General features: G+C 36.3%; 7 protein-coding genes and 1 long non-coding RNA gene across 8 annotated transcripts in view; 3 read left to right on the top strand and 5 right to left on the bottom strand.

The window, feature by feature from the left end:
* Positions 1-5,150, bottom strand: part of LOC140158893 (zinc finger C3HC-type protein 1-like) — a 28,308-nt gene extending 23,158 nt beyond the window's left edge. The window contains exon 1 of the mRNA XM_072182160.1: positions 5,044-5,150. Coding sequence (XP_072038261.1) covers positions 5,044-5,144 — 101 coding nt within the window. The 5' untranslated portion in view covers positions 5,145-5,150. The remainder of the gene's footprint in view (positions 1-5,043) is intronic.
* A 45,152-nt stretch (positions 5,151-50,302) lies between these two features.
* On the top strand, positions 50,303-147,569 carry LOC140159478 (protein MON2 homolog). The gene is given in 33 exon segments (XM_072182965.1): positions 50,303-50,728; positions 54,758-54,821; positions 55,776-55,903; positions 69,906-70,037; positions 72,278-72,407; positions 82,260-82,372; positions 86,962-87,087; positions 92,156-92,350; positions 93,452-93,576; positions 94,308-94,438; positions 103,035-103,179; positions 103,730-103,959; positions 104,580-104,661; positions 105,775-105,959; positions 106,429-106,580; positions 109,015-109,065; positions 117,775-118,122; positions 118,708-118,920; positions 120,386-120,561; positions 121,279-121,441; positions 122,605-122,880; positions 123,912-124,113; positions 125,214-125,346; positions 125,349-125,559; positions 126,095-126,238; positions 127,631-127,657; positions 133,213-133,245; positions 136,749-136,877; positions 138,960-139,150; positions 140,623-140,810; positions 141,791-142,004; positions 144,915-144,997; positions 147,343-147,569. Coding segments are annotated over 33 exon segments (5,052 nt in total). The 5' UTR covers positions 50,303-50,623.
* A 10,809-nt stretch (positions 147,570-158,378) lies between these two features.
* On the bottom strand, positions 158,379-159,954 carry LOC140158895 (uncharacterized). Its single transcript, XR_011859834.1, has 2 exons — positions 159,639-159,954; positions 158,379-159,304 (listed from the first exon to the last, which is right to left on the bottom strand). It is a non-coding gene; the product is annotated as an uncharacterized lncRNA (long non-coding RNA).
* A 399-nt stretch (positions 159,955-160,353) lies between these two features.
* Positions 160,354-176,096, bottom strand: LOC140158894 (ras-like GTP-binding protein RHO). The gene is made up of 4 exons (XM_072182162.1): positions 175,948-176,096; positions 173,114-173,288; positions 172,092-172,241; positions 160,354-162,192 (listed from the first exon to the last, which is right to left on the bottom strand). Exons 2-4 carry the CDS (start codon positions 173,267-173,269, stop codon positions 161,917-161,919), a joined length of 582 nt encoding a protein of 193 aa, XP_072038263.1. The 5' UTR covers positions 173,270-173,288; positions 175,948-176,096; the 3' UTR covers positions 160,354-161,916.
* A 6,283-nt stretch (positions 176,097-182,379) lies between these two features.
* On the bottom strand, positions 182,380-198,131 carry LOC140158896 (ras-like GTP-binding protein RHO). Its single transcript, XM_072182163.1, has 4 exons — positions 198,029-198,131; positions 187,318-187,492; positions 185,997-186,146; positions 182,380-184,954 (listed from the first exon to the last, which is right to left on the bottom strand). Exons 2-4 carry the CDS (start codon positions 187,471-187,473, stop codon positions 184,682-184,684), a joined length of 579 nt encoding a protein of 192 aa, XP_072038264.1. The 5' UTR covers positions 187,474-187,492; positions 198,029-198,131; the 3' UTR covers positions 182,380-184,681.
* A 4,495-nt stretch (positions 198,132-202,626) lies between these two features.
* On the top strand, positions 202,627-217,026 carry LOC140158903 (ras-like GTP-binding protein RHO). The gene is made up of 4 exons (XM_072182171.1): positions 202,627-202,748; positions 206,924-207,098; positions 208,251-208,400; positions 209,220-217,026. Exons 2-4 carry the CDS (start codon positions 206,943-206,945, stop codon positions 209,490-209,492), a joined length of 579 nt encoding a protein of 192 aa, XP_072038272.1. The 5' UTR covers positions 202,627-202,748; positions 206,924-206,942; the 3' UTR covers positions 209,493-217,026.
* Positions 217,027-231,549: 14,523 nt separating this feature from the next.
* LOC140158897 (uncharacterized) lies at positions 231,550-241,756 on the bottom strand. Its single transcript, XM_072182164.1, has 12 exons — positions 241,454-241,756; positions 240,215-240,664; positions 239,001-239,727; positions 238,442-238,594; positions 237,847-237,979; positions 236,863-237,066; positions 236,228-236,522; positions 235,108-235,322; positions 234,382-234,513; positions 233,485-233,655; positions 232,550-232,672; positions 231,550-231,678 (listed from the first exon to the last, which is right to left on the bottom strand). Exons 1-12 carry the CDS (start codon positions 241,740-241,742, stop codon positions 231,559-231,561), a joined length of 3,012 nt encoding a protein of 1,003 aa, XP_072038265.1. The 5' UTR covers positions 241,743-241,756; the 3' UTR covers positions 231,550-231,558.
* A 5,511-nt stretch (positions 241,757-247,267) lies between these two features.
* Positions 247,268-253,695, top strand: LOC140158898 (uncharacterized). Its single transcript, XM_072182165.1, has 2 exons — positions 247,268-247,401; positions 251,857-253,695. Exon 2 carries the CDS (start codon positions 251,893-251,895, stop codon positions 253,693-253,695), a length of 1,803 nt encoding a protein of 600 aa, XP_072038266.1. The 5' UTR covers positions 247,268-247,401; positions 251,857-251,892.
* The last annotated feature ends 21,670 nt before the right edge of the window (positions 253,696-275,365 follow it).

A 275,365-nucleotide genomic window follows, 5' to 3' on the forward strand; every position in this document is an offset into this window, starting at 1 on the left:
CATGACACAGGCTCTGAGACGAGAAAGAGGGTTTCCTTTGGGGGATAAATTACGCAGCAAAAGCGGGTTTAGAAGATTTTGCGGGCTATAACAAGCTTAAACTAGAAAGAGCGGGAACATTTTGGCGGGAGACTTAAGTTTTAAAAAGGCGGAAAATTATAAAACTGAACTTGGATCATCAAGCTTAATATATAATCGTGTTTGGCGCCCACCAACACGCAAATAATAGAATTTTCCCATAGGGTGGGCCATGAAACACGATTATATATATAGGGTCGAACATCATCAAGCAATATATAATCGTGTTTGGCGTTCCTACACGCAAATAATTGAATATTCCCATAGGGTGGGCCGCCAAACACGATTATATATATATAGGCTTTCCAACAAGCTAAAACTAAAATAAGTCCCGTCCGGAGGACGAAAAGAGGGTTTCCTTTGGGGGATAAATTAAGCAGCAAAAGCGGGTTTAGAAGATTTTGCGGGCTATAACAAGCTTAAACTAGAAAGAGCGGGAACATTTTGGCGGGAGACTTAAGTTTTAAAAAGGCGGAAAATTATAAAACTGAACTTGGATCATCAAGCTTAATATATAATCGTGTTTGGCGCCCACCTACACGCAAATAATTGAATTTTCCCATAGGGTGGGCATGAAACACGATTATATATATAGGGTCGAACATCATCAAGCAATATATAATCGTGTTTGGCGCCCACCTACACGCAAATAGTTGAATATTCCCATAGGGTGGGCCGCCAAACACGATTATATATATATAGGCTTTCCAACAAGCTAAAACTAAAATAAGTCCCGTCCGGAGGACGAGAAAGAGGGTTTCCTTTGGGGGATAAATTATGCAGCAAAAGCGGGGTTTAGAAGATTTTGCGGGCTATAACAAGCTTAAACTAGAAAGAGCGGGAACATTTTGGCGGAAACTTAAGTTTTAAAAAGGCGGAAAATTATAAAACTGTTTATTCTATGACACTATAATATATTGTGAGATTGCTCAACAATAAACAGTTAAAAATAGGCCTATATCATGCCGTCACAAAAACAGGCCCCTAGCATGATTAAAATAATTATAAATCAACGCAATATAACTTGATTTATACTTTATTCCGTTAAGACTGTAACACAGAATATTGCTGTATGATTAAGCTAATGTAGGCTGCTTTGAAATCATTCCTAATTTTTACATTTATTCCGTTCGGTAGGTACGGAATAAAGCAAATTAATCAACTGCGCTTGAATTATTATTACCTCTAAAAATATCGTATAGGCCTATATCTCATACCATACCGGCACTAGAATGTCAGCATGATCATGTATAATCTACAAATATTTGCATATTCCGTTATTACTGTTACATGCTTTGACTTGATACCGTGTTTAAAAGTTGGGAAATGACACTGATTCGATTTATTCCGTAAAAGAATAAGACTGATAATCAAAAAAGCAATTGCTTTTTTTAAAATATTATTACAGACAAAATTTTGACGGAATAAATTGCATACTTTATACTATGATTTATTCCGTCATTTTATAGCCGACACGCGACAATAAAAGATTTATTATTATTATTATTATTACAGGCAATATTTTGACGGAATAAATTGCATACTTCATGCTTAGGACTACTATGATTTATTCCGTTATTACTGTAACATGTTATGACTTGATCCCGTGTTTAAAAGTTGGGAAGTGACACTGATTCGATTTATTCCGTTAAAAGAATAAAACTGATAATTAAAAAAAAAACATTTTTATATTATAAGGCCTACAGACAAAATTTTGACGGAATAAATTGCATACTTTATGCCTAGGCCTACTACTATGATTTATTCCGTCATTGTATAGCTAGCCGACACGCGACAATAACAGATTTATCTGCATAATTTTGACGGAATAAATGGCATGCCATAGTATAGGCCCTCTGGATTGCTATTTATTCCGTTAAAAACCGGGTTAAAAACGCATACGTTTACAAAATGTACTTGATGATGAACCTATAACTATACTATTAAACAACGGAATAAATGCTTTTCATTTTTACCGCTCCCAATTTTGTTTTAATAAGCATAGTAGGATAGGACAATACAAGAAAGAAAATGCTCTCAAAGACAAAAGCAACACTGGCAAACTTTTTTTGCAGCAGTGCTGCATTAATTCTGAATTGGCTGGGTGTTACTATACTGAAATTTTCGAATGTGAAAGGCATTTTGTACCACTGAAGTTTTTCGTACACATCGATAGCTTTATTAATATAAAGATTGACTTTTGTAGAATTTTGGTTGTGTATCCATTGATTTTATATGTGATTTCATTGAAAGAAGTGTTTTTTAATGCAATGATTTTCAACAACACACTCAACCTGGGCTCCTTGCATGAGGAATATTAGCTACAAGCATTAGCTGAGCATGCGTCCTGTCAATTTCTACTCTCGCACCCCTGATTTAGCATAGGGATTGGGCTCGTTTGCATATGCATGAGTTCGTTGAGTTGGTCGTAGCGTCCTTGGAGATAGTACATTTCTAGTAAAATGGTATAGATGAGTTTATAGTCAAAATGCGTGATGTATTTTAGCAGTTTAAACGTAGGCCTATGTTTTTGTAAATGTGCATAATTTCCAATCACGTCATGAGATGGCAACTATCACAGCACAAGTAATAATTTATCCTAGTGTATTTCCCCGGTAGAATACCTTGCATATGCCATAGACAAATTTTGATAACTTGGTTGGTAGACAGAGATGACGTCAGTGGTACTGATTTTGGTTTAGATCTGAAACCATATTAATACTACCTCAGGTTTAGATTGAGAAAGTATAGGCCTACATATCAAGTAATTATCTGGTGGGAATTGTTTTATTGTTGTATTAATTGTGGTATACTGAACCCGACAACCACATTTGAAGAAAATAATTATAACTATGATTAATTTTATCATGGGCTATATTTTTGCCGGCGGAGGAATATGGATTTAGCCTGGGGAGTTAGCTTTCAAAAACTGTATCACGTGTCATTACATGTGGATGGGATGGGTGAAGTTTCGTGTTACCAAAGTATGGTGTGTTACCATTACAACAACAACTTACTTATTTACATAGTAATTCCAATCACAGCGTGCTGATCTGTCTAAAGTAATAAACAAAGGTTGTTCAGTCGCACAGTAACAGTGCATGCACGTCATTAGAGGCGCTGTAGTTTAATATGAATATGCAAACGAGATGGCCGGTGACCGTGACTCAACTGTAAATGATTATTCTTCGGGACACCTTGACGGATTTTCCCGCAATTGACACACCGTGCTGTAAGCATGGTAAAGTGAACCTGTAAAATGTACCAAATGCAGTTTTTGATATTGCGGTACATGTCAGCTATTTTATGCAATTTTCGGCCGTTGTTTCGCCTACAGTTTGTTTAGGACTTCTTTGTTGTGGACCATACTATTTTGTTTTTACTGAAAGTGATAATTTCTCCATCATTTTGTTTCAAGTTGCTTTATTTATTACTAAATAGCCTATTCGGTCTGGGTATTAAATTGATAGGCCTAATGGCGCAGTGTAAAGGACCATGCGGTTATAAGTTGAGACTCCCAAAAGACTGACGGCGTGACATTTTTCTTGAACAAATGAAATGATAATGATATTTTCAAAATGAATACTTACACCCCTCATAGGGGTCTATGTAAAACAGTCAATTATCAGAATTGCAAGTGTAGTCTAAAAGTGACAAAGAGATATTGTATTCTCTGGTTTGGAATGAGTATTTATGACTGAAAGCAGTTTAAGCAGCTAATTAGCACTAATTAAACCTTTTGAATAAATAATTAGGTCTGTTAATGAAGTAAATTTTGATCACCCTGTATACATAGAAGCAAACATCGCACCCAAAATAAAGTATATTTCTGGTTGGCTTTTTCAATTCAAGCTCTGTTTGATTTTGTGGTCCTCAGATTGAGAAAATATTCCTGAAAAGAAAAATATACCACATATTCCTTAAAAAGTTCATTTTTACACACTGTATATATCGTCTAGTACACCCTGAATATTGATTTCGAATTTTGGTCAGTTTAATCTCTGTTCTTAATGCTTTCCAGAAATAGGCCTACCTGTAATTGGTTCATAAAATGATATAACTATTCATCATAAAATTGAAAACAATGGCCATACCCGATGTCAGTCAATGGTATATCCAAACCACAATATGAACCTGAAGACTCGTCATCAGACTTAGACACTATCCATGCTATCAATGAGGAATTGCTATTACCCCATACCACAGTATTATGTTTATAATCATTCCTAGGCCTTATTAAAGGCTCAAATGCATACAACTTTTTAACTCATTTATGTTAAGTACAAACTTGAGAATAATTATGTTCTTCATTTTAAGTAAATGTCATCATATGTTATTAAGTATACCAAGAAATGAACTAAGTACTCAGCATATAAATTAATTTGTGCCCTCATTGTGGGTTTTAAGACAAAATAAAATAAAGGAAACAAACATCATTCTCCTTTTTACAGTGTCGTTTCTAAAAGCTCATTTTTAAGCCAAAGGTCCTCTCAGTGAATGTGAAATCCAACATTTTTTCTTCATTCACTGCGCCGTCTTTTTTAAAGACATTTCTTGTTTAATTTACTATAATTTTCACCAAGATACATTTCTACACATTAAATATAATATCTTACCAAATTTTTTAACAAGATTATAGGACAATACAGCAAGAAAACATTAAACAATTAAAAAAACATCATCATTTTTGCTATTTGCGTATAGTGCGACCAATTTTCAGTAAGCTAGGGGGGTCCAACTTTGGCGCCAAAATAGTGGGCCGTGAAATACGATATTGCCTACCTAGATATAGGGTCGATGACACTGTGACCTATATAATGGCATTGATTTGAATTGTAAATTTGTATGCACATGAATGATGCATGGCCATGGGAGGTCTGAGACTGAATGCACCCGGTCAGTCTAGCCTACACATAACTGTCAACTTATAATTATTGTGTGTCAATTCACAATTTGTATAAATACCTTTTGCAATCATCTGAAACGTCTTTTCTAATAAAAGATGAGAGTAACGCTCTTATTTTACGAGGAGCTCCAACAGCAGACCGCTTTCGCTTTTCTGCCATCGTTTCGTTTTGTTTCGAATTGGAAATTCCTCCGTTTGTAAGGAGCACCTCTTCACAAGACACTCGCACAAAGGGGGGGGGGCGGTGTAGGCCGAGGGTGTAGGTGTATGGGGCACTGGGCAGTGCCGCCGACAAAATGGGGGGGGGGGGGGAATATTTTTGGCGTAATATTGGAAATATTGAACAAAAACATGCTATTTTAGTCCATTATGTGAATTTGAAAGGACCTAGGTCAAAAACTATCACAGGCATGATGCACCATCATTAACTTTTTTGTTCAGAATAACTAGGTTGACATAATGACATATATTTTAAATCAATAAAATATTTATTTTTTTTTCCCATGCAAAAATTACATTTTTAGGTCAAAAATGGCCAAAATAGCAAAAAAATATGATTTTTGCCATTTTTTTATATTTTATAAAAGTTGCGCTGTGACATTTGTATTTACCAGTGTTGGAAATGCACGTGACATGTAACATCTACAACAGGAATGCAATTTCTACTCAATTTATTTTTAAAGTTACAGCTATTTTAATATTTGACATTTTTGGGCAAAAATTGAAAAAAATCACGAAAAACACATTTTAACCCTAAATAACTCCTAAATGTGCCAAGTAAAACGTGGGAACTTTTTGGATATTAATTCAGACATTTGTTGTGTTATGATGTTGTGCCCAAGAGGGGACTACAAAAGTGGAAAACCAAGGGCCGTAGAGCTAGAGATGCATGCCCCATAGTCTACTGTCCATAGGTTGTACATAAGTGTACTATACTGTCATGTCCATAGGTTGAATAAGTATGCTGCATAAGGCTGAGTTCACATAGAAGTATACGGTATACGGTATTCGCTATACGAAATACGCTCATTCGATCAGGCTGAGTTCATATAGGAGTATACTAAGTGAACTCAGCCTGGTCAAATGAGCGTATTTCGTATAGCTAATAGCGAGTATACATTTGTAGGTCAGTTTACCAATTTTCTTCGTCTAATCAAATGCTTGTAACTTTACTTCTTGAGGTCACATTGCATTGAATGAGGTGTCATAATGTGCAGAATTAGATAGTGCATCTATTACAAAAAAATGAATTTACCCACATATGGTTTAGTTTTAAAATTAGGATGGTATACGATGCACTAAAATCGAGCACGCACGATTCCCACTATACTATTCTATACGCAGGTATACGGCCTTTTCGAATAGTGCCTATGTGACCCGGTACTATGAAATTACCTTGCCCGATTTATGCTATACGAGTGCACCTGCAAAACGTGCACCGTATACCCGAATAGTATACTTCTATGTGATCGTAGCCTTATGTGACCCGGTACTATGAAATTGTCTTGCTCGATTTAAGCTATACGCGTGCACCTACAAAACGTGCACCGTATACCCGAATAGTATACTTCTATGTGAACGCAGCCTAACCTACTCATACTGTACGAGCAGTGTACGAACTTTCAATCGATAACAAGCAAGCAAGGCTTCTCTATTCAATCCGACAAGAATTGGAATCCATGGATGGTCCATTTCTTTCTGAGGTTTTGATCCCGGGTTTTGATATCAGTAGACCCTAATACTGATAACGATTTTTGTTCAGGGACCATCACAGATTTGATAAAGAAATACCCATGCAGCTATAAAAATGCATGGTTGGCAAATTATGACCCTTTTATTCTACGAACAACTTGATATAGGCCTAATGATTCTTTTGTTATAAATATCACACTCTATAATAACCCACTTCGCTCAAATCAAATCAATTTCAGTGACCAAAAGAAATCTGGTATGTGTGCGAGTAAACTGCTTAAAATGTCAGGACAAAGGTGTTTATTACCGGATTCGCACCATCCACTTTTACTGTCTACATTCAATTGAATTTAGTGACTGATATCTAATTGTTGGGGTTAACGACTCCAGGGATTTACATTTCCTGAAAGAAATTACACAGAGAGTTGAAGAATCCCTCTAAGTTGTTCAGGTGCAATCTTATCCATGTAGGTAGGTAGGCCTAGGCCTACCAGTCAATATTTGACACATATGAAAAAAGGGGGGGAAAATTACGACAAATTTCATCGTGTATAGGCCTATGTCCTTTATGAAATTCGCAATATGATACAAATTTTATGGCAAATTATTCAAAATTAATATTTTTTATATCTAACAGTCCTCGAAGTAAATCTAATCATGGTAGGTATATGATCTAATGATATGCATGTAGCTGAGAGGAAACGCCAACAATCATTTGAAAATTGTGATCTTTCGTATTGAAGATCTAGATTTTCCCCAAAAATACACCTAGAAAATTGACAGGTAGTGATCGCCACGAATTCTCTAAATTCAGTACATTTCCGTTGTCAACCGTGTAATTGAATGGGATTATTTTGAAATTTTAAAACGCTTAAAATATCACAAACTAGTAGGCCTATGTTAATAAATGATATTAATTAATACAAGCTAAAACCGGCAGGGTTCGATAATGAATCACACAAACTAACCGAGTGTATTGAAAATGCCATACGGCTGAGAGGTTTTGCCGTCTACGCCCATCATCATGCCGCTCACCGCCTGAAAATTGAGGCCTGTTTGGGAAAAAAACGTGTATCTTCAATACGAAATGTCAATATTTTCAAATGATCGTTGGCTTTTCCTCCCAGCTAGGCCTACACACACTAGTATCTTTGGATTTATGAATTTTACTTCGAGAACTTTTAAATATGAAAAAAAAAATCAATTGTTAATAATTTGCCATAAAATTTGTATTAAATCTCCAAAATTTCAAAAAATCTAAATTTAATATCATCAGGACATTCCTCGTATTCAGAATACAATTCGATGTCTGATGTGCTCTCATGTCCCACAAAAAACACTGTGCAAACGCTGTTACTTTGTTTGCTAATCCAAAAATAAGGTTCGCTTGTCCGAAAAAAAGGGTTCGCTAATCCGAATTCAAATATAGAATAGTTTGCATTATCTTGTTTTGTTACCTAGGTAACACAGTAAAATTTCAAATCCCATTGAACTTTTTTTTACCCAGTTAAGTTTGATTCTCAGGGTGGACATGGGAGTTTGGGCAGCCTTTTTTTTTTTTTGCCGATGGTTTAGTTTTAAAATTAGGACGGTATACGCTGCACTAAAATCGAGCACGCACGATACGCGGGTATATACGGCCTTTCGAATAGTGCCTTATGTGACCCGGTACTATGAAATTACCTTGCCCGATTTAAGCTATACGCGTGCACTTGCAAAACGTGCACCGTATACCCGAATAGTATACTTCTATGTGATCGTAGCCTTATGTGACCCGGTACTATGAAATTACCTTGCCCGATTTAAGCTATACGCGTGCACCTGCAAAACGTGCACCGTATACCCGAATAGTATACTTCTATGTGATCGCAGCCTAATGCAAACTATTCTTTATTTTTGTACTATTTTGTACTATCAAAATGAACATTTTGACACTGATTCCGTCAAAATCGGACCACTTTTACGGTTTCTTTTTACCCCTGTATAGAACCAAACATTTGACCTTTGACCTTTATGGTAATAACTCGAGAACGGAACAATTGTAGATAGGTCAAACAATACTGTACATTTTCTGAATCCTGAATTTTTGAACCCTGTGGAACCCAAAATTTAACATTTGACCCTTTTGCCAGTAACTCAAGAACTTACCATATGCTTTCAGTATTTCTCCTTCTACATGAGTAGGCCCTACTTAACAATTCCTTATTAGGACAAATGAGCCAAGTAGTACATCGGAGATAGGTCAAACTATTCTTTTTCGGAATCATTATGATGCGTACATCGTTATGATTTTTAACCAGATTTGGTCAACTTTAAAATTTGACCCCGGATAATCAGCCATTTTGGTTTTACGCAAACATAGCTCAATCCTAAATCATTCATTTTTTTTATCATTTCAATTTTATTCATAATACACATAAAAACAGATATATTAAAAATGAATACATTTAAGGCCAGACAGGAGGCATACTAAACAACAGGACAATACAACAAATAAATGCAGGTTATAAAGGAATACATCAAAAATATTATAAATTAGAAATAATATTGCATAAAAAAGTTGACAGGGGCCCGCCCGAAACAATAATTATTGCATTAATTGGAGGTAAAACAAAAGTTTACTTTTTTACCAATTTCTTGATAAAAGAGCCAAAAACATGATTTTGGTATGTTTTCTGATAATCAAGTTACAAAAATCTTGCACCAAGCCTAAGCATTCAAAATCTTGAGTTGATGTCGAAATTTTGCTCCAATTTTCACTTTTTTGTATATTACTTTATTAAATGAAACATGTTTTTTCCAAAAATTAGAATGCATAAATTAAAATTAGACTTCGCACAAGTCTTCAGACTTTTTAATCTCAAAAAATGAGTGCTGTATTTTTCTGGAATGGTGAGTAGGCCCTTTCCCCTGCGGGGATTTTTGTTTAACTTTTAATATGGCGTTCTGGTGAACTCGTAGATGCACATGGAGCTGCTGCCCCCTTAATTAATTGGCTATGTCACTGACTGAATCGAACTTTGGACCTCTTCCCCCGTCACGCATTTCCCTTTGCAACAATTGCCAGACCTTTTCATCTTGTCCCGGGAATTTTTGAAATATCGAGAGATGACAATTATTTATACATATGAACAAACCATTTGCGCGAGATTTATCTCAGAAATAACAGGTTTACATTTGTTCGAGAAGTCTAGCCAAGAATTTGCTCACCGATAGCTTCACAATCGTGTGCAAATTCGAAGCTAAAGTTCTCGAGTGTAAGTTTACATTTGCAATTTACCGTGGCCTGTTTTGTTCGGCTATGCTCTGCATACGTTTTGACAGTAAAATGAATCTATCGATGCACACAATTAGGCCCAACAATAATAGAATTCTCACCCGCGACAGACTACTCTGTCTGAAATTATGAGACATTAATCACTGATATGACTTACATTGCAAAGAGGTCCGGCGAACCCAGATGATAATGCAAATTGACTGCGGAACGAACTTGGTACTCAATAATTAGACAGCCATGTTTATCTGTGGTCATACGACTTTGACAAATGGTTCCATCTATGTGTATTCACTCAGTTCAAATAATTTAATCTCCCTGCTCCTCAAACTTTTGAAATTTGTAGTTACTACAACTGGTTCACTGGACGGCATAACTTAATAACATGCATGCCAGTTTTTATGAATGTTTCGCAGTAACAGTTGATACATTTTAATACATTTTAATGCAAGCTATTGATTCACATACCATAGACAATCATGTAATGTTTACTTCAACGTGTTGCCAGAGAGTAGATATTCGGTTTTGCGTCCGATACAGGCATGATACTGCTCAATGGGCTGTGAATAACTGATAGTACTCAATAGGTTATTGCACAATACTGCAATCCGAAGAACTTTGTTTGCAAAGTCCTAAATTTGATCCAATGAGATCGATTGTACTTTTTGGCCAACAGTGTAACATTCAAGCTTATTTGTATTTGTTAGTCGCTCGTCGCTATCTACTAGAGTATATAACAAGTGTACATTAGGGAGTGACGTGGGTGTGACCAATCAGGATCCAGAAGGCATTGTTTTCCATTTGATTTGGTGGTAAAACATAGACAACTAGAAGTGCGACCTCTGTCGTCGAACTCGTTTGACATGATTAGAGGGCCAAAACAGTTTCAATCTCCGGTATCGCATTTTAAGGGGTCGTTTCGTGATGTGTCGCCGATTTCGAGACAGAAAATGCATTTTTCGTGTTGACACCATGGATTATATTTTCGTAATTTTTACACCATTTATAAGAACTCGTGAATGTTTCTAAAATTGTGATTGAAGTTAAGCCTTTACCCATCTGATGGGTAGAGGACGCCTGCTTTGGGGTTGCAGGAAGTAAAACGTCCCCCATATATCACAAATCATAAGTTGATCTAAATCAACGTCATAAAAGATTTGTGATTTTTAGTTTTTACTTCCAAAACATTTTTGTAGGGGGCGCTAATTAATGTTCAAAAAGTAGTTTCACTGGTCTCCTCCACAGCCGAGATGATTCCGCTCATTCAACACAAACCGGCGGCGGAGGAGACTACGGTAAAAAAGGGTACGTAAATGCCTGCCGCTGATTCAATCCTAAACCGCCTGGGAGACTACTAACTGCGGGTACAACAAGCCCCAAATAACAATTTAAAAGCCGGCTGAATGATTTATGAAAATAAATGACTTTGGTTCAGAGAAGTTGAATTTTGCTTGGATTGGAACTTTAGCAGACCAGACAGTAAAACGAATGTCATCTTATAGAGATCATTCATGAAACTGTAATCATACTTAGTTCTAGTAAATCTTACTCTCACTCGTGCTCTCACTCTTCCTGCAGAATTTACCCGTTTCAAATTCAATCTGCGTAAGAATTTGTGTAGTTCAGTGAATGTAAACCAGTTGTAGCATAGACAGTAGTTTTCTCTACTGCCATTTACATTGAGACACAGTTGCCGCAAAAATTATACCAAACCAAACCAAAACAAAACAAAACAAAACAAAACAAAACAAAACAAAACAAAACAAAACAAAACAAAACAAAACAAAACAAAACACAACAAAACACAACAAAACAAAACAAAACAAAACATCATACATTTGCAATGACACCGAGGTCACGTGTAAATATAGTGGGCGAGCTATAAACATAGGGCCTATATAAACAGCTCATTCAGAAGTATGATCATGGCGGCGAACATGTCTGTTTTGATCACTCTTGTGGTTGAGAAGCGTTCCGAATGTCCTGCGCGCATCCTACGCCTCATGAAGATTCTTAGAAGCTGATAGGCCTACTTCCGGTAATACAGCGCACAATTTATAGTGCAAATTAAATATCTCGTGTCAATACCCATCAGATATGAGAAAGATATTGATGTGCGATACATATAAATACGGCTAGTGTTTCAATAGTGAGCAAGTTTCAAATAATTTTTGACTGGATATAAATATACAGCAATGTACTGCTCCCACTATAAACACGCTGAAAGTCACACTAGCAATGATAAAAAATAATTATATACAGCTGCTCTCAACCAGCTCTAATCATAAAAGGCAAGGGTTAAAAAGCTACATTGACTCAAACATTGATTAAGCAGCAGAAAATAAAAGAAATCTAAATAACATTGGAGGCTTGAGTGGGTTAGGACAGGTGTGATAAACCGTAAGGCCGAGTAAAAAAAAACCATGTTTCTCGTCCGCGCCCTCCTCCTTTTTTGAAGATTTTTCAAATGTCTTTTTATTTTGTAAACTTTCAGTTATAACTTGTTGAAAAAGATGTTTCAGAAGTTGAAACCTATTTTATGGCTTTGTAAATGCATACATCATTTAAGAAGAGTTTTGTGATCACTATAGAGGGGCCTATCTCTCAGAACAATAAAATAAAAAGGGCCTCCTCCTTTTTCTCAGATATCAATCCGTGTGTCGAATACCCAAAATATGGTGCCAAATAGAGGTATTTAGCGTCATTTTCCAATAAAAAATAGAAAATAAAAAGCCCCTCATTCTCCTAATTTTCAAAAACCTGGACGAGAAACATATTTTTATTTTTACTAGGCCTAATAGGAAACAAAAAGTATGGAGAGCCAAATGAGAAAGACTGGAAAAAGGCACTAAAAACATATGGATAGCCAAGCAGGTCACAAAGAGGTCACAATGGGAGGGACAATTGAAAATAACCAAACAATCCAATATCTATCATTTTCTTCGGAGGGGGAGGGGTCCCAATTTTTTTTCTAAACGCGCGGCAAATTATAGCCGTTTTACCGGCTCCGTGATTTTGCGTACTGAATCCTAACCTTTTTCGTTCTGATTATCATCTAGAACGTGTGTTAGGCCATGCTTTTTTGGAACATTATTATTTCGCATGTTTTTTTGCTTTGCTTGCTATCTTCTGTAGATAGCATTTAGGGCCTACAATGAAAATAATTCATACCTCTATTTTTTCTTTATGTTTAATCACGATCACGGTAGGTTTATATGAGACAAAAATTTGGTGTACTGAATCCTCACATTTTGCGTACTGGATCATTATCATCTAGAACGCGTGCTAGGCAATGTTTTTGGAACATTATTATTTTGCATGTTTTTTGCTTTCCTTGCTATCTTCTGTAGATAGCATTTAGGGCCTACAAAGAAAATAATTCATACCTCAATTTTTTTCTTTTTGTTTAATGATTTTTAAGACAAAAGATATCAATCACGGCGGGTCAAAAATATGAGACAAAAAAATGATTTTTGCGTACTGAATCATCATTGTTTTTTGTTCTGTTTTTATTTTGCTTTTTTTATTTTTTTCTTATTTTCTTTCTATCATGTTCCCAATAATCTCTGCTATATAAGCGCCGTTTAACATTTTGGTCAGCTTCTTCATTTTAGCATTTCTTTATATCTTTGCATTCGGCATAATGCCGGTTTTTTTCTAATCGCGCGGCAAATTATAGCCGTTTTACCGGCCCCGGGATTTTACGTACCGGCACTGAATCCTCACATTTTGCGTACTGAATCATTATCATCTAGAACGCGTGTTAAGCAATGCAATGTTTTTTGGAACATTATTATTTCGCATGTTTTTGCTTTCCTTGCTATCTTCTGTAGATAGCATTTAGGGCCTACAATGAAAATAATTCATACCTCTATTTTTTCATTATGTTTAATGATTTTTTTTAATGATTGTCATATTGACTGTCTACCGTAGATAGCAATCACGGCGAGTTTATATGAGACTAAATTAATTTTTTGCGTACTGAATCATCATTGTTTTTTGTTTTGTTTTGTTTTTGTTTTCTTGTTCTTGTTTTCTTTTTTGTTTTGTTTCTTATTTTCTTTCCTTCATGTTCCCAATAATCTCTGCTATATAAGTGCATTTTAAAATTTTGGTCAGCTTCTTCATTTTAACATTTCTTTATAGCTTTGCATATTTTTTTTCTAAATGCGCGTCAAATTATAATGCGTTTTACCGGCCCGGGATTTTGCGTACTGAATCCTCACATTTGCCGTACTGAATCATTATCATCTAGAACGCGTGTTAGGCAATGTTTTTTGGAACATTATTATTTTGCATGTTTTTTGCTTTGCTTGCTATCTTCTGTAGATAGCATTGAGAGCTTACAAAGAAAATAATTCATACCTCTATTTTTTCTTTATGTTTAAAGATTTTTTAATGATTATCATTTTGACTCGCGAAGATAGCAATCACGGCGGATTTATATGAGACAAAAAGTAATTGTTTTGCGTACTGAATCATCATTGTTTTTGTTTTGTTTTTATTTTGTTTTTATTTTGCTTCTTTGTTTGGTTTCATATTTTCTTTCCTTCATGTTCCCAATAATCTCTGCTATATAAGTGCCGTTTTAAATTTTGGTCAGCTTCTTCATTCTAACATTTCTTTATAACTTTGCATTCGGCCTAATGCCGATTGTTTTTTCTAAACGCATAGCAAATTATAGCCGGTTTACCGGCCCCAGGATTTTGCGCACGGAATCCTCACATTTTGCGTGCTGAATCATTATCATCTAGAACGCGTGTTAGGCAATGTTTTTTGGAACATTATTATTTTGCATGTTTTTAGCTTTGCTTGCTATCTTCTGTAGATAGCATTTATGGTCTACAAAGAAAATATTTCATACCTCTATTTTTTCTTTATGTTTAATGATTTTTTTAATGATTATCATTTTGACTATCTACCGATGATAGCATTCACGGCGGGTTTATATGAGACAGAAAGTAATTTTTTGCGTACTGAATAATCCTTGTTTTTTGTTTTGTTTTTGTTTTGTTTTTATTTTGCTTTTTTGTTTTGTTTCTTATTTTCTTTCCTTCATGTTCCCAATAATCTCTGCTATATAAGTGCCGTTTTAAATTTTGGCCAGCTTCTTCATTTTAACATTTCTTCATAGCTTTGCATTCGGCCTAATGCCGATTTTATTTTCTAAATGCGCATCAAATTATAGTCGTTTTACCGGCCCCGGGATTTTGCGCACTGAATCCTCACATTTGCCGTACTGAATTATTATCATCTAGAACGCGTGTTAGGTAATGTTTTTTTTTGAACATTATTATTTTGCATGTATTTTGCTTTGCTTGTTCTCTTCTGTAGATAGCATTTAGGGCTTACAAAGAAAATAATTTATACCTCTATTTTTTATTTATGTGTAATGATATTTTTAATGATTATCATTTTGACTGTCTACCAAAGATAACAATCACGGCGGGTTTATATATGAGACAAAAAGTAATATTTTGCGTACTGAATAATCCTTGTTTTTGTTTGGTTTTGTTTTTGCTTTTTTGTTTTGTTTCTTATTTTCTTTCTTTCATGTTCCCAATAATCTCTGCTATATAAGTGCCGTTTTTAATTTTGGTCAGCTTCTTCATTTTAACCTTTCTTTATAGCTTTGCATTCAGCCTAATACCGATTTTATTTTCTAAATGCGCATCAAATTATAGTCGTTTTACCGGCCCCGGGATTTTGCGCACTGAATCCTCACATTTGCCGTACTGAATTATTATCATCCAGAACGCGTGTTAGACAATGTTTTTTGGAACATTATTATTTTGCATGTATTTTGCTTTGTTTGCTATCTTCTGTAGATAGCATTTAGGGCTTACAAAGAAAATATTTCATAGGCCTACCTCTATTTTTTCTTGATGTTTAATGATTTTTTTAATGATAATCATTTTGACTGTCTACCAAAGATGGCAATCACGACGGGTTTATATGAGACAAAAAGTAATTTTTTGCGTTCTGAATAATCCTTGCTTTTTTGTTTTGTTTGTTTTGTTTTGTTTTGTTTTGTTTTGTTTTGTTTTTGCTTTTTTGTTTTGTTTATAATTTTCTTTCCTTCATGTTCCCAATAATCTCTGCTATATAAGTGCCGTTTTAAATTTTGGTCAGCTTCTTCTTTTTAACATTTCTTTATAGCTTTGCATTCGGCCTAATGCCGATTTTTTTCTAAATGCGCGTCAAATTATAGTCGTTTTACCGGTCCCTGGATTTTGCGCACTGAATCCTCACATTTGCCGAACAGAATTATTATCATCTAGAACGCGTGTTAGGCAATGTTTTTTTTTGAACATTATAATTTTGCATGTTTTTTCTCTGCTTGCTATCTTCTGTAGATAGCATTTACGGCTTACAAAGAAAATAATTCATTTTTAATGATTATCATTTTGACTGTCTATCAAAGATAGCAATCACGGCGGCGGGTATATATGAGACAAAAAGTTATTTTTTGCGTAGGCCTACTGAATAATCCTTGTTTTTTGTTTTGTTTTGTTTTTGTTTTGTTTTGTTTTTGCTTTTTTGTTTTGTTTCTAATTTTCTTTCCTTCATGTTCCCAATAATCTCTGCTATATAAGTGCCGTTTTAAATTTTGGTTAGCTTCTTCTTTTTAACATTTCTTTATAGCTTTGCATTCGGCCTAGTGCTGATTTTTTTTCTAAATGCACGTGAAATTATAGTCGTTACCGGGCCCGCGATTTTGCGTACTGAATCCTCACATTTGCCGTACTGAATCATTATCATCTAGAACGCGTGTTAGGTAATGCTTTTTTTTGGAACATTATTATTTTGCATGTTTTTTGCTTTGCTTGCTATCTTCTGTAGATAGCATTTAGGGCTTACAAAGAAAATAATTCATACCTCTATTTTTTTCTTTATGTTTAATGATGTTTTTAATGATAATCATTTTGACTGTCTACCAAAGATAGCAATCATGACGGGTTTCTTTATATTTTTTAGTTCGATTAAAGATTTCTTTATAATTATTTGGTTTTTTGTTTTGTTTTTGTTTTGTTTTTGTTTTTGTTTTGTTTTGTTTTGTTTTGTTTTGTTTTGTTTTGTTTTGTTTTGTTTTGTTTTGTTTTGTTTTGTTTTGTTTTGTTTTGTTTTGATTTGTTTTGTTTTGTTTTGTTTTGTTTTGTTTTGTTTTTGCTTTTTTGTTTTGTTTCTAATTTTCTTTCCTTCATGTTCCTAATAATCTCTGTTATATAAGTGCCGTTTTAAATTTTGGTCAGCTTCTTCTTTTTAACATTTCTTTATAGCTTTGCATTCGGCCTTGTGCCGATTTTTTTTCTAAATGCGCGTCAAATTATAGTCGTTTTACCGGCCCGGGATTTTACGCACTGAATCCTCGCATTTGCCGTACTGAATTATTATCATCTAGTAGAACGCGTGTTAGGCAATGTTTTTTGGAACATTATTATTTTGCATGTTTTTTGCTTTGCTTGCTATCTTCTGTAGATAGCATTTAGGGCTTACAAAGAAAATAATTCATACCTCTATTTTTTTTTCTTTATGTTTATTGATTTTTTAATGATTAATCATTTTGATTGTCTACCGAAGATAGCAATCACGGCGGGTTTATATGAGACAAAAAGTAATTTTTTGCGTACTGAATCATCATTGTTTTTTTGTTTTGTTTTGTTTTTGTTTTGTTTTTATTTTGCTTTCTTGTTTTGTTTATAATTTTCTTTCCTTCATGTTCCTAATAATCTCTGCTATATAAGTGCCGTTTTAAATGTTGGTCAGCTTCTTCTTTTTAACATTTCTTTATAGCTTTTTTGTTTTGTTTCTAACCCGGGGGGCACTCAATATTTTTATTGGTAGGGGTGTGCCACCGCCAATTTTGAACTTGAGGTCTAAGGAACTGATCGGCAGGTCAAAAAGGGGGGTCTAGTGAACTGATCGGCCGGTCAAAAAGGGGGGTCTTGGGAACTGTTTGACCGGCCAAAAGGGGGTCTTGGGAACTGATCAGCCGCCAAAATCTGAAAAATCTCGGCAACTAAACCATGCAGGCCAAACCAGGGTTCAATTTTGTTGCGTTTTTGCCACAGATTTTTGAAGGAATCGATTTCACTTTGAATCAAAATAGGCCTAGGTCTGTTTTGGCCTATTACGATGAAAATCTCAGCAAAGCAAAACAGCATTCGAATCAAAATTACTAGACCCTGCAGACCTACAATCTATGCTATACTAATAATCATAAAAGCCCACCATAAAAACAAACCCACAAGAATATTTTTTCAGTGCCGAAAAGAAAAACATTTTGACTACATTGAACTACATGAGATGATTGAGTGAAGTGTGCAGAATTTGACACCATTCCACTAGACCAGTACTGAGATCGTAAATTTCCTTTTAATTCACTGTTATGGCCAGCTGCAAGGATGTGCACACAATTATTTGAGGTACTTTTCCTCATATTTGGCAATTTTATTCCCAAAAGAGATCTCAAAATCATTTATTTCTAGCAAAATGTTCATCAGCTGAAGGCATCGGCATCGCAGCAGGCACTGGGCAGTGCAGTGCTGTTTATAAACAAACCAGTGTTGCCACTACTAAATGAGCCCAAAATCCCGCCCAAAGTTGCCCTTATTCCTAATACAATGTGTTTCAATGGGGGAAGAAATTTATGGAAAATTCCCTTTTTGGGCTCGCAAAAGTAGCTTTTGGGCTTGAAATAGTAGGACAGAAAACACGCCTGTCAAGATGCCAATGAGAGCGGAAATCGATGATCTAACGGCTAGAAAAATTTCGGGGCTTCAGAGCGGGCAATCAATGAATTCAGAGGGTCTAAGGAACGGCTAGCGGCTCTGAAAAAGGGGGTCGTCGCCGCGGCACATACCCGTATAGCTGGGAAATGTGAGTGCCCCCCCGGGGTTTCTAATTTTCTTTCATTCATGTTCCTAATAATCTCTGTTATATAAGTGCCGTTTTAAATTTTGGTCAGCTTCTTCTTTTTAACATTTGTTTATAGCTTTGCATTCTGCCTAGTGCCGATTTTTTTTCTAAATGCGCGTCAAATTATAGTCGTTTTACCGGCCCGGGATTTTACGCACTGAATCCTCGCATTTGCCGTACTGAATTATTATCATCTAGAACGCGTGTTAGGCAATGTTTTTTGGAACATTATTATTTTGCATGTTTTTTGCTTTCCCAGCAAACACAAAACGTTTTCGACATCATTCGCAAAAGGTTATAAAAGGTTGTCAGAAAACGTTTAAATGCCGGGTTATATAAAGGGTATATTAAGAGTATAAAACGTTTTCATAACCTTAAAAAGCATTTTTTGATAATCTACTGCTCAGCAAACAAAAATGTTTTACAGAAAACGTTTAAATGTCGGGTTATATAAAGGGTATAAAAACATTTAATAACATTCCAAAAACATTCTTGAAAACTTGATACAAAACATTCTAAACAGAATGTTATTTTGGGGTTGAAAAAATGTTTTGCGAAAAATGTTTGCCCAAAATATTTTCAATAACGTTTTAAAAACGTTTTCATGACCTTTATATAACCCGACATTTAAATGTTATTAAAAGGTTTTGAAAAAACATTTTAAGAACATTTCTGTGTTTGCTGGGTTCAAATATTTTAACATAATGTTATTTAAGTATTGACACAATATTTGGCAAAATGTTTGCAAAAATAGTTTACAATAACATTTTTGAAAACATTTAAAAATATTGTTGTAGTGTGTTTTCATACAAAACGTTTTAAAACGTTATCATGACCTTTATATAACCCGACATTTTAATGTTATTAAAACGTTTTTGCCAAAACCAAAAGCCAAAATATAACTTATTTAAAACGTTTTTAAAACGTTTTTGTGTTTGTTGGGTTGCTTGCTATCTTCTGTAGATAGCATTTAGGGCTTACAAAGAAAATAATTCATAGGCCCTACCTCTATTTTTTTCTTTATGTTTAATGATTTTTTAATGATAATCATTTGGACTGTCTACCAAAGATAGCAATCACGACGGGTTTATATGAGACAAAAAGTATTTTTTTGCGTTCTGAATAATCCTTGGTATTTTGTTTTGTTTTTGTTTTGTTTAAGCTTTTTTGTTTTGTTTCCTTCACGTTCCCAATAATCTCTGCTATATTAGGCCGTTTTAAATTTTGGCATAACTACACAATACCCACCACACCATGGGCACAGCCCTGAGCTGCTTCAAAGGGAATAGCCCCCTCAATTTGATATTTTCTTGTATTTTGACAAATAATCCCCTATAGTCACATCATAATTTCTTTTACATTTTGGTTCTTGGACAAATGTCTTCAACGAAGCGCCATCTATCTAGTAGTTGGACAAATAATCCCCCTACAGTCACGACATGGCTTTTGGGATTTTGGTATTTGGACAAATAATTTCAGACAGAGAGGGTGTGTTGGTTGAAAACAGCCCGACGGTGTTGGTCGGCGTAGATGCAGTGTCTTCAACGAAGCGCCATCTATCTAGTAGTTGGACAAATAATCCCCCTACAGTCACGACATGGCTTTTTGGATTCTGGTATTTGGACAAATAATTTCAGACAGAGAGGGCGTGTTGGTTGAAAACAGCCCGACGGTGTTGGTCGGCGTAGACTCAGTTGAAAACTCATTATTTGAGTACGTCCAAGGTTCCACACCATGGGCCATTAACCAAGTGCGTCCATGTCCAAATAGGATATGCACGCAATTCTTGGTTTTATGTTGGCGCAGTCGGCGCAGACATAGTTCTGAATTCGATAGAGGGCTTATAGGTCTTGGTTTTATGTTGGCGCAGTCGGCGTAGACGTAGTTCTGAATTCGATATGGGGCTTTGAAAACAGCATGCTTCTTAACAGGACATAGACACACTTGCGTGTAGGTCTTGGTTTTATGTTGGCGCAGTCGGCGCAGACGTAGTTCTCAATTCGATAGAGGGCTTATAGGTCTTGGTTTTATGTTGGCGCAGTCGGCGTAGACGTAGTTCTGAATTCGATATGGGGCTTTGAAAACAGCATGCTTCTTAACAGGACATAGACACACTTGCGTAAACACAATGCACGACTAAACATAATGTATGAGGGAATGCCTCGTTCTAACAAGAAAGCCCGACTGCGCGTTGGGACGAGAGACCTTATTTTTGTAGTATATTTAGAATCAATCGTATCAAATTTTTACTTGAGTTGTAAAAACCATAAAAAGAGTCTCAATCAGTCTCATTAATTTTTATGTATTTTGCTGTTTGTTGATATAAGAAAATATGTAATAGTAAGTGCAATGCATCGCAACAAGACCAAAGTCATATAATTTGGATTCTATTATTTTTTAGAATGTAGTTCAGCCATCAATTCGCGGGAGAATTTTCCCAATTTTAACGTGATAAAATGGACTTTACAATCCATACCCGATGACCCCCCCCCCCCCAGTTGCGGCTACCCAATGAACCCCTTTCTTTGGTTGCGGCTACCCATAACCCCCTTTTTTCTATAATAGCATCATCTAAATGCAACTAAACAATGCAGAAACCTGTCCAATTTTGCTTCATTTTTTCACAATTATGCCGAAAGTTTCAAAATTTTGCTACATTTTGTCACAATTTTCTACCCGATGACCCTTTCTTTAAATCTTATACTCGATGACCCCCTTTTTTATTTTTTTTGTACCCAATGACCCCCGTAGTTTTAAAAATAACGCTTTGTACCCGATATGCCCCTACTTCGCGACTCCGGTAGGCACATACCCGTCACTTCCAAAATTGAGTGCCCCCCTCCCCCGAGGTTCAAGTTGGATATGGTATACAAATGTGACTCAAAGACAGAGATATACCATATACACAATTATTGTTTAATTCTTGATGGTTTATTGATAGTAATAACAAAATATACTTACAAAATTGGATGCAAATATAAGTGAGATGATTGTAGTCATACAGTTATAACAAGATTAGAATGTACACGAATTTGTTTGCCTTATTAAGAAATACAGAAAGGTGTACAATAGAGTTGATAATGGTAATCATGGCTATGTGTCATTCTTTTGAAAATATGCAAGCTTCATAAGCATGTAATTGAAGATTCCGCATGTTTTGAAGGTGATAATGATACTTTTTTGATAATTTTGGCTATCGGGAGCACGGGCCCAAAACGGGGAGGCTGTATATTGCACGTCCCACGGCTGGTACCAGAGGATGATTTAAGCACTTCCCAGCAAGTCTTGCGGTTAGCATAGGTGTGGGGGTGAACATGACACCACTGCCCGCCCACTGCATACACACGTACACGTGCATGGTTAAATTTGAATTTGGACAGATATATTTACAATAAAACACCTTCAAAAAGTTGGCCGATTTCACATTTTATTTATCCTTCGTGCATACATCACTTTACATCTGAAATCGACCAAGTAATAATGACACACGGACAATTCTTAAACAACATCTTTTGCACAGAGTTCAATGGGATTTGAAAAATATAGTGGGAGTTGAAACTCAGAGGATGATTTTTAAAAGCACTTCCCAGCAAGTCTTGCGGTTAGCACAGCTGTGTGAGTGAACATGACACCACTGCCCGCCCACTGCATACACATGTGCATGGTTAAATTTGAATTTGGACAGATATATTTACAATAAAAACACCTTCAAAAAGTTGGTCCATTTCACATTTTATGTTATCTACAGAAGGTGTGAATTATCCTTCATGCATACATCACTTTAGATCTGAAATCGACCAAGTAATAATGACACATGGGCAATTCTAAAACAACATCTTTTGCACAAAGTTCAATGGGATTTGAAAAGTAAAGTGGCAGTTGAAACTCTAGTGATAACACTTTTACAATGCATCATGGGGCTTCCTTAAATCATCCTCTGGTTGAAACTCTAGTGATAACACTTTTACAGTGCATGATGGGGCTTCCTTAAATCATCCTCTGGGCTGGTACGTTCAATCTCAGCCCATTGTCATTTTGACAATTCAACAGGAAGGCCTGTTTCCATTGCTACATTCTTGATGTCTTATATTAAACGAAAGTACGATTGCCGGATTCCGAATGATATTGTTGATTGTAACACATAATAAGTTCTATGTTAAAGCTTTGTTTTACATTACCTAATTACAATTGGGTGAACAATGTGTTCGTATGTTTACTGCGCTCTGTACAAAATAGAAGAATAACATTACATAAAACCCTCCACCACTAAATACTTACAAATTAATACATGAAGAAAATACAAAATATTGCAAACCTTTTTCATGTTTTTACTTACTATCTTTGTATTTTATTTAAAAAAAACTATATTGAGTAGACAGCGGAAAAAACAAACAAACAAACAAAAAACATCAAAAACAAACTTTCCTAACAGATGTTTTCTAAATTTGCGAAATATTTTCTGTTGTTTTATTAGGCCCGCAATGATATCTTCAGAAGATAGCCGTTTGCGCGCCCGCGTTCCGAGAAAATGATGCAGATCGTAAATGATGCAGGCCGTAAGTGGGCTCGCGCGTGTTCACAGACGATGATGCATGTCGCAACGGGTGATTTGCAAATCGCACCGTAAATGGTATCTTGAGTAGATAAAAAACAAACAAACAAACAGACTAACAAGCAAACAAATAAACAAACAAACAAAAAACATCAAAACAAACTTTCCTAACAGACGTTTTCTAAATTTGTGAAATATTTTCTGTGTTGTTTTATTAGTAAAATGATGCAGGCCGTAAGTAGGCTTTGAGTGCGTTTTTTTGACAGCAGATGATGCGTGATGTCGCAAAGGGCCTATAATGATTTGCAAATCACACCGTTAATTCTACCTTGAGTAGATAACAAACAAACAAACAAGCAAACAAACATGTAGTAACAAAAAAAATTTACCAAATGAAATTTCTGACTTCTATGATTTTTTAAAAATTAGTTCATACGGTTCCAAATGGTATCATCAGTAGATAACAAAATATTGTCAACCTTTTTTACTTACTTTCTTTGTATTTTGTTTAAAAAAAATACTATCTTGAGTAGACAGCGGAAAAAACAAACAAACAAACAAAAAACATCAAACACAAACTTTCCTAACAGATGTTTTCTCAATTTGTGAAATATTTTCTGTTGTTTTTATTAGGCCCGAGCAAATTATGCTATCTTCCGAAGATAGCCGTTTGCGCGCGCGTTCCGAGAAAATGATGCCGGCCGTAAATGATGCAGGCCCACAGAATTAATTCTGTGTACATACCACAAAAAAGCTTTCCAGAGACTTTACGTGCTAAATAGGGGTCGCGTTTTGGCCATAAGTCGAGTTACGTCGAACTTTTCTGAAAATGACTACGCATTTTAGGTCCGACTAATTTTGAGAAAATTATAGTGCTATATAAAAGGCCACATTTTCCCGTGTTTATATCCGACTGCTAACCGCGTTCTGACCTCATTTGTTCATGCGCACATAATCGTAAATATCACTCAAATTTTCACAGAATTAATTCTGTGTAGGCCTACATATACCACAAAAAAGCTTTCCAGAGACTTTACGTGCTACATAGGGGTCGCGTTTTGGCCATAAGTCGAGTTACGTCGAACTTTTCTAAAAATGACTACGCGATGATTAGGTGATTTTAGGTCCGACTAATTTTTGAGAAAATTAGTGCTATATAAAAAGGCCACATTTTCCCGTGTTTACATCCGACTGCTAACCGCGTTCTGACCTCATTTGTTCATGCACACATAATCGTAAATATCACTCAAATTTTCAAATTTTTAGAGATCACATTCACAAGTTCTAATAAAACACGATTTTCATCACTAAAATTGTTAATATTGTACCGATTTTCTAGAATTTTTATGCAAAGTTTGGGACTATAGGCGTGATAAACTTTTACCGGAAACCGCTTCACATGCGGATTTAGTGGTATATGAACCCTAGCCCTATTAAGCGATATTTTATAGAATCATGTTACTGGTGTGCTATCTTCTGAAGATCAAATTAAAATTTCAGATGTTGTTACATTTTGTTTTGGTTTATAATTTTAATTGCATGGGTTTTTTTGTTCTACCTACTGAATACTAGTATATAGCTAAAATAAAATGCAGGCCTATGTTTTCATTGTCCCCTGCGCAAGATATATATTTTCGAATCGAATTAGGCCTACTGCTGCTATATCTACTGAGAATAAAGTTAAAATTTCAAATGTTGCGATATTTTGTTTTGGTTTAATTTGGGACTATAGGCGTTAATTTGGGACTATATGAGATTCGAAATGCTAGGCCTATCTTCAGTAGATATAGCGACCAAAAAATCCTAAAACGCTCACGATTACTCACTGCGCGAATTAAAAAAATCGGCATTCGGCCTATAGGCCTATGCCGCGCTATTGGGGAGGTAAAAATAGAGAAACAGGCAGATGCGGAAAGTGATGAGTCTGTAATATCGCTTTAAACTTTCTGATCGGGACTGATGTATCAGAAAGAAAAAACTCGCCGCTACATGATGAAGTAAAATTTAGAGAAAATAATGTAAAACATTACTTCCAGAGTAGAAAGATGCAATGAATCGGGATGAGATTCTAAATGCTATCTTCAGTAGATATAGCGAAAACATCCTAAAACGCGCACGATTACTCTGCCCGAATTTAAAAATCGGCCTATATGCCGCGCTATTTCGGCCTATATGCCGCGCTATTTTTAAAAAAGGGGGGAAGTAAAAATAGAGAAACAGGCAGATGATAATCTTTGCTTTATAAGTGCCGTTTTAAATTTTAGTCAGATTCGTCATTTTTACATTTGTTTATAGCTCTGCAGTCGGCATAATGCCGATTTATCTCTGCGCGCAACCCCGTTCAATGCAGTTTTTCCGTTTCGCGCCGTACTGAATCATCATCTACAACGCGTGCTAGGCAATGTTTTCTTTTTTCGTTTCTTTTTTTTCTTTTTTTAAAAAATTATTATTATTGTTTTTTATTTTGTTTATTTTTTTGCTTGCTATCTTCTGAAGATAGCAATTTTGGTCAGCTTCGTCATTTTAACATTTCTTTTTTAGCTTAAGTTTCATTCGGCCTAGTGCCGATTTTTATAGGGCCTACTTAAAGAAAATGTGTCGAGACATGCCGTAATTTGCTCGATTCTGGTGCCGGTGTCTATAGAGCTCCTGTATGGATGCACATGGGTAATATTAAAATTGAAATATCTCAAGAACCGAATACCGTATAAAGCTTTTCCATTTCTCTATCTGTTTTATGTCAGTTTGGTGTGTGTCGGATTCGTGCGATTTTGCTATCAACTGCAGATAGGCCTAGCTCAAATTTAAGTGCCCGTTGGTTGTCGTTTTTGTCTGCTGAACGAGATAAGTACAAACCATGCCACAAAAAAAGCTTTCCATAGACTTTACGTGCTATCGCGTTTTGGCCATAAGTCGAGTTACGTCCAACTTTGAAATATATTTGATATCATCTTAACTAGAACAAAATTCTGCATAACATTTCTAAAATGACTACACATTTTAGGTCCGAGAAAATTAGCGCTATATAAAAAGGCCACATTTTCCCGTGTTTACATCTGACTGCTAACCGCGTTCTGACCTCGTTTGTTCATGCGCACATAATCGTAAATATCACTCAAATTGTCGCATTTTTTTTTTCAAATTTGTAGAGATCACATTCACAAGTTCTAGTAAAACACGATTTTCATCACTAAAATTGTTAATATTGTACCGATTTTCTAGAATTTTTATGCAAAGTTTGGGACTATAGGCGTGATAAACTTTTACCGGAAACCGCTTCACATGCGGATTTAGTGGTATATGAACCCTATTAAGCGATATTTTATAGAATCATGTTACTGGTGTGCTATCTTCTGAAGATCAAATTAAAATTTCAAATGTTGTTACATTTTGTTTTGGTTTATAATTTGAATTGCATGTGGTTTTTGTTCTACATACTAAATACTAGTATAGCTAAAATAAAATGCAGGCCTATGTTTTCATTGTCCCCTGCGCAAGATATATATTTTCGAATCGAATTAGGCCTACTGCTGCTATATCTACTGAGAATAAAACATTTCAAATGTTGTGATATTTTGTTTTGGTTTAATTTGGGACTATAGGCGTTAATTTGGGACTATATGAGATTCTAAATGCTAGGCCTATCTTCAGTAGATATAGCGACCAAAAAATCCTAAAACGCTCACGGTTACTCTGCGCGAATAAAACAAAATCGGCATTCGGCCTATATGCCGCGCTATTGGGAAGGTAAAAATAGAGAAACAGGCAGATGCGGAAAGTGATGAGTCTGTAATATCGCTTTAAACTTTCTGATCGGGACTGATGTATTAGAAAGAGAAAGAAAAACTCGCCGCTACATGATGAAGTAAAATTTAGAGAAAATAATGTAAAACATTACTTCCAGAGTAGAAAGATGCAATGAATCGGGATGAGATTCTAAATGCTATCTTCAGTAGATATAGCGAAAACATCCTAAAACGCGCACGATTACTCTGTCCGAATTTAAAAATCGGCCTATGCCGCGCTATTTTGGCCTATATGCCGCGCTATTTATTTTAAAAAAAGGGGGAGGTAAAATAGAGAAACAGGCAGATGATAATCTTTGCTTTATAAGTGCCGTTTTAAATTTTAGTCAGATTCGTCATTTTTACATTTGTTTATAGCTCTGCAGTCGGCATAATGCCGATTTATCTCTGCGCGCAACCCCGTTCAATGCAGTTTTTCCGTTTCGTGCCGTACTGAATCATCATCTACAACGCGTGCTAGGCAATGTTTTCTTTTTTCGTTTCTTTTTTTTCTTCTTTTTTTTTAATTATTATTATTTTTTTAAATTATTTTTTGTTGTTGCTTGCTATCTTCTGAAGATAGCAATTTTGGTTAGCTTCGTCATTTTAACATTTCTTTTTTTAGCTTAAGTTTCATTCGGCCTAGTGCCGATTTTTATACTTAAAGAAAATGTGTCGAGACATGCCGTAATTTGCTCGATTCTGGTGCCGGTGTCTATTAAAGAGCTCCTGCATGGATGCACATGGGTAATATTAAAATTGAAATATCTCAAGAACCGAATACCGTATAAAGCTGAAACAAACTTTGAAATAAAGCTTTTACATTTCTCTGTCTGTTTGTATAGGCGTACAGCCATACTTTAATTTTGTTTTGCAATATTTGTTCGCACGTTTAACGGGTTATCTAGCCACTGTGTAGATTGAAAGTTGCAGGGTATATAGTATGTATGCGAATGAAGAAGTAGATAGATTTTCTATAATAATATGTCTTCAGGAGAGGAGATATTTAACAAAAATTAAAACACCTAAGTCCGTCAAATGCACGACTAAGAAGCTTCCAAGAATACGTGTAGTATCATAGGCCTATGCACCATTGGGAGCTATTGGGGAATTGCCGCACCTAATTAAGGTCGTTCATTTCGTAAATGGTCTATGATTTTGTGCGGTCAATAGCGGGAAATGGGTGTATTTTTTGTTTGCTTTTGTCTTGCTTTTTGAAACGCTCTCGCTCACGCTCGCTATGTTGTGTTTTGCCTCGTTTATATGTCTGTCGCATTAAGGTGGTATTTGAGGCATTGTGGAAGTGCTCTAAGCATGTTTTAAAAATATAGACTAATTGAGTAGGGCAAAGAACACTGATCAATACGCCTTATGTTTTAAGCTAATCGGACATACTGTTTTTATAATTCACACATTTTTTGTATTGTATTTTTTTATCAATTATCAATGAACCAATATGACTCGAAAGTGCTCATGAATATGTAATAACATTTTTATTTAACAATAGAATACTGGTTTCAAACTTGGTCAAAGTGTTCCTAATGACTTCCAGATAATTAATTAGTTAGTTGCCCTACTTTGCATAGTTAATTAGCTAATTCTGCAAATTAGCTAATTAATTATGCAAATATGCAAATTAGAGGGCGGCTAGACAATATAATACATAAGAACATATTAGAAACACTTTGAAGGCAAAAATCTGCAAAATAAAAGTAGCATGAACTTTCAATAGGTGGCAAATAGAAAATTGCATATTTAATGTCTGTAGGCCCTACTCCGGGTGTTGAAAAGTTTTTCTATTTAAAAGCTGGCAGGGTAACATGTGCACTTAAACATGTTAAATTGAGAGCATTTCATTAGTTTTCGCTGAATGCCAATAATGCGCAAATGCCCCCATAATCATCATAATGTCATGTATATAGGCCCACATAGTGTTTTACATCTCAATGTCGCTCCGGTTATGCGTTAAAACGAAAATATTTGCACCTATAGGCCAAGATAAAAAAAAACCCATTCCTTCTTCTTTATCGTTGAAAAGAAGAAAAACGAAAACAAAAAACAAAACAAAACAAACAATCTTACTAGAGATGTGACGGCCATACTATGAATTCAAATGTTTAAAAAAATGACAGAATAAAAGGTTCCGAAAGTCATAACAGAAGAAGATCAAAAGAAGGTTGATTAGTGCGGTGGTTATGCCAATATGGCTCGGCCCAATTGAAAAGACAGTTCCGAAAGTCATCACAAAAGATGCCCCCATCCCATTCCAAAAGAAGGTTCTAAAAGTCATCACAAAAGAAGGTTGATGTTACAAGTTTTTTTTCATTTGTTTTACGTGTCAATATCGCTCCGGTTCGTTACCAAACATACTGGCACTATAGTGCTATCGGGAGCATATCCAGCTTTCTTAGTCGAGGGGAGGGATTTCAGGTGTTGGGGACCAAAAAATCCCGGTTGCATCATTTTGACCTGGGACATATAAATAGGCCTATACCGTTATTTTTAAAAGAGACTGTCATGACTGAAGGCTGTAGTCTACATGTTAAGTTCGAGCTTCCAAAAAAGGGCTTTATTGAGACATTAATTTTTAATGTGGTCCATGATCGGGCTCCGGGTGTTGAAAAGTTTTTCTATTTAAAAGCTGGCAGGGTAACATGTGCACTTAAACATGTTAAATTGAGAGCATTTCATTAGTTTTCGCTGAATGCCAGTAATGCGCAAATGCCCCCATAATCATCATAATGTCATGTATATAGGCCCACATAGTGTTTTACATCTCAATGTCGCTCCGGTTATGCGTTAAAACGAAAATATTTGCACCTATAGGCCAAGATTTAAAAAAAAACCCATTCCTTCTTCTTTATCGTTGAAAAGAAGAAAAACGAAAACAAAAAAACAAAACAAAACAAACAATCTTACTAGAGATGTGACGGCCATACTATGAATTCAAATGTTTAAAAAAATGACAGAATAAAAGGTTCCGAAAGTCATAACAGAAGAAGATCAAAAGAAGGTTGATTAGTGCGGTGGTTATGCCAATATGGCTCGGCCCAATTGAAAAGACAGTTCCGAAAGTCATCACAAAAGATGCCCCCATCCCATTCCAAAAGAAGGTTCTAAAAGTCATCACAAAAGAAGGTTGATGTTACAAGTTTTTTTTCATTTGTTTTACGTGTCAATATCGCTCCGGTTCGTTACCAAACATACTGGCACTATAGTGCTATCGGGAGCATATCCAGCTTTCTTAGTCGAGGGGGGAGGGGATTTCAGGTGTTGGGGACCAAAAAAATCCCGGTTGCATCATTTTGACCTGGGACATATAAATAGGCCTATACCGTTATTTTTAAAAGAGACTGTCATGACTGAAGGCTGTAGTCTACATGTTAAGTTCGAGCTTCCAAAAAGGGCTTTATTGAGACATTAATTTTAATGTGGTCCATGATCGGGATGAATTTTGGTAAAAACAGGGCTCTTTTCCCTTTTCATTTCCTTTGCCTTCTCGGTTATCTCTTTAATGTTTTGTCAATGGGCATTTTCCTCTTTAAGTTTTTGTCAAGGAGACACTCTTTCCCCTTTCCCATCCCTCCCGGATCCCGCTGGCTGCGCTACTTTGTCTGCACTGTATGAAAACATTACTTCTTTAGTTTTCGTTTACTATTTAGAAGCCGACAGGGCAACTTTTAAAGTAAGACTACTTAGAACATTTGCACTTGAATGAAAATATTTCTTCATTAGGTCTAGTCAAACAAATCAAACTCAAATGATTTATGTTCAAATTACATACCTTAAAATCTTCTGAAAGTCACAAAGCCATTTACTAATTTCTAGAATATGCCTCAAATACCACCTTAAGGTCTAAACATGACGATCATAAACTTTTTTTTATTGTCATTGCATGCTATTTAGCTCTTTTACTGCTAGCAACATTTGGAATTTATTGAACATTGACTTCAACGTACCACACCACCAGGTTCAACTAAGTTAGCAGATAAAGGTATAACGAGTTATTGACTTTTCTCCTCAATAAGCAAACGTGCAAACACTTATTGATTGGCTTGAGCAAATAGTCCGGGCGATTTGTATTGCACAGGGCTCAAAACTCATCAATGCTAATTGTATCTGAATATAGCTGAACGAGGCTTTGAAATTTGCGATAAAAAAATGCTTGAAAATGCTGTTATTTTAATCGATAATAAAGGAAATGTGTATGGCATTTGTTCAATATTTAATTACCTACTGAATACGCTGAGAATATCTCATCAAACTGAAAAAAAAAGTCGGTCAGATGGGGTATGAAAAGTCGGGTATGAGAAGTAGGGTCACAAATTGTACCGACCCACCATCTTGTAGACCTATAAAATATTTCTTTAATGGGCATGCATCGTGCGAAAGTTGGAAGTAAAAGGAGGTCGGAAACCACTGTCTTGTAGTCTTAATTCTTTTGGCCAATAGAGCTAAATAGTTACTAAACACCTTCAGAAGACATAGCATGTGTAGCAGTCAGATAGTTAATAAAAAATATTAATGTGCATGAAAAATCCGCAAGTAAGGAGAAAATTATTTCGGAAACCATCTTGTAGGCCAATATAATTTTTTTTAATGTGCATGCATCATGCGAAAGTCGGAGAAAAACGAAGTCAGGAACCCGTCTTGTAGGCTTATTCTTTTGCACCAATAGAGCTAAATAGATAACTAAATACCTTCAGAATCATCTTCATCTAACTGCTACACATGTCTTCTGGCAGTATTTAGTTAACTATTTAGGTCTACAAAAGAATAAGCCTGCAAGATGTTCCGACTTTGTTTTCTCATGACTTTCCCATCGTGCATACAGTGGCACGTTGATATTTTTCTTTAACCATGCATAGACAACTGCTATATATACATACCCAGTACAGTCTTCTAATTAACATTAAACTGTTTTAATTTTTTTGGAAAACATGAACAAAACCCGATGTTAGGCCTACAGCAGAATATGATGCACGGTCAAATTAACTACAATGCATCTAAGGGTCAATATTACTTAACTTATGATCCTATGTCAACTCCCAAGAACATGACCTGTGCATGCTTATTATTACAAACTACCTGAAAAATACTACAGCCAATAGACCAATCACAAAAGCAATGTATCTGGTACTTTGAGATAATGAGTACATCATTCTGCGCTTGTGAAATGCATCCATAAAAGCTGAGACGAATATACCTAGGTATATTCGTCTCAGCATAAAAGTGTATAAATAGGGGCAGACATTGCAAACTAGCATGCATTCACGTTTTGCAACTCAGTACAGTCTAATTCTAGCTCCGGAGACAGGCGAATTTCTAGACCCTCGAACAAAAGAACCAGTACCAAAATACCTTTTAGGCTAATCATAAAAAAGTTAACACAAGAAGGATACGCACCAGATAAGTGGTATACGCCCGCCTCACTTCGAACAAGTACATATAACATTTCCCATAGTCCACCAGTCTATGTAAAATATCACCTAATAAATTTACAAAATAACGCAACAGTAAACCCACAGTTCCGCCTTCTTATTGTTACACAGTATTATTGTATACATCATATTCATAGTGTACCCCTACTTGAAGCCTAACCGCGAGATACCAACGTTACAAAATAATAAAATAAACCCACCCCACACTCCCCAACCACCATCCTAGCTACGCCTATACAGGGTTCTAAAAGAAACAAACATCTAACACAACCACGCAACGTTTCACCCACTACCATACCATCACCCAAGAACCAAGAACCTTACACACGAACCGCGAATGCCGAAAACCGCGCAACCCGAGAACCGCTCTAGTTTATGTCAGTTTGGTGTGTGTCGGATTCGTGTGATTTTGCTATCAACTGCAGATAGCTCAAATTTAAGTGCCCGTTGGTTGTCTTTTTTGTCTGCTGAACGAGATAAGTACAAACCATATGCCACAAAAAAGGCTTTCCATAGACTTTACGTGCTATCGCGTTTTGGCCATAAGTCGAGTTACGTCCAACTTTGAAATATATATTTGATATCATCTTAACTAGAACAAAATTCTGCATAACATTTCTAAAATGACTACACATTTTAGGTCCGACTAATTTTTGAGAAAATTAGCGCTATATAAAAAGGCCACATTTTCCCGTGTTTACATCTGACTGCTAACCGCGTTCTGACCTCGTTTGTTCATGCGCACTCAAATTGTCGCATTTTTTTTTCAAATTTGTAGAGATCACATTCACAAGTTCTAGTAAAACACGATTTTCATCACTAAAATTGTTAATATTGTACCGATTTTCTAGAATTTTTATGCAAAGTTTGGGACTATAGGCGTGATAAACTTTTACCGGAAACCGCTTCACATGCGGATTTAGTGGTATATGAACCCTATTAAGCGATATTTTATAGAATCATGTTACTGGTGTGCTATCTTCTGAAGATCAAATTAAAATTTCAAATGTTGTTACATTTTGTTTTGGTTTATAATTTGAATTGCATGTGGTTTTTGTTCTACATACTAAATACTAGTATAGCTAAAATAAAATGCAGGCCTATGTTTTCATTGTCCCCTGCGCAAGATATATATTTTCGAATCGAATTAGGCCTACTGCTGCTATATCTACTGAGAATAAAACATTTCAAATGTTGTGATATTTTGTTTTGGTTTAATTTGGGACTATAGGCGTTAATTTGGGACTATTTGAGATTCTAAATGCTAGGCCTATCTTCAGTAGATATAGCGACCAAAAAATCCTAAAACGCTCACGGTTACTCTGCGCGAATAAAACAAAATCGGCATTCGGCCTATATGCCGCGCTATTGGGAAGGTAAAAATAGAGAAACAGGCAGATGCGGAAAGTGATGAGTCTGTAATATCGCTTTAAACTTTCTGATCGGGACTGATGTATTAGAAAGAGAAAGAAAAAACTCGCCGCTACATGATGAAGTAAAAATTTAGAGAAAATAATGTAAAACATTACTTCCAGAGTAGAAAGATGCAATGAATCGGGATGAGATTCTAAATGCTATCTTCAGTAGATATAGCGAAAACATCCTAAAACGCGCACGATTACTCTGTCCGAATTTAAAAATCGGCCTATGCCGCGCTATTTTGGCCTATATGCCGCGCTATTTATTTTTAAAAAAGGGGGAGGTAAAATAGAGAAACAGGCAGATGATAATCTTTGCTTTATAAGTGCCGTTTTAAATTTTAGTCAGATTCGTCATTTTTACATTTGTTTATAGCTCTGCAGTCGCCATAATGCCGATTTATCTCTGCGCGCAACCCCGTTCAATGCAGTTTTTCCGTTTCGTGCCGTACTGAATCATCATCTACAACGCGTGCTAGGCAATGTTTTCTTTTTTCGTTTCTTTTTTTTTCTTCTTCTTTTTTAATTATTATTATTTTTTTTAATTATTTTTTGTTGTTGCTTGCTATCTTCTGAAGATAGCAATTTTGGTTAGCTTCGTCATTTTAACATTTCTTTTTTTAGCTTAAGTTTCATTCGGCCTAGTGCCGATTTTTATACTTAAAGAAAATGTGTCGAGACATGCCGTAATTTGCTCGATTCTGGTGCCGGTGTCTATTAAAGAGCTCCTGCATGGATGCACATGGATCAGAATATTCTTTTGTGGCCACAATGAACCCATACAAAAATTTGGCTTCATAGGCCATGTCGTTTTTGAGAAATGGCCCTTTGAATTTTGGCCCGGACCCCCCCTTTTTTTTTTTTTGGCACTCGCGAGTGTCATTGGTGATTTTTACCAACTTTGGTGGCTCATAACTTCTTGTTCTGAACAGATATAAAGCTGCAATCTTGGATTCTAGCTAACCTTATGTCATATTTTCAGAATCTGGCTCTAAATTTCAGATATCTGCTTTCCTTTTAAAGTTATGAGCACCCAAAGTTGGTCATTTATTCAACCGCAAGTGTGATTTTGTCATTTTGGGGGTCCCCTGGTGTCAAAAATATGTGGTCATATGACTCAAATGTCATAGATACATTGTCTATAAGTACATATCTAAGCCCACAAGCAAGTTTGAGCAAATCAAACCATTAATGGAGGAATGGGCGGTATACGAAGTTGGGTTCGGGTGAAAATTTGCTGGAGACCCCCCCTCTGTTGACAGTTGAAACATGAATTGAAATTTACAGCCCTGAAACATACTTATGAGACCTACCTAGAAACAAAAAAATCAGCTTTGGTACTTTTCCTCACAAACTATAAATAAGAAACATAACAAATGAAAAAATTACAAAGTGATGAAAAAATCCTCACTTTTGTCATCACAAAATAATAGAAAACATTAAAAATCAAAAATATAAAAGTAGTAAAAAATCCTCACTTTTTTTTCACCAGAAAAAATATAACAAACATAATAAATAAAAAATTTGCAAAGTTATGACAAAATTCTCACTTTTTTCCTCACAAAATATTAAAAGACATAAAAAATTCAAAATGTGCAAAGTGATGAAAAACTATCACTTTTCCTCACAAACTATAAATAAGAAACATAACAAATGAAAAAATTACAAAGTGATAAAAATCCTCACTTTTTTCCTCAAAAAATATTAATAAGAAACATACCAAATGAAAATATTACAAAGTGATAAAATTTCGGGTTGGTACAATTTGTGACCCTAACTTCTCATACCCGACTTTTCAACCTAAAAATTTCAGCCAATATGGTACATATTTTCTAATGATTTAAGCAAAATATTTTTTTAATTCTCAAAACCCAACTTAACTAAATAACAAAAACTGATGCTAAACTTAAAATGTGTATCCATTATTTAAATTCAATCAATCCCGGAAATTAAGCATGTTATTAAAACCCTAAGCCACGATGGGTAGATTTGTTTTTGATTACCCAGATCAGCTATAATGCGTATAATAAAGGCTACTCCATGGAGGTGAGGTTTATGACCAAGAAATGTAAATATTGACTTTCCCTCTGTGTGTGTCATCACATGAACAATTACGTAATCGTATTGACTTTTGTTGAACCATGGTTGAACTTGTTAAAGGTCAGTGAACTCATCATCACTCCTGCCAGAGACCATTTTCTCGGGGGGGTGCCCTGTGCAAGGCAACATGATTCAGCTTTGGCCCTTCAGATCTGTAACCTAACTTTTCCAAGCTGTCCCAAAAAATCTCTTTTCCCGTGAAAATTTGCTATCAATGCTAAAATGCGAAGGGGGATACCGGAGCCAGGGGCCAAAATTTCCACATCGCATCGTTCAACTAAAAAACATTAATTACCAGGACAAATGCGCGCGAAAAAATTGCAATGAACAAAATAATCATGTGCCATAAAATCGTGCCAAAGCCCACCCCTATAGCCAAAGTCATCCTTAAAGAACTAATATCACTTTCAAAACATACTGAATCTTCAATTATTAGGGGGGGGGGGGCTGAAAAAAATGTAGGGGGAGTGGGGTATAAAATTTTGGAGTTCTGAATATAGGGGGATTCAAAAGTTTTGGGTGTATGAAGAGGGAGGTTAAAAGTTTTTGTGCACTTAGAGGGGGGGGGGCTGTAAAAACTTTAGCAACATTAGTCCTGAAGCAAAAAATAAAGAATAGCCTGCAATATTTTCGTAAATGTTCCAGTATTAAAAACCAAAACAAAAGTTCATTCCAGATAAGGGTATTTATTTGATACAGTTAACATAATTTAACTACGTCCACGCCTAAACGCAAAACCTGCTATTTTTGAACTACGTCTGCGCCGACTGCGCCGACATAAAAACCAAGACCTACGGTCCAAACACTGCGCATGTAGCAGCAAAACACTCAAACACTTCTGGTATCAAACACAAAACAACATACCATCCCAATTCAACTTCAACGGGGACAAATCCCCCTCCAACACTGCGTCCATGCCCCATTTATAAAATCACCCATTTTAATTACGACCACACCCAAAGCCCAAACATGCTAAATTTCGACTACGTCTGCGCCGACATTAAACCAGGACCTATACTTTGTCCAATTTACATGTACCAACAACAAATTCAAACACTATCAAACACAAAACAACATCTTGTAGGCCTACTCCTTCAACGCCATTGTGGGACAAATCCCCCCGCAATACTGCGTCCACGCTCCATTTTTAAATCACCACTTTTAACTACGCCGTCCACGCCCAAACGCAAAATCTGCCATTTTCAACTACGGCTGCGCCGACTGCGCCGACTTAAAAACCAAGACCTATGTCCAACATACTGTTCATGTACTGCCAGTCTGCCACCACATTCACACACAATTTAACATATTATACTATTAAATTCAACATCATGGGCACAAATCCCCCAAACACTATGTCCCATTCATAAAATCACCAATTTTATCCACGTCCAAGCCCAAAGCCCAAACCTGTTAATTTTCAGTTACGTCTGCGCCGACTACGCCGACATAAAAACTAGACATAGAATTTGTCCTAGTAGGCCTATACATGTACCAACAACTAATTCAAATACAATCACACAAAAAAATACCACATCTTGAACTCCTTCAACGGTATAACGGGGACAAATCCCCCCGCAATACTACGTCCACGCCCCATTTTTAAAAACCTGTCAATTTTCAACTACGTCTGCGCCGACTGCGCCTTGTTAAAACCGACACCTAGGGCCTATAGGCCTACTCCCGAGTAGTACCAGCAAACATACTTCCTTTGTTTCATCTGCAACTTAAATAATGCATCTACGCTGCATTGATCAACCCGCCAATTTAAACTGCGTCCACGTCAAACGCCAACTCTGTCGGTTTTTCGACTACGTCTGCGCCAACTGCGCCCAAAAAAAAACCAAGACCTATACTTAGTCTCCAGAATAACACACTCACAACATTACCATACACAAATCATTAAAACAGAATACCCCACTCAAGCACAAAACACCCTATTCCAATACATACAAACATGTTACAACTTTATACAACTATACCCCCGAGAGGGGTATTCTGTAGTTTTTCTTGATGTTTAATGATTTTTTTAATGATAATCATTTTGACTGTCTACCAAAGATGGCAATCACGACGGGTTTATATGAGACAAAAAGTATTTTTTTGCGTTCTGAATAATCCTTGCTTTTTTTTTGTTTTGTTTTTTTGTTTTGTTTGTTTTGTTTTGTTTTGTTTTGTTTTGTTTTGTTTTGTTTTGTTTTGTTTTGTTTTTGCTTTTTTATTTTGTTTATAATTTTCTTTCCTTCATGTTCCCAATAATCTCTGCTATATAAGTGCCGTTTTAAATTTTGGTCAGCTTCTTCTTTTTAACATTTCTTTATAGCTTTGCATTCGGCCTAATGCCGATTTTGTTCTAAATGCGCGTCAAATTATAGTCGTTTTACCGGCCCCGGGATTTTGCGCACTGAATCCTCACATTTGCCGTATTGAATTATTATCATCTAGAACGCGTGTTAGGCAATGTTTTTTTGGAACATTATTATTTTGCATGTATTTTGCTTTGCTTGCTATCTTCTGTGATCTTCTGTAGATAGCATTTAGGGCTTACAAAGAAAATAATTAATACCTCTATTTTTTCTTGATGTTTAATGATTTTTTTAATGATAATCATTTTGACTGTCTACCAAAGATGGCAATCACGACGGGTTTATATGAGACAAAAAGTAATTTTTTGCGTTCTGAATAATCCTTGCTTTTTTGTTTTGTTTGTTTTGTTTTGTTTTGTTTTGTTTTGTTTTGTTTTGTTTTGTTTTGTTTTGTTTTTGCTTTTTTATTTTGTTTATAATTTTCTTTCCTTCATGTTCCCAATAATCTCTGCTATATAAGTGCCGTTTTAAATTTTGGTCAGCTTCTTCTTTTTAACATTTCTTTATAGCTTTGCATTCGGCCTAATGCCGATTTTGTTCTAAATGCGCGTCAAATTATAGTCGTTTTACCGGCCCCGGGATTTTGCGCGCTGAATCCTCACATTTGCCGTATTGAATTATTATCATCTAGAACGCGTGTTAGGCAATGTTTTTTTGGAACATTATTATTTTGCATGTATTTTGCTTTGCTTGCTATCTTCTGTGATCTTCTGTAGATAGCATTTAGGGCTTACAAAGAAAATAATTCATACCTCTACACTGTTAAAAATGCATGTAATATTACTAAGTGAAATCGTAACTTTTACAGTAAGTTTGGTGTCAAAAAACAGCCGACAGGATTAATTAAACAAACCGAACGTTTTTTTGCAGTGATATATGCGGTATAATTACAATTTAAATGTAAAACAAAGTTAAAAAAAATATGTCCGTAAAAATACCATCGTATTTGAGAATAGATCGTAATTTTACGTTGACCGTAGTATATCTCTCGTAATAATAAGTGCTTCTATTAGTAATTTTACAGAGATTTTCATGTTAGGAAAGAAGATACTATTTATACTATTTTGGGCGGTAATTTTACGAAGAATACCGTAACTGTTAAAAATGCATGTAATTTTACTAAGTGAAATCGTAACTTTATAGTAAGTTTGGTGTCAAACAACAGCCGACAGGATTAATTAAACAAACCGAACGTGTTTTTTTTTTTCCAGTGATATACGCGGTATAATTACAATTTAAATGTAAAACATAGTAAAAAAAATATGTGGGTAAAAATACCATCGTATTTGAGAATAGATCGTGATTTTACGTTGACCGTAGTAGACCCCTATATCTCTCGTAATAATCAGTGCTTCTATTTGTCATGTTGATCGTGATTTTACGTTGACCGTAGTATATCTCTCGTAATAATAAGTGCTTCTGTTTGTAATTTTACAGAAATTTTCATGTTACGATAAAGAAGATACTATTTATACTATTTTGGGGCGGTAATTTTACGAAGAATACCGTAACTGTTAAAAATGCATGTAATTTTACTCGTAACTTTATTGTAAGTTTGGTGTCAAACAACAGCCGACAGGATTAATTAAACAAACCGAACGGGGTTTTTTTTTGCAGTGATATATGCGGTATAATTACAATTTAAATGTAAAATAAAGTAAAAAAAAATTCTGTCGGTAAAAATACCATCGTATTTGAGAATAGATCGTGATTTTACGTTGACCGTAGTATATCTCTCGTAATAATAAGTGCTTCTGTTTGTAATTTTACGAAGATTTTCATGTTAGGTTGGACCAACCTTAATATGGCGGTCGGAATGCCGACATCAGACCAACATTGGTAAACAGTATACTGTTGTCTAAGTCATAGGAATGGTCAAGTTTATATTTTCTATTTAGGCGTATTTAAACGTGACATCAAATAAAGACTATAGCCCCAGTAGATAAACTAATAATAGTAATAATAATTATTATAAATTAAAAAAATATTAATAATAAAAATAATAAAAACAATACTAATAGGCCTATTAAATGATAACAATAATAATAACACTAATTAATAATAATAATAATAATAATAATAATAATAATAATAATAATAATAATAATAATAATAATAATAATAATAAAAATAAAAAAAAAAAAAAAAAAAAAATAATAATAACAATGACAATGCTTAGTAGCCCTAAAAATAATAATAATAATATAACCCTAATAAATGTAATAAATAGAATTAATATTTATAGCAAAATAATGTTATCAATATTTACAGTAAATTTGATCAATATCCCTCAAAAGATGCACTTTAGCAGGTTTAGTTATAAAAATATTGCTTATATTAACTTAAAATACTTCATAAAATATAGAAACCCCGTTAGCTCAGTCGGTAGAGCATCAGACTAATGACATAGAGGTCCCCGGTTCGATTCCCGGTAAGTACCCTAAGGTAAGTGACAAGTATTTAACAGTCCCAAACACCGTTATTTAACAGTCTCAAAATCGCCTACCGTTATTTAACAGTCCCAAACACCGTTATTTAACAGTTCCAAACACCGTTATTTAACAGTCCCAAAACCGTTTTCTTACTGCTTTGTTTTTTAACAAGGTTTTACTGTAAATTAACAGTAACCCTGTGGTTATTGTATTTTATTGCCAACTGTTATTTAACGGTTCGGGACGTTTTTTTCTTACAGTTTTATTAGCCGCCTGTAAAAATACCGTTGCTCAGTAGTTTCATTTTTCACAGTTTTACTGTAAATTAACAGTTATTCAGTATTTTTATATAATTTACACCCCATCGTGATTTAACAGCGAGACGTATTGTGAATCCCAGCTGCCAGCGATAAACGCTGTTTTTTTACGGTTTTATTAGCCGCCTGTAAAAATACAGTTTTTCAGTAGTTTTATTTTTCACAGGGTTTTACTGTAAATTAACAGTTATTCGGTATTTTTGTATGTTTACACCCCATCGTGATTTAACAGCGGGACATATTTTGAATCCCAGCTGCCAGCGATAAACGCTGTTTTTTTACATTTTTTATTTTAACAGTGTATATTTTTCTTTATGTTTAATGATATTTTTAATGATTATCATTTTGACTGTCTACCAAAGTTATCAATCACTGCGGGTATACGAGCGTATATGAGACAAATAATCCTTGTTTTTTGTTTTGTTTTTGTTTTGTTTTGTTTTTTTGTTATGTTTCTTATTTTCTTTCTTTCATGTTCCCAATAATCTCTGCTATATAAGTGCCGTTTTTAATTTTGGTCAGCTTCTTCATTTTAACCTTTCTTTATAGCTTTGCATTCGGCCTAATGCCGATTTTATTTTCTAAATGCGCATCAAATTATAGTCGTTTTACCGGCCCCGCGATTTTGCGCACTGAATCCTCACATTTGCCGTACTGAATTATTATCATCCAGAACGCGTGTTAGGCAATGTTTTTTTGGAACATTATTATTTTGCATGTATTTTGCTTTGCTTGTTATCTTCTGTAGATAGCATTTAGGGCTTACAAAGAAAATAATTCATACCTCTATTTTTTATTTATGTTTAATGATATTTTTAATGATTATCATTTTGACTGTCTACCAAAGATAGCAATCACGGCGGGTTTATATGAGACAAAAAGTAATATTTTGTGTACTGAATAATCCTTGTTTTTGTTTGGTTTTGTTTTTGCTTTTTTGTTTTGTTTCTTATTTTCTTTCTTTCATGTTCCCAATAATCTCTGCTATATAAGTGCCGTTTTTAATTTTGGTCAGCTTCTTCATTTTAACCTTTCTTTATAGCTTTGCATTCAGCCTAATGCCGATTTTATTTTCTAAATGCGCATCAAATTATAGTCGTTTTACCGGCCCCGGGATTTTGCGCACTGAATCCTCACATTTGCCGTACTGAATCATTATCATCTAGAACGCGTGTTAGGCAATGTTTTTTGGAACATTATTATTTTGCATGTTTTTTGCTTTGCTTGCTATCTTCTGTAGATAGCATTGAGTGCTTACAAAGAAAATAATTCATACCTCTATTTTTTTCTTTATGTTTAAAGATTTTTTAATGATTATCATTTTGACTCGCGAAGATAGCAATCACGGAGGGTTTATATGAGACAAAAAGTAATTGTTTTGCGTACTGAATCATCATTGTTTTTGTTTTGTTTTTATTTTGTTTTTATTTTGCTTCTTTGTTAGGTTTCATATTTTCTTTCCTTCATGTTCCCAATAATCTCTGCTATATAAGTGCCGTTTTAAATTTTGGTCAGCTTCTTCATTCTAACATTTCTTTATAACTTTGCATTCGGCCTAATGCCGATTGTTTTTTCTAAACGCGTAGCAAATTATAGCCGGTTTACCGGCCCCAGGATTTTGCGTACTGAATCCTCACATTTTGCGTGCTGAATCATTATCATCTAGAACGCGTGTTAGGCAATGTTTTTTGGAACATTATTATTTTGCATGTTTTTAGCTTTGCTTGCTATCTTCTGTAGATAGCATTTATGGTCTACAAAGAAAATAATTCATACCTCTATTTTTTCTTTATGTTTAATGATTTTTTTAATGATTATCATTTTGACTATCTACCGATGATAGCATTCACGGCGGGTTTATATGAGACAGAAAGTAATTTTTTGCGTACTGAATAATCATTGTTTTTTGGGTTGTTTTGTTTTGTTTTTGTTTTGTTTTTATTTTGCTTTTTTGTTTTGTTTCTTATTTTCTTTCCTTCATGTTCCCAATAATCTCTGCTATATAAGTGCCGTTTTAAATTTTGGCCAGCTTCTTCATTTTAACATTTCTTCATAGCTTTGCATTCGGCCTAATGCCGATTTTATTTTCTAAATGCGCATCAAATTATAGTCGTTTTACCGGCCCCGGGATTTTGCGTACTGAATCCTCACATTTGCCGTACTGAATTATTATCATCTAGAACGCGTGTTAGGTAATGTTTTTTAGAACATTATTATTTTGCATGTTTTTGCTTTGCTTGCTATCTTCTGTAGATAGTATTTAGGGCTTACAAAGAAAATAATTCATACCTCTATTTTTTTCTTTATGTTTAATGATTTTTTTAATGATAATCATTTTGACTGTCTACCAAAGATAGCAATCATGACGGGTTTCTTTATATTTTTTTTAGTTCGATTAAAGATTTCTTTATAATTATTTGGTTTTTTGTTTTGTTTTTGTTTTGTTTTGTTTTGTTTTGTTTTGTTTTGTTTTGTTTTGTTTTTGTTTTGATTTGATTTGATTTGTTTTGTTTTGTTTTGTTTTGTTTTGTTTTGTTTTGTTTTTTTTTGTTTTGTTTTTGCTTTTTTGTTTTGTTTCTAATTTTCTTTCCTTCATGTTCCTAATAATCTCTGCTATATAAGTGCCGTTTTAAATTTTGGTCAGCTTCTTCTTTTTAACATTTCTTTATAGCTTTGCATTCGGCCTAGTGCCGATTTTTTTTCTTCTAAATGCGCGTCAAATTATAGTCGTTTTACCGGCCCGGGATTTTACGCACGGAATCCTCGCATTTGCCGTACTGAATTATTATCATCTAGAACGCGTATAGGCAATGTTTTTTGGAACATTATTTTGCATGTTTTTGCTTTGCTTGCTATCTTCTGTAGATAGCATTTAGGGCTTACAAAGAAGATAATTCATACCTCTATTTTTTTTTCTTTTTTTTTAATGATATTTTTAATGATTATCATTTTGACTGTCTATCAAGATAGCAATCACGGGTTTATATGAGACAAAAAGTTGTTTTTTTTTTTCGTACTTTTTTTTTTTTTTTTTTTTGTTTTTTTTTTTTGTTTTGTTTTTGCTTTTTTGTTTTGTTTATAATTTTGTTTTTCTTTTTTTCATGTTCCCAATAATCTCTGCTACATAAGTGCCGTTTGAAATTTTGGTCAGCTTCTTCATTTTAACATTTCTTTATAGCTTTGCATTCGGCCTAATGCCGATTTTTTTCTAAATGCGCGTCAAATTATAGTGGTTTTACCGGCCCCGGGATTTTGCGTACTGAATCCTCACATTTGCCTTACTGAATCATTATCATCTAGAACGCGTGTTAGGCAATGTTTTTTGGAACATTATTATTTTGTATGTATTTTGCTTTGCTTGCTATCTTCTGTAGATAGCATTTAGGGCTTACAAAGAAAGAAAATAATTCATACCTCTATTTTTTTCTTTATGTTGAATTTTTTTTTTAATGATTATCATTTTGACTGTCTACCGATGATAGCATTCACGGTGGATTGATATGAGACAAAAAGTATTTTTTTGCGTACTGAATAATCGTTGTTTTTTGTTTTGTTTTCTTTTTGTTTTGTTTTGTTTTTGCTTTTGTGTTTTGTTTCTAATTTTCTCTCCTTCATGTTCCCAATAATCTCTGCTATATAAGTGCCGTTTTAAATTTTGGTCAGCTTCTTCTTTTTAACATTTCTTTATAGCTTTGCATTCGGCCTAGTGCCGATTTGTTTTCTAAATGCGCGTCAAATTATAGTTGTTTTACCGGCCCCGGGATTTTGCGTACTGAATCATTATCATCTAGAACGCATGTTAGGCAATGTTTTTTGGAACATTATTATTTTGCATGTATTTTGCTTTGCTTGCTATCTTCTGTAGATAGCATTTAGGGCTTACAAAGAAAATAATTCATACCTCTATTTTTTCTTGATGTTTAATGATTTTTTTAATGATAATCATTTTGACTGTCTACCAAAGATAGCAATCACGACGGGTTTTATGAGACAAAAAGGAATTTTTTGCGTACTGAATAATCCTTGCTTTTTTGTTTTGTTTTGTTTTGTTTTGTTTTGTTTTGTTTTGTTTTGTTTGCTTTTTTGTTTTGTTTTGTTTTGTTTTGTTTTGTTTTGTTTTGTTTTTATTTTACTTTTTTGTTTTGTTTCTTATTTTCTTTCTTTCGTGTTCCCAATAATCTCTGCTACATAAGTGCCGTTTTAGATTTTGGTCAGCTTCTTCATTTTAACATTTCTTTATAGCTTTGCATTCGGCCTAATGCCGATTTATTTCTAAATGGGCGTCAAATTAAAGTCGTTTTACCGGCCCCGGGATTTTGCCTACTGAATCCTCACATTTGCCGTACTGAATTATTAGCCTATCATCTAGAACGCGTGTTAGGTAATGTTTTTTGGAACATTATTATTTTGCATGTTTTTTGCTTTGCTTGCTATCTTCTGTAGATAGCATTTAGGGCTTACAAAGAAAATAATTCATACCTCTATTTTTTTCTTTATGTTTAATGATTTTTTTAATGGTAATCATTTGGACTGTCTACCAAAGATAGCAATCACGACGGGTTTATATGAGACAAAAAGTATTTTTTTGCGTTCTGAATAATCCTTGGTATTTTGTTTTGTTTTTGTTTTGTTTAAGCTTTTTTGTTTTGTTTCTAATTTTCTTTCCTTCACGTTCCCAATAATCTCTGCTATATTAGGCCGTTTTAAATTTTGGTTAGCTTCTTCTTTTTAACATTTCTTTATAGCTTTGCATTCGGCCTAGTGCCGATTTTTTTTAAAATGCGAGTCAAATTATAGTTGTTTTACCGGCTCCGGGATTTTGCGTACTGAATCCTCACATTTACCGTATACTGAATTATTATCATCTAGAACGCGTGTTAGGTAATGTTTTTTTGGAACATTATTATATTGCATGTTTTTTGCTTTGTTTGCTATCTTCTGTAGATACAAAGAAAATAATTCATACCTCTATTTTTTTCTTTATGTTTAATGATATTTTTAATGATTATCATTTTGACTGTCTACCGATGATAGCATTCACGGTGGGTTGATATGAGACAAAAAGTATTTTTTGCGTACTGAAGCATCATTGTTTTTTGTTTTGTTTTGTTTTGTTTTGTTTTGTTTTGTTTTGTTTTGTTTTGTTTTGTTTTTGTTTTGTTTTTATTTTTTGCTTTTTTGTTTTGTTTCTTATTTTCTTTCCTTCATGTTCCCAATAATCTCTGCTTTATTAGTGCCGTTTTAAATTTTGGTCAGCTTCTTCTTTTTAACATTTCTTTAAAGCTTTATAGCTTTGCATTCGGCCTAGTGCCGATTTTTTTCTAAATGCGCGTCAAATTATAGTCGTTTTACCGGCCCCGGGATTTTGCGCACTGAATCCTCACATTTGCCGTACTGAATTATTATCATCTAGAACGCGTGTTAGGCAATGTGTTTTTGGAACACTATTATTTTGCATGTATTTTGCTTTGCTTGCTATTTTCTGTAGATAGCATTTAGGGCTTACAAAGAAAATAATTCATACCTCTATTTTTTCTTGATGTTTAATGATTTTTTTTAATGATAATCATTTTGACTGTCTACCAAAGATGGCAATCACGACGGGTTTATATGAGACAAAAAGGAATTTTTTGCGTACTGAATAATCATTGTTTTTTGTTTTGTTTTGTTTTTGTTTTGTTTTTATTTTGCTTTTTTGTTTTGTTTCTTATTTTCTTTCCTTCATGTTCCAAATAATCTCTGCTATATAAGTGCCGTTTAAAATTTTGGTCAGCTTCTTCTTTTTAACATTTCTTTATAGCTTTGCATTCGGCCTAATGCCGATTTTTTTCTAAATGCGCGTCAAATTATAGTCGTTTTACCGGCCCCGGGATTTTGCGCACTGAATCCTCACATTTGCCGTACTGAATTATTATCATCTAGAACGCGTGTTAGGCAATGTTTTTTTGGAACATTATTATTTTGCATGTATTTTGCTTTGTTTGCTATCTTCTGTAGATAGCATTTAGGGCTTACAAAGAAAATAATTCATACCTCTATTTTTTTCTTTATGTTCAATGATTTTTTTAATGGTAATCATTTGGACTGTCTACCAAAGATAGCAATCACGACGGGTTTATATGAGACAAAAAGTATTTTTTTGCGTTCTGAATAATCCTTGGTATTTTGTTTTGTTTTTGTTTTGTTTAAGCTTTTTTGTTTTGTTTCTAATTTTCTTTCCTTCACGTTCCCAATAATCTCTGCTATATTAGGCCGTTTTAAATTTTGGTTAGCTTCTTCTTTTTAACATTTCTTTATAGCTTTGCATTCGGCCTAGTGCCGATTTTTTTTTCTAAATGCGAGTCAAATTATAGTTGTTTTACCGGCTCCGGGATTTTGCCTACTGAATCCTCACATTGACCGTATACTGAATTATTATCATCTAGAACGCGTGTTAGGTAATGTTTTTTTGGAACATTATTATGTTGCATGTTTTTTGCTTTGTTTGCTTTCTTCTGTAGATACAAAGAAAATAATTCACACCTCTATTTTTTTCTTTATGTTTAATGATATTTTTAATGATTATCATTTTGACTGTCTACCGATGATAGCATTCACGGTGGGTTGATATGAGACAAAAAGTATTTTTTGCGTACTGAAGCATCATTGTTTTTTGTTTTGTTTTGTTTTGTTTTGTTTTGTTTTGTTTTGTTTTGTTTTGTTTTGTTTTGTTTTTGTTTTGTTTTTATTTTTTGCTTTTTTGTTTTGTTTCTTATTTTCTTTCCTTCATGTTCCCAATAATCTCTGCTATATTAGTGCCGTTTTAAATTTTGGTCAGCTTCTTCTTTTTAACATTTCTTTAAAGCTTTATAGCTTTGCATTCGGCCTAGTGCCGATTTTTTTCTAAATGCGCGTCAAATTATAGTCGTTTTACCGGCCCTGGGATTTTGCGCACTGAATCCTCACATTTGCCGTACTGAATTATTATCATCTAGAACGCGTGTTAGGCAATGTGTTTTTGGAACATTATTATTTTGCATGTATTTTGCTTTGCTTGCTATTTTCTGTAGATAGCATTTAGGGCTTACAAAGAAAATAATTCATACCTCTATTTTTTTTTGATGTTTAATGATTTTTTTAATGATAATCATTTTGACTGTCTACCAAAGATGTCAATCACGACGGGTTTATATGAGACAAAAAGTAATTTTTTGCGTACTGAATAATCATTGTTTTTTGTTTTGTTTTGTTTTTGTTTTGTTTTTATTTTGCTTTTTTGTTTTGTTTCTTATTTTCTTTCCTTCATGTTCCCAATAATCTCTGCTATATAAGTGCCGTTTAAAATTTTGGTCAGCTTCTTCTTTTTAACATTTCTTTATAGCTTTGCATTCGGCCTAGTGCCGATTTTTTTCTAAATGCGCGTCAAATTATAGTCGTTTTACCGGCCCCGGGATTTTGCGCACTGAATCCTCACATTTGCCGTACTGAATTATTATCATCTAGAACGCGTGTTAGGCAATGTGTTTTTGGAACATTATTATTTTGCATGTATTTTGCTTTGCTTGCTATTTTCTGTAGATAGCATTTAGGGCCTACAAAGAAAATAATTCATACCTCTATTTTTTCTTGATGTTTAATGATTTTTTAATGATAATCATTTTGACTGTCTACCAAAGATGGCAATCACGACGCGTTTATATGAGACAAAAAGTAATTTTTTGCGTTCGCCTAATGCCGATTTTTTTCTAAATGCGCGTCAAATTATAGTCGTTTTACCGGCCCCGGGATTTTGCGCACTGAATCCTCACATTTGCCGTACTGAATTATTATCATCTAGAACGCGTGTAAGGCAATGTTTTTTTGGAATATTATTATTTTGAATGTATTTTGCTTTGCTTGCTATCTTCTGTAGATAGCATTTAGGGCTTACAAAGAAAATATTTCATACCTCTATTTTTTCTTGATGTTTAATGATTTTTTTAAGTGCTATCTCTTCTGAAAATACCGGTATATAGCATTTAGAGCCTTTTTAAAGACAACTTGTTTACAAAAATCTTATAGGCCTACATTTGAAACAAAATATTTTAAGCAACCCGGTCAGCGTTCAGTTGTACTACTCAAACAACTTTAAAAAACCTACATTTTAAACAACTTGTAAACAAATTGTTTGAAATGTTTTAAACAAGTTGTTTATTAAAGTAGTGAACCTGAATTAATAACCGGTACCGGGTTGCTTAAAATATTTTTTGCTGTTGTTACACTAACCCAGCAAACACAAAAATGTTCTTTAGGCCGTATAAAATTAATGTTTTGGTTCTCGTCCCCTCCCTCCTCAATTTCTGTGATTTGTCAGATTTTTTTTTTTTTTTTTTTATAGATTTTTCAATTATTTTAGACTTTGGAATGATCTATGAATTTTTCATACATATAAATAAGTTTATTAGAGAACAAGGATCACTTCCAAGTCTTTTTGTGGTACTCTAGGGGGTTTATCCCTCAGAATCTCACATTTGAAAAAAAAAAAAAAAAAAGTGCCTCATCGTTTCTTCAAGCACTGTTGGAAAAGACCGAAAACTATTGAAAATGGTGATTTTACATTGGAAAAAACAAAAAAACAAAAAACAAACAAACCCTCCCTCCCTCATCAATTCATGAAAATCCTCTGGACGAGAACCAAAATATTAATTTTATACGGCCTTATAAACGTTTAATCAAAAACGTTTTAATAACATTTAGGCTTATCGTTCATACCGTTCATATTGTAAAATAGTTTGGCAACATTTTTGCAAAATATTTTGTCAACTCAACACTTATAACATCAAGTTCTGTTTAGAATGTTTGGCATCAAGTTATCAAAAATGTTTTAAAAACTGTTATTAATACGGATTCATACCCTTATAACCCGACATTTGAACGTAAAACGTTTTGTGTTTGCTGGTTGCATGACAAGTGCTTCCAACTCCGCGCCCGTCTACCACCCTTTGACATAGTGCAACTATAGAGGGGGTCCTTCAAGTAAATAAAATCGTCGCAAAGAGAAAAGGGCAGCTGATTCTATCCACATCACACATCAATAACAAGATTTATTTTGGTAGCACTCATCAAAATGTGATACGCTTTGGATGTCACTGTCTACCACTTCTTGTACTTGATTCTCTAGTACAAGACTGTCTGTTAAAGAACATCTGCAGCCCCTTGAAAGTTGTGTTTCTCTTGTTTTTCAGCTGGGCCTAGTATGTGGCTGCAAGTGTAAATCGTGTTTACGTGGACGTGTTGAAAAGCGTGTTGGCAGACCCTGGACCTTGCTTCCGCGTTTTCCGTATGTTATTTTCTTTGAATAGCAAAACAGCTGAGTAAATCAAAGATGTCAGGAGAAGCCGTGATTGCAAAGAGGCTCGTAGAGAACCTTCAGACTGATTTGCGTGCTCTGTCTAATGAAACTAAAAGGAAATATCCGCCAGTGAAAGAGGTAAACTTGGAACAAGATTAATTGATGTTGAACTGTCATGCAAAATGCATGACTCGACTGTGAAGTTGATGTCAATTTGTCACATGCTTTTATCAAGAATGCACAAGCTATTTAATATTCAGTTATTATTTATTTGACTTTGAAGCTTCGTATTCATCCTCATCATACAAACATCCTTGGACCTTGCTCCAACCCCTCAGCATGGCAAAAAAACCTTACCCCCTTCCCGGCTTGCCAATAATTGCTCCCCCCCATGCCCCCCAGCTTACTCGAGAACTCTAGCTTCGAATTTGCACACGATAGTTACGCATTCGAAACTAGAGTGCATTGCTATGGTTTTTCGGTCGGACAGCGGTGCAATTTTTTGCACCAGAGATTATTATTCTGGTAATGTTGAAATTTGGATGAAAGTTATTTCGATGAGAGACCACACAGCGCCATTGTTTGCTAATTATAACATATTAAAAGTTGAAGATATGTACACACTGGAATTAGGTACATTCATCATTCATGTACAGGCACTCTATAAATGAGCTGCCCTGTTCATTTGATAATTATTTTACCAAACGTTCTGACATACATACTACAAGACACGATATGTAAATGACCTAAATCTAACCAAAAATAAGAAAGTCTTTTCTGATCATGCCATACGTACAAGAGGTCCCATTCTTTGGAATTCTTTAGATAAAAATCTGAAAGCTTCAAAATCTGTTAAACATTTCCGTAATCAATTCAAAACAAAACTGATCTCTAAATATAATTAATCTTTTTCGTGAGCCCCCCCCTTCCCTTGTCTTTTGGTCTTATGTGATGTTGATTTATTTTGTTAATTTCATTTGATTTCAGGGAAAGGCTAACTTTCAGACCTTTTTGGTCTTCCAGCCTTTTCCTCCATATGTACCGTGTTTATATATATATTTTTTTTTTTTTGTAATGTCTTTGGTTTTTATGGAAATAAATATGAATGAATGAGTCAACTGCATCTTTTGAGCAAGATGTGCCTATTTTGGGCAGTCTAAAATTTAGCTGAAGTGTAATTTTAGCAACATTTTTGATGCAATCGCAATTTGCTCACCGATAGCTTCACATTCTAGGCTAGAGACCATTGCATTCAAAAACTAGTCGGATTCGCTGAAGCATGACACCCATGTAAAGCAATGGAAGTTCAGAAGTAAACACAGCCGATCACGACAGGCGATTGCATCAAAAATGTTGCTAAAATTATACTTCAGCAAAATTTTAGACTGTCCAAAATATGCAAATCTTGCTCAAAAGATACAGTTGACTCATCGAAATAACTTTCATTCAATTTTCAATATTAACAGAATAAATAACCTCCGGTGTAAAAAATTGCACCGCTGTCCGACGAAAAACCACAGTAAAGTACTCTACATGTAGCATCGAATGCGTAACTATCGTGTGCAAATTCGCAGCTAGAGTTCTCGAGTAAGACACGGCATGAAAAAAATGGCCGGGGTAAGATATCGTTCACCAAATGTAGAGCTGGGCTCACAATGTACAAGAAAATCGACACCGGAATAGTGTCACCATCAGTTTGGAAAAACGTTTGTCAATTGATTTGCCCATCGCTTGATTTTTCCAAATATCGATGACATCATTTTAAATGAACGGCGCTGTTTGCGATCTGCCATATTTGGATAGCGATCTACCTAATTTGGATAAGATCAGATAATTTATGTTCGTAAAATTCAGTACCGTACACGGTTTTCTAAAACTTTACCTTCAACTTTACTAAGATTTGATATCAGAGGAAAGCTCATATTTTTCTCATTACACCCCAATCAAATTTGATGTCCAATTCAATGTGTTTAGGTGGAGGGAAAATAAAAGTGGTGTACCACCAACAGAAGTATATATTCTATGGGCCATTATGTATGTTTTTGCTTTTAACTAATGTCATGTGGGGCCCTACATTGTACGGTACTGGTAAATAATAAAACTGCTGAAGCAATATAACATAAAATTTGGAGACAGATTATTTTAATGGTACATGTTAACCTGTAGGCTTCAACTGGTAAGATAGAAAACACAAATTTGGATCTTGCGTTTTGCTTAATGCGTAAGATGAGTGGTGTCCTCAAACTACAACAGCATGCTATTTGCCGATCGCATGGTCATCTCAAAACGTGAATCTACCCGCAAAACGTGGATCTACCCCAAATTTGGATCTTGCGTACTAGCTTGCTTAATGCTTAAGATGAGTGGTGTCCTCAAACTACAACAGCATGCTATTTTCCGATCGCATGGTCATCTCAAAACGTGGATCTACCCGCAAAGTGTGTGTGCGTATGCCTGTCAAACACTTCTGGCACATTGCTAGAAAAGCGCGAGAAACAAAAATGCACATTTTGCGCATGTGTTTGCAGCAGGGTTCGAATTCAGTCAATTTTTTGCATCGCAGTTTGTGCTATGCAAAACACATAGCAGTATATAGCACTTTAAGCTATGCATTTTGGAAAAGTGCATAGCAGTTGATGGAAATTGCATCGCATTTTGCGATGCGATACCGTCGAATTCGATCGCTGGTTTGCAGGGAGAACCTCGTTTTGGTAGCAAGATGGCGGATCTGTGCAAAGGGCAAATGTCCTTCTGTCCTGCATGGCCATTCCCAAATCCATAACATCCATCCCAGTGTCCTGTTTTACATCCACATCTAGTGGTAGTGACGTATGTTTAAGGGGGTCTACCTGGATTTATGTAAATGCAATCAATCAGCTTGGCTAGACTAAGTTTTACTTCTGTATGCAATGCATGCACAGCGAAACATGTCCTCCTTTCTCTGATCTTCTGTTTTTTGGATCACCCAACTTTAGAAAGGATAGCCCCACATGTACTCACCTCAAAAGTCAATGTGTCAAGGCAGTACTTAATTATCATTTTCTCTATTTCTTTTTTCACGGCAGTGAAATGATGCCACTTTCCCCCACATCTCATATGCACAGTTTATCCCTTACATATCATGTGTCATGAATAGGTATTGTAGCACACCAGCCTTGTGAATAAGAGTCTAGGAAATAATTCCTAATATCTCATACCCTAGTTTGTATGCCTTAATATCTAATCTTGCCACACTGACAACTTACTAATTAGCCCTAACCCAGAAAAGAGTCTGTCCAGGAGTAGGAATTTTTTAGCCTTTTTTAGAAACATGTTTTCAATTGGCTTATAGCCATCACATGCTTACAATACACATAACTGATTGGTTAATCAAAACTAGCAGGATCCTGGCCTGGCCTGATTACAAAGTAAACATCATTCTGTATAGAAAACTGTGTAGCAAGCGATTTACTTCAGAAAATTACTACACTGCACAAAACTAAGTCCATTATCTATCATAGTTAATTGAATGTTAGCTAATGTTTATTGACTTCATATTGGTGTTCATACATAAGCCTATCCCTGACCCTGACAAAAGCTAGCAAGAGCAAGCTGTGTAATTATTTTGTTTACTTGTGATAAGATACAATTTTCCAAATTTGTTTCCTACTGAGTAGGTGACTTAGTAAAATTCCTTTAAAAAGGAATGGGAGCCCAATGTGAGCTTGGTCGTCAGTGATGTGGTGAATTTCATGGTGTTTAGATTTGGTATTATTATCTCTTGCAAACCCCGTGACACCTCATTATAGAAATCAGACCTGTCGATAGGTTGTAAGAGGGGATAGCCTTTTCCAGGCTCGAATTGGGCCATTATATAAAGAAAGTTTTGCTACTTTGCAATGCAATAAAATCCTAAATGCAAAACGAGATCCTGTAGGTGGCTCCCGAGGTGGCTTAAAAACTAAATGCAAAATGAGGTTTTTAAAAATATTGTTTTCAGAGTCAAGACGCAGGTATCATTATTAAGCCTCAAATCACTTATTTATTGTCGAATAAGTGCAGAGTAGGTTAGATATAAATATTGAATGTTAGACCAAAGTAGCTCAAAGTACATGTACTATACACTTGATCCGTGAACTTGTCTTTTTTAAAGACAAATTCTTGTTTGTAAATTTTTTTTTATTGCAGGCTGCTGAAGCAGGAATTTTGAAGATACGAACAGTTGTAGCTCACAATAAACATGTCATGCCAGGTGAGTATAGTGGTTTGGAAAATACAGGAGCCATACCGGGGGGGGTGGGGTACTCAAGTTTGACTTTGGTAGGGGTGTACCGCTGAGATTTTAAAGTGGACCCATATACCAAATTTTCAAGAAATTTGGACCCATTGATATACCAAAATTCAAAATTTGTGGCCAAATTTAACCCATATTGTCTTAGTTTTTACAAATTTTCCCACATTTTTTTGGACAATCTCGAAATTTTGGCTAAATTGATTCAAAATTGGGCTATTTTTCGAGAAAATTGAACAAAATTTGAAAAAAGGACCCATTCATATACCAAAATTGGCTTAGAAAAAGGGGTCATTGATATGTATACCAAAAGGCCGAAAATGCTACCATATTTGCTGCACGTCCCTGTATGGTCATTTGTACTAAGTACTAGGAGCCATACATGTATATTTGTCCAGTTTTACTAGCCATTTGACTTAAACTGCAGCGGAACCCAGTACTTCTACATGTAATTAATACTATAGAAAAAATATTAAATTCGTGGACATCGTGGAACATTCAACTACGCTTGTTACTCCGCGACTAATGCTAACTACACACGCGTACAACGCTACTCTATGCGTCCATATTAGCGAGGCTATCTGCGTACAACTGCTTACTACGCACAGCCACGCAAAGAGTATGTTCCATGATGTACATGAATTTGATAATTTTTCTATAGTACATTGATCTTACAGGAAAGTCTTGTGTTTCTTGAGATAAAAAGAAAGTGTCATGAATGGTATCTGCATATTTATGAATATGAATGAGCTATTCAAAATAAAGTTACATGCATTTTGCAGTGTATTACAATTAAAAGAAATGCACAAAAAATTAGACCCAGTTGAGCATCAAGACACTGTCACCAAATGGTGTCAATCACTCCTCTAACCCATTGGGACCAAATATTTTACTTTTCTTGTTTTATTTTCACAGCATTGGTGGCATGCAGTGGAGAGATCTTACAGCCATTCCTTCTTGGATGTGATACCAAGAATCTGAAGATCATTCAGCTGTGCTTACAGTCAGTACAACGACTTATATCTCATGAAGCACTCTCTGCAGTAAGTATACTAACAAGTTACTAACTTAGGGTTAAGAGGTTCTCAACCCCTGGGGACTGCTCAGATCTGACAGCATACCCATCATACGTGAAAATTGTTTTTGAAACACCCCCTAAACAAGTTGTCGAGTGTGATAGGAATCCGTCCCCCTCGTGAGGGACGGAAATCAATAGATAAATAGATGCACTGAAAAGTTAAGGAGTATTTTCATTCAATTAAACTTGAATGGGTATTTGATTCTTAATAATATCTATGCCAAATGAATCGAAGGTGGCACATGTTCTTTTTTCGTAATGCCGCATTTTGACTTGTGAGGGACGGAAATCAATAGATTTTAGAAACCATGGCAATAGTTACATCTGGCTTTTTTCTATTGAAACTTTTGGTCTTTTTACATGTGTAACATATAATATGTAATTTGAATGTTGTCTCTACTATATCAATACAAGAAACAGCTGAAATTTACTTCTAGTGGTTCTTTAAACGGAACAAACTTTACGTTAGGGACGGACATTTTCTGTGTGAGGGACGGACAAAATGTGACTCTATTTTGAAATTAGTGGAATTTTTTCAAATTGGCTCAAAATCTGTCCCTTAGCCTCTTAGAGTATTATTTTAACTAATACAATGTTGCTTTGATTATTTTTAGTGTGTGTAAATACCATCAGCAAATGATTGTGAGGGACGGACAACTTGAATGTGAGGGACGGACATGCTGGTTTTTCATTCAATTTGGGTAAAAAGCATGTCCGTCCCTCACACTTTTTGTAATTAAGATTGTGTAACTCTGGAATGAAATGTTGCTAATTTTTGTAACTTTATATCAGGATACCTGGGCATCAATGTCAATTATTGACAATCAATAGATTTTAGAAACCATGGCAATAGTTACATCTGGCTTTTTTCTATTGAAACTTTTGGTCTTTTTACATGTGTAACATATAATATGTGTATGGGGTATGTGTCATTGTAATTTATTCAAGAACTTTTACGAGAAAAAACTTTTTACGATTAATTTTGTGAGGGACGGACAAAATTTCATAATGTCAACTTCAACGACCCCCTTCCTTAACAGGGACACATTTTTTATTCATCTAAATTGTATTATTAATAGTAAATGTATTGTTGTTAATTTGCAAAACAAAACAAACTACAGGAACTCTTCTTGTTATTTAAAGTTTTATTTTTAAATTTGTACTGCGATGTCCGTCCCTCACATTGTAATTATGTTGACCTAACTTTACGGACCCCGTTTACGCAGAACGTACGGCAAAATTTTACTTTTTCTTTTGGATTAGTAAAATATGGTGTTTTGAGATAATTATTATACACAATATGCACAAATTTATAAAAATTTTAATTTTTGGCCAAATGTTACCTAATTTCCGATCAAAGCAAGTTTTTTAGTGCACTTTCCTCTAAAAATTTGACCTTGGAAAATGTCTTGGTTAACATTCCCAAGCTTCTAAATACTTGCCTAAAAGGTAAGAAAATGTTTGAGTCAGTTTAAAAAACTGCCCTTTTTCACAAAGTTCAGAATTTGTTGGCCCAACACTAAAAAAGTATTGATTTATACTTGAGTGGTCCAGAGATATGTTGTTTCATAACCCCTGGGGTCAATATTACATTTGGGGCTTGGAAGCATCTATACATAGTGAGCTAGTGATGTTCAGTGATTCATCTGTGTTTCATATGACCTTTGACCTCAGAGGTCAAGACTACTAAGCAATGGATGGGAGGGTACCCTCATGGCTATCTTCCTGCCAAGTTTAAGGCTTGAGGCTGTTGTACTTGGGAGATGTTCAATGATATATTTTCATCATTGTTTTTTCAAGGTCAGATATTAAAGGGGTACTTTGTGGTCCACAACCTCATCCCTCAACTTACTCCAAAAGGTTGAGATTTTTATACCATCAGAAATCGAGGACTGCATAATATTTGTGTGCATAACCTTTCTTGCAGAAATTGCAACATGTTATGTTCTATATGGTCACTGTAATACATGCAATTAATTATGCATAATTTGTCAAATAAGGGGGTACTACACCCCTGCCCAATTTTGTGCCTATTTTTGCATTTTTCTCAAAAATTATAGCGCATTGGTGACAAGTAAGATATGTATATTATAGGGGCAAGGGCTACAAATACTGCACTGAAAATTTCATTTCAGCACAGACAACAGTTGTGGAGTTACAGTCAAAAATGAGGGAAACCCAATATTTGATCAATAAATCAATAACTACTTGTCTTGATTCACTGAAATTCCAGTGTAGTAATTGGATTCCTTGCCCCTATAATATACATAACTTTTGTTACCAGTGTTTAAATAGTTTTTGAGAAAAATGAAAAAATAGTCACACATTTATCAAGGGTACACCACCTTAAGTATCCAAATCAACTGCAGTTTTGGAAATAAACTTTTTGTGTGGATATCTACATTTGTATTGAAACATCCCGTAAGAAGAGGATGCTAAAATCGCAAAATGTCCCTTTAATCCCATGAACAACTTAGCAGCTATGACTTCAAGTATAGAATGTGATACATGTAGGCAAAGCTGCAGATAGATAGATAGATAGATCTGCCAGGCAGGGCAACTCGACAGGTGCGAGTAGAATTTGAGGCTTATTAGAGCCAGAGTGGCTGTCGTCTGGATTATTGTAACAGAATTTATTAAGGTACACCTCAACAGTTTGCACGAATATCAACTTTGATTCACGCCGTAGACTCTTTTTGCATGAATCTGCGCGATAAATTGATTTCCAAATTCTCAACAAAATGGTTACCCTGAGTGAGTCAGTTAACCCAATCTTGCGTATGTAATGTGAAACCAAACGCTTTGGGCATCCCATAAAAGTGAGTGACCCGGTTAACATAGCGTGTTATTGTACTCATCATCTAGGATTTTGACTTCACTTCACACCACATTTGTTATTTTGCTATCTACTGAAGATAACAAGGTAGTGTGGGCATGTGTAGGAACAAAATGTTCAAGCAGATATATTCAGATAACCTTTTTTTTCTCGTCGCAATCACTTCAGGACGAATGAAATCCAAACCCTTCATCCTATTTTTTTCCTTTGATATCAAATTACATATCCACACATGAATTCCATTTTAAATAAAACTTTTAGCACACAAATTTACTGATGACATTGACAGGGATGATGGGTATAAAACCAGCTTCTTGTTTACTTTGATACATGTACAACACAGTGTCCGAAATCAGGAAAATATGGAGGTTGTCCTGAGGACAACAAAAGCATAAATTCTGCTTGTCCTCAAAACATTTTGGTTGTCCCCAAAATGTGTCATAATATTTTTGAGTGCAAATAATATAAATCATGCTTTTAGAGGTAAAATATAGTGGTTGTCCAGGGGATAAGTACATAGCTCAATATGGTTGTCCCCAGTGATTTTTGGACAAGAGGATAAGTGCTTATTTCGAAACACTGCTTGCAAGATAAATAAAAAATATGCCTACGGGAGGGGAATTGTAATATTTATCATTAAAAGTTTTTTTGTTGTTGCTGTTATCAATGGTTCAATATTTGCCTTTTTTTGTTGACAAAATTCATATGATGATAAAAAATGCCACCCAATCTTGTATTTCACTCACAATTCATTAGGTTTCAAATTTATTATAAAAGTGCATTTTAGGTTTCAAATTTATTATAAAAGTGCATTTTAGGTACTTGAACTTAAAAAGAGCAGTATTAATTTTGGATAGGAAAAATAAAGAGAGAAAGAGACAGGATAGAGAGCAATGAAGGAAGAATGAGAACTAGACTTAGCTGTGGTCTAAGACCAGTGTCCGAAATAAGGAAAATATGGAGGTTGTCCCGAGGACAACTAAAGCATAAATTCTGCTTGTCCTCAAAACATTTTGGTTGTCCCCAAAATGTGTCCTATTTAAGAGGTAAAATATAGTGGTTGTCCAGAGGATAAGTACATATCTCAATATGGTTGTCCCCAGTGATTTTTGGACAAGAGGACAAGAGGATAAGTGCTTATTTCGAACACTGTCTAAGACCACGAACACAGCCGTGTTGTGACCCCTTAATAACCTTTGACCCCAAAATATATGAAAACCCCATAAAAAATTGGCTAATGTCAATGCACGTGTCCACGTGGCATCACTTTGCTATGCTTTTTGTGGCAGAAGGGGCATTTTGAAGGTATATCGTTTTATACCGGAAGTGACCCCTTACTGACCTTTGACCCCAAATCTGTGTACACCCCATAGACACTGGGTAATAACAATGCATGTGTGCAAGTGGCATCACTGTCCTACAGAATCTGTGGAAGGAGATGAATTTTAAAGGTATTTCGTTTTATACCGGAAGTGACCCCTTAATGAGATTTGACCCCAAATAAAAAAATACCACATATACATTGGGTGACTGCTGATCATATGTGAACATACCGTTACTGTGCTATGTTTTACTTAGCTAATAAAAAATTTCAAGGTTTTTCATTTTATACCGAAGTGACCCCTTAATGACCTTTGACCCCAAATCTGTGTACACCACATAGACACTGGGTAATAACAATGCATGTGTGCAAGTGGGGTCGCTGTCCTACATAAGTTGTGGGAGAAGATGCATTTTTAGTTGAAATCACGTTTTTGACCCCTGTGACCCCTGCTTGACCTTTGACCCCGCAAGTTTCATGTGGCATGTAGGGGCATGGTCAATGATTATTATGACTAAGTTAGATGAAAATCGATGTAAGCATGTGAGTGCTAGAGCAAATGTAATGGTTGACAGAAAGAAGAAGAAGAAGAAAGAACCTGTAAGAAAAAGACACAGCCGTGACTAACGTCCACGGCTGTGTAAAGAAATGAAAAGAAATAAGAAGGAAGTAATAGAGAAAAAACACGTAAGGATTAAAGAAAGTAGGAAAGAAGTATATTGGTAAATTATGTTGAGCATAAAATGTGCCTCTGCCAAAAGGCCTGTTCTTGAAACACAATGCTGGACCCTGGGGCTTGAATTGTCCTTCAATAATAATAATAATAACTAGTGGCAAATGGTGGTCATAGACCACAAACCTAGCTGGGCATGTTGGTATCTTGGAGGTATCTGACCCTGCAAAACGTTCCAAAAATGTTCCTGTGGTCATGAGGTTTGTTGTCACCGAGTTTGAGCCTCGTACCTCTTACAGATGTCCAGAAAATAAAATTCTAAGATTTGATCCAAGATAACCTTTGACCTGAACCCTGCAAAATGGTCCAAAATGTTCCCATGATCATTAAGTTTGTTGTCACTAAGTTTGAGCCCTGTACCATTACAGATGCCCAGAAAATGCATTTCTAAAATTTGACCTCTGCATGACCTTTGACCTGACCCCTGCAAAATATTCGACTGGTCATGAGATTTGTTGTCACTTGAATTTTAAGATTTGACCCCAGATGACCTTTGACCTGACTCCTGCAATGTGTTCCAACATATTCCCATGGTCATTAAGTTTGTTGTCACAGAGTTTGAGCTCTGTACCACTATCGGATGTCCAGAAATTGCATTTCTAAAATTTGACCTGACCCCTGCAAAATGTTCCCCTGGTCACAAGATTTGTTGTCACCAAGTTTGAGCCCATACCCCTTACAGATGTCCAGATAATTCAATTGTAGGATTTTACCCCTTAATGACCTTTGACTCCAATTCTGTGTACGAGTTATGGGTAACTGGGTAAAGCCAATGCATATGTGCAAGTGACGTCATTATGCTATACATAAAAGAAGCATTTTGAAGGTATTTGGTTAAATACCAGAAATACCCCTTTAATGACCTTTGACCCCAATTCTGTGAACAAGTTATGAGCACTGGGTATAGCCGATGCATATATGTGCAAGTATGTCATTGTGCTATATAATATGTGGCAGAAGAAGCATTTTGAAGGTATTTAGTTATATACCGGAAATGCCCCTTTAATGACCTTTGACCCCAATTTCGTTAACACCTTATGGGTACTGGATATAGCCGATACATGTGTGCAAGTTACGTAATTGTAGGGCGTAACATGTAGGAGGAGAAGCATTTTGAAGTTTCGTTGCCAGAAAGAAGCAGAATCGATAGCATTAGAATACCTAGCTGGGGGGGTGTAAACCCCCCAGCTAGGTAAATAATGTTAAAACAAAAATAAAACTTGCAGGAACAAATCCCAGAATAGAAAATACCTGTAGAGAGGCTTTTGTGGTTTATAAAGAAGAAAGAAAGAAAACCAAAAAAGACTAATTAGATTCTAGTATTTAGCCTAATTCCCAACTTGAAAAGGGACTTTTAAAATATCATTAGACAATAATTGCCAAAGTTTGTAATCTCCATGTACGATATAAACATGGAATCTACAGTCAGATGTAGACCATGTAAGATGTAGACCATGTATGTTAATTCTATTGACATTGCAAATGCTGAAACTTTCAACAGAATTGAATGATTATTTTTTTGGGACAATTAAAATGCCTGTTTTAAAACAAAGACCTATCTTTGTTGTATCTCAAAATGAATTTCTAGACATTTGACTGAATTTGACTCATTCTACTCAAGATATAAATCACTCAGCATGTTTTCAGAGCCTCTATTTCTTGGTTGACTTGGTATTAAAATGTACATGAAATTGAGGCGCGAAAAGAAGTGTAAATAGCATGAATTGAAACAAGATTGACATAAAAATTTGTTCAAACATGCATGTTAAGAGTACTACACCCCTGGCCAATTAATGCCTATTTTTGCATTTTTCTCAAAAATTATAGCACATTGGTGACAAGTAAGATATGTATATTATAGGGGCAAGGACTACAACTACTGTACTGAAAATTCAGCAACTCAAAGCAAGTAGTTATTGATTTATTGATCAAATATTGGTTTTCCCTCATTTTTAACTGTAACTCCACAACTTTTGTCCGTGTGGAAATGAAATTTCCAGTGCAGTAGTTGTAGTTCTTGCCCCTATAATATTCATATCTTAATTGTCCCCAATGCGCTATAATTTTTTAGAAAAATGCAAAAGTAGGCACAAAATTGGGCAGGGGTGTAGTACCCCCTAAAAAGCAGTTTGTAAATTTCAGCTTATCCATGTACAGGGCCAATGCAATTATGACATCTGACTCACATTGCCTGTCAAATGCAAAATACAATGATATGAAACAGGTCTTCTCAACTAATGTAGTTTATTTGAAGTGCCAACTGGAAAATGTCAGTGATCATGAAGTGCCAACATGTTAAGGGAGCCTGAGGACTTTGTGAGTTAGAGCGGGCGCATAGCGGGTACGATGCAGTGGTGAAGCTTTATCAGGGTCCAGGGGGCAGTGCCCCTGGAAGCTCCTGGATTTTAAGGTTTTTTAAAGGCCCAGATTGGGTATTTTCACCCATTTTTTTCAAGATTTATGTGAAAGAAATATTAAAATCACTGTGCGCCACTTTGTGTGGCACTTCGACTGACTCCAAGCACCACAAGTGGCGCGCGTGCACTGCCAGTTGAGAGGGCCTGATAAAAAACATAATTTAAGCATACAATTTAAGGGATCCAAAATGAGCGTTTATTATGCGTTTAGACAGTATTTTTTGTGGGACATGAGAGCACCTCAGACCTATCGAATTGCATTCTGAATACTGAAGCATGTCTTTCTGATATCAAATAATTTTCATTTTTAAAAAATCACAATATAATACAAATTTTATGCCAAATTATAAAAATTTGATATTTTTCAAATTTTGATATATAACAGTCCTCGGTAAATTATATAAATCTAATGATATATTCTTAAAGTGTATGTAGCAGGGAGGAAATGCCGACGGTCAATTGAAAATTTTGACCTTTCATATTGAAGATATGGATTTTTTCCCCAAAAGACCTAATTTTTTTTTTTGTTTTTGGAAAAAAAATCCATATCTTCAATTCGAAAAGGTCAAAATTTTCAATTGATCGTCGGGCTTTTCATCCCACCTACATACACTTTAAGTATAAATCATCAGATTTATAAAGTTTACTTCAAGTACTGTTAAATATCAAAAATATCAATTTTTAATGATTTGCCATAAAATGTGTATTAAATTGCGAATTTCAAAAATCAAAATTATTTGATATCAGAATGGCATTCTTCGTATTCAGAATGCAATTCGATATGTCTGATGTGCTCTAATGTCCCAAAATAAATACTGTCCAAACGTTCATACCCCAGCCCTTAAAAGTATAGGATTTTGCTGCAACTTTCAAATCATGGGTTACTTTTATTTAAATGTATGCTGCAACATCAATATAGGGACCATTGCAACAAATTAGGTGTCATAATGCGCAGAAATAAATTCTGCTGCGAATGCATATCCCACATTTGGCATACAATCAACCGTTTTGGAATAACGTACATTAATTAAAGGCGGGTAATTACTTTTTGGTATATGTTTACTAAGCAAATTTTTTTTTACCATTATTACAAGCTTGAAAAATTATGAAAACTTTTAATGCTCCTTTTTACTAGAAATCAAACTAATTTCTAGTAAGTTATGTTTTTATGTAACATATATTAGAAAAACAAGAATTTTAATGTATTTTTTAAACTGTAATAAATCATTTTGATCATGTTTCAAGAGGTCAGCCCTTCTGTGGATCATCTATCTAATCTTTCGATCAATTTCCACTTTTTTCTCACCATGTAGAGGTAATTGTAAGCAATGGTTGCTAAGCAACACCAAGTAGCTAGGTGAGACCATTTCAGCAATGTTTTTGCTGTGTATAATTTTTCCACCCCAGGGGAAGTTCAGCGACATTATCTGTTATTCCTTCCTACAACTTGACAAATTGCTTTCATTTGTTTGTTTTCCTCAAACATGTTATCTCACTCAATAAAGCTTTGTAGTGCTGATGTACTTATGGAGACCTTGTGCTATAATTATCTGTTATCCCAGGTTTGCAAATTTTAAAATGGCTCGCTAAAAATGCTTCCCCCTCCTGGCCTGCCAGAATTCACTGCCTCCCCCTTTTGTACACACTGATTTTTAAGGAACCCAATATGCAAACCTGAAATAGTTTGGAGCATAGTGTGAGCTCTGGCAGTGGTTTTGATTAAAGCCATTTCTTGGACCATTTTTACACTATTGTTATTATCATTGCTTGAAACACAAAAAGTGCACAGGTGTCCAAAACATAATACAATTACAAAAAGGGGCACTAAACATAAATGACCATATGGGTATTTTCCGGTGGACGACCCCCCCCCCCCTTTTTTTTTGATTTGGCAGATTCGAAAGACCCTCTAAATTTGACCAAAATAGAGCTCTGAAATACCCTTAATTTTTAAAGTTCCAGTAAAAGACCCCTTGCTCATTCCTTACATTTCTGGGTTTTTTCAGGTGATTTTCAACCAAAAGGCCAAGTAACACCATTGATTTTGACTGTTCGCAGCTCCAAAAGACCCCATTTTACTGGTACAACATTAGCTCCCAAAGACCCACCGCCTCAAAATTTCCGAGGAGCATACCCACCAAAAATTTATGATGTGGGACCCCCTCAGTATTTGAAAAAAATTCAAAATCCTGAATTTTCTAGATTATCAAATTGTCTGTTTTGATTTTGATTTAATCAGTCATAGGGTACAAACAAGACAGAGGAATTCAGAGCTTGAAAAAATTTCCCGGGAAGCAAGCTCAACTTCCCACAATTTATAGCATGTTTTTATATACAATTTCCCTCCAAATACCAGAATTTCCCTCCAAACACCAACATTTCCTGGGAATGAGCTTCCCAAATTCCCCACTTTTTTGAGCCATGCAGAGGATCTTAAGATGCACCTTTAATCATTCACCATACCTGTGTGTTACCTTTCCCTCTGGCCTATGGTTAGCCACACAACTCATAGTAAATGCTTCGAATATTTTTCAGCTTCATTTTTTGTGTGCAAAATAATATCAAATTGAGCTGCACATCTAACAATTCAGGTGTCGTCAGATGCAACACAACACTTATAAATCACACTTTAGTAGTTTTTTAATGTTTCATTCATTTCCATTCTCACTTAGAGCGAAAACAAAATGTGAAAGTTAACCCGCCCATGAAAAAATGCTGGCATATGGCATCCAGTATAGAGGTTTTTAGACTGTAGTGAGTGAGAAAGTGTTATTGCGGGCTAAGTGATCTACTCAATAATGATAACACTGTTCCATTATTGAAAATGGGATGTATAGAAGATGTGGCTCACTGTGTGTTAACTTACGATTAAAAGAATGCATTGAAGATCCCTCAAGGAAAGGTACTTTTTAATAGTGACATCGCTAGTCCTCCATTGCCATAATAGCTGCAAAGTGGCTGCTCACTCAGCTAATATTGTATCACATCAAGGTGATCAATACATTATTATGAAATATTTTTTTTGTATTTTTGAATATTTTGTTAAGTTAAAACCTGTCTCCTAATATTGGCAAACTAGGTTTAGACACAAAATTACATATGCTACATGTAGTTTGTGAATTGATAGCAATATTATAACTCAAATTTTGATCCACTTGTCTTACACGTATGTTTGATTTGGGTCTTGATGATGTGTTTGTGGGGGGGGGGGTGCATTTGTAATAACCTTCAAATGTGACACGATCTGGTCCATAGGGGCCAAAGGAGGCATAATTTTTGAAAATTGAGTTAGAACATGGACTTAGAATGATTATTACCTTATACAAACATTAGACTATCATATACTGAAAACACCAAAGGTCTAGCATACTTGGTTCTAAAGTTACGAAGTTTCGTAATGTATATTTTTGTATGTATTTTACTGTTTTTTACTCCACATTTTTGACTGTATCTCAATTTCATATTTGCCGCCTTTGACCCCCATGGACCAGATCGAATCACAAATGAGCAACCAAGGATACCCCATAACCGAGGATGCTCATGGTTCCCTTTACATACCAGTGTGTTGCAAATGATGTAAATTGCATACAAGATCATGTCTTGTATGCCAGTGAAGGGTCATAATCTCAATTGGATATAATGGATAGTGAACAGTCTGTGTCCCACGGTTTGGAGCTTAACTGCGGACATGTGCATGGTCCTCGGTTAGATTGGAAAAAAGCTATAGGTCCTCGTTTGCAGGTTTCTACAATAAAGGGTTTGTGCGTATGTTTTTCTGTTTGTGCGTGGTGTTCAAAATAAAAGCGGAATGTTAAATGTTATGATGTTCCTTAAATTATGTACACATGTTAATAAATGACAAAGTCACCTATGAAGTAGATGTATTGAATAGGTTAATACCGTTCATTGCTTTTACACATGGCACAAACAAATTCTGCGTCAAAGAGACTAAGTAACTGTACACATACCTACGCATATGTCTGCCAAGGTACAGTTTGATTAATAATTCTGCTTTTAAAATGCCCTGTGTGCATGGTGGTGAATATGATGAAGCGTGGAGCTGAGAAGGAAGTGTGAGGCAGTAGGGAACACTTAGGTCGCATCATATCAGTGTCAAAACTAATCATCGGTGTGGAAGAAGTGCTCAGGATTATAAGCTGCCTTATGGCCTTTTCAACATTTTCGTGTGTATGTATATTTTACGAGATTTTTTATTTTCTTATGGAATTTTGAACACTACATACAAAATTGGCGAAAAAGACATTGAATTGGGGAACAAACCTTAGGTGGTACTATACCTCCTGATAAATTTTGTGACTAATTTTGCATTTTTCTTAAAAAATAACTACACACTGGTAACAAAAGTTATGTACCGTACATGTATATTATAGGGGCAAGGAATCCAATTACGTCACTGAAATTTCAGTGATTCCAGACAAGTTGTTCATTATAATATGTTAAGAAATTAGGTACATTCTACTTCTACCTCTTTTATCATAAATAACATACCGCTTGTCTTGAGTCACTGAAATTCCTGTATAGTAACTGGATTCCTTGCCCCTATAATATACGTAACTTTTGTTACCAGTGTGTTACTATTTTTTGAGAAAAATGCAAAAATAGTCACAAATTTATCAAGGGGAGTAGTACCACCTTAAAGTTGCAATTAATTTGGCAGAGATTTTTTTTACAAGATTACTTTGTGAAATTTAAATTTAAAAAAAAGAACTGTTACCATACTCAGAGCAGCCATACTCAGAGCAGCCATGGCACTTGAGCACTTGTACTTCATATACGCATCAATGTATCCTCTGCATTACATGTGACTTTTTGGCTAGGCAAAGATGAAAATGTGCCATTGATTCAGATATTTTCATCCTTTTCAGAAACAGAAATTTTAAATGATAACCTCAGCATACATGTACATGTAGATCACACTTTAAAGTACTTTCCCAGTTAATTCAAGTTAAATTTTTAATGTTTAAGGATTTGTTGTTCCCTATAAAAATGTGATAAGAAATTCAATATATGACGTATGTAAAGGTTGCTATTTTTGGTGAGCAATTAACAATTTGTGGAATATTATTATTGTAATATTGATCATAATTTGTCCTTGCTTTCCTCATGTATATTGCTTTTTATTAGAGGAGCATTTTGTGATACTAGCACCCACTTTTTATGACATTTTTCAGTAGATATTCATGAAAAAAGCTTTTTCCTAAAATTTCAGTTGATTCTGAATTTGCATTTGCGAGTCATATAGACTATGTGTTGTGATTTTGTTCTGGTGTACCAGAACGTAATTCAAATTTCACAATATTTTTGCTATAGGAATTAATCTGCAAGAATTTTTTTTTACATAAACATTATGTAGCCAGAGGTTTCCAGTGGTATAAAAATCTCAAAAAGTATGGGGATGAGGCTATGGACCACAAAATGCCCTTTTAAAAGTGCTGTACTTTCCCAGTTAATTCAAGTTAAATTTTTAATGGGTAAGGATTTGTTATTCCCATAAAGATGTAAATGTGATAAGAAATTCAATATATAACGTATATGTAAAGGTTGCTATTTTTGGTGAGCAATTAACAATTTGTGGAATATTGTAATATTGATCATCATTTGTCCTTGCTTTCCTAATGTTATTGCTTTCCTAGCATCCACTTTTTATGACATTTTTCAGTAGATATCCATGAAAAAAGCTTATTCCTAAAATTTTAGTTGAGTCCGATTTTGCGTTTGCGAGTCATGCATGATTATGTGTATTACACTACCTCATAGACTGTGTTTTGATTTTGTTCTGGTATACCAGAACGTAATTAAAATTTCACATATTTTTGCTAAAGAGAGCACGGTGGCCGAGCAGAACGGGCTAGGACTCATAATCGGAAGGTTGAGGGTTCGAGCCCAGCGACGCCATCGTGTTGTGCCCTTGAGTAAGGCACTTTATCTCGATTACTCCTCTCCACCCAGGTGTGAAATGGGGAGCTGTTATGAATACTGTCCATTGAGCGCCGCCCAAAGGTATGAGCATGCCTTGGGCATTGTATGGCAGCTGACATATTCTAATGACGGCGGAATAAATGTAAAGCGCTTTGGTACATGTTCACATGTGAAAGGCGCTGTATAAATACCAACATTTATTTATTTATTTATTTAAAGGAATTAATCTGCAAGAATTTTTTTTACATACACATTATAGCCAGAGGTTTCCAGTGGTATAAAAATCTCAACTTTTTTTGTGAAAGTGGGGGGATGATGTTGTGGATCAGGATCACAAAATGCCCTTTTAACTAGTTTATTTTGATATGTTTAAAATTATTTATTTGATTATATATTTGTTTATTATTTATTTGATAAATTTATTTGTTTGTTTGTTTGTATGTTTGTTTGTTTGTTTGTTTGTTTATTTATTTATTTATTTATTTATTTATTTATTTATTTATTTATTTATTTATTTATTTATTTATTTTTTATTTTTTATTTTGTTATTTGTTTATTTTTTATTTATTATTATTCGTTTAATTTTATGTCCAAAGGTAAGATAAACACTGGTAAATAAACAAAAAATTTAAAATCATGATACAGTCACGGCAGGTTGCTATACATGAATGACTACTTGACTCTCTTTCCTTTGTATTTCCTCATTTTGTCTTTAATCAGGGAGCTGCAGCCAATGTAATTAACATGCTATGGAATTTAATGGAGAGTGGTATGGAGGACCTCAAAGTGTTACAGACAGCTGTGGTCATATTAACTACCAATACAGTTGTCAGGGGTCATTCCCTAGCCAAGGTAGGAATTAATTAGTGTCTGTGACAAACAATCCTATATATAGCTCTCTATATATATTTTATCTTTGTACTTAGCAGTGATGCAAAAATAGTTGGGCAGGAAAAACCTCCTATCTGTTTGTGGCCGCTGAACATGTTTAAAACAAAACTGCCAACCAGTTACATAGGAAGTTTTGCTTTAAACATGTTCAGGGGCCAATGACACATAGGTTTTTCCTGCCCAACAACGTAGACTAGTGCATTTTCAGTAATTGCAGCATGACTGTATGTGACCTAATTAGCGATCCTCCCCTAATAAGTTCCCATACAACATTCAAGTGATAACTGTCTATAATGAAAGACAGAGATAAAAAGACTAGATCGCATCTGACGTCAGGGCAAAGGCGCGCCGGGATTGGTTGCCGACCTGTGCAGTATGGCATTTTCTGTCTAGTTGTCAGAATTTTAGACGCGATCTAGTCTTTTTATCTCTGTCTTTCATTGGACAAGTACCCTTCCTTTTCTATTTGTGAACAATTAAATTGGTCAAATGTCTAAATAAATTTACCATTTTCACCTTGTGACTTGGGATTATGACTTTGACCTCACTACCCTGTATTTTGAATCCACATTTTAACTTTCATTTAATCATTTTAATAGGTGGTGCAAATATGATAATTGCATTATGTTGAGTTATGGGAATAGAGTTGGACATTCATGTAGCGCATATGCATCAAAGGGCTTGTGTGACTACCTCTGAAAAGGAAAAAAAAATTCAACTGAACTCACTTAATCTTGAAGGGTTGGTGTTGCCTGCACGCCTTTCTGAATGGGAGGAATCCAGCATATGATATGTTATTAGGTAGGAATTTTACTGAGCACGCTGAAGAGGAGGGTGGTAGGTGCACAAATATTGTGGGTGTGGCAAGGGGGAAAAAGAGAGTGTGTGCGTGGCAAGGGGGAAAAAGAGAGTGTGTGCGTGTTGGGGGGAACCGGGAGGCGTTTTGGGCCAGGGCAGGGATGCTGGTTGTCAATTAGAGTATAAAGAGGCAACCAATGGGGCTATGGAATTCTCTGTGTGAATATACATTGCAACCTTTAATATGCACCTAGTAAAAAGTAACTACCCCCTTTTTCAGAAGATAATTACTGAAAAATCTAAGCATTATATAAGTTATCAAAATGTGTAGTTAATGAATTGGGTTTCTTTTTGTTATTTGAGATTGAAAATGAGATGCACAGAATTTTGAGTTACTGTCTTCCAAACACGGCTGATTCTATAGTTACTTTTTGTAATGTGTTTACCATATAGCGTGAAACTCATTCAGCATTGATAGAAGCTTTGGGAATGAAGATAAAGCCTCCTAGTTCACACAGATCACAATGTTCCAGGGACTCCTGACTATGCACACTGAATAATTCAACATTCTCTTCAAGGCTCTACAATGTATCAGTGATTCAGGCGAAAGCGTGACAAAATGTATTTCTTTTGAGAATGGCTTTTTCATTTTGTTAAAAGTGAAAAATAAATCTATAAAAAGATGTTGATAAAAAGCAAGAGAACAGCAGTGCAGAAAGAAAGGTGACGCTCTTTTCAGTTGTGTATTGCTGAAAGTGTGCGTATAGAAAGCAACTGCCAAAATTGAATGAAAGGTTAAATATCAGTATATTCCCCCATTCCAGAAAAATTCAGCAGAAATTTTTTTGGATTAAAAAAATATTATCCTGGTTTGTCAAATGAAGCATAGCTAAATCCTAATCCTTTGGTTAGTTCTAACCTGGCAATAAAAGTCAAATTTGAATATATTTCAATCTCAGGCGAAATGGGCCCAAAACATGCAATTTTGAATGATTTCTGACAATTTCAGCAGTTTAAGGACAAAGTCCAGCCGGAACATAACTCACAATAATTGCTCTAGAAAGACCTGTATTAAACCTAACATAACAACTTCTATGAACACCGCGATATGGGTCAATAGAAGGAGAACGGACAGAGTAATATCTCATCGGGCATCGTTACAGTAGCAAAATAAAAATACCAAGACATTTGAACATACTGGCTGTTGAACCTGATGGTTCCCTCCACACTAATGCTGGCATATTCAGCAATTGAGCTAGGTGGCAGAGGGCACTCATTCCCTCACTCTGGTAGAATACCAGCCTATTACCCTATGATAATTATTTTTCAGTTTTAGAATTAAAAATTACTCATTTCAAAATTACTCACTTCAGAATATTTCTCTCCTTAACGTCTTTTTGCAGGCAATAGTGGTATGTTTTCGTCTTCATTTCTCCAAAGACAATACTACCAGTAACACAGCATCTGCAATAGTACAGCAAGTCATCTCTATTGTGTTTGAAAGAGTCATGGCAGAAGATGAAGCACATGCTGGTAGGTTGCCCATTAAAATACTGCCAAGTGTGCTTGATAGTGCATGTATTTGTTTCCCTTCTTTATTTGTAAGTTTTTACAGCTTTAATTAGACAGAAGGAGAAGTGGCTGTATGTTGAGTGTTTATTGCCTCCACTGGGAAGTGTACTGTTTTTGCAATGTCTGTCCCTCCATACCTCTGTATGCTGTATCTCTGGATAGAGATTGACTTTCAGATTTCTAGAATAAGTAGGTCACGATCTAGAATAGGTAGGTCATTGGAGGGTCTAATTTGCATATTCATTACTATGATAATGAGCCAATTTGCATATTTTGAGCTGCAATTAAACCTCCATCAGTTTAGATAGGTTGATTGACTTCAGATATTCTAGCATAGGTAGGCCACGTTTAGAAACTCTAGTGACTTTTATGGGGGTTTAATTTGCATATTTGTTTTTGAGTTTTAAACGAGTAGAATAATTGAGTAATTGTCAACAGACAGTGCTCCAGGCGCATTGGGGTTCGGAACATGTTGAGAGGAAGGTGGTTTTAGTTTTAGTATTTAGAAGTGGATTTTTTAGAGAACTCAGGGGGTCACAGTAGGTCTATGTATCGCTGCGTTACCCAGAGACGGAATCAAGGCTGTAGGACAGACTAAAGCAAATCAGACACACAGTTTTCATAGTACAGCACATTAATATTTTTCTTTGTATCTCATTGTTTTTAAAGTTGAATTTTACATTTGAACATGATACACTTTGAGTTTCAAGGAATTATAAAAATTGTATACTTCATAGGCGTAGATCCGGGGTAAATTCCCCAATATTTTGCTAGGGGATGGTCCATACAATCATCCCCCATGTTGACGCCTTTAAGTGGGTTTCTGACCAAATTTTTTCACGCTACGCATGAATATATTCAACTTTTGCACAACATTTCATCAATTTAGCTTCAAAAGGGCAAAATTCTTCGCGCGCATTTGAACCATGAACTTATTCAATCGCCAAAAGGTGCCGCATTCACTATATTTCAAGAAATTTTTTCAAACCCCATCCCCCCAATGCCAAAAAAGAAATCTACGCCACTGATATACTTGTCTGATTTGCCTCAAATAAAAGGTGGGGAAGTAGTATGGTATGAAATGTCCTGAAAAAGAAAGCAGATCACAACCAAATTGTACTTTATTCCTTTGAAATGATTTTTTGACATACATTTTTTTTGTATGTGTCTGCCTTATTCATTGTGTGCGATTTGGCTTACAAATTCAATATGCAGCATGCTTGTTGGTATGCACTCTAAATTTGATTGATCCTTCATGTACTTATTTCATGTGAGCTAATCCTAACCCTAACCCCAATCCTAATCCTAAGGAATAACCCTAAATTCACACATTGACAACAAACCTTTTTGTTAGAAAAGTATTTAGTCAATTCAGTTAGGTCAGGAAGAAGAGTAGCTAACATGTACACTGAGTGTTTACTACGTACACAGTTGAAACATGTTATTTAAGCCAAAAACATTATGAAGAAATCAATTGTTTGGGCGTACTTTTATTGGGACACCTTGTAATAAGTTAGGATGATGTGGCAGGTGAGAATACTGAGTGTTGGTCACTAATTTTGTTAAAGTAAGAAAGGCAAGCTGTAATGGGTCATGAGGCCTTGGAGTGACTGGCCAGCCAGCCAGGCTGTTGTTTTTACATGATAACAAGGAGATGCAAGATGTCTGGGATTATACACATAGGAATTGAAGCTCTTGTTCAGAATAGATAAATTTGAGATGTTAATAATTCAACATAATACTAAAGGGAAGAAATTAATTGAAATTAAAACCAGAGATCAAGTGTTTGAATTCAAAAGTTATGAATATTACCATTTGCATTTTTGCAATCCGCAATAAAATTTCTATTTATTATAACTGAAGTCAATGGGAAAAATAGTTCACAGTCACCTCTGAATTTTCCGATTTTCAGCAACTAATGGGTCTAATAGAATGAGTACATCAAAGATCATCTTTGCAGTATTATTATTTGTTTGACTTATTTTATCAACTGGTCATGAGATGTTCTGACCAAGCTATTTGATACCATCAAAATTACAGTCAATAACAAGTTTCAATTTGTCTGGTCAATATTAAAAGATCCACATGGCTGAATAGGATAGGTACAGGTGTTGACAACATGAAGTCCTGGGTTGAAAGCTTAAATGGGTATAATATTCTGTTTAATGGAAACTATGGTATTATACCTTCATGTAAGCATACACTGCCTAGTATCAAGATAGGGATTCATGTACATACAGCTTACAGAATATAAGATGTCTAATCCCTCAATCAAGTCTTGGCAATGGGTTTATTTCATCTAGGTTTACAAGAATGATAGACCAAATCTATTTAGGTATTCCTGTCAGATGTGTATGTGTTGGTGTGTGGGAATGTACAAAATGTACATGTGAGCCTGTGCCTTCAAACGAGCCCAATCTTAAGTTTACACACCTTCAACCGAGGACACACCTTCAACCGAGGACACACTTCCAACCGTGGACGTCCACGGTTCCTAAGGGGGTGCAGTATGATGAAAATAACGTAAAAAGGCTATTTAGAGCACAATTTATATTGCGATGTCCCCGATTGGATAGTACCATGTCACACGGTAAGGCGACTCACTGCTGAGTGCTGAAACTTGGTGTCCACGGTTGGCGGTTACACAATTTCAGTCATCGTTTTGAGGTGCTTACAGGCAGGGGTGTGTTTGTATGTGTTGATTTTACAAAGCACTATATTGTCATACATGTATACGAGGAGAGAGTGTGTTCATGCATGTTGCGTATATGTATTTATCTATGTGCATAGTTAATTTTTTTTTAAATCTCACTACCATTTTTGCCTAATTATGAAATGAAATTTACAGGTGGTTACAAAAATACAGTGCATCTGAAGTCAAATCATAATCAACCTAATATCTTTAACTGAAAGGTTTAGAAAATAAGTTTATTTAGACATTAAGATGTAATTTAGTTGTACTAGTGCATTGAAAAGAGGGTGCTTACACAGTTGTTACTTAAAAGGGGCACTGATTAGAGGAGGGTCTCTTATTAGGTGGAATACAGATTTTACCAATTGCTTGAGGCTTTCCAAAGATGCATTTTTAGAGAGGAAGGAATTTGAAGAGGATGGAGGAAATGTGTTGATTTTACAAAACAGTATGTCATAGATAGTCAAAATGGTATCATTGTGATTTGATGGTTGCTTTTGGTAAAGAATAAAAAATGTGTATTTGTTTGCCCTTAAAACAGAAACAAGAAATGATTGGGTTTCATAAAATAGCTGCACAAATGCTTATAGTGATTTTGCTACAACCTGAGATGTGAGGTGTAGAAAATGAGGGATACTTCCTGTATACAAACTCCCCAATAAACAAACAAGTAAACAAGCAAACATAAACCTTATACAGTCGAATGACTCAAAGGAGTCGGAAGAGTTTAAGATGGGCTAGATTTGTTCCCAGGCAGTGAAAATGTGTTAAATTTAAGCTATCTTTGAACTTAGTACTCCTGTTATTATAAAATGATTTGCATACCCATATAACATTTTCCACTGTGCTTAGCATGTTCATGTAGCATGAAGTTGAAAATGTTACATGTTGGTTCCAACCATGCATATGATTTTAATAGAACATAGCATCCTAATTTTCCAACCGTGCACAAATTGATATGATCAATCACGCACTCGCACTGAAATGTTTATTGAGTGGCCCATTTTTTTGCTCTGTAGAGCTTGAAATGGTGACATACATTGATTGATTTGAAATCATTTTATTATTGGTTATTCTTATATCAGGTGTGAATTAATTCAAATTTAATTATGAATCATACATGTACTTGTGTGTAATAAAATATGTGTGCACTGAGGTAGATAATGTATATCCACCTGAGGTACATGTATGCTTTATGAAGTCGATGTACATGTATTAAAATTGATTAGGCGCTGTAAGCAGGGAAAAAATGATCTTGTTTTGCCAAATAATCAGGCTTTATTTCAAGTAGCTACCTTAGATCTTCCCTGTACACAAGTATAGGGATATATACATTTTGAGGCAATGTTGAAACAGTTTCAAGCATTTCTGTCTGTGTCGGCTTCCAACCATGAGGTATGTTTTATTGAAGTTTGGCAATAATTACATTGCCATTATGTAGTCTGCGTAGCCTAGGGTCCTACATTTCAAGTTTGAGATAAAAAAAAAGACATCATGTTATTAAATAGTTAGCTGACTTTTACAGATCAATTTTCAGGGCTTTTATTGCACTACATGTAAACAGACCCAGTTTTACATTGTGTATGTACACTATCTGTATTCATGATGTCATAAATAAAACATTGTGCAAACACACTGAATATGGGCCCTATATAATACAACATAATGACATTTCATGACAGCCCCAATTTTACTCTGTCTTTCAAAAATAGAACATGAGCACTGTAGAATATGACATTCATAACCTTAACTCGCTTTCAGATCAAGATTTTAAGATACATTTGGAAAAAGCTCCGAAATGTCATTTTCACATGCCCACAAGCAGCATTTGGTGGCTCTATATTCAATATAATTATGCAGTGTATCCTTGATTCACAGTTGTAATAAATGAATGTCATATTTGTCTGGATCGTGTTGAAAATGTAATAATGCTTTTGCCACTTATTAACCCAATTTTGTCAGGTGTTTTTATAATTTCTCAATAAAAAACATTGCCAAATGTCATTGAGACACAATTATGTGATATGTGTTAATTCATTCAGCTTATATTAGTGGCTTAAACACAATACCTCCTGATAGTCTGGCTTGATGTGCAATCCAGCATTTATGATGGGACCAAGGTGTTTGGGTGTGGATAAAATTGGAGATTGAATATTAACTCCTGTAGTCCAATTCAGTGACTTTTAGTTGAATTTTGGTGATATTTCGGTTATGAACTAAATATGGAAATTAAAGGTGATGTGTGCAAACTCTCTTGTGACTGTCTCAGAGACCGTAGCCTTCAAGGAGAGCTGTTTTAGAGCATTTACAATAGGAAAAAATGGTCAACTAAGCATGCTAAGGAGATCTAAAAATCACTCTCTCATACCAGATTTAAGGAGAGCAGTAGAGAGTGATTGCTCTCGCTCTCCTCAAAAGGCAGTCCCTGCTGTCTGTTTGTTTGTTTGTTTGTTTGTTTGTTTGTTTCTCTATATAGGTCTCTCTCTGTCTGTGTTCTACTTTCTCTCTATTTCTCTATCTATATGTACCTTAGTTTTATCTATTAAACACCTCTCTAATTAACACCCCATCTGTTTTTTATGCCTCCACCGCGAGGCATACTGTTTTTGCAATGTCCATGCTTCCGTCCTTCCGTCCGGAGGCTATATCTCGGGCATGGATGGACGGATTGACTTCAGATTTTCAGGATATGTGGGTCATGGTCAGAAACTCTGGCTACTTTTTTGGGGTGAGGTTCAAGGTCATATACTTAGGTAAAAGGTCATTTGAGGTCGGGGGCCCATTTTCCTTATTTACCTCTTTTCTCAGAGACTAGAGGGGTCGCACGTTCCTCAAACTTGGTGGGTGGGTGCATCTTGACCCCAGGCAGAACATGTTTGTATTGGTTAGGGGGTCAAGGTCACCTGAGGTCATCCAGGGGTCATCTGAGGTCAAATTAGTAAAAACTGTCGTATGGCCATGAAACTTGATAGGTACAGTCAACATTTAGAGCAAAGTTTTGGAAGGACATTTTGGGGTCATCTGGGGTCACTCAGGGGTCATCTGAGGTCAAATTAGTAACAACTGTTGTATGGGCATGAAACTTGGTGGGTGCAGTCACCATTTAGATACACATTTTTGGAAGGTCATTTTGGGGTCATCCAGGGTCACCCAGGGGTCATCTGAGGTCAAATTAGTAAAAAGTGTCGTATGGGCATGAAATTTGGTGGGTACAGTCAACATTTAGAGCCAAATATTTGGATGGTCATTTTGGGGTCATCCAAGGTCATCCAGGGGTCATCTTAGGTCAAATTAGTACAAACAGTCACATGGGCAGGACACTTGGTAGACATAATCAACATATAGAGCCAAAATTTTGGAGGGTCATTTTGGGGTCACTAGGGGTCATCTGAGGTCAAATTAGTAAACACTGTTGGATAGGCATGAACCTTAGTGGGTACAGGCTACATTTAGAGCCAAATTTTTGGAAGGTCATTTTGGGGTCATCTGAGGTCAAATTAGTAAAAACTATCATATGGGCATGAAACTTGGTGGGTAATGTCAACATTTAGAATATGTATTGAAAAATATTGAGGGGAGGGGGAAAATGCCCCCTTCCACTGTTAGTGAAACACTGATATATTGCCCAGAAGGTATTAGTTGATTCCTATTTACAGATGTGCACTCATCTGTGTGTCTCCATCCCTTACTATCTCTATCTGTCTGTCTTTCCATGTGTCTCTTTCTCCCCCCCCCCCCCTCTTCCCCTCTCTCTTTCTCTCAGATAAATGTTGTGATAAATTATTGTCCCAATCTTCTCACTAATCCCTAAAGAATGATGGTGGTGGGTTGTTGCACTGTGGCTAATGAGAATTAAAAGATTAATGAAGCTAAAGGTAATTGAATATCAGACGGCGCAGTTAAATCTCCAACAATGTAGACATTTTCTAAATGTGTGTAGTTTCTGAAAGATCAGCCATAATGCCGTGTAGCATTTCCACAACATTCACACACATAAACCATAAATAATGAAACAATTCCCTTTTTCTCCCTCTTTTTTTACTTTTCTTTCAAAAAAATCATTTCAAGCTATATATACAGTCCAACTGTTTGCCATTATTGTAAGCCAGCATTATACAAGGAAAGTACAGTCTCTCCTACACATTCTATGTATATTATATACCCCTGATAGTAAATTACGGTAACTCAGTAGTGATTAATTCTGCAAAATTTACTCGCTTGGCTTCAAGATGCTAGTTTCTCCAGTGCCGACTGATATCAATGGAAATACCGTCAGGTTAATACTACATAAGTAATGTTTATACTTCTGTGATTTCATTGTTTGATTTTATGTACCTCCAAGCAAGCAATGTGAATTTCCAAAACACAGAATTACTGTATGCCTACAGCTCTACATAGGAAAATCTAAATTTAGCTTATTTTAATTAGCTACATTGTAAAATAATAGTAATAAAAAGGAAGATTTAAAAAATAACCAAAGTGTGAAAAATTCATCACTGAAAAATACCATGTAACACTATTGGCAGAGTGAATGAGTAATATAGCCAGGTAGGCAAAGTGGGTGGTTCTCCTTGCTCAGAGGAAATTTCATGAGAGCACCAATAATGATTACTTATAGCATGCCTAATTACAGCTTGGAGCACCAATCTGAACTACATGTAGTAGTTAGTGATATAATGATGCAACATGGTTAAAGGTATACTGTTATCTGTGAACTATTGACAAATGTATCGTATAAATGTTGGCATTAAATAATGCGAGTTTCAGCTGCAGATTAGAATTTCAAAATATGAAGTAGCCTATTCAGTTTTTTTTATGTTTTTTTTTTAATCATGACAATTTACAAAATGCAAATGTAAAAAACAGTGAAAAATACATCATGGCAGGAAGAAAACTAAAGATTGAAAAGGATGACATTAGAGTAGACTTGGATGTTTGATCTTTCAATTCCTGGAATTTGGTGAGGATGTTTAGTTGTTTTGACAAACGAGTCAATCTCTAGAGCCGACTTCAGTTAATGAGCAGTCATACCCTTGCGTTGGAAACAAGAAAAGGGTACCGATTCAATTGCATCAGTCACAAATGACATATTTATTAATTAATATATTTATTTATTTGCTTGGTTTTTTTTTTTTTTTTACTTTTTAAATTTAAATTTAAATTTCATTATTTTTAATTTTTTTATCAGGCATACAAATTTTCAGGCTTTTGCCTGAATTCAGGCCGTTTTGTCCAAATTTACATATTTTTATTAATTTTTTTTCAGCCTGTTTTGGGCCTTTTTAAGGCCAAATTCACACGCTTTTTCAGGCAGTTTTCAAAAAAGCCATTCTCATGCCTGTAAAATGTCTTCCTTCCTTCCTTCCTTCATTCATTCATTCATTCATTCATTCATTCTGATTCATTTTATTATTTGCCATTGAAGAGTTATTTATGACATCACCCTAGTGAATGCAGCACTCTGGTAATTAATATAAAACCACAATCCTATTGAAGTGCCACACATAATCCCATTGAGGAAATCTGTGCTAGTCTGGTGGAATAAAGAAGTGCTATTTCTAGTGCATATTTAGATTGGTTCCTTAGGGGAGGGAGGGAGGTAATTGAGAGCCAGTAAACTAGATCAGTGGAACAAAGTGTCCTCTATCTCATATCATGGGTATAATAGAAGACATCTTCTTGCTCATCTCTGTACATGTCATCTGATAACCTGTTAGTAAAGATTTCATTGGAGTAAAAGTCTTGCAAAATGGGGAAAATATACCTAAAAACCAATTAATTAATCCTAAATTGCTTACTATAATGTAGGACTGGTAAAATAAACCTTTTGTTACTCATTTGCACCAGTAAAAGTGCATATATTACAATGTAGGCCTATATCATATGATATTGGTAATAATTTGTGATGAGTGCAGATGTGGTGGTGGATGAGGAAAGCAAATATTTCCAGCTACAACCAAAATGCCTTGTAGATAGAAAGTGTTCATGTTCAAAATTATATAAACCTTTTTAAAGCATAATCATTTGAGTACAAAATGTGTATTGATAACTCTTTAATAAATGGGGCTGGGGGAATGTGTATGAAGGAGGGGGACATATGTATGGGATATAGACAAAATGGCCAGGCAAAACAAGTGGATGGTGTGCCCAACCCCACTTCTTGAGTATAAAAAAACCCAGACATTAGCAGCCATTTACAAACAAGTATGGTTTGACCTCACAATCTCTCTGATGACACTAAATGAATTAAGAAATCCAAGATGACTTTTGAATTATTAATTCACATGCAGATGTAGTTTTGTAGGTTGAAATTGTCACCAGTCGGTGCTTTTAAAGAGTTGTTAAGGTTTTAAAATGCTTATCAAATATGATTCAAGGTTCCAAACGCTGGGGCCAGTTTCAAACATATTTCTACTTCTGATTTCATGCGAGTTTGGAAGTACCGGTACATGTACATGCTCAAAATGTGGTTATAAAAATGCAGTGCAGATATTACAGTAGAAAAATGATTGGAGCACACATCCCTGGTTATAGATGGCCTATAAGGTATTGATTTAATTGAAGGCCGCCATTTAATCAGACATGCTCTATCTGACTTCTTCATATAACGTTTGTTAAACAGACCAAATGGACAATCTTGGGTCATTATGTACATATTTGATTGATGTGTTAATATATAGTTCATTTACCTTAAGTTTATAATTTAATCAACCAGGCAAAGTGAATCATTTGTAGAAATCAAGTTAAATTGTTTATTTAATTTTTTATCTCATTTAACACATTGACAAACTCACCAGAATTGGATTTACAGTTCCAGAGAGATGTTTTTATGTTGTATTCAAATTTTTAGCTACAAACGACTCATTTTATCTGATCGCATCACATAAGTGTGTATGTGCTATGTGGGGGTGTGCCTGACTGCCAGGTGTTGGATAGGTGGGGTGGGGAGGGGTGTGCATGGGAGTGGGTGTTTATAATTGTACAATGATAGCTTCAATCAGCCACATGGTAGGAAGAAATCTTGACGGCTCAATAAAAAATAATAATTTTACAGGCATGCAGTTTTATTCTTGTAATGTTGCATCGTAATGTGTAAGCTATGATTTTGTTCTTGTTTTCAGATGGTGCTGAGGTTGAAGTTGATCTAGATAAGCTAAAGACCAGCAGCACAGTAAGCAAAGAAGCACCAAAAACATTACGACCATGTGCCACCGATGCGTACCTCCTCTTCCAGGTTTGTATACAATTGCTTTACTTGCAATCAAAGGGTTCTAGAAATTTACTATAATTACAGTAGATTTCAGGGAGAACTACTACCACACCATCCTCCTCCAGAAATCAAGCGTTGTATCCATACATAATATATTTAGTTCACTAATCCTGTCGGTCCTATTGCCTTAAATGTATAACAGTATGTAATGGGATGCATTTAATTTGCAACCGAATTTAAAGCGTAATTGCATGAACTAAATATAGTTTGTGTTGCAAATGCAATGAATTATTTATTACCAAGTTTGCTTTGAATCAGTAATTAAATCTGTTATTGATCCCGGTGGGTGTATCTTAGGTTTTGGTAGCATGATTAATGCTTATATTCTACAAATGGTACTGATTACTTGAAAGTACATTACGTGGGGTTTAATAGCGCTAGAAGGTCCCATATGCAATAGCTGCCAGATGTCATTTTTTTTAGACATATACAGTTATATAATGCAGAAATTATCAAATGTCTATAGGGCAGCTATTGCAGATCACATCTTTTGCACTAACACTAACCCATGGCTTCCCAAACTTTTTTTCCCAAATTTCATAAGAATAATATGGCACGACAAATAGCATAATACAAATGCTGTTACTTTCCAAAACTTCTCAACGGCATACCGGGCAAAATAGAATTGTGCGCAATTTCCAAGTTGTCCCGCTGAGTGGCTACCAGAATGACGTTACCGGGACAAATGCATGTGAAGCGTGCACAGATTTGCAATTTCAATGCTTAAGTGGTCAAAATGGATTACATGACCAATACGATGGTACTCTGTAGTTTTTCCGGCAAGTCTCGCAACTCCTTTTGGAAGAGGCTGTGGCCCCTAAAAGGGTAGCGACCCACAGTTTAGCAACCACTGCACTAACCCCTTGATTTTTTGATTTTTTTTCATTCTTTTTGTTATAAACCGCATGTTGATCAACTCTGTGGTGCAGAAATATCTCTGTGGCTATTATATTGTGAGGTGTTGGCACTATTGCTATCATTGCAAAGAATTTTGTAAAGAATGGATGTGCTAAATTACCTTGCAAGTGACTGAACATGACATAAAAAGGTTAAAATGTCACATATTTATCAACACTGACACATTTTCTTTGTCTTTGCTAAATTTTGTATATGGGGGAAAAATAACCTAATGATAATTTTATTGACTTATCCGTCATTTTTATGCAATTCCTACACATTGTTATTTGTTCATAATTTCGCTGGGAACACTGATAAGTACAATGTACCTTTAAAACAAATGAGTAAAATAAATAAACTTTATTGGCAGTTAATGTTTTACAGATTTGCAAGATTTTCTTTGGCAAGATATTTTAGGTATTTAACAGAAGATTTGAAATATTTTAAGATATGAATCATTTTGTTTGTACACATACATATTTGAACAAACTAGTCATGACAATTAGTCGGACTAATATGTAGTGTCAACAAGGTTTTTAAATAAAGGAAATTGTTTTTGAGTCCAAATTTGCAAATTGCAAACTTCGTGGGATTTCTATTATTTTTCAATGTAGACATGGCTTTATTTTGTAATCTAATAACAGTGAATTGATCGACAGTGTTTTGTTATATTAAGCACAATGTCCCTTTTATGTGCAGACTCAAATTTGTTGTCCATATTTTGTTTCTGTCTGATTCTGTCATTTGACCCACATGGAAGGGAATACCCAACCAGAGCCATGGGGGGCTGTGGGGGTGCAAGAAGTCCAAAATGCCAATCTGTATAAAAAGGCCCCACTTTAACTTTGTTTACAGAACAACAGCCTAAAAATTCACATAAGGTTCACTTTTTTTAGCCACATGTTGAAATCAGCCTAACAATCAACTTAACAGTAAAAGGTATATGGCCCATTTCACGGTTAGGCGCCACTTTAAGTGAAAAAAACTCGAAATTTTCAAAATGGATTAAATTTAATTAAATAGGGGTTTTCTTTTCCAAATAAGACCAGATTTTCATAAAAATATCATTTCCCAGCTTAAATCTCGCTACTTCTTGAAGAAAATTATGATTTATTATCTCATGTTATGTAATTTTTAACAAATTTGATCAATATTGAGTAGTGTATATTTATACTTTGACTGTCCAATACATATATCATAGATATTTAAAATAAACGAGTATGTCATAGGCTCCTTCTGACCAAATTTGGGCAAATTTTGTTGTGTAATGACAAATTTATGGCCACTTTAATGTAATTTTTGTGATAAAAAAGGGAAATTGACATGAAAAGGTTTACTCAACAATTTTAATAATCAATGAATGACTCTGATATTCCACAGCTTTGAAGGTCATAATATGGGTAATGTTCACAAATAATATCAGCCAGTTTGAAAACACAGGTCAAATTCAAGATTCTGATGTTTGTGCAATTTTGGATGTGACTGATGTCAATGTGAACGGAAACCACACACTGTAAAGCAGAGTATGTTTCAGAAAATAATGATTCAAAGAGTTTTCACACACTCAGTGAATTAAATGGGATATATTGAAACATATCAACCTGTGTTAGTGTTCATTTTAAAACATTGTTTACAATTTATAGAAGTGGATGTGACATTTTCAATTGTGAACGGAATGTTTCATTATGATAAACAGTTTGCTTGTCAAAAATATAAGCTTTGGGCACTTCTAACACATATATTTTGTGAGATTCTATTGAATTGAGCAATGCTAAAACGTTTTTCCTGACCCTTTATATTTTTGACAAGCAAAATGTTTATAATTTACTGAAATGTTCCGTTCACAATTGAAAATGTCACATCCGCTTCTGTAAATTGTATACAAAACTGTCCTCTAAAGACAAAGACAAAGCTTTGAAATAATCATATATGACATGTACAAAATAATAAACCTATTTTAGAAAGTCAAATATCATGTTGTTTAAGTATTTTGGCCTAAAACTACTAATTTTGAGGATGTGACATGTGAACGGAAATTGAAGCTTTTTGAATCTCCTGTCACAATTAAAGAAGGCATACTGAATTAAAGATTTGTTGTGCCTTTTGATCCCCCACAAACCTGTAATGAAATAACTTCAAACTGGCATCCTAGTCCCATTCCTGTCTTAGTTCTTTGAAGAAACTATTTTGGATGTGACAGGTACCATGGATGTGACACATGTGAACGGAAACTTTGAAATGACATCTGCAAGCTAAGTTGATGAAGGAGTTTTCATTAAATGGTGTCATTAGATAGCTCATAGCAGGAGATTTTTAAAATCAAGGAGAAAAATTCTGCCACATTTTGTTAATAAATTATACTATTTGGAAAATTAATCGGATGTGACAAAATTGTGAACGGAATTTGTTGGCAAAAATTCAAAATATCGCTGTATCTACATATTAAGAGCAACAAGTGTAATTTGTTCAACAAATAGTAACAAGACTCTGAACTTTACTAAAACACACTAGTTTGCCATTCATGTAAAGTATTAGTCGATCTATTCCACATTGAATAAGGTACATAGATGTGAACGGAAAATGTCACATCCGAATTCAGAAATTTAAATGGTTCTCATGCTAGTTTAACTGACAGCTAATACTTTGTTCATGTATGGCTGTATAGTGCAACTTGTTCACTACATAAAAACAACAAAAGCAGCTGGTAGGCTCAACATAGTTAAAAGTGGCAGCATTGGAAAATAAATGTCTGTTTCCAGGTTGCTAGTGAAATGTGGTTTTTTGACCACTTCTGACCCCTGTGTGCCCTGAAAGATAAAACTAGAAAGGCCGATTAAGCTAATGGAGGTAGGCCATACAGAGACAATGAAAAATCACCAACAGTAAATTCTGTAACCCCATTATTTTTTACACACCAGGCCAGATAATTATGTTGAAAATCAAAAAGTGGCGCCTAACCGTGAAATGGGCCATATAACTTTAATTGTGTAGATCTATCACACCTGTCTTACAACCATTGAGGTGTGTAGGACATTTTTTTTGAGAATGAGTTCTCTATTATTTGCCATTGAAGTGTTATGTGTAATCTGATCATCACTTTGTCAACTGGATCTCACTTTTGAGGCCCGAACCATGATCAGTATTCCAATGACGGCGGAATAAATGTAAAGCGCTTTGAGGCTGTTTACGGCATAAAGCGCTATATAAATATCTACATTATTTATTTTATGATCACCACATATTCGCTGCTGTGGTGCACGTTAGTAACCATTGGTTACTGGTTCAAGCCTGAGCTCATACACCTGTTCAAAATTATGATATGCGATAGGCTTCGTGTTGTGATCAATTCGATCAGTGGTTCGTAACAAAGAAAGTGTGAGCCAGTTGACCTAACTACCGTCATATTCTAACGTGTACTACGCCACCGAATAGTCTACCGCGTGTAGTACAATCATTCCAAAAGGTCCATGATCCAGTTACAAAGATAGGAGTAACTTAACTGCAGCGCTTTTTTGTAAGCATGCCAACAAACCGCCCTTGTACCTTCACAATTTGATACTGCAACCAGCGAAATACGCACCTACATCACTACCGAACTTGAGGTGAACCAAAGTTTATTTGCCACTGGTTTGAATTTGATATTCTTTGTTTTGTAGGATCTATGTTGCTTGGTGAATGGCGATAAACCATACTGGCTACATGGTATGACAGAGATGACCAGGACGTTTGGATTAGAGCTGCTTGAATCTGTGCTCAATAGTTTTCCACAGGTCTTCCTTAGGGTAAGTTTTAATCTAAGAAGTAGAAAAAGTATACTGGATTTATTTAGACAGGTAAAAGTTGTAATTGAATTTGGCTTGGTCAAAATTGATATTATCTGTTTTACAGGTAAACAGAGAGAGAAATGGCTCATTAATTATTCGAGAAATTTTATAGCATTTCAGTGATGACTTTCATCATCATTCATGTGAAACAAATTTGAATAATTTGCAATTATAATGGGAATTTACATCATAAAAAAGATTATTGTTTTGTACATGTATTTACCATCTGTAATGGCTTGTGACAAATCAGAATTGACTTCCTGAACTGAAACCATGCACATCAGTTAATGATTTTAGGCTTGTCCTCGGATGTCATTAATTTTAATAAAGATGAAATTTAATTACAACTTGTGTTAGTGTAAATGCAGAGTGCACACAGTCAGTCCCTCTGTAATTTATTACGGCCATAAAAAAATAATTTTTTGGTTCTCGTCTCTTACTGCCTCAATTTCTGGGATTAGATTTTTATGATGACTTTTGAATGCTTTAGGAAAACATTATACAGATAAGATAAGTTTGCTACAGAAGAAGGATCACTTTCAAGTCTTCTTAGGGTAATCTAGAGGGTTCATCACTCAGAATTTCACATTTGAAAAAAAACCCAGAAAAACTCTGTTTTCCTCAAATACTGTTGAAAAAACAATGCTAATTTTACATTGAAGAAAAAAGGAAAAAAAACACCTCCCTACATGTACTAAATCAATTTATGAAAATCTTCCAGTCGAGAACCAAAAATTACTTTTATGTGGCTTAACATGTAGGAAATCACAAGACACTTGTTTGTTTGGATTGTAATTTTCATGATATTGATGAGTATCATTTTAAACTTTTATCGGCTAATACTAACACACAGTGTTTCCTGTAATTGAAGTACATCTAGGTTTATATATTATGTTTCAAAACAAGAGATTCTTATTCTTAGTGGATAGTGGAAGTGTTCTTAATAAAAACTACTTTGAAATGGTAATGGATGTGAAAGTTGTTTCAACAATGAAGACACAAGCTTTTGCCAACCCATTTAGAAGTGTTTTGAATTATGTCTTAAAATCATATTTTTCATTTGCAAAGAAAGGAAGGGTTGAATGAAAGTATGTATCATTTTTTAATAATTCATAATGTACAATACTTTAAAAGGAGAGAACAAGTAGACAATCTGGCAGTTTGTTTTATCAATTAGTGTCATACACTAGACGGGGCATGTCCTTGCTTGTGCCGGTATAATTAAATTGGAAGATTTTAGGAAAAGCTGATGCTATGTTAATCTCATTTATCAACCACTCTTGTGTGAAGTTAGTTAAGTGTGTGTTTGTTTATTTATGTGTACATTTGTAAAGGGCTTGGCACATATTTTGTGAAGAGGATAGCCTCAATTTAAAAACCCAAGATATTTATATGAATGTAGCCCAGGCCACTTGTGGCGCTTGGAGTCAGTCGAAGTGGAGCACGAAGTAGCACACGGTAATTTTAATAATTTTGTCACATAAATCTTGAACAAAAAAGGGGTGAAAAATACCCAATCTGGGCCTTTGAAAAACCTTAAAATCAATGAGCTTCGGGCGCTGCCCCTGGACCCCTGATAAGGCATCACTGCACCTTTCCCACTATGCATACGCGGTACCTCGCAGAGTCCTCCCTTGACATGTTGGCACTTCATGATCACTAAAATTTTCCAGTTGGCACTTCAAATAAACTACATGTAGTTGAGAAGTTGCCAAAAATTGCTTAACATGTAGGAAATCACAAGACACTTGTTTGTTTGGATTGTAATTTTCATGATATTGATGAGTATCATTTTAAACTTTTATCGGCTAATACTAACACACAGTGTTTCCTGTAATTGAAGTACATCTAGGTTTATATATTATGTTTCAAAACAAGAGATTCTTATTCTTAGTGGATAGTGGAAGTGTTCTTAATAAAAACTACTTTGAAATGGTAATGGATGTGAAAGTTGTTTCAACAATGAAGACACAAGCTTTTGCCAACCCATTTAGAAGTGTTTTGAATTATGTCTTAAAATCATATTTTTCATTTGCAAAGAAAGGAAGGGTTGAATGAAAGTATGTATCATTTTTTAATAATTCATAATGTACAATACTTTAAAAAGGAGAGAACAAGTAGACAATCTGGCAGTTTGTTTTATCAATTAGTGTCATACACTAGACGGGGCATGTCCTTGCTTGTGCCGGTATAATTAAATTGGAAGATTTTAGGAAAAGCTGATGCTATGTTAATCTCATTTATCAACCACTCTTGTGTGAAGTTAGTTAAGTGTGTGTTTGTTTATTTATGTGTACATTTGTAAAGGGCTTGGCACATATTTTGTGAAGAGGATAGCCTCAATTTAAAAACCCAAGATATTTATATGAATGTAGCCCAGGCCACTTGTGGCGCTTGGAGTCAGTCGAAGTGGAGCACGAAGTAGCACACGGTAATTTTAATAATTTTGTCACATAAATCTTGAACAAAAAAGGGGTGAAAAATACCCAATCTGGGCCTTTGAAAAACCTTAAAATCAATGAGCTTCCGGGGGCGCTGCCCCCTGGACCCCTGATAAGGCATCACTGCACCTTTCCCACTATGCATACGCGGTACCTCGCAGAGTCCTCCCTTGACATGTTGGCACTTCATGATCACTAAAATTTTCCAGTTGGCACTTCAAATAAACTACATGTAGTTGAGAAGGCCTGATGTAGCATATGTCAACGACTAACAAACGGGGATCAGACAAAGTGTTTCATTTTGAAAATAAGCTATTTTTTGTCAAAATAGGCTGAAATGGAAACAAAAATTGTCTATAAATATTTACTATGCGTGGTGTTCACTTCCCATGTCTTCGGACGACCTACTTGGGACCGCTATCCCTATTGTTTTACTGCTGTTGCCAAAAGTAATTGTGAAAGCAGGCAGTCGTGAAAGCAGGCAAGACTCATGGTTCGAGAACCTCCTTGTACTGTCCAGATTCAGACACAGAATAGTGGGTGTGCAACCCTGTTTAAACACCATGGCTATGTTTGGTAAAAGTCATGGTTGATTTGTGTGGGCAATGGTAGGTTCTTGCTTTATAGTGCTTGAGACTGATTTTAAGAGCACAATACTACAATGTAGGCAGACTGTTTTTCAATGAATAGAGATAGAATATTATCAGCCCAGAAGACAGTGGGAGGTAATGGGGATTTCAGCTTGTGGTTTTTGTTGCTTCTATTAGTATTTTAATGGTATTGATCAGAATCCTCTCCCGTTTGTAAGTAGTAGCGAAAAGGTTATATTAATTGGATTAATTGGGCTGACATTAGAGATAAATAAATTAGCCTCAAACTCACTGCAAATCTCTTTAATAAAATATGTTGCGAGGAGTCTTCATTAATAAATGATATATGCCATCCTAGTCTAGATTTGCTAAGACACTTAACATCTAGACAACCCTAACACTTTCTTTATAACATTGTTTGGTGACGCATATTCCTCCAAGTTTCATCCTGTTTCACAATTCTGCACTGGTATTATAAATTAGTTGTTTGGTTATCAAAAAACTTCCTTCACCCAATGGAATTTGAGGAGCTGCACAGATAATTGGTGGATGTTACAATCTAAGTGTGGATAGGTCTGCGCCAGATTCGGCTGCAACTGGCCTAGATGATGCGATCTGATTGTGATGATTCACCATGGCAGTAGAATTACAGCGCTTTGAATCCTTTAATTAATTAATTAATTTATTTATTTATTTATTTATTACACTTTATCACTGGCACAGAATTACACAAAAATATATAATATTGCACTTAAGTTACATCAAGAATTACACAATATTATGAAAGGAGCAATATTTGTTTTAAAAAGTCCAGTGAATGGCTGGAGCGAACAGGTGCCAGGCACCTCTAAGACCGCCCCACCAAATCAAAAAAAGAAGGGAAGGGAAATATAAATTAAGGGGGGTGGGGAAATGCAGGTTAAGACCTGGAAAAAGGCACTATATAAATCTGAAATTTTATTTATTTATTTATTTTATAAAGACAAGTGATAATTACAGCAAGCTCACCTCACAACAATTTTTTGTAAATTCCATGCAGATTGTAAATATTAGCACTTTTGCCATTTAAAACCCAAGTAATTGTGAAAACATACATTTGATTTTTAAGAAACTGAAATGTTAAAACATAATTTCCTTTTCAACTGTAAATCACTTGTACATGGCTTTCCTATTTGAAGATTAACTACTTGTTGGATCACCCATATGTTAAACCACAAATCCAAACCTTGTAAAATATTGTAACTTCTGAAATAAAATTGGCAAGAAACTATGTTTTATATTAGTGGTTACCAGTCACAGGGGATTTGATTGACATTTACATTAGTAAAAACATATATAGATGCATGTTGTTTGTATCCTATCATCTTGATCAAATGGTTTATTCACCAATGGTTGTGCTATTCCAGTTGAGATCCATGCACCCTGTGTGGAAGACACAACCTTAAATATCCCACACAGGGAGTGTGAAATTTAAATGTGACTACCTGAATGGGTGTCTCCATTTGAAAGTCACACTCCCTGTGTGGGAGAAATTTAAGGCCATGTCTTCCATACAAGGTGTGTGAATTTCAACTGGAATAGCCCACTGTTAAAGTGTAGTAAGAGATTTTCTTGTTGTTTTAAAAAGAACAATTTTGTATGTGACATCTGATCCATTCGGGCTGAAGTCAGACAATTTTAATTTGAAATAAGAAAGTTTTAGAAGAGGAGAAGGGTATGAAGGAATGGAGAAGGAAATGTGGTTCTTTCCATTAAAATATACCTTATAACAGAAGAATTACAGTGAGATTTATTCATCACGGCAAGATCTTTTGAGAATTTGAAAAATATAACGCATTGATTTCAGCATTATAAACAAGTGATCGTTTTCTTCAGTAGCACTTGATATCAGATAAAATCCAATAGCCATGTTAAAACATTCAATTCCAATCAGTGTACATCTAGCAAACAAACAACGTCTAACTCTGACCTGCTTCTGATGTTTTCATTTTGCAGCATGGAGAATTTAGTTTCCTTTTAAAGGAGCGTGTATGCCCACTAGTTATCAAGCTGTTTTCACCTAGTATAAAACACCGGCAGGGTATGAGCACCCCTGCCCCACCAGTGAGCCCCGAGAGGCCGTCTTTTCCCATCAACATGCGACTACTCAGGGTGGTGTCAGTTCTCATCAATAAGTACTACACTCTACTGGTAAGTTACTGGTTAAAGGTTAAGAGGAAATAATGTAACAAAATGTACTCTTCTCTTAATAATTTAGACGTACAAGTGTGGAATTGCAACTTCAAATCACTATTTATTGTGACTGTGCCACATTTTACAATAGGGAAGGTTCAACATTCTATGAAATTCTATGAATTATTAAATGAAATATCTAAAATCAATTGGTTAGGTATTGCACATTATTTTTCAAGTGTATAGAATTCAAGATGATAATGAATGCAAACACACCCCCTTACCTGTAAGCACTGCCAAACGAGGACATTCAAAGTAAAAAAAAGCACTGTACTATCCAATTGAGGACACACATTCCTGCAGTGGACCGTGGACATACACACTGTGGAATGGTACTATCTAAGGGGGTACACCTCTTATACCATCAGGAGAGGGTGTGCTCTAAATAGTGTATTTCTACATTTCCGTCATCAACAGACCATGGACAGTCCATGTTTAGGTGTGTGTCCACGGTTGGAGGTGTGTTACCACAAATATGGCAGCGAACACCTACTCACCCCACCACCCCACCACCCCCCACTCCCACCCCCACACAAAAACAAATGTATACCCCACACAATATTTTACACACACAATACATCACACCCCATCCATAAACACACATACTTAAGACCTGCAAACGAGGACCTACAACTTTTTCTCATCTAACCAAGGACCTTGCTCACCCAAACGAAGTTAAGCTCCAAACCGTGGACCCATCAGACTTTTTACTATCCAACTGAGATATAAGCCTGAGATATAATGTGACATGGTCTTTGTTGTTGGTAGGTAGAGAGAACCCTGGACATACTCAGTTGCCAGGTGTCCTTGGTTGCCTTGCTATTTCCTCATTTGTAGGTCTTTACAAATACTCCTACCCACTCCCCCACACAAACTAGTACATCGACTGCTTAGTGCCAAAAGTGGGTAAGTGCAATAGCTGCCCTGTGAACATTTGACAATTTACACACAGTATATTGCACTTGTCTACACATGGCAGCTACACATGGCAGCTATTGCACTTACCCACTTCTGGCACTAAGCAGTCTACATAACATGCTATTCTTTCCTACAAAACAGGTGACTGAATGCGAGATATTTCTAAGTCTAATAGTGAAATTCATGGAAGGTGACAAGTCCTTTTGGCAAAGAATCTTAGCACTGGAAGTACTACATAAACTCTGCTCACAATCAAAACTGCTCAGGTTAGTAGCTATGTACCATTTATACAAAAGAGGTAAGGAACTTGGGGTTTTGTCTTCAGAAGGACTTGAGGATCCCTCACATCTGCTAGAATTAGGCCATTGTCTCTCTCCCCAAACTTCTCTTTTTCCTTGGCATTTGAGCCAGACTCCCTTGAATTAACTTGTTTTGGGGTTTCACCACTCCGCCCGTACAATGAGTCTGTTTTATCTTGCTTGCTAAATAAATTATGCAGGTACGTTATTTGTACATGCATGTACAGCTGGGTAGAGAGACATCAGAGGTTAAGGGTCTTGTCTTAATACACAAAATGCTGGCACTACTGGGGTTAGAACCCACAACCTTACCATTATTGGTTTGGAACCAGTACCGCTAGCACAAGCCTGTGCTCTTATTGCAGCTGTTATGACATGGGTTATTTTTTGTATGTAAGGAAAATACAAACAAACATGAAACTAAATTAAGTAAAAAAGCAATGAAACGCTTCTTGTTTATTCAAACAGATTCAATTTCATGGTTTCATTTGTTCAATTTGAGTCTCTTCAAGGATGCTAAGAAGTTACTTGTTATTTACACTTTGCATACTTAATCATATTAAAATCATAGATTGTCCTTTTATGCTAAATGATGTAACTCACACACAGCAGGTGCAAGAATCAAAGTGGGGATCTTTTCATGTAGTTTCATTGTCTATAATATTTGACATTAATCTCATGGTTGTCATATTTTGCAGGTGTTTTTGTCAATCATACGACATGAAGCCACACTCAACTAAGATATTTGCCAATATAGTGAATGCCCTGGGTGCCTTCATACAGTCACTGTTTGTACACCCTGTAGTGGAGAGGCAATCGAACCAATCAGGTAACATCTATTTGTCTGTTCAATTATTCTGTTGTTTGTTCGTATGTCGGTCTGCTTGTCTTTGTTATGTCTATCTTTCTCTTTGTGTCTCTGTCTTTCTGAATGCCGTAGGTGCCTTTGTAAAGTCACTGTTTGTACACCCTGTAGTGGAAGGGCAATCAAATAAAGGAGGTAAGATATCAATGTCTATTTAACCGTCTGTCTATGTGTCTGTCTTTGTGTCTATATTCCGTATGCACAAAAGATTTAGACCGGGTCTAAAGTTAGACCGGGTCTAAGTGGAACTTAGTCTCAGGAGAAAAGACATTTTCCTTTACATTGGCTTAAGTTATATTGTATTATTTTTTTACTTTGCATTAAAATCTTTAGAATTTGCTAGCTACTATTGGAAGGAAATAATAGTAAAGGATCATATCTGATAGAACTAAATTCCGCTTAGACCAGGTCTAACTTTAGTTCCGGTATAACTTGTTTGTGCATACAGACATATGTGTCTATATATCTATATGTGTACCTTTCTGTCTGCCTGTCTGCTTAAATCTGTCCATCTTTGTGAGCTGTGTACCTGTGTCAATGCCCTGAGGACTTTATACTGTCACTATTGTAAACCCTGCAGTGGAAAGACAAGTCAATCGGGGTAATGTAAAAGTGGTAATTTGTGTGTGTGTAATTGTTTGCGCTTTGCCGATTTTGAACTACATTGCTTGTTTTTAATTTCACAATTTTGAGTTTTCTTACGTAGACATTAAAAGAACATATTCGCCTGTTTTTATTTTCACGGGAGCTGTGTTGTGTGTGAAAAACAAGAAAATTAATGTACCGCAAAAATTTCCACTTTTACAGTAACTCTTCTGTCAGTCCATGTGAATGCCCTGATATATATATGGTCACTTTTTGTAAACACTTTAGTAGACAGAGTCAAGTCAATCATAGTTACATATATGGTCGAATCCAACGAAAAGTGTACACGGCATGTTCAGGGCCATAACTTAAAAGTATTAATCAATTGGCATTCGTTTTTTGTATTGTGTTTATTCGCCTTGATCATACGCTTTCATATATATATAATAAGACCCCTTCTGTGAAAAACTTAGACACAGAGACCCCAAAACATGCTATTTTTACCCATTTTTTCAAAATATTTCTTAAAGTATTTTTAAAAACATCTAAATCAGTTATGAAAAGAAGTCATTGGATTGAATCTAAATTGATTTCCTGAAAGGTGTGAATTCAAAGATTGCCTGTTCAATTTTTCACATATTTGTACATAATTATGAATTTTTTGTGATAAATTTTTGAGTGGTATTTTTTTACATTTCCTACGAATCCAATTTTTCATAGCTCTAGATATATCTTTAAAAAATGGAAATCACTAATAAATGCGCAATTGATACAAGCTTTGATATGTCCAATACTGAAATGCATTGCATTCGGACATCTTTATTATTGTGTTTAGCTGCCAGAAATTCTAAATGGCACAAAGGTAGGTTTGGTAAAAATATGCATTACCTCCGAATACATGTTAAAAGCTGTGCCATTTCCACAAAGTAAGAGAATAGTAAACAATAGTTAAGCAATAGGTGCAGGGTAATACACTCTTTATTTCTACCAAGTTTCAATAACCTGCGTTTAAATATTTCTGAGATGTCAACAATAAAAGCAAGTATTCGTAGGTAAATTTCGGTAACCGAATGTTACCTACAAATACACTTTGACATCATGACAGTATTGTGAAACACCGCCATTCATGCCAATGCCCATATTGGTACATAACGAAGGCCTGTATGTTTGCTATCAAATCATATGTCAATGAAAGTTGCGAATTCACATACATGCCCACCATGCAAAACTGAATACGGCTTACTTGGTGAAAAATATGTACTGAAATAGACGACGGTCTGCTCATTTGAAAGAAAAATCAGATTCAAAGAAGATTAGAAGGGATAAATACTTGGATTTGTCAACTGTCATGTGTGCTTCATTTTAAATGTTTACTGACCTCCTGGTTTCTTAGTAATTTGTGTCCAAATTGATTTATTCGAAGGTAACTTTTGACGTTTTCGCTAAGGTTACCTACGAATACCATGGAAAAAACGAATGTTCTCATTGTCTCATGATCTAGACAACACATTGATGGACCCTGGTATAAAGCTAATTGTAGTTGCCCTCAAACGAAAGGCCACAAGACGTAACTGACTCCAAGATGGACTTCACAAGTCTGCAATAACGGTTTTAAGCGATTTGTGTGCAATTAAGCAAATTAAAGTCACTTTAGTGCCTTTGTTTCTTACTTCAATCCTCTTTCAACCGTTGTGAACCGACATTATTAATACATGATAGGGTCTAAAGTATCAATAAACGCACATAAAGAAAATAATACATTCAAAGTGCTTTATAAAATGAAGTTTTGGTTGCGATATCCACCAAAAGTCTAATTCTTACCTACAAATACTGAAATGTTACTTACGAATACAGCATAATACATGACATGTGTAATGAAGTGTCCCTACCAATGGAAATTAATTGTCAAAAACTTTAAGCGGTACCCCAGGACACTATTATTACCCATATACGGATTCATTCAACAATTATTTATTATGTAAAAAAAAACTACTTGTATATCAAAATGAAGTGGTCAAAATCTTGCTAAAAGCATCAAAAATTTTTGATCTAAGGTAATAGCATTTATTCATTTGGACGTACCATCTGAAAGGGATCTAAAAACTACCATTTTATTAATTCATTACCATAATAGCAAAATTTAAACCTATAAACTCAATATAGATATTGTTAAATCGCTCATGTTACCTACTGAATACCGGGTTTCTTCACCTTTTCATTGTATAAAGCGTTAGGTGTATGCGTATAATTCCTAATATTCTTGAAAACATATATCATATTCGTTTTATACAATGTAAATTGATTCATACTCATTTGATAAATAAAATACAGAAACTGACCTAAACTTCATTTTCAAAAATAAACTAGCATAAATTGACTAAGATCATATTGATCGCGTTATAAAAATAAAAACAAATATTTTCTGGTTGAGTTAGCATTTTCCTGACACCCTGTGGTCTACATTACACGAAAAAAGCGTTAATGGGAATATTCTATTTGTTTTAGGTTGATTAGTATTGCGATAGTGAAAGCATCCTAGTGGTATTCGTAGGTAACATTGGGTTTTGATATCACATTTACTATCACACGTCCTGGATTTATTTTTCAAGATTAGTAATGGCACTTTTGGTTCCTATAAGGCCAATATGTCATCAATCAATGGTCATGGTCAAAAGGAAAAAATTGTGGAGACATTTTTATTTCAGACTTTTATTTTTGGCCCGTGGACACTTTTGGTTGGATTCGACCATATACCAAAGTATGTTTATGTCTTTGTAAATGATTTGACTGCCTGTTCATACACATGTATATACACATGTAGTAAACATGGTTCTTATTTCAGAATTGTTGACATCCTGAAAAGTTTTAAAACCATTTTTGATAGTGATACAGTAGACAAATACTATCAAATCTATTTTGGCCTATGTAAATATGCTGTTCTATTGAACAAGAAATTAAAAAAACAAAAAAACTAACCGACAGAGAACAAGCAAACAGTATTTATTTCTTGACGTAAAGAGAAATTGAATTGGGCAATAAGTCTCTAGCTGTGTCTGTCTGTGTGTCTGTATTTTTCTCTTTTTCTGTCTGTTTACCATTCTCTTTGTCTCTATGACTTGCTGTATGTGAATACCATGGTTGTCTTTATACAGTTGCCATTCATACATCCTGTAGAAAAGAGGCAGGCTATAGATGTATGATATGTGACACGATCTGGTCCATGGGGCCAAAGGCGGGAAATTTGAAATTGAGATAAAGGTAAAAATATGGAATAAAAAAACAAGAAAATACATAAGAAAATAGACATCAAAAAACTTCATAACTTTTGAATCAAGTATGCTAGACCTTTGGGTCCGTATGCACAAAACATTTAGACCGGGTCTTAAGTTAGACCTGGTCTAAGTGAAATTTTGTCTTAGGAGAAAGGACATTTTCCTTTACATTTACGTGAGTTATTTTGTATTCTTTTGAACTTTGCATTAAAATCTTTAGAATTTGCTAGCTACTATTGGAAGGCAGTAATAGTAAACGACCTTTCCGGATGGAACTAAATTCCACTTAGACCAGGTCTAACTTTAGACCCGGTCTAATTAAATGATAGCCTATTGTATGTATAATGTAATAATTACAGTAACTCAATTTTCAAAAATGCCTCCTTTAGCCCCCATGGACCAGATCGTGTCACATATATGTTATTTGCTTCCTCTTCTCTCTCCTCTCCACTCTCATTTTCATCTCTTTGTCACAAGTCTCATGTATTCACCATTTAGTCCAGGAGCAAGATCCCACAGGGGGCCTAAATAAGGACTTGGTTCACCCTCCACTACATACAAGGTTTGACACCATAGGTAGTTAGTATGGACCCTCTAGATCACTGCTAGGTAGGTAGTGGACTCAAATTGTGGTATCACTTTTTTTTTACAGGTCATTTTATGTATGGACGTATAATCGCATAAAATCACCAAAAATAGGACAAAATTAAGGGTAGGGGAGATATAAATTCCAAGAACTCAACTTTTACTCGTGATTTTGAATTCATTTTGGTATCAATATGTAGCTAAATGATTTTCCTAACTTTCTAGTATTATTTTTAAACAAAAACAGGTTTCATTTGAGCATATTTGGAAGTATATAGTCCATAAATGAGTGGTAATCTGATTTTTAAACCATATGTGTAAAGTTTGACATTGGCCTCAAATCTCACAACTATACCACTTTATATTTTCAAAATTGATTCAGTTTCCATTTTTAATTTTTTAATTTAAATTTTAATGTTTTATTTTGTTTTTAATGTTAAGCATATCAAGGGAAACATTATTGTAACAGTTCCAATCATTATAATATGTATGAGTTCGTTAGGGTGTCTGTGGGACGAGGTGTGTGTGTGTGTGGGGGGGGTGCTGGGTGTACATAGGGTATGTGTGGGGGTGAGGGGATGAATGTGTGTGTACATGTCTTAATATGTCACTTCACTGAACCAACTTCCATTTACAAAATCCGTTAAGTTTCCATTGATGTGAATATTTATGTGTAGGACGTGAGTAACCACTGGGAAAAAGACAAAAAATGTTTAAAAAAACAAAAAACCCAACAAAAACTGATGTTGATTTCCCTCGTATATCAGCATAACATAGAAAAATATTAAGGGGTAGGGGAAAATAAATCATCAGAACTCAATATTTTACTCATGATATTGACTTCATCTTGGTATTAATTCTATTCAATTCAATTTAATATGTATATCTAATTGATTGTTCTAACTTTTTTGTATTATTTTAAAGCAAAGCGACCATTAGTTGTCAGGTAGATACACAGAAACTGTGAGAAAAGGGTACGTTTTCTATGTCTAACAGCGTAAATATGACAATATTAAGGGGTAGGGGAAATATAAACTGCCGTAACTCAACTTTTACTCATGAAAATGAATTCATCTTGGTATCAAAATGTATCTAAGTGATTGTTCTAACTTTCTAGTATCATTTTAAAGCAAAGCAACCATTAGTTGTCAGACAGATATACAGAAACTGTGAGGAAAAGGTAACTTTTCAATGTCTAACAGCGTGAAGATGACAATATTACGGGGTAGGGGAAATGTAAACTGTCATAACTCGACTTTTACTCATGAAAATGAATTCATCTTGGTATCAAAATATATCCAAGTTATTGGTCTAGCTTTCTAGTATTATCTTAAAGCAAAGCGACCATTATTTGTCAGGCAGATATACAGAAACTGTGAGGAAAAGGTAAATTTTCTATGTCTAACAGCGTAAAATGACAATATTAAGGGGTAGGGGAAATTTATAACTGCCATAACTCAACTTTTACTCATGAAAATGAATTCATCTTGGTATCAAAATGTATCTAAGTGATAGTTCTAACTTTCTAGTATTATTTTAAAGCAAAGCGACCATTATTTGTCAGGTAGATACACAGTATTTGTGAGGAAAAGGTAACTATTCTATGTCTAACAGCATAAATAAATATGACAATATTAAGGGTAGGGGAAATATAAACTGCCACAACTCAACTTTTACTCATGAAAATGAATTCATCTTGGTATCAAAATGTATTTAAGTGATTGTTCTAACTTTCTAGTATTATTTCAAAGCAAAGCGATCATTAGTTGTCAGGTAGATACACAGTAACTGTGAGGAAAGGGTAAATATTCTATGTCTGACAGCGTAAATATGACAATATTAAGGGGGTAGGGGAAATTTATAACTGCCATAACTCAACTTTTACTCATGAAAATGAATTAATCTTGGTATCAAAATGTATCTAAGTGATTGTTCTAACTTTCTAGTATCATTTTAAAGCAAAGCAACCATTAGTTGTCAGACAGATATACAGAAACTGTGAGGAAAAGGTAACTTTTCAATGTCTAACAGCGTGAAGATGACAATATTACGGGGTAGGGGAAATGTAAACTGTCATAACTCGACTTTTACTCATGAAAATGAATTCATCTTGGTATCAAAATATATCCAAGTTATTGGTCTAGCTTTCTAGTATTATCTTAAATCAATTAGCTACATGTTGATACCAAAATGAATTCATTATTATGAGTAAAGGTTGAGTTATGGTGGTTTTATTTCCCTACCCTTAATAATGCCATATTTGACATGGTTATACATAGAAAAGTAACCTTTTCTCACATTTTATGGCTATCTACCTGACAATTAATGTTTGCTTTGCTTTGCTTTTAAAATAATACTAACACGCTTTGAACAATCAATTAGCTACATATTAATTCCAAAATGAATTCATTATCATGAGTTGAAGTTGAGTTATGATGGTTTATATTTCCTCTACCCCTTAATATTGTTACACACGCTGCTACATGTGGAAAAGTAACTATTTTTTTTACATTTTCAGTCTATTTTCCTGACAAACAGCGGTTGATCTCACCCCACACATATAAATATTCAAAATATTACATGAATGGCAACTTAACAAACAAATTTTGTTAATAGAACTTATATAGTTCAGCCGAGTGACATATTAAAACATGTAAAACACCACAACCCTGAACCCTATACACAACCCGCACCCACCCCCACATACCCACACACACCTACCCCAAACCCACACAACACAAACCAACATGCAAGCAAACATGCACATACATAAATATTTGAACCAGAATATCAAAGTTTGCCTAGATATGCTTGATATTAAAAACAAAATTAAAAAAAGGAAATTTAATTAATTTTGAAAATAGAAATTGGCACAATAGTAAAATTTGAAGCCAATGTCACAAAAACACCCACCCTATGCATTGTTGTGAAAAATCTGATTTTTCACTAGTGTATGGACTGGCCACTTCCAATCATGATCAAATGAAACCAAGGTTTGCTTTCAAATAATACTAGGCAGTTAGAACAATCAATTAGCTACATATTCATACCAAAATAAATTCATTATTATGAGTAAAAGTTGAGTTATGAGAATTTATATCTCCCCTACCCCTTAATTTTGTCCTATTTTTGGTGATTTTATGCGATTATACGTCCACACATAAAATGACCTGTAAAAAAAAAGTGATACCACAATTTGAGTCCACTACCTACCTAGCAGTGATCTAGAGGGTCCATACTAACTACCTATGGTGTCAAACCTTGTATGTAGTGGAGGGTGAACGAAGTCATTTTTTTGAGGTTGCTGCTCCTGTACTAATTATCCCACATTCTAATGGGGAGCAATATGCAGCAATGCAGAATTCAGTGAAACAAAGTACCATTTTGTCACATATCTCCACATCTGATCAATATCTTTCTTTTCTACTATAAATTAGTAAATTTATTTAAACACTTACTAGAGGTTATTTTACATTTGATGCTTTATCAATATATTTTTATCCAGGGTTCGGTTTTTGCCGGCAAAAACCTGTTTTTGCCGGCAAAGTGGCAAAAACCTGGCAAAAACTGTTTTTGCCAGTTTTTGCCTGGTTTAAACTGGCAAAAATGGCAAAAAATGGCAAAAACTCACATATAGTCACTCAAATATTAAAATGTGACACAGAAAGCTCATAAACAGTAACACACAACTTTTAACGAATCATTCAACATATTTTTTGTCTCATTAAGTCCTTAAAATGAAAAAGTTTTGAATTTGATACATGCCACATTTCGGTTAACTGCACTTGAGCAATGAAAACGCATGCCTTTAATTTTTTAATATATTGCTTATAATTACAAAATCTGGCCTTGTTACACTCGGGAACTTATTTTTGTAACTTAATTATTTTGTTTTGAGATGAAAAAACTGAACTATAAATCACTTTTTTTTTTTTTTTCATTTTGCCGGCAAAAACTGTTTTTGCCAAGTGGTTAAAACCGTGGTTAAAACCGCGGTTAAAACCATGGTTTTTTCCACCTGCGGCAAAAACCTGCGAACCCTGTTTTTATCATCATTTTCATGTATTTTATTTCATGCCAATATCATTTATTACTATTACTATTATTCATTTATGCAGTAGATAAACCAGGCAAAGAAGGTAGCAGCAGTCAATCACAATCCCAGAATGCACCTGCTCCGACACAACATCCAGCGTTCTCTTACAAAGGAGTGTTTATTCCATTGCTTCCAGTATCAGTAGCTGGCACACCTAAACCTGTCTTGTAAGTAGTCCATTCTGTTCTCCCAAGAAGGGTAGACTGAGAACTGGTAGCACAAATATATCACAATATGAAGCAGGTATTACACACACTATTATACAGTTCCATTATACCCCAATCCGACTAGGCCAATACTGCGGTGTCCCCGACGTAAAACTGCGGTGTCCCAAGGTCGGGGGTTCCATCAATTACTTGTAAGTTGTAAGTGTGCTATACAGAATTGTACACAACAGAGATTTTCAATACACGATCATGAATTGATTGAACAAATTAAATCTCCCGCACTGGTACAACTGTGGTTCCGTCATAGAGGGCCAAATACAGAAAACGCTTCTCGGATTGGTGTATATCATGGGCTGTTTATAATAGGTTGGTGGTGTATATTTTGTAAGAACATGGTGTTTTTGTATGAGGATCAGGGCATGAATTTATAACCCTGAAGAAAAACCATGTGGAGAAAATGAGAAAAAAACCTTGTCGTTATTTTAAAAAAATGTTGAGAGTTCAATCTCATTCTTTTCAAATGTTTTCTTCACTTTTTCTTCCATTTTAGCCTTGAACTTTTAGACAAAACTGATGCGCCGTCAGTTCCTGATGGATATGGCTTATCTGTGGGCTTTGCAAGCCTTCTAGATGTTGTCAAATGTGTTTCAGGCATCGTCACGTCAGAGATGGATGTAGAAGAAAGGAGGATACGTGCCTTAAACAAGGACAAGAATGAGACCAGTAAACGATCACCGGAAGCTAAGAAAGAGAATGGAGTCTTAGCAGATGTAGATAAAGGTAATTTTAACCAATCTTTTCATCACAGTTTTCACGGTTGTTTGATGTATATGGAATTGGCTTCATTATCAAGTAAATGTAAACTATAGGTGGCACTATTTATCATAAATCATATTTCTTAATTTGCAAGGGGTAGGTAATCAATACTGCCATTAAAACAGATGGAATAGGTGAAACAAGCAACAATGAAATTTTCGAAACATATTTCATCAAAAAATAAAAGGAAGTATTTGTATAAAAAGCTTGAAAGAGTAATTTCCAGTAACTAAATAGCGCCACCAATCTTGTCATAAATAGATACATTTTATATCCGAAAAATCCTTTAAAAATGCTGTGAAAGTGAATAATGTTGTAAATAATTGGAAATTGAAGTTGAAAATGACTCAAAAGCATCTGTATACATTAGCATGATACCGCTTTTAGCTGTTTAAGCCTAAATTTGGGTTGTACATGATGTTTTGTTTGAAAACCTAATAAATGATCACATCAAACAACCATGTTTTTATATCACCTCCTTCATCATACATAGTTTTTGTTGTGTTTTTGAGAAAAAAACATTGTACATTGGGTGTGAATGATAGTTTTTCACACTGTTTCTTGATGTCTATCAATACATGCAGGTTTACAGTCTTTATGGGAAGAATTAGTCAACTCATCCTGGTGTGGAGTACTAGCTGCATTGTCACTCCTATTAGATGCTTGGTAAGTACCATTCAGTTTCAACATCTAGGCTGCTATCATAGCTACATGTAGTACCTGCCTAATGTAAAGCTAAATGAAATACTGTAAAGATTTGCCTAATAATAGTGTATATCCTCGGCAGAGTGCAACACTGTCGTAAGTGCAGTAGAATATAATAGCTGCCTTTTGTAAAACACCTATTGTTTGCAGCACAATCCCCTCATCATGCTCATTGTAAAGTGTTGATGTTCTGTATACTTTCCTGATGGCCACTAAGCTAACCCCAAGACATGTAATTGGGCGTTTTGTCTAGTGTTATTGGTTAAAAGTAAGTACATTTATTGAAATGTTGCAAATGGCAGCTATTGCATTCTACTGCACTTACGATAGTGTTGCACTCTGCTGACGACATGGGCTTGATCCCTTGACATGGCTTGAATTTTAGGCACAAACTAAAGGTGCTCTCCTGTAAAAATCCCACCAGCAAATAAGGGCATGGCCCCTAATTCATGTTGTGGTTTTCAGAGGAGGGAGCTCTCTGTTTGTGTTTGGAATTTATCCCAAAGGCAAAGGAGCCCATATGCAGAATTAGGCGAATCTTGATGGTATAAGAATAAGAAATTTATGGAAATATAAAGAACAAGATATTTGCAGCAACATCTTCACATCTTGGTATGTGAAATTTATTTCTGGTGCTTCATGTAACAGGTAATCTTCTTGCTACACAACTGTTATTTTGACCCATATTTGGATTTTGTTTATAATATGAATGTATAAGCAATACACATGTACAATGATCATGCATTCACCCCAAGATTTGACCTATGACATCTTTATCAGCCAAAGATATGCTATAATGAAAGACAGAGATAAAAAGACTAGTTTGTGTCTGAAATTCTGACAAATAGACAGAAAATGCCGTACTGTGTAGGTCGGCAACCAATCACGGCGCGCCATTGCCCTGACGTCAGATACAATTTAGTCTTCTTATCTCGGTCTTTCATTATAGTGACAGGTGAAGTAATGTCATGGAGTTGTAGCTCTCGCTGTTGTTGGACAATGCTATTTTTCCTCCTAATATAGTTTTACCTAATTTTACATGCTTTTATCATGTCATTCTTGCACTTTCAACAGCATGGATGAAGCAGCCACAGAGTACATTCTGAAATCTCAAGAGCTCTACGCCAGTCTTTGTGGCAAATTGGGACTGACTGTACCCAGAGATGCCTTTGTCATGGCACTATGTAAAGCATCACTCCCTCCGCATTATGCACTCTCAGTGCTTAACATAGCATCTCCACAGACACCTCAACACAAAGGTAAGTCATCGGAAAAATCTCAACAAATCAAAGCCAGTCTTTGAGACTCTATACATAGAGAATTAACGATTGGAATTTTTGTTTTTACTATCCTCTACCGTGTGACAGATGACAGGCAGGTCCAATATTTTCAGTAGCGGTATCCACTATGATAAAAAATATTGGACCTGCCTGTTGTCTATCACATGGTAGAGGATAGTAAAAAAAAAATTCTATCGTTTGTTCTCGTTTTTATTCAGTAAATTATTATTTAAATAACTATTCATGAAAATTCTCCTAATTCTAAAATGAGCAAAAAATATTTTACAAATTCAGTTGTGCGTAGTGTGTGGCATATTACACACTACATTTACGATTCGCTACTTGCGCACAGCTAGTGCACACCTTGACAAGCATGTTCCTTACAAACTAAACCACAGCCACTTGAAAGTTGAAATATTTTGTCCCAACCATTGACTTCTTTTTACAGGTCATAATAGAAATACCAGCAGAGATGGTTTGCTGCAAATGACCCAGGGGTCAGAGGGCAGATCAGAAGACACAGGCGATGGCAGAAACCAGGTTGTTGCTGTTGGAACACCTTTAGCAACAGTCGTTGGCACACAGCAAGGTCCAGTCATGGTACGTTTTATCCACAAGTGATTGCAAATGAAGGTTTACCAGATCAGATATAATTGGGTTGATAATTTCTGTGATATGTATGGCTGCAAAAATATGTGATCAGACTGAGATAACTCTGACTCATTTTGTGTGTTGTTAATTGAAGGGGAAAAGTCTATCTCTGGATATAGGCAGGGTTGCCAAACCCGCGATTTGGTAGCCCAATTGGGTGACTTTAGAAGATTTTCTCCGCAACTTTTGACAATTTTCTGTCCTATAGAAACCAATGGTTAAGAAAAAATTTGGGCCACTTTTCAACATTGGCTCCCGCGACTTCAGGTAGTTTCCTGCCCCATAGAAACCAATGGTAAAGCAAAAAATTGGGCGACTTTTCGATTATTTGACCCGCGATTCGGGCTGAAATCTTTTCGTAACCCTGGATATAGGTTCACAGATTGGGCCACCACAAACTTGCAGTGTGTGCTTGTGTGCAATCTGTTTGTAATACATGCAGGTTAAGTGCTACATATGCAAACCTACGCCATACTCATACTCAGGAGGTATGTTATTTTGGTTCCCATGGGTGACACTCCAATGTGGTAGATTTCCCATTGACATATCTAAGATTGTACCACAAATATTGCTGATTTTAATAAGATTGTAAACAACAGTGCTCTCTGCAAATTCATGGTAAACAGAGTGGAGTAAAAATAACATCTAAGAAATGATTTAAGTTGCAGTGCTAATCAACATCCAATGCTGCCATTTTTACACTGCTTCCATATCAAAAGAAGGTCCAGGTAATTACTGGTTTTATAAATCCATCAAAAAGTTAATCACATTTTCATCTTTGCATTAGTGGACGAGAATTCATGAATGCATGATGTTTGTAACAAGTTGAAATGTGTGCATAGGCTTTTAATAAAATACAACTTCACATAATGCAAGAGTTCCATCAGCCTGCACTTTGCCCATATTCACAACAAGGGGCTAACTTTAATCTTGGACAAAATCAAGGATTAGTTGAATGGGAGTGAGACCATTTTATTTTCTCACTTGATGACATCATAGATCCAATGATACATTCCTACAGTTATGTAGCAATCAGAAAAGAGGGTTGAAAAATGTAAGGAGTGTATTGAAAGTGTCTAATATCACTCCAATTATGCCTACAAAATTGTTTGATTGGTGTGACATAAAAAAAATTAGGGTAGGAAAGGCGGGATCTTTGTTTTTTGTTGTTGTTGTTTTCCTTTAAAACTGTAAATTGCATTTGATAAAAGCCTTGGAACTTTATTTCTCCTTTTTTTTTAAATTAAAATAATTTTTTTTTTGGCCAAAAAATAAATCACGGTCAGGCCTAATTTTAGGGTCAGACGGGTTACGCCATCAAACAATTTTTTAGGCCTTAGGTCTTAACAAAAGTAACAGTAAGTAAATGACTTTGTCAAAATGTGACATGATTGATAAAATTACCTATTTTTTTGTTCAATCCGTGCCCAACTTGTGTAAAAGAATTATTTGCCATCAAACTATATATTACAACTCAAGAATAAAGAAATGAAAAATTGTAGCTGACTATTGTTTTGAGAAATTAAGTTTAAATTAAGATTTAAAGAAAGTGTGACAAAGCCTATTTCAAGATTGAAGTTAGTTTTCCCTCTCAGAATATCAACCAAAGTGTATTAACAAGTATTAATGTGCCATCTAGGGCCGTGTGTAAATTGTTTATTTCTTTCACAATAGTTTGCATAAGTTTGTAAAGAATCCATCATGGCTGCAGTGCATGATTTGTGTATTTAGTGTTGAAATGCTTAATTGAAGTACTCTATCTTTTGTGAAATCTTTCTCATCAAATTTTAAGCAATCATTTGGGTGTATGTTCTCAAAGAGCTTTAAGTGTAAATTTAGTGAACTGCTGTTTGTCAAAAAGGACCCTCAGTTATATTCAAGGTCTTAGCCAGCCATACATCTGCCCGTCTTTAAGACGGGCTAATCTAATTTTAGACAGGTATATTTAATGGATTTTACAGATGTGATAGCTCCAAAACAGATGATTTTAAGGGTATATATTTAAGCAGGACATATTTGAACCCAGTGATCCTTCCATGGGTATAGACAAGTTGTTTTATATTTGAGGGTCAAATTTTGGTATAGATTGGACGGGTGGTTTCTGATTTCTGGCTAAGACTCTGGTTATATTATATTATATGTGACAGTATTCTTAGCCATTTTATTATTTTCATTTGGTTATGTATTGGGTATGTGTGGGGATCAGTAGAATATGAGTTGGGCTGTTCAAAAGATACGAGCAACAATTTGTGCATACATAATGCCAAAATGATTTATATTTGAAATATTTGAAATATAGAGCTGTTCAGGATGTGCATTATAAAAACAGTAAATGTAAATAGACAGAATAACCAAGTCCCCACTTTATCTACTTGAAACACAGAAGAAACAACGACAAAAACATTCCAGTGGCCAACAGCCCTTAAGCAAACAGGTAACCAGGCATCACATTTTGTTTATCCAACCGATAAGTTACAGAGATAGCTTTGAGCTAACGGGGAAGGCAGAATCGGTTCACTTGTGGGGCAAAAGACAAATTGTCAATCTCTTATTCATAACATCATTAGACCTTCATAGCTGATACTGAAATAATTCATATAGATATATGTGAAATATTGTTAGGGTTGGTTGAGGCTAATCGCCATCTGCTCTTATCTTACTAATATGAAACATATTCTTTCATTTCATAATCTGTAATTTATCTGCACTCAAGTTGAAGGTTATATTAGACCAGCTTTAGTCATGGACTAAAATGGGTGTTAGTGTAACTAGCTATAGATGTAGAAGAGCGTATACAAAAGCGGTTAGACTACAATACTTTGCCCTAACTCTGTATGGGAATTTGACCATTTGTCATACATGGGGACCAACCTGATGTACCACCAGCATGTTTCAGTGAATCAAATCAAATGATAATTAGCATCTGAACACATGAACATTGTAAAGATTTGCACATGAAGTATGTAGCATGCAAAAATGCATTGCATGTATATTGCTAACTTGCAGGCACTGAAGATAAAACTTAGCCATGCATACAGTGAAATATTTTGGAGGTACGGTATTTTCCCCTCCAAGAGCAACACTCAAACATGACATTGGGTTATTCATGTTGTAAACGAAGGCATGGCCTTAATCTTCCACACAGGGAGTGTGAATATCAAATGATGTTACCTGAATGGGTGACTCCATTTGAAATCTTCACCCCCTGTGTGGGAGATTAAGGTCAGGTCTTCAATAGGGGCGTGTGGATTTCAAGTGGAATAGCCCATGGTCCAGACTCATTGGGACTTCACTTTGTTGACATTTAATTTAACAAATATTTTTTGTCTTTTAGTTGCCAAACAAATTTTATAATTTTCTTCTCTTTACATATGTGACCTGCTACCACAAAATAAGCGTTAAGTCTCAAGTTGGTAGATTCTATACACCCTGGCTACTGCGTTGGTGTTCTTTGTTTCATGCGCACCTTTTCAAGCCAGTAGTATGTCCGTATAGCCTTTGTGAATGGGGGCACAATGGGCCATTCACAAAGGACATACTACTGGCTTATACAGGTGCACAGCAAACAAAGAACATCAACTCAGCAGCCAGGATGTCTCGAAACTACCAACTTACAACCTTACGCTCATTTCGTGATAGCCGGTCACATGTGTACATGTAAAAAAAATAAGGGCCCAAGCTCTGAATTAGAAGTTTAATTACTAATAGTGGTAATACTTAAAAAAGTTTTGGGTTATTATGGCTATCAAAACATTTTTGGCTATTCTCAAAATTCAGATATATGTGTGATATCCTTTCAGCTTGAGACAAGATAAATTATACAGAAATTCCTTTTCATCTATTTAGAGTTAATTTGTCAAGAACAAGTGAAAAGGGGTGTATATTTTAAATGGAGTCAACCATTTAGGTAACCCCATTTAAAATTCACACTCCTTGTGTGGAAGATTAAGGTCATGTTTTTAATAGGGGTGTTTTTCACTTGGTCTTGACAATTTAACTCTAAATAGCTAATTGACAGACCTGATGAACCTCTTCAGTCACAACTCCTTTTCATATTCTAATAATTACACAGCCAGTTTGGGTTAGGCATTGCCTAATGCGGTACTACAGGTACCAGGTGTAGAGTGTATTCTCTCAGATTCGCCAGATAGCGTACATGGGATCTTTGTTATGTACACACTCATTGTCCCAAAATCAACCTGCTATCTAAACAATTTCAAAGCAGGATATACATGGACAAAAAAGATAACAGACTACGTCCAAGCAGTCAAAGTCTCAGCATCACCCGATAATGAGGGCCGATTATTCCATGAAATGCGACAGGCAAACCTGCTACGCACTTATACCGCATATTTTTTGCGGTCTACACGCAATGCGCTATCACATATACGCAAAGGCACGTAACGCTGGTGTGATTGTTAGACACAGCACGATCTCACAATCTGCCATCATGAATATGCGAGAATTTACAGCATATAATGCACAGCAACTTTGACTGTTGATACATGGTCTGTAGTAGTCTGTGAGGATATATCTGCAAAGTACCATTATGTGTATCTAAAACCACATACAGTTGTAGAATCATTGCACTGGTGTATATATAATGCTACAGTGTGACATAACATATTAGGCCATTCCAGTTGAAATTTATACACCCCCCTATTTCAGACATGACCTTAATCTCCCACACAGGTGTAACTTTTAAATGGAGTTAACCATTCAGGTAACACCATTTAATATTCCCACTCCTTGTGTGGAATATTAAGGTCATGTCTTCAATAGGGGGTGTATGGATTTCAACTGGCAAATAGTGCATTGTGATGAAAATGCAAAAATGTAGTAATTGTCGGGAGCTCAATCAATAAGGTGTTGTAGCTGCATCCCTAAATGATGCTAAGGCCAAAAAAAATAAAGGTTTGTCTCAAAGCTCACGAGTGGTTTGAAAACAAATGCGAAATTGTGATTTTTTTTCGCCCACGACTTTTTTTATGGTATTTTGAGAAAAAAAATCTGATTTTCACCGAATTTTTATGGAAAAACTTTAAAAAAAATTTTGTAGAAAAAAAAAAAATTTCTGCATTTCTTTTTTTCCAAATCTTGCGATTTTACAAATGCGGGCGCGAGTTTTGAGACAAACCTTTTTTTTTTTTTGGCCTTAGTGGTTTGGGCCACAGTAGTCGGTGAATTTGTGTAAAGCGCAATGATCTTGGGCAATTGCGCTTTATAAATCTGGAACTTTACACACAAAAAATTAAATACTATGGCCCTTACAATGTTCTTGCATTCTGTTGACAATATGAGAGGAACTCCATGGGTAGCCACATGGTATGACACCAAGAATGGGCTATAAAATCCACTACCCCTGTGGAAGATTTTGGAAATATCTTCCACAGTGGGAGTATGAATTTCAAATGGAATGAACACATTAGCAGCTCCAGTTGAATTTCATACACCCTCTGAGAAAGATTCAACCTGAATCTTCCACTGAGGGAGGGTGTGTTTCAAATGGAGCTGCCTAATGTGTTCATTCTAAACATATCAAAAAAAGTAACTAAACCCCCTTAAATAATGAACATTATTCAAACACGGGTAATTGTATTACAAATCTTTAAAATGCGTTGGAAGCAGAATTTATTTCTGCACATTTTGACACCTCATTTGTAGCAATTGACTAAATATTGATGTAACAGCGTACATTTAAATCAATGTAGCCCAAGATTTGAAAGTTGCAGTATATTCTATTGATTTTGCATTCAGTGTAATGGAAGGAAATCTGCGTAATGATATCCGAGTGTTTTTGTATTGTAAAAATTTGTATGTAAGTGCAACTTTCAAATCTGGACCTGACTACATTAAATTGACCGGTGATTTAATGTTTTCTGGGCTATCGCATCACATGAGGTATCAAAATACGCAGAAAAAAATTCTGCTTCGAACGCATGTTACAGATTTGTAATACACTGACCCCTTTCTGAATAATGGCGATTATTTAAGGGGGGTTAGTTACTTTTTTTGATATGTTTATTTGAAATTCATACTCCCCCTGTGGAAGATATTTCCAAAATCTTCCACAGGGGTAGTGTGGATTTTAAATGGAATCGCTTAATGTGCCACAAGGACAAAAAACCTTCTGAATAATGCTAATCATGTGAGCAGAAAGTGGTAGATAAGAACGAAAAATTATGGTAGCCGGCCAGCCGGGCAATAAATCCCACTGACTCTAAAACCCCATTGGCCTTAACTTACATTTTGTAACACACACACAGAAAGCATTTGGCTGTGTAATTACTCTGCATTAACTGAGATAGTGCATGGTGTATGCATAACTGATTCAATGATCTTCAGATGCATGTATCACAGACTTTGTTAACTCATTTCATTGGATCTGCCTGTCTGACTCGACTCTGAGGCTGAATTATTTTGCTTTTACTCCTCAGATGGTTTTGAATAACTTATGCATTTCTTTTTTCCAAATCTTGCGATTTTACAAATGCGGGCGCGAGTTTTGAGACAAACCTTTTTTTTTTTGGCCTTAGTGGTTTGGGCCACAGTAGTCGGTGAATTTGTGTAAAGCGCAATGATCTTGGGCAATTGCGCTTTATAAATCTGGAACTTTACACACAAAAATTAAATACTATGGCCCTTACAATGTTCTTGCATTCTGTTGACAATATGAGAGGAACTCCATGGGTAGCCACATGGTATGACACCAAGAATGGGCTATAAAATCCACACTACCCCTGTGGAAGATTTTGGAAATATCTTCCACAGTGGGAGTATGAATTTCAAATGGAATGAACACATTAGCAGCTCCAGTTGAATTTCATACACCCTCTGAGAAAGATTCAACCTGAATCTTTATCAGAGCGAGGGTGTGTTTCAAATGGAGCTGCCTAATGTGTTCATTCTAAACATATCAAAAAAAGTAACTAAACCCCCTTAAATAATGAACATTATTCAAACACGGGTAATTGTATTACAAATCTTTAAAATGCGTTGGAAGCAGAATTTATTTCTGCACATTTTGACACCTCATTTGTAGCAATTGACTAAATATTGATGTAACAGCGTACATTTAAATCAATGTAGCCCAAGATTTGAAAGTTGCAGTATATTCTATTGATTTTGCATTCAGTGTAATGGACGGAAATCTGCGTAATGATATCCGAGTGTTTTTGTATTGTAAAAATTTGTATGTAAGTGCAACTTTCAAATCTGGACCTGACTACATTAAATTGACCGGTGATTTAATGTTTTCTGGGCTATCGTATCAAATGAGGTGTCAAAATGCGCAGAAATAAATTCTGCTTCCAACGCATTTTACAGATTTGTAATACAATAGCCCCTTTTTGAATAATGGCGATTATTTAAGGGGGGTTAGTTACTTTTTTTGATATGTTTATTTGAAATTCATACTCCCCCTGTGGAAGATATTTCCAAAATCTTCCACAGGGGTAGTGTGGATTTTAAATGGAATCGCCCAATGTGCCACAAGGACAAAAAACCTTCTGAATAATGCTAATCATGTGAGCAGAAAGTGGTAGATAAGAACGAAAAATTATGGTAGCCGGCCAGCCGGGCAATAAATCCCACTGACTCTAAAACCCCATTGGCCTTAACTTACATTTTGTAACACACACACAGAAAGCATTTGGCTGTGTAATTACTCTGCATTAACTGAGATAGTGCATGGTGTATGCATAACTGATTCAATGATCTTCAGATGCATGTATCACAGACTTTGTTAACTCATTTCATTGGATCTGCCTGTCTGACTCGACTCTGAGGCTGAATTATTTTGCTTTTACTCCTCAGATGGTTTTGAATAACTTATGATTATACACTATCAATCTTGACATTACTTACTCACTTAATCAGTCAATTACCATAGTCATTCAACATTTATCTCCTCAGTTACCTGCTTTGATCAGCTTGTATTGAGTCTCTTTGCTTGCCTTTCTACAGATGGGATTCTTTGATGCAGGTCTTATATTCAACAGTTCTTTGTTATTGCCGTGATTTACATGACAAAAATACTGTTTAATGTTTAAAATCCTTTATTGTATAGATGAGTTGACCTCAATGTTTATCAACAAAGGCAAGGGACTGGTATATCAATATGCTTGAGTGAACCCCATGCAACCACTACACTGTTCAATAGCCAATAGCCTTATAAATTGTGATGTGGCGGGAAGTTTTAAAAACACAAGCCCTGAACAAAATATGATGCGCACGCATACTGCCAAACAAAAAACAATGGAAATTGTGATGATGTGTGCGCATACTGCCAGGCATTGACGTCAGAAGTCAACTCATCTATAGGTGGTCTATTTTTACTACTTACCTGGTATAAAAACAATCTTTACTCAGAGACCATCTATGTGATTACCTAGTCATTAAAGTTTCCTATTCAGAAGGACAAAATACATTCAATCCAAAGACCGGACAAGATAATATTTTGCATCGCTAATATTATGGGTCCATCTCTATGATATAGCAAGCTAAATATGGTGGATAAAAGATATAGTAAGCTAAATATGGTGGCTAAAATCTTTTGCTGGGTTGAACTTGTGTGCTAAACCTGGTTATGGTTGCTAGGAGATGCGTAAATATTATGGTTGCTAGGAGATGCGTAAATATTATGGTTGCTAGGAGACGCGTAAATATTTTAGATCAGGATAAATTAGAATCTCATCAGTCATATAATTTCATCAAAATTTGTATTTGTTCTTGTCGAGAAAAAAACCTGGTTTATTTTCATTTTACTAATGTCATTAACCTAAAATGATTAATACCATAGTAATCAAATCCATTGTCATTATTTACTTCTTCTTTTGGATGGGTAAACTCTCCTTTCATGCTGATTAACATAATTGCATATGTATGACATTAACACATGGCCCAGTATGCCTACAATTATTATTTTCTTCATAAAATAATTTCATACAAGTTATGCATGAGCTCAATTTATATAAATCTCTTTTGCATTGTACTGAATACTGAGTTATGAAATCAGAACACATATATATACACATCTTTATCAAAAGGATGCACTTTTGGTTGTTACAAGTGCCTCTTTTTACATACTAGTTAGGAATAAATACCACACTCATCTCAAGTGGTAGTCACTTCATTTGCTATTTACTCTTAGCTATTATGTAAAAAGAGACACATGTAGCAGCTGACGAGCATGTCCTTTTGATTTGGATGCACACATTTTATATGATTTGACTTTTTCAGCCAAAGCTATTCATTTGGTTACTTTTACATGAAATCATTCTAATGCATATAAATAATCTTTAGCATTGTGGTTCTTGGATTAAATGAACTAGTATGTTTTATTTAAGTAGCTTGGTGTAAGAATTGATAAAGAAATACAATTACCCCTAACACCAGTAAAAACCACAAAATACCACGATGAAAAATTCATAACATGCATGCATCCCAGGGTCTGCGATGACGCAATCACCCGAAGTGTGATATGATCACGGAATTGCTGGCCGGGCAGCAATAACCCGAGCAGCTACCGGTCCGCGTTCGCTTTAAGCTTGGCATGCGAGGGGTCAAAGGTTCGAATCCAAAAGCCAAGTCAAAATTCTTCTTCTTCTTGAAAAATCGGATCTTCTCTGACTTCCGATACCAAAAAGCATGGGTCAGTGTTAGGGTTAAAATACATGTATTTTTCCAGATTAGAGTGTCCTTTACCCCTAACACCAGTAAAAACCACAAAATACCACGATGAAAAATTCATAACATGCATGCATCCCAGGGTCTGCGATGGCGCAATCACCCGAAGTGTGATATGATCACGGAATTGCTGGCCGGGCAGCAATAACCCGAGCAGCTACCGGTCCGTGATACGGCGCTCGCCATGAGAGACATCCTATCCCCGAACCCCGGTGGTGCGAACTCAAAGAAACTTGCACCTCTTGAAAAATCAGATCTTCTCTGACTTCCGATACCAAAAAGCATGGGTCAGTGTTAGGGTTAATAGATGATTTTGATTTAAACTTTTGATCCAAACACAAGGAAATAATTCCTACCTCGGAATTTTCAGATGGTACTCCATCTTTCATCAGCGAGTGAGTGACTGTATCAAGTCGTGATTTTCTTGACCTTTGACCTGATAACAGACTCGTAGACTCCTGAAAGCTTGAACCGGCCCCCGTCTTTGTTGAGAGATGGTTGGTTGGCTTTGATGTGAACTGCTTTCAGGAGTCTACGAGTCTGTTATCAGGTCAAAGGTCAAGAAAATCACGACCTGATACAGTCACTCACTCGCTGATGAAAGATGGAGTACCATCTGAAAATTCCGAGGTAGGAATTATTTCCTTGTGTTTGGATCAAAAGTTTAAATCAAAATCATGATTTATACCAACACAGATGAACTTTCATGAACAATTAATAGATATTCAACATCACAAACACACAGTGCAAACAGTTGCCAAAATCAATGTTAATTTTTTTTTATTCTTGTAAATTTGATTAGGTGACAAACTTCTGAAAATTTCTTCAAAATTTTCAACATAATAGTGACATGATGTGATCCACTCAGACCAAAATCATAGATTTTAAAAATGAAGTTATCCCAATTTCATTATTGCTGACTTTGGTATGATTGGATCAGATTGTGTCACATACGATTGATTGCATCGCATCCTCTGAAATGCAGGATGTGAACATGTGATCTTTATGTACTGGTGTTATTTATGCCAACTACCTGAGTGAAATAAAATGCAAGATTCTTTTTCAAAAATTTGCATATCAAGTTCAGGTAGCATAATGCTTGACATCGCACACATAATAGACGAGGACTGCACAAAATCAATTTGTGTTACATCCAGTGGCGTAGCATGGGTTATCACATTGGGGGGCACCGACCATGATTGGGGGGGCACAAGCCATTTTTTGGCACTTTCCCTATGGGATTTTTTAAAATTTCACGTGCCCCCCACCCCCGTGCCCCTATGACACTACACCACTGGTTACATCTCACAGAAAATTACTGCCAATATGTTGGATCTATTCCCAAATAGTTTGAGGAATGATTGCATAGTTTCAGCCAACTCTTTCTGCTGCTTTGTGCATTTATCACCATCAATATTGAACTTGATGTCTTCATGTTTATTCTCTCTCATATCAGTTAACCGCCAAGAACATCCAGTGCATGCGTGCAATCTTAAGCCTAGCCCACTGCCACGGCACAATCCTGGGTACATCATGGCATCTCGTCCTCACAACGCTTCAACATCTCGTCTGGATCCTAGGACTCAAACCGGCTTCTGGTGGATCACTCAAAGTTGGCAATGCTACAGAGACCCCCAACACAGTGATCACTACAGCCGTGATGGCGGAGTTACCGATACTGTCGGCCATGTTGTCTCGTCTGTTTGAGAGCTCACAGTACTTGGATGATGTGGCATTGCATCATCTTATTGATGCATTATGTAAACTGTCTACAGAAGCAATGGATATGGCATTCAATAACAGGGTAGGTTTGAAGTATGTCACTACAATAAGTCATTTTAATCCCCTGAGCACTACCTGCCGATCTAACATTGCCTCTGATTGGTCAATTACATGATATCTTCACTTTAATCACCAATCAGAATGGAGCTTTGCAAATAACTCACCCCATTTTTTTTGCACGGTGAAATTATTCTAACAATGTTGCTGATTGGGCCAATTGATAATGAAAACTTCTTTTTGGCCAATCATGGGGTTAATGAACTTGTGTTACACTTTTATGAAATGCACTGGACAAAATGAATGCTTTCTGAAAATGACTGGATATGAAAAGAAACCACCAACATACAATTGATTGACCATGAGGGAAAACAAGGACCAGGTGGGGTTGGTGTTTTTGATGGGGATAGTATTTTAGGGATAAAGTTGTAGGTGGAAAGACAAGCAAAAATTTTCCCACTGTAATCGGAAATGCCAAAAATGTTGTATTAAGTATGATATGATTAATAGAAAGTGCATTTGGCTATTTAGTGATCTCACCAAATCACAAGTTATTTACTTCAAAGGCAAATTGAATCAACTTGTTATATGTTGGTTTGTTTGCACACAGGAGCCATCTCTGTTTGCTGTAGCCAAACTATTAGAAACTGGTCTTGTTAACATGCCTCGTATGGAGGTTTTCTGGCGTCCAGTGTCGGCACATTTACTCGACATCTGTCAGCATCCACACACCAGGATGAGAGAATGGGGAGCAGAAGCTGTGACGGCATTAGTCAAAGCTGCCATTGGATATAGACACGAACCACCTCTACATGAAAATCTGGTAAGTGTTGAGAAATACAATGCTTGGATGTTGTACAAAGCAAATTCCTCATGGGGTTAAGGGTTATTTGATGGCAGGGGTGATTTGGGATTGATTGGCATTATTTTAAAACTTTTTAAAACTCATGTTTGATAACATATTCTTGTCTACTCACCACATATCTAAACTGGCCTCAAAAAGAAACATATAATATTTCACAAGGTCATTATCTTAAAATCCTCTCCATAAAAATGAACAAAATTTGGACACAGGATTACTTCAATACTATACTCTAAACACATGTCAGTAACCAAACAGTTGTCCAACTGACACAACAGCAAAATGCACTGACATGGAACACCTTCCTGGACCAAAATTCACATCCCAACAGATTTCTTTTGTTGGGTTCCAATTTTTCGCCTGTGCGTGAACAAAAATTACACACAGGATAACTTCAATACTCTACTCTAAACACATGTCAGTAACCAAGCAAGCAGTTGTCCAGCTGACACAACAGTAAAATGCACTGACACGGAACAACTTCCGGGACCACATTCACAGGCGAATAATTGGAACCCAACAAAAGAAATCTGTTGGGATGTGAATTTTGGTCCAGAAAGGTGTTCCATGTCAGTGAATTTTGCTGTTGTGTCAGTAGGACAACTGCTTGGTTACTGACATGTGTTTAGAGTATTGAAGTAATCCTGTGTGCAATTTTTGTTCATTTTTATGGAGAGGATTTTAAGATATGACCTTGTGAAAAATTATAAGTTTCTTTTTGAGGCCAGTTTATATGTACATCACTGAAGTAATTGCATATGTTATTTAGCTCCGTTGAGAGAGGGAGGGCTAGACAGGATTCAGAGAAGAAAGTGAGAGACACAAGACCCTGATAGAGTCACAGCAAGGGGAAAGGAGGAGAGACGTACAGTGAGAGAGACAGGATGGAAGGAGAGAGAAAGGGAAGAGGGCGCAAGACAATATGACGAAGGGAGAGAGCAGGAGGAGGGAGAGGGAGAAATAGGAGAGAGCAAAACGAGGAGAGAGGAGGGAGGGGAGATAAGGAGAATAAGATGTAGGCCTATAGAACAAGAAAGAAACATGATTTTTAAAATACTATATCCTTTACAATGTTCTTACATTCTGCTGACAATATGAGAGGAACTCCATGTTTAGCCGTATGTTATAATCAGTACGCATATAAGGGGCAGTCACAGAGTTAAAACCACAGAACCCCTACTCTACCGCCATCTTAATACATGCATGGGGCAAAAATTGGGGGTATTTGTGTTTTGCTTGAAATGTACCTGCAACTAATCGGTGCTTGTGCATGATATTGCGCCTAAAGAGATGCACATGTGTTATAGTGCGATTATCACACAGAATTGTTGCATGACAAGGAAAGAGAAGGATCTTTGGACTAGTTTTGGTAATAAAAGATAGTAAAATGTTTATCATAATTATTATTATGTTTATGTTTGCACAGAAATTACAAACAATGCTCCTTGGGCCTCTGCAAGAACTCTCTTCCATTCCACATCCTGATATCAGACAGAAACAATTAGACTGTGTACATCAATTGCTATCAAGTACAGGGGAGTCATTGGTACATGGATGGCCCATGGTATTGGGAGTCATTGGAGCAGTAGCAGAAGATCAGGGGTAAGGGTCATGCTACTGGCATACAGTTGACTTCTGTAGATACTATGTGTTATATATCTTGTTAATAGTGGCATCGCAGTCTTGATATTGGTAAATCCACAATTTTGCTTGTTAGTTTGATAGTCCTGTAATATGGTAATTTGACTATGGTGAATTGGTGTCTACTCCTTCTAACACAAGTCTTCCTTCAGGCACCGCCTTTTGTCAACCCATGTACTGTAAAGATTCGGCTAATGGCACATATGGGCTCCCTTGACATAACAATTAAATGTGCAAATTAAAAGTGCCCTCCTATAAAAATACCACCAGCAAATAAGGGCATGGACCCTTAAATTCTTGTTGGGATTTTCAGAGGTGGGAGCAATCTATTGGTATGATAAATTTACCCCAAGGGAAAGTTACCCATGTGCAATCTTTATGGTATATTCATTGGATAATCTGGTTGGAGCAAAGATATTAGACTCCATGTTTGTGTGTCGTTCATGGAGGACAAAATAAGGAACCTCAGGTTTATTTTCCTTGTTCCCGGTGAACTTAGATTTGAAGTTGAACTTGTTTGTGCTAGAAGTTGTGCTGTGCCGATAACTCACATTGGGTGCAATGTGATCAAACCTCTGTAATACTCAAGCTTTTGAATGCACAAGCTTTTTTAAGCTTCATAGTACATGAAGTACAATGTTATACCAAAATTCACTCCACGTTTTCCACCTACTTCAGAGAGAGTCTAGTGAGGTCAGGTTTCCAGAGTTTACAGCTTGTGGTGACAGATTTCCTTCCCATCATGCCGTTCTACTGTCTACAAATCAGCGTTGGTGTAGCAGCCAAGTTTGGTTTACAGAAGGAAGATGTCAACATTAGTCTTACTGCAGTGGGTTTGATTGTAAGTCAAATATTAGCAGACAAACTATCAACTATAGTTTGATCAGCTCGGGCCTTATAACATTGCGGAATGATATCAATATATTTTATTTTGAGAATTGCCTTGTGGCATCTGGCCAGAAGCATCACAAATTATTGATTGAAGTCTATACTTTATCTACTTTATTAAACACTATAGACCAGACAGGTCAACTATATCACTCTTAATGTGGGTCTACTTTTCGGCGTAGTGGTAAAAGCCTAACAATTCCCGCCGATTACGAGCTGATCAAAGTATATATTAAATAATTTCATTTGAACACAGCTGCTAATTGCTGTACGCGATTTGACTGCGATTGTATTTCAAATTACTAAGCAAACACACAACCTTGGATACTTCATGAAAGTATACTAACCAATCATGAGTGAGTTGACATGGTTTGATTCACTTCCGCATTATTCACATGTGGGTGTTCATCACGCAGTGTACGCGGACAAATGTCACACTATTAGCAACTGTGTTCATTCAGATTGAATTTCTACTATAATAAAAAAAAAATTGAAAAACATGGCAGCTGATGAAACACCAAATTGTCACCCTACTACGATAATTGCCGAAGTCATTTTTTGTAATTTTGAGAACAAAGTACAAAAGATGGTTCAAGCATGCATCAGTTACGTAATCACCCTAATTATTTCTGATTATATTCCCTTTCATTTGTCTCATTATCTGTTGTTCTTGGGCAAAGATTGGTGAATATATATATATGTTTAAATGCATGCTTGAACATATTTTGTAGTTTGTTCTCAAAATTACAGAAAATTACTTAGGCAATTAGTGTAGTAGGGTGATGAAATTTTATACAATCTAGAATTAATGACATGCAGATACAAGATTTAATTCCGTTTGAAAAAGAGCCAAGTTGGTACATGTTAAGATACCCCATTTATTATATTATTTATACATAATACCCCATTGTGTCTGATGAGCGCAGTTAAATTAAAATTGAAACTATTTTTTAAAGGAATAGACATATTCAGAAATGCAGGGCTTGAAATAAAATTGAATAATTAAAAATTTCAAAAATTATATATAAGTAACATTGATAGATCCAGTAAAACGATGTGAATTGTCTTAATAGATCACAAAAATTCATAGCAATATCTTCTCTTCTTCTCCCATAGTGGAATATTTCAGATTACTTGTATCAAAATCGAGACAAGATTCGGGAAGGTTTAGAAAAGGAAGCTAAACAGATGGGTGAAACTCAGCCCGATGGCATTGAGCAGCCAGTGCCACCATTCGATGCCTTGTGGTTGACCCTGTACTCACGGCTGGCAGACTTATGCGTGGACTCGAGACCAGCTGTCAGGAAAAGTGCAGGACAGACTTTGTTCTCAACAATCAGTGCACACGGAGCATTGCTTAAACTATCCACATGGCAAATTGTACTATGGCAGGTGAGTGGGCTATTCCATTTAAAGTCCAGACTACCCATGTGGAAGATTTGGCTAAGGTCTTCCACAGAGGGAGTATGAGTTTTGAAAAGAATAGACAATTGGGTAACTTCCATTTAAAATACTCACTCCAGTTGTGGAAGATATAGGTAAAGCCATAATACAGGTGGGGGAGTATGAGTTTCAAGATGATTAACCCTGAACAATTACATTAGAAAAACATACTCCCCCTGTGGAAGATATTTCCAAAATCTTCCACAGGGGTAGTGTGAATTTCAAATGGAATAGCCCAATAGATATATCTTATTATCATATTTTCATCTTTCCTTCAACACCTTTCTGTAGACTGTATGCAGCTCCCATTGTGATTCCTTACCTACCACTGAGGTGATCAGATGCTCAGTGTGTAAGGAATGAGTTATATCGAATATCTTTGTATAAAGTCAGGTGTTATGTAGTTAGTCTTTGAGACACATGGGTGAATGTGGACATTCAGATACAAGTGTTATGCTAGGGGCACTTTCACAACATGGTTTTGGGATGATTGAACAAATTCATCAGGATCGGTGGAGTAAACTCAGTAACTAAAGTTCCTTGTATCTGATCCAATTATACACTTACTTGTGAACGTTTCAACAACCACTGTTGCCTTTGTCAACACTTGATGAGGAATGACTGCAATTACTGACAACCGACGGTAGAGGGATTTCCAGCGTGAATTTTTGGGTTGCCAGTTGGTTTTCTTTCTAGGGATTTTCTTTGTCCCTGCTGCAGAAACTCATCGAAAATGTGAGAAAGCTGGTACTGCCCCTCGTCTCTGTTCATAGTCGTACGGCCCATCTTTCTAATTTCTAGATTAAAGAAGCTGTAGTTCTTTTTGAGGCAATGAGAAATGACATCTTTTTAAGGATCTTGTGACATATAGTACATGCACACACACCCGTTTTTAAATACCTGCAAACAAGGACCTCATTCTGCATATAATTTGTACATGCATCTATGCACTAACTAAACATTTTTATTTCCCATTCTAGGTATTATTTCCATTGCTTGACAAAGTTAAGAAACTGTCTGGCTCAGCAGCTACAGATAGAGATGCAGAAACAGCCAAGGGCAACATTCTAATTCATCATTCCAGGGATACAGCAGAGAAGCAGTGGGCAGAAACCAAAGTGCTCACATTGGCTGGTGTAGCAAGGGTCTTCAACACATGGAGGCATGCACTGTTATCTCTAGGTTGGTACTATAAATTCAAGTCAATACTTCACCCTGTCATGGTATACCTTAAATGTTCGCCTAATGGCGCACCTGGGGTCCTTTGCCTTGGGGTAAATTTCATGTACAAATAGAGAGCTCCCTCCTCTAAAAATCCCAACAAGAATTAAGGGTATGTGCCCTTATTTGCTGGTTGGATTTGTATGGGAGGGCACTTTTAGTTAGTGTCTAAAATTCCAATTATGTCAAGGGAGCCCATAGCGCCATTAGGCGAACATTTATGGTATATAGAGCCATGCGGGCAAGATTTTCTTCACCCTGATCCCGGACTCCCAGCTACCCTTGAACCCAACCTGACCCGAATATTCTGAGAAAACCTGATATACCCCGACCTGCAAGGTTTTTTTTCTACACCGGACTCTCTCTCTCTCTCTCTTTGTCAATACCCCGGTATTGAAACTCTATGAACTTCCGACACAAAAGTACAGAAACAGTGTAGTGCATTAACTCTGTCCAGAGCCTCAGAGATTATTGCAAAGCAAGGAGTACCGTATTTGAAATGGATGAAAATTTGGAACATTTGCATTTTCTGAAATATTGCATCAATTTTTTATTTTTTTATTTTTCCTGGCCCAAATGTAAAGTGGCCAGACCCACCCGGACCAAACTGAACCAGTAAATATGTGACAGATGGATCCTTGACCCTTTTTTGGTCCGGTCTGGTCCGGTCCGGTCCGGTCCAGGGAAATTCCGGGTTACGAGGTGCTCCACAGGACACTAATGGCATAAGATGCTAGATATCAGACATTACAGTATACACTGCAACTTAATTGAGCACCATTACTGCAATAATGAGTAGGTTGCCTAATTTTCCTTTACAATGTTACATATTCTTTTGAGGCAAAAATTTGACCCCTGAGCACTACCTGCCGATCTAACATTGCCCCTGATTGATATCTTCACTTTAATCACCAATGAGAATGGAGCTTTGCAAATAATTCACCCCAATTTTTTTGTGTGGTGAAATTATTCTAACAATGTTGCTGATTGGGCCAATTGATAATGAAGCAGGTAGTTTTAATGGGGTTAACATTCTTTGAATCAATAATTTTTTTCTGTAGGGGATTTTCCACGAGCATGGGCATTACTTCTTGAACACATCGAAGCATCGGCTCTTAGCACAAGTAACGAAGTGTCACTAGCAGCTCTCAAAAGCTTTCAAGAAATCTTACACATCAGACCACCGAGGAGATCACATCATTAGTACAAATCTTTCCTGCATTATTCATACACATCAAGCCCCGATTTGTGGCTGGTGATCTGCAGAAGTTATGTATGGTGTTTCAGAATGCTGTGTCGGTTCCTGTGCAAGCCGATATGTCAATATTCATCATACCATCGATATCAGAGACGGAGTTGACAGCATTGCAGCAGACTGTTCTGCATGCTCTGGATGTTGTACAAAAGGTAATATTTAATGTTTTTAATATGAAATTTTGCGTTTCATTCCTCTTTGTGTAGTTTTAAATATAATTTATTTTAAACCTTTTGCAAGTTAGTGTAAATAAATAATGAGATCCTATTTAAGGGGAATAAAAACAAATTAAGAGCTTGTGATTTGAATATTTGGTATTTGAATATTTATTGGGCTCGCCCATTTGAAATCTACACTACCTCTGTGGAAGAATTTGGAAATATCTTCCACAGGGGGAGTATGAATTTCAAATGGAATAAATACATTATGCAGCTCCATTTGAATTTCATACACCCTCTGAAAAGATTCCACCTGAATCTTCCCCATAGGGAGGGTGAGTTTCAAAAAAAGTCAGTTAATGTGCTAATTCCATTTGAAATTCATGTTCACCCTGTGGAAGATATTTCCAAAATCTTCCACAGGGGTAGTGTAGATTTTAAATAAAATGGACCATTTGGGTTGTCAATTTGTGCGTGTAGGAGTTTCTGAACATTTGATTATTCGCTAGTTCTTCTTGTTTTCTTTTAGGCTGTGTCAGATGGTCCAGACTCCATGCAGACAATGTTTCCCGCCATCTTTGACCAGCTTTTGACCTTTGTCACATACGCATGTCAAGCGCCCTCATATGGTCAGATAGAAACAAAAGTCTTGTCTAAGGCAGCTTCAAAACAGGTAAGTTCAAGATGTAGAGAGAAATATTGGAATTATAAAAGAGTATTTTGAAGTTGTCAATATATTTAAAAAAATGTTGACAAAAAAGAACCTATTACATTTTCTTGCATATTGACTAGTCAATGATAAATACTTACATGCAAAACTTGTTTATGTGTAACATCTATATAAATTAGATATTGCTAGATCGCTTAATGGGTGGTATTTTTTACATTAAAAAAATATGGCTTCCTGGACTAAAGGTTTGTTGAAAAAACAAATTGGGAAACCCAGACTCAAGGGGAAAAGAAAAACAATGGGACTTCACAGTTAACCCATGTTGATGTTTTGTTTCAGTGTTTTTTTTTGTAATGCGTCACAAGAAAATATTAATCCAAACGGTTAAATTTCAGCACATCAAAGCTCCCATTGGGTGCCCCATTCCTTTTTTAAAGGAAATTTTATAGTAGGTTGACAAAAGAAAATCTCCTGTGTGAACATGAAAGAAATTAGAAAACCAATGGCAAAATAAGTGATTTTTTAGCTCATACCTTCTGTGGGGGTTGAGAAGAGTGATCATTTATGGGATAGATTCAAAGAAAACTAGGGGCAACTGCAGTATGTTACTAGCAGTCATAGACATGGGCTAAAGTCACGACTAATTTTAAATTTAACAGAATAGATACAAGGTCAGCATTTACATCTAGCCTAGCAGTGGGAGCTAAATACTGCAGTTATACTGGGATGGGACATAACATGCAGTGTTTATATCTTTAAACTGATTTGACAAATTGATTGCCCTACTCATCGTGTTAAAAAAAAAAAATTCATCCAATTTTCTTGTGCATTGAAAACTGCCACCATATTTTTAAAAAAAAACTTTCTTGAATGAATGTTTTTGTTGCATGTGAAACTTGTTGAATTGTTTTTGTGTAATTATTAATCATACTAATCATTAATATTCATCCAGTGTCAAGGAAATTGTGTTTTGAATCTACCTTGCAACAAAACTAACCAATTTATTTGGATGTTTTTTGCATGTTAGGTCTCACAAACTTGATCCTGAGTTACCTGTCACATGTTTGCAGAAATAAGCACTAACTTTTTCATTATTTTCTCAAGTTTCAAAATGCAGAATGAAACACAGTTTTTATGCGCAAATGATGTTGTATGTGAAGCAAATTCAGATTGCATTCTGAGTAATAAAAAAAGTGCACAAATCAGTGTTTTTTACCCGGCAATTTTAATTCGTGAAAAATTGCAATAACACATTAAAAACGCAGGCGGCGAGGAATCTCAGAATCGACATTGTGGGGCCTTATATGTATATATGTGTGTGTAGCACAGAATTAAAAATATGGTTCCATTTTTCCTGTCTTTGTATCCCTTTATTTGTTTCCATTTTGGATGTAGTTTGAGCAAGTCGTTCATGAGTGGAAGGTAGTACATAAGAATACAGATTTAAATAAAGGAAGATAGAGAAGCCACATATTTTTTTCTTGCATGTAGATACAATCCGAGTTGTTATGTTCATAAACACAGTTAAACGCACATTCTTCATAGCATGTCTTCAGTGAACGGCTCTTTTCAGAGCCATCAGTAGGTATGTGGCGGTCTACATGTCTCATTCTTAGGTACTTTGTCCTGAAGAAGTCAGAGCTACTCCTGACGCCAAGCTTGACAGTTCTAAACTTGTCCGACCGCTGAACCCGCTAAAACCCACTAATTGGAATGTATAATCATGTCTTGGACTGTTTGTGCAATGAGTTGTGATCCAGTTAAAATGGTAATGGCACGCGACTCAGCAACTCAATTTGCGAATAGGCTTATTTTCACGGTTGCTGATAGTTTTAGGGGCTTCGCATGCTTTCATTAAGAAGCCAAAACCAAAATTTTTGAAGTCTAGGCTAGAGTGCACAATAAGGTACGCCACCCAGTCCCACATGAGCTGCACTTTATCCTGTCAATATGCATTGTTCTCATAATAATCAGATGGTGTATGACAGGAGTGGCATACTGCATTGTACAAGTCTTCAGTATGATATGTGATCAGTCTTTCACATGCACACATTTTTGATGGAACAAAAGTGATGTGTACAATATAGCTCACATTGAATGCAGTCCTTTCATTACGGTTAACCATCTTGCATGCAGGCAGACCTCTGTTAGTTATTGGTGTGTTAAATTCCAACAATTAAAGTTTGTTCAGCTTATGTAAGGCAGAAAAAATAGACTCATAACACTGTATTGATATAGAATGGTAATGCGTGACTAGTGTATGCTTATGTGAATTTACGCAAGCGTGAGTTGGGACTTTATTGACGCGCGCAGTAACATAAGGCCCAAATAATTTCCGCCTTATATAAACCGAACAAACAGCATGTAGCAGATGGACGGATTACCCCCAATATTGTCTGCAGATATGACAACTCGCTTACTCTGGAAAGAATATGAAGTATCCCTATCTTCCTTTATATGAGTCTGTATGTAGAATGCTTCTCATGGTGCTAAATAGTTATAGTTTCAGTATCATTAAAAAAACAGTTGCAAGCTTGCAACTTAGTTATTGAGTGTAGTGTCCATAAAGTTTTAATGTGATAGGTGTAATGGCAGAGGAAGAGGAGTCCAGGGTAGCAAGAGGTTACATAAGACAGATGCTCTGGATGCCAACAATGTCATGCCACTCAACACTGAATAGTTCTATGTTCTGTGTAATGGTGATGGGTGTTGGGTATTTATTAGCAATCACTTGCCTACTGTAGCAACTTGAAACCCTCTTAAATTTACTCTTAGAGAACCAGAGAGGATGTATTGACTGGGTTGACAAGTTATTAGCAGTTTTCTTCTTTTTGGGGTTAAGATTCTTTGTCTCATGGTTTAGGGTTTTTATTTGCTTGACTGTTTTTTTTATTTACTTGGTACTCTAGGTCGGTAAACACAAGTAGGATTTAATCTTTCCCTAGAGAGTTGGTTTCCGAGGACCCTCTGAAAAGGATTTCCCTGGCCTAGAGAAAGAGTAAATCCTACTCACGATTGTTTTTGTTCTCAATGGACCAATTTAATTTCAGGGTTATGTTTTCAGAATCTTGTATCCTATACATGTAGCTTTGTATACAACTTAGCTGACCAACTATTTCACCATTTGGATAGTAGCCTCATATCCATATTCAGGACAGCAATTCTGAAAACATAATAATGATAAAATTGGATGGACAATACATACATTTATTGGTCTCAATCAAATATTAAAACAACTCGTAGCTTGGTGAATTAATAGGTGTATTGTGCTCAATCGATCCAAGTGACAAACTATGGGCTATTCCAGTTGGAATCCAATCCATACACTTCCGATGAAAGACATGACCTTAATCTCCAACGGGGGATTTGAAATTCACATTCCTTGTGTAGAAGATTAAGTTAATGTGTTCCATAGGGGTGGTTGGATTTCAACTGGAACAGCCTGATGCACTTGTTTGAGTACCAAATGTCTGTATGCATGCAAAGTTACATGCCGCTGTGTGTTGAAATTTGTATAAATGACACAAGCAACTTATTTTTTACACGTCCTTGATATTTTTTACATTGCACAAAAGGAACCACAAGAATTAATATTTTGATGATGCTTTGCATGATTTGGTATCCTATTCTGTATTTTTCTCCATGTCATATAAGTTTCCATGTTATTTCTGTACTGTGTTCTTGTGAGCATCAATACATCAATCATACCAGTCACTCCGGGCAGTCACTCAACACTTGGAAATTACAGAGATATACAGCTACCTTTGTTTGGCCTCTTTTTTCAACTCTCTCTCACATAGTGGTTGTGGATTTTGATTTAATATCATACAGCGTGATAAATGCATGAGATTTGATCTTTTTAAAGACAATGTGATGTGATCAAGCTAAATCAGTCGGAGATAGAGCCAAACAAAGAAAGTATTTCCTTTTGTTTCGTATTGTTTTTGAAACTCTTTACCTACTGATATCTTTTGAACTGGTTGTTCAAGTTCAATGGGGTTTCTGCAAAATGTAGGTTCGCAAATGCTGTTTACAATCCTATAAGAAACTGAAAACTAAATATGTCCGACTTCAGACTGATTGTGCTTGATCACACCACATATGAGGATGATGATGATGATGCACACGTCCTTTGTCATTACAAAACTAAACATTAGAAATGTTTACTTTGTAATGATTCATTTTCATTCACCAGTGGTTACTTTCACATCAGGAATGTCTGTTGGTTTTCTTGCATGATTTTATCACACTTTTATGTTGCATATGACGTATATGATGTAATTCTCTTTGGCTCAATGTAATGTTTTTGCCACATACAACTCGGAATTGTTTTGAGACAACACATCATTATTCATTCTGCATTATGGACAAATTATTGGTGGAAATTGTGGCACAACTCAATTCAATCTCCCTTGGAGTAGGAAAATGGAAGATCAGGAACAGTGTCTCTTACATTCAGCTTCTGTTACATAATTTTTGGCCATGGTGGAATGTACCTGTTGTGTATATGTAGCGCACTTAGCATTTATGCAGTTATACAGCATTATACGCTTGTCTATTTATCACGGAGCTACAAGTATGCCATGTGTTCCACCTTTGCCAAGAATTACTTAAAATACCATACCTATAGATTTTGTGATCAGTCAATTTAACTTTAGAACAACAAGGCTTACTACCGTCTTAATAGGTTTTTGTGTTGTTATAGCCTCAATTTAAGATATTTGTAGTTCAGAGAAGTTCAACAGTTTTATTCAAGTACTAACATCTAACTTACCTATCAAGGTCATTAATTTTGCCACCTATCCCAGAACTGGGACAGGGCAAAATGACAGGTGGATTGGTAGCAAGGGAAGACACTGATCAGAAGCTATCTGTTTGACTATCAATGAATTTGTCATACTGCCCTCTGTTGGTTACCTGTTGATTTCAACATTGTTAAAAAGAGGGGGCTCAACAAATGTGACATGTCATGTCAAAAGGAGACACTTTTGAGCAGGATCGTAAATGGAGAAATAACTAAAAATATGCCCGGGGGTGATTTTTTCACAATTTGGTTTTGTTGTGAATTTGTGATTAAATTAATATTAAAAATTTTGTCTGATAGTTTCAGACCGAATATAACTGGCATCTTGTATTTTTTGAGACATTTTTCAAGGTAATTCCTACTCTCAACATTGTCAATAATATTTTTAAAGGCCGATATCTCAATTTCTAATTTTATAATACCATAACTTACAAACTCAATATCTTTGCTCAGGAATGTCCGATTTCATTGGGGGAAATGGCGTTATGGAGTGAAATATCTCTATATTTAAGATATGTCCAAACCTCAAAATTGATAACCTGCCCAAAAGTGTCTCCTTTTGACATGACATGTCACAAATGTGTTTATTTCTTTACAATATTCTGTCCCGTCTCAAGATATATAGTTGTTCCGGCAAGACGTCTTTTTGCACAAGTTTGCATTAATACAGAGCTACAGATATGGCTACATGTATAGAAATGAACAAGAAAAACCTTGACATTTATGAACGTTTATCTTGACAAATATAACACTGCAGATCAATTAATCTGGCATTGGAGAAAAAATAGCAAATTTATAAAAAAGCATATACAACAGGCACAAGTTGAAAGTAAATCTTCATATTTTGTTGGCCTTGTCTGTTAGGGTCATTTCATTGTTTTAGGATGGTCATTACTAGTTCGTAAGGTATATAAGTTGACACATGATTTAAGTTGTTCATGTGATACTATGATCAGCTCGTAATAGGCAAGAATTATGCGAGTTTTGTTACTGCGCGAGTCAATAAAGTCCAAACTTACTTACGCCTGTGTAAATTTACAAAAGCATGCGTCAGTCATGCTTCACACAAAGAGCAGTCCGCATCAGGCGCTGGGCCCAGCTGTGTGTAATATCAATCCACGATGTTATGAGTCTCGCCTATTTCGAGCTGATCAGAGTATAGTAGCAACAGAAGAATGGTGGGTTAAGGCCAAAAATTTTTTTTATTTCAAAAAAAAAAATTGTTATAGTTTTTTCCAGAAAAAATCGGCGAAAATCAGACTTTTTCTCAAAATACCACGAAAAAGTCGGGAATAAAAAAAAAAATTGCATTTCGCATTTGTTTTTAAATTTCTCGTGAGCTTTGAGACAAACCTTTTTTTTTTTTGCCTAATAAGTAATATGCATGGTAGAATATACAATGAAATACCATGCTGATGAATTTTGTAGTATAGAACTGGCTGTTCAAACACACAAGTATTTTATTTCTGACAGAGCTTCAAGCACCCTATATTTTTTTTCCAAAATTAGGAAATTAACATGTTTGTTTTTCTGTTGAATTAGTGAATCTTATGTAAAATTTAAAATTTCCCCACACTTTGCACACAGTTGTCGTAAAGTTTCAGCAGATAGATATCTGGCCTCTATTTCTTTCCCAGTATATTATTCATGCAAAAATTATCTTTGGTACTTTCCCCCCTTAACAATAGTTACTGGTCTCTAATACCCATTGTATTGGACCTTCGCTGTCCTATATATTTGTCTTATATTTTCATTCAAAATGTTCCAATACAAGCATATAGAGCGCTTCTGATGAAAGTTACATTAAACCAGGCGCCATTATGGATTTTGAGCAAATAAATTACAGATCCAACCATATACAAACAAGTATTATTGTAAGACCAATCTATTGTATTGGCATATTCACGCTTGCTTCATATTTATAATAATTGAGCTTTCATCAAAAACGCTATATATGCTTGTAGATGAGGTCTTACGGTATATTTGCAAGGGCTGGCTTGAAGCCCTGTTCTGATGTGAAATAAGAATTAAAAAATTAGCAGTATATCAGTATTGCATTTGTGTGCTAACATGACTATTGAACTTGTTACTAATGTCAAGTTTCATTGTTATGTCCCCATCTTCCTTTTCCTTCTTCCCTATTTATTCCTGTTTTGCAATCCCAATACAACAGGAGAAATGGGACACATACAGAACAAACACACAGGTATGTCATTGCACGGTGTTGTTATTGTGCTGCTAGGGTGGATGTTTAGGCCATGTTCCATGTTTTGGTTAGAAATAAAATATTATTATTTCATTTTTTTATTTCTTCATTTGTTTGATTTATTGATTTATTTTTTGGTGGAGAAGGTGTTGGATGGTGTAGGCTTACATGTATAATGCTTGTGTTTCAATTGTGTATATACTTTTTCCCCAGATGTCACATGTCAATATATAATCAAACTTACTAATACAGTTCCATAAAGTGGGATTTGAATTTGAATTAACTGCTTTGCAATTCTTCAAAATGTACTTCTGATTAATTGGTTCAAGTTGAAAAAAAACATCAACTTAATGTGGTTCCTTGAGTCTCTGATATACCAATGTTGCCCAAACTTTTCAGTGCCAATGGGTGGTGCATTGGCTCGTCAGGCCATGGTAAAAAATTCTCAAGTAGCCCAATTTTTAAGCTTAAAAGAAACCCCAATATCAGGTATTTGGGTGGATTTATCCAAATTTAGAACATGAATCATAGTTCATACAATTAGGCGGAAAAGCACTTGACTAAAATATATCAATATAATGGTCACAAAACCCATTGTAATTGCAATTTGGAGCTTCAGAGACTCAAAACCTTCATAAATCAGCTAAATTGAAAGGAAAATATGTTAAATTACTGCCACAGCCTGACACTGGCAAAAGTAGCTGAATTTTAGCCAAGTAGTGGTATGCTTTTTTCGATCAGTGATTGTCAAGTAGCCCAATTGTGCACCTATGGTGCAGCATTGGCATCACTGACATATTATGTAATTGTGACCCCTCGGCACAACTGAGCCCGGATGTCGCCAGTGCCACTATTGAGATATGCTCCATCGAACTTAACAATAAACAATAGGAAACAAAGGATTTATTGACTGTTTTATTGATTTTCACTACTTAAATGTCAAGTACTATAGACATGATATACATCATTTTAAAGCTAATTTCAAGCAGAATATTTTGGTTGAATATCTCAAAATGATGATTAGCGACTTCAGGGCTCAGTTGTGCCGAGGGGTCACAATTGTGCAATCAATAAAGTTGTTCATATACTGCTTCAACCTAGAAGTACAAACCAAATCTGTGGCATCGGGGGTCAATGCTTTGCGTCACACGCACTCCATGTTAAAAACGTGACGCATAAAGAGCGTAGTGTGCTCGGCAAGTACAAATCGTGCAGCAGTTGTCGCACCAAAGAAGCATTTACACATGCATTGCACTGATATAATTATTGTCACACCTCCAGTTTCCGAGGTCTATTTACTTTGTACTTGTGAGTTGACAGACTGTAGCACTCTTGTAAACGCCTTTACATTTCAAAGAGTTAGTGCAAGAAGTTCCTATCTGCAATAGCTGCCAGGGGTAACATGTTTATGTTGTGTACAATATAGAATGCAGAAATTGTCAACTATCTGTGTGGTAGCTATTGCAGATATTGCCTTATTGCACTAATTCCACAATATGTTGAATCAATACCAATATTTGTTCCAAAGTTCCTTGGTGGAAATATTCAATTATTATGATCCTTTTTAACAGATAGTATTGTAATGCAGACATGGGCCTTGAATGAGTGACAGGGTGGATACCCCTAACATGTCACATTATATAATGCAACACAATGCTCCACTTGCAGTATAAGAACTTGATGATAAATTACTTCAGATATAGTGGGGGATAAATTTGTTGAATCCACCCAGGCATGATCAATGGTTTTTGTAACGTATCCATCTAGCTGTGTTTATGTCATTTTTAAGGTGAAATAAGTGATCAGGTGTTGGTAGCTGCTAACACATAAAACATATATAAGGCAGTAATGTGTTTGCTGGGTGGCTGGGAAGCTAACTAGTAAAATCAGCTAATTCAGACTTGGGTTTTGTGCACATGTGCACCAACCAATGCATGCACACCCCACATACTTCAAAAACACAGTATAATATCACATTATTGACACATCTAGCACTGTCATTTGTGGTTATCAACAGGGTGAGGGAGAGCTTCATGGTAAAGAGTTTTAAAAGACATAGCTCTTGCTCACAGTGAATCACCTTTGCTGATGCAAATGCTGCCCTTCCAAATTGTCTATATAGTATTCAGCAAGGTCCTTATGAGCCTTGCCCTACTGCTCTTACTAACAGATACAATGTAGGATATATTGTAGCCCTTGCTCACAGTGAATCACCTTTGCTAAAATACTGCCCTCCCAAATTGTCTAGTTTATAGAATCAAGTTAACTCTAGATTACCCTCTGCAACAGTTAACAAGTTGATTGTGTTATTTGTCTTGTACTGTAGTGTATGCTGTATAACTGTTATATGTATAAATACAGTCCAATCACATACCCTAGAACAGTGGTCCATCCAACCTCTCTTATCCAGCCATGATGGGACCAAAGCCTGGGACCAAGGGTGCCAAAGCATAAACAAATATTTTTCCTACGAAGATTATATGGCCGGATAACAGAGAGACCTGCATAAAAGTATGGAAGCAATTTTTGTAGGGGTAGATAGATACAATATTGTACAAGAAATAAATACAGTAGATTGCTCCATTGGTTTGGTGTTGTTAGTGCCACAGATATGGGGCAGGGGTAACCGGGTCCACATCCCCTGGGCCCAGGTCTTGTGTGGTGTGGCAGAGGACACAATGGTGTAAGGCCAAAAGTTGGCCCATTTGCCCCTTTGGAAAACCACTATGGTGGAAAAGGATTTTTGTTTGTTTTCATTTAAAAAGAATGGCTCAGAATTTCTATTTACACCCCGACCATGGGTGTTGTATTGGGGATGCATGCTTCTTGAAGCTAAATGACATATGTTTGGGAAATGGGGCTAAGCCGCCTTATTGTAAATAGTAAATAATATTTGTTCTTTCTTTCTCTTTCTTTTTGTTTGTTCCTTTCTGTCTTGCTTGTGTTCTTTCTTTCTTTCGTACTTTTCTCTCTATCATTCTTTCTTGTGATCTTTCTATTTAGTATTAATTTCTCATGTGCAACTTTTTATTTTATTGTCAATATGATATATCGAGTCATTGGAATTTTGAAACTGGTGGCAAAATCATATGACCTAACAAGTGGTGCAAACATTACTTGACAGTCATGGAGTAGATATTTAATACACCTGATATATTTCGAAGATGCAAAATGTTCATAAAACACTAAGGGGCCTAAAAAAAACCCTGTGGACAGACCTTTCAAGTAGGGTCGGTGGGATTATCTGTGGTTTTTTTCCCGTCAAATGTCTGAAATGACCCTAAAAATCACCCAAATTCTTACAAATTTGCATATTTTCCCACATGCTGCCCTCATTTTTTTTCAGTTGAAATCAATCCTCTTTTGCCCCCAAAATGGATGATTTTACATGCATACAGAAAAAAATCAAGTCGCCTATTCTCCAATTTTTTTATCATAATAATAATTACTTTTTAACATGTAGTTTCAACCTAACCTCAGTTCCTTTATATTTCTTATTTCAGTCTGATTGGGTCGCTATGAACTATGTGCCATTTGCTGAGAAAGCATTACGAATGTCTGCACAATTATATAAGGAAACGGCCACTCATCCAGCAGTTATGGAACAGCATGTCATGCAAAATATACTCAAGGTAAATCAATCTAGCGTGGCTGACTTGTTGGGCTGACATAGTCCTTTCAAATATCATAGCAAATTTAGAGGTCAATAAAAGTGAGAAAAGTGTGAAAATTAATCAATGCGTATTATTTGGAGATTTATTTGGAGATGTCACTTTTTAAGATTGATCAAGATAGTAAGATTTTATAAGTGAAAACAAGTCTTTATTTCTTATACATGATTTCATCCATCTTAACCCTAACACTGGACCCTGCTTTTTGGGATCGGAAGTCAAAGAAGATCCGAAAAAAGTCAAGGAGAAGAAGAATTTTGACTTGGCACCCCGGGATTCAACCTTTGACCCCTCACATGCCAAGCACACGATCATGGACCGGTAGCTACATCGGGTTATTGCTGCCCGCCAGCAATTCCGTCAAGCATATAACACTTGGGGTGATTAACGTCGCCATCGCAGACCCTGGGATTCATGCATGCGCAGATTTTTTCATCGTAAGATTTTTGGGTGTTAGGGTTGCCGCAAAGTTTCCCCTTTTATGCGACTTTTCACTTTATGGGTATTCCTCATTTGCTAATTCTTGTCTTGATAGTGGGTTTTGCCTCTGTAGACAAAGCAACAGTATTATAACCAACATGAAATTATGATAATTTTTAAATTGGGGATTTATAGTATATGATGCCAACCCGCAGGCCTCTGCACACTTGACTGTCTGCTGTATTATGGCATTCAATCCAATGATAAATTAATGTATTCCATGCAATCCCCAGTCTATTGCTTAATTTGTTTTATCACAAAGAACTGCTGGTGATTTGCCAAGGGAAACTTAATCTGACGTAATCGGTTATAATTTTGATGTCATGCCAAATGTTGTGTTACAGCTCTTGAGTAGACAAGTGTGAAATTTGCTATGTAAAAGAGTAGATAATAAGGTACTTGATGACACACATGCAAATTGCAGTTAAATGTTGCAGCCATTTTTACCTTGACTGGTCTTAAAAGTAATTATTATTCAATGTATATTTTCATGGCAATCACTTTGATTGGGCTATTCCATTTAAAATCCACCTCCCCTGTGGAAGGATTCACTGCCACCTCAATTCTAGTTGCACCTTTACATTCAATACAGAGCTGTTAATTTTTGTGAGTTTTCTGTTAAATTAGTGTCAAAAATTATTGAAATTTATAAAATCCGGTTGAATTCTGCACAATTTGACAATTTTGTTTGTATATAATTTCAAAATCTTCCGCACCATTTTCAACTTTTTATGAATCAATAAAAATTTTAAAATCTTCCTCAATGGGGGTATGGTTTTCAAACAGAATAGGCCATTGATATTGCTTGATTACATCGACAACTGTTTTCAGTCTCCATCCAAGTATATAGATAGATCTTGTTGAATTGACACTTTGTTCAAAGAACTGGGCTATATGACTTGATAGTTTGATAGGATATGGCTGTATTTTTGTAACCCATCAAAATGTGTCATTATTAATGAATATCTCTACAGCAAATTATTGAGGCACATTAGGGGAAATGGGAGAAATCTTCTAGTGTGTTTTGTTTTGTTTTTCTTCACACACACGTTCATACTAAACATGTTCAAAGCTGTAATTAAAGGAGGATTTCGTGATCCTAGCATCCTCTTTTTATGACATTTTCAGTAGATATCCACAAAAACATGTATTCCCAAATTTCAGTTGATTCTGATTTTATGCGTTATGAGTTATGCATGATTATGTGTATTACACTGCTTCATAGGGTATATCCCAGAACGAAATTCAAATTTGGCGATATTTTTGCTAAACAAATTAATCTGCAAGAAATTTTTGGTACATAAATATATGTAGCCAGACGTATCCACTGTCCAGTGGTATAAAAATCTCAACTTTTTTTGAGGCTGTGGATCATGAAATGAACTTTTAATTATCATATAAATCGCATCCACCAAATGCACTCACCATGTTGAAAATCTCTTAATTTTGAAATTAATGGGAAAAGACCAAGAAAATATTCACTGCAAAACATACTCATGAAGCAATTATTGACTTTACCTCAGTAAACTTGGATATAATCTCTCCCCATCTACCTCATCACAGGTGCTTCAGTTTCCATTGGGTTTGAAGTATGCGTGTCCGTCAGCTAGTTCTTGGAAGTTAGCAGTCCAGTGCTTACTGGAGATCCTACCAGTGGGACTACCTGTAGCTAGGCAGCCATCTTGTTCACAACATTTTACAGAAATGTGGCCTGATCTAGCTGCTGTCTACGAGCTCTTCCTATTCTCGGAACAGTGAGTATTTGATTTATAGGTTAATGAGCAGATTACTTATTGCTCGAGAATTAGACACAAAATAATGCTGCAGCAGCTGATGTTGATGCGTCTAATGCCCCGAAGGGGGAGTGCATTAGACGCATCAACATCAGCGCAAGTGCATTATTTTGTCCAATTTCTCGAGCAATAAGTAATACAAGTTTAATAATCTATTTCATACACGAGAAGAAAAAAACACGTGATTTTTACTTTTTTTATATAACAAATTATCACTAAAAATGTTGGAAAACAGAACCAAATATAAATGCATCAACCCGCCCGAAAATGAATCAATCCTACGCGACGCGAACGCGTGCGAAACACTGCGCATAGTACGCGGTGTGCACAATATACACAATCAATGCATGTTTCGTACTTTTCTAACAGCTTTTCTGATTGGCTGCTTTGATTTAGGAGTGTATGAATGGGTTTTAAAAATGGGCCTTAAACCCTGGTTTACACAAGAAGCAAAAGTACCTTATTACAGCAAAAGTAACTTCTTACATCTGTGGTATAATAAGAAACGGGCAAAGGCCACTCCAAACTTCAGTCATGTGGGGTACATTTCACTAAACTCATAACCCTTTGTAACTCAAGTAACCGTTCGTAAAGTTACGAATACCCAATATTAGACGTAACTTCATGAAGAGTCCCTGTAGTAAATTCCTATTACTTACGAAGGGTACCGTTCGTAAGTAAGCTTAGTGAAATGGAACTTACAACTCGTCGTAAGTTACTAACGATTTCGAGACTTACGAAGCTTTGTAAAGTTTAGTGAAATGGACCCGTGGATAGATAAAGGGAGCAAAATGTTATATAGATAGTAAATCTTTTGTGTTTATTTCAATTTACACATATAGAACTTGGAAGAAACTTCATTGTAGCCACCCTATGCATGATCGGATCTAGGTCACTTATCATGTGATCTATATTATGTATTTGTAGCACTACCAAGTAGAACAAGTGGTTTGTTGCAAAAGTGGATTTCGATATACATAATCAATAAAAGTGTTGTGTGTATTACAAAAAAGGGTAATTTGTTGCAACATGAAAATAGTAGAAATGTGGGTTCAAATATGTGATGTGATCAAACAAAATCAGCCTAAAGTCGGGCATATTTAATTTTCAGTTTACTGTATGATTGCGTCAATTTGTAAAGCTACATTTTGCAGAAAATACCATTGAACATTCTAAAGATATGAACAGTTGAAGTGTTTCCAAAACAATAGGCTATATCTGAAAATCAATAGTTCCGACTTTCGACTGATTTTGCCTGATCACATCACATACGAGCATGTTTGCAGTATAATTGTAGCCTGTTAAATGGACGAGAATGATATATGAAAGTAAATGAAAAATTTGCGCAACAAGTAACTCAATTTGCTTTATCATGTCAAATTTTCTTTTCAATTCTTCACTTTCAATAAATCCCATTGTGTTTTGCTCTTCAGCCCTGCACCGGCTATATTGTCTGTGGAAGAGCAGCAAGAAGATGAATCTCTAGATGTCCAGGTGGTACAACTCATCCGAGAACAGATCCTTCCATACTCCAGCTCCACACCTGACTCATTCGTTGCTCGTATCATGACCCTGCTAAATAGGGGATCGATACATTCTGCCAACACTGCAAGCTTCTTAGGTAAGTTATGTTATCATCTTGGCATTACTTATATGCCGGATACATGAAGGACATTTCAGAAGGAGGAGACAAATTGGCTGTAATTATAAAAGAGGTTCCCAAAATGTGAGAGAGTTAAGGTGGTACTACACCCCTTGATAAATTTGTGACTATTTTTGCATTTTACTCAAAAATACTAACACACTGGTAACAAAAGTTATGTATATTATAGGGGCAAGGACACCAGAATTTCAGTGACTCAAAGACAAGCGGTACGTTATTTGTGATAAGAAAAGAGGTACCGCTAGAATGTACCTCATTTCTTAACATATATAATCAACCACTTGTCTTGAATCCTGAAATTTCAGTGAAGTAATTAGATTCCTTGCCCCTATAATATACATAACTTTTGTTACCAGTGTGTAGTTATTTTTTGAGAAAAATGCAAAATTAATCACAAAATTTATCAGGGGTTTAGTACCACCTTAAGGTTACCAACAAGTAAGGTGGGACATTGGACACAATTTTGTTTGTCCTGGGGGTTGTCTGACTTTTCAAGAAAATGAAGTGGCATTCCAATCAAAGTTGAGATCCCTGGGCCATATCATATTCAAAACAATCTACACATTAGACATGTTTAGATGCTGAGAAAGTCAGATTTACTTAAGTCTATATATCTACTTCCAGTCAGCAGCACTAGCTTTGAAGTTCAGCGTGTGCTGCGTTGGCTTAGCATTGTTTCTTGCATGTACATATGCGCCACTTCGATCACGAACGTAAAAGTACATGCACACACCAAGTAACGCTAAGCTAACATAAAACATGTTGAACTTCAAAGCTAGTGCCGCTGACTGGAGGTAAATATATAGATTATATATAGTGTCAGTTGGTGACAGATTCATAATCAATTGTGTAATGAAGCTATTCAAATGATATGATCCATATACAACCATCGTTGAAAGTCTAGTAATTCACTTGTATTCTGTTCCTCTCCTTTTTAGATACAGAAAACAGGCAATTGAGAGAAGAATTTGCAAAAGCCTGCTTTGAAACATTACTGCAGTTCTCCTTCATCACCCACGACATTAAAGGTGGTGCGCAAGACGAGGGCGCCCTAACAAAGTTGGCACTGTCGGCATTGCTGCAAAGATGTCAGGAGGTACTTAAGAAATATGTGGAAGATGAGAGGCTCAGCGGCAAGTGTCCTTTGCCAAGGTCAGTTACAATATTTATTGTGTCTGTCTACGTAACAAAATTTGAATATTCTATGTCATAATTTTGCAAGTAGATATTATTACATGTGCTTGGTAGATTTTTGTCATTTAGGACTGTATCACTTAACTCCCTGGACACTACTGGTCATCTAACAGCATTTCTGATTGGTTGATAACTTGAAATTCTCATTTCAATTGCCAATTATGACTAGGCTTTCAACTATTTATGGTCAAACTTGCATTTGCATATGATCTTATTAATACCCTCCTTGATTGGTTCAAAATTGGACACAATGTTCATTTTGACCAATTGGCAGGTAGTTCTCATGGGGTTAAACAGGCTTACTAAATTGAGCTGGCAGCCAGCAAATGTTGTGTTGTATTGCTTGTTTCTTTTTTGAGAATGATATTGTAAGTTGTAACCTTGTTTATGCTATATCTAATAATTGGGCAAGTTTATATTAAAGTTCCAAACTTATTGAGTTTGTAGACTAGAATACTATATATGTTTATCAAAATTAAATATATTTGATTACACTTTTGGAACAATCATAAAAAAAGGAATGCAGCCTAATGTAGATAATTTCAATGTTTGAAAGAATAAACGGACATATGCTCTAGCTCATCAAGTAAAATTGCCAACTTTATAAACCATGTCCAAGATACGACTCAAGCAATCAATGCTGGTAATAATAGCCAGTAACATTTAGAGAAGAGTTTTTTTTTACTTTTGACATTTCTATGCTATTGATTAGTTATAAGCAAAACAGTTTGTACAGTCAAAGGATTCACCCAGGATTCATTCACTTCTATTCTAATCTGAACTTGCTTCAGGCATATCACAATGCCAGGGGACCCATAAATATACCAAATTTTCAAGAAATTTGGCCCCATTGATATACGAAAATTCAAAATTTTCGCTAAATTTAACCCATATTGTCTTAGTTTTTACAAATTTTCCCAAATATTTTTGGACAATTTCGAGATTTTGGCTAGATTAAGGCAAAATTGGGCTATTTTTCAAGAAAATTGAAAAAAATTTGAAAAAAGGACCCATTCATATGGTCATGTTTTTTGAGGTGGGACCCAATTGTGTCACATCTTGCAATTTGTCAAAAATCAACTCCTTTTTGTATTTCTGATTATATTTCAAAAGTTTTCACCTAAACTATGTAAAGTTATACATTTTTAGAAAGCATATATTGTCAGGATTACAAATCTGTAAAGTTTGAATGGATATACAGGGTGTGCCAAAAAATATACAGGGTGATTCCAATGAAAAGTACCAAAAAAATAACATTTCTTTACCACTCCAATATTTCTACATAGTAAATTGGAATTAAAAATGAACTTGATATTTGGAATGTATGCAATTAGCCCTTTCATTAAATATATAGTTTGCACCATATTTGTTAAGCCCATTGTGTTATACAAGGTATTAAAAAAGTTGTATTTAAATTGCTTAATTTAACGTAAAAGGGTCATTAATTGTAGCATTTGTAATCAAATGCACTTTGAATTTGGAAAATATATTCAAAATAGTTTAAAGAATTGCTATAATATCACATTTAAATATTTAATTCCCATAAAGGGTGTTCCAAAAATCAATATTTAGTAATTTGTAACAATGGTACATAGGCATACATGCATAATTCTAAAGCCTACATCAACAAACTATTTAACAATAACCAGAGATCAATATGTCATCAGATTAATTTAAATATTTAATTCCCATAAAGGGTGTTCCAAAAATCAATATTTAGTAATTTGTAACAATGGTACATAGGCATACATGCATAATTCTAAAGCCTACATCAACAAACTATTTAACAATAACCAGAGATCAATATGTCATCAGATTAATCCTTTGACTGTAATAATCTCCTTTGAGAAGACATATTTATAGATATTTCAAAGATAAAACAATTTAAAAGTCCATCTATTTATGAAAACCTATCCTATATCCTGAATTCTATTGAATTGCATGACACACATATTCCACTGCATTAATTAAAAGCTCGTTAAATCCTTAATTACTATTTACTGAAGTTTATTAAGATTAACTATTAAGCAATTATAGTTTGAAAGTTAAAAAAATAAGATAAAACTATGAAACTGCATTTTTACTTCTACTAGGCACCAAAGTGCATGAATTTTATTAATGCACACCAACTTCCCATTGGTTTACATAGAGCTCCTCCGCTTCCGGCTCCTCCACTTCCGGCACCACCCCTGACTAATTAACTTAATTAAGCTGTAGTAATTAATTAATACATTTATTTAATTGTATTTGTTATTAATTCCTTAGATTAATAATTTATCTTCAAAATAAGACCAAAACCATTTGTTCATGATGAATTTTAGCAAAAATATAGGAATAAGAAGACAAAATGATCTAGCAAAATGTGACAGCACCACCTTTTTTAGGGTCCCAGTATAAAAAACATGACCATATACCAAAATTGGCTTAGAAAAGGGGGTCATTGATATACCAAAAGGCCGAAAATGCTACCTATATTTGTGGCATGTCCCTGTATGGTCATTTGTACTAAGTACCCCCTCCTAGGATCACAATGCTAAAATCTCTTCACCTCATCCTTGCCTGCTATGGTGTGTCTCATCTCAAGTAACGCCATGTTGGATTTTGCAGTGGCAGATTTGAATCTGTGCGCTTACACTGCCAGCGTACAGACAAATTGCCCTGTTATGCGTGTGTATATGCCCTACGGGATTAGGTTATCTCGGGTGATTCAAATTTACCATTGTGAAATCCAACATGGCGCTACTCTCAACATGAGACAAGATGCACTATAGTCCCAAATCCCAACACCCCCCCCCCCACACTCACACTATAATAATTATTATAGCAGTGTAATAATTAAATCTCGGGTACCCACATTATATTTTCTAGATCCCGCATGGCAGAGATGAGTTTTGTCCTACAAGCTGTCACTACCTTAATGCAATCACTCAAGAAAGCACAACAGCAGAATGGTAAGATGCCAAATAAAAATAATGATGACATCAGACTATGGATGACTTGAAAGGTTTATAGTTCAATAGCCCCACCCATGTGTGTTAGTCCACTGTGATATTAACCATTACAAGTTTGAGTCACTGTCTCATGGCACGTTGTGGAACAGTAATAAGATACTTGAAGCTGTGTTATATCACTGCCAGCTTGATAGATAGATAGGTAGATAGACAGAGAGATAATCACTGTCTGACAGGGTTCATCAGCTGCTACATTTCTGGCCAAAAGTTGGCAATCTGGAACTTTCATGCAGCTATGCAGCTTTATAATTTAATGACAGTCTATATAAAATGTAGTCCAATTTCCAATTTGCCAGCGAAGTGTTACGTGTAATCCGATTATCACCATGCCAACTGGATCACGTTTTTGAGTTCTGCACCACGATCGAAATGATCGCAACACAAAGTCTATGGCATGCACTACCAATTCCAAAAGGTGCGTGATCTAGTTACCAGGTAGTTATGTTTACAATCACTTCGCTGGCGAATATCACAGGATGCATAGTATACTGCAATTTGGATGCCATCAATGAAAGTACTTTGTAAAGAAAATCACCACTCAAATTTTGACGGTACATCAGTAAAACTGAAATAAACCAAGTATATTTTCTGCGCTGATTATAATTTGCAGACTTTGAAAGGAGGTGAAGCACCTTTTGACATAGTCATCAATGTGAGCAACTAGGCACCTCAAGTCAACTCCGGTCTGGGATTATCATGATACGATATGTTTGACTTGCCGATTTATCAACATGGAGTTCATCTTACAATCGTGCTCATCAAGCATACACATGTTTGGCCATGCTCAATTTGAAGGGATAAATGGATAGGGGGGTTTTATGAAAGATATGGACTTTGCCAACTGTCAACAGAATGGGCTATTCTAGCTGAAATCCATACCCCTATGGAAGACATGACCTTAATTTTCCACACAGGGAATGCAAATTTCAAATGGGGTTTACCTGAATGGATGGTTCCATTTGAAATCTACACCCTGTGTGGGAGATTAAGGTCGTGTCTTCCACAGGGGGTGTATGGATTTCAACTGGAATAGCCCAAAGTGAGATCATAGCTTGAGTCACTGTTTGCATGGTTCATATCATATGAACTTGGTGTTGTCAAGGTTGCCATCATTGTTTAGGCTAAAGATATGGCAAGTACAATTAAGCAACAAAGCAACTAGTCTGCCGGACAGGCTGCTCAAAAAGCAACCTGTCCTACCAGAAGATAACCTGCCCATCTATCTTTATGTGTAACATCTTGGTGAACTTGGTTTTTATGACAATTAGTGGGTTTTTGTTGCGGGTTCGTCGTCGGACAAGTTTAAAACCCGCTAAAAACCCACTAATTGTTATGAATTCACGTCGCAATCTCACAATTTGGTTTTTATGTATCACGGCTCAGGGGCTGTCTATTTTCTAGTTGGTTTTTTGCTGAACTGCAGATGTCATGTCTAAATAATTATAAGAAATTATGTAAACATACAGAGTAAATTTCAGGGTGTCAATTGGATGAGCTGGTTAGGAAAGCCTAGCACATCCAGACTAGCACCTCAAATGTGGGTGCTGCTACTATACCTGGAAAAATCATAGATTGGGCTGCATATTTAGGTATACTTCCTCTTCTTAGTAACTTATCAGTGAACCGTTCATAGGATAACATTTTAGAAACACAATTCAATACTTAAGAGACATAAAATTATGACAATTGGCAAAATAAAGAGAGTATACCATAAAAAAAATGTAGCATTTTGACACTTGCAAAATTAACCAATTACCCGCCCAATTGTACTACACATGAGGCTCCTTAGCAACCCTCTTAGCGGTAGAGCTGTGACAGATCAGGTTCACATGCATAATCAATGCCCTTGATCCATTATAAGGGGGCCTTTTTCGGTCATTTTGGAAAACGCTAAAACTTCTGAGATGAGAAATTCAAATAACTCATTCTGATTATATTGGAAATTTAAAAAATAATATTTTGACAAATTAGCAATCTCTTATGATTCAAGTGTTTAACGTCAACACTGCTCTATTTTTTCACTCACCTTGTATAAACAATCTGTTTTATACGAACCTTGACCCTATTAAATTAGTTACTACTAATCTGACTCATTTAAAGGGTAACTTTTTTAAGTTATAGGAACAGTTCAAAACAATTCAGATTTAATTTAGGATGTCGGGTGTTAAATAATCTGTGCACAATATAGCTGTTTAATTTTGAGCACTGTTGCAAAACCGTAAATACCACAATGTGTAACTAATTGTACTGATACTCTTCATTTCTGTGTACATTTTGTTTTTCAGTTGACAGTGCTACATGGGACCAAGTGATAGGTTTATATCCGTACCTAGTGGATTGTACTACGTGTACCTCATCACAAGTATGCAAAGCTCTCAAAGAAGCACTCTACCAGTATCAGAACCTACTAGTAGCACCAACAAATAGACTCACCAATGGTACCACTAGTGATTAAGCCATGCGCAGTTATGCACACTTTTTTTGCAGTATTTCAATTAGTTGTATTTGTTAACCCAGGGTAATATGTTTCTTTTAGGGCTCAACCGATATGCCATTTGTCTACCGATCCGATATCGATGTTGTAATATCGGCCGTTATCCAATCCGATATCGGTAAAAAAAAATGTTTAATTATTTTTTTTTTTTTTTTTTTTTTTCAAAGTTTTCGGCTACCTTGAAGAACCACTGGACCTATTCTGAAGTGCTACAATCATTCACAGTTAATTTGAAGAAAAATTGGAAAAAAATTACGAAAAAAATAGTTTGTTATCCTTAATATGCAAACCACTTTGAAAAAAGAACTAATGTTCACCCCTTCATGTGTCACATATTGCATTGGTTTTACATGCATTATTATTTTTTTTTTTACCGACATCCGATCCGATAACGATATCGAAAATATTGGGTTGATACAATATCCGATCCGATAATCGGTTGAGCCCTAGTTTCTGTTTTACTGTATTCAATCTGATTAGTACCCCTTACCTCATTAGTACCTGTGTGGACTAACCAAATCCACTTTTCAATTCACTTGTTGTTAGCATGAAATCAACAATGGAGGAAAAATCACTGGGAAAGTATCTGGGCAGTGATTTGTAATTTTGGTGATTTTTACAATGTTACAATTCTTCGTTGTATTACATTTATTATTCCAAAATTAAACATCATCTTGAATGAGAATGAATTTCCAGATATATTTTCATAATATGAGTTTTAATAAGCTCCTTCCTCCATGGCCTACTTAGGTACTTGGGGTGCTAATAAGTTGAACACAGTACTTTTTTGACAACTCAAAAAGTTATTGTGTTAAACTCTAAACAAAATGTTATTGTTGATAATAACATTGAGCACAACATGTGTGATGGCTAGGCCAAAAAAGAGGAAGTTGTATAGAGGCCCTGCATGTTTTTGTTGATTGGCTCCAAACAAAGGATTTGATCCGGTGCCCTTCACCATAATCATGGCACAGTGCAGTCCATTCAATCAAATGTTGTCATCGACCTATTTGATCGTAATGCATTTGTTATGTGTGTGAGACGAACTGTCACGGTAGATTGCAATCATGCTTTTGTTGAATGCATTAGAGTAGAGTCCGCCATATTTACGGTATGATATGTCATATGCACAACCTCTATTGTCCTTAAAGCTTCTAAATTGGGGTCGGTCGATTAAAGAAAAATACTTTGCCACAGACGATATAAAAAATGCAAGTTTGTATTCACAAACCAATGTGCATGTTTGCAGCTGCTTTTAATATTGTAGTGGTTTCTTTCACACCTGGTATAAATTGTTCATGGGTTTTAATGAATTGTTTACAAAAAAATATGAAAATTCAAATAAAGAAGAAAAAAGCCAATACAACTCTTTTTCCCTATCCTAATCAAGATATCCGGTGATCCAATTCCACACACCTGTCACCCTGCACAATATTCCATCCATGTATACTTATAATATAACTGTATTGAATCAACACTATTTTCATAAGGAAAAGCAATAAGTTTACCTATAGGCCTATATAGAAACCCACAGTATAATATTGAATCATTAGTGGACTGACACCTTACCTTAATGCACTGAACCTTGGATATAAGCAATGTCAATGATGTGTTTTTTTAGGGACTGGTCAATATTTATGCCACGAGGGTAATGGTGAATTCAAAATTGTTTTGATGAAAAATCTTGGTTTCCCTCCTTTTGCATTCAAAACTTCCCCCTCTCACAATTAAAAAAGTTTGCATATAAATATTAATTGGTCCCTAAATAAGACCTTAAAATATATGTATCAAATTAGCATTACCTACTATCCCTGCCTGACTATAGATATGGCAAATCCCACATAAAAAATATGAAATGTGTAGAGGTGATGTAGTGGGCATTAAGTGTCAAAGCATGCACATGATGTATGATGATTATATTATTAAGCTTCAATATTACTCTTTGGGCAGTAATTTTGACAAATGCTTCAAAAAGACACTTTTAAAGACTTCAACATATCCCATAAAAGATCTCTTTGATAAGAACACAAAGGATTTTGAAAGGTTTAGCACAGATTTATATTATGGTAAAATTATTTTATTGGAAGGGAGACTTTGTGTGTGCTGTAAGTCATCTAGCAAAGCGAATGATTGACCTTTTTTGGTGAATCCAGAATGGACCCGCAGTGATCGATGCACATATCTTTGCTGCACAATTCAACAATGTTCAATGTATGCAGTGAAGATACTTGCATGGATGAATTGCGCAGTAAAGATGTGTATATCCATGATACATCATCAAGGGTCCAATCTCAAATGCTTTGGGGATTGACAGAAAAGGTGAAATGTCACTCATTTTTGCTGTGGGTGTTGGGAAGTGCTCAAGTCATCCTATGGCATGAATCCCAGGTTATTGTACTTTTCCTCGCACACAACCAATCACCACACGGCACACCTATAAATACCTAATCACTGCCAGTTTGTACCCTTTCATCTAATTGTGTCTGCATTTATATCGGAACCAAGATTACAAAGTGATTATATTAAGACAAAGAAGCATTATTATAATTACTCAAAATTATGACAAGGAACAAAATTAAACCATTTTTATATCGCAATGATACATTGTCAATTATTCAATATATCATAATGTACAGACGGCATAGATTTTAATATGAAACAATATATATTATTTTATTCACAACTCCGAATGAGATATGATATTTTTCTATGCATATACATTTGCCCAAATTTTCAAAATATTTTGTGTCAAAGATACGCATGACAAAAATAAGTCGTTAAAAATTTAATATTAGTTTCAAAATCTTGCCTCGTATATTGTTTCCTAGTATTTTAATTGTAACCTACTTGCCCAACACAATCATGTGACCGCGGCATGCCGTTGCCAGATCTACTACAGGATCACACTATTTTGAACCTGAACCATGACCAAACTAATCACAACACAAAGTCTATGGCATAGTGATGCATTCCAGAAAGAGCTTGATTCATTAACTACAGAGTTCAGTAAATTTGATGGCAAATCGGAATTTCCTTGGATATGAACTCCATTAATACTTGTCCTATACTTTGTTCGGCTTATAATTGGCAAAAAACAAATTACTCATAACATCATATATTGATATTGAATGGCATGGACACAATTGGGCACAGCACTCACCCTAGTTGCGCTTTGCATAATGTGTGACTGTTGCGCTTATGTGGAGTTAGGCAAGCGCAAGTTGGGACTTTATTGATGTGCGCAGAAACAAAAAACACAATTTTCAATTATAGCTAAACAAAGTATTGCAATATTTCAAATGTGCTTATTTAGCTTCAAGAAAGGCATCCATATTTTTACCAAAATCTGGATAGCACAGATGGACCGGATTAATCCTGAATGTGGGATTGTTTCCCTTCTTTTACCACTGCAGAAGTATAAGAAAATTAAGATTTTCAGGATTTTTGTCCAGTATTTCAGGATTTTCTGTTGACACTTACATACTCACATCCTTGGGGTAGTGTTTTCCTTACTCCTAGGTAGTGTACTCATAATGAGAGATTGCGGTAGTGAGAGATTGGGACTTCCAGTAAGGTTTTAGTGTTTAAACGGTTCCTCCATGCGGAGACACACTTGAATTCTGATGGGACCAGGCTCAAACAATATGCTCAAGCCAGGCAAAAAAGCAATTCAATAAGAGCTATAGAATGTTATAATAATAATACTTTGGTGGAGATACTAATAATGATTTGATATTAATAATTATATTCAAGCTGGTGGTAAGGGCATTGTTTTAAGTGGCTAATATATTATGACATGTTAGCCAAGATGATGCTACATATTATTTTTAGAAATAATATAAATATTAAATAGCAAAATATGGTTGAAAAGTGTTACATAGTTTATTTTACAAATACTGCTATAAACAGGGTTGGAATTGGTGGCATGGATAGATTTCTGTTAATGTGTATCAGCTCTAAATAGTGATGATTGATACCGTAAATTTTGTAATGTAAGTGACGCCCTCATAAGACACAGGGCTTCATTACCGTATTTGACCTAATTAACCCCCCAGGCACTTAAAAGGGCATTTCTTGATCCACAGCCTCATCCCCCACTTTTCCCCAAAAAAATTTAAGATTTTTATACCACTGGATACCTCTGGCTACATAATGTTTATGTACCAAATATTTCTTGCAGATTAATTCGTTTAACCAAAAATATCGCCAAATTTGAATTTTGTTCTGGTATACCAGAAATCAGAATCAACTAAAATTTTGGGAACAAGCTTTTTTCATGGGTATCTACTGAAAAATGTCATAAAAAGAGAATGCTAGGATCACAAAATCCTCCTTTAAAAAAAAAGTCATTTTAAGGGGCACTTATTTATTTACTGTGTTAATGTGAAATAATGTTACCTGTAGAATTAATGTTGCAGCCAATGATGCCCAGATTGTTTTATTGATTTATTTTTGAATTTTGACCCAATTTCATGCGAAAAAGGTAATGAAAGGGGGTGCTTAAACTGATGTAAATTAGACAAAGTTCTCAGGAGGTGCTGGCAGGGCGGATTTACCTTTTCGGGGGCCCTGGGCCAGGCCAAAATTTGGAGGCCCCCAAACGCACCATGAGGAAGGCATCTGCACTTAAGTGGCAAAGTTGTTAGATTTTAAGCGTGCGAAAAATTTCAATTTTAGACTGTTTTAGTCCAAATTGAAGTTGAAATTTGCTATTCAATAGGCCAGTGCGCACGAAGCGCGCAAAATTTTGCACTTCTTGCATGATATTTTGGCCCAAAACTGGTGTTTTTCGGCTTAAATGGAAGATATGCACACTGCACAGGGCAATTTTGGGGGCCCTGGGCCCGGGCCCATCTGGCCCTATGGTAAATCCGGCCCTGGGTGCTGGTTAGGAAAGGGGTGTTAATTAGGTTGAATACGGTACAGCATTTTATATTTTGTAGTCGGATTCTTCAAAACATTCATTGGTTTGAGATACCATGCTGTCCTAGGGTGGTTTTCAAAACAAATTGTGTAAACCGGATTTGTGGTGTGGAGGACCTTTGGTATTTATCCTCACCACAGATGCTGGATAGAGGTTATCCACATTACTCATGTGTGACTTCTAACAAAAGGCGCTGGTTCAATGCACGACCTCGGAGTTACCTGCATGATGTTGGCTGGCTATTTTGAAAAAGTCATGGTTGCACATGCACATGCAGGTACTTCTTTTGAAAGTCCTAAACAAGGTATAGTAGTCGCCGATAGGATATGCAGCTTATAGAACACGGATAACCTCTATTCTTGGATACCAGGATCGGTGTCCTCACCATTATGTAACCCACAGCCATGCCATATTAGTATAGCTGTTACATAACTTTTGATTTCTGCTGCACATTGAGTCCATTTTTGTGTTTGATATATGTTTGGGTTTATGGGGTAATGTTATGCTCATGTCAATAATACTATTTGAGCAAAGTGCTTGTGTATTGAAAGATTATATTCTATTAACCATAGTGTACAGACAAAGAAATGATGTTATGTATTAACTATTCAATAGTAATATTAATAATAAAATGATACTATGAAACTGAAAAAAAATTGTGGTTTTGTATTTCTTTTTTAAGGTGGTATATGAAGATATTTCTGGAAGTTTATAAAATGCTCTGAGTATGTTTTAAATTGCCTAATTGGGTAGTGCAAAGTACACTGATCAATATGCCTCTTGTTTGAAGCAAATCAGACATACGGTTTTCATAATACATTAATTTATATTGTTTTCTATCATAATTGTTTTTATCAATAATCAATGTAGTTAATGAGGCTCATTTTATATGTCATTTTTGCCAATATTGTTTTCAAAATCAATGCATAAACGTTCAGGGTAGTTTTATTTTGCCTTGAAACTTGGTCAAAATGTTTCTAATAATTATGTTTAAATGTATTATAGTGTCTGGCCACCCTCAAATTTGCATAATTAATGAGCTAATTTGCATAAATGCTAATTAATTATGCAAATAGAAGAGCCCCAGAAGAGCCTTGTCCATGCCCCCAGGCTCTTGGTATGCCCATGACCCTGGGTGATATCCCCCAGTCTCCACAGAGCTGCCACTGCTAGTGTTGGCTATCTCTCATGTTAGTCAAGCATACAGTACATGTATAAAATACATGTAGCTTACTGTAGTGCAAAGTATTCAAAGTTGAATTTTATGAAGAGGAAATCTAATAAAGCACTTGGTTGTTATTTAATCAACACCTAATTAGAATGCCTTCATTTGGTCCTTCTAGCTGATTGACAGAAGGCTGTATCTGGTTCACAGTACCTAAGATCAGTACTTCATTTTGTCATTTTTGATCATTTTTTCATTTGATCTTTTATCAATAAAAGGATGTAATTTCATGATGTTTTGTTTGCAGTGCAAAACAGTTTTAAAGCCATATTATAACATTTGCTGAAGAGAACGCCTTCAATATTTTTCAAGATTTGGTTTTTTACACGATTATATTGTACTTTATTAAACCAATATACCCTGCAAAAATCAAGACTCTAGGTGCTGTAGTTTTGTCAAAATCCAAGATTTTGAATAAAACACAGGAACCGTCAGTTTTTTATTATGATGGATTTATTAGACAAACGCATACACAATGTTCATAACACACAGTGCGTACATGGCGTGTGGGACGGTGATCTACACAACAAAGGATCACACCATAACATAACCTAAGGAGTGATACGTATAATTTGGCGACATCGGCGCTGGTAGTAAATTCCAATTGCCTTAGTTGTTCGTCTCAAAAATAAAAGGGGATATATGAACATTTTATGGCAAAGAAATGCTAATCTATTTTGTATGAAAATGTTATAATATGGCTTTAAGAAATGATAATACTTTACATTTATACCACATGCAAAGTTTGCTAAAACCACTCATGGTGCAAGAGTATAATTATTTTGTTTCAAAAGTATTTGTAATGTACAATTGTGTATCATGAACTAGCAGTGGTGCATTATCACAGGCCTGTAGGGAAGTCTTCAATCAAACACCCAAGCAAGTCCCTGGAGCACTCTAACTGTCATGGCATGTCTAACGCAGCTGTGTGTAGTAGGATAAACTAGCTCATATCAAGAAAAGCCACTTTAATCTTTCAAGGAAAAGGCTATTATGTCGGCATTTGTGGTATATTATACTGAACTGAACCAGGGTGGGGCAGGGGCTATTTTAACATGCCTCCTACGTTTGTGCAGTGAAAATTAAAAAATCTGTGCTTCAATAATTTCTATGCCATTCAACAAATAGGGACGACTTATAGCTAGGGCCTTCCATATGCCCATTTCATTTCAGCATTGATAAAAAAATGGTATTTTATATACAGCGCCTTTCACATGTGCAAGGATAAAACCTACCTACCTCCATTTTTGTTTGGTGGATTTGGACCCCCGCCTCATACAGGCTTGTCCCCCTTGGAAAAAATCCCAGCTACACCACTGCATAAATCAATGCAGTTTCATCGTTCTTCATTTACCATGTTCATGAATCGCATGCAGAAGTCATTGTCACTTCATTATTTTGTTTGGTTAACCTGGCATGTACCTAGCTTGCTTCCACAAGCCATTTGAAGTTCATCAGCATTTGTATACAGCCAATATTTTTGGAAGAAAGGGTAGGTCTATACGGAAATATTGTTTGAATAGCGAAAAAAGAGGTATTGTTGAAGGGTGAAAGATTTGTGAAATCACTCAAAACAATTTTGCAAACTTTGGAAAATGAGATGCAGCAGGGGATGTTTTCAAAAGTTTGCTTTTCTCTTTTAGTCTGGTTTTGGAGTTGGGCATTCATTTTCCCTTTTAGTCTTGAGTTCTGGAGCTGGGCTCACATTTTCCCTTTTAGTCTGGGTTTTGGAGCTGGGCTCTCATTTCCCTTTTTAGTTGTGAGTTTTGGAGCTGGGCTCTTATTTTCCTTTTTAAATCTGGGTTTTGGAGCTGGAATCACATTTTCCCTGGGTTTTTGAACTGGGCTCTCATTTTCCCTTTTTAGTCTGGGTTTTGGAGCTGGGCTCTCATTTTCCCTTTTAGTTTGGGTTTTGGAGCTGGGCATTCATTTTCCCTTTTTAGTCGTGAGTTTTGGAGCTGGGCTCACATTTTCCTTTTTAGTCTGGGTTCTGGAGCTGGGCTCACATTTTCCCTTTTAGTCTGGGTTTTGGAGCTGGGCTCACATTTTCCCTTTTAGTCTGGGTTCTGGAGCTGGGCTCACATTTTCCCTTTTAGTCTGGGTTTTGGAGCTGGGCTCACATTTTCCTTTTTAGTCTGGGTTTTGGAGCTGGGCTTTTATTTTCCCTTTTAGTCTGGGTTCTGAAGCTGGGCTCACATTTTTCCTTTTTAGTTGTGAGTTCTGGAGCTGGGCTCTCATTTTCCCTTTTTAGTCTGGGTTTTGGAGCTGGGCTCTCATTTTCCCTTTTTAGTTGTGAGCTTTGGAGCTGGGCTCTTATTTTCCCTTTTTAGTCTGGGTTTTGGAGCTGGGCTCTCATTTTCCCTTTTTAATTGTGAGTTTTGGAGCTGGGCTCTTATTTTCCCTTTTTAGTCTGGGTTTTGGAGCTGGGCTCTCATTTTCCCTTTTTAATTGTGAGTTTTGGAGCTGGGCTCTTATTTTCCTTTTTTAGTCTGGGTTTTGGAGCTGGAATCACATTTTCCCTTTTAGTCTGGGTTTTTGAACTGGGCTCTCGTTTTCCCTTTTAATCTGGGTTTTGGAGCTGGGCTTTTATTTTCCCTTTTAGTCTGGGTTTTGGAGCTGGGCTATATATTTTGTATAAAGTCCTCAGAAGGGCTGCATTACTGCTATGTACCTTAAATATCAGTGAATTTATGTATCCTAAAAAAAGGATAGCTTTCTAGGTCCCACTTTCATGCCCTATGCTGAAAACTGGGAAACATCAGCTTGATAGCTCATTTAAGGCTGTATGATGGAACTGTCTTAAGGCTTTATGCTATAGATCCAACAGCTGGTCAGGAAGTGATCTTGAATCAGCTAATTTCGTTTGTGCCAAGCATGCTACCCATAAACATAGGATATAATCGGGGATATAATGTTTATTACAGCAAGCCGATTATTATAAAATTGCTTGCTCACTTTTCTACACTACAGTATGTTATTTTCATGCATTGTTTTTGTTTAAATAACATTGCAGCAATGAAAATGGTCACAGTTGCAACAAATGGTTTATATTCAAGACTATTTAGCAAAATGAATTTGTTACCGTGCATATATTTACTGGTTATAACATTCAGCGCAGCCTTTCAACCAGGCCCGTATGCATGATTTTTTTGGGGTGCTGATTTTGAAAAAGTGGACTTTTTTTCAAGAGGGGGGGGGCAATTTTGTGAAAAATAGACTTTCTTCACAAAAAGCGTAAAACCTGATTTTTTTGGGGGAGATATTTTGGGACTTTTTATATACTTTTGCAACTGAGGGGACAATGCAATGATGACCCGATTCAATTTATAGCCAATGAAAACCCCACTTTGGCAGACTGCTGAAGGACCTTAACTGAATAGATATTTGTATACTTGTTGAGAGGGAAATTGGGACCAACTAATGCACTACAATACCTAAATTTTAACCAGAATCTTACAACATAAAGCAATGGTTAAATGATTTTAAAAAAATTGCTAGTACCCACTATCCACCCCTTCCATAGGATGAATTTGTTTAAAATTTGAAAACAAATGTTTTTCTAAAATTGGGTAATATGCATCATGTGTAGGATCTGCAAAATGGTCTTTCATAGTTTCATAAATAAATAATGTGCAGTCATTAACCTATGTATTGGCAACATAACATTACACTCCAAGTGGGGTAACAATCTGTCAAGTTCTAAAAAACATGTTATGTTTATTTCCAAAGAAAAGCTGTAAAATGAATTCACCTCATGTAACACAAATTCCACATGGTTCATTTATTTTAAGTTTTCCCCCAGAGTACTACTGCACTTTATATCCAAGTTCATGGTCTTTGCATAGTCTGGGTTGACCTCTGCCAAATACAGTGTTTCTGTGAATATATTATAAGCTTTAAACCGGCTTTGGGTATTATTGAGCTGGCTATGATTCACACTCTTGGAGGGTGAATTTGCAAAATGTATGCTCCTAAACTTTGCCTGAGTTGTGGGATTGTGTTGATTTATAGTATATCCAGGACTTTGTAGAGTTTGCATACCAGTGGGTGATAAGGGGGAATTTTTAAGGTAAAATGCACATCTTCAGAATAAGGTTTTTATTGCACTTCCTCCCAATCCATCCTTTCCAATCAATGCTGGGTAGACATAAAACAGGACAATCATCTGCCACTCATTCTGCATCCAACATTGATACATTTAAAAGGGAGCGGGATACATCATACATGATTGTCATGCTCCTGTACAGAATGTAAGTTGCAATCCCCGCCCCCAGGATTTCGGCAATGGCGGGGACTTGGCCTGGGATGTAATAGCTCATTGTGTTCCCCCATTGCCTGGGTGAATTCCTAAAAATCATGTTGGATTAAAAAAAAGGACCTTTCAAATCTTTGAACAAGTTCATTTGGAATGTTGGATTCAACTGTAAACATGGTTTATTTTGAACAATTCAGTCAAAAATGATGTTGACTACTCGCATTTTTAGTGACGTTTCACTACTACACTGTGGTTTCATCAGTGTTGCCACAATGTAGTAGTGAAACGTCACTAAAAATTCGAGTAATTCACATCATTTTTAACTGGAATTGTTCAAATGAACTATGTTTACAGGACCTTTTAAATCTCATTACGGTAATAAAAGATAATTATGTTATGAAAATAATGAAACATTGGACAAAATTTATGATTTATAATCATCTCGTTTATTATAATTACATTTTTGTACATTTATTACATACAAATAATATTCATTTATTATATCTTCTTTATACAAAAAATTTATAAACAGCTGGAAATGCTGTAGAAGGCACTTGAATCTTTCTTTGTAAAACACAGTTGATTGCTTTTAAATCAGAAAAACCCAAATTGGTAATTGATGCACTTGTAAAGAAGGTTTCAGAAGAAAAATCAGTCTTGATGTAAATTCAATGTAAAAAATGGACCAATGGGCTATTCCATTTGAAAACTATACACCCCCATGGAAGATGTAGCCTTGATCTTCCACACAGGGAGTGTAAATTTCAAATGGGGTTACCTGAATGTGTGACTCCATTTGAAATCTACACCTGTTAAGGAGATTATGGTCATGTCTTCCATAGGGGGTGTAAGGATTTCAACTGGAATACCCCAATTGACAGAGCTTCTTCAACTGCTTCATTGAAACTGGGTATAATGATATAAAATTAAATACATATATATAGCAGAAGGTGAAAGTTACTTGAGAATGTTAGCTTGGAATATGCATTATAGTTATTAGTTACACATTCGAAGCTAGAGTCCAAAACTATTGAAATCTAGTAGAAATCAATGAAGTATGACACCATGTCAAGCAATGGAAGTTCAGAAGTAAACACAACTGATCACAGCGGGCGATCGCACAGATCACTTCAACTCAATTTTAGACTGTTCAAAATGGGGTAATCTAATCTTTGCTCTAAAACATACAATGTATTACTCAATAAAATAAATGTCATCCCAATTTAAATGTAAACAGAATATTTAAAATGATTTGCCAAAAAATGTTAATGCTGATCAACTGAAAAAAGATAGCTTAGGAATCTAGCCTCGAATGTGAAGCTATCGGTAACAAATTTGAAGCTAGGCTTCTCAAGTAAGGTGAAATTAGCCCATTACTACTACCGTTCATCGATTGTTGGATGCAGAAATATAAAAAAAGCTCACTGGCATTAAGGCAACGGGAATGGGCTCGACTGAACCAGATTTTGTGTTTTGCATTGTCACCTGAACATTTTTCACTCAAAAAAGTTTGCTACATGGCAGAAACAATTTTGTAAAATGTTTTCTGCAACAAATTGTAGTTGGAAAAAGAGAATTTGCTGATTTTGCTGAGAAATGACTAATTTGCTTGATGTCATAATTCAGATTTACACGCTTCTAACATTCTTATTGTTCACAATTATTCAAATTACACCAATTTACCAATTTGAATATAATGTTAACAGCACCATTTCACTGAAAATATATGCAACCTCATAATAAAAGTTCACAATATTCAGCCCATTTAATGTAACTTACATGCATAACTTCCTTGTGGTCATGCATGCAGTTTTTGGTGGCACAATACTTCCTTATTTGCATAGTTTGATAATCACATTTATTTTAGCCTGAATACAATATTTAAAATGTACCAAACAATACCATTCTATTAAATGTCCCAGGCGCATATGATACATTTCTTCAAGGTAATTCTGAGGTATTGAGTTTTCATCAAAAATTATTGTGTCATTTTTGTTTTGAACTGTACGAGGATTTAGCAAAAGCAAACAAAGACCAGAGCTATTAAAAGTTCTATAGCCATCTAAGGTAGAAGCTTATTATCCACTTCAACAATAGGATTATTGATTAGTTTTTGTCCATCAAAATGAGACAGATGTCGGGCCAGCTTAAGTTACCGATGAATACGACCTTCGTACACATTTTACACCGTAACTCAGAATACAATTTAGGGAATTTACGGCTCATTTGTGCTGCCGGGTCACATTTTCGTGTCCAAAGTTTGCGAAAACATTGAAAACTTGAAATCAAATACGAATTTTGAGTTTTATTTTCGTCTTTTGTTAACAAAAAATAAAAAGAGATAAGAAAATGAATTACTTGATTTTCAAAGAGGACTACGTGCACGATTTTACTAACGCGTGCGGCAGCTTTGAGACACTGGATTTAATTAAGATGGCCTTACATGACATGGATGGTTAATGAATGAAGTGGAATGAATATGATATTATAATATTAAATAACTGTGTAATTTACCCTCACCAATGAGTAAAACAACTCTTACATATATCCATATATATGTTTTTGATCTGAGTTTATAAAGCCCAAATTTCTTAACAAATAACTCAATATACATCTGACATGGAAAGAAGTTGGCACATTATATACAACATACATGAAGGACAACATGGAAAGTAACAGAAAGATTTACAATTACATGAAGAAAAACTTTGGCAAGGCTTTGGAATATGGCCTTTAATCAGAGAGATTAGGATAATGATTGGGTAAATAGGATTAGGGTTAGAGAATATGCCATAGATAAATGATTAGGATTTGGATGGTCTGGTTATTAGTGAATACAATGCAGGATTTAGGGTTAGGATTTAGGGCAGTGTCCCTTTTAGCAAAACCCAGTCAGTCTCATAAGTTTTTGAAAAATCATAAATCAAAACAAACAAATGCATTTTGCTGCATTATAATGAGAGTGCAATTTAATTGCTGAAATACAGGTTGAATTTGTCTCCTTTTTAAAGAGCCAATAATATTTTCCTTGGCATTTACATATCACTTCAAATAGAAAATCATGTCTTTTATACAGAGAATTGTTAAAGATATTTCACACTTTCCTAGCAATAGCATACAACTTAAGAGGCATGGTTGAAAATAATTATGCTGGCTATTTTGAAAATAGCAATTTGGGGGAAATTTCCCCCTTGCCCATGTCTATTTAGCCCTGTCAGGAAGAGTTTTAAACTGGAATCAATGATATCTAAGCTCATAGAATCAAACCCATCTTTAACAATCTGTGAACAGCAACTTAAATGCTTGATTACTTTAATAGTCTGTCTCGTCTTAAGTTGAGAGTAACACCATGTTGGATTTTGCAGCACTTGGCAGATTCAAATTGTGCACCAGCCTAATACTGCGGGGTGTATGTACACAAGCACAGAAGAGCGATCTGTCCGTACGCTGTCGACACAACCGCGTAAATGCACCAATTCTAATCTATCACTACGAAATCCAACATGACGTCACTTGAGATGGCAAGACAGACTATATCCATGGGATAAAAAGAGGTGTGTGGTTGCTTGGTTTACAAAACAACTTACAAATTATGTAAACTTTGTGATGGCTCAACAAATTCCGATGATCCAGCGATACAATTGCCTAACATACCCAAACATCTTCACTTAGCATCTTCATTTTAAATAGCAATCTTATTACATTCTTTTCCGTTTTCCTTGTTAATCATGCTCTATACCTTCTCTTCAGCGTCAGTCATCTCTTTTAAAGTTTTCAGAATGGAGATTGATCCTCCTGCATCCGATCCGCCTCCTCCCTGCCCATAATCAGTATTTAGTCCAAGTCATCCTCATTGATTACAGAAACAAGGGGGTGCCACTCATAATACAATGCTGTGCAGCATTCAGTTCGATATGTCAATTGCATAATCAGCGTACACACAAGCATAGTTTGCAACAACTTAAAAGATGCAGCATTTGATTTTGGGCTTCTTCTTTTTGGATTGCAACGCTGCTCTGGTAGCTGTTTCGAATACATCTCGGACTCCATCATTGCATTTGGCTGAGCATTCCATGTAGGCATATGCACCAATTTTATTGGCCATTGCACTGCCTTCATCAGCTCGTACAGGTTCTTGCTTCATGCGTGAAAGTTCTCTTTTTGTTGTCTCATCATTTCTTAAGTCCTTTTTGTTTCCGACTAGGATGACTGGTACATTTGGACAGAAGTGTTTGACCTGTAGATGAAAAGAAAAAAAAAAAGAACATATATTATAATTAAGATCACTGACAGCAGCTTCTACAATCTTCATTAAAACTGGGTATAATAATATAAAATCAAATACATTAAAGCCCTATGTACGATCTTATAACATGAAATTGGTTAATTTTTTCAAACCTGATTGTTTGGGCATATTTGTAATGTTTACACATGTCCCAACTTGCACCTAAATTTGTCAGGTCCACAGAGCAATTTTGACAAAATTTCATAATTCAAACAACAAGTCCCCCATAAAATGCGCCACGTTAAACAGCCAAAATAGCAAGCACAGTACCTTCACTTTACCTTGTTATGTCAAAAAAAACCTTTCCTGAAAGGAAAAATCCTTTTTAGGATAAATAAATTCACTGACATTATTTCAATGTTTAAAAGTAAAATTTAAATTTGATGGAAATCATACATTATAGCTTTAAAACGGTATTTGAATAATATAATGGTTTCTGCAATAAAGTGAGTCCTTTTTGTGGAATAATCGTGAATAGAATCCCCCGGTACCCCAGGTCAACATAAAAAGTGGTAACCATGTGTGTTCTTCCTTTTTCAAAACCCCCTTTTCACTGATTTTTCATTGATTTTACCCCCTTTTTTGCCAAATCACTGACAAAATCAGGGTAAAAAATACCCCCTTTTTCAAGGTTTTCAATGAGAAGATTTCCAGACACCCCTTTTCAATGACTCCAAATCTATATAAATAAAAGGAAGTCGCTAAATCTTGTCCAGAAGCAGTCTCCGAGATGCTTTCACTTTCAGCTCTGATTTATTCGTACATTGATCGGGTACATATTGCCATTTAACCATCTGACGTTCATTTTTGCAAAACTATTCAGTCACTATGGAAATAACAAAAAAAATGCTCGGTTGCTAGGCCGTTGAGGTCAATAACCTTATGGGTCAGGTCATGACAGCAAACGCGTCAAATGCGAAGCGGTGTCCAACACGCTGCGGTAAGTGGCGAGTCACGCACCTGCGCCGTCACGGCACCATGGTTTCACGCGCATTGCGGCGCATGGTATGGACGCGTTTAATGTTGGCTTACCGCGAGTAGGCCTACGTATGTTTGTCTGGGTGTGTACGTGAGGCTGCTTCTCTGAGACAGTGGCGGATCCAGGAATATGGGAAGGGGGGCACACTCGGAAGTTTTTTACCGCCACCTTTTTGAATGGCCATGACTTTCGGGATTAAATGATAGGGGGGTGGGTGAGCCCACTTTAGTGGAACTTGAAAGTCGGGGCAAAACGGAACCCCCCCTATGGGCCATGTGTTGCGCGCCGTGCCGCCGGCTGTGTCCCCTCAGAATTGGAAAATGGGTCAAAGCAAAGGCCTTGAAGCCATTTCGGGGGGGATCATTGGGTGTAAGCTGATGAAAGGGGGGGGGGGTTATTGGGTGACAGATTTGCAAAAAAAGTCCACTTTTCAGATGGAATGTTAAAATATAGCCAGAAGTCGTTCAATTGTTCAGTATAGCCCGAAAAGATTAAATGATAGGGGGGTGGGTGAGCCCACTTTAGTGGAACTTGAAAGTCGGGGCAAAACGGAACCCCCCCTATGGGGCAAAACGGCACCCTGGGTGCAAACTTATATCAGTTGTTCCATCAGTAGGCCCTAGGCCTAGTTATATGTAGGCCTATATTCAGTTACAATATTAAGTGGGCCTACCATCTCTGTGGAGTGAGTGGTTAACTTCTTACAGGCCTAGTAGGCCTATAATATGTATGACCAATATTTGATTAGAAAGAAATATTCAGTAGGCCTACCATCTCTGTGGAGTAAGTGGTTAACTTTTAATCATTAATTCTATCTGTAGGTCTAGTTATTTGTCTATGTTTCAGCGAAGTGTTTACCATGTTCGAGTAGGCCCCTAGATAACGCCTACATTTCCTTGAGTGAAGACAAGTTATGTCCAATTGGGGCAAAAGCGGAACCCATCTGTGGGACAAAAGCGCCCGGGGCAAAACGGAACCCTGTTCCGCGTATGCCCCACACCTAGGGTTCCGTTTTGCCCCATACCCGATTTTTTAGAAATAGGTTGCATGCATAATACATCGTAGCATATAGGCCATGCACTTAATACAGCTCATGGCTAGTACCTTCGTGTTTACAATAATTATACACAATTATTTGGGAATCCGATATTAATGAAGTACAATTTCAGCGCATTAAACATCTACATATCTTACACCAGACGGGTAGTAATTTTTTGACTCGATCTTGCTCGAATGTCAGTGGATTGTTTCAGATAAAATTTTTGTTGTAAATCCTCGTAGCCATACTTGTGTTCCTCAATATAATTTGCATAGACGGCAGTATTGCCAAGGCCTATTTTTCCAGGTGGTTCCGTTTTGCCCCGGGGGTCTTGAAACGTTTTCTAGCAACCTCTTCTAACATTAAATGTTTTATGTTTGTTGGGATAAAGTTAAATAAACCGATTTGTCACGAGCTGTTTCAAAAGAAATCTGAGGGATTGAGTGAGAACAACATTATCACAGGTCTGGATATTCACTTCAAGTTATTTAGCTTCTTTAATATGACAGGAGCTAACATGATTATCAAGCTAACATGGTCATTACTGGTCTATACTGGATGAATAATCTACACCAAGACATTATCATTATCACCGTTTACCATGTCTACTAACCACTCTCGTGTACTAACCGCTCCCGTTTACTCAACTAGCGGGGATCCGCGCGAAGCGCGGGTCTCCCGCTAGTATTTTAATATATTAAGTACAAAATGTGCAAGTATGAACATTACTTTGTGTCTGTTGTACTCCCAGATGATCCTGTGTTATTAACTGGGGTAATTACAATGCCTGTATACTGATTTTAATTGAAAATGAACCAAAGAGGAACAATCCCTCGAAGTTTTGTGTACAGAGGTTCCTTTAAAGTATTGTGGTACCCAAGTTTTGACACAAGTTTCCCGCAATGTTTTCAATTCACCACATGGAAAAGTGTATACGGCAGCCAAAACGGTTACATCTGACACCATCGATGTTCGCGTCGCTCATTCAGCTCTCTTCAAAACGTGTGGGAGCATACGTGCAACACCCACTAGACAACTATATCGGGAAACCGCCGTGCCAATAGTAAAAAAGCTGCCTTCTGACGCTCTCGCTGTGACGATTGAGGGCGGAATCAATGAAATGCCAGAGGATGGAGGCTGAAGACTGGGCTGAAGACATTGATCGAACGAACCTGTGAAATACCCTTTTTTTTTTAAATTTCGGAGACAATGCTCAGAATACCCCCCTTTTTCGCGATTTCATGTCCGCGATTTCAGTCAACAAAATACACCTTTTCCGCGAAATTTAGAACACACATGGTTACCACTTTTTATGTTGACCTGGGGTACCGGGTAGAATCCAAACTTCGTCGCAGGAGTATCTATATAGTTTTTTAAATTGTTCTTGAAGACTCGACTACTAAAAGAAACATGCTAAATTTAATGGGGAGATATATTTCTTTTACTACACATGTACAGGACTCACTTTGAAAGGGAAAAGCAACAAATTTAATAATAACAACAACAACAACAACAACAACAACAACAACAACAACAACAACAACAAGTTATTTAGACCAAAAAGAAACATGTTCGTTCAACTACAACAAGTTATTTAGACCAAAAAGAAACATGTTCGTTACTTTGTTTCCTGTTGGTGTACCAAACACCCAGATATGAGATGCCATTTGTGTGTTAGAATTGATAGTAAAATGAGCTTCAAATCCCAGATATGAGCCTAATATGGTGTTACATGTATTTGTACATGTGTTTTATTCATGAAATCATTTCTTTTCTAGATTTCTCATAACACATGGGATGTTTCCGGCAACAATGACCCTCTGGCCATTCACAGAGTCCAGCAATTTTGATGTTTAAAGTTTCTCACTAAGTTGGATGCCCCAGGTTGGATGCCTTGTCTAAAAAGTGTGGGTGAATGTGGGGCAAAAACCATAATCTTTGATTTTCTAGTGGCGGGCCAGCTTCAAAGTATGACGAAGACGAACCCCCGTGCAGAACACAACCCAAACCAAAGTAATTTCTTGTTGACAGTCGGCCATTGACGTCATAGATGAACACTCATGAACCCACCTGTGGAGTGTCCAAGGAGTGAGTGAGCCAGACACAAGTATCAGGCAGAATGTGTATCAGGGTTGCTAAACTAACCATTTGTAGCCCAATTGGGTGACTTTTGATGAAATGTTTCACTAGTTCAGATCCCATACATGTAAAGTACCAATGGTTTTTACAAATAATTGGGGCTCCAATTCTCGATTTTTGATTTAAGGGGGGTATGCAGCTGGCCAGGGCTAGGTCTCAAAACATATTCTGATAAGGCCAAGGAAAGTCGATTTTGAGTTTCCCGTCACCCGCCCTCACTTCATTTTCTGACCCTCACTTGAATTCATTATTGTGATTTTCCAAAAAATACCAATGAAAACTGGTTATATTTGCAAAAAAAATTATGAATATCCCTTTATTTTTTGTGGAAAAATCAAAATCAAAACATACATTGTGCTGTCAACCTTGCAGACTCTTTGTAATATACTTTTGAATCTCATTTGGGCTAAACATCCATCTTCAAGTGAGTGAGCAGCAAATAACAACACATTTTACATGTGTGTTGGTCATATAATGAAAGGCAGACAAATAATGAATAATGAATAATGAAAAAGTTACCTCACTTGTTTTCAGAAATTTTGTGACGGGAAACTCAAAATTGACTGTTAGGGGCCTAATATACCAAATTTGATGAAAAAAGACCCAAAGTTATAATTTTCTGGATTCCGGAATTTGGTTTGCAAATTTTGCCTGAAAAAATGTAAAATAACACTTTTTCAAAATATTTGGAGACAATTTTGAAAAACTTTCCTCAAAACCAATTTAAACCACCAATCTAACCTGAGGGCCTAAATTACCTCCTGCATATGCATCAATCTGTATTCTGTACCCTCCTTTCCACCTCCCCGGGGTTTCCTTTAATAGCATAGGAGTGTATGGTAAAGATAAAAATTACCTTTTGTTGATTTGACCCATGATTCAGCCTGTCAAATTTGGGCAACCCTGACTTGTACCGAGACCGTAGGTACGTAGCCTAGAAAAAGTTGAGATGATCTGACTCCCTTGCTTGCTGACTAACTTTTGGCTTTGTTTCTGAGCCAAAGTAAACCACACCCAACTTTATTATTGTACACATGCACCTATTGCTGATACAATTAATAAATTAGGCCTAATGTACATATTGAATTTGAATACCGGTACATGCCATAATTGCCTTCATTAATTTGATAAGGACAGTTACATGTACATGTAGCATGAAACTGAGAAATATTGATGACTTTCATCAAATCAATTCTGGTAGATTCACACAATATTTCTATTGTCCTGGTTAGAATCATGCTTAAAATTTAATGTTTATTGCAAACACAATATTCAAAATCTGCTTTATCCTCTGACAAATCTTTACCGTCAAAAATCCTCGAGTGAATTCAATTATGACATTAAAAAGTTCAGAAATCAAAAATGTTCAGAAATCAGTGTAATTCTGTTTGCTTGCAGCCAAACATCATAGATCGTCAACATACAGAGTGGGAACAGAAACAGCTGTAATCCAGCTGAGCCACTGTGAGTCATGATGAGAATAATAATACAGGCCTATACTGATGACAGAACGACAGATTTGGGGGTCAAATAAAGTTGGAAAACTGCACAGTCAATCTCTATTAAGTTGCCTTCAGCCCAACCAGGGTCTGTGAGCAGGCAAGTTGTCCAACTCATTGGAAAGAAACATGCCATGTATTGCTGTTGTTGTTAAGTTACAAACTGTAGGTCTTTTTGGGAAAAAAATTGTATATACCAAACAAAGGTCAATATTTTCAAATATGCATCCCCCAAAATGTCACTGACTAATTGTTCTCAATAAATTAAACATCAATAAATTTGCAGTTGTATTTAAAAGAGGTAAGCATGCCTACATGTACATTACTGTACATCGACATCTATTCATATATGGCATGACATGTGCCCTGTAAACACCAACTCAGAAGGCCTACACAATTATCAAAATGACAACAGCGGATTTGCGAAATGATAAAGAATCACCCACTATTAAAAGCTTGATAAAAAAACAAAGAGTTTGTGTCTGGAATGTAATCACTTGATATAGCAAACAATTTAAGAATTTAAGATATTTTTGAAATGCTGTTATCGCATGCATACAATACAGATCTTATATCACAAGAGTATGTACGGTATGTCACTTTCAGACGATTGACTCATTTATATTTAGCAAATATTTTGGACATCATTTGTCTCTGGCAGTAATAAGATAAAGTTTAATGTTTACATTAACGATTAGAGAGGTATGTAATACAGGTGATTAATTACACCTGTCGCTACATAGACAACCTGTTTGGACTATTGTGTTCATCACAGAACACATCTCCAGGATCTGTAGTTCTGATAGACCCCTGAATTTTACCAAAACAGTACTACATGTATAAAAGACCCTTGGTTTTGACAATTGTAACTGTTCAAGGTGGTACTACACCCCTTGATAAATTTGTGACTATCACTATTTGTGCATTTTTCTCAAAAATAACTACACACTGGTAACAAAGTTATGTATATTATAGGGGCAAGGAATCCAATTACTTCACTGAAATTTCAGTGATTCAAGACAAGTGGTTCATTAAGAAATGAGGTACATTCCAGTGGTACCTCTTTTCTTATCATAAATAATGTACCACTTGTCTTGAGTCCCTGAAATTCCAGTGTAGTAACCATGGTAACTGGATTCCTTGCCCCTATAATATACATAACTTTTTGTTACCAGTGACGTGTGTTATTATTTTTTGAGAAAAATGCAAAAATAGTCACAAATTTATCAAGGGGTGTACATGTAGTACCACCTTAAAAGACCCATAAATTTTACTCATTTCTTACTTTTTCAAGGCAATTTTTGGACAGGAAGCCAAGAAAGGCTAAGAAAGACCCTTTATGTTGACTGTTCACAGCTCTGAAAGACCCAATACTGGTACAACATCAGCTCCCAAAGACACATCATCTCAGATTCTAGGGGGAACATAGTCAACATACCCACCAAAAAATTAAAATTGAATAACATATTTTAGTAGCAATATTAAACCATGATACTTTTACAATGTCTAATTATTATCATAAAACGATCAGTAAATAAATCAAGTTATAAACTACTGTAGACAAAAGACACATTCCGGATTTGTTTGTCAACTGATAACTACGGTATTTTGATTTATGATCATGTCACATATGCATGAGTACCTAGTAGTACAGGTACAAGTTATGCGTTCATCTGGTGTTATTTGTTTATATTTACATTTCTTAGGGAACAAACAAAGGTTCAATATAATGAAGCCCTATAGTATATATGATAAATTAGTTTTGGTAGAGTATGTTTTGAATACATTGGTTGGTATATTAGGGCTCATATTGAAATTTCCTTACACAGGAAGGTGTGCGCCATCCTGCAGCTTTCCTGTGCTAGCCTTCTTTTGTTAAAATCCTGGGCAGGGTGTATCACTAATGCATATAAATATAATCCATCCGTTTTATGACCGAGCTTTCCTGAGGCACGTGCTATAGCGAGGGGAATCCTGCTTTCTTTCTGTGTGAAAATGTGGTAGGGTATTTCAATATGACCCCTTATAGGTGTAGATCCAGGGGGGACACCCCCTGGTATTTAGGGGGCAGTTAGGTGGTGATGATATGGTTTGATACCCGAGGATCATCACCCTAATGTTAGGCAATTCTATAGTAGGCCTATATCAATCAATCTTTTGGTTTGTAGACATTTTGTTGTAACAGTGGTATATACATGTACATTTGGCATGATATTAAATATTTCAATGGTGTTTTTATAATTCCCTTGTCACTTTCCCAAATTTGTGATTTTCTGTAATAAAGTCGAGTATTTATTTTCTATTTTTTGTCGAAAAGTAGTAAATACCCATATTGGGCCCTGTATAATGCCTGAAAAAGGGAGGAAGTCTTTTTTATTTTATTGTTCTGGTAGGTACGCCCGCTAGTGATCACAGAACTAACCAGAAGTGTTTCTTGCATATATTGGCAAGGCTTTAGAAAACTTCACAGACATCTTTCTTCAAAAGTTATAACTGAATTTTAAAAAATTAACAAATTTGAAGCGGGCTTAAAAAAGAAACGGGAGGGGACAAGAAACATGCTTTTAATATTTTTTGTTCAACCTAACTACACACTGTTAATTTAAATTTTATTGTGTTTTAGTGCAAACCTCAAACAGTATGGAAAAAAGGAAAATAAATGAAGTACAGCAAGTTCCCCTTATGTCTACAGAACAAACCACAAAATACCTATGATGTCACATTATTGTCTAATTATCAACCATTAAATACCAGAAATTCTGTTTTGAAACAAATGGCATACCTTCTGAGATAAAACCAATAACATTGTCAGACAATGCATGCCACAATACTAAATACCCTTCCAGGTCCTTCAGAGTGTCATAAATATTTGTTTTTGACTTTTGTTTACACACTTTGAAACAAGTATGCCAAGTTCACATCAAGTTCAAGATATCAGAAGTATAATGTACAAATACATAAATGTTGTAGCAGCATAAAATACCCTGACTCCAATTAGCCCCCCCCCCTAACAGGTGTGTGTAGGGGGTAGTGTTGTTGTTGGTGGTGGGGTGGAGTACACTAGGCCCCAAAAAGTTTTGGGTAAAATTCATAATTTGACAGTAATGTTTGCAATTTGAAAGTAAAATTCATATTTGAAAATTAAATGTAATTTGAAGGTAAAGTTCATAATTTGAAAGTAATATTCATAATGTATGTATCTTGAAGGTAAAGTTTATAATTCGAAGGTAATTATTCATAATTTGAATATACATATCTTGAAGGTACAGTTCATAATTTTAAGGTAAAATTCATAATTTGAGGGTAAAATTCATTTGAAAGTAAAATTCTGCAGTAAAATTCACAATCTAAAAGTTCATGTTTCAAAAGCTTCTGTGCCAATACTACACCCACCTACAGCGCTCCGTGTCTCTCAGATGAGAAAAACAGTTGTTGTTTGTTCATTACAAGCATGTTTTGTATCATTTTGGGAGCAAGTGTTTGCAAATTGAAAACATTTAAAAAATCTGTCTCCCAAACACAGTATTTGCTTAGTTATTTACTTATACCAGTTGTAGTATAGTTGTACTTTATTCAGCAGTCGACTGATTGTTCATAATAAAGGCTTCGGAAAAAGAAACGCAGCTGTTTTAAATATGCATAGCTTCAGAAGTATTAAAATTGTATCCACAATATTTTAACATAGAAAGAAGGATGGTTTATTTACACACATTTCGATACCCCTTTGCAGTTATTTGCATTGATTTGAATTCAGCGCAAAGATACTGTAAAATTTCATTCATGTGGTGGGGTGTCGATCAGATCACGGACCTTTAATAGTTCTGATATGTATTTATAAAGGATTTATAAATTAGTCTTTACCTGCCTTCCATGTCAAAGACAGCACCTACCATGTCATTATTACATCACAGATCTGTGTTTTACATACTATCTTTGTCAGGGACTGCCTTTTGAGGAGAGAGGGCAATCGGTCTCTACTGCTCTCCTTAAATCTGATATAGGGGAGTGATTTTAGCTCTCCTTAGTTGACCATCCTCTCCTTACATTCTATTGTAATTTGTAAATGCTCTAAACAGCTCTCTTCTTGAAGGTTCCAGTCCAGAAGAGCTATTTAATGCTCTCCAGCCAATTCCAAAAGACAGTCCCTGCTTTGTTGAAACTATTTACAATGTAAGAACTAAAAACAATAGCCTACCTCTGGGTTCCATTTCTCTGGTATATTTTCTAAACTGTCGGGGTTGTCAATTGAAAAACACATTAATATTACATCTGTGTCTGGGTATGATAGCGGTCTCAGTCTGTCGTAGTCTTCTTGGCCCGCTGTATCCCATAATGCTAATTCAACCTGCAGAGAAATACAATTTTGATGAGAATGAGACGGGATAAGAAACAAACACACACAAAAAAGTTCCAAATTTTAAACACAATTTCTAATTTACACACTGTAGCCCTATATACCGGGGGTGGAACTTGGGGAGTGGTGTGAAGAAACCCCCCAATTTGCCCCTTACAAAGATACATGTAATAATAGCCAAACTTGTACTTTTCACCCTCTGTGATCAGTGTTCGAAATATACCTCAAAAAGTTACAGGCCAGCCGGGCCTGCAACTACACTGCTAGTCAGGAAAGTTACCGGCCAAGCCAAAAAGTTACAGGCCAATGGCCGGCTGACCGGCCCTATTTCGAACGCTGTCTGTGATTTACTTAAGTCCTGGATCCTCCTAAGTACTACAAACAATGCTGTGTCAAAAATCCAACTCATAATGTATCCAGAATTTATTTTTGGGTGCAGAGAGCTAAAGAAGCGTTGGAATCCGTGGCTTGCTGCAGCAAAATGCTACTCAATTTTATAAATTTGCTACACAATATTGGAATTGAATAGCATTTTTATGTCACAGACTAATTACACATATTGTAATGTGTGAAATATACCAAGGGATATTTTGACAGCAGATTTTGCCATGCATTAAAAAATTCTTAATTCCAACGCTGCTAAAAAGGGGATCTTTTGTGAAACTTTCCTTCAAAAGAGGGCCAATTTCAATTATTTTCTTGAAAAAGGTAATAAAAAGCTGAAAAAGATAATAAAAGGATTTATTCAGATTGGTATTTCAACAGGTGCATTAAGATGTTACTTCTTGTGGCTGTATCTCAATAAATTTTCATGAAATCTACCTAATTGTTTACTTACATCACATAATTATATTTACACTTACATTTTTGCCTTCAACTTCTATGTCAGCGACATAGTTTTCAAATACTGTAGGTACATAGACTTCTGGGAACTGATCTTTACTGAACACAATTAACAAACAGGTTTTACCACAAGCTCCATCTCCTACAATCACCAATTTCTTTCGTATAGCTGCCATTGTATGTCAATAAATAGGTCTGCAAGAAACAAAATAAAACTTACATAATATATCTTATAAATTGCTTTGTACATGATGTATTCATGAGTAACACGCTAATAGCCCAGTAGCATCACCATAGGCACACATTAATACTTGTTAAAGGGACCTGCAAACAATTTCCTATACAAGGACCTTGCACACCCAAAGCTGGACCCGGGTGTCTGTCCTCGATTGCAGGTCCCTACAAATGCACAGACAAACACACTCAGGAAATGTCATAATCCCGGGGTCATAATTAGACGTTGGGCTTATTTCAGGCCTTGTGTTTTGATGCTGCCGCTATAAAATACCGGTAACTATGACTTATGATTATTATATCATATAATCATGATAATAGGCTTATTGAATTCAGGTCACACGTCTAATAGTCCACTCCCTAAACATATGTACATGTACAGTATGTGCAATGTGTCATTACCATGCATTGTTATTGTTTGTAAAATTTTTCTTCAAATTTTGTATACAGTATTGGTCCGAGTATAGTCCCACCCGTTTTTTATGTGAAAATTTTTCACAATTGGGGGGTGGGATTATACTCGAATTTTATTTTTTTCGGTTTTGGAGTGTCCCTGGACCTAGATGCTAGGATCATTCATGGTTGACCTAAAAAAAAAAAAAAATTTCAAGATATTTTGTATTTTGATATGAAAATTGATAATTTGTATTCATGTCATACTCTATTAATGATTTCAAAATGCATTGAATTTGAATGCATTTTGAAATCATTAATAGAGTATGACATGAAAACAAAGTATCAATTTTCATATTAAAAATACAAAATATCTTGAAATTTTTTTTTTATTTTTTTTTTTTTTTTTTTTTTTTTTTTTTCTTTTTTTTTTAGGTCAACCATGAATGATCCTAGCATCTAGGTCTAGGTCCAGGACACTCAAAACCGAAAAAATAACTTAAAAAAAAAAAAAAATTTTTTTTTTTTTTTTTTTTTACAATTTTTGAAATTTTTCGAAAAATGGGGGGTGGGATTATACTCGAACATGGGACTATACTCGGACCATTACGGTAATTGTCATCTTTTGTATCTTTGTAACAAAGTACAACAAATAACTGCATGTGGGCTAGTTATGGCAAAAAAACCAGGCAATTTTCAGTTACCATGGTTACTAGTAGATCAGGTGTCTATGGTAAGATACACATAGCACTTCCAAATACACACTGTCAGTGTGACACTGATGACCTGAAATAGTAGTTCTTTAGAATTCCACTGAATACAAATGATTTAAAAAAAAATTTGACTGACCCAATTTGAGCAAAATCTTGGGTCAATTTTTTGTTTTATTTTTTGTGATAAAATTTTTAATTGCCTCATTGGTAGGACAAGGGTTTTAAATTATACAACTGTCACAAAAACAATGAAAGCATACATTCCTCACAACTTGACATAAGGTCATGGGCCCGGGTCATGGGCAAGAGCTAGCACACTGAAAACATGAAAATTCCTCATGCTGCCTCAATCATATTAATAAGGTGCCCAGTAGTTAAGCATATTGGACTTGACTACGTCTCGTCCAATATTTTAACTTGACCAAAAAAGTGTTGGCTCAATTGATCCAATTTTATATCAAAAATGGGTACCAAACAGTTTGATACAGTTGTACCAAAAACTTTTATTAAAACATCACGGCTTAAAATGGACAGAAAGCTTTGCTAACACTGTTAGCAAAGCTTTCTGTCCATTTTAAGCCGTGATGTTTTAATAAAAGTTTTTGGTACAACTGTAACAGAATTTAAACATAGTAAATCTTTTCCCAGCCCTTCAAAGTCAGAGTATGTGTACGCATGATCATTCTAAATTTGGCAAAAAAACTGGACTTTTCTAGAGTAGATCATGAACATTAAATGTGCCCGATATGATAATACTGTAAAAAATATCGAAATAAAAAACGGTGTTCTTTTATGACCAGATATAAGCTGAATATGACTTCAACAAAAATAGCTCTAGGTATAGTAGTTTTTCAACCCAAATTCCCATTATTCATTAAATTATACCAGTTTTTCAAACCGAATTCCTGTTAAATTCTATTCGTCTCAGGTTTTAGTACAAAATTATGGGGTATAAAAATTGCTCAAAATGTTCTTGAAAATAATGAAATTTGGCCCAATCGTATAGGGCCTGTGTCATTTTGAATTTTCAGAACGAATGTCCCAGGACCGGGGGATCATGTGTTGTTACGCCTTTGAATATGGACTTGGGAGGAATGATGGGCACAGGGGCGTCGCTAGATCAATATTATTCGGGGGGTGTACAGCATGTTTTGCCGACAGATATATTTTGTGAATTGTTGACCCAAATTTTTTTTAGCCACGGTGCTCAAGAATCAAAAAAAAAAGGGGGAGTGGGTAGGGATAAAAAAAAATCACACCCCCACTCTAGCATCGCCCTGGATGGGCATCTTCTCTGGTATGACTGTAATTAAGCTTACTCAGCGCATAGCTCAGTTTACTGGTACTACAGTTATGTACATCATGATATCAGCACATACGTTATACATACATACAGCGGCAGTACAATCATGTACAAAGCTGGGAATGACCCGTCGTTACGATCACTTTTATAATTTACCCTACCACCAGCTCGTGCACAAAAGATAGTCCATAGTTTTGTCAAAACATCTTACCTCTTTTTAGCACAGATATATTGTAATATACGGTTCCAAAGTCAGCTTATAAATCAAATTGTTCTATATATCCACATGTCAACGACGAATAAAGCCACACAACCAACCGTTCGGCAGCAGCTATGTAATTTAATCGATCGCATTTGTGTGCACAGGTATTTATACCAGTGGAAACCCCCGACTAAAAATAGACGAGCTCTGATTGGTCAATAAGTTTGTGTGTCTACCACTTCCGGTTTCGAATGCCCTATTTTGGTTTCTGATCCAATGTTTGTTGGTAGAGGTGGTATATAAAGTAAAAAAGAAAAAATAACATTGCAAGAATTGACATTTCGAGAATTGTTTCTTTCTGCCATTACATACATTATCATTCACCCGGTCATCCATTGAGGAAAGAAGGATAAAGCGAGAAAAGGAGGAAAAGCGAGAATACAACAAGTTGATTTTTGTTTTGAGGTAGGTGCCGTTTGTTGGTGTTGTTGTGACCACTTTACTTGACCACTCCCGGATCAATGATCAATTCAGGGGAGTTGACAATCTAACCCGGACCACATTTTACGTCATATTTTGCGATCTATGGAAAGTTGCAAAATAAAACAATTGAATAAACAAACAAAGCGATGTCTCCATGACAAAAAGCTACAAAATATAGGGATTTGAAATATGTTCTCACTGACTATTTAGGTTTTTAAATTTGTCAAATTGTCGAAATCCGAGGGGGGTCTCAAGGATTTTCTGGGTACCCATGCTAGATCAAGGTTTCTGAAGTATAAACTCCTACTGCCGTCAGACTATTATGACAATAATTATTGTACCAGAAATGACCATTTGGAAGTCAAAACTTTTGTCACATTTTGTTTTATTTTTATAAAAAATTATAAAAAATAAGATACATGGGCATGGAATCAGACAATTTAATACTCCTTGGAAACTTGAAGAGGTGAATTTGATATCCCTAGCAGGACAAGAAGAGGCTAGTGAGGGCTTGGAGCAAGAGTATCCAAAATTGCCAGTGGGAGAAAAGCACAAAAGCCCCCCCCCCCCCCCTTTGCGCACGCCACTGACCATGGTGCAGTGGCATTTGCAGGTTTTCAAAATTGGGGGGGCACAGGTCTTGATTCCCCTATTCAAAACTATTTCCCCAATTTGCCCCCTGATTGGGCTACATTTCCCCCAACTGACAACTTTGGGGGCATGCCCCTTTTTGTACGTCACATGTCACTGACATATGACTATTTAGGTCAGTTATCCCCCCCCCCCCTCTATTGCAAGCCGGATTTGCGCTTATCTCTTCTTTTTTGTGTGTGTGTGATCGAGCATGGGTACCGGCCAGAATTCAACCCCCCGGTCGAAATGTGCATGAGGTTATAAAACCAAATGTTTTGTAATTTTAGTGGGGTAATTTTTTGAACCCATATGTATTTGAAAAAAGAAACTTCATGAACCACACACACACACATTTTTATGTTAACAAGCTCACAACCCAACTATTTTTGTATATCAAAACATGACCATCGCACATAAGAATCCCTTTTAAAAAACCAAAACTATAGTGGCTGCACCCTTTTCTTTATTTAGCAATTACATTTCTTGTTTGTTCCATAAGGAAAGTTGGACACCACAGGTCTCCTCCTTGAACAATTCGGGTATTAACAATAAGGAGTCTAGATTCCCAAATTAAATGAGTATTTTGTGATCCTAACATGACTAGTTATGACAATTATTGTACCAGAAATGACTTTTGAAAGTCAGAAAGTCACATTTTTGTTTTATTTTTTATCAAAAATTCCAAAAAATAAGTTCTAATCAGAAAATTTGATACCCCTTTGGAGACTAGAAGAGGTGAATTATGTTGATATCCCTAGGCTATGAGGGCCCAGGGCAAGAGTCCAAAATTGCCATTGTGAGAAGACTCAGAAGATACAAAACCATATTATCGTAACTCCATGGAAATAGGATTTAGGTGGCGATGATGCAAAAAGCCCTTGCAGAGCCAATGCAAACTCTATGGAACTCCAGGAGTAAAGATGTTGCCGGCACATTTAGTAAATCTGATATTTCAATTGTGTATTGTGTGAATATATACCATGGTGCAGTGGCATCTGCAGGTTTTCAGAAGTGGGGTACAGGTCTTTATTCCCTCAACTGTTCAAAACTTTAAGCTAATTCGCAAATTTTTACCCCGATTGGCTGCACTTCCACCCAGTGACTGACATTTGGGGGGGCATGGCCCTTTTGTGCAAGCCACTGGCCCACTGCCTTGGTGGAGCCAAGATATTGTTGCCGTCAAATCCGGGGGTCACTCCCATTGTGGCCTGTACACCATCCGCGATAATAAAAACGTGTAAAAAGGGTAGTTTTTCGTGAGTAGGCACGATACGCGCATATCGTGTTTAGGGTGTCAAAAACACGAAAAATTGGAAAAAAGGTAGCAAAAAAAAATTTAGGGTATGAAAATCCCTATTTACAGACGTGTGTTACTTGTTTAGGGTATCGTTTTAGCCAAAGGTTAAATCCTTGTTTAGGGTGCTTTTCAAAAGTTTATTATCGTGGATGGTGTACAGGCCACAATGGGAATGACCCCCCGGTGTCAAATGGGCGGTGTTGCCAGATCAGTTTTGTTAAAATTTTGTTATTTGGTTTTAATAGTACATCCAAAAACACAAATATGGTGGCAAATAATATTTGGCTATAGACGAATCCAACGAGCCTAGTGATGGTGAGAATTCAGTCGGCCATTATTGGGTCTCGTCTGCACAAAACTGGTGTTGTTACTGCCAATTGGGTTGATTAAATCCACTTAAAAATTGATGTTGAATTGTATTGTGTTGTAAACTTTCATCATTCTTTTGTCTATGTGTAACATTGGTGATAGAATGCAGTTTAATATCCCCGCCAAGGCCACATCATTTCACATTTTAGATGGAATAGACCTAAGGGGGATCCAACTATGACGGCTATTGAGATGTAGGAATGTGTGAAATTAAATTTGTCTAAAATGCATATCAATTGCCTCTGGTGTGTTCAGAACGACAGAAATCGGTTCGATTTTGGTAGAGTGGAACAATTTTCATAAATGAAAAATACTTGTTTTTGCAAGTGTTTTGGTTATCCTTCATGTAAACCGAATAAGCTCATAATTCCCCATTGTAGTCTATATATCAAATTCTGAGCAGTTTTACACATAGGATAAACCATATTTGCCCGATCATGAAAATTACCTTTTCTTTCGTCATTTAAAAAAAAAATTATAGTTGAAAATTGAAATACAAATTATCAGATTATTCTGGTTAATATTTCTGTCATTTCAGAGAATCCCTTATTCCAGACAAATAATAGCAAACCAAGAGAATGAGAAATATGGGTGATTGTATTTGCAGTTTATTACAAGTTCTGTGAATCTAATAGATGGGCAGTTTACATATTTGAGAAACAACACAAGATGTGTGTGTACATAGTAAAAATAATTGAGAAAAAGTTAAATTACAACAAGAAACATTTTCGATATGGCTAAAAATGGAAAATAAACATTAACATAATAAAGGGTCCAGAATTCTATGTTCCCCAACAAGGACTTTTTTAAATACATCCCAAAGTTTTTTACAAAATAAAAAAAAAATCATCTTGTTTGACACAACTGGTCCAATATACAAAATCACATGTAAGAAAAGATGCACTTTGGTCCATTTAGTCCAAGCATTCTGCAAGTTATTACATTCTGCATGCTTTGTGAGTTGAATGGAGCGAAGTGCAACTCTCACAACTGCATCTTTTCTTACATGAGCCATTGCCAGGCGTGTAAAACAAAATAGGCTGCTAACAATGATATTAATACCGTAAAACATTTAGATTTATTTATAAAAAGTCTTAGGAGGAACTTGGAACTTGCGGACCCTTTATTCCCATGCTTTTGAACTTGTCTTCTGAATCCACACACTTCATGTTATGGAATGAATTACATATAAATCCACTGCCGAGTTGTACAAAACAATCAACATTTTCGGTAAAAGAAATCCATGTTTACAAAGACATTTTAAAAAGGCACTTCATTACAAGTTTGCAGCAAATAGGCAAGTTATTTAAATAACTAGAAATAACTACGATAAGTTACATGCTCATTGACTACAAAATACCAATCCGCTACCAAATGTTTTCCATAGCTTTCTAGAACTCCCTGGTTGCTCTTTTCAGTGGCCCATGTTGGAATTTGATCAGCACCTCAATAATTCAACCAGCTCTTTGCTACAAATTAAACTCAAGAATGTGTGTACATAAAAGAATGGCAAGTTTTGTATATAAAAAAGACAATCAATGGTATATCAGTACTTTGCATAACAGCAAATTTTGGGAAATAATGAAAATAAAGCTAAATTCCTCATCTACATCTAGTTTTCATTTTAAAAGCATAAATATCACAGCATATAATAATGAGCCATGTCGGTCATTTGTAAAAACACATGTTCAATGCATGTTTCCCTTACTAATAAGTTCAGAGCACAAAAAATATACACAACAGTTTACAGAAAATATTTGGTGCTCTTTGGTGGCAATGTTGGAAGTTAATTTATCATACACATTCTTGTGTAATATTAAGCCAATTTATTACCCTTGGCAAGTTTGCATAGTTGACAGTCACTACACCTTTCTGATAGATTTACCACATTGACAAGGCCACTTGATTTGTGCAAACATACATTTCATATTGAACACAACTTTTTTTCATTATAGATTGTGCATTTTCCCCTGTTCTAGCCTATGAGCTATAGGGTAAGAGAAGTCTTGCAACATCTTTTTTTTTATCTATCCAATCTGATATTTTCACACAAATCGCTTGTCCCTGCAGCCATTGCTAAGCTACTACCATGTACTACTGCCTGTGTATTCTTTCCCATATCTTTAGACTGACATGAAAGAGTACCTCTGTGGTAGCTAAAGCTTAAATCATTATGTTGTGTAGTGCTCTGTAGTGATATCACAGTTAGTGCTACATACATGCACAAATCTTTGTTTAGCTCAAGATTAAATATATAGTCATCTGGCTGCATAGCATAGACCCCACTGGTACTATAGCTAGTACTTACAGATATATATATAATTCAGAATGCATATGTATTACACTTGCATTTTACATATCATAACAGAGATGGCTTAACATCGGATTAAAGGCATATCAACACACACGTTGTAAGAAATATTAACAATATTTTGTAAAAACAGTGTTTTTTTACAACCAATTTCCGTTTATCAAATTCAAAAGTGCACAGAACAGAACTTAGTATTCATAGAACAACCCATTGTTACACTGGCTTGCTTGCACTAGTTTATCATTTTTAAACAATGGAACTTATTCAATTTTCTTTGATCGATTTGAACAGTCAACTGATTTAGTATCACGCTGAAGTTGGACCCATCTTCTAATACTAGTACATCATATAACAGCTATTAGCAATGCAGTGGGGATTCAATGATTCAATTATTTATGATGTTGCGACCACACAGCTTGAATTAACAACATAGTCACCAAAATCAGCAAATATCATGTAGGCAAGCCAGTGAAACAATGTCAGCTAAACCATTATCTTAGGTCAGGTGATTTTTTTTCTAAAATGCAATGTATATAACACTTTTCATCTATGTGTGCGTAGTTTGTGAACATGCGACCTCATTTTAATTTGCTCAAACTGAAGAACCTCACTCAGCATTGGGCATTATTTTGGTACTAATTGCCAGTCAAACTGAAAGTTCACTACATTTGAGTGTGTCATCTAAACTTGACATTCTACATGCTTGAATACAATAAGGTCAAAAGTGCTTTGTTACTATGCATGACCTCATTGCATGCAAGTGAGAAAAGACATATGACGTCACACATTCACATATTAAGTCCATGTAGGAAAAAGTAATCGTTAGAGATTGCGATTTCCAAGCGTAGCATCGAACGTCGTGGAATCTATTCAAAATCCGTCACAGGAGAGTGGTTTTGAATAGATTTCATGTACATTCGATAGTGATATGTACGTTTGGAAATCGCAATCTCTCTATTATTGTACGATACACACACCCGCCTCGAAGCTACATGTACAGAGCACCTTAAGCTCAAGGTCAAACTACATCTTGTATCCTGAATGAATTACCACACATTACATATTATCCAAAGGAAACAATGTAATAGCACATTCTGTAATAAACAGCTTAGATTGCCACCGAAAGATGTGCGCTTCATACAGATAGGAGTTACACTGCTATTTTGCATAATTTATAAGTTTATACACCAAAAAGTAGAAATAGATGGCCCTTACCATTTAAATTTGTTCATTTTTCACTGAGTATAGATTATACCGGTATTGTAAAACCTGCAATTAACTGCAAAAATGTTGCGCCGCTGACACAATAATGATATCCTTCCTGTTCCTTATCCGATGCTGTGTAAAATGTGCCATATTATATGTTAGCTTGGACATTGCTGGGCAAGGAACGGGAGATTTGAAATTTTGAAGTGGTTACAGTCAGATGAAAATAGTGTATGGAACTTGCTATTGACCACTGTATGTTGCCCTGTATTAGCGTGTTAGCTGTGTTTACAACAATCTTTGCACCTCATTGTGAATCAGGTTTCACAGAAAATCAACTTCAGCATTAGTATTATCACCGTGGCTAATCACATTTCATCAGTTAGTGTTGCAGAACATAAGGCTACCATTTTCAGTAATATGCAACACAATTTTGGACAATTTAGTGTTTGTTGTGTAGAAAGGCCACTTAACTCACCAACAGTAATTTACGATGCATAGTTTAACACTAAACATGTTTCTGTTGGTTATTATAAAGTGAAATGTAAATCATGGTACATGTGGGACCCACCGTGGGTGTTAGTGGATCCCATAATCGGTGTCTCTGCGAAACAAGACCTTGCCCTCTATAAGGTCACAAAACAAATTCTTACAAATACAACTGCATAAAAATTACAAAAATTGGAAATAAAATATACTTTAAAAATTTTCAGTACTTTTCAAAACCGTACCATGGATAAAAAAACAAAAATATTTTGGTATTTCATACAGGTAAGCATCTTTACTGTGTCTCATTTCAAGTTGTGAGTAACGCCATGTTGGATTTTGTAGTGGCAGACTCAAATCAGTGCATTTACGCAGTTGCGTCTCCAACATACGGACAAATCGCCTTTCTATGTGTGTGTATATGGTCCGCGGGATCAAGTTAGCTTGAGATTTGAATCTGTCACTACGAAATCCAACATGGCGTTACTCTCAACTTAAGACGAGACACAGTATTGGTTCATTGTAAAACATCTACATGTCAATTTTCCTTTTTTTCTCCAACAGGTTTCAATAAAAAAAATTATTTAAAAAAAACCCACATCATTGGTCACAGCCACATGATACCTGTAGGCCTAGGTACCCAAGGGGAGAGGAATGACCACAAACTTTTTTTCGTAAATTGTAGCTTTTAAAATGTGCATTATTTGACTATATGTGGAAGTGTAACATGACTTTTAAAGTACCAGTATGCAGTTTTATATTATAATTTTCTACTTTCAGGCACACACACTGACAAAAAAAAGCCAGCCATGTAACTAAATCAATGACAATTCTATATATAATATATACACTTTGACTTCTTGGGGCAACCCAATATACAAGTCAAGCGACACAGTGTAACTCATTTAGTTGGTGTATTCAAATTCAATTTTTGGGGAGGGAGAAAGAGACCATATAATGGCATTACTATGGCAAAAAACCTATTGTAAAGAATTGACATCAAATTTGATATCCCTGTACCTCTTCATGTATTTCCCTATCAGGGACATGCTGGCAAATGAAAGCCTTGCATCCTACTGCAAAAAAACAACCAAAATATCGCCAACAACTAAATACGCTACATGATCTCTTGTGGGAATGTTAACACATGGTGGGTGCACTAATTATATGGGAGTTTTATACACTAGACGGTACTAAGTGAACGAACATGAATGGCATTGAATGCGGTAATGTCAATTTGGTGTTCATGCATTCAAGAGTACTGACTGCTTACAGAAGCATCACATGACATTGTTTGTTCACTTACTGCTGCCTTATGTATGGTATTTAAATCTTGAGGATGCATAATTATACTGATTACATAATTTACAATTTAGGTGGCCACCAATACGTAGAAAATAAGGCATCTTATTAGACAGGCAAAAAAAGGCAATGCGGTGATTATGATCAAACAGTGGAAGTGTATTGATCAATACTGTACGAGAGGCATGTTATGTGCCCAGCGAGGCAGTCACATCTCCTGCAAGGCATTCATTGTGTACTGTTTTAATATAATGGCAGCAAGGGGCTTTGTGCTTTTGGATACTTCCAATTATCCTGCTGATTGATGCACAATTGAATTGATCCAAGTGCAATGGTTAAGTGCAGATAAATTAATTAGAATAGAACCGATGCAACTTAAAATTACAAACCAGATACTTGTTACAATGTCAGAAGATGAGTCCTTCAACTCATATCCACTCGACTGGGAAAAGTTCGCTGAATGGAAGTTCCATTCAGTGTGCTTCAAGTGTATACCATTACCCACAAATGACCCCACTGCCCAGTGCCCACTCCCGTCCAGCTACCATGAAGAGTGCATTGACTGAAAGAGCCACTTAAGAATGAGTTTCACTGCATCAGGAATGAGAAGAAATGCACTGTACACATGTTACTAACCAGTCCTATTAGAGTCATTCTTAAAGTATTGCGCAACCTTTACGTCTCCTCTTTTTCACTTGAAGGGCAGCTCCTGTCGCTGTTTCAAACACCTCCCTCACGCCGTCTTTGGTTCTGGCTGAGCACTCCAAGTATGCAAAGGCTCCAATTTTGTCTGCCATAGTACGTCCTTCCTCTGGTTTCACTGGCTCTTGTTTCATTTTGATGAGTTCCCTCTTTGTGTTTTCATCATTTCTCAAATCTTTCTTGTTGCCCACTAGAATGACTGGAACATTGGGACAAAAGTGTTTCACCTACAATAGTATAAAGAGACAAAGAGAGAAACAAAAGATGTTACAGGACTTGCATTTATGATACATGTGGCTCCCACATTACAATGGAGTGTTGTGTAAAGGTTAATATTGGACCTTGACCATTGTCCCAAATAGGTAACAAAATTTTTATCTCTTCCTGACTGGATTCCCGTCAATAGAGGCTGTCAGCCTTTTCCGCGGGATCCGCCATCTTGTAGGTACTGCCGTTCTGCATGTCATTCGATAGACAGTACGCCGCCAATTACGCATAAGTCGCAGCGTGTGACGCACCTCTTCAGTGAAGCGTCAACACGGTGATCTTAGCAACAAAGCACTCCGTACCCACAAGATGGTGGCGTTGACATCACAATGACTACCTCTATTGAGAATAGCTGTACAAAAATAAAGGTTACCCGAATCCGCCATCCATGGAGAGCAAAATAGTGTACCTCCTCATTATTTTGTTTGCGCCTAGGTGTAATCGTTGTGCCAATAGCATCTGAAGCACTATAAGTAAACCTTTGTAACACTCCAGCTTAAAAATACAAATAGTCATTCGATTTTGGGGTTTACCGAGAAATGCCAGAGGTACAATATTTTACTCTCCAAGTGTGACTGTAAACCAATATGGCGGAGTTCTCATACCGTTTCGCACAGCAATTCTTAGTCTGGTATCTCTGGATCTAATCTCTTTGTCACAAACAAATTCGAAAACCTAATAACTCATTGCAAGAGGCAGGGACTGCCTTTTGAGGAGAACGAGAGCAATCGCTCTCTATTGCTCTCCTTACCTCTGATATAGGAGAGTGATTTTTAGCTTTCCTTTGTTGACAATTCTCTCCTTGTATTCTATTGCAAATGCTCTAAACAGCTCTCCTTGAAGGCTCCAGAAGAGCTATTCAATGCTCTCCTGCAAATTCCAAAAGATGGTCCCAGTTACTCCATGAATTGTCTTAAGATAAGTTACTTGTAGAGATTATCATGGTGAATCAAAAGCTTAACGAGATCAACACAATTTACTTCAACATGCCAACTGTCTTACCTCTGGAGTCCATTTCTCTGGTATATTTTCTAAACTATCGGGGTTGTCAATTGAAAAACACATTAAAATTACATCTGTGTCTGGGTATGATAACGGTCTCAGTCTGTCGTAGTCTTCTTGGCCCGCTGTATCCCATAATGCTAATTCAACCTGCGTAAAACAAAATTGCATGAAGAGAATTTAAGGAATTAAGTGACGCATGATGTGCAGAGTCATTATCTCACAAACAAAGATATGTTTGCATTAATGCATTTAACCAAATGAAGATCAAAATAAGTGTGTGCAGTTGCATAGCTATATGAAAAGTACCGGTATGCCAATATGGTACAACAAATGTTTTAAAGTGGTGCTTAGTTACAGAGCACTGTAACTTCCTTGCAAAACTAACCTGTTAGTGTTAGTGTTTATCAGCTACTTATAGTTTCAAATACTGTGAGTACTAGTGAAGACTTTGTGGAAGAATGTTGCAACTAATATTATTCCTCCATTTATTCATGTATGTACGTCATCCACCAGTGGAGCTCCTGCGCCCCTCCGCAGAACTTCCGGCAGTGGATGTTCTGCGCTCGGGGGCGCAGAACATCCACTGTCGGAGTAGCTGCGCTCAGAAATAATAGATTTAACTCCGAGAAGTTTATCGCTGTTAGTATTAGGCCTATATAGGCATGCGTATAATAACTACTACTCCGAATTGACAGCAAAATAAAAGTTTTTTTTATTTAATAATAGATTTTCTTATTATAATAACGATGGATCATTGCTGCGCTCGGGCGCAGAGAATCCACTGCGCCCGGGGGCATCAACTCCGGCAGTGGATTTTCTGCGTTCGGCGCAGAAATGATTCGCCGTAATTTAATAAGAAAATCTATTATTCTTCGAGCACAGCAACTCCGACAGTGGATTCTCTGCGCCCCGGCGCAGCAATGATCCACCGTTATTATATTAAGAAAATCTTTAATTTTGCTTCCGAGCGCAGTTACTCCGACAGTGGATGTTCTGCGCCGGCGCAACAATGATCCACCGTTACATACAAGGGACTGCGCCGGGCGCATCAACTCCGACAGTGGATGTTCTGCGCCCCACGAGCGCAAAAATGATCCACCATTATTATAATAAAGAAAATCTATTATTTTGCTTCGGCGCAGCTACTCCGACAGTGGAGTCTCTGCGCCACCGAGCGCAAAAATGAGCCAGCGCCACCGTTATTATAATAAGAAAATCTATCATTTTGCTTTCGGCGCAGCTGGTGGATGGCGTACATAACTCATTTGTTGTTAGAAAAATCAGGAAATGCACTTGTACATTTATCTTTCAGTCTCACCTGTTTGCCGTCCACTTCTATATCAGCTACATAGTTTTCAAATACTGTAGGTACATAGACTTCTGGGAACTGATCTTTGCTGAACACAATTAACAAACAGGTTTTACCACAAGCTCCATCTCCTACAATCACCAATTTCTTTCGTATAGCTGCCATTGTATCTCAATAAATAGGTCTGAAAAAAGAAAAGAAAAGAGAAGAAAGGTAAAATTAGCATTTCAAATTTTCACATCTTCAAATTCTAATGCATACATGTAAAAAAAGCAAGTAAGACAGGGTTTAAGACCTTGGAAGTTGGAAAAAAAATATCTGGAAACAGCTTAAAATCTGATTTCTCGCTTAAAATCTGATTTCTCACATCCCTGCATCACTCTGTTGAATGATGAATCAAGGTTCAGCAGACCCTCAAACTTTTGACTCCAGCTCCAGTAAATCTCTGTTCCAGCATCACTCTGTTCAATCAAGGTCCAGCAGACCCTCAAACCGGACTACAGCTCCAGTAAATCTGTTCCAGCGTCGCTCTGTTGAATTTTATTGATTTAGTTCCATTTTGGTTACAGCCCGCTAGTCCGAAGGCCTGCCAGTCCGAAGGTTCGCTAGTCCGAAGGTTCCCTAGTCCGAAGGTTCGCTAGTCCGAAGGTTCGCTAGTCCGAAGGTCCGCTAGTCCGAAGGTCCGCTAGTCCGAAGGTTCTCTATTCCGAATTATAAATAAGGTCCGCTAGTCCGAATATTTAACAAAGTTCGCTAGTCCGAATTTTAAATAAGGCTCGCTAGTCCGAATTATATATAAGGTTAAGCTAGTCCGAATTTAAAATCATGTCCGCTAATTGAATTTGATTTAGGGTTAAGCTAGTCCGAATTATAAATAAGGTTCGCTAGTCCGAATTTTAAATAAGGTCCGCTTGTCCGAATTTAAGAAAGAAAGAAAAAAAGAAAGAAAGAAAGAAAGAAAGAAAGAAAGGAAGGAAGAAGGAAAGAAAGAAAGAAAGAAAGAAAGAAAGAAAGAAAAAAGAAAGAAAGAAAGAAAGAAAGAAAGAAAGAAAAAAGAAAGAAAGAAAGAAAGAAAGAAAAAAGAAAGAATTAAAGGAAGAAGGATTTATAGAGAAAGTAATCAATGAAGAAATAAAATAAATATAAAAGTTTGTATTTTAGACATTCATAATAGGCCTAGCTGTCGTTGTTGTTTTGAATTATTTCCATTACCATTGAGGCGATGGTGTATATTTGATTGCAATTTCATTCATTCTGCAAAACCTACATCAGTAATTTTTAAAAGGAATAAATATTCAAATACTTTAGAAAAATGGCAGCATCTATACCATGTATACTTTTTGTGTCTTTAGAACATAAATATACAGTTTTCATCGATTTGGAAACTTATTGGGTTACTTGCATTGTTTCCTTTCTGAAAATGTATACTTTTATGTACTTGCCATCATTACTTTTAAAGAAACAATGCAAAACATGAACAATGTTGTGAACCTGTGTGCACCTATCAGGTAACACGCTATATTTGATCAAACACCTCCAATACATTTTGAGACCGGTGTATGGTGGCGCTGATCAGGTTCTTTAAAGAAAATTCGGACTAGCGGACCTTATTTAGAATTCGGACTAGCGGGCCTTATTTATCATTCGGACTAGCGAACCTTATATAAAATTCGGACTAGCGGACCTTATTTAAAATTCGGACTAGAGCACCTTTTTTTTTATTCGGATTAGCGAACCTGATTAACAATTCGGACTAGCGAACCTTTTAATAAATTCGGACTAGCGAACCTTGGACTAGCGAACCTTGGACTAGCGAACCTTGGACTAGCGAACCTTCGGACTAGCGAACCTTTTTTTTTCGGACTAGCTAACCTTTTTGCAAATTCGGACTAGCGACCGTCGTCACGCCCTCCATTGAAATACGTGTTCGGACTAGCAAACCTTCGGACAAGCGAACCTTCGGACTAGCGGTCCTTCGGACTAGCGGTCCTTCGGACTAGCGGGTACTCGCCTCCATTTTGGCATAAAATTTCCAAATAATGCAAGATTTTCATCAAATGCCACCCAGCACTAAAACTATCCTACAACCCTGATACTGACATGATCAAGTTCTCGTTGACGTTACTCAGCAACACTCCAGATTTGGAACCACACACAGAGGAATAGGATGCGCAATAGGGAGGTTTTATGTACGCCACGGGTCACTAGCCCTGGTAGCGGGAGGTACTCACACCTCCGTCACTGCGATTTCCACTGTCCTTCTCCGTACGAACGTCTGAGATGTCTACCTTAAACCTTTCCAGGGTATACATAAAATACCACTTTTTCTCATAAATACCACTTCCTACCATTCCTCATGTGAAGATGAGACTTAAACAAAACATATTTGGTGCATGTTCGTAAATTTTGAGCACATTTGAGGATGTAAAAGACGAGACTTGTGACTGTTATCGTCGCTGTGTTTTGAATTCTTCCTATAAATAGATGCTGTCAGTGTGACATCATCACCGCGACATGAGTGCTAATTCCTTACAAAGCATGGGTTTGAATAATGCCCCAAAGATTCACAGAGGATGATAATAGTTTGTTTGTCCTCCACCGCACTTGACTGACTCTCAATGCAGGTCATTTTTATCAACCTTTTAACCTTTCGTGCAAGTGCCCTATAGATGATTCTTAGTTCCTCAAGTTCCTTTCTTGCTATGTACATTGTAGTGCATTGATATTAAAGGCTTGTTAAAAAGTTTCTGTGTTTGTTATACATTTTGTAATAGGCATGAGCCTGAACTGAAATCTTGATGGCAAATTGTCATTAAAGGCTTAATGTACGATTTCCTTCAAATTTTAAATTTGTCATTACATGTATATACTCAAAATGCTGAAATAATACTAGTAATAATTATCACTTATCAGGAATGGTTTCTGTCCATTTTGAGCTGAAATAACGAGGTAATGTGAAAGAAACACTGCTTGTTATTTTGGCCGTTTAACACATGGGAGGACATAATTTCTTGAATTATGACTTTATGTCGAACTTTGCTCTGTTTACCTACAAACACAACAAATTTGGCTGATTCCATTTAGGTGCAAGTTTTGACATGTGTAAACATTACAAATATGCCAAAAATCAGGTTTAAAAAAATTAACCAAGTTCATATTAAAAGATCGTACATTATGGCTTTAAAAGACACGATGGAAACACTTCACAGCTTTTCAATCCCCTATTCATGCTGTGTGAATCTCTATCAGATGAATAATTCTGAATCTGATACTTGAGTGTTTGGATTGAGGTATTTTGTCTACGTACCTCTGTTTGTAAACAGGATAGTCACATGACAAAATTGTCATCCTTGCCAAGTCTAAGAACAGTCAAATCCCAGCAAAAACCAACCATGATATAAAAAAAGTGATCTGTCACAAGCATGACGAGTGACAGTCGAACAGTCAGGCCGCGCCGATCGTCGACGTGGCCGACCGACAAAATTAACATTGTTTTTGCCCGGCTCTCGACCAATCACATACGCTTATCACATTGGTTATAACACAGTGCCGTACTATTACGCTGACTTTCGTATTCGGCGAGGTCGGCCTCCTGGTTTGTTTACAAACAGAGAGGTAGATAAAAAACTGTTCCGCTTGTCCAAACACTCAAGTATCAGAAGGATGGTCCACAATACATGTAGCGTGATTCACGTAACATGAATAGGGATTAAAAAGCCATCACGTAGAACCATGTGCTTCTATTGTCCAAATTGCCAACAAGATTTCATATGGAAACAGTTCAGACCCAGAACAGGATCATGTCAGAAATTAATATTTTGTTCTGGGTCTGATTATTCGGACTAGTAAGTCTAGTTATAACGTAGTGCATATCATATTCATAATCATCCGTAATACATGTACGACTATGAACATGAATGAATTTATTCATGACATAAAAAATTATTGATGTCAATGTTTTGCCATAAGAGTCATTCCATGTCAAATCAACCAATTTGCTGAAAATCTTGGCAGGTCACCCCCTCAGATTTTGCTGAAAATCATTTCTAGCATACCTCTATGCCAATAATGAACACACGGAAAAAATTAGCGCTCAACTCCAAGCGGTTTCAAAGATACGGCTTGTCAAAATTTCACCCAGACCCCCCCTTTTTGCTCTCGCGAGTCGCGTCGTTGAATTTGTTGCGTTTTGGAACACTCATATTTTGAATTTAGGAAAAAGATATTAAGCTGAAAATTGCTACCTAGAGTGACTTTCACCCAAATAAGCAGAATCTGGCATTAAAAACAGTGTAGTACTTCCACTTTAAAAGTTATGGGTCTTTCAAAACCCCTTTTCGTTTTGTCATATTTCACAGTGTTCAGTTTCCAGACCCCACTCGTACTCTTAAATAGATATCAGAGAATGTTCAAACTTCATAAAAATGCTTAATAGGCCAATTTCTTTCCCCTGAAACAAACAACAGACCACTGATACCTTTAATTAAATTGTGGCTGGGACCCAAAGTTTGCTCCATGAAATGAAATCCTGAAAACACCGCCCCCACCGGTTGACCTTTGACCCATGCAGATGAATTCCGACAAACTTGAAACTTACACCATGAATGCTTAAACACTTATTCTACATCTGTACCAAATCTTAGCTTTGTAACTCCACTTTTCAAAATTCACAAATTTCACACTTTTTTGACAGAGATTAGCCAGCATCCTACATCAGCGTGTGTAAAATTTGGCAAAATACCCAAATTTCATAATCCACTCTAACCATGAAGGGGTGGAGTTACATAGATAAGATTTGGTATAGGTAGATATCAAATGTTTAAGTATATGTTGTGTAAGTTTCAAGTGTGTCGGATTTCATCTGCAGGATCTGATCTGGCGCATGCGCGGTGGTAGACGTCTCTCCCGATTTCTCCGAGTCGTGGACTGATATCTGAACTGAAAATTCCATCTTTTCAGCGTTTTTCACCAAAATCCACCTTGAGCAGTGCTCTTTTAACATTCTAGCACACGCTTTCGTGGCGCAAAAATTGTGGTTTCTTGCAATATTTCATCGTGTATTTGGACTTGGAAACATAGTCACCATTTTGTCTTCACCAAACAGTCTATTGCATTGTGTGTCGCAGCATAATTTCATTGAGCCTCGTTGTGATATCTTTGTACCAGCGTCCAGCGGGCACTTCGAAGTTAGCTATGGAGTAACTTTCTTCATGTCGCGGCTTGGCAATGGCTGACTGTAGTTAGGGAGTACCACGGGCATGGGACGGGTCAGCATCGTGGCTTCACCTTCATCAATTACTTCATTTGTTTATGGATTGGTTCGTATTTATTATTGACATGTTAAGATGCATTTCCATCATATAATCCTTACTTGTATGGTCGTGACAGTGATCGGAAATGGACTCATTCTTACTTTGCAATCACTACAACATTTACAACATGACATTGTTATTGATACTGAGCGGTTTGCAAATTCTTGTGATGTTAATTATACCATACTTTTTGCTCCAGAATTTGAGTATGAATATTACCCAGCCAACATTCATGTTTTGATTTCACATAGTTACAAGAACTTTGATGTTGCTTCTTGTGTAAACCATGACCAATCTAGGCCTTCACATTCTTTGTTGTACTGCTTGTCCATGATTTTAATCATGCAGTCGGGTGACCTACATCCAAACCCGGGGCCTTACAAGCCCAAGTACCCATGTAATATTTGCACCAAAGCTGCAAAATGGGGTCAAAGAGCTACGTGCTGTGATAATTGTGAACAGTGGTTCCACGTAGAGTGTATGGGTATGTCAACACCCAGTTATGAGTTACTCGTAGATAGTAGCATTTCATGGATTTGTAATAGATGTGGCAGTCAAATTACGCCAATCCTCTTTTATTCTCTGATACCAGCCTTGAGATTTCCAACAACTTTTCTTGTTTGAGTGATTCCAGTAACATCTTTAAATTTGGCACCCCCCTTGCCACATCTTCACATAAGACTTAGCTAAGCGGAGTAAGGTCGAACCAATACAGTGTCTTCCGCTAGCAGTACTGTTAGCCCAAATGGAAACAGTACATCTCAGAGTAGGTCACCCACGTTCGGTAGACCCAAACCCCACCACCAAAAAGGTAGAAACAAACAGTCTCTGAAGTGCATGGTGATAAATTTTGGTAGTATCAGAGGCAAAGTTGCCGACTTAAGTGCTTGCATCGAGAATTATTGCCCGATATAATTATCGGCACTGAGACCCACCTTGATGGTAGTGTTAATAGTAGTGAGTTGTTCCCTGCTGACTTCTCAGTCATTAGGAAGGACAGGGACTTTGGTCATTCAAAGGCGGTGTACTCATTGCCCTCTTGGAATGACTTGGTTGCAACTCATCGTGTTGATCTGGATACCAATTGTGAGGTTGTTTGGATTACCATTAAAATCAAAGGTACCAAGGATCTCATAATTGGATCTTTTACAGATCCCATAAGTTTGGTTCTGCACCTGAGTATTTTAACGCTTTGCGCGAGTCGCTTGATAAAATCAACAGCACCAGTAATGGCATGATCATTTTTGGGTGAGATTTCAATCTCCCCAGCGTGAATTGGGATCTCATGTCTGTTGATCCTGGTGGGTCGTATGTAAACCTCTCCCGGCAGATGATTGATATTGCCAGTGATTTTGGTTTGGAACAGGTAGTGCGTGGACCCACTAGGAAAAACAATACATTAGACCTCCTATTCACCTCTAATCCCACCCTTGTTGAGAGGTCTTGGATAGTGCCGGGATAAGTGACCATGATGGTATTCCAGTTATAATTGTGAGCACTAAACCCAAATATATAAAACAAAATCCCCGCAAGGTTTTTATGTACCACAAAGCGGACGATGCTGCTTTGAAATGTCATTTAAAAATTGGTCTAACCAATTTGTTTAACTCTGTTTCACCTGACACCAGTGTCAATACTTTGTATGATGAATTCCAGCATGCTATTAATGTCAAATCTATGGACATGTTTATTCCTTCCAAGATCGTTACTAAGCGTAACACATCACCCTGGATAAACACCAGAGTCAGGCGTTTACAAAAACGGAAACAGCGGGCCTGCAATTCCCATGGTAGGATAAATACCGCCACCAGTTATGAGAACTTCAATGATGCCAGAAAAGCGGCAAACAAGACAACTAGGAGCATACAGGAGATATATCAAAAATATTTGTGGTGAATCAACAAAAAAAAAAAGTTCTATGGTTTTATTAAGAGCCTCAAGGTTGATTCAATTGGTATCTCAGCCCTTATGAGAAATGGCAAATTAGAATCTGACAACCAGTCAAAAGCTGAGATCCTCAATGAACAGTTTTGTTCAGTTTTTTACTCAAGAACACCCTGAGGTTCCCATGTTGGATGATTCTAATATCCCACCCATGCCTGATATTGTCATTTCTGAAGCAGGTGTCTTCAAGCTTCTCAGTGAATTAGACCCTAATAAAGCATCAGGTCCTGATGGGATCTCTGCCAGAATTTTAAAATTGGCAGCAGAGGAGCTTGCCTCACCCCTCTCCATTATTTTCTAGAAATCTCTGGACAGTGGAGAAGTACCTGTTTCTTGGCTGAGAGCCAACATCACGCCCATTTTTAAAAAAGGAGACAGAACACACCCAGCTAATTACCGCCCCGTTTCATTAACTTCCATCACTAGCAAGATCCTTGAACACATCATACACTCCAACATTATGCATCATCTCAACAAACATACAATACTCACTGACAAACAACATGGTTTCCGTCAAAAGCACTCTTGCGAAACTCAACTCATCCTCACAATACAAGACCTGGCAAGTTCTCTCGACAATAAGTCCCAGGTAGACATGATCATTATGGATTTCTCCAAAGCTTTTGGCGTAGTCCCCCACAACAAACTCATCACTAAATTACACAGATACGGCATACAAAACACCACATTGACCTGGATCAGTAGCTTCCTCAAGCACCGTACTCAGTGAGTTGTCGTCAGCGGCGAGAAATCGGCCTGGTCTAACGTTCTTTCTGGCGTCCCTCAGGGTACGGTGCTGGGGCCGCTACTGTTCCTGGTCTACATCAATGACCTTCCGACAACATCCATTCATCCGTCCGTCTATTTGCAGGCGACTGCATCATTACCGTGAAATAGCAAATGAGTTTGGCGCTTCGCACTCTTCAGGAAGATTTGCATACACTTGGGGAATGGGGGAAAAAGTGGGAAATGAAATTCAATTGCCAAAAATGTTTTGTTATGACTTTAACTCATGCTAGAGCTCCTAAGCAGTTTTCTTACACACTCAGCGGTGTCACATTGTCTGTTGTTAGTAATCATCCATATCTTGGTGTATCCATATCCAACAAACTAAACTGGAACAGTCATATTCAAAATATCTGTGCAAAAGCAAACCGTTCATTAGGCTTCATAAAAGCGTAATCTTTATTCATGTAACCAATCCACCAAACTTACAGCATACAGATCACTAGTCCGGCCGCAAGTTGAATATTCCTCATCCGTCTGGGATCCGCACACAAAAAGAACATAGACCAGCTGGAGAGAGTGCAGAAAAAAGCGGCACGATTCATCCTCAATGATTATAAATCTAAATCTCCCGGTTGTGCGACCCAGATGGTCAAAGATCTGGAACTAGAACCACTCAGCACCAGGAGGAAGTCTAGAAGACTCTGCGTATTCCAGCAAGCAAGACTAGGCGACCTGTCCCTGCCCATCGGAAACCTTCTACAGCCCGTCCAGCGCCAGTCGCGGCATCATCATCCAGAATCCTATTCAACCATATCAGCCAACAAAGACTGTTACAAAAACTCATTTATACCAAAGACAATACGTGATTGGAACTCTCTTCCACCTCACCTAATCAGTATCACAAAACCGGAACCCTTCAAAACAGCAGTAACAAAATATCTAAGCAACCAAGACTAAGCAAGAATTTCAAAAACCACAGCGCAGATCACACATCCTGGCCGTTTGTCTCCATCTTGGAGTGTTGGGCAGTACCAAACTCAAGACTCAAAGGTCAACTGGTAGGGGCGGTGTTTTCAGGATTTCATTCTGCAGAGCAAACTTTGGGTCCAAGCCAATACCTAATTAAAGGTGTCAATGGTCTGTTATTGTTTCAGGGGAGAGATATTGGCCTATTAAGCATAAATATGAAGTTTGAACATTCTCTGATATCTATTTAAAATGCAGTGGGATCTGGAAACCGTGCACGGTGAAATATGACAAAAGCGAAAAGGGGTTTTGGGAGACCTGTATCTTTTAAAGTGGATGAACTACACTGTTTTTAAGGCCAGATTCTGCTTATTTGGGTTAAAGTCACTCTAGGTAGCAATTTTCAGCTTAATATCTTTTTCCTTAAGGCAAAATATGAGTGTTCCAAAACGCATAACAAATTCAACGGCGTGACTTCGCGAGAGCAAAAAGGGGGGTCTGGGTGAAATTTTGACAAGCCGTATCTCCGAAACCGCTTGGAGTTGAGTGCTAATTTTTTCCATGTGTTCATTATTGCCATAGAGGTATGCTAGAAATGATTATCAGCAAAATCTGAGGGGGTGACCTGCCAACCCATTGGTTGATTTGATACGGAATGACTCATAAATATTATACCGTAATTCAATATTAAATTCACAATAATCATCAACATGTATGAACCCAAGACGTGCAGACATGAACATGTGATACCGTAGTGCCGTACTATTATGCTGACTTTCGTATTCGGCGAGGAGGACGATTTTGACCTCCTGGTTTGTTTACAAACAGAGATGTAGACAAAAGACCGTTCCGCTTGTCCAAACACTCAAGTATCAGAAGGATGGTCCACAATAGCGTGATTTACGTAACATGAATAGGGATTAAAAAGCTGTCACGTAGAACCATGTGCTTCTATTGTCCAATTTGCCATCAAGATTTCATATGGAAACAGTTCAGACCCAGTACGATCATGTCAGAAATTAATATTTTGTTCTAGTGATACCGGTAAAGTTGTTTTCTAAAACTTCCGTGGTCGTGCCTGTGCGTATCGCGTACACGAGCATAAATGCAAAAGCAATAAACAATCACGCTGATTCTTCCTTCCTTCCTTCCATATACGGACTTTAGTTTCATGCTTTAGTTGCAATGACGTAATGACAAATTGATATTGAATTATAATTTGCAAAATTACAATGATTAAATTAATATTTAGTCATGATAATGTACATTGTATGGATATACGGGCCGGGACCGACTGTGACTGCTGATAATTGATATAAAAAAAAGTGATCTCATCCAGTTGCTGAACAGGCTTTTGATGAGAATATTTATGCATAGAACTATATAGAACTAGAACTTAGAAGTAGAAGCATGAGAAGTGCTGTCGTCAAATCAAATGCTTCCATGATTATGTTTATGATAATATGAGGAAAGCAGAGGACTGTAACAGGGTATACAGTTATGAATATATTTGGGTACCATTATGTAATTCATGAATTTCTAATTGGACACATGTCCTGCAATTCTGAAGTTCAAATTCAACTGCCTTGACTGGCAATGCTGTGCATGCTTGACTGTTGACATTGCAAATGAACATGATGAACGGACGGTTCCGTTACCAAAACGGCGCTACTGAAAGTCAGCTGTGCTGTTAAATCGATCACCTTAAATTACACGTTATTAACGGCTTTATACTTAAGTATACTTATTTAATTCGTTGTTATTCTCACCTCTTTATAAAATATAATAATTTAACCAGGAAGCAATTCCAGTTCGGTTTACTGTTGAATGTTGTTTAGCCACACCTCAATTGTCCTTAGAGGGGATGTGATAATTGAGCAATTTCGGAATCCCTAAAAGGAATTGTGGGTCGTATAAAAAAATATTTATAACCAATAAAGTATTTACAAAATATGTTTTTACACAGTAGAAAACAGCCATAGAGTATCAAATATGTTGAAATATAATATTTTAAATGTGGTAAGTACAAATATTACCCATTTTTGATCATAATATTGATATAACAAACATTTTCTAAAAAAGCTTTATATATAGCTGGGTTAGCCTAAGTTCCGGCGTCTGCTATTGCAACGGGTCAAAATTTGGAACTCAGTTCAAGTTAAACTCAATGAATTCGAGTTGAAGTGAATTGAATTTTATTAAATGAGTGAATGAATGAATGAATGAATTGTTAAATGAATGAATGAATTATGCCTTACTGACTGAATGAATGAACTGTTGAACGGATGAATTATTATTTTAGGGCCCAATGATTAGGCGCGTTGGTCCCACTCACCCTGCTGAAAATTCAATTATTGCACTCAGCCCTATTCAGAAAAATTATAGTTTAGCCGATGTAGGGCCTACAGTTCTTGAGTTTTAATAGGCCTATGATGGGCAGCGGGGTAACCCCACAACTTCGGTCAGCAGGGGTAACTTTGGTCTGTCATTAATATTGTATTTTATATGTTCATAATTCCAAACAGCAATATTGTTTTTAGTCATAGGCCTATTTGGTGTCAATTTGTTAAGAAATGAATAGTCTCTCATGTCCAATTTCCTCGAAATTGATGAAATATTTGGGATTTTTGACCAAAAATGAGGGCTGTGCAATAATTATGTGGACCCCCGGGGTGGCGGAATCAGTTTCAAAATGGTCTGCCAAAAATCGCTTGCCCCCCCCCCTTAACCATGCCAAAAAATCTTTGCCCCCCCCTTTTTAACGTGTCAAAAACCTTTGCCCCCCCCTTTTGACGTGCCAAAAATTCTTTGCCCTTCCCCTTACACATGCAAGATTTTGGGGAACCCGAATTTAAAACCTTAAATTGTCTTATCATATAGGCCTAAATGCAAAAAAAGAAAGGTAAACTCAGCTCCCACTTCCGTAAATGGAGATTTGACCTGTAATACTTTATTTTATGTTAGGTAATGGCTGCATGATCTGTATGATCATGATATACATGTAGGCCTATATTTTGAATTACCCAACAATGTACAAATGTATACTTTCATGTTAAAATTTGTTGTCTGCTGTTTTTTTTAAATTTATTTATATAGGCCTAGGGGCCTATATATTTTTTGTGTGTGATTATTGTAATTTGTTGATAATTGTTTTTCTCATAATAAAAATCTAATAAACATTGAAAGACAAAAAAAAAATATTTGAATGTGTTCCTAACGTTTAGGGCGTAATATAGACATGATAGAAATGGTGCCCAAAATATCTGTGCCCAAAATCGCTTTCCCCCCTTTTGACCTGCCAAAAATCGCTTGACCCCCCCTTTCGACCTGCCAAAAATGCTTGCCCCCCTTTTTTGGCCTGCCAAAAATATTTGCCCCCCTAATTCTACAGACCGGGGGTACACATAATTATTGCAACACCACTGAGCATTAACATTTTTTTCAGGAAAAATAAAAATCGATATTTGTGAACAAAGATGTGTGCTAGATTAATTTTGCAAAAAAACGCGAAAAATAATTCAATTTCAGACTATTTTAGCCCCAGATCAATATGAATTTTGTAATTTGACGGTGCGCGAACTCAGTGAGCGGAAATTTTTACAATTTTGGACTATTTTGACCAAAAAACATCATGTGCTGTTATTGGGGTTAAAAGAAAGAGGCACAGGGCAATTTGGGGGCCAATAGGCCTAATTCCGACCCTGCTCTCCATTATCAGCCCTTAATAATTTTCGATTTTGTGCTCAGGGCCACTGAACCCTCGGGGCCCATGAACTTCGTGTCTTCGTCCACCCTGTCCCCCGCTTGCTGTATACGCCCCTGCACAAAAAAAAACAACAACTTGCCCATCATAGCCTATACAGCGAAAATCAATTATTTTTTTCTTCATGGAATGTAATACTCTGACCAATTCGGTCAAAATGAGGGGTAACTTTGGTCGGGCTATTTTTAACTCATATAGGGCGTCCCTAAAAAATTATATAGGCCTATAAAACATCTGTTTTAACTAGGTATAGAAGGGAACCAATGTCATAAAAAAGAAGAGTTAATTAGAAATCTTATTGGTTTTGTTAGGAAGCAGTGGTTTAATTAAAAACTCTGAAGTGTCCAAAGTACCCCCACCCCATTTTACGGTATATAGGCCTATATTATAAAGGTCAATGTCAAATTGTCCCATCATATTGTCCAAAAAATCAAACATGCTCCGATTTTGATCAAAGTGGTCTCAAATGAAAAAACATTTCAACCAAAGAATAGTTTGCCATATCTCATGTCATTTTTTGACCATCATGGTTCAGCAATATACCAACTCTTCACTGGCACTGAAGAATGTCATGCACACTCGGGCATAGTGTTTTAGTTGTTGTAAATGAAAGGTTGTATAAAAAGCCTACATATTGAATTGTTTTTGCTTTATTTTAATAAATTATGTTTTTTTGTGTGTGCAAGAAATGCGGCAAAATTGAAATCACATCTGACACCATGATGATTTCCTGAGACGAAAATACTTAGATGATTTCATTATTTAAATTACCACATACCCCTATTATCTTGTCAATAATTGACAAGGTACGGTACGGTACTTGATGTGAAATTCATTAAAAGGATAAAGAAGAAAGATCAGAATTTTATTTTCCTTGTTGTTTGTAAAAGAGAATTGTTTGACAGCCGGTTTGACAGTACACAGTAGGCCTATAAACTCCTATAAATGAAAGTTTTTCGAAAAAGAGATACTGATTGAGAAACAACTTGATCAGAAGCTATCAGAAAGCAACCACAGATGAAAATCAAATTGAATGCAGATACAGGCAAAAGATGAAATGAAACCCGGGAATGAAACACTTTTTATGGCATTTGGTTCACCTATGTTGAAAAGTGCAAGTTTTTCCAAAGAATTTTCTCTGAATCTGAATCATCACATATCCCAGCATGAACTTTATTATTTTTAAAGGTGACGTCAGATTGATGTCATGCAATTTATTGCTTTAGCGCCCTCAATGTCCTGGTAAGCTCCTCTTTTTGTTTGATTTCACCACCAAGGCATAAACAACAAGAACCACTTTCTCTTCATTTCTTGCGGTAAATAATAAACAAAAAATTCAAAAATAGCAAATTATGCTTTGAAAAGAAGTATGTGAATGATAAAAAGCATTTTATCAGTATATTATGACGAGGTGTGGTCAAAATTTGCAACAAAAAAAAATTGGCATGTTGCCACATTGAATATAAGTAATTGATAATGGACGTATAACGTATTGCTTTGGAAGGACTCAATTTCATCAAAAACTTCAGAAATGTGAAAAAATAGTAAAATTGTTTTTATCAAACAGCAAAAATCCAAAATATCCGAATATATATATTTTGCCAAGAAAAAAATGTGTCAAATCAGAAGCACACACAATAATCTAGAGGTCATAAAGCAACTAAAATTTTATATTTCTTGTCACATATTTTTTATCAAGTGATGAGGTGATTTTTTTCATTATTTCACTTACTGTATTGATGTAAGACCATTATGATGTCAAAGTAGGGATCATTTTTACAGACACTTTGCATCAAATTGAGAAAAGATTAAAAATAAAATAAAATAAAGATAATTTTTTTTGTAGGCCTACATGTAATCACCTGTAGGCCTACAATGAGGGAATCTGTTCAATATTGACTCTGTATTAACATCCTCTGCCAAGAATCCTGAAATCTGACATTTTGCGAGTTTTTATATTTCCATATCACTTTTCTGATTGACTTTATCACTTTTTTAATGAATAATGAATGTTTTGGCCAAAATGAAAAAGTGGTGCGGATTTAAAGTGATACCTGTGGTTTGTTTGTCAAACTCATGTGCATAAAAGTAGGCCTCTGTGAACGTACTAAATGCATTAAAGTCATCCGTGCATAGCCCTATATGTGCTGGGCTGTTGTTTTTTTAAACTGTACACAAAAAAACAAGAAAAATTGGGCAAAAACACAATTTAACCATCGAGATAAATATTTTATCTCGATGATTTAACAAAGTCCTGCACAGCAAGTAGGTGGCCGCGCTAAGATGCACGTACATGTAGTGGTTTCAATGAACAATACTGTATTTTTCAAATAATCTTAAAAGACAAAGCATGGATAATCATAGCCCAGTCTCGACTGATGTTTGAAAAAAGGGCAATCAATAAATAATCAATCCAATCAATCATTCACTGATCAATCAATCAACCGAACAAACGAATGATCAAATAAAAAAAAAAATAATAATACTGACATGTCAACAAAGCACTTTAGTATTAAAAAAACCATAGAAAGTGTTTAAAAAAAGTTCAAAAAAGTACAAAAAGTATAACTATAATTTCGATAGGGATTTTGTACACTCCGTTATGGCGAACCTCACTAACCTTGTATATTTCATACCGGCAACCCGGTGACTACTGTGTCGGGAAATATACGGTGACTGTACAACCCTCGGACTTTTTTTTAGAATCACATTTTATCAAAATTAAGGTAGGTATTTGTGTATTTATTGTTAAATACATGTAAAATAATGTTTAAAGCTATTGATTGTTTCATTTCATTAGCCTAATTTGCCGAAAGAAAGCCGATTGAGGACGTTTTTCAGGACGAAATGAGAAGTGCTTCCGTACCCGGTGAATTAATCATCACGGGCAATGGCGACTCTCATGTATTGAATATGGGTGGAGTCGAAATGACAAGCTTTCTTTACTTATTGGCTTCTTTATCGTATTATTCATCATTTTTTAGTAGTCCTGAGGTGTGGTTTAGTGTTTAATTGCCATAATATACAGTAAATTGAACAGATAATTGATATAAATGTGTTAAACACGAAGCTGTTCATGTGTGATCAAATGCATGACAATATTTTTTTGCACTACAGTATGATGAGTATAAATCATGACATTGTTCATAGTATAAAATAGTCACGATTATCGCACTTTCAGTTTCCCACGCGTTTGAACGGGAATTGGATTGCGTACTTTTTCGATGTCTGGTGAGCAAATTTTTTCAATCTTTTGAGAAAATGATGTCAAATTTTCTATTCTGTATTGTTTGGTAATAATGTCTTTTGCCAATAGTATGTTTAAAGTTGTAATTTTGTGTTTTTGATCTCAAAGATCGGATATTTTCGTTCGATTAAATTCTGAACCCTTACATAAGGGTGCCGATTTGACAGAACTTTGACGATAATTTTGCCTTTTGGACACTAAAATGCTTTCGATCCTTAATTTTGTTTCAACCGAGTCTTAAATTAGCAAGCACAATACGGTTGGTACCACTTTTATATACATTGATGAAATTTTAAAGATTTTTTTCAAGTTTCTAACCGGCATAAATCGTTAAGTGTGTATTTCCCATTGACATCCAAAATGGGAAATCTGAGTCTGATGGACATAGGAACAGGCGTCCATGAGACTCAGCGAGTCTAGTATAAAATGCATAGCCCAAATACAGTGCATATCATCATCACTCTGTCATGTTTGTTGCTAAAAAATTGTCATTTGCCACAGTAGGAATTATCTTTGGCTTCTAACTTACAAGTAGCATATTTGTTTTGTCCAAAAGTAGGAATAGTTTAACACTCACTCACTCTGATTCCTTCTCTTCTGTTCAGTGCATAATGTGTTCAGGGGGGGGCAGGGGTCAAAATACAAAATAAAACTTACATCCAAAACTCTGATTTTTGCCTAAAAATTGGCTGATTTTCACAAAATTTTACGCAAAATTCTACATGCAGAGTCAAAAGTTACATATGTGCATCTTTGCATGTGAACTTGAAGATGATTGCATGCATGCAATTGAATACCTGAGTGGAAGAAGGGCCCAACTCCATCAAAACTGTTTTTGAGATATTAAGAAAAAACTTAATATTTGGAAAAGTTTTATAGACAGAATGTTTTCATCTTCAGGGGACCTTTTATACATGAACATACAATATCACATACATTCAAAATTATATAATTTTCAAACCACCGATCATCATGAGATCAAAATAAAATGGTACAAAGATGTAGTTCCAAAGCATAATATAACTGGTATTGCATCACATTTTACTACACAAGCTACCCAAATCGATATGTATGTCATTGCTATCAGTTCTTGCTATTACTATTACAAATAAAAAGTATGCCCTGTCAGTGCTGTGTAGTTCGTTCCTGTACTTCTGTGAAAAGTTTCTTTTTTGCGTCCAAACTAAAAAATAGAGGTTTAGAGGTACCGTGTTTGTTGCCCGCCTTGTCCCTCCCTGCCCCACTGAAGGGGAGCATGCAGCCTGTGGTGTTTATTGGGGTTAGAGTAAAAAAAATCTAATTCAATCTAATGTAGGGCACCAATTGTTGTCGTTTTTTTAAAATAGGTCACTGAACATTGTTAAAAGCTAAAACAGGATCAAATTTAATGACATAAGTTTCTTTCATGCAGGGTGCCAGATTTCCTTTAATTTCAGGATTTCCTACTATTTGTTGAAACTCCAAATTTCCACTCTTACTGATTTTTAGCCTGTTCACACTTTTTCAGGTTTTTCCTGCAAAGTCACTTCAGGGAACTCCCAACCCTGTTCATGGCACTTGGGAAATAACAATACAGATTTCAGTAAAACAGTTGAAAGCATGCATGTCTTTATTGAATGTAATCACATGTAATCATGTGATCTTCGTATCCTCTATTGAAATTGTCACATGATTATATGCCGTATTTGCTAACATTAAGGAACTTGGATTTTCAATAAGTACATGTACTTCCTGGTTTTAAAAGTAAAAAAAAAGGAAAGAGTGTCAAGTGGCATGTATTTTGCTTACACCTGTTTTTGAAAGGATTTATTCCACTAAATTTACTCCCAAGCTATCTTTTTTGGTAGATCAGCAGTGACATTTCATTGCAACGCATGTTAAGGTGGTTTTAAAGGCTACGGTGTCATGCATAGATTGGCTAGAAAGTGGCACAGGATATATGGGTGAGAAAAACTAGCCTGCCAATTTTTTTTCCAAAAGAATATGACTTGTAAACATAATATTTTGTTGTTGGAAACCCCATAGGCATTGTATACATAGTGCTTTTGGCATGTTGCCATGTTCACCAAATCAGCATAATTTATGAAAACATAATTTGTTTAATTATGATTTTCTCTCCTTTATACTCACTGCATAAATCTGTATTTGATATAGTTATGTTGGAATATATCTTGGGCATAATCAATCAACTTTTCAAGCCTATCACTTTCTTCATTTCTTTTTCACAGGGTTTGAAAAAGACCAAATGTGACCCGGCAGCACAAATGAGCCGTAAATTCCCTAAATTGTATTCTGAGTTACGGTATAAATGTGTACGAAGGTCGTATTCATCGGTAACTTATCTGCCGCGACATCTGACTCATTTTGATAGTCACAACACCAATCAATAATCCTATTATTGAAGTGGATAATAAGCTTCTACCTCAGATGGCTATAGAACTTTTAATAGCTCTGGTCTTTGTTTGCTTTTGCTAAATCCTTTTCAAGTGGTGGGTTACCAGGCATTGTATTTTGTATAGGTATGCATAACCAACAATTAACAATGAGAGAACCTTCTCAAACCTCGTTGACCTGGGGATGATTTGAAATGGCCGCCAATTATGACTGTTTGATATTTATTGCCAGCAATGTGGAAAAAGAGACGCATGTATAAATGAAAAAAACTATAACTTTGTTGAAGGAGCAAAGTTTAACAAACCATAACCCCGCTTCTGGATATCGTTTGAAGTCAAATGATATACCATTTTTAAGTTTATGATGTTTATTTTTAACCACGAAATAAAACAAAATTGACCGGGGAGGAATTTACGGCTCATTCGCCGTGGACGGTCACAAATATACTTGTGAAAACTTAAATTGGAAAAAAAACCCTAAAAAATGGAGTTTGACAAAAAATTGAACATCTTGGTCATGTTAGAAGTTGTTTCACGCATAATTGATTAATTTTGAAGCCTGTAGCTCTTTTTGTTTTCCTGGCCTTCCATTTGTAATAAATGCAGGGACTTTTTTCACATGTTCACAAAATTAAGGGGTAGGGGTAACATTTTTATATTTTTCAATGTTGTTGCATTTAAAATTACATAAATTGTTATCCACTTGCAGCTTTTATAATTCTGCATGAAATGACAAGTAAATCATCCCTATACACCACTCCTATCAGAAGATATATTGGTACAAAGCTCATTTTGTGTCCAAAACTGCAATTTTTTGAGTAACCTTTGTTACATGAAATGTCAAATTTCAATGAGCCTTGTGCAAAAACTATGCAACAAGTTATCTGATGCATTTGTATTGCAAAGCCCATATTAATGTTGTTGGGTCTGTGGGTATACAAAGTTGAATGGTGAAAAATTTTGTCACCCGAAAATGGTCTTTTTTCAGAAAAATTAGCCATAAATCCATATTTTGTGATCTCATGGTGCAAGGTATCAAGTTTTAAATAAAAAACTCATAACAATATATGTTGTGGTTATTTTCACCCCTAAATATTTTTTACACTTTTAGCAGTGAAACTGTGGTCGGGTCTTAAACCCTGTCTTACTTGCTTAACTTGCTTTGATGTTCTTATCTACATACATGTATGCATTAGAATTTGAAGATGTGAAAATTTGACATGCTAATTTTACCTTTCTTCTCTTTTCTTTTTTGTTTCAGACCTATTTATTGACATACAATGGCAGCTATACGAAAGAAATTGGTGATTGTAGGAGATGGAGCTTGTGGTAAAACCTGTTTGTTAATTGTGTTCAGCAAAGATCAGTTCCCAGAAGTCTATGTACCTACAGTATTTGAAAACTATGTCGCTGACATAGAAGTGGACGGCAAACAGGTGAGACTGAAAGATAAATGCATTCCCTGATTGAATCTAAAATATGAAAATTGTTTCTAACAAATAATATTCCTTCATTTATTTGTTAGAAACAAATAAATGAAGGAATATTATCAGTTGTATCGCACATTCTTCCACATAAATATGAAAAAGGTTTTGAAACCAGTAGGTTCACCAGGTTTGGTAATTAAGAAGTAAAAGAGTTTTTGATATCTCAAAATCAAATGAAGAAACTTTACTTAGTATTTTTTTGCGGACAGGCTAGTTCAGTGAGCAACTGATTATTTCTAAGCTTGTTGTTCTTGTGATGATCCATCAGCTGATGACTAACGGGAAGTAATGTCATTTCTGGTAACGATGTTAGTCTTGCTAGCAGTGAGGAGTTTTGTACAAAGATAAGGGGATTTACAATCTAGGTCATGATTTTGATCTGCTGTTGGAGATTGCTAGCAAGACTTAACATCGCTACCAGAAGTGGTATATATATAGAACTACAATTCATCAGCTTTTACATGTAGACCATCCCAACAACAACAAGCTTCAAAAAAGTCAGTTGCTCACTGACAAAAGTGTCTTCAAGAAATTAGTAAGTTTCTTCAATTGGTTTTGACCAATCAAAAACTGGCATGACATGAAAAAGGTGTTTTACTGAACTTTTAGTTTCAAGTGATTAAATGATGAATATGATCTTGATGTGTTTAAAAGTTTCCTTAGTCCATGGTTCCCAAGCAGTGGATTCTCACCCCATTTTGGGTTTAAAATTTAGAGACTACACAGATTGCACATGGGACATAATTTTGGTATGGGTTGGTTGGCGTGACTAGCTAGTCTGACTTTCAAAAAATGGGCTTTAGAAACATTTGATTAGATACAGCTCTGAGAGATGTATAGCACAGTATAGGTGAGAGCAAGCCAAAAATTTAAGTGGTGTTTTTGAACCACAACATTTGGCTTTCCACAGTTTCCTGTCCTGAATTACAGGTCAGCAACCTCCAGTCCAAATGTATTTGGTGAGCTAGATGAAAACCATTGCCTGGTCCTTTAATATGAACCAAGGTTGAAAATGCAATGAAGTAATGTCTTGTTTGTTTGTGTTGTTCCCCACTTTCTGTTTTAATCAGTTATTATACCAACTCTTCATTCAATCTGTAGGTTGAGCTTGCACTATGGGATACAGCAGGACAAGAAGACTACGACAGACTGAGACCATTATCATACCCAGACACAGACGTGATACTTATGTGTTTTTCAATCGACAACCCTGACAGTTTAGAAAACATACCAGAGAAGTGGACGCCAGAGGTAAGTTAGCCCTAACTCAGTAGTGCACCCAAAGAGTCCAGGTTCAGAATAGCCCTGTGCATAACACTATGGTAAATTAGATTGTCACACATGGAGGAGTACCTCCAGCATTTGTCAGCCAAAACCCAAAATCAAATAGCAATTGGCATTTTTTCAGCATGAGGGTTACCAAGCTAACTCCCATCAATTTGATATAGTCCTGCAGACATGCCAACTAGTACGGTTTCACAATATTTTGCGTGGTAAAACATGAAAAATATGGTGGTACGGTGTTCGGCAATCTTGACCAAAATAATATTAAGTCATGCCTCAAAAAGATAAATGGCTGCAGTAATAGACTACCGATCTGAACTGATGTCGTTTGACCTGTTAAATTGCATGGTCATTTGATTGGTTGATATTTGTAAACATTGCATCAATTTGGCCTTGTCGACCAATCGGCAAGCTTGTCTTAAAAAGTACTTTGGCATCGTAGAGGCGTAGAAGCACTCTTGGTGTGTGTTTGTGTTTGACTTTTCGTTCATGTACGACACCAAAAACGTAAATAATGGCATCCAAAGATTTTGATACAACCTGTAGTATTGTGTGGCATCTGTTTTGTGGTGTTGATACAAGGTTACAAACATTCCAACTTAATGATGTTGGAGAGAGCTTATTGCACACTATGATTATTCTGGATGATCCCATTTCCATACCACATAAAATTGAATGACTTCTACATCAGCTATATTCAATGAGATGTAAATTAAATTTACATCACATAAATATATACATGTATGTAATGTTTTGATTGACCATTTTGTTTCCTCCGCCACCCAGGTGAAACATTTTTGCCCAAACGTACCAGTCATCCTTATAGAAAAAAAAAAAGATCTGAGGAATGACGAAAGCACAAAGAGAGAATTAGCCAAAATGAAGCAAGAGCCTGTGAAACCAGAGGAAGGTCGCGCCATGTCAGATAAGATCGGAGCTTTTGCCTACCTAGAGTGCTCAGCCAGAACCAAAGACGGCGTGCGAGATGTGTTTGAAACAGCGACAAGGGCTGCATTACAGGTCAAGAAGAAGAAAGGTGGCAAATGTAACGTCTTGTAACTGCTGATAATCTTTTAGTCAAAACAGTTACTGGGATCAACCTAATAAGCACCCATTTCACAAAGAAATTTCAAATGAAAATTTACTATTGTTATCATTATTGTAGCAAAGTTTTGTGAACCCTTAAAAGCGGCCCATTTTGGAGGACAGAAAAAAAATACACCGTACGGTGAAAATACTTATATTGTTGATATACGTAGTACCAAAGTATTGGTAAATGTAAAATTATGCTGGTGCAGATATATAGTGGTGGTTACAAAAAAAAAGAAGTTTACTGTTTGTTTGATACATAAGTGGCAAGTTAAAGTTACGACTTACACCTTAAAGTGCAATTTATGCAATTATAGTCATTTGCCCGTTGCAGCATCTAGACTGTTTATAAAATTTTAAATAATTAAAAGTGATACATGCTAATTTTGTATCAATCAATCGGTTTCTCATCAACCCATCGAAGAAGATGGACTTTTTGTATGTATCGTGAAATTTGAATGCTTATTTGACAAGTATGTTCGTGGGTGCTTATTATTTTGAAAACAGTAGTTAGTAGAAATGGGTAAAGTTAATTTCATAATATATATATATAATATAAATATATACATATTCTAATTGGTGTAAAACCATGTTCATGTCACACCAGGAGAGATACTTACAACTGAAAAGGAAAAATATGCCACAAAGCGTTTTCAGAAAAAGTATCCAATGGACACCTTGCACCTGTTCTCCAGAACGTGGAGATTGTACTTTGACATCCCATTGGCAAAATGTTTCAACGATTTAAAATAATATTGCTATTTTTTGTACTATTTCAACTCTTCGTTATGTGCAACTGTTTTGTCAAAATAAAGTCAACCACATATGTTGAAAAGAGGCACTTATTTTGTTGACTTTATTGTCCTTTTTCAGGGGAGGGGGGGATGGGGGAAGTGATAGAATTGTTAGCAGCCTCTTACACAGATGTAATATAGATACTTGTAATAAGCACAGTGAAAGAAGCGTACCTTTGATTTAGAGGTCAGAGGTGGTTGAAACAATGAAATAATGCTGGTTGAAATGATACGGAAGTTTTTGTTTTGTTTAGCTATGCAACCACAGGAAAACACACCCATGGGTAAAATGTTATTTATTTCACCCACAATTTTGAAAAACTTTTTTTTTTTTATTGAATTGTGTGTGTAATAAACCGTGGTTACAGCTTTCCCTCCTTGCCTATCTGACGTGAGGTCGATATTTGACTTGAAAACTTAACACCCTGCTTGATCAGCATTGTTACATTGTTCACAAATTGTAAATCTTAATGACTAGCATATAACTCATACATGTAATACTAAAAAAAGTACTTGAATGTGCCCGTTTATTTTAGGTCTATGTCTGTCCTGTGTTTGGTAGGTAGCCCTGTTGATCAGTGCCTGCAATATTTGGTAATTCAACTGAAGTCTGCTATGATAAGATTATTGTGTATCAACAAGTTAACCGAGTTACATATTCATCCATGTATCGTGTGTGTATACAGGGTTTTGCAGAAGTTAATTACTATCCCAGGTGCTGTAATGGTACCTCAGATCGCTGTTCAGATGCGACACTGTTGTATTTGTGACACAAACACACACATAGTGCAACAATCTTTGATGTGTAACTGATTTTTAAGCTGAATGAATTCTCCACCCACGAATCAGTTCCAAAAGACTGCGAATTGTAACAAATCTTGTAGATGCTGACTATCACCTACCATTGTATTTTTTTTTCTTCTAACCAATTAGTTGTTTCTTTTCTCGTTCCTTTGTGTTGTTCATCAGGACATGTTTTGTATGTTTCTTCATTGTATTATCATTTTATGTTCATATCATATTTATGTATAGGCACCATGATTGCCTAGGCCTATATTCTTGGTAATTTATTTGTAATGGAGGTATATTCTTGATGCCCTTAATGTAGCCCTTTTTTTAATTTAAAAATAATTTAGCATTAAATTACCAACATCATCCTGTAATTATTATAATCTATATTGATGGGTAAAATAAACATATGTGATGTGTAGCATATTTGAGGGTTGACATATGTCACAATTTAGAAAATTTATTGTTCTAATTTGGTGTAAAGTTTGACTGGTTGCTTCAATTGATAGTAGAAGGCATTACAATTGAATTTCTATGACACTGCATTATAATTTAAACATTGTAGTGTTACATGTTGTACAAATAAGATGGTGGCATATCACCAATGTAATGAAATATAAATGTGCTGAACATTAGCAAGTTTGACGTACCAAATCAAGAAATTGTATTTTAGGATCGTGATTAGAAAAAGAGTACAAACAATGCCATTATTTTCTCAATAATTTCCAAGTTTTGCTGTTGACAAATAAAAAAATAAATAATAGATAAAAATAAAATGTGTTTAAAGAGGAGAAAAACATAATTGATCTGAGTTGCAATTTAATGAAATTGCATACTTGCTCAGATGATAACCATGCATTACATGAATAGGTTTGTGTTGTAAAAAGCAGTTATACTTTGAAATCAAATATACAACTGCCAGTTTTACAACTAGAAACCTTTGTGAAAAATCCACCATTAGAAGTCGCTAATTGTTATTGGCCTGTATTTTCAAACGGCCAAAATTACAACGATCATTCTTGATACTAAATGTAAAAATGTTGGAATGCAACAGTAGGGAGTGATTTTGAATCACACTTGGGTGTATTATAGTACTATAAAATATTGAATTGTTATTGATCTATACTTTGTAATTATGCAGCTCAATAAAAACAATACATGTACTCAGTTAAAGGTCAGTTAAAACACTTAACTAGGGTCAACAGGTGTATAATTAGTCGAAAGGTTTCAGTTGGCTGGAGGAAGATTGTGTTGAGATCCAGAGATATTGCAGTAGGCTGCAAATGGTCTATTACTGTTGAAAAACATACACCCTCTATTGAAGACATGACCTTAATCTCCTACACAAGGAGTGTGAATTTCAAATGGATTTACCTGGATGGGCGACTCTATTAACAATCTACACCCCTTGTGTGAAAGATTAAGGTCATGTCTTCCAAATGGGGTGTATGGATTTCAAGTGGAATAACCCAGTAAGATTGGTTAGCTACAGCCAGATTGAAAGAACCAAACATCCAATACTGTATACACTGATACATATACAACAAGTTGAAATGACAGCTAAAACATCACTAACGTGTACAATTTGGTGTTGTGTAATTTTTGCAAACTCAAAATGATGTCAGATTTGTTGGTAATCTTAATTGAACGATATGAATTTTATGTGGTTTTTTTGTACATTTGTGTGAAATGCATTGACTTCAGTCATTGAAGACATTTTGCATTTGTCCGTAATGGAAACATTTTTTTGCTGAACTGATCTAATTTGAGAGCTTGCAGAATATAATTCCACTGAATACCAGGGACTGTCTTTTGGAATTTGCAGGAGAGCATTAAATAGCTCTTCTGGAGCCTTCAAGGAGAGCTGTTTAGAGCATTTACAATAGAATGTAAGGAGAACATGGTCAACTAAGGAGAGCTAAAAATTACTCTCCTATATCAGATTTAAGGAGAGCAGTTGGAGAGCGATTGCTCTCGCTCTGCTCAAAAGGCAGTCCCTGGAATACAGTACAATACAAACACTGGTTTTACCAGAATATTTTGATAGATATACTGTGCGTATGTATCTGCTCAATAGTGTACACAAAGTATTCTGGCAATGTATTTGCATATTCTAACGATTCAGTTTCAATTCTAGTTTATATATTGATTGATTACAACTACTGTACAAGCAGTATTTTGTGTGTGTGCAGAATAGTCATCATTTTCATTTATTTTGGACACCGAATTGAACATTTTGCAGAATCCTTAACATAATTCCATTAAATATTAACATATTTTGTTCATTCTTTTGATTGGTTAAAGTTTACCAAAATAAAACCACAAAAATTAAAGCTTGTACAGTATTAAAATATGTGACCATCCACCACAAATCGGCTGTAATGTCGGCAGAGCTTGATATGGTCCATTAAATTTCTTAAAAAACAATATGAAAAAAAAAAAAAAAAGGATTTCTCAACTCGTACTGATTTTTGACTACCTTGCAAACAAGCAGCACTTGCATGTAATATACCATTGTAAAGCTTATTTTAAGGAGAATTAGCCTGTCCAATATCTCACAAAATGGCAACAGTACAGCTCATTTGTGGTGGACGGTCACATATTTTCTCGATGGGATCATACAGAGTAGGTGTCTTCAAATATCCAGCCAACACCCAATACAATCTTAACGTCACACATTGTTTTCATGACCACTCTCAGTCAGTTTAAATTTATTTGCCATTGCTTTCAAAAGACATTAACTTTTTAAAGTATTTAACACCAACTTGTGCAAAATTAACTTATTCTGAGAGCTCGATTTTTTTTCTTAAACTAATCTGGTATTAATAAAATGAAAGATACATTTTTGGCAGTTGGGACACCCTGTACATCTAAAGTTAATCAATTGATCAGCACAGATGAACTCATGTCAATAATCAAACTGACACTATGAGTCAAAATAGCCTCATTCTTAGTGGCAAAGCTCAATAACCTCCATTCAACCATCAAAGCTCAAAACTGACCTCAAGTTATTGAGTATGAGTTTTTTACCCAATATATTCAATGGTCATTCTATGGGGTTTATTGAGCTATGCCCTGTCAGATGGGATTGATTGAGATACTAGTGCAAGTTTGAGGTTAAAAATTTCTTATGTTGGTCTCATCCTTTGTTGTGGCCAACTTTATGGTTTATGGTATTATTATTGTTCTAAACTTCTAGCAATTTGCTTTGAAGATTTGTATACTAGTATGTAATACATAGTACACAGTCTAACACTGAAAATGATGGTGTTCATTTTCAAATTTTTTCAGCTCTACATAAAGAGTTTTGATTCTGTCAAGCAGTTCTAAAGCTTTCTCTGTAATTGTAATAATCTAAAAATTAATCTTTAGTGCAGAATTTTCATGAAATTTGAAATAGAAACATGGCACTATGGCTATGCTTTTCATAGAGTTAAACTTTGTAAAACTGCTTGAAACTAAATCAATTTGGTCAGAAAAAAATACTTGAATTTTTATCTGAACTATAAATATTCCTCTTCGCTATCTTCATTTTGTTTTTGTAATTATAAATGAAAGTGTTATTAGTGTCTAAAGTAAAAACAAAAACGAAGGTAATCTGTGGTTTAGACTTAAAAGTCATGTCTTGGGCCAAAGCGAATTTGGGTCCATTCCTTGTTTATGCCATTTTACTTAAATCTAGCCAAGTGTCTGTAGGAACAGTGAAAAGATGACAGTATTTGATGTATCTGATGATCTGCTTGAAATACTGTATGGTTGGATATTTTTCCGAGGTTTTTTTTTCCGCGGTTAATTTAAGAACCGCAAATTTTTAAAGCCTGCAAAAATATTCTTGACGTGTAGGTTTTAACCCCGTGAGAACTACCTGCCGAATGGCCAAAATGAATATTGTGTCCAGGGGGTTAATGTGTAGATGTGTGAAAATGCGAATTCAAGAACAGCAAAACTGCTCATCAAAACAGTTAAAACCGTGAAAAAAATAATACCGCTTAAATATCTTGCTAGACAGTAATTGATTGGTGGCCAAATCAATCCATGCAATCACAGATTATACTGATGATTCTTGTTGTGTGCAGAAATAGTAGAAACACTGGCAGTGTTTTTAAAACAAGATTGTATTATAAATTGGCTAATATTTGAATAATGAAACTTTCTTATCAACTGTGCTTGTTGTTGTAAGTTGATATTTTTAACCCCCTGAGCACTACCTGCCGATCTAACATTGCCTCTGATTGGTCAATTACATGATATCTTCACCAATCAGAATGGAGCTTTGCAAATAATTCACCCCAATTTGTTTGTGTGGTGAAATTATTCTAACAATGTTGCCGAATGGTCCATTTGATAATGAATACTTCTTTATGACCAATCGGCAGGTAGTTCTCATGGGGTTAAGTAGTTATGTGTATTATGTCGTAGCTTGGTTTAGTATGAGCGGCAAGACTTTTAAATTATGTATACAGTAAATGTCAGGTCCGAACTGTAGTTGCTGCAGTCCCAAACAGAACTTAACATCAAGCTAAATTTTGTACAAAAATACTTGTTAACTTGAAACTAAATAAATAGTAACTAAACCTTCATGAGAATAATATTAGAAAGTAAAAAATGTTGAATTTGACTGCAAACAAGATTATTTTGAATCTTGGGGATAAAATATACAAATTGGGCACTTTTTTGAAAAATTGTCAAAATAAAAATTATTTAAAAGCAAATAATTTTAAGCTGTTATGAAATTTAAAAAATTCCTTTAAAAAGGAAAAATAACTAGTTAACAAGTGACAACTTCACATTCTATCAGTCTACTTTTGTTTTGTAAATATTCAACAATTATACCATTAAAATGTGAAATTACTAAGTTTTCTGTATTAAAAAGTGGGATACACGGAGCATATAATATATATTAAAAAAAGTAGTTGATGGTTCTGATTTCTAATTAGCAATTGCCCCACAATATTATATATTTATGTATGTGTAGAAAAGTGGAATAATACCAAACTAAATGCACTATCAAGTAATTGGTAATTTCTTATGCCCATGATATATATTTGTGTATTACTGTGATTGATATCGTGCAGTATTCCAAAGAGAAATACCTTTCATTTCATCTGCATGTTATTACGTTTCTTGTACCAAATAATGTACGAACAAATGTTTTTAAAAAATCGTAACGAAACGAGGGTTTTTCTACTTTATTTTCGTAATATTTCCTGTCATATTGTTAGTTTTGTTGATTTTTGATTTGCCATGGTTGTTTAGTAAGTAATATAATTTGAAGATATTTAAAAAAAAATGTCAGTGCATTTTCTACTGAATTTAAGTTTTAGAATGGTTCCGCAGCAGATGTTTGTTGTTTGGCTACCAGATGATATGATATGCATATGTAACTCTGAATAAGGGATCATTTGAAATGGAACTGTTTTACTATTTTACTAGTTGAAAATATTTTTTTGTTTGGATGAAATGTTAATGTTAAGATCTCTTCAAGTATTCCAACTTGGAACATTTGCTCGACTCAAGGTGTGATTGAGAAGCCATTTGTAAATAGAATTTGACCTGGAATGCTTGACCTATGACCTATTAGGGACAGATGACCTTTTATAGGGACACTTGTATACTTTTTTATAATGTACAAGTGGTATGACTTTTGGCTTATGCTCATTCCATGCGCTGTGCAAATTTCAAGTGATGCTTTGAAAAGATTGATATATTTTGCTTTGGCGGAACATTCTGTGTTGCAATTTTGCTGAAGGTGTTTCTCTTTGGAATACTTCTTTATTCTGTACTAAAACTTAGTCATGTGTATTTGCTGCTTGCACAATTGCACAACTTTAATACTTCCGTAATAATTACAATTGATGTTAATTGTACTGAATAAGCATCACGTACTGTTAATGGCCAAATAAATAACAGTAAGACAAAAACCTGGTTGTGTAAATGATTGTTGATTTACCTGCATGTGTTGTAATTATGTTTTATGCCTCTAAGAGGCATTTTGTTTCCTGGTTGTCTGTCCACCTGCCAGTCTGTCCGAGCATGTGAACACCATTTCTCGGAACTGGCAAGGCATATAATTTAGTGATGTGACTTAGTGGAGGGTGCAGAGATGCCAGTTTTCAGGAAATTTTGATCCTCCTGTACAAAAGAAGAGGAGAATGCACATTTTCAGAATTTTCTAAGCATTTCAGGAAATTTTGAGAAGAGTAACTGGCATCTCTGGGGTGGCAATTGGCGACCTTCAAATTCCATTAAATGTCGACGCAATATATCATAAAATAGGTATGAGAGGCGGTCAATAAGTTCGTATACCATGGTATTTTACTTTGTCGTAAGATAATGAATTTGGTCTTGTTTGACATCCTGTTCTTAAAATGATTGGTACCCATTGGTTTTGGTGTTTATTGAAAAGCCCACTTCTTCCAAGTGCAACATAGAATCCTCTTTGAATGGTCAAGCTTTTATCCCAACAAAAATTGGTGGTCTTATTTTGCATTTTGATCTTGTCCATAATAATCCCTGGAAACTGATGGGTATAATTTTTTCCAAGGTTCCTTTGACAGCGTTACCCATCGAGTATATGTGCGCGACGTCAAGCGTGTGCATTGGACCTTGTGCAAAATAATACGCGCTGGACAGCTAGCAGTACGCTTAATTTGTAAAAGGAAATCTGAATAACAGTATACCAATCATTTTGATACTGCCTGTATTGTACAGTTGCTGTGAATAGTTATGATGTCCTTGATATTTAACAGCAGGGAAATGGTCCTTCGAGTTCAAGGATGGAATGAGCAGCCCTTGAAGGATAATCCATGGTCTAAAGACCTGCTGACTTCACACATGCATGCTGGTACAAAGGCATTGATAATGAATAAAGAATCAACTGAGATGAGATGGTCACAAAATATGACATCTCTGATGAAATTGAAGAGAGAGTAATGGAAGGGAACATGGATCTTTTTTGACTTCATTATTTCTGAAGTGTAAGTCCAAAATAGATAAAACTACCATTTTTTGGACAAGAAATGAGTTGAGGAATCATATGGTAATGTCAGATTTACACAAAAATGGCAAGTGTTTGAAAAAGAAATCACAAAAATACGCTTTATTACCCCAAATTTTAGTGACAACATAACAAAAAATTCAGTTCTGTGAAGGAATCAGTTCGCTTTTCAAAAAGTAGAGACACAAAATTATTGCACAGCCCGTAACTAGACCCAGAGTGGGCACACAGTCCTATCAATCTATGTAAGTGATGATTTGGCTTTAAAATGGACATATTTTGAAATGCCAAGGTATGAACCCCTAGTAGTGTCAGGAAGTGCAACTTTAAAAGTCGCAACTTTATTAGGAGTAGTAGAACCTCTGGTGTTTTTTATTGTATTTCTTATTTTTTGCCTCTTTCATTTGACACCGCTCGGAGTGTTATGTAGGGAAAATTTGTAGGGATGCTATTGCTGGACGTACAAAAAGCGTTCGATAGCGTTAATCATCATGATATCCTGTGTAAGAAACTTCAGGCTATGGGAATTGACCCCACTTGGTTCATTTCTTATTTATCGAATAGGCAGCAGCTTGTGTGCATCGATGGTATTAATTCCAGTCTTAGGCAGCTCTCCTGTGGTGTTCCACAGGGGAGTTTGCTGGGACCATTGCTTTATCTGTGCTATAGCAACGACATGGAAACATCGGTGCACAATAAGCTTCTTTTGTACGCCGATGATAGTGTGATTATTTCATCCCATAAGGATCCTGAGGTCATTTCTCATAGCCTGAGTTCTGATTTATCTTCTTGCAATAACTGGTTGATCAATAACAAGTTGTCTCTTCATGTGGGAAAAACTGAGTGTATTCTATTCGGGACCAGATCAAAATTAGGCAAGGTCGGTGATTTTCAGATTTCCTACAATAATCAAACTATCAAAGCTCAAACATCCATCAAATACTTGGGAGTGACACTTGACCAATACCTCTCTGGAGACATTATGGTTAGCTCTATAATTAATAAAGTTACTGGCAAACTCAAATTTCTTTACAGACATGTTCAATATCTCAATCAGAATTTACGGAAAATTCTCTGCTCTGCTCTTTTACAATGCCATATAGACTATTGTTGCACATCATGGTATTCAGGCCTTAACAAGCACTATCAACGCAAATGACAGATTATCCAAAATAAAATGGCTCGTTTCATTCTCAACTTGTCTCCCAGAGAGCATATTGGTCAGGTACACTTGGATTCCATTAAGCTTTTGAAAATCCATGATAGAGTCAAGCAACTCCGACTCAATCACATGTTCAATGTTTTCTATGCAATGGGTCCCACTTACTTTGATCAGTTTTTCACTAAGAACACTGTCACTCACACTCACCGTACCAGATCTAGCTCGCATAATTTCCATGTCCCCAGAGTCAGTGGCCTTGCTTCCAACTCCTTCTTTTATCAGGGTACCCTTGACTGGAATTCTTTACCTATTCACATCAGGTCTATTACCAACAAGAATTCCTTCAAATCCCATGTCAAAACCCATTTATCTTCAACCTCAATGAACCAGGAAATGGCTGAATATGTTTATATTTCTCTTTTGTCCCCTCTTTTGTGGCTCTGTTTTCATCTCCCTTTTGCAGGCACCTTTTCATTTTGGACCCCATTGGAAATAAGTTGGCATATTTAGCCAACTTTATGGGTTATCCTGGCTCATTGACTTGGTTGTGTGTTTCTTGTGATGATGATTGATTGCATATATGTTATTTTCTGTATTGTTGTCAATTTTGCCAAATAAATAATAAATATAAATAAATATGATAGCTTCGCAGCCCATTTAAGACCAAGCTATGCGGTCCACCAAAAAAGTGCCCCTCGATCTGACAAAAAATAGAAGAGAAAATCAGAAGGGCAAAGGAAAAGAAAAGAGTAAAAAGTCCCTTTTCCACCCGAGATATTATTCGAGCTAAAAGAAACATGTGTGCCGAAATTGATTGTCTCCCCTTCTTGGCTCACCACTGCTTGCCCCACCCCCTTTGGGCTGGCCAAAAAACTTCTTTCTCCCTCAAATTTACCCTCCCCCAGGGCTCATAATGTTTGTACAGCCCCTAAGCCTTTTTACTGAGCGTTTTATTTAAACCCCTTTGACTTGCCAAAAACCTCTTCCCTTCTTTCGACCTCAATTTCCCCTTATATTAGATAATTATTGCACAGCCCATAGCTAGACCCAGAGGGGGCACACAGGTCTATCAGTCTAGGTAAGTGATGATTTGGTTTTAAAATGGCAGATCGAAAGGAGGGAAGAGATTTTTGGCAAGTCAAAGGGGTTTAAATAAAACGCTCAGTAAAAGGCTTAGGGCTGTGCAAAAATTATAGCTAATTATGAGCCCGGGGGAGGGTAAAATTGAGGGACCAGCCGAAAGGGGGTGGGCCAAGCAGTTTTTGACGAGCCGAGAGGGGGGGACAAGCAATTTCGGCACACATGTTTGTTTTAGCTCTAATAATATTTCGGGTGGAAAAGGGGCTCCTTGCAGTGGCGGCGCCACGGTGGGCATGAGGGGGAACGGTCAGAACTCTTGCCCCCCTCTCCAGTAAAAACCCAAAAATACGAAAATTTCACCTTTTTGCGGTAAATTTGCGCAAAATTTGTTGATTTTGTTTGCCCCCTGAAATTCACTCCGCGTACGTCATTGACGTATATTTAGATGTAGGCCTATAATGACAAAATTGCTACATGCCAAAACTCTGCAATGAGAAAATTTCTAGAATGGCTATCAGTCAGGCTGTCAGTGTAAACCATTACTCATACGCCCATGACGTATATGCTAGTTGGCGTATAATCGTATTTGTTATATTGTGAGTGTAGAGTGAGTGTATATTAAAGTAGAGTAGGCCTACCCCCCCGACAAAATATGAAAGAAAAAGTGCCTCTCTGACAAAAAATGAAGAGAACATTTGAAGGACAAAGGAAAAAAGGGGGACAATGAGCCCCCCACGCCACCCGAAATATTACTAGAGCTAAAACAAACATGTGTGCCGAAATTGCTTGTCTCCCCTCTCGGCTCGCCAAAAACTGCTTGCCCCACCCCCTTTCGGCTGGCCCTCAATTTTACCCTCCCCAGGGCTCATAATTTTTGCACAGCCCCTAAGCCCTTTGACTTGCCAAAAATCTCTTCCCTCTTTTCGACCTGCCATTTTAAAACCAAATCATCACTTAGGGGTGGTGCAAAATTATGTGTACCCCCGGGGTGAATTATAGGGGGGGCAAAGATTTTTTGGCAGGCCAAAAGGGGGGGCAAGCATTTTTGGCAGGTCGAAAGGGGGGTCAAGCGATTTTGGCAGGTCGAAAGGGGGGGGCAAGCAATTTTTGGCACAGATATTTTAGACACCGTTTCTATATTACGCCCTAAAAAGGTGTAGGAAAACGTTACGAACACGTTCAAATATGCAAAATTTCCTTCTCGCTGCGCTCGCAATATATGTTAAGACAATTTAAGGTTTTAAATGCGGGTTCCCCAAAATCTTGCATGTGTAAGGGGGGGGCAAAGATTTTTGGCACGTCAAAGGGGGGGCAAAGGTTTTTGGCATGTCGAAAGGGGGGCAAAGGTTTTTTGGCACGGCCATCCATGCGCGTATTTTGGGGGGGCTTTGGGGGCGCCAGCCCCCCGGGGTCAAAGTAGGGGGCGGCAAAAACGAAGGGGCGGCGGAAAAAGATGGGGCGGCAACAGGGGGCGGCAAAAACAAAGGGGCAGCAAAACGAATTAATCCTTTTTTTTTTTTTTTTTCTTCACTTTTTCAAACGACCGTGAAAAAATTGGGTCAACCTTTTCGGGTTGTTAAGGAAGGGGCAGCAAAATTGTTTCTTCTTCAGCCCCCAGGGGTTGGGGCGGCCACGGTACGCCACTGGGCCAAAGGGGGGGCAAGCGATTTTGGCATTTTGAGAATTCACCCCCCGGGGGTACACATAATTATTGCACCACCCCTTACCTAGACTGATAGAACTGTGTGCCTACTCGGGGTCTAGCTATGGGCTGTGCAATAATTATCTTCCCCCCTCCCGCGGGAAAAGAGGGGGAGCAATTTTTGGCAGCAAGGGGGAGAGCAATTTCGGCACATGTGTGTTTTTACTCCATGTATGTACTCATACGCCCATGACGTATATTTGGCGTATAATCGTATTTGTTATACTGTGAGTGTATATTAAAATATAGTACCACCCCCCTGACAAAAATGAAAGAGAAAATCTGAAGGATAAAGGAAAAGAAAAGGGACAAGGAGTTCCTTTCCACCTGAAATATTACTGGAGCTAAAACAAACATGTGTGCCGAAATTGCTTGTCTCCCCCTCTCGGCTCGCCAAATACTAGTTGCCCCACCCCCCCTTATCTGACCCCTAAATTTTACCCTCCCCAAGGGCTCATGATTTTTTCACAGCCCTATATAAGCCTTTTTACTGAGCATTTGACTTGCCAAAAATCTCTTCCCTCCTTTCGACCTGAATTTCCCCCTCCCCCTTGCTGCCAAAAATTGCTCCCCCTTTTTTTGCCGCGGGAGGGGGAAGATAATTATTGCACAGCCCATAGCTAGACCCAGAGGGGGGCACACAGGTCTATCAGTCTAGGTAAGTGATGATTTGGTTTTAAAATGGCAGATCGAAAGGAGGGAAGAGATTTTTGGCAAGTCAAAGGGGTTTAAATATTAGGGCTGTGCAAAAATTATAGCTAATTATGAGCCATGGGGAGGGTAAAATTGAGGGCCAACCGAAAGGGGGGGGCAAGTAGTTTTGGCGAGCCGAGAGGGGAGACAAGCAATTTCACCACACATGTTTGTTTTAGCTATAATAAAATTTCGGGTGGAAAAGGGGCTCCTTGCAGTGGCGGCGCCACGGTGGGCATGAGGGGGGGAAGGACGGTCAGAAAACTCTTTCCCCCCTCCCAGTAAAAACAAAAATACGAAAATTTCACCTTTTTGTGGTAAATTTACGCAAAATTTGTTGATTTTAAAATTTGCCCCTGAAATTCACTCCACGTACGTCATTGACGTATATTTAGATGTAGGCGTATAATGAAAAAATTCCTACATGCCAAAACTCTGCAATGATCAATGAGAAAATTTCTAGCATGGCTATCAGTCGAGGCTATCAGTCAGGCTGTCAGTGTAAACCATTACTCATACGCCCATGACGTATATGCTAGTTGGCGTATAATCGTATTTGTTATATTGTGAGTGTAGAGTGAGTGTAAGTAGAGTACCCCCCCCGACAAAAATGAAAGAAAAAGTGCCTCTCTGACAAAAAATGAAGAGAACATTTGAAGGACAAAGGAAAAAAGGGGGACAAGGAGCCCCCTTTCCACCCGAAATATTACTAGAGCTAAAACAAACATGTGTGCCGAAATTGCTTGTCTCCCCCTCTCGGCTCGCCAAAAACTGCTTGCCCCACCCCCTTTCGGCTGGCCCTCAATTTTACCCTCCCCAGGGCTCATAATTTTTGCACAGCCCCTAAGCCCTTTGACTTGCCAAGATTTTTGGCAAGTCAAAGGGGTTTAAATAAAACGCCCAGTAAAAGGCTTAGGGCTGTGCAAAAATTATAGCTAATTATGAGCCATGGGGAGGGTAAAATTGAGGGGCCAGCCGAAAGGGGGTGGGGCAAGCAGTTTTTGGCGAGCCGAGAGGGGGGAGACAAGCAATTTCGCCACACATGTTTGTTTTAGCTATAATAAAATTTCGGTGGAAAGAAGGCTCTTTGCAGTGGCGGCGCCACGGTGGGCATGAGGGGGGCGGTCAGAACTCTTTCCCCCCTCCCCAGTAAAAACCCCAAAATACGAGAATTTCACCTTTTTGCTGTAAATTTACGCAAAATTTGTTGATTTTAAAAGTTGCCCCCTGAAATTCACTCCACGTACGTCATTGACGTATATTTAGATGTAGGCGTATAATGAAAAAATTCCTACATGCCAAAACTCTGCAATGAGAAAATTTCTAGCATGGCTATCAGTCAGGCTGTCAGTGAAAACCATTACTCATACGCCCATGACGTATATGCTAGTTGGCGTATAATCGTATTTGTTATATTGTGAGTGTAGAGTGAAAGTAGAGTACCCCCCCCCGACAAAAAATGAAAGAAAAAGTGCCTCTCTGACAAAAAATGAAGAGAACATTTGAAGGACAAAGGAAAAAAAGGGTGACAAGGAGCCCACTTTCCACCCAAAATATTACTAGAGCTAAAACAAACATGTGTGCCGAAATTGCTTGTCTCCCTCTCGGCTCGCCAAAACTGCTTGCCCCACCCCTTTCGGCTGGCCCTCAATTTTACCCTCCCAGGGCTCATAATGTTTGCACAGCCCCTAAGCCCTTTGACTTGCCAAGATTTTTGGCAAGTCAAAGGGGTTTAAATAAAACGCCCAGTAAAAGGCTTAGGGCTGTGCAAAAATTATAGCTAATTATGAGCCCTGGGGAGGGTAAAATTGAGGGGCCAGCCGAAAGGGGGTGGGCCAAGCAGTTTTTGGCGAGCCGAGAGGGGGAGACAAGCAATTTCGCCACACATGTTTGTTTTAGCTATAATAAAATTTCGGGTGGAAAAGGGGCTCTTTGCAGTGGCGGCGCCACGGTGGGCATGAGGGGGGGGGGGGGCGGTCAGAACTCTTTCCCCCCTCCCCAGTAAAAACCCCAAAATACGAGAATTTCACCTTTTTGCGGTAAATTTACGCAAAATTTGTTGATTTTAAAAGTTGCCCCCTGAAATTCACTCCACGTACGTCATTGACGTATATTTAGATGTAGGCGTATAATGAAAAAATTGCTACATGCCAAAACTCTGCAATGAGAAAATTTCTAGAATGGCTATCAGTCAGGCTGTCAGTGTAAACCATTACTCATACGCCCATGACTCAGCCCATGACGTATATGCTAGTTGGCGTATAATCGTATTTGTTATATTGTGAGAGAGTGAGTGTATATCAAAGTAGAGTACCCCCCCCCCGACAAAAAATGAAAGAAAAAGTGCCTCTCTGACAAAAAAATGAAGAGAAAATTTGAAGGACAAAGGAAAAAAAGGGGGGACAAGGAGCCCCTTTCCACCCGAAATATTACTAGAGCTAAAACAAACATGTGTGCCGAAATTGCTTGTCTCCCCTCTCGGCTCGCCAAAAACTGCTTGCCCCACCCCCTTTCGGCTGGCCCTCAATTTTACCCTCCCCAGGGCTCATAATTTTTGCACAGCCTCTAAACCCTTTGACTTGCCAAAAATCTCTTCCCTCTTTTCGACCTGCCATTTTAAAACCAAACTGGGGGAGGGTAAAATTGAGAGGCCAGCCGAAAGGGGGTGGGCCAAGCAGTTTTTGGCGAGCCGTGAGGGGGAGACAAGCAATTTCGCCACACATGTTTGTTTTAGCTATAATACAATTGAGGGGCTCAATATAAAAACGACCTATCCCACATTTTGGTTATTTTGAGAAAACTGGACTTTTGTGTGTGAATTTTCAATACAATACATAACAATTTCACATCTTAAAACGTTGATTTTACAACTTTACCAAGTTACATTCATGATATTTCATGTTTGTAATAATGACCTTTGGTGACCTTTACCTTTTTCAGCAGCGCCCTCTATTTTTACCAAAATGTGGGATAGGTCGTTTTTATATTGAGCCCCTCAATTTCGGGTGGTATAGGGGCTCCTTGCAGTGGCGGCGCCACGGTGGGCATGAGGGGGGACGGTCAGAACTCTTTCCCCCCTCCCCAGTAGAAACCCCAAAATACGAAAATTTCACCTTTTTGCGGTAAATTTACGCAAAATTTGTTGATTTTGTTGCCCCCTGAAATTTACTCCACGTACGTCATTGACGTATATTTAAATGTAGGCCTATAATGAAAAAATTGCTACATGCCAAACTGCAATGAGAAAATTTCTAGCATGGCTATTAGTCAGGCTGTCAGTGTAAACAATTACTCTTGACATATATGCTAGTTGGCGTATAATCGTATTTGTTATATTGTGAGTGTAGAGTGAGTGTATATTAAAGTAGAGTACCCGCCCCGACAAAAAATGAAAGAAAAAGTGCCTCACTGACAAAAAATGAAGAGAAAATTTGAAGGACAAAGGAAAAAAAGGGGGACAAGGAGCCCCCTTTCCACCCGAAATATTACTAGAGCTAAACCAAACATGTGTGCCGAAATTGCTTGTCTGCCCCTCTCGGCTCGCCAAAAACTGCTTGCCCCACCCCCTTTTGGCTGGCCCTCAATTTTACCCTCCCCAGGGCTCATAATTTTTGCACAGCCCCTAAGCCCTTTGACTTGCCAAAAATCTCTTTTCGACCTGCCATTTTAAGGGTTTTCCGTCGTCACCCGATTCGACTCGACTATTGCGCCTCTTTTCAACGCGTGCGTACTCCGCGTCTTGCTCGGCGTTGCGTTGCAGACATCGCAGAGAACGATGCGTTTTGTGCGTGTCAATGCTATTTTTGCGCACCGGCTATAACCAGGGCCACAAAATATAGAAAACAATGTTTGCTGAGCGCAAGAAAGGTGGCCGCTTAAATATAACATGTAGGGCTCCGGCTACAAACCAAATTTTGCCAGCGTGCTTCCACTGATAACGGACCTGGACCCCTCCCCCAAAGTAGGCTTACGACAGTAGGGTCCAATAGATGGTATGAAGTTATAGGCCTACCCAACAAACACAGAATAGCTCAGAATCAGGTGGTTTTTTTAAACATTAGGCCTAAACGAGTGTTGGTTAAATTGGTTAATTCGTTTTAATACTATTTTGGCCTAAATGTTGGGTAACCACTACCGGTATATTATAGGCCTATTAAAGGTTATTGTAGAACGTTTCATAATGAAACGCACCACACGGCAACTTTTAAAAGTTTATAATCCAACATTTAAATGTTTAAAGCATTTTGTGTTATTGGGTAAAGACCTAGGCCTACTATATACTACGTGCACTGAATTCATAATGCATGCGATATAGACAACACCATCAAAACTATTCAATTTCAAACATTACAAAAATAATATCATAGCCTAATAAGCCAAACGTTTTTCTACAGCTAGAGGCAACCCAGTGTTTAACTTTGGTTTAATTGAACTGCTATGTGATATGAATCCACCTCGAGATAATTCCGTATTATATAGTTTGTGTCACCAAAAAAGTTTTCCTCTCGGTAAACGGCACTAAGTAGGCCTATGCCTATAATAATTGTAGGCCTATTATAGTCAAACACTTCCGGCCATGGTGTCAAACGCTTCGCTTTAACATGTTTAATAAATCCTCTTTTTGGTCGAACGAGTCAGGTGAACATGCTGAAAGCTGACCATTCCTCACTTTGTGTAATTTGACTCTTTGGTCCAATATCTTTGCAGATTGCAGAATGAGAGTCTTTCTTACACCCGTTTATGACCAACATACACCAAATTAGTAAGAATATTAAGGCATGAAGTCTTAATAATCGACATCATTAGAATAATTGTTCCTATTATGGTAACTTCTTAGGTAACTTTTTTACAGTGAAAACTTTCCTGCGTAAACAGACAATTCCTTTTTTGTGGCCATATGCGTAAACGAACGCTTATCCGGCATCAGATCGCGCGTGTATACCAGCGCGTTGGTACGCAGCAAAATATCCATGTACGCAATTAACTACGCATGGTGTCGCAGAAAAAATGCATTTTTGACCTATTTTGGTCAATTTACGCGAAAACAAGGTCCGGTACCCCCAATTTTTTTTTGCGCGATTTACAGAGCTTTTTCTTTTTCATAACATATATAAAATTAAAAAAAATTTGATCGATACAATTTTTTCTACAACGCAAAAGGTTGTCTATTTTAAGTAAATTGCTGATTTTGCCATTGAAGTGTACAGAGATTTTTTGGAAATGTACACCTCTTTTAAAACGGCTGTAGTTCAAAAGTGAGGTCCGGCACCCCCTGTTTTTTTTTACTGATTTATTATCTACACATATTAATGTACAAAATATGTCAATTTAAAAAAAATTGATCGATAGGTTTAGTTACGACGGTAAACCCTTAACTGTGTGCCTACTCGGGGTCTAGCTATGGGCTGTGCAATAATTATCGTCCCCCTCCCGCGGCAAAAAAGGGGGAGCAATTTTGGCAGCAAGGGGGGAGAGCAATTTCGGCATGTGTGTTTTTTACTCCATGTATGTACTCATACGCCCATGACGTATAATCGTATTTGTTATACTGTGAGTGTATATTAAAATAGAGTACCCCCCCCCCCCCCCGACAAAAAAAGAAAGAGAAAATCTGAAGGATAAAGGAAAAGAAAAGGGACAAGGAGTTCCTTTCCACCTGAAATATTACTGGAGCTAAAACAAACATGTGTGCCGAAATTGCTTGTCTCTCTCGGCTCGCCAAATACTGGTTGCCCCACTCCCTTATCTGACCCCCTAAATTTTACCCTCCCCAAGGGCTCATAATTTTTTTACAGCCCCTAAGCCTTTTTACTGAGCATTTTATTTAAACCCTTTTGACTTACCAAAAATCTCTTCCCTACTTTCGAATGGGCTTTTGACCTACCAACAAAATTGCTCCCCCACCACCCTTGCTGCCAAAAATTACTCCCCTGTGACTAGACCCAGAGTGGGCACACAGTTCTATCAGTCTATGTAAGTGAAGATTTGGTTTTAAAATGGACATATTTTGAGTAGTGTCAGGAAGCACAATCCCAAGTTATTAAGGGGTGTTCACATGGGCCAATATCCCACTCCAGTCAACGTCAATCCATTTCTGGATAATTTTACATGCATACAGCAAACATTATGCATTTCCCCAACATGCATAATCTTGGTCGGTTGGCCCCATAGTTGTATTTTTGCCTTCTACCCATTTCTTTTTACAAAATAGGTTTTATAAATACCCCTTCAAATGAAAATATTTCACTGCTAGTTGGATTCAAAAGAAGTGAAACAAACTGGTCATGAACACTCAAAATACAACTTACATACATTCTTTAAATTTTATTTACATAAATTGCACTACATAAAAATAGAATCTTGTGAACTGAATTATAATGTAATATTCCATGTCAGCTCATGTCATTTACACAATTCTCAACTGATATTTCAGATGTTTGAAAGACTATATTATTATAAAGTGCCTACTTTGAGATTTTGTTGTGAGCTTCAGATCTTATTTTAAGATCTGAAAAGATTAGGATAAATATTGCACTAAATAATAGAGCAACCTATGAAGTATGTCACTGTGACCAGGCCTAGGTGATCTCAAATTTCATGTTACAAAAACCGCTCTTCAAACATTAATTCACATTTCGGATAAATGCTATAAATATAGCAAAAGTAGTGACACTGTGTACATCAGTGGACACTCATCATAACACTGATAGTAATGATTTATATATTATTGGATATTATTTTTTTGTTTGACCTTTTCCTTTTAAAGAAGTTTATTACTGTACAGATCACAAAACTTAATCCAAATATGAATGGCCATCAGTGTCTTTATAAGCTAGCTACCTTTCCACATACACCATATTGGACATGTAGTTTGTTGCTGATGAGATGAGTAAAACCAATGCCTTTGACAGATGCTCTGGTCAGTTTTAAAGGTAAAATTTAAATGGGCAGTTATAGTCAAGAGAAAAATCTCCCGTGTGTCATTGGCCCCTCAACATGTGAAAAGCAAAACCTCTCATGTAACCTGTGCCAGTGTGGGCAGTTTTGTTTTAAACATGTTCAAAGGCCACAAGTACATACAAGGATTTTCCTGCCCAAAGATGACGATTTGTAATTGTAAAATCTTGCCTTTTTATCATTATTAAAGTATAAAAGATTCTGAGTATAATTCAAATCAAGTCACACTGCTAAATGCAAGAATTTTGCAAATGCTTACATTTTTCAATCATACACTCTCTCTTCATTTACAGAATTATACTCTTTCTCAATACTCCAATACATGGTCATCATTGTCTTAGCTAGAGACCCATCAACCAGTCAATTTTAGACTAGCACTCCAAATCAGGGATGGAAAAATGTTTTCACTGTTGCTGCAAAATTATAACAGCAGGATAATTTTAGAAGTTTTACATCAAACTGATGAGTATACATATATATTTGAGCTGTATGAACCCTCCCAATGAGTTACACAAATCTGGTTTATGGTTCGAGGTCAAATATAAGAGAGAAGGTTTCATTAGACAAATGACCAGCACTTGCAAATTCATAACTGAGACCCTGATCCATGACCTTGTGAATGAACTTGAGAGGTTTATACATGTTGGTAGTAGAAATCAAAAGGTTAAAAACTGGTCAAAACACTCGCTGATAATTTTCTAAAATATAAAAGATTTGCTATCAGAAACACCATACAATACTATTAGTTATCCCCTGTTTGTTCATGCAATATGAAAAATATCACTGGTTTTAGGTCATATTACATGAGGCTGCAGGCCGAGTGTGATACGACCTCAAATCAGTAATATTTTTCGTAATGCATGAACAAACATGGGGTAACAAATTTATCATTCAGTAGACATGAATTTAATATATTAAAACAAATAAATAAATAAATAGCGCTACAACCCCAAAATAATCAAGTTTCAAACTCTTCCATGCATTCTTTGCAGTTTTCAGTCATGCGACTACCGCCAGGACATGTAATATGGTGCGCCATTGCCAACACGCGATGCGAGGAGTGCATAATTACCGTCTATACCGCATACGAGATCAGGTTACAATACTGTGAGTATGCAGACCCGCTGATTGCCAGTGCTGATTATATAAAGCGCTGTTTAATACGGCTATATGCTGTACTGTACTTTATGAAAACTGAACGATACAGAATTATATTATTTGGCTATTTTAACCAATGAAATGTTGTTATTCATGTCTACTGAATGATAAAATACAATACAACCAAGCATTTCTATAACGCCCTCTCCAATGACCACAGTTCTTTCCAAAAAGAACACATTAAATTATAACCACTCCAAAGGACATTTTCATCCTCTGTATAAGCACTAGAGGTTTATCAGTCAGTTGACTTACAGTATTACACCACTGAGGACGGAGAATGGTTTCTCTGACATACCGTATTTCGTCGAATAGTCGCCCCCCCCTCAAATAAATGCCCGACCACTTTTTTCAACCAAGATGTTTCAAAAATTCCGATATTTCCATGCTATCTTGTGTAGTAAGCTTACCAAGTTGCTCACATGGTCGCGAGTAGCAGCAATAAATGTCGAAAATCTGCATCCGAACCCGGAAGTGAACCAAAAGTCAGTGTCAAAAGGTCATAGTTCGTCATTAATAAACGCCCCCCCCTTGGGAAAATGTAACGCCCGAGGCGTTTATTCGACAATACGGTATTCGGATCAAAAATGGGAGCATTGTTGACCAGTTTTATCTGTATTATTTTTTATCCGATTTCTATCTATCTATTGTTTTTCCCTAATATAAGGTTGCATAAGTTCTTAATATTTGTTTCATTCATCATCTTAGTTAGACTTTCCAGCAGTCTCCTGTTTCTTCATTTGATGTGCAAGTTGTTCAATGCATGTCTTGCCAGCATGTGTAAGCAGTCTAGCTTGCCCAAAGTTTGACTTTGCTCCTAGAAGCTGCAACAGAAAAATAATAAGGGAAAAGAAAAAGTACATATAAATAATTTGGTAGAAAATTTGTTATTTATGTGTAGATAAATATCACACTACAGAATAGTCATTTAGTCAGTTGAAAATATTTGGAGCATACTCTATCATATGCTCCAAAGCAGTGCCTCCTGCCATATGTAAGCTTTGTATATTTGTTCATATCAGCATCACAATCCCTCTTCCAAATGGTAACATATTCTACAATTCTTGACAGAGTCTGTTCACACTGTTTATTGCCTGGTCACAACCATACAATCATACAATGCAATGAGGTACCACAATTTCATGATGACATTCAATTAGGCAAGCTACACCAGCAAAAAGAGTGTAAAATGACAAAAAACGTATAATAAATTGTGGCATATGTGGCACATCGGTCTAAGACTTGGATTCATAATCACTAGGTAGCTTGAGGTTGTGGGTTCGAGCCAAGTTGTGGACTAGGTGTATAAATATGTACTGGCTTTATTTAATGCCAGGAAGGTAACAGATTTGTTGTGGAGAAGGTGCAGCGATCCACCTACAGCAACATTATATGGATGTTGGTCCAAATTCTTTGAGATGAGCACTCTGGCCTGTGAACAAAGGTTCGTTCCCCTTAACCCCTTGAGCACTACCTGCCAATCTAACATAAAATCTTATTGGTCAATTACATGATACCTTCATTTTAATCACCAATCTGAATGAAGCTTTGCAAATAATTCACCCTAATATTTTTGCATGGTGAAATTATTCTAACAATGTTGCTGATTGGTCTAATTGATAATGAAAACTTTTTTTTTGACCAATAGGCAGGTAGTTCTCATGGGGTTAACCTTTTTATAATCAATTGTCTTACCTCATCCAGCCTTGCAGTGATAAACTCTAGTCTGTCAGTTACTACAGTAAACGGTTTCCTATGTTTCCTTGTTAAGCTTTTATCACTCAAGTATACAGCCATAAACTCCAACACAAAATGAGCCTGTAGTGGATCGAAAAAGTATGAGCATTTGGATATCATTATGGTTCACATTCACATAGATAAATAGATATGACTCTTTATTTTTTTATGCATCCTACCGATGTTGCATAAGTTGGCAATTTCCATTTGTAACATGGCCAATCTCTTCCTAACAGAAATGACCAATAATGACATGTTTGATCAAAATGAACCTTAAGTTGGTATTACACCCCCTGATAAATTTTGTGACTAATTTTGCATTTTTCTCAAAAAGTAACTACACACTGGTAACAAAAGGTATGTATATTATTGGGGCATGGAATCCAATTACTTCACTGAAATTTCAGTGACTCAAGACAAGTGGTGCATTATATATGTTAAGAAATGAGGTACATTCTAGCGGTACCTCTTTTTCTTATCATAAATAACGTACCGCTTGTCTTGAGCCACTGAAATTCCAGTGTAGAAACTGGATTCCTTGCCCCTATAATATTCGAAACTTTTGTTACCAGTGTGTAAATTATAAGGAATAAGAAAATGTACAAAAAAATCAAAAGTCTTCTTTATGGATTAAATTTATTATCTTTCCAAGTTTTTCCATTTTCGACATTTTATCCATAAGGCACCAATGCAATGAACCAAGACCACATTATTATTGCATAAATCCTTTTAACAGTATATTTTGTTCCGCAAGTCATGTGATTTTGTTAAATACACTAAATTTTATTCAATTTCTGCCCTTCCTTTGAAAGGCATATGCATGACAAATGAATATGGTGGGTGGCTTTCCAATAACAGCACATAAAAAGCTGTAACTCTATTTATTAGCTTACCTCAAAACAAAACTTAACAAGTTCCTGTCTCTGAGAAGATTTGCGTATCAGTGAAGCCAGACTATGTGTGGTGGAAGCCCAGGTGACTGGTAGATACTCCCCACTATCATCCCAAATCAATGGATTCAATGATGGACGGCTTGATTGAGTTGCGCGCGACTTCTTCAAAAACTGAAACAATTAAAAGAAATTGTGAAATTAAAGTTCAAACTATGAAGAATATCAATGTCATAGCTCCCATAACATCCTAAAAGAGCACAAGTCATGCACATCAAAAGTTTATAAATCACTGTAATTTTACATCAAAATTTACAGAAACATTTAAAATACTGAGGTGTTATAGTGCAAAAAAGGCCCTATCTGCAATAGCTGCCAGGTGTTACATTTTTATTGTAAACAATATAGAATGCAGAAACTGACCAATATCTATAATAGAGCAGCTATTACAGATATAGCCTTTTTGCACCACCCCTTGATATTCTCTGGTAAGTCAAGATAAGAAATAATAATTTGGATTTATAAAGTGCATTTTTCCAGAGGATTCGAAGTGCTGCAAGTGCAATTTCACTGCCACTGGCGACTCATCTGAATCAGATTGCATCAACTAGGCCAGTTGCAGCTGAAGGCAGATCTATCCACACTTAGATTGTAACATCCACCAATTATATATGCAGGTCCACAAAGTCCCACTGAGCATGCTGAGTGATGGAAGTTTTTGATAACCAAATAACTAATCACCAATTTTGAAAGCAGGAGGAAACCGTAGATCCAGGAGAAAACCTGCAAGAGCGAGCATGGATCAGGATAGACCAAGTGCTTATACAGTCCTTAATGGGAATGACCGGGGCTTGAACCAGGGAGTCAGTGGTGCAAGGTGAGAGAACAAAGTCAACATACCTCTCTAGCAGTTAGCCTGTATACATTTTCCTCATATCTTCTCATTACACTCTTAGTGCGTAGTTCTCTGTGATGCATTGCAAGTTCAGATAGAGTATAAGCTGACTTCTTGTCATCATCTAACCACACGGTCTGGAAAACGAAAGGGTAACAAGAATACACACATTTAGTTGGAAATAGTGTTCATTGCTGCAATGCAATCTAATAATTTGCATCCAACTTGTATCTGCTGCTCCAATTTTATAATACATTGATCTTTAAGCTTCACTTGCATATAACTGCATACCAACAGTATTTGTTTAAAAAATTTGACCATCTATTATCTGATTTCATACTGTCCAGCCACTTGCCGCTTCGCTTGCAGGAAAGTGCAAGCGGTATGATGAAGTGTCACATTGCTAGCAGCAAACAGCATGCAGTATGTATGAAATCAGCATAATAATACACTAATTCAGTTAAAAATTGTGGAAATTTCAGAAAAAAATTTATCTTTCAAACTTTTCGACATCCTGAAAGGTTTTTTAAACATATATGATGTGGTATACACTATACAGTAGATAAATATCCCAATTCACACCTATTTGTGCTATTTATTTTACGCCTATAAGTGTTTTGGCTATGACCTTTAGAAAAAATTTAAAGAAAAGACTCCACCCCTTGGAGGGGATCTATGGACAATCAAACATTTTTTTTTACTTAAAGAATATTCATTGATAATGTATATACCTGAGTTGTAATCTTTGTTTTTGGACATTTGATATTAATGCCAGACCAGCCATGTAAATTCCATTCACCCAAACACATCCAACAAAAACTAGAACCACACATCCTGCAGCTCATATGAGGGCATCCTCCGTTCTTCTCGATTGGGTATTTGCATTTTGGGCACCTCTTCACTTCAACGCTGACTATAGGTGGCGCTCTGTTTTTCATTCTGGGAACTGAAATACAAGAAAAACATCACCTGATTAAATATGGGCAACCAGACGGATCAAACAACATTGGGATTGAAACCTTCAAGGGCATCATACCAGCAGTCACAGCATGCGATTCAAAAATTGCTAGTGATCAAACGCTGGTAACATTTTCACAATCACCAGCAGAGTGCATTCGCTGCAAGCGTCAGAGCATCAAAGTTGCTTTGAAGTCAACTGGCTTGCGACTTAATGCTCAAGCATGCTAACAACTTATTGATTAGATATCGGCAGTCGCTCTGCCGATTAGTGACAAAAATTATGTCATAAAAATATGCTACGCTCCTAGCGATTGCTTAGATATGTCCTTCAGTCTTTAGCAGGGGATATTATATCAACCACTTCGATTGATGAATTGGTTATTTATTGTATCAAAATGAAGCAATACATAGTACAAAATGCTAATGTTCTGTGACATCCCCCCACCCTCCACTACAATGTTTTACAGATCTCCTTTTACAAATTAAGCGTACTGCTAAAGTCCCACACATGTTATTTTTCACAAGATCCTATGCACATGCTTGTCATCGTGCGCATATTATGTACGCTAGGGTTAATGCTTAAAAGGGACCTTGCAAAAGAATATAAGTCTGTCATCGCTTAAATACTTGTTATGAAACTGTGAATTTTAAACTAGCTGCTATAGACAAATCTGACGAGCCAAGTGATGGTCAGGATTAAGTTGGCCATAGCTGAGGGCCATCCGTGCCAAACTAGCTTAGTTTGGATTGCGATCCAAGACGCTCACTATCGCGAGTGCCTGTGATACTGGCGTCACCTAAAATGGATGGATGGCCCCCAGCTATGGCCCCCAGCTATGGCCGCCAGTGAAGTTTAGGAATGTGTCAAGTCGGATACGTGTATAAACTTACCCATCTGTTTGACAAGTTTCCTGTATCCAGCGGCTTGTTTGCAAGTAGCAGGCCAATGTGCATCCTGCATACACAAAGAACACCACAGCCAGCCGCATTCACAGTTGACAGCTACACTTCCAGACCCAGCAACCACACATGCCATACGGCCACACTTGGGGTTTGGGCACCATTGCCATTCTGTCTTACGACGGATGGCTGCATCTTTCATGTGATCAAGATGGCGGAAGAAATCAGAGGTGGACATGAAGGACATCTTGGTGACGATATCTGCAGCTGATTTGCAATCATAGGCCTATTGTGAATAAAAGGAAACCATCACACCCATTAGGAATGTTACATTATATTCTTAAGATCATCGAAAGAAGCATACAAGTTAGTGGCTCCTAACTTGCTACATGTAGAAATGGCCAAAGCGCATTACTGCGATCATTTGGTGTTGATAGCTGTCCTCGAGTAAAAATGTTTAAATTGCTATTGCAACATTAACATAATAGTGTATAGATTTCAACCAATCTTTGTTCAGTATATACTTCCTCATGCAAGCTAATGGAGTGCAGTATATTTTGTCTTCCGTTATTATTGACAAAGTTAACAAACCTGAGAGAAATTATCACAAAAGTTCAATCACTTACTGGACAAATGATGTTGAAATCCCCTTGCTTGACCCTTGACCTCAAGTGTTGCATCCAGCATTCATTACAGAACCAGTGCCCACATGCATTCAATGCTGCAGCCTCAACACCACCACAAGCTGGTTGTAAAATCTCGTAGCAAATTCCACAAAATGGATTGAATGCATTGGTTACATCAGGCTGCATGTCACAAATGTCTGTATCCTTTTCAAATAAAAAAAAGTATATAAAGTGATAAAAAATTGCTGCATAATTTATTTTTAATTACACTTGTTTTAATTTCATTTTAACCTTCAATTGGAAACTAGAGTATTTTATTACAGAAACCAAGAACCAACAAAACCCGGAACAAGTCACCAGGCATGTTTTTGAGTTATTGGCCTTTAAAGATGACATTCCCATTAAAAAATCAAATTTTGGAATTCATAATTTCATGGTATTTGACTTTGAGACTAAGTGTACTTTCAAATCATTGAAAGTACTTATTAAAAAGAGGTTTATTTAATCAATAATTGACATTCAATCCTGCAATAAAGCAGAAAACTAATTAGCCCATAAACTCAGAATAGCAATCTGGCAAAAATATCAAGGTATCAGTTACAAAATTATCCATATCTTGAAAAGTATTGATGCTATGTATATAATCTTGGTGTCATTTTAAAGCTTATTGTCCCATGCTTATATTTTTATTCAAATCACAAAATGTCAAAAATGCGACTTGTTCCTGGTTTTGTCAGAACGGGTCACATATTAATAATGCTACCATCCAAATACAAGATTTCTGGAAATGCAAATTGCTGCCATTATCTTGTTTATGACTGGTCAATATTCAAACATAGGAAATATGTAACACAAATTCTGCCAATGTCACATGATTTTCTTATTCAATTTGAAAAAGTGTGCTACAGCAAAAATAATAGCAGCAAGACAACACAGACCTACCTTAAAATTGATCTTAATTTGACTCTGGCTATCCATACATACCTCAGACTCCTCTTGAATCTCTCGGAATATACCATCAGGTCTATCCACTCTTAGTTCCCAGCCATTCGCCTTGGTTACTGTCTCCATGGAAATTGCATACTTTGATGAAAGTTTCTTTTGTGACTTGGTTTCACTGAAAGTAAAGTGAAGTTATGCCATTCAGAGTTATAACTGACTTTGATTACTTTGTTTCTTGTGAATGTTTACTTTTTGAGAAAATAATTAAATATTATCATATAAATCTGTCTTTCTGACATATAGTGAGCTTGTATTTAAAAACAAACAGAAGTGATTTAAAGTGCAATATGCTAAATGCACAAGGCCTCTGCAGACCTACCACAGGGCCTTTAAAAACATGCTCTACGCTGAGAAAAGTTATAATCCGAGAACTGCTAAAACCCAGTAACCGCTCCACCAGAGAAAAAAAAAAGAGTGGAGCGGTTACTGAAGTTAGCAGTTCTCGCGGTATAACATGTCTCAGAGTATAGTGTGTTTAAAACAAGGCCCTGTGGTAGGGCTACTTGAAAGGAGAGGAGTGCAATTTTCGAAGGAAAACGTTTCATATCTAACCAAGATTGAATTAACATTGACTTACTCATTATTGTTGGCTCTCATGTCATCAACCATGTTAGTCAGCCACTGCACCACATCCAACACAGTATGTACCAAGCCATTCCTAGCATGCCACGCTTCTGATAAATCAGACTCATTGATGGTCCCAAAGTGTGGGTTGATGATTACTGTCATCCTGGAAATAAACCAAAACCACTTTAGTATTAAAACTTAGCATTATTTATTTTAACATCCTGGACACTACTGGTTATCTAACAGCATTTCTGATTGGTTGATAACTTGAAATGCTCATTTCAATTGCCAATTATGACTAGGCTTTAAAATATTTTGGTTAAACTTACATTTGCAGATGAACTTATTAATACCCTCCTTGATTAGTTCAAAATTGGACACAATATTCATTTTGGCCAATCGGCAGGTAGTTCTCATGGGGTTAAAGCTATAGGTACACTACATTGCCTGCAAATCATGACAGTTCAACATGGGGCAGTTTCAAAAGCAGTACTATGTAAAATACTATGCTGCTCAGTGCTCACACATTTTTTTTTCTTCAATTTTTGACTTCCTTGGTAATTACTCACCTTGCATTCACAAATTCTTCCATCTGCTGACCTTCGGCATTGAACAAGTTACAACAAATATTGTTCCTATTGTTATCATCTATCACTTCAAACAGTGCATACACCTGCCTGCTTGCTGGAGCAGATAATCTTTGTGACACATCAATGGCAAACCGACGAGGCTGACACATGGACTCGATGTACGCACATCCAAATGTGTTCTTGAGTTGACCTGGTAAGATGGTCTGCGTTGCTAGTCTTAACATAGTAGTTGGCTTGATATCTAGTTCATCATGATGAGGAAATGGTTCATCTATGGTAACTGTTGCAGCATCGTTTGGTGCTGGTTCTTCTACAGCTGAGTTATCATCGGATGTGTCGGATTTTTCTTCATAAATTGTTGCCTTCTTTCCAAACATCTTAACTGGATTTGAAGATGCGCTATTTGTATTAATGTACTCAGAGTTTTCATCATAAACTGATTTCTTACACTTCCTCCTCCTCTTGGCTTTCTTATATGATCTCTTCAAGAGATGATCTACTACCATTCCCAGACTTGGTGAGCTGCGAGGTATTGCTTGTTCCTCCAACATGTGCTGGTCTTCTTTTTCTACCTCCATCTCGCATTCATCCCATAATCGCTCACATATGTCTTGTTTGAACGAATGTGTATCACACAGACCATGCCAATACTTGTAGTTCTTGACTCTTTGACCCTTTTGCTTGGAAGCTGGCTTTGTTTCATTGACTGAAATTAAAAGAAAAAGCCAGAAAGATGGTCAAATTGCATGATGGCATGGTGTTGATAACAAGTGAGGGGAGAGCTTAGCAATGAAAATCATTGACCAAAACCAAAATCAAGACCTTGAAAATGACCATTGTGGGTCATTTTTAAGTATCCGATATCACATCACTTTATCATCAAAGCTTTACAATGCTACATGTATAACAACTACACCAAACGTTCATGAAAGTTCATCTGTGTTGGTATAAATTATGATTTTGATTTAAACTTTTGATCCAAACACAAAGAATTAATTCCTACCTCGGAATTTTCAGATGGTACTGTCATGGGTGAACTACTCACTCGCTGATGAAAGATGGAGTACCATCTGAAAATTCGAGGTAGGAATTAATTCTTTGTGTTTGGATCAAAAGTTTAAATCAAAATCAGAACAACTACACCAGTTAAATATATTTCTTATAACATTGTCACAAAATTATTCCAAACTTACCCATTTTTTTATACACATGTGCCTCTTTTCTCCACTGAGAGTTCTCATCTTGTCTTGGATAACATATCTCATAATAAAGTTCCACAGGCTCTGGTTCTGTTTCATCAGGAGGTAGATCTCTCCAAGGTGACGTTTCTTCTTTGCGATGTACTCCGATTAGTCCTTTACTCTTCAAGCGTAACTGTGATGCCAAAGCATACTTCTGGTTGGGTAGGACCTCTGGGCGATCTGTGTGACTTTCACATACTCGTACACAATCAGGCCGTGTTGCTCGGCGGGGACATCCGTTTGACATAGTTAGATCTCGCTCAACAAGAACAGTCTTAAAGTCAAGGTTTTCCAAGTTATTTACAGCACATATGTTGCGTTGCAACTCTTCAGCTAGTAGCCATCTCTTGCGTTTATTCAAGGAGTAGGGAATATCTGTGCTTGCGTAGATTCCAGACCAGGCTATTTAAAGAAAAACATAAACACATTGATATCATGTTTTTCAACTACATGTATAAAGAAATATTCCTTCTAGATAATTGAATTGCTGACAAGAAACGTCACAACAGCAGGCAGTCAAACATCACTGATTTTGTGAATTCTCCAATCAACATTATTTTACTCTTGATTTAATGGCAAACAAGAAAGCAATTTGATAAAGACAAAATCGAACATCAAAATGAAGATAAAATAAAAGTGTACAAATATTATTTTCTCATTGCACAACAAGCCTGTCGAATTTTGCATGGTTCTGTGCCAGCAGTAGACACAAGTCAAGGATAGCAATTTACAGTTTTATAGCAGGTTATTTACATGTTTTGTGCAATATATATGACATTATGATTAAATCAACCTATCTATAATTTTTAATCGTTTTGGTGACAGGCCTCCAAGTAAGGCCATATATTAAAACAAATGGACCATTCCCTTTACCCCAGGATAAATAACTAAACGTATATGAATGATTTTAAAAGCCAGGGCCCTACTACAAGTATTGGTCAGTACAAAACTGCATATACTTAGAGAATAAGCAATAGGAATTTTTGTGTTTGCTATCTTCTAATGTGTGATAGACAACAGGCAGGTCCAATATTTTATCATAGAGGTTGCCAGTGTACCATTCATATCAGTTACTCCGATCCATATGACATGCAGGAACTAATAAAATTTGTTGCTTACAAGCTAAACCAAACCTACTGACTAAGAATATATGCAAAGTTATTTTTCATTTCCCATATATATAAAACCTACCATTCCATGCTGAATCTCGAGCTGTTTCTATTGATCCAGAACTTGGTTCCAGACCACCATCGTCAACATAGTTGGAAAATTCTTCACAGATGGCTTTGATTTCATCCTGTTGAGTACCATTTGATCTTACAATTTTGTGAATAGTAAATTGACCTCTGTAGGTTTGATATCCCCGGGGATATCCACAGTCTTCAGTTTTAAGTCGTCGCATTGTGTGACCTGTACAATGACCACGCCTTCCTGGTTTGTCTTGATGTCCAACCCTGCAACCTCTGTTGTTGGTATCCATTTCTATAAGGGTTGGGTCTGATTCAAAGAAAAAAAAAAGTAAAAAAACATAAATTATGATAGCATACTGTTTTTTCTGAACTCATTGTGATTTCCCCAATCAAGACTTAGATTTGAAGAGAATCACAGAATCGATTCTCGTAATGATTCTCGTAAGATTCGGTTGCGAAAATCAACTTCTCTCATTGTATATACAGTAAGTGCAGTGACTATGATGGATTTTGATTCTCGTAAATCAAGACGAAATTTAGGCCCTGGAAGTAGTCTCTCAGTCCCAGTCGTCCACAGCTTGAGCATTCAAACAAAAGCATGCGAGTCTAAAATGAAATTTTACTGACAAATCCATGACATAAAAATATCGGCATGTTTGGGATAAACCGGGATGGGGATGATGTTGTGGATAAAGAAATGGGCCTTTTTTTAAAAATATCATTTCCTGAAGGACTCGTTTTAGACGTTTACCAGCTTGGTGAATGTAACTTGTAAGGTCTTGACACCCCTGCAGTGTTTCCCATTGGGAAGGATCAGAATAAACAATTAAACAAACAAACCTGTTGTGTACTTTGTAGCAGCAATAAAATTCTACGGACTCTGCCAGTCTGAACGTACTGTGTGCGTGATGGGACTTTTGTGTATGGAACAGGTGGGGCAGATTCACCACGAGCTGATCTTCTTTCCTGGGCGTCTTCTTCGCTTTTCTTGCCTCTTCCAGGGTCCTCCAACTCCCTGTACAACCTCCTCTGTTCGTAACTCTCTGTAACTTTTAACATGTTGACAGGTGTATCAATATTTATGGTTTTATTTTACACTCAGGTTTACAACTTGTTGTGCAATTAGGAAATTGTAAAAGAATACCAATGCGCATGCGCTGAGAGAGCCCGTGGTATGACCCGTACTATTTTTAGCTTTTAAGAATGTTCTATTTTGCTAAAAGGTAATTGTCGGTATAAAAAAAATAATGTTCAACCAATAAAATAGAAAATATTGATTATGAACAGCATACCGTCAAGCTAAATATAAAACTATTGATTGAAAGAGCATATGAAATTTAAAATGTATTGAAAAGTTATGGAAATTCTGTTCAAATTCATGATAAAGCGTACCATATTTTTACATCACTCGAGACATTACTACCTCTAACTATTCGAATAAACCAAAAACAAAGATCAATAGGGGAAGGTGGGGCATAACGGAACACTTAACTTCGAGGATGCTCTGTGACGTCACCATAAGTAATATGACTGTAAAAATTATATGTTCAGTTGAAGATTGTATTTACCTTTAATATACCATTAACCAATATAACTTGAATCTTACAGTTTTTTATAAAAATGAAGAAATATTTTCAAAAAAATAAATCCGTTTTGCCCCACTATCGGGGCAAAACGGAACCCAGTGGGGCAAAACGGCACCCTGGGTGTAAACTTCTATCTGTAGGCCTAGTTTAATATGCCTATGTTTCAGCGAAGTGTTTACCATGCTCGAGTAGGCCCCTAGATAACGCCTACATTTCCTTGAGTGAAGATGTATTATGTCCAATTGGGGCAAAACGGAACCCATCTGTGGGGCAAAACGCCCGGGGCAAAATGGAACCCTGTTCCGTTATGCCCCACACTAGGGGTTCCGTTTTGCCCCATACACGATTTTTTAGGAATAGGTTGCATGCATAATACATTGTAGCATATAGGCCATGCAGTACATACAGCTCAAAGCTAGTACCTTAGTGTTTACAATATACACAATTATTTGGGAATCCGATATTAATGAAGTAAAATTTCCGCACATTAAACATCTACATATCTTACGCTAGACAGGTTGTAATTTTTTGACTCGATCTTGCTCGGATGTCAGTAGATTGTTTCAGATCAAATTTTTGTTGTAAATCTGTGTGGCTATACTTGTGTTCCTCAATATAATTTGCATAGACGACAGTATTGCCAAGGCCTATTTTTCCCTTGGGTCCGTTTTGCCCCGGGGGTCCGTTATGCCCCACCTTCACCTACCAAATACTAAGTAGTTAAAAATAGAGGTTCGTGTAATGGCTGGTGTAATAGTGCAGCAATATTCGCCACTTGCACGGTTCCGCCATTATGCACTATGTGCGGGGAGAGCCTCGAACTGGCAGCATACATGAATGGGAATTGAACCAGTCATATAACATTCTGTGTAAGGTTACGTAATTCTTCCTTTCATGTATGCTGCCAGTTCGAGGCTCTCCCCGCATATAGTGCATAATGGCGGAACCGTGCAAGTGGCGAATAATAACTTAGCTTAGTTAGCTATATTAAAATTCTGTATAAAAACATAACTAGGCCTACATTATTTTCTGAAGAAAAGTTACCTCAAGTTGCACTTTTTGTCAAAAAAATGTATGTGACAATTTTGTTACATGTTTTATCCACCTGGTTTTGCAAAAGGAAGAGGGGTGACTTTGACTGAGGCCTGCTCTCGGCTGCTGCTTGTAATCTCAATGTGGTTCTCTTTGCAATTGCCAAAATAGGCCATATTATTACCCTAAGTTGACGGCAATCTCATTCTTTCCAACTTTCATACGCTTTTGCATGTATGAATGTCAATGATCAGGGCGGATACAGGAATTTTCAATAGAGGGGGCTGGGCGCCGAGCCACCGCCGCCGCTGCTCGGCTCGACGCCCACACAAAGTCAGGCGCCGCTCTGCAAAAATACACAGAGTCAGGCGCCGATCTGCAAAAAATAGAGGGTGCTCGTGCCGGGTGCGCCCCCTCTAAATCCGCCCCTGATGATGCCCGACTTGCCGCTTTTCCTGCATGAATAAATTTTACAATTCAACAATTTTCGTCAATGTTTCCTTTCCTCAGAAATACGTCCCCTAGCCACAACCAAAGTATTTCTGAACACCGTCCCAAAATCACTAATTTTATAATAGAAATATTAGCTATAGGCCTCATAATGGTCTGCACAGTCTGCATGTGTAATGATCTGCCCCAGCCTACCTCCGATGGGCAAGAGAGGCAAAAATGTGGGGAGGCGGGGTGAGCGATTTTGGCAGGTCAAAAGGCAAAAGATTTTAAGATGGGCACCCTTTCTTTTGAATAAAATTCTCTAAAAAACTTAGGAAAACAGTAATGCAGAAACCGGCATTCAAATGTGCTGATTTTCCTGCTTAAGGGGGTACTACACCCCTGCCCAATTTTGTGCCTATTTTTGCATTTTTCTCAAAAATTATAACGCATTGGTGACAAGTAAGACAAGTATAGGGGCAAGGACTACAACTAAATTACTGCACTGAAAATTCAGCAACTCAAGGCAAGTAGTTATTGATTTATTGATCAATTACTGGTTTCCCCTCATTTTTGACTGTAACTCCACAACTGTTGTCTGTGCTGAAATAAAATTTCCAGTGCAGTAGCTGTAGTCCTTGCCCCTAGCCCTTACACCTCCCCCATGTTGACGCCTGTATGTATCATATTTGGCAATTTTAGCCTAAAAAGAGCTAAAAAGTGTCAATTTATTCGAGCACCCTTGATCTTTTGGATAAAATTCTCTAAAAAGAAGAAAACAGTACAATGCGGAAACATTCAAATATATATTAAATATGCTGAATTTCCTGCTTAAAGGAGTATTTCGTGATCCTAGCATCCTCTTTTTATGACATTTTTCAGTAGATATCCACGAAAAAATCTTTATATCCCAAAATTTCAGTTGATTCTGATTTTGCGTTTGCGAGATACCGGTATGCATGATTATGTGACGTGTATTACACTGCTCCATATAGACAATGTGTTGTAATTTTGTTCTGGTATACCAGAACGAAATTCAAATTTCACGATATCTTTGCTAAACGAATTAATCTGCAAGAACTATTTTGTATATAAACATTATGCAGCCAGAGGTTTCCAGTGATATAAAAATCTCAACTTTTTTTGAGAAAAGTGGGGGGATGATGCTGTGGATCATGAAATGCCCTTTTAAACATATGCGTAAATCCCAGGGGAATGAGGGGGGGGGGTAAATCCCCCCAATATTTTGATAGGAGGATGATCCATACAATCACCCCCTCCCCCCACGTTGACGTCTGGCCATTTTAGCCTAAAAAGTGTAAATTTTTTTATTTTGAGCTTCGCGCGAATTTATTCCACTCAGTTTCCACCATATTTCACCAGTTTAGTTACAATATGTCAAATTGATTCGCACGCGGCATATACCCAGAGGTAGGACTGGCTATCAACTTGAGATGACAGTAGGGGGGTGAGGCCCACCATTGGTTTAGGCCACAGTAAAAGTAATGCTTTTCATTTCTCTCTTATAAAACTATTCCAAGAGCTAATGACTTTTTACTTATATTAGTTAGGTTGAAATAATGTTTTCCTTTTAGGCCTATATTAAGAAGAAAATTCGGTGAAAACCGCATTTTTGTAGAATTCCACGGCCAAAATAACCAGTGGGGTTCTTTCACATTACCTCCTTCCCGGCAGTCATTAGACCTACTATGACTTTATAGTATACAAATATTGACTGCTATGAGGGGCATGGTTAAAATTATAGGCCCAAGGTGATCTCAAAACCATGACTATGCCCCGAGGCGTAGCCGAGGGGCATAGTCATGGTTTTGAGATCACTGCGGGCCTATAATTTTAACCATGCCCCGAATAAAAAGCAGTCAATATTTGTTTTATATACCAAATCTTAAGATTCTTGTCATCTGTTTGGTTAAAAGCATCGATTTTGGGAAGAGAAATTAATAGTTTCAATGCGAACGGCACATAGATTACAATCTGCGATTTCTGCGTAATTATAACGCGTGAAAACATTAACGCGTGCGTAATATCATTTTACGCTGGGAAAAATGCGTGTTTGATCGTGCACGCACGTGACCGGTCCATAGTTCATTTCCATGGACCGGTCCATAGTTCATTTTGCGGGCATAGTTAATTCAATGACTGCACTTTCAACCAATCAGATGACAGGAATCTATATATGAGGTATAACTTATAATAAAGTTTAGCAAAATTTTCACAAAATTATTATTTTTTAATACCAAAATTGACATAGAAATGCCGGGGGTGGGCACAAACTTATCATTATTTTTAATACCAAAATTGATATAGAAATGCGGGGGGGGGCCGGGGGGGTCATTGTTATACCAGAGACCCACAAATGAGACCGATTCTCCGGGACGACTTGTAACATCTCCATTGGCTAGTATAAGGAAGATTTTCAACATGGGGCCGGCTGAAGTCCCGGGGCTGAAGTTGGTGGGGATCCCTAGGGATGGGTGGTTTCCCAAAAAAATTTGGCAAAATAGGTCACAAACACCCATTCCCCCCCCTCTATTTTATCACAAAAATTTTTAACCTCACCTAGGATTATTGGAGGGGGGCTGAAAGGTATTTCAGCCCCCGCACCAAAATTATGTCATATCCCCTTCTTTATTCGGGAAAATGAAAACTTCAAACAAATAGCCAATCAGCATCCGCCAATTAAAAGTGACGGGCTGTCTATACTGTATTGTTTACTTCACGGTTTACTTCCGGGTTGTGGAAGCTGAGGGAGGAAGAAGAAAAGGAAGTGGCGCGATCACTACCTGCACACAGCTAATGTATTGTTGTGCACGTCGGCGTTTCAGCCATCTTGTTTTTGAGTGAGAGTGTAATCACTGTAGTGTACTTGAATTTGACGGTAAGGAATCAAAATGTCTGTTTGGTTTAGTTCAGTACGCATGCATATCCAACCGGTCCCCGCACCGCACCACCGGTCGCCGCGATCACGGCGAGGCGAGGGAAAACAAACATGTTTAAAGTACATGGACATTTATACAACCATTAATAATAATATAATTTAATACAGTACACGATTTGGGTCAAATTGTTGTTCTTTGCTAATAATTATGAAATAATATTAGTTACAACTGCTAGGAATGTTTTCTGGTCATTTGGAGCTGAAATGATTAACTCACTATCTTTGCTACCTTATTTTTAAACTTCAAGCTAAATACATGTGTACTTTTGTAGTGTGATGTACATTGTATACTACATGGCGTCAAACTATGCATAGTATTTTAATGTCGTAAGTATTTTAATGTCGTAAGACTTATTAAAAATTGTGTTGTTGTCCTGCAAGTACAATGAATGTGGCTGATTCCATTTTCAGTATTTAAGTTAATTGGAACATGTGTAAACATTTACTATGACTTATGTACATGATATACATGTATCATTATGCCAAACATTAAATGAGGTTGTACTGTTTGAGTGTTTCTTTATGGCATGAAAAACCTGTTTGCTCGGCTGATACTGTATAGTTTTACCTATTGATGCAATAATTTGTAAATTATACCAAAGGCCAAGTAAAAAACAAATAACAGAAATAACAGTTGATTGTCCAGATTTTGTCATAAAAAGGACTATCTTTTATTAAATACAATCAATGCAAAATCAACACATACATATATCTGTTGTGCAGTAAAACTTGAAGTTGAAGGTAGCATTGTTAAAATATGTTAATTTGATTGTTCCAAGGGGTTGATTAAAACAAACCCAGCATGAAATGCTTTATTGGACAGAAGCAAATCTTGCAGTGTTAAGTTCTAAAACAGTTTTTCAAAAAGTATACTGGAAATAAAGGAAAAAAACCCAAGTCACTTCCATGGAGGAAATTGGAGAATCTGTTCTTTAAGGTGGTACTACACCCCCAGATAAATTTTGTGACTAATTTTGCATTTTTCTCACAAAATACATGTAACTACACACTGGTAACAAAAGTTATGTATAGGGGTAAGGAATCCAATTACTTCACTGAAATTTCAGTGATTCAAGACAAGTGGTTCATTATATATGTTAAGTCAGTTCAGTTTACATGCTAGCAGTACCTCTTTTCTTATCATAAATAGCATACCGCTTGTCTTGAATAACTGAAATTCCAGTGTAGTAACTGGATTCCTTGCCCATATAAATATAGGCCTACATAACCTTTGTTTCCAGTGTGTTATTATATTTTGAGGAAAATGCAAAAATAGTGACAAATTTATCAAGGGGCGTAGTACCACCTTAAAGCACCAATGCAAAATACTGTGATGAGCAGAAGCCTGTATTCACTACGCAAATACAATGTACCATGTTATGTGAAACTAAAGGAAAAAGCACATTATTTACATCTAATATAGTTCCTTTTTATTGCTCCTCTGGGACATTGAAACTTTGGACTACTTTACAGCTTAGTACTGATGGTGGAACTATTTTGGTCATGTGATCCACTTTTAATGAATCAATAAACAAGAATATATATCCTAAACAATGTATGTATGGCAAAACATTTTTTTAATTTTTTTTTAAATTTATGTGACAGTACATTTTATTGACTCAAAGTCTACATGAAATTAATCACTACCAATTCCAGGGCACCTGATCCACCTCTAAGTCTGAAACCTTAATATCAGAAAATTGGGATGAAAAAAAAAATTAAAACCTGATAAATATCAGCTAATTGGAATGATTGAAATATGAGCAGAGGTTTAGAACTTGAAAGAAAACTGCCACTAAAACAAAAGGAAGTGTCTCACATAATATATATACATTACTGTATTTGATTTCCTGTTCATTTATTCACACTTCCTACTTCCTCTTCAGGCGAGTGGGATGGCACTTGGCAGGAGCCATATTTTCACTTTTAGACATTGACTGTACTATGTGCTTTAAATATTATACATTGATCAGGTAGAAAATGAGTCTTGGAAGCTAATAATTGCATATATTTCCATAGGTCTTGTGGTTCTTGAGTTAAGGCCAATAGTATATAAACTAGGCACCGGAGTTTTGCGCGGTTCGCGCAAAAGTGCACATTTTCGCGCATTTGGGTGTCCAAAGCGCATTTTGGGTTCCATCGAGAATGTTCACGATTTTGGCATATCGATAAGCTTAAAGTTAAAACTTACGATTTTATGCCCCAAATCGGCAGCATTTACAAGAAAATTCACGCAATATTGGTTCTAACTTCACTTATGTACATCAAAATACAAATAACGATTATTAAACCAAGCATAATGTGGGGAAATTTACCCTTGCTTTCGACATTTCAATCGACGATTTGTGATGGTCGCCATCTTTATGTTTTATTTTTTCCAGAAACTGGAAATGAACCCGGAAATGAACCGGAAGTCGGTCGTAATTGATTGACATGCCATCGTTTTACCGATGTTTTTTTCGTGTTTTGCATTGATAACAGGGGATCACGCATTTTAGCGCATTTTGACCAATTTTTTGGCGCATTTTCGCGCATTTTGAAAAGTGGCCAGCGCATTTTGCTGTTTTAAATCGCGCAAAACTCCGGTGCCTAATATAAACACTAAAGTTTTCAAACTCTTCCCCTGAAAAAATCATGCACATGGGATGAAAATGACATACATGTACAAGTCATTTCCACCCAACAATGTACAATATCATGATATGTCATTTCCACCCCATAATAATTTATACCAAGCATTGGGATCTCCTTTACAGAACACATACCATTCCTCTTGTGTGTCAGCTTTATTTGTCTTAATATTTGAGTGCAAACGCTGCTAGGTCTTGTTCTTCTCTAACCCACCTTAATTTCTATTTATTCTGTTTAAAATAAACACTTCAAAGAACTAAGCCTTCCATGTGGATATATTGTGTACTTGTATTCACAAGGAGTGCCAAGAAATTTGATGCGTGATTTAAAACAAATTTAACCAAAAGCTCCATCGGCTGTGGTAATTTACATGTACCAGAAGGAATAGATGGGTCATTTTTCCCAAAACATTTTGGCTAAAGGACCTTTTTTTCTAGGCATCTGCATCTGCCTCCAGACTTTTAGAGTTGCATTTCCCTTTTTGGTGTTGTTTTAGGCATTAAGTGCTATTAAGATCAGACTACATTTATTTCCTGGTACTAACAGTCAATTTTAGGCTTCTTAGTCCCCAGTAATTTTAGCATTGTTCACCTTCTAGATCTACCCAAGTCTGCTAGATTTGCTTGACTCACTTTTTGCGCAATGCTATGAATTTGTGTGGAATATTCAATTACCGATACCTTGGATGAATGTCAGTGGCCGTACTAGGAATTTTGCTGGAGGGGAAGGCAATTTTAGGGGGCGGGGGAGGTGCAAGAATGTAGGGAAAATACCCCTAACACCTTAGTGCCATCACTTCACAGTCAAATCAAAATCAAAATTAATACATCCTTCCTATACTCTGTCTCATCAGGAGTTTAGAGTGATGCTTGTGGCAGTGTAAAATCATGCAAAAAGGGCGGTTTATAGGCATGCCTAGCTGCTTTAAGGTTATTAATTATTTTAAACTGTTGTGATTTGGTAGTTCACGGCATCTTACGAATGGTAGTGAGCTTTGGCAAAAACTGCATTGCTCAATTCATAGCGGCGTGTAGAAGAATTAAAATATCACAGATATACTTTTATAGGTGCTGCGGTTCTTGAGTTAAGTTGTAAAGAGGGCTGAAACAACAACACTTGTGTAAAACGTACATAACTCATTAACAACAATAAATTAAGCAAGTTTGCAAAGTATGCGATTTGAGGAATGAACTTTTGCAAAACATCAAGGTGTTAATTTCCAATAATATATTGATCTAGATAATGAAAATCGATATTTAGGTTGCTTTGACCAACAATACCTTGTCTACCCTAAAAGCAATGCTATCTCAGTTGATTTGTAAATTGAATTTGGGAGGTATGCCTAATTGCATGTATTACAGTGCACCATAAGGCACTGTGCTGTAATTTGTGTTGGCAGACAGAAAAAACAAATTGGATGAAATCTTTGTCAAAGGACCAAATCTGCAAGAAAGGTTTATAAATGCATACAAACATGTAGTCCAAGGTTTCTGATAGTATAAAATATCAACATTTTTTAATAAGTTGGGGGTGAGACTGTGGATCACAAAGTGCCCTTCCCTTTAGAGGGGTGTGGTGGGATTTTTTCATATTCTGTTTTCTATCTTACATAGTACAATGAGGCCTAGCTACTTGAGCCTATGTTTCCATAGTTTGAGCTGTATTGCTCCAACCGTTTTGATATTAGAAGCAAAAACATACAACAATGCCCATTCCCATTTTGTAACAATCTCTGATAAAAATGTCTTTTTTTCCCTTTCTCAGTTTCAGTAGCATCATTTTGACACTTGTGGGATCATAATGGATAAGTTGGAGGCAGCAGCTGGTGTGGATGATAGCTTCAAGGTGAAGGTCAAAGGAAAATGGCGATGGCAGTGTAACCAATGCGACAAACATTATTCCACCAAGTACAGTCTCATGACACATGGGGTTGGCCATTCAGGACTGAAACCATTTGTTTGTTCAGATTGCGGAAAAGGTTTTAAACAGCTAAGTCATTTAAACACGCACCAGTTACGGCATGCTGGGTTGCGCCCTCATTGTTGTACAGTATGTGGAAAGCGTTTTGTCCAAGGCAGCCATCTTAAGAGACACATGAATGTTCACAATCCTGAAAGTGCTTTGTACTGCGATTTGTGTCCACGTAAATTCACATATCCATCGGAGGTACGAGCTCATAAAGAGAAAATGCATGGACCAAAGAGTAAGAAAGCAAAGAAAGCTGCGGAAAGTATAGATGTTAAACCTGTGATTTCAGCACTTATAGACTTAAATAAAACTGGTAAAGAAAATGGGGGTTTTGTAGAAAAGGAGAATCTACAAGCAGAGATGAGCCAAAAAGCCAGCCAAAGAAACCTATCTTCAAGTCAAGTTAACGAAAGTGAAATGAAAATTCAATCTGGACCTCATTGGCAATGTAATCAGTGTCCCCTAACATTTCCAAGCCAAAATGAACTGGCTACCCACAAGACAGCAGCCCATCAGAATTCAAATGGAGGTTTTGTAGAAAAGGAGAATCTGCAAGCAGAGATGAGCGAAAAAGCCAGCCAAAGAAGCCGATCTTCGAGTCAAGTAAATGAAACTGAAATGAAGATTCAATCCGGACCTCATTGGCAATGTAATAAGTGTCCTCTAACATTTCCAAGCCAAAATGAACTGGCAACCCACATGACAGCAGCCCACCAGGATTCAGGTATGAATACATCACCTAAAGTAGCAGACGACATGATTGTTGATGACACATGCTCGACACGTATTGATGGCATACGACGCTGGAAGTGCAAGAAATGTGCGAAAACATACGCCACCAAATATGGTTTAATAACTCACATGGTTGACCATAGCGGAACAAAACCGTTTGAGTGCAAGGATTGTGGCAAGCGATTCAAACAGTTGAGTCATCTAAATACACATCAACTTCGACATGCAGGGTTGCGCCCTCACAGTTGCAGTGTATGCGGGAAAAGATTCGTCCAAGCGAGCCATCTGAAAAGACACATGCATACGCATACTACAGAGGGCGCTTTCTTTTGCGACTTGTGTCCTCGTAAATTTACTTATCCATCAGAACTGCGATTGCATAAAGTGAAAGCACATACTCCAGGAAAACCCGATGGAAAGGAAAGAAATGTCAGAAAACATGTCGATGTTGTAAAAAGCAAACTGGACCCCAAGCCGGATGGTGCTAGCGTTATAATTTGCCCAGAGTGCGGCAAATCGTATAATTACCAAAGTCAACTCGATAAGCATATGAAGAGACATACTAACAACCGCCCTCACATATGTAAAGAATGCGGTATGCAGTTCATGGAGATACATCATCTTAACCAGCATGCGTTTACACACACAGGTATTAAACCTCACAAATGCCCCGTCTGTTCTCGCGGTTTCACTCTTGAAGCTAATATGAAGCGCCACCTTCTCATCCACAGTGGTATACGAAACTTTGAATGCCACTTATGTCGGCGCAGGTTTGCTCAGAAGCAAACGCTTCGTGCGCACATGATTGTTCACAATGACACAAAACCTCACATTTGTAAATTTTGTGGTAAGGCATTCAGGCGTAACCGTAATTTACTGTGCCATCTCTTGATTGCATACTGACTCCAAACCGTATAAATGTTTGAGTTGCGGTTACGATTTAACCGAAAAGGTAACCTGAAGAAGCATCAGAAGGACAAACATGACATGGATCCAAACGTTGACTTTGTACACTTTCAAGCATTAAATCTAACTGATGACAATACCCTGATGAATTCCCTGAATGATGCATCAGACCTTCATGATGTGGTTGGTGGGAATGTAGATAACGATGATCCCATATCTGCTGAAGACATCAAGTCCAGCAATGAGGATTCTCACATACCTACTGCAGATATTAAATCCAAAGTGGATGATTCCATCGTACCTACGCCAGAAGACGTCAAGACTCAAGGTGGCAGCTGTGAAGAAGATGACGAAGAGCATAATGAAGAAGGGGGAAAACGTCAGACTGAAGAGGACCATATCAATTCTGAAATGGTTGATACACAGGATCAAGAGCAAGCAAATGAGGATGAAGCTAATGACCGAAAGTTAGAAACTGGAATTGAGAAGGCGAGTCTTTTATTCACAGGAGACGTCTATGAGTCAACAGTTAATAACCATCAGTCATTGGTTGATGAACATCTGCTGCTGCAAGATGGAAATAGCCAAAACCATGACGACGATTTCATTTTCAACAGAGATCCCATCGATGAAAGCAGCGCCATGTTTAATAATGATGATATAAAGTGGGGAGCAGACTTAGGAGAGCTGGTTGACACTGTAATAGAAACATCTCCTCATGAAGCAAATGATGTTCAGTGTGACAACATTGTGAACAAGCCAAGAGCAATGGTTTCCAAATATTTTGAAAAAAGAAATGATATTTCAGACTTAAATCATGTCGCAGGTGATGATAATGAATTTCGAGCTGATACATGTGAAGATATCCCAGAACTTGAAATTAGAATGTCCAAAAGAAAAGGGCTACCTCGAAAATTGGACCAGACCAATACTACAACAGATGTGTACAATGTGACAGGGGAGAAGTGAATGCTTATATCAGACAATTATATTTGTTTTGAAAGTATCCATTTTAATAGTGAATATTCGCCCATTGCATGATTACGAACTGGCAATAGACATGAAAGGAAGAATTACGTAACTTTACACAACGGTTTAATTTCCATTCATGTATGTTGCCAGACCGAGGCTCTCCTCGCATATGGGGGAACTGTGCAATGGACGAATAGGGTCATACCAACTTGTAAACAAGGTTTCAAACATAGATTAATAAAAATACTAGAAACAGGTGTCCCTGTGCTTTGTACATGTACCGTAAACGTTCGCCTAATGGCGCTATGGGCTTCCTTGAAATATGTGGAATTTTAGGCACAACCTAAAAGTGTCCTCCCGTAAAATCCCCACCAGCAAATAAGGGCACAGAACCTTAATTCTTGTTGGGAGTTCAGAGGAGGGGGCTCTCTATTTGCACATGAAATTTACCCCAAGGCAAAGGAGCTCAGGTGCGCCATTAGGCGAACGTTTACGGTATGTATGCATTGAAAATTCTTGCCTATATATTCTTGAGGGCTGATCATTTTAAAACATATATAAAGATATCAAGAATGTGCTTTAAAAATACGCCGTAACATGCGCATATTAAAAATGGGGACAGAATTTTTTTGTCTCTCTCACTACATGTAACAATCAGCCCTCATTAACAGATTATGCTGGATTGTTGTCTGTTGGGGTATCATCTGTATGTTATTATGTTCACTCAGTACAACCATCAGTTCCATTTGAGTGAGAGGGGTGTTGAGGTATCAACACACACAATGCCTATGGCGGTGATACCTAACATCCTTCTCACTCAAGTGGAACTGGAAGGTTTATCAAGTAAATACTCTACACACCCACCAATTCCATTTGAGTGAGAGGGGTGTTGAGGCATCAACACACACAATGTCTATGGGGTGATACCTAACATTCCTCTCAATCAAATGGAACTAGCCAGTGTATTCAGTAAATAGATACTCTACACACCCACCAGTTCCATTTGAGTGAGAGGAGTGTTGAGGTATCAACACACACAATGTCTATGGGGTGATACCTAACATCCCTCTCAATCAAGTGGAACTAGCCAGTGTATTCAGTAAATAGATACTCTACACACCCACCAGTTCCATTTGAGTGAGAGGGTGTTGAGGTATCAACACACCCCCACACACACCCCCCGTGTATGGGGTAAAACCTAACATCCCTCTCACTTAAGTGAAACTGTGGGTGTATCCAGTAAATAGATACTCTATATACCCACCAGTTCCACTTCAGTGAGAGGGGTGTTGAGGCATCCACACACAGTGTCAACACCCTGTATTGTAAATATTTTTTTCCATACAGCTCAATACTCTGTTGAAATCAATATTCTATTATTGACACAGATAAAGAAAGTTTACATATGCATTGTGTTATAGGACGTGCACCTGGAACTTAACTAAATGGGCTAAATGCGTTCCTTTATACCTAAAGTATAATTGTCATTCTCAGAATTAAATATATCTCAATTTTTACTTTGGATTTCAAATTTTTTACATTAAAAATGCAGTAAAAGATATCCACAGCAAGCTGCAAGGCCCCGCTAATTAGTGTACTGCTTTTCGAGTCAGTGTACTGGAAACAAAACCCTGGTTTTACCTGAAAACAAATTTTTTTCTTGTAATAGAAACATCATATGGGGTACTAGAGCATGCACAAATCGTAATAATGTGTAGAGTATAGAAACGCTGTGGTATCTCATATGATAGTCATGGTATGTTAGCCTGAGTCGCTCGGCCTCGAACAAAATCGCGATGCGTAGCTGTTAAAAAACGAGAGGATTCCCTGTACTATCACGGCAATTTTCAACACGAAGATATAGGGATGATGACGATGTGCCACATACACACACAAATGTCTATGGGGTGAAACATAACGTCCCTCTCAATCAAGTGGAACTGGTCAGTGTATTCAGTAAATACTCTACACACCCACCAGTTCCATTTGATTGAGAGGGGTGTTGAGGCATCAACACACACAATGTCTGTAGGGTGAAACCTAACATCCCTCTCCCTCAAGTGAAACTGGTGAGTGGTATCCAGTAAATAGATTCTCTACACATGCACCCACCAGTTCCACTTAGAGAGGGTGTTGAGGCATCAACACACACAATGTCTATGGGATGATTTTTTTTTGTAACATGCCCCCCCCCCCTTTCGGCTCGCCAAAAATTTCTTTCCCCCACAATTTTACCCTCCCCCAGGGCTCATAATTATTGCACAGCCTCTAAGTGAAACTGGTGAGTGTATCAAGTAAATAGATACTCTACATTGTATATACCCACCAGTTCCATTTGATTGAGAGGGGTGTTGAGGTATCAACACACACATTGTCTATGGGGTGAAACCAAACATCCCTCTCCCTCAAGTGAAACCGGTGAGTGCATTGAGTAAAATATACATAAATAATCTATGGTTACAAACTGGACTAAATTGATTGAATACCTGAAAGACTCATATGAATAGGTGTAACAAATATGAATTTTTTCCAGACTATCATTGAAGCCTTCGAGAAATCAACATACAAATTTGAATATCACTATTGTTTGTTATAATACTCCCCGCCTAAATAATCTGGACACTGACTTGCAAAATATATCATATAGAACTTACCTAATATCGTGGGGCACCTTCTCTTCATAGTCCTGGGTGTCGGTCCTGGGTGTATGTGTCCATTCTCTCTGTAGCCTTCTCGTCAATGCATCCAGTGTTGCAGGAGGCAGATGACTCTTTTCCCTAAATTTGTCCACAAGTGCTCTATTAGCGGACCAGGGAAGGCAGTTGATATTGTTGGCCCCAAAGAAGGTCATTGTCACTAATAGAATGTGAAGGCTGTTAAAATAGGCTGAAACTTTCATCTTCGGACGACCTATCAGCATCCCCATTTTAATCCATTTATATAACCAAACATTTGAACATTACCTGGCCTCAACCTTTTGTGAATGTTTTCAAAATATGTTTTGTGTTTGCTTGGTAAGGCTTGTAATCTCACTAATGGTTGTATTGATATGTTATGATGTATAATGTTGATTATGTGTACACACACTAAATGTACATGCACAGTATTCTGTTCAAGCCATAATGTGCGATTTGCTCACGGCGCCCCCTAATTTTTTTATTAAATTTCTACTTTTTGGATGGTTGTAATGATGTACTTTCAAAATATCCTGTGAAAGACTATGCCTAAAATGCCCTAATTACAGTAAAATAGTTTTTCACTTCAGTGGATGATATAGATGCTGGAATGAAATGATGATTTTCTCTGTTTTACCTCATTTGTTCAGCCTGAAATAAAAGGGGAACATATCTGATAGTGAAAACAAAGAATATTTGGGAAAACAACGATCTATTTTAATGCAAATTGCACATTATTGCTTTAAACTAGGCTGCTAATTCTTGTGTGTTCAACCATCCCAGTGATCAAATATAAGCTACACTGCACATTAATCTTGAAGGCACTATATCGCTTCTATCCATGATGCACTATTCAGAAAATATATAAAAAATATTTTGCAAATGTAACTGCTAACATATGATATACCCAGTAAGTAATAAGATTCAATTGCTGTAAATTTTCACAATTATAAATGTAGTACTAATGTATATATAAACTCAACCAATAAAGTATCGAAACGATTATATATGGTCAGATTTATCGGGAACTGAAATATATAGCAAAAACTTATTTAATGTATATAAAGCGCAGCTTTCTCCTGTGCATTTGATACCTCTTTTGTTGCTCTCGATATCATTTGGTCGAGTTATGGGCGTTTAAGTGGCTTCAAGTCGGATTTTGAAAGTTGCACTTAGCTCCTATTGAAGCCAAATGCGTTCTTCGTGTACACATACACACTAAATCAAGACAAATTACACCCATGTGCTCTGTTTACGTAACCATGAACATTACTTTATTTTACTCCTTCGACTTCCAACTTCAAAGCAAAGCTAACAAATCAATCAAGCCTGACACCACCTTAGAAGGCCTTCGGCGCATCTTGCGCAGGAAATTGCAAGACACTGACCAAGGAAGATAAGACATCTTGTTCAGAGCATGCGACAACGAATCCAGGCAGCGATAGACAGTGATGGTGGGCACACCAAGTATTGAGATGTCAGCAGAAAGAGTTCATAAGATAAGTCAGAGATAAGTAAAGGGTAGCAAGTACTGAAGTTGGAAGTCGAAGGATTAAAATAAAGTTAAGTTCATGGTTAATTAAACAGAGCACATAGGTGTCCTTTGTCTTGATGGTGTGTGGGGTTGTGTGTGTGTACACGACGTACGCGTTTGGCTTAAATAGGAGCTAAGTTCAACTTTCAAAATCCGACTTGAAGCCACTCAAGCGCCAATAACTCGACCAAATGATATCGTAGAGCAACAAAAGAGGTATCAAAATGCGCAGGAGAAAGCTGCGCTTTATATACATTAAATACATTTTTGCTATATATTTCATTTCCCGATAAATCTGACCATCTATTATCATTTCGATACTTTATTGGTTGAGTTTACATGTAAAAGTAAAGCAGTAATGGAAAAGCATCTATAGATATAGTCCATTTGACTTCCGTGAGAGAGTAGCGTGTGATGCACATGCGAACAAAGGTGACGTATCTGTAGGGAGCAGTCATATGCATTCTTGGATCGTGTGTGTATCACACACAGACACTTACAAACGCTACTGTCTCAAGGCCAGATGGACTAATTATTGGCCAATCGCTGTCTACAATGTACAAATACAGCTCTTGGCCTATGTGTTCATCATGTTCATAACAATCAGAGATTCATATTTTGTACTGTAAATAATTATGTTGTATATTCAGACCATGGTATAGTTAAAGGATGTGCCTCCCTGGTCATTGGTGTGTACATCAGCGTCTTCAGAGATCCAGGATTGTCTGTGGATCCAGGATTGTCTGTGGATGTGCATAGGCTAGAATTGGTTGAAATTGGGCTAATTGGCATGATTTTGATCAATTTTGGCTCTATAATTTCCTATGGTATGGTAAATGTTAACAGGTGTACTGGGTTTTCTCCCATTTTGGATCTGACCCTGCATACATCATCTACTGTATGAAAGGGAATAAAGAGATTTCCACTAGGAGAGATTGTATTCTACATAGCCACAAGCAAAGTCAGAAGTCTAACCTCTTTAGAATGAACACATACAATTAGTGTAAAATCAGTGGCGGTGCTAGGGGGGGTGCAAGGGGGGGTGCAAGGGGGAGTTCTTGCCCCCACCAGTTTGTCACCCCTCCCACTTTTTAATCCAAAAACCCAAATTACGTGAAATTTCCATTTTTGCAGCAATTTCCCCTGAAATTCACTTTGGCCCCCAATTCCCCTCATGGTGCCGCTACTGTAAAATGTCAATATTTACTCATGTATGTATGCTACTTGTGCACTATGCAGGCTTAAATATCCTGAATATGGCAAGCCAAGCTAGGATTCCTACATGTAGCAAATTTTCTGATTCCAATTGAAAGGCAGTTTTGCTTTCAATCAGTTTGGTCAATCCAAATTTTGTGCAATAATTGTTAATTTAGCTTTAAATTTGCTATTACATTCATCAAAACAGTATTTTTTGCCCGGATTTTTTGTAAGTCTAAACCTGTGGTTTGATGTTTCAACTTAATTGTATACAAATATTTAATGGTTACAATGTTGAAATGGTGAGAATATTTTCATGGGATGAAATATGGACTCATCCATTCAACAAGCCTTCACAACTCGTATATAAATTGCTTTTCTTCAACTTACTTTTATTTTATAAATCACCAGGAAAACAAAATAAATTAAAGAACTATAAACTATATTTTTTAGAAGCAATACCCACAACTTCAGTTTGTTCAGCTTGTAATAGGCGATAATTATTCGGCTTTTGTTACTGTGCGCATCAATAGAGTCCCAACTCACACGCATGTAAATTAACATAAGCGTGCACCAGTCACGCAATAAGCAAGGCAAATCTAGTGTAAGCATTCGCCCAACTGCATGCAATATATCCATTCTATATCAATGCACTGTGTTATGAGATTATATTTTTCGCCTAAGCCAAATAAACCTTAAAATTGATGCATTCAGGTGGTCACTGTGTGCGCTATAGCTTGTTTTTGTCAGTGTCGCCATGGTAGCTTTACATTGTACATGAGTGTAATGAAAACTATTTCACACTTGCAAAATGCAGTTCTTCTGGGGTGAACCAAACCTGCCTGGTTATCAAATTAATCAGTGACAAGGTTATCTTTGAATTTGACAGGTGCTAATTGATGTTGTAATGTTATTGCATCAATTAGCACCTGTCAAATTCAGAGGTAACCCTGCCACTGATTAATTTGATAACCAGGCAGGTTTGGTTAATCCTAGAAGAACTGCTCTTGCTTGTGGGGCTTCCTCTTTAAAATAACAAAATAATCTATAGTAATTGGCCAAGCAAATGACAAGAAACTTTGTCTTAGTTATATAAAACTGGCTCAATTCCTAAGACCATAACACCCTCAAATACTGTAAAAGTCAATATTTTCGCGATTTTGAAGATTTTGTCAATTGCGCGATAATTAAATTTCGCGGTTTTAATATTGATTGATACAATAGAAACCTAATGCAAAAGTTTATTTTTGCAAGTTTTTATTTTCGAGATTTTATGTCCACTCGCGAAATTCGCGAAAATAAAAACCTCGCGAAAATTTCTACTTTTACAGTAGTGCGGCCAGCAAAAGTTATAGAGCAAAGTCAACTGGCTATATATAGACCTTAGGTGTCACAGTCTCAGATTGCACTTAATAAGTGAACTTCAAATTCCCAATGTCCCAAATCAAGATGGTAATAGGTGAGGTGACTGATATACATTAAGTATGCCCCCTGTTGGTCTGGGATAAAAACTGACAGGTAAAAGACCCTATAGTCTACATGGAGGAATTGTTTTCTTGCATCAACTTTGATTTTAAAGTAAATGATACCAAAAATGTTATCAAACCTCTTACAGGTGCTACAAATTATTGAAATTTTTTTTATGTATTTATTTTGCTTTGTGTAAAACAACTGAGGGTGTTCTGAATGTAAACATGTAATGTCATCATAGGACAACTCACCTGTAACTTTATAAGGGAAACTATGTACTTTACTTTTACTTTCACACTTGGGGATAGGGTCCAAGCTGTGTACCCGTACCTTGTTTTGTCATGCTCTCAGAAAATTATATTTATCATTTTTCACCTGCAACTTATCTTTTTATCTTGCTACATCTTAAATATTGATATGTGTTGAAAATTATTTTAATTTTTGAGAATTAGTGTCACATTTTCAAAATAAAGTAAATCTTTATTTTTTTGTCTAATTTATCACATAATTACATGTACTTCTGCAACCTTCATATTCAAATTGGAACAAACTCACAGTTCAGTGCAATTACATGAGTAATGAAATTGTATTTTGACAAGTATTTGCATTTTGACAGTATCATGCGAAATAAGATTGGTGACGGTAGAGAAAGATTTCAAATCAGCAAAATACCTCCTCATTGGGCAATGAGAGCCATTCTAATATGAATATGTTTCAAGGTTTAAATATATAGTTCCATGAAATGATATATTGTGGCTCCCTGCACAGGTACATCATCACCGCAAGGTACTTGGCTAGTGCTGTACAGTACCCGGGGAGTACCAGAGTAGTACCACTGCTGGTGTAGGTCCTGTGCAGTAGCAGCATTGGTGCTTTGTCTACTTGTGTGTTTACCAGGTAACTTGGCAATGGTGTACCTGTGCAGGTGGCCGAATAGGAATCTTGTTATATACTTGGTGTAGTTACAAAGAGTTGAATATGCGCTCAGAGGTTTAACTTTTACAAGTACCAAGGGTAAACCAATCATGTTCCAAGGGTGACCCATATGAGAGTAGAAACAGTTACAGTGACACCATGAATACCCCATTATGAGACCTTGCAGTGTTTTATGGGTACCCTCTGTGATATGTTCCAATATCTGTGGTGGTACCATTTACCCAATGATTTCCCCCAATTTCTGTTTCCAGGCATGAGAATGGCTTTTTTGAAAATAGACTGAAAAAGTGCCTAAATTCTGGCTTATAAGGCCCAAAACACTACCATTCATTTCTGAAATAGCCCAGTAATCATGCTTTTAAAGATACCAATTACCTTTGGAATTAAGCTTTTGTGGACAAATTGGCAAGTGGTATAGAAGTAGACAATCCATGACAAGCTATTGACCCTTTGCACAGTCATCTCAAAATGAGGTTCTACCCCCAAAGTGTGTGCTGTGTGTGTGCGTACACCTTTCGTACACTTGCTGAATTGTCACATATGCTTTAATTTGCAAAAGTTGTCAGGAGCATTGCTAGAAAGGTGCAAAAAATGAGCATGCATTTGCAGGGAGAACCTCGTTTTGGGAGCTACAATCATTGAAAAAAGTCTTGGAACGCTTGCGTGTAAATAACGGAAAACTGTCACCCTCTCTCCCCCGTGCAATGTTGAGAAATACCAATGTCTTCAGCAGTTTCCCAATGTGTTCCAACATTGATTGATGGGGAGAGGGGAAGGGTAAATCATTGTCTGCACAGAATTTTGACAGAGTGTGCCAAGCGTTCCAAGTACTTTTTTCGATGATTGTAGATGGCGGATCCATGCAAAGAGTCAATATGGATGGAGTCTACTTTTCATATCTATATAAATAAAAGGAAGTCGCTAAATCTTGTCCAGAAGCAGGCGCCGAGATGCTGTCACTTTCAGCTCTGATTTTTGCGTACATTGATCGGGTACATATTGCCATTAAACCATCTGACGTTCATTTTTGCAAAACTATGCAATCACTATGGAAATAACAAAAAAAAAATGGTTGGTTGCTAGGCCGTTGAGGTCAATAACCTTATGGATTAGGTCATGACAGCAAACGCGTCAAATGCAGTAAGTGGCGAGTCACGCACCTGCTGCGTCTGCGGCACCATAGTTTCACGCGCATTGCAGCGCATGGTATGGGCGCATTTAATGTTGGCTTCGGCGTGTAGGCCTAGACAGTGGCGAAGGGGGGGGGGCACACTCGAAGTTTTTGCAGTATAGCCCGAAAAGGTTAAATGTTAGGGTGTGGGTGAATGTCCACATTTTGGAAATTCTGCGGCCCCCGCCTCGCAATTAAATCCTGGCTAGAATAAAGGCCTTGCTATTAACAACACGGAATCGCTTAAATGTTTTGCAGTAACTTTTAATGTTGCTTACGATTATAACCCGAAATTGAAACGTTTTCTAGCAACCTCTTCTAACCTTAATGTTTTATGTTTGTTGGGATAAAGTTAAAATCAATCATTTTGTCACGAGCTGTTTCAAAAGTAATCTGATGGATTGAATGAGTAACAACATTATCACAGGTCTGGATATTTATGATTATCAAGCTAACATGATCATTGCTATACTGGATGAATAAGATGATCTACACCAAGACACCATGATTATCATCACCGTTTACCATGTTTACTAACCACTCCCGTTTACTAACCGCTCCCGTTTATTCAACTAGCGGGTCTTCCGCTAGTGTTAAATATTTGCATTGAACATGTTATGTTAATTGTTATGGAATGTTATGAACATTCAGCAGAACAACATTTCATCACCCTGCTATGATAATTTCCCAACTCATTTTTTTGTCATTTTGAGAAAAGTACAAAATATGGTTCAAGCATGCATAGTAAACATATTTCTTCACTAATCTTTGGACAAGAGCAAATGATAATGAGACAAATAACCCTGGAATTATGGAAACTTTCGGGCTTCATAACTGCTAAATTATTAGTCTAAAGAATATAAAAGTATACATTTTTAGACTGGAAATGACTTGCTGAATTCATCTGTGAGGTCCAATTTGGGCCAAAATGCTCATTTTTGAGAAAATCCCAAAAAACTTGTTTGGCCAAAAAAAAATTGTTTGGCCTGTTTTTTATTAATTTTTAAAAACTAGATCAAAATATCTAGGGACCGTTTTTTTATTTTTTTGAATTTTGACCAACTTTGAGAAATTTGTATTAATAATGGTCAAAAATGCAAAATTTTCAAAAAATCATAAAAAAGCCTGATTTTCGCCCAAATTTCAAATATTTTTGATGAAGTTAGTCAAAATTCAAAAAAATGAAAAAAAGGTCCCTAGATATTTGTATCTAGTTTTTAAAAATTATTTTTGGCCAAACAATTTTTTTGTTAGGTTGCACGAAAAAATTTGGGCCAAAAAACCCGTTTTTTGGGATTTTCTCCAAAAATGAGCATTTTGGCCCTAATTGGACCTCACAGATGAATTCATCAAGTCATTTCCATTCTAAAAATGTATACTTTTATATTCTTTAGACTAATAATTTAGCAGTTATGAGGCCCGAAAGTTTTCATAATTCCAGGGTTAAAGAAATGATTAGAGTGATTACATATCTGATGCATGTGACATTGAGTGACTTTGGCCTGTGACTTAGGCAAAAATTAGAGCAAAATCTCCAGACAAACAGCTGAGTTACATGTAAAAACCACATTATTACAGCAGGTGCACATGCTAATAGAGACATGATTTAGGCAAAAAGCTCAATTCGGCTGAAAAGTGAGTTGGGCAATTATCGTAGTAGGTTGACAATTTCAATAAATAAAATATGTATTGTATCACAAATTACTTAAGTACAATATTCACACCATTGTTAGATTTTTGTCAAAAATTTATTAAAATGTTTAAGGGGTGGGGTATGAGCGTTTGGACAGTATTTATTTTGGGACATTAGAGCACATCAGACATATCGAATTGCATTCTGAATACGAAGAATGTCATTCTGATATCAAATAATTTTGTTTTTTTGAAATTCGCAATTTAATACACATTTTATGGCAAATCATTAAAAATTGATATTTTTATATTTAACAGTACTCGAAGTAAACTTTATTAAATCTGATGATTTATACTTAAAGTGTATGTAGGTGGGATGAAAAGCCGACGATCAATTGAAATTTTGACCTTTTCGTATTGAAGATATGGATTTTTTTCCCAAAACACCTAAAAAATTAGGTCTTTTTGGGAAAAAAATCTATATCTTCAATATGAAAGGTCAAAATTTTCAATTGACCGTCGGCTTTTCCTCCCTGTTACATACACTTTAAGAATATATCATTAGATTTATATAATTTACTGAGGACTGTTATATATCAAAATTTGAAAATATCAAATTTTTATAATTTGTCATAAAATTTGTATTATATTGTGATTTTCAAAAATGAAAATTATTTGATATCAGAAAGACATGCTTCAGATTCAGAATGCAATTCGATAGGTCTGAGGTGCCTCATGTCCTCAAAAAAACTACTGTCGAAACGTAATAAACGCTCATTTTAGATCCCTTAAGTGTTGCCTTTTTATTTTATTTTGCACAAAGTGAAGCAATAGTTTAAAACTAGTGAAAAATAAACTATGAATGGTAAAATATTGTATGCATGGAATATTTTATGGAAGTTGTTTTGTATGGCTATATAAGTAAGAATTTTTGAGCACTTCGGTTTAGTGTACTTGTCTCTGTCACACCCTCAATTGCTATCAGGGTTACTGATTTTTTTTTAAATAAAAAAATCAGATTTTGATCATTTTGTTGATTTTAATCTGATTTAAGTTTTTTTACATAATATCTGCTTAAGTCAACCAAAGTGGTCCAACACTGTACCATAGAGTTGGCAATTCAAATTATGAAATAAAGAATCAAACAAATTGTCACTCAAATGAACATCGAGCTACATGTATACCTCGATGATGTCAATCTAGAATAAATCTAGAAACAAAACTCATTGCCTTATATACTCATAATTTTGAATGCTTAGACCATGTCTTTGAATTTTGTGACTGCAATTATCAGAAAACTGCATTATCAGAAAATCAGCAAAATTGCATGTTTTTGGCCTCAATTTTCCCTCAAATTGCAATTTGACTTTTATTGGCAGTTAGAACTAAACTCAGGCATGAGAATGATCATCCATGAAAAAACCTGAAAAAGTTTGAAAAAGCCTGAAAAAGCGCGTGAAATTAGGCTAAAAAGGCCAAAAACGGGCTGAAACCTAAAGAAAGTGCGGAAATTTGGACCAAAAAAAAGCCCGAATTCAGGCTTAAACCTGAAAATTCTCATGCCTGTAAACTAAAGGATTAAGATCCAGCTATATTTCATTTGGCAAAACAGAATACATAGTTTCTTAATCCAAAAAATTAGTGCCATATTTTTCTGGAATGGGGAAAGTTGACATTGTACACAGGTAATCCAGCTGTCAAATAGCCACTTTCTTGTTTTAGCATTTTTGATGGATTTTACTTCTTAAGACAACTTTACTGGTCCTGCATCATTATGGGCAATTTGAGATATGGCATGGCAAAGGTCATATATACATGTACAGAGCTCAAAATTCAAAGTTGTTAATAATTTTATTAGAAGCATATGTGACACGATCTGGTCCACAGGGGCCAAAGGAGGCAATTTTGAAAATTGAGTAACTATTACCTTATACAAGCATTAGAGTTAGACTATATCATAATTATACTGAAAACACCAAAGGTCTAGCATACTTGGTTCTGAAGTTATGAAGCTTTGTGATGTGTATGTTCTTATGTATTTCATTGTTTTTTACTCCATATTTTTGCCTTTATCTCAATTTCAAATTTGCCGCCTTTGGCCCTATGGACCAGATCGTGTGACATATATAGTAAAAGCACAACATCTAGAAATACTAATTGCATGCAAGGCTAATAAAGATAACTAATAGTGTGCAAGATTACCAATAGTAAGATTCATGATAATAACATACAAATAATAATAATAATAACCAGCAAACAAACAGTATTTTAAAAACATTTTAAACAGGTTATGTTTTGGTTTTTGTAAAAACATTAATTGTCGGGTTATATAAAGGTTATGAGAACATTTTATAACGTTTTGTATGACAACACATTTCAACAATATTTTTTAAATGTTTTCAAAATGTTTTTGTGTAAAATATTTTTGCAAACATTTTTGCCAAATATTTGGTGAACACTTTAATAACATTATGTTAGAATATGTAGTAAGTTATCAACAAATGTGTTTAAATGTTATAAAAATGTTTTATATCCTTTATACCTTATATAATCCAACATTTAAACGTTTGCTGGCAACCTTTTCTAACCTTATGCAAATGATGTCCAAAACGTTAGTGTGTTTGCTGGGTAAGCCGCAATTATTAAGCGCTTTTAAGGGATGGGGTCAGGGGCGTCGCTAGACCAATATGATTCGGGGGGTGTACAGTATGGTTTGCCGACGGAAATTTTTTGTAATTTGTTGACCCAACATTAAGTTAGCCAGGACGGCGCTCAGAAATCTAAAAAGTGGGGGGGGGGAGTAGGAGTCAAAAATTTTTTTTTTTTAACACAATTACGTAACACATGATTAATCTGTTATATGGCTCTCACCATTTGTCGACAATCACACATACCTTTGACTACATTTGCCGACAGCCACATGATTTTGCTGACAGCAATCAAATTTTGCAGACAAAATTGTGTAGGGGGGGTGTCACACCCCCATACCCCCCTCTAGCGACTGCCCTGGATGGGGTATGAACATTTGGACAGTATTTAATGTGGAACATTAGAGCACATCAGACATATCGAATTGCATTCTGAATACGAAGAATGTCCTTCTGATATCAAATAATTTTGATTTGTTGAAATTCGCAATGTAATTACACATTTTATGGCAAATCATTAAAAAATGATATTTTTGATATTTAATTAATTAACAGTACTTGAAGTAATCTTTATAAATCTGATGATTTATACTTAAAGTGTATGTAGGTGGGATGAAAGCCGACGATCAATTGAAAAGTTTGACCTTTTGTATTGAAGATATGGATTTTTTTCCCAAAACACCAAAACAAATTAGAGGTCTTTTTGGGAAAAAATCCATATCCTCAATATGAAAGGTCAAATTTTTCAATTGGTCGTCGGATTTTCTTCCCAGCTACATACACTTTAAGAATATATATAAAAAATTTACTTGAGGACTGTTATATATCAAAAAGTGAAAATATCAAATTTTAATAATTTGTCATAAAATTTGTATTATATCATGAATTTCAAAAAAATGAAAATTATTTGATATCAGAAAGATATTCTTCGTATTTAGAATACAATTCGATATGTCTGATGTGCTCTTGTGTCCCACAAAAAATACTGTCGAAACGCTCATTCCAGATCCCTTAACTCAAACAAGGTGCTTTACAAACTAACTATAAAAAATGCATTCTAAAACTACAGATTACTACATAAATATACATTCTTAAAACTACAGATTACTACATAAAATACATTCTTAAAACTACAGATTACTACATAAAATACATTCTTAAAACTACAAATTACTACATATAAGAATATAGCCTACAAATTTTCAAGAAACAGAAATACTGGAGCGACAGATTGCACCAAACCCAAGCGCCGACGCAGAACAAATATGAGAATGCACCACGGAATGGCAGGAACCCTCGCTCCAGCATCACTATTACACATACAAACTATGAGGATTAAAATGACCCATAAACATGTAAGCAGGTCCATCCTAGGAAAAAAAAACACGGCTCCCTCTCACCTGACCAGAAACACATGAAACCTGGGTTAACAGAATCTAAACTTATAGTCCATACATAAAACCCTTCATCATCATCATCAATGATCAATGACCTAATTATAATATTACTATGTATATTTACTAAAAAAGTGGTCAGTACCTTTCTGAATGATTCATAAAAAGTCAATGTCATTCTGGTCCACATTGCTGGTACAGATGCAAAAATTTGTTTAGAGTGTGGAAAAGGAATATATTCCTCATACTCCATCAACATATGATTGTGATGATTGTGAATTGTGATCAAGCAAAATCAGTCTGAAGTCAGATCAAATCAAATTCTACATTTTTATATTTTTAAAAGAAGTAATTTTCAGCTGATTTCACTGAAAATCCCATGTTTCTATCATATATTATTAGAAAGTTTTTCAAAGTTTAGTCATCACAAAAACAAAGTAATTACGAAAGAAATACTGACACATTTCCCCCATATCTGCAAACTAGAATTTCCATCTTCCGATTATAGGTTAATGAATGCGTATATTACTTGGTGGGAGAGAAATTAGACAAAATATTGCATGTGCGCTGATGTTGATGCGTCTAATGCACAAGCCCCGAAAAAGCATCTAATACACAAGAAGAAAAAACAACACATGATTTTTGCTGTTTTTATAACAAAATTATCACTAAAAATGTTGGAAAATATAACCAAATATATATGCATCAATCTGCCCAAAAAATGAATCAATAAAACATGTGCAAAACAGTGGCGTGCACCAACAACTTTTGTTGGTCATTCGGGGGTAGGCCTATTCGGGGGGACGGTGCAAAAACATCAAAATTTGTCCCCTCAAAATAGGACCTTACGCTCCTAAATCAAACTCCATTCAGGGGAACTGAACAACCTGGTCCGCCTGCACTTTCAATGTGCTGCGCACGCCACTGGTGCAAAATCCGTGTGTGTAGTACGCGGAGTCCATTATACACAATCAATGCACTCAATTGGCTGCTTTGATAAAGGAGTGTATGAACTGATTTTGCTTGATCACATACACTGCATTATCATGATCAATGTCAGATCAAAGCGCCCAATACTCTCCCTTATCTTGATCTCGTATATTTTTACCATTAACACTAACAGTCAACCGATTTGAATACTGATCATTGCTGTTAGGAAGCTTGCCACCAGGTGGCCAGTGTGTAATAATAGTGTAGGTACCATTCCCATTATCGACAACATCACATCGCTTTTTCTTCCCATTACTGAAGTGTTGTGTGACTAGCACATTGGCACCTCCAGTTGTGAGAAGTTGATCCTGGGTATTCACTGTATACAACATAGCTACTCTCGATTGACTCTTTGGTGCAGGAGGTTTCAACTCGTAAGTACACTTTCCAACATCAATTACGTTTGCTTCTTTGTTGTTTCTTTGCATACTTGTAGATGATTCGGGGAGTTCAGTTATGGCCGGAACAACGCCCCCATGTTTCGTGTGTTTTGCAGCACAACTTTGGCAAAGACATTCATTACAAATCCAACAGTACTTGACAGCCTTTTTACCTCTACAAGATGAACCTAAGCAGGACTTGACAACTCCATAATGATAACCATATAACGTCTCAAATTTAGCTTGATAATCTTTCAACTTCCATACATTGAAGTTGGTAGGCAGGTAATGATTGACTCCCCCACGATAGTCTTTTGGCAACAGACACTCTTTACCACACGTTGGACAGTCAAACCGTTTCCTTCCAGCTTCGCGACTATGTAAGCATGAAACACAAAAAGTATGCAGGCATGGTAGACTTTTTGGTAATTTATCCCCATATGCATATTCTTCATAGGGTCGCTTGCAAAGAGAACAAGATAGAAAGTCAGTTTTGAATGTGTTCATTAGCTCTGCTTGTTTAGATGCAGCCATCCTGTTTCTGTGTAATAACTTAGTGTGGACTTCTGTTGTAAGTTCGCAATCAAGTCCCTTATCATAGGCAATATAAGTGCTAGATCATCCACTCTCCTCCGAATCTGAGAAAAAAAAAATTACATTTGTAGTTGTACTTGTCAAGAATATCATTATCTTTTAAAGCCAGTAAAAGATTGTTACAGAAACTTGAAGCCAAAAAAAAAAAAAGCCATATTCTGTGCATTTCCTTTATTTGGGAAAAAAGCTACGCTATATATGCAGGATATGTTTTCTTGCATTCTTGTCCACAGCCAGGATGTAGCAAGAGCCTCGGGGGCCATGCACAAGGAGCAGTGCCTGTCCTATTAACATCTCCTTTCTCAGCCTTTTTCCCCGTATTTCATTTTTGCTTTTCGTTCTGGAGAACTTAATTCAAATTTCACAATATTTTTGCTAAACGAATAAAGCAATCGGATATCAATGTTTGCACAGTATTTTTTGTGGGACATGAAAGCACGTATTGAATTGCATTATGAATACGAGGAATGTCCTTCTGATATCAAATAATGGGAGTGCTTTAGATACATTTAGGTCAAATACATTTTAATTTGTTTTGAAAAGTTGCAGTCAAAACTTCGTAGAACTGTTTAAGTCTACATATGTGACACGATTAAGGGAAATGAGTCGGATATCGCTAATATTAATTTTGAGATATTGGCAAAGAAAGTGTTAAAATCCTTTTGTTTTATATTGTTTTCTACTATTGATAAATTGACGTTACTTCGCAAAGAAAAGTCGTATCAACATGGGGTTTTCAGTTTCTGAAAGATCTAAATGTCCTCTTTAGAATTGTAGGTAAAACTCATTTTCGACCAGGGTCGACATGTGACTCATTCCCCTTGATCATGTCACATATTATATATGTGACACAATCTGGTCCATGGGGACCAAAGGCGGCAAATTTGAAACTGAGATAAAGGTAAAAATATAGAGTAAAAAAACAATAAAATACATAAGAAAATAGGCATCAAAAAACTTCATAACTTTAGAACCAAGTATGCTAGACCTTTGGTGTTTTCAGTAAATGATAGCCTTTTGTATGTATAATGTAATAATTACAATAACTCAATTTTCGAAAATGCCTCCTTTGGCCCCCATGGACCAGATCGTGTCACATATGTTCCGCAAAATATGGAAAATAATAATACAGTCCATTTAAAGAGCTCAAAAATATGCTAATGTTCATGTTTTGTAAAAGGACATGTTGATCACTACGGCGTACTCAGTGCTGTACAGTGCGACCATTTTCGCATTGGCGACTAGATTTTTTTCTGATGCGACTAAACACTGTGGACTAAACCTTCAATCCCTGGTGCCATTGGCGATCAACTGTTAAAGTTTTTTATATCACTCATACATAAATTCTAGACAGTTCATTATACAAATATTAACTGTCTATGAGTGTCATGGTCGAAATATAATCACGAGGTGAAAGATGGATTGTTCCATTCCACGAGCCGGAACGGCGAGTGGAATGGAACAATACATCTTTCACCAGTGATTATATTTCACCATTACACAAATTAAGACAGTTAATATTTGTTTTATATCACTCATGCATAAATTCTATTACTAAAATACTATTTAAGGTAGGAAATACATTTTTTTTTTTTTTTTATGCACCATGTTTTGCCCTGATATACTTCACATTTTGGGCTCCACCCCATGCCCCATAATTAAATCGGCGAGTCCAAGAGTCAGCGCACGGCTTGGCGCAGGCGCACTACGGCAGAGCACTATGATAGTAAAGATTAAATTCTAGACAGTTCATTGGTTGATTACCGTTTATCATTTTTACTATCACCCTCTCCGTGTGATAGTCTTTACCATCATAGTGCTCTGCCGTCAGTGCGCCTGCGCCAAGCCGTCGCTGACTCTTGACTCACCGATTTAAGTTATGGGTGGACCCCAAATGTGAAGTATATCACGGCAAAACATGGTGTTATGTTGATGAAAAATGTATTTCCTACTTTAAATGTGTATTAGTAATAGAATTTATGCATGAGTGATATAAAACAAATATTAACTGTCTTAAATTTGTGTAATGATGAATATATATAATCACTTGGTGAAGATGTATTCCACTTCCACCGTTCCGGCTCGTGGAATGGAACAATCCATCTTTCACCTCGTGATTATATTTCACCATCACACTCATAGACAGTTAATATTTGTATACTATCACACGGAGAGGGTGATGGTAAAAATGATAAATGGTAAATCAACCAATGAACTGTCTTGAATTTATGTATGAGTGATATAATATGGCTTTAAGAGATATGTGACCCCTCAGCACAACTGAGCCCGGATGTCGCCAATCATCATTTTTAAGATATTATGAAAATATTCTGCTTGAAATTAGCTTTAAAATGATGTATATCATGTCTATAGTACTTGACATTTAAAGGAGTATTTCGTGATCCTAGCACCCTCTATTTATGTCATTTTTCATTAGATATCCACGAAAAAAAACTATTCCCAAAATTTCAGTTGATTCCGATTTTGCGTTAGCATGAGTTATGCATGATTATGTGTATTACACTGCTCCATAGACAATGCGTTGTAATTTCGTTCTGGTGCACCAGAACGAAATTCAAATTTCACCATATCTTTGCTAAACGAATTAATCGGCAAGAAATATTTTGTACATAAACATTATGTAGCCAGAGGTTTCCAGTGATGTAAAAATCTCAACTTTTTTTGAGAAAAGTGGGGGGATGAGGCTGTGGATCACGAAATGCCCTTTTAAGTAGTGAAAAATCAATAAAACAGTCAATAAATCCTTTGTTTCCTACTGTTTATTGTTAAGTTCATATCTCAATAGTGGCACTGGCGACATCCGGGCTCAGTTGTGCTGAGGGGTCACATATGAGCAATTTAAGAGTTTCCAAAACAATAGAAAACATAAGGAAATATTTCCTTTGACTGGCTATATCTCAAAATCAATATTTCCTAGTTCCGACCGATTTTGATTGATCGCATCACATATGGACTCTCGAAACGCACCCTAAACGAGTATTACTCAGTGCGTGCAAAACATACCCTTTCTATTTTTTTAACACTAAGAAAGTAATTTAAATGCAGGTTCAGGTTCTAGTTTAATATTTAAGTAGTTTGATGTTTCTTAATATTTTACCCTACAATGTGTTCTGATAGAAACCAAACATAGCCTATTTCACCCTTTTTTCGCTCAGGTACACCTGAGTGAATATATACATTCAGTTTAGACCTTGAAATAAAATTTGACCCTTGAACCTAAGTAGTTCCAAGTCGAGCTTCTTTTGCAAATGCTCTTGCTTTGTAATCACTAAAAATTTTTTGTAGAATAATGCATGGTATCTCAGTAATAGAAATGCACTAATGCAGACTACTGCCAGCTCCTAAAATAACCTCACTCCTCATGACATAGTTCATAAATATATGCAGCAGTGAGATTTCTAGTTTGAGGTGGGGATAGGATATTAGCCTCATTCCACATGAAATTATTTATAAGACTGTGTTCTGTAGCCCATAGTGGAGGGTTTTGTTACCTGGGAATGATAATCAGTTTCAATATTATGAGTGTTGACAGATTGATAGTGTAGTGGTCTGGAAGTTGAAGTTGAAGTTTAATAACAAGTTACAAACTGTCCATGAACAGATTTTGTTTTATGGACAGAGTCAGCTAGCTAGGTCAGCCTGCATGCTCAATTATACCTGATTATACCAAGTTACCAAATGTCCATGAACTTCTTAAATTTGCAATGAGAGATAAGTAAGGTGTTCTGATTGTTCTGGATTTGCCAGAAGTTCACAGTGGTCATCTCATCCACACTACATGTATATACACAGTAGTCGTCTCATTCACACATCACACATCATCTTCAAGAATCAAGACCAACAGAAATTGGAATATTCCGCAGATACAAATTTATATCCAGCAGCATCTTCAACGCCAACAGATTGAAATATCCCACAAACACAAATTTATCAAGTTTAAACCCTTTTGGGTAAAATGGCATCTGAAATAGAACAGAGCACATTGGAGCTAAGGGCTTAAATTATTTTTTTTTTTTTTTGTAAAAATGATGCATTGGTGATAAAGTGGTGTAA

This window comes from Amphiura filiformis, chromosome 8 (genome assembly GCF_039555335.1).
Source record: "Amphiura filiformis chromosome 8, Afil_fr2py, whole genome shotgun sequence".
Taxonomy (NCBI): domain Eukaryota; kingdom Metazoa; phylum Echinodermata; class Ophiuroidea; order Amphilepidida; family Amphiuridae; genus Amphiura; species Amphiura filiformis.

Coding starts and splice junctions, on each gene's coding strand:
- LOC140158894 (XM_072182162.1), bottom strand. CDS start 173,269: ATGGCAGCTATACGAAAGAAATTGGTGATTGTAGGAGATGGAGCTTGT. Junction 172,242..173,113: donor TAGAAGTTGAAGGCAAAAAT/GTAAGTGTAAAT, acceptor ATTTCTCTGCAG/GTTGAATTAGCATTATGGGA. Junction 162,193..172,091: donor CAGAGAAATGGAACCCAGAG/GTAGGCTATTGT, acceptor TTTCATCTACAG/GTCAAACACTTCTGTCCAAA.
- LOC140158896 (XM_072182163.1), bottom strand. CDS start 187,473: ATGGCAGCTATACGAAAGAAATTGGTGATTGTAGGAGATGGAGCTTGT. Junction 186,147..187,317: donor TAGAAGTGGACGGCAAACAG/GTGAGACTGAAA, acceptor TGTTTTACGCAG/GTTGAATTAGCATTATGGGA. Junction 184,955..185,996: donor CAGAGAAATGGACTCCAGAG/GTAAGACAGTTG, acceptor ATACTATTGTAG/GTGAAACACTTTTGTCCCAA.
- LOC140158903 (XM_072182171.1), top strand. CDS start 206,943: ATGGCAGCTATACGAAAGAAATTGGTGATTGTAGGAGATGGAGCTTGT. Junction 207,099..208,250: donor TAGAAGTGGACGGCAAACAG/GTGAGACTGAAA, acceptor TTCAATCTGTAG/GTTGAGCTTGCACTATGGGA. Junction 208,401..209,219: donor CAGAGAAGTGGACGCCAGAG/GTAAGTTAGCCC, acceptor TCCGCCACCCAG/GTGAAACATTTTTGCCCAAA.
- LOC140158897 (XM_072182164.1), bottom strand. CDS start 241,742: ATGGATACCAACAACAGAGGTTGCAGGGTTGGACATCAAGACAAACCA. Junction 239,728..240,214: donor ACATGTGTATAAAAAAATGG/GTAAGTTTGGAA, acceptor TTTTAATTTCAG/TCAATGAAACAAAGCCAGCT. Junction 235,323..236,227: donor GAAACTTGTCAAACAGATGG/GTAAGTTTATAC, acceptor CTTGTATTTCAG/TTCCCAGAATGAAAAACAGA.
- LOC140158898 (XM_072182165.1), top strand. CDS start 251,893: ATGGATAAGTTGGAGGCAGCAGCTGGTGTGGATGATAGCTTCAAGGTG.